Source organism: Vicugna pacos, chromosome 8, assembly GCF_048564905.1.
Source record: "Vicugna pacos chromosome 8, VicPac4, whole genome shotgun sequence".
Classification (NCBI taxonomy): Eukaryota; Metazoa; Chordata; class Mammalia; order Artiodactyla; family Camelidae; genus Vicugna; species Vicugna pacos.
Window position 1 is genome coordinate 77,844,903 of NC_132994.1, and position 283,615 is coordinate 78,128,517.

General features: G+C 53.9%; 1 protein-coding gene and 1 long non-coding RNA gene across 4 annotated transcripts; one reads left to right on the forward strand and one right to left on the reverse strand.

Moving 5' to 3' along the window:
• Positions 1-21,905: 21,905 nt before the first annotated feature.
• SMOC2 (SPARC related modular calcium binding 2) lies at positions 21,906-161,279 on the forward strand. 3 transcript variants are annotated; one of them, XM_072966242.1, is made up of 13 exons: positions 21,906-22,236; positions 67,497-67,668; positions 74,239-74,345; positions 75,411-75,510; positions 88,657-88,704; positions 91,517-91,600; positions 93,140-93,214; positions 119,823-120,009; positions 125,778-125,860; positions 149,687-149,786; positions 151,839-152,113; positions 157,617-157,654; positions 159,779-161,279. In XM_072966242.1, the coding sequence occupies exons 1-13, from the start codon at positions 22,153-22,155 to the stop codon at positions 159,794-159,796; spliced, it is 1,371 nt and encodes a 456-aa protein (XP_072822343.1). In that variant the 5' UTR covers positions 21,906-22,152; the 3' UTR covers positions 159,797-161,279. The 3 variants fall into 3 exon arrangements, with proteins under 3 accessions (XP_072822343.1, XP_072822344.1, XP_072822345.1); XM_072966243.1 differs by having other exon boundaries at positions 91,550-91,600; XM_072966244.1 differs by lacking the exons at positions 88,657-88,704; positions 91,517-91,600; positions 93,140-93,214.
• A 24,988-nt stretch (positions 161,280-186,267) lies between these two features.
• Positions 186,268-190,803, reverse strand: LOC140697946 (uncharacterized). Its single transcript, XR_012075333.1, has 2 exons — positions 190,355-190,803; positions 186,268-188,339 (listed from the first exon to the last, which is right to left on the reverse strand). It is a non-coding gene; the product is annotated as an uncharacterized lncRNA (long non-coding RNA).
• Between the last annotated feature and the right edge of the window lie 92,812 nt (positions 190,804-283,615).

A 283,615-nucleotide genomic window follows, 5' to 3' on the forward strand; every position in this document is an offset into this window, starting at 1 on the left:
CCGTCTCCCAGCGGTGGGCCTGGACGGGGGCTTTGGGCGGAACTCTGGAGGGCCCTCCAGCTCGGCGGGTCCCAGTTCTGGGAAGTCCTTTGCTGAAGGTGAGCTTCTCTGTCAAATGCTTGGTCTCCTTATTTATCAGGGGACCCCAGGGCCAGGGTCTCTCCCTTGGGCTGCTCAGGGAAATAGTCACTCCTGGCCTCTGGACGCTGCGCTGGGAGAGAGGCGGGGTCTCTGTGAGTAGCTGACAGTGTCCCTCGTCCCCAGGTCTCGGCACAACCCCGTCCTTGTGGCTGGTGTCCCCCACCTAGTGATGCTGTCTTACCACCTGCGCAGAGTTCCCCTCCTGATGCCACAGAGTGAGGAGCTGCCTGGAGCCCGGGGTCTGGACACTGACAGTCCCCAGCCCCCGCCTCTGCCCCTCATTGCTCCTTGTTTCCAGAGGTGCCTGGTCCCCCCCGCACTTTTGGCGTTTCCTGAGTTCCACACTGTAAATCAGCTGAACTCAGCCTCCTCCCTTGGTTCCCTTACAACGTCCGTCTGCTTTGGGGAAATGTGTTTCTGTCCTTTCCTCTTCTTTGGATAAATCCTCATCCTGTGGACAAATACCTTTCAAAATTCCCATTGCTTTCATGGGTGTTTAGAGGGGGGGACTTTATCCTGAGGCTTAACCTGCAGTCTCTGCCCTCCAGTTTCTTAGGAGAACTTCATGCTTACACCCAGGGTTTCAGAGTCAGTGATCCAGCGATCACCGCCTCAGGACGATGTATCGACGATCTCTTGATGAAAGATGCTGGTGCCATCAGGTGACAGCTGTGGGCTGGTGGGGAGTCCCCGACCCGCAGACGGTGGAGCCCCTGCAAAGCCGGGTTTCCCGTGTCCTCATGCCTGGGGCCCTACTGGGTACGCAGGTGAGGTAGGCACTGCAGGACACGTGGAGGCGAGTCTCTACCTGAGAGAAATCCCACGTTGTTAGGAAAAGGGACGTACTGGGGACGACAGGAGGGAAGTTACGTGACTGCGCAGAACAGTGCGGGGGGAGCATGTTCCTGAGACCCCGCCGGGCAGCGTTGGAGGGGAGTGGGCGCGGCCGGCAGGAGAACCAGGCTTGGGGCTGGCTGCTTTCCTTTTCCTTTTCATTTTTAATTGTGGCAAAAAAACCCCCAAAAAACACATAAAACAAAATGCACTGTCTCAACCGTCTGCAAGGGCGTGCTGAGCGGCGCTGAGCGTCCACGCTGTCCGCGCCACGCTCCTCTTCCAAACACACGAGGTTTGTAGAGAAGATGCTGCGGCAGCTTTTTTTTTCAGTTCTTAATCGTGGAGACCCCAGAGCTGGGTCCTGGCCCCAGTTAGCGCGCAGGGCAACCGGCAGGACTCCTCCTGAGACTCCGAGCCTCCTCGCCCACAGCTCCCCCGACACCCAGTGCCGCCTTCTTTCACAGACGCCAGGGTGCGGACCACGGGCCGAGGGCCCGGCCCAGGGCCCTCCCTCCTCCGCGTGAGACGCCGCGTGGCTGTTCCCCGGTGCCTGGGGGGAGGGCCCGCAGGAGCGCCCCGGGGCCGGCTGTGGGGACCGGGCGGCCGGCTCCGCCTGAGGCCCTGCGCACGCCCAGCCCCGCTCGCGCTGCCGCCGCCTTCGCCTCATGAAAATTCAAGAGACTGGCGCTTGAGGAAGCGCAGGAGTACTTGGGGAGAGGAAGGACGAATCTGGAGCCCTTTGGTGGATATAGATAAAGACCGTGCCCACAAACAAACCGGGCCAGCTGCCGGGAGAGCCCAGACGTGCCCGGGAGCCAATGAAACCTGAATACTACGGCTCGACCCCTCAGAAATGAGGCCGAAGGGCAACGAGGACTATTTTTTAAAAAAATACTCTCTCTCATGAGTCAAAAATAAAACACAGTTTTGTTCCGTCTTAAACATTCACACAAAATCACCTCTTTTTTGGGGGAGGGAAAAAAAAACTAAGACTTGATGGTTTCAGCCAAAAAGTTTTCAGAAAGTTCTGAGTCACCGAGCACAGGGCTACAGTGAGCGCCTGTGAGGGCACCTGACTCAGCACAGGACCCTGCCGTGCGGCGGGGTCACAGCCCGAGGGAGGACCCTGTGAGCCGGCCGCAGGGTGCTGGCACCTCGGCCCGCGGTGCGTGAGAGCCCGGCTTCGCCAGCTCCTGTCTGTTGCATGAAGACCCAGCTTGAAACTCAGTTCCTTCAAAAGCCTCCCCAGATACTCAGCCTCCCCCCAGAAATCCACTTGCCCCCAACACACACCTCAAGTGACAGGCTGGCTGTCTCACCGTCACTCTGCTCTGCTGAAGCCTCATCACGCCAACGCTGTCCCGTGAGCTCCGATCAGCCCCGGCCTCTCTCTGGTGCCTTTGTGTCTTTCCCACAGCGCGGTGACACCGCTCTGAACACATCGCTCCCGACGCAGGACCAGCTGACTGCTGACATGGGGACCTGGCGCCTTGGTTAGCGGTTGAGGAGCGGTCATCTCTCCCTCAGGGACCAGTGGCCTCTGCTCCCGGCCGCGCTGCCCGGCGGTGCTCCCAGGCCGGGAGTGAGGGAAAAGGTGACACCGTCTGTGGCCGAAGAGGGAAGACCGGGCTTTTGCAGGAACGCTCCCAGCCAGCCAAGGTGGCCGCGTGACCGTGCCGAGGTGGCTTCTCCAGGCGGGGCCGGGTCAGGTGCAGGGCTCGGGGGTGACGCTCAGCGGCCGCTCAGGAGATGGCCCTGTGGACGCTCGTCCCCACGCAAAGACCAGGAGGTCGCAGGGCTTTGAGAGGCGGGACTGTAGAAGTCCGCCTGCAAACTTTATCAGAGCCGGGCTGGGGTGCTTCTGGCCCGGCCATGCGCCTCATCCTTTCCCTGGGGGTGGTGGTGACCCAGGGCCGGACCCGACCTCGGGACTCGGGGAAACCTGTGCTCAGTGGGGAGGGGGCCTTGAGGGGCTGCTCTGTGCTGAGACTTCGGGGATCGCATCCCAGCCACACAGGATGCTCCAGGAGGCGCAGTGCCCTTGCTTTGTATGGGGCCCGAGTCCTGGGGGCCTGTGTCACTGTGGCCTCCGACCCGGAGGGCATTTTGCTTGGCTTCAAACTGCTGCCCTAATTCCCAGTGCCCTTCCCATGGTCCCAGGACAGACTGAGGATGCATCGGCTGATGGACACCACTCCATGGTGGCCAGGTTTGGACACAGACGGTCGGCCTCTAAGTCAGATGCCTTTGCCTGCAACTCCCCAGGCCTCGTCTACCTCCCCCCACACCGCTCCCCCCTCAACACGCCCCAGAGTTGAGAGTCTGACCCAGACGCCCTTGCTCAAGCCTGGACCCGTTCCCGGCCCCCTAGCCGTTTCTGGCAGACCACCAGACAGCTAGCAACACACCTTCAGAAACCCAGGTTACACTGCCAGGCCATAGTGAAGCAGAAATACATCTTTATAATAAAAGTACAGACGGATTTTTGGCACATGAACTCCTCATTAGATATTTATCAGGTATTTTAAAAGTGGGCTTTAAGCAACACTTGATTTACCAGGACACTTCCTTACAGCCAGGGCACAGGCAGACCCCAGACAGCGAGTCCAAGGTGACTTCGCCCCTGGCCTGTGTGTCCCGGCCAGTGGCCGAGCTCACGCATCACACATGTCCACGCACGGTTTCCCGGCTCCGCTCCACCGACGTCCGCACAGCTTCGGACGGTGCCGGGCCGGGGCCCCGACGTCTGCCTGCAGCCCCGGGACCCCGGCCGGTCTCCCGCTTGGCCAGGGCATGGACGACAGGGCTTTTCTCCATGTGCTGGAAGCTTACCTGGCGAAGAAGGAAATCGAGTGTCATTATGTCAAATAACTCAACAAAAATAGAAATTAAATGCTGATGTGAGTCGAATGTGTTAAAATGTTATTATAACATTTGAGTCCATTTCTCCACTTCTCCTCTTTCTCACACACACACACACACACACACACACACACAGAGTCTATCTTTGGAGAAGAGATATTGCATCACTGCTGAGGATTAATTCAATATTTACTTGTGAAAAGTTCTAGGCAAATGGGAAGACTGGGTGTTGCCACAGGCAGTCAGCAGGTTTCCCCGGGCCCACATTAGAACTGCGGGAGGCTGGGGCTGTGGCCTGCGTCTTCACCTGGTGCAGAAACAGCAGGAACCCTGGGACCCGAGTTGAGTTCCCTGCAGTGTAGACAGCAGGACGGGCAGGTGCGCTCCCAGCCCCGAGAGCAGCTGTGTGGACACAGGGAGCCCCCGGGGCGCAACGAGTTTCCGTGAATTGAGTCTTTCTCCTCCTGAATTCCCCTCCGTTTCGCAAAGCAAACTTTCTTAAAGACGTGTCAAAAGCTGTCCACGTCCCAGGTGGGCCAAAGAAGAGGCAAAATTGGTGTAAAACGAGCCAAGAATTTTCATGTACTGATGAAAGGTGAGATTACGCACCTGGCACTCGCGCGCAGCCGAGCTGGGGGGAGCTGGCTGTCTCCGGCCTTTGCTAAACGCCTTTGCTGTGCAGGCTTAGACAGAAAGGCCATTCACATCTGGCTGAGCAGAGCTCACTCCCACGTTCTCTGGGTGTGCTCCGAGCCCGGGCTGCAGGCTCTCGGAGCCCTTGCCGAGTCCAAGGAGATTGCTAATGTTTTGGGAGGCAGTAAACATCTCCTGAAGTCTTCTGCTGTCTATGGCCAAGACAGGCCCTCGAGCCTTCTGAGAGGACCAACGGAAGGGGATGCCCAGGGGAGGAAAGACCAGAGGGAGGGACGGAGCGACTGCGGGGAGCATCGGGGTCAGGCCCCAGGGAAGGTGACGCTCCGTTCCAGTGCGTTACCCAAGCACAGCCACAGCCCCAGTTAGATGGGCTCAAGGACCAGGAGAAAGCTCCCACCCCTGCATTCAAGGACCAGCTCAGGAGAGTCCTGAAATGGAACCCCCAGCCCTGCAAGCTGGCCGGCTCCTTGGCACCCGAGCCACCCATGTGCTCCCCTTCGGAGACGCAAACACGCCGCGCGAGCTCAGCGGGACCCTGCAGGCACTGGCAGTCCGTTCAGGGCACTGTGTTCTAATCTACACACAAGATTGATGTTTTACAGAGAAAAAGTGGGAAAAACTGGTCGTTCTGATAGAAATCCTAGGGTACAGCAGAGACAAGTGAATCTTGCCTGCATTTCCTCCCCTTTACAAAAACATCAGGGCTGTGATGCAGACCGATGCAGGACAAAGGAGACGCCTCCTTGGGGTAGTCCAGCCAGGACTGTTACTTTGTAAGAAAGTCATTTTAGGCTGATAAAACAAAGCTTACCACAGACAGGCAGCTTACACGACAGGCGTTTATTTAATCCTCACAGTTCCTGAGGCTGGACGTCTGAGATCAAGGTGCCGGCAGGCTCTTCTTCTGGTGTGGTCTCCTTCTTGGGTCCTGGGTGGCGGTCTTCTATCCGTGTTCTCGTGTGGCAGAAGGGGTGAGGAGGCTCTCTGGAGACTCACGAGGGCACTGATCTCATTCATGGGGCCCCACCCTCATGACCTCATCACCTCCCAGAGGTGCCACCTCCCAACCCCATCATATGGCGGGTTAAGGTTCAACCTGCGAATTTCGGAGGGACGCACACATTCTGTCCATAGCAGGGGTGGATGTGATGTTCATGGTGACACCTGATTCTCATGTGGCCTCTTGGGAAATGAATCCTTGGCAGGACTTGGTGTCATAATTTAAGATGAACAGGGACAACCTGGAGTGGAGGTTCCTCCCACCCCTGCAGCTCCCAGCCCACATCATGGGTCAGAGTAACCCTCCTATTCCATGGCTGGAGCGACACAAAGACCCACGGAATCCCGAGGCAACAGGATTTCCAAACACAGAAAAGGACTGGGAGGCCCGGCATCTCTCAGGTCCTAAAAGTGTGGGGCTGGGGCGAGGACAAGTAGGCAAAAGAGAGGGTCCGGTGGAGGGGGGGGTTTGAAGCCCAGACCCAGACCCCGTGTCTCCGTGTGACAGCGTGAGTTCAGTCCACCGGGCCCTGGCACCCCGTCTACCAACCCTTCCTCGCGCCACTGCCCTGCGTGACTTCACGCGGCACGTGCACACGTTAGTGAGGACGGCAGGGCCTCGAGGGGAGCAAAGAGGGTGGGCCAGGCCACGTGGCCCTCACTGCAGAGCCCTCACGGGCGTCGGCCCCCAGGAGGCAGGCTCCCCGAGCCTCCCACGCCCAGAGGGGCTGCCCGTGACTGGCCTGGAGTCGCGTCGGGTGTGTGCACCTTTATCACCAGCGTCAAGCCTGCTCACGGGCGGGCGCGCAGGCGTCCTCGGCCTGGGCTGGCCTGCCCACACGCCGCCCGCGTGGGAGCCCGGCTCACCTGGGGCGTCCGCTCCGGGTCACCTCACGTCACGTTCGCGCCGACCCCCCGGGGCTCCCGGCCTCTGTTGTCAGCATTGCCCAGGACGCGAGGGGCGTCTCCTCAGACTACGGGCTGGGAGTTTCCGCGTCCTCGAATCCCTAAAACGTGGACGTTTCACGTCTTCACAGGAGAGTCTCTCCTGCTTTATTCATCTGTCCTACGAACGTGCGGGCCCGGGCGCCAGGGCCCGCGGGTGACCGCGCGGGCAGACGCCCTCCCGGCCCTGAGCTGAGCTCCCTGCCGGGCGCCTGGGGGCGCATGGGGTTCTCAGGGCGGTCGCACCCCAGCCCCTCAGGCAGTGCCTGTTCTGGACAAAGCTGCCTCTCCCGGCCAGACCCACGGAGTCAGGGCCAGGGGCCAGCCGTCCGGCCGGGCTGGCACAGCCGGAGAGCTGGGAGCCGCTCGCCTCAGGGCCCTGAGGAGGGAAGGCTACGGAGTTTAAGGCACAGTTTCACAGAAATAACTCCTCCCAGAGGAAGGATGGCCTCGTGAGCCGGGAAGAGGGGGCCACCGCGGGTGAAGGAGGGGAGGCCCCCGCGGAAGGGAAGGGCCGGGAAGCCGCCGAGTTGAGCCCCGACCCTCCCTCCTGCGTGGAAGAGTCGCTGCCCCGTCCTCACAGTCTGATATGAAACCAGTGCCCTTTTCATCGTGAGTCGGGGGTGAGCGTGCGCGGCACAGACACTGAGGAGGCGCGGCGGAGCGAGTCTGTTCCTCAGGGCATGACTCTGGGGTTTCTTCGTCACTGAGGAGCCTGTCTCACCCTAGCTAATACGCTTCCCTTAACTAAAGCCTCCTTTCCTCTGAGAGTCCCCAAGAGACACTAGATGCGCCAAGCAGTTTGCGGAAGCCCGTGGCCTGCTGAGGGCCGTCGCCAGCGCGCGGGGGAGCTGGCCGACAGGGGGGCGCGGCAGAGGGAGACACCGTGCCCCCCCCGCGGAATGGCATTCGAGGAAAACATTTGGATTTTGAATCTTGCACCATGTGACTATGCAATCTCTAAAAAATCAAACTAAAGTTAAAAAAATAACAAAACGGAGGAAAAGGAAAGAGGTGCGGCGCAAACAGCGGGCCTCAGGCTCTCGCCCTGACCTCACTCGTGACGTGGCCAGGCCTGTGTCCACGGTGGCGCGCCCGCCCCGGGGGCCCCTCGACCTGGGCCTCGGTGGAGGGGGGAGCCAGCCCTGCGGAGACGTGCCAGGCAGGGGGCACAGCCCGGGCGGAGGCACAGACAGCAGCCGCCGGGACGGGTGGTGCGGGGCCCAGCAAGTTCCCTGCAGCGGCTGAGTGCGGGGGGCTGCTGGGTACCAGTGGGTGACCCCAGAATGAAAAAGCCAGGGAAACCCGGGGTGGCGGATGAGGCGGACTCCGCTACGCTGACCTGCGGGCCGGAGCGCGTCCTGGGGGAGGCGGCTGCTCTGGTGCCGGGCCGACGTAGTGTCTCCAGGGTCGAGATACGATGGGAGTTTCAGATTTGATCCCTGGGCCCTGCAGAGCAGGGAGGACGCTGGGGGCGGGTGAGGGGGTCACGGCTCCCCTCCCAAACAGCTCCTGGCTCCGCCGCTCCTGTCTGTCGCGTGAAGAGCCGCCGAGGGAGTGGCCGGCTCCCCGCGACGTCCTCACCGCGCCTGCCCTGGTCCCGGTCTTCATCTTTCACCCGCTTGGATGGGGCGTTGCGATCTCCTGGTGGCTCTGATCTGCGCTCCCCTGGCGGCGAATGACGCTGGACACCTTGCCACTTGCCCATTTGCCCTGGCCTGTCATGTCCTCTTTGGTGAAATGTCTGCTCATGTCTTCTGCTTATTTTGTTTTAATGAAGTATTACAAGTTTACAGCGTCGTGTGAGTTTCTGGTGCACACACAGTGATTCAGTTGTGTGCATACGTGTGTTCCTCTTCATATTCTCTGTCATTGTAGGTCATCACAAGAAACTGAACACAGCTCCCTGCGCTCTGCAGTGGGACCTTGTTGTTCATCTGCTTTACAGACCCAGGCAGCGTCTGCGGACCCTGAACCCCCAGTTCACCCTCCCACCCTCTCCCCCCTAAGTCTTTTGCTTATTTTTTAACTGGATGTTTTTAACGGTTGCTGTTGATGCTTTAACTGTTAACTGTTTTGACAGTTCTTTGCATTTTCTGGTTGCGAGTCTTTTCCTTTGTGAGACTGGATTTGTGACTATTTTGGGGGGTCCGATGAGCTTTATTGTGCCCCATGACGCATTGCCACTGGAGCAACATCTTATTCACTGTACATTTCAGCAAAAATTCACAGACTAAACAAAATTTCAGTTGATAAGTGGAAATGAGTGATTGAAAGTCAGTATGAATCCCTTACATCCAATTTGGCTAGCTCAAACTGTCCCTCATGCCGTGCTTGGATGTGAAAAGCCTCACGCAAGCCGTGGACTGGCTCTCAGACAAGGACTGGCTCCCATGATCTTGGAGGAAACACGGGTATTTCAGACAAGACACGGAGACTGCACTGGGGCCGGGAAGCCAAGGCCTGCAGGGACATCCGAATGGAAAGGCAGCAGCAAAGGATGGGCGCAGATGCACAGCGGGAAGGGCGGGCAGTGAGCAGGCCCAAAGCCGACGTCAGGTGAGGCCAGCCCCCAGCCCCCGGAGAGCCCTCCTGCCGCCCCTCCGCTCCCCCCGGGAGAGGACAGTATCCCCGCGTCTCTGGTTGGCACTGCCTGGTGTTTCTCTAAAGTGACCTTCTGCCACGCAGCTTAGTTTTATGGCTTTCATTTTTATACACTGAGAACAATGTATGTTAGTTCTTAGAAACACTGTCCTTTGTCACTACAGCCAAAGTGACCTGTGAGCTCCAGAACAATGCAGGGGGAGGGAGGGGCAGGCGTGGCGACAAGGAATGAATGGACGGAGACGCCAGTTCTACCCCCACCTCTGGTCGAGGCTTGTGCACCTGCGAGGACCAGCAGGGGTCTTCCCTCGATGAAACCCTCTACGCCCTGTCCTCCCTCTGACCCTGTGAAGGAGCAGAAGACATCAAAAGAAGGGAAAAGCAAAGGACGCAGATAGTGCACGGAGCGAGCCCTCACTCTGACTTCCATCAGCTGGCTTTTCCTGTTGGCTCTGCCTTTTCCCTGAAGGCAGGCTCTCCCATGGGGTGCTGACCCAGTGCAGTGCCAGAAACATGCTGGTCGTCTCATCGTGCTTGTCCACGATGCTGCTGCTGCACCTCTGTGCTGCCAGACACCTCTTCCTAAGGAACCACGTGCACTGCCCTCCAGTGAGATTTTACTGTTGATGTTGCTCCTGCCTGAAGAACATACAGGGACTGGGATGGTGAACTTTATAGATGCTGCTGGGAAGCTATTTCTAGATGAGATGCTTATTTAAATCAGTCCACTTTAAATGAAGCAGATGGGTGGGTGGGCCACATCTAAGCAGTTGAAGACACTAAAAGATGAGGTTCCCCAAGGAGGACGAAATTCTCCTCCACACGGAATCTCCAGCTGTGGCATCTGCGCCTCCTAGTCTCTGCCAGCTGTTCTACCCTGCAGACGTCAGCTGTGCCACCTCCCACGATCACGTGAGCCAATCCCTACAGTCAATCAGTCTTTCCCTCTCTCTATATATGTATGTTCTGTTTCCCTAAGGAACCCTGACTGATAGAGGCACACTTCAGAGCTATCACAGGTTCAGTTCCAGACCACCGCATTAGAGCATACGTCACAGTGAGGCAGGTCACAGGAATGGTTTCGGTTTCCCAGGGCACAGAAAAGTCATGTTGTCACAATACTCCAGTCTATTAAGTGTGCAATAGCATCGTGTCTAGAACACAATGTATATCCCTTAATATGAAAGTACTTTGTTGCTAAAAGGTGCAAACCATCTTCTGAGCCTCAGCGAGTCGCAATCCTTTTGCTGGTGGAGGGTCCGGCCTTTGTGCTGACGGCCGTTGACGGGTCAGTGTAGTGGCTGCTGAAGGTTGGGTGACTGCGGCAGTTTCTTAAAATAAGACAACAGTGACGGCGGCCTCATCTCTGGACTCTTCCTTCCCCTGGGACCCTTAGAGAATGTCGTGGGGCTGATAATGGGCCTAATTTCAATATTGTGTCTCAGGCAACAGGGAGGCTGAGGGGAGGAGAGAGATGGCGAACAGCTGGTTGGTGGAGCGGTCACAACACACACGCGTGCACGCGCACACACACACACACACGGATGAAGTTCGACAGCTTACATGCTGCTGTTTGTGATGCCCCAAAACAATTGCAGCAGGAGCACGGAAGCCTCCGGTCACAGGTCTCCATGGCAGATGCGATGACAATGAAAGCACGCAGGGTGTTGTGAGAACGACCAAAATGCGACGCAGAGACACAAGGTGAGCAGGTGTCGTTGGGAAAATGGCACCAACAGACTTGCTTGATGCAGTGTTGCTGCTGCAGACCTGCCGTCTGTAAAACCGCCGTGTCTGCGAGGCAGGGACGTGGGCAAATAAAACAGGTCTGCCTGACAGCAACCCTCTGCTGCTTGTCGTGAAAAACAGAATGTTTTTCCCCTGAAATAGAAGCCTCCCTACGTTTAGGCCTGACTTTGCACATGGAACTTTATTAGCTGCTAGCCTTGCACACACACTTCTGTCTGGTCGTACGTGTCTTCCCCGGAACCACAGTCAACTCGTCCCTTCATGAAACATTTTCCTGCCGATGGAACGCCTCTACTTTCTTACCTAAAAGCTAAAAGTTACCATATGATCCAGCAATCCCACTCCCGGGCCCTTCATCCAGAAAAAATGAAAACTCTAATTTGAAAAGACACATGCACCCCAGTGTTCACAGCAGCACCATTTACACCAGCAAAGACATGGAAGCAACCTAAATGTCCATCAACAGACGACTGGACAAAGAAGCTGTGGTGTATTTATACAATGGAATACTACTCAGCCATAAAAAAGAACGAAGTAATGCCATGTGCAGCAACATACTTCAATTTAAAAAAAACAAAATTAATTAACCCTACACATCTTTCAAAGTTAGTCACATTCCACGTCCTCTGTGATTGTATCTTACTTGATCCACAACTGGATCGGCCCTCCAGTCTTCCATTTAGAATTCAACAACCACTCCCAGGGACACTTCATGTGTTCTGGGACACGTGCCTAGTGGGGCACCGAGACAGTGTTGTCACAGGTCTCTTGGGCACGAGAAAGCTTGGGGAGCAGAGCTGTAATGAGGCATGACAGCCAGGAGCTGGAGACAGGGTGCTGCTGTGGAGGGAGGGCTGGCGCTCGGTCCCGGGGAAGCACGGGACTGCCATGGTCCCAGAGCAGCAGACACACTGGTCAGAGATATTCCGGGGAGAGCCAGCCAGATCTCAAGCTCGATGGGCGCCTAGACAGCTCAGAAACAAACAATGAAGTGGTCTTCCACCTGGTCGGCAGAAGACCCGTCCCCCAGGGACGCGGACGCCTGAGGAGCCGAGTCCAGACTGACAGTGAGCACCACGCAGACCCACAGGAACTGTCCGTCTGAGCTGGGATGCAGTTGAGAGGTCAAGGACCAGAAACCCAAACCCTGGATTGAAGTTTAACCTCTAGAGGCGTGCCGGACCGCCAGCGCGGCTTCATTCGAGACTTGCTGCAGGGCAACTCTCTTGAGCTGAATGAACACTGTGCCTTCCAGATACCTGTGCCCTGAGCCCTGCAAGCAAGGGGTGGGGTGCAGGGTGGACAGCATGGTCCTCATCACCCCAACACCCTGCAGAGTAGTGATCGGTCCGTCACGAGATTTAAACGTCATGGGGTGCAGTCGGGCCCTGTTCCCCATCCTCGCCCTCAAGGAGTGAGGGTGTGCAGTGGCCGGATGGGAGGAGGGAGGTTCGCAAGAATGAAGTGTCCTCTAAGGACGTGGCGAGCAGCGTGGGCAGGTTGTGGGGACAGAGAACAGCTCTGAGCAGGAAGAGCTGGCTCCCGGCGCCCAGCCTTCCACGGGCAGACTTGCCGTGCGATCAGGAGCCTGGGGCCCCTAATTTCACGCCCTTTCCTCTCCCTGCAAGAGACCAGCTGTCTGGTCACTCACCCCTCGTAATGTCTCAGTCTCTGCTTCTAACCAAGGGCTTTTTCTTCTGCCCTTGATTCTGCAGAAAGGCATCAAAATCCCCTTTTCTCCCCAGAAGTTGGTGACCCCCAAGGTTGCCCTCTCCTGTCTCCTTTTCTGAATCCCGTGCAGTTTGCGTCTTTGACAGGGGAGCCTGCAGGGTGAGGGACAGCCCCTGGTCGGGGACAGCGGAGCCACTGCGCTGCGACCCAGCCCAGCACGCTGAACACATGACATTCTCAGAGCAATCTGGGGGAGACGGGAGTGTGTGTGTGTGTGTGTGTGTGCACGTGTGCATGCACGTGTGCTTTTGTGTGTCGTGTTTGTGCATGCACACATGTATGTGTTTGCTTGTGAATGCACGTGTGTGTGTAACTTGTCTCTTGTCTCTGCTGCACGGCTGGGAAGCCCGGGGCCAGCCTGCCTGGTGCTTCCACCTATAAACGTGTGATGTGCCTGGATTTCAGACTATTTTCCCTCGTTTTTTTCTGAGCGCTTGGAGAATTGGGAGCAGCTTTTCAGCCCCTGGCTCAAGCCCCTGCCTTCCCCCAAGTCACGGGCAGAGGGAGGGTGCGGGAGGAGCCAAGAAGACCCCTTCGCAGAGGCTCAGCCCTTGAAAGCCATGGAGCCCAGCAGAACGTCCCTCCCAGGACGGCTGGGGCAGAAGGCAGGAGGTCTGAGCCCCTACCAGGCTCACGTCTTGGACCTCCGGTGCAGAGAACTCCAGTTCCTCCCGGGCTCAACTGGGCTGGACGCTGGGTCCCGCCACGGAGCTGATGAAAGTCCCAGGTGAGTTCCTCCCCTTGGTCCCCCGCTGCGGTCTCTGTGCCCACCTCCTCCTCCGCCCAGGGCAGGGGGACCCCTGCCTCCCAGGACGGGAAGGAGGCTGAGGGAGGCCAGTCTCCGCTTCGGGCTCTCAGCTGGGAGTCCACCGCAGGTACCCCTGAGGCTGTGGCCTGGGGGCACGGAGGATGGGAGGGTGCGGACGGAGACGCGTCTTCTCAGGTTAAAGGCCTTTCCTGGCCCTGGGCTCTGTCTCTCCACCTTTATCTTCCAAACTTCTAGCCCGTCTTTCATTTCTGCTGGGTGGAGAGAGTACTCATTTATTTAGTTTTTTCCTATTTCTCCTATCTGGAGAAACTGAAGGCATCCAGTTCTGGTTCCTGGGGTGCATTGACCCCATAAACCTGAGGACGCCAGGCTGAGGCCCCTGCCACCTGCGCGGGTCCCCGCCCCCCATACTGGTCCTCTGGTTGGTTTGGGGTTCGTGTCTCCAGGAGAGTCTGCCCCCCTCTCCCGGGGCTCCAGGCCCCATGGGCCGAGACTGAGGCCTGAGCAGAGGGTTCTGAGTGTGCGGGGAGGTCCGCCAGCCCTGCTGCTGACTGGACAGGGGCTGGTTGCCCGCCCCACACCTGCAGATCAGCGTCTTCACGTCTGTCACACTGGCTCTCCTGGAACAGATTCCTGCAGACCATCCTCCTGACCACACGCCATCTCCGGAGGACTGGGGTGAGCAGAGGTCTTCCGTCCCTTGCCTATGAACCTGCCCTCCACCCAGGCCGCAGGGTCTCAGTGCCCAGCGGTCCTGAGGCCTCGCTGTCGCCTGGTGGAGGGAGAGGCTCCCTGCTCTGCTCCTGGAGAGAGGACGGGCTTCTCTGGCCCAGAGCTGCCTCTGCAGGCAGACTCCCAGCCTCTTGAAGGCTCCCAGACGTACGTCAGGCTCCCCGGCCTTTCCCTCTGTCAAGTCACTTTCCACGTGTGCATGGCGTTCCCAAATTCTGCTGCTTTCTCCAGCGTCGTCTCCTCTTCTGCTCTTGCTCCTTGAAGATGCACGGCTTTAGAAACCCCGCGGCCCGCGCGTCGGAGGGCCTCCTGCAGAGCGGGGTGCCCCGGCCACAGGGGCCACAGGCGCTGAGTGAGCGCGGGCTGCTGTCTGGACTCCTCTTTTGTTTCTTTCTTTTTTTCCCTGTTTGTTCTAGTGGGCACGCATTTCTTATATTTTGATCAAAACTAAGCTAAATATGGAACAAGCCCACCGTTGGCATTTCCATTGTCCCCACGGCAGAGAGCAGACATCCGATCCCCTGCACCTCGGCATCTCTGCGGGCAATGGCCCTAAACCGCATGCAGGACCGCGCGGCGGCGCGGCTTCATCAGCGGTGCCTTCTCCTTCGGTGCACTGGGTAGCATGACGGCAGCCTTCTGACGGGCTGCGTCCTCTATGTTCTCATGTCTTACAGAAGTAAGTTAGAAATGTGAAAAAGTACTGAAGAGTCATAAAATACCTTGGCAAATTCTTAAATGACAAAAAAATTCTCAAAATAGATCAAGGGTTAAAACCTGCCCCCGATGATCCCCAACACCAACACTATAAACAAACAAACAAACAAACAAATTCGAGACTATTCTTTTTCGGCCAAATCGTTTCAGCCACACTTTTGCGCTGACCAGCGTTCCAAATTACAGTCTTTCCGGAGCGCGAGCGCTCACAAACGCCCCTTAGCTGAACGTTAAGCTGACAGTCAGGAAATCGCGGTACCAGTCGCACTGCCCGAGCAAAGCCGCTTCCTCTCGTTTCCTTGGGTCTCCTTGTGGATAACAGATTCAACCCTTATGGTCAAGACTCCATTCTCTGCTAGTAAACCAAGGTGTGTTTCCAGGGAAACCGTTTTTGACGTTAATCACTTGCTGTGTCTCGTCTCTTTGATAACAGCTATTCTAACAGGTGTGAGGTGATGCCTCACTGTGGTTTCAGTTTGCAATTTTTTAGCGATTAATGATGCTGAACACATTTTCATGTATCTGTTGGCCATCTGTATGTCTTCTTTGGAAGAATGTCTATTCAGATCATCTGCCCATTTTAAAATTAGATTTTTTTGTTGCTATTGAGTTGTATGAGTTCTTCATATATTCTGGATGTTAACCCCTTAAACAGATACATGATTTGCAAATATTTTCTTTCATTCAGCAGGTTACTTTGCACTTTGCTGGTGGTTTCTTTGGCTGTGTACAAGCTTTTAAGTTTAGTATTCTCAGTTGTTTATTTTTGCTTTTGGTGTCAGATTAAAAAAAAAATCACCACCAAGACCCATGTCAAGCAGCTTACCATTTATATTTTCTTCCAGGTGTTTTATGGTTTCAGGCCTTGCCTTCAAGTCTTTAGTCCATTTGAGTTAATTTTGGGTACAGTGCAAGATAGGGATCTGATGTCATTCTTTTCTGTGTGGCTGCCCAGTTTTCCCAACACCATCCATTGAAGAAACTGTCCTTCCTCGCTGTATATTCTCAGCACCTTTGTTCTAAATTAATTGACCATATATGCATAGCTTTACTTCTGGGCTGTAAATTTTATTCCATTGATCCATGTGTCTGTTTTAATGCTAATACCATACTGTTTTAATTACCATAGCTTTGTAACACAATTTGAAATCAAGGAGTGTGATGTCTCCAGCTTTGTTCTTCTTTCTCAATATTGCTTTTGCTATTTGGGGTCTTCTGTGGTTCCACACAAATTTTAGTATTGTTCTATTTCTGTGACAAATACAAATGGAATTTTGCATGAATCTGTAACTTGCTTTGGATAGTATGGGCATTTTAATAATAGTAATTTTTCCAAACTGTGAGTATGAAATATCTTTCCATTTATTTGTGCCTTCTTCAGTTTCTTTCATTAACATTTTGTTTTCAACACAGAGATCTTTCACCTCCTTGGTTAAATTTATTTCAAGGCATTTTATTCTTTTTGATGCAATTGTACAAGGGATTTTTTAAAAATTTCTCTTTCTGATAGTTTGTTATTGGAAATGCAACAGATTTTTGTTTACTGATTTTGTATTCTGTGATTTTACTGAATTCATTTATTAGTTCTAACAAGTTTTTGATGGAGTCTTAGGGTTTTGTATATGTAATATTATGTCACCTGCAAATAGTGATAATTTTACTTCTTTTCCAATTTGGATGACTTAACAATTCTTTTCATTACCTGATTCCTGTGGCTACAACTTCCAGTACTGTGTTTAAAAAAAGCGGCAAGTGTGGGCATCTTGTCTCATCCCTGATCTTGGAGGAAGAGCTTTCAGCTTTTCACCACTGAGTATGATGGCAGCTGTCGGCTTGCCATGTTTGGTCTTTTTTAATGTTGAGGTGTATTCCCTCTATACTCACTGTTTTGGGAATTTTTATCACAGATAAATGTGGAATTTTCTCAGAGCATTTTCTGCATCTAGTGAGATGATCATATAATTTTTATCTTCCATTTTGTTACAGTGGTGACTCACATTCACTGATTCGTGGGTGTCGAACCATCCTTGCATCCCTGGGCTGAACCCACTTGATCATGACGCAGGCTCTCTGAGTGTACCGTTGAGTTAGACTTGCTGACATTTTGCTTCGGATTTTCTCATCTACGGTTCTTCAGGGATATTGGCCTGTACTTCCCTTTCCTTGTGGCGACTTCGTCTGGTTTTGGTATTAGGATGATGCTGGCCTGGTAAAACGCATTTGGAAGTGTCCCCCCGTTCTAATTTTTGGAAGAGCTGGAGGAGGATTCTCTCGGAATGTTTGATAGAATGCACCAATGAAGCCTGTGGGCCCTGTTTGCGGGGAGGTTTTTGATTACTGATGTAATCTTCTCGCTGGTAATCGGTCTGCTCGGATTTTCTATTTCTTCATGATTCAGCCTTTGTAAGTTGTTTATTTCCCGGAATTTATCCATCCTTCTAGATTATCCAATTTGGTGTATAACTGTTCATAGTAATCTCTTATGCCCTTTGCACTTCTGTGGTGTCAGTTATAACTCCTCTTTTATTTCCAATTTTATGTATTTGAGTCCTCTCTCCTTCCTTCTCGGTGGGTCTAGCTGAAGGTTTGTCAATTTAGTTTATCAGAGAACTGGCTCTTACCTTCACTGATCTTTTCTGTTGTGTTTTTAGTCTCTATTTCATTGACTTCTACTCCGATCTTTGTTATTTCCTTCGGGCGACTGCATTGTAATATGCAGCTCAGAGCTGGGGAAAGGAGGGTTCTAATGGAATGCCGTCCTGGCGTGTGCACTGGGCCAGGGAAGGGGGAGGGGTGGCTGAAGATAATTGAAAGGTTTCTTTATTGGAGTCTCTTCTTACACTGCTTTCTGTCAGTATAACTCACATCTGTGTGGTCCACCAGTTGTGGAGTATTCCTGGCAAGTCGTATTCTGTTTCCATTTAAAAACTTTTTCTTCCCCCTAAAGGCAGGTCTCCCATGAAGAAAGGAACAAAGGGTGCCTGACTGCAGCTAAGGAGGAGGGAGAACCCAAAGGTGGTTTGGGGCATCTGAGTCAGGAGTCGTCTGGCCCTGCGCATTTAGTTAGCCCTGCACTCTCGCCCTCTGCCATCGGCAGTCTCGGTAGTGATGAGCTTTAAGAATGATTACTATTTTTAGTTCTGTGACTGTCACATTCTGTAAGTTTCATATACTAATAAACCTGGTTTCATGAATGGAGAGGCAAAAATAGCCTCTGGGTATTCTGGATACAAACTGATTTCAGTAAGCCTGTGCAGCCTGCGGGCAGCTGTGGTGTCTGAACTGATGGTGGCTTGGTTAGACCAGGATGTCTCTGGTCCTTTCAGAACAGTGCAGACGTCTCCTGTCAACTTTAGAGGGGCCATTCTCACCGTAAAAGTAGAAATTTTGTATTTGGCTTTGCGAAACTGAACTTTCTTTAAAAAGGTTACGCCTTACCTTGGAAAGCGCTGCGGTGGGACTGAAGCATCACCAATGAATTGGAAAGAGCTGAAAGGGCTTTTTTCACTTGTCTGGTGGTGGGTCCCAAGGAACAGACAAAGCAGCGGCTGTGGGGACGGCGTGTCCCTGTGCTGACAGGTGCCGACTCCAGCGGAGGGAGGGCCCTGGGCTGGGGGAAGGCCAGGTTAGGGCCCTGCCCCTACCACTTCCTACTCGTGTAAATCCAGGCGGGTCCTGCTACCTCCTCGGCCTTATTTTTATAATCTGTAAAATAGGGGCTTTGCAGAGTTTCTGCTCAAATTAATTAAATGATATGTACCAAACACCCAGAGCATTTCAACTGATTAAAAATTCCCATGAAGTGCCTGGAAAGTGTGGTTGTAAGACTTACCGTACGGCCTCGTGAGGAGGTGGGAGAAACTTGTCCCCATGATTTTCCTGAGAATAAAGACAAATGCCGATGACCTGTTACTTACATGCATTCAAACAGGGAAGAGGGGCTGAGGGTCCACCCCAGGCTCTGCTTTAACACAACGTGTCCCGCCGACCTCGTCCTGCAGCCACTGCGAGGCCAGCTCGGCTGGCGCTGTCCAAATTGGTCAGTCCAGAGTCTGCTCTGTCTGTCCAGGACCCCCTCCTTGGCTCTCGGGTTTCTGGAGTCGGGGGCCTGGGCTGAAGCCCAGGACTGATGTAAGGGTAACGGGTTGAAAGGAACAAGCTAAAGGGAAGACACAGGCCGTCCAGGTGAGCAGGCAAAGGCGAGGCCGGAAATCCCAGAGACTTCCGGAAACTGATGATTCCCTGGTCTGGAGGTTCAGTCTGGGGTGATTCTGAGAGGTGAGAGGGCCACAGGGACACAGGAGGGGACAATTATCTAGAATTTACCCAGGGGAAACTGAGTGAACCTCAAAGACCTTTCTTGCCAGAGTTAAGTAGGAGCTAGGAGGATATATTAATAAAATTAGTGTTTGGTGGTGATTGGTGAGGTGGAGGGGACGTCCACGGCACACACAGGGGTCCGTGCTCCCTCACTCCGACTCAGCTGACCCTCAGGTGACGACTCTGAGGTGAGTTTTGGAAGATGCTGAAATCAGCAGAGGCATTGGGTAACGCTCTGCATATGGAGGTGGGAAAATGGGCTGACAAAACATTCTGGCCAAACAGGAATCAGCCAGAAATCATAATGAAATTAGATCACGCCTTCAACAAGGGAAACCCTTCTGCAGTTTGAGTGAAATAAACTACAAAGAGAGCCAGTGCGTCTTGCATGGCATCCTGCTCCTGGTCTAGCAGGGGAGGCCTGTTTAGAAATGGGAGGGTGGAGAGAGTGATGGCTTATCAGCTTCTCGTCATTGTCACTTTCATCAGTGACAAAAACTTAAATTCTGGATCCGTAAGTCACAATGTGGAACGGGCCCTTTTCCACTTTTAAATTTTTTTTTAAAACCCACATTTCCAAGAGAAGAGAACTTCAACGGGCTTGTCTGTCCCCCAGGAGCAGCTTGGAAAATACTGAGCTGATTGTTTCCTGTCTTCATTTTGAATTAAGGGAATTTATTCTTCCTAACACAGCACTCACCCAGCACTCATGTCCAGAAGAACCTTCCTGGAGACTTCAGAATGACAGACCTCACCATTTCCCAGTGTTTTTTTTTTTTTTTTAAATGTATTGTTTTTTTCCATGAAAATGGAAACTGAGTCTGTCTCCCAACTCTACTCTTAGCATCTCTGAGAAACTAGAACTTGGCATCCAGGACCCTGTGAGGTCCTCCTGCTGTTAGAGTGTCTTCGAAGGACCCAACACTGCCTCATCCCACAAGGTCTTGGACAGCACACGTCACGTGTCTTCTGGGACTCCCGGAGGGTTCCGTGGCTGAGCAGAGTGAGATGTGCGACTTGGTTGGGAGAGATGTGTGGAGATTCTTGCATAAAAGGCTTGAGAGCCAAGGGGCTGCTTCTGCCTCTCCCCACTTCTCCCTCTCCCATAGGAGGTGCCGCAGAAAAGCCGGGTTTGTAAATTCTGGCATCTGGGGTCTGGTCCTGACTTCGTGGCTCATGAGATCCGGCTGAGACATTCGCACCCCTTTGTTTTAATTCCTCATCCTGAAGTTGTGAGGGTGAACGAATGAACGTGTTTCAGGCTTTTGGCTTCTCTAGAAAAGTGCCCAATAGCAAATAAACAGCTTGGCTATCGGTTTGTCCTCTCCGGAAAGTCAAAAGTCAAGATGAAAATTTTGGTAGCAAATGCTTTGAAAGGGTTCGTGTCAGCTTTGAGTGTAAATTTTCCTCTCTGGATGGTCCTATAATCAGCGGTATGCAGTGTTTACTTCTGCATGTTAGCCTTCATTTTTATTAACGTTGCCTAATGGCGTTCCTTAGTTACTTAACCATCTGCAGCTGTGCGGCTCACCTGTTTCTCAGACCCAAGAGCAGCCCCCAGTTTTATTATAATTTCCTCCTGAGCCCTCAAGCCAGGAGGAATGTGTTTAAGTACTTCATAGATTCTCAGGGCTCTGGAATTTGAAGGGGAACTCACAGAGCAGCCCTGTCTCAAGAGAGACCTTTCGTCCCCGTCTTCCCACGGCCTTACGTCTGTCACTTCTCTCACTCTTCTCTCCTCGTGTGGGACCCAGTGGTTGCAACAGGAGAGCCTTTGTCTCAACAACCAGTCCCAGGATTTGCTGGGACAGCTTTGCCCACCCCTCCAACTCGTCTCCAAAGCTTTGGATTAAACATGGGATTAAAAATCAGATTTGGATTTTCTATGTTTCCTTCTTTTGCTCGGTGCCCCTGATAAGTCAATTGAAGCATTGTTTTCAAAAATCTTCACTCCTTTGGTTTTCTGTGAGCTAGAATTAGGGCTTTTTCCTGTAAAGCTGTAAGCCAAGGAGAAACTATTTCAGCAATGCTGTCTGCAGTGGATCCTATCCAGAGTCTGGGCGTGCAGAATTCTCTGGGTTTCCCACCAGTCTCCAGGGGGGAGCCTACAACCCCTGGGCTCGCTTCAGAAACACCTGAAAGGCTTTGACAGAGTTGCCTAAATGCAGCCACATTCCTGCCACACTTGCCCCGGGCGCGCAAGTCAAACCCCAGGTCTCTAGGTCCAAGAAAAAGCCCCTGGTGGACCCACCTACGTAAAGATGCCACAGGCACCACCCTCCGGTCAACCTTCTGGCCAGTGTTGGGTGTTGCGCTGAGAGCTGCCCTTACTGGAGAGCCAGCTAATCAATCAGCACATTTGAGAGGCGACAATCTGGGCTGGACTGGGTAGCACTAGAGCCCAGCGTTCCAGGAGAACCAAGGATTGCTAGGGACTGACCTAGGCTTCAAGTTAACTCTGCGGGATAAACCAGGCCTCAGGGCTGGTTGTGCGGAGAGGGTCAGGCCCTGGGATGGAAGGAGGGGAGGGCGCAGCGCAACTTGTGGTTGTGCCGGGAGCTCTCCCAGGCTGCGCCCGCGTTTGGGTGTGCGTGCATCTGTGTGCCTGTGTGTGCACGCGTGGAGAAAGAGGCACGCATACGGCACCAACTGGCTACAACACAGCCCTGGTGGCCCCCTCTCCATCTCTCGCTCCCGCTGACCTGCGCCGGGGCGGCCCCTCCGCAGAGCGGGCATCCGAGAGGAGCCTAGCGAGCCAGCGGGGCGCAGCGACGGCGGGCGCGGGAGGTGGGGCTGGGGGAGGGAGGGAGGGAAGGAGGGAGGAGGGCGGGCAGGCGGGCGGGAGGAGGATCCGGGAAGTTCTGGAGTTATTTGACAGGAGCCAGGGAAGCCGCAAAGGACGCGGAGGACCGCTGGGTGTAGGGAGGGCAGCTGGTGGAGTCCGGGCCGCCTGCAGCGGTGGAGGAGAGGACCTCGAGCAGACCCTCCGCCGGGTCCCCCGCCGCCGCGCCAGCGCTCAGGGCGCGGCCGCTGCTCCGAGTGCCACCCGCGCCCGCGGGGTCCGAGATCCCCGGCGTCCCGCGCCCGTCACCATGCTGCTCCCCCAGCTCTGCTGGCTGCCGCTGCTGGCCGGGCTGCTCCCGCCGGCGCCCGCGCAGAAGTTCTCGGCGCTCACGGTGAGTCCCGGCCCACGGGGACCTGGCGGTGGCGCTGCGCCGCCCCCTGCCCGGGTCCGGCCCGGTCCCCGCGGTCCCCTCCAGCCAAAGCGCCCAGGCGCGGGGAGCAGGTGACCCTCGGGGAGGTGGCGCCGCCTTTCGCCCGCGCGGTCGGAGCAGGTGGGCCCCGGGAGGGGCCGAGGCTCGCGCGCCCGGGACTGGAGGCCACCGGCTGCGGCGGGCTGTGGGGTCCCCCCGCCGTGGGTGGGCGGGAGGGGGATGAACTCGCGGGTCCCGCGCTGCCCCGCTCACGGGTGGGCAGGGCCGTGCGCCGAAACCAGGTCTGGGGACAAGGGCGCCGCCCCGCGGACTGTCCGGAGGCGGCCCCAGCGGGGACGCGGCGCCCACTCGCTCCGTCCCACTCGTCCCGATGTGACCACGGACTCGGCTCTCGGCGCGTGGGTGCGCCGACCCGCTGGCGCTGGCTGGGTGGAGGGGCCACGCTCACGGGTGGGTTTCGCCTGGCCCTCCCAGAGACCCTCCCTAAGGGAACTTAGAAGAAGCAGATGACATTACAAATAAAGACTGTTTTTCCGTGGTCTGAGCAGGCAGAAATTGGAGGCACCGGGCGGGCTCCGCGTCCGGCGCTCCCCCGCCCCCCGGGGCCTCGGGGCCGGGTGCGCCCGAGCGCCTGGGTCGCCGCGCTGACCGCGGCGTGTTTTTCTTTCTTAGCTGCGACTTGTCCGCGGGGCCCGGCCGCCAGGCGCGCCGTGCCAAGCGCGGAGCTCCGCGCAGGGGCCGAGCCAAGCCGCCGGCCGCCGGCCCGGGGCCGGGTGTCTCAGCCCCGGCTCGGGCAGACCTCGTGGGCTCGCGGTGTGCGCAAACCCGTAATTAATGCAATCTGCAGAAACGAAAACATTCCACTTAAATGTGTTTTTGAACAAGTGCTTGAGAAAACACGAAGGGAGCGAGAACACCTCTGGTGGGGAGATGCTTTTAAGTGGCGGGGGACCTGTCCTAAAGGCGTTTATTGTATCGAAAATACCGACCCGACCCGGGAGCAGGGCTGAGGCCGGGTTCTGCTTTTCAGCAAATCTGAAGCAGTCCCCGGAGCCCTTTTTTTTCCTTCTCCTTTTTCTTTCTGAGCAGGATGAGGGGAAGGAGTTGGAGAGTTCATTGTTCATGCCTAAAATTCTTCTGGGGCAGCCCTATCCCTGCCTTGTGTCTCACAAATGACTTGTAGATTAGAAACTGCTAACTCGGAGCTCCAAGGGGCTTTTCACACGCCGGGCTTTCCCTGTGGAGCGCCCATCTCAGCAGAGGGGCCACGGAACAATACTCGCTGTTTGTATCCAAGGGTATTTTACGTAAATCCAGACAGAGACGCATGGACACATAGATACATTCAGACCTGCCCCCGCCCCAGCAAAGAAACTGAGACCCATTCCCGCAATGACCGAGCTGAAGCAGCAGGTTGCCCACGGTGGCCACAGACTTTCTGAAATTGCCAGAAGTTGGCTGTCACCTGGCCGCCCTCCTCAGGGAGCCTCTAGGCTTGCTGGTCCCCAGGGAGAGCAGCATATGGCGGTAGTCGCTGGGGCAGCGGAAATCTCTGTGTGTGTCTTCTCTTTTCTCCCCTCCACTCTTCCTATTGAAGCGTTTCCTGTGAACCCTTCCTCCTCCGCCTTCCTCAGGCTGCTTTGAGGATCTCCTGGGTGGCAGTGATGCCAGTCACAGGTGGGATTCAGGGGCCGGAGCTGATTGCACATGTGTTGCAAGTCCGGCCCCACCTTGACTGCACTTCCCCAGGGAACTTTATGCCTTAAAAGTATACCCGTGAATCAAATGCCGTGCGGCTTTTGCATCTTGGAGAAAAACTGAAAGCTGCAGCCCATTTTGACAGACTCCTCCCCACCCGACTCTCCAGTCTAGGACCCTAAGAAGTCGGTTGAAGGGTCACGAGGAAATGTTGGCTGTGCTGGATATTTTTCTGTGGCCCTGCTGTCTTTTCAGATCACTTTCTAGTATTGGGGTGGGGGTCCTCTTGTTTCCAGTGGAATGGCTTTGTCTCTGCAAGATGTGCTTCTGATCTTTAATAAATCAGAGAGACAGTGCCGTCCCTGGGAGGCTGGGCGTGATCACGAGGTGTCGCCTGGATGTGTGGCCCTGGCAAGTGACTTAACTTCTGAATCTCCAGTGTGCTTCTCTGTAAAGTCGGGTTAAAGTGATACCCTCCATTTAGCTGGCTGTGAGGGTTAAAGAGAAGGCTCTTAGTACACCTGGAACACATCAGTTCTCTCATTAACACCGTTTCTGATGGTGGCCATGTCGTGGGTCTTGATGGCTGTGTCATCCCGGTGTGGGGTCGCTGGCCTCACAGCGGTTTTGCTGCTCACAGACGTGTAGAGCTGTGCTTGGCCCTAGGTGTGTCTGAGCTGTGTCCAAGCATGTGGGGGCGGGTAGCCCTGGGCAGACAAGTGAGAAAACTCGACTCTGCCTCCTTCTGTTCACTGTTTCTTCTCATGTAGAAACAAGAAGACGCACCTGCCTCTTAGGGGTTAGAAGCGTGGCTTCTCGAGTGACACATCTGTCCTCCTCTCTCCCTGCACTGAATGGCCTTTGTTTGGGGGACAGTGACGCCAGACTGTGTCGCTGGATTTGATCCCCCCTGCTACTTTGTGTCCAAGACTAAGAGAATCTGCTTTGCACCATAATTATCTTTTTTTTCTATCCCACCGAAGTTATTCTTTAGAAATGACACCTGTGTGTTTTTCCTTTGACTTTCTGGCGTTTTGCATAACCGTCTGCTCCTCCTTGAGCGCCGTGTTATTTCCAGTCAACAGGTGGTGCTGCGAAGTGTATCTAATCTACCCCAGTTTGGAGCCACATCCATTTCTTCCTTCTTTGAAGGCCAGGCCATATCCATCTTTCATGGCAGTGGTTGACATTTTTTTCCTCATATTTGTGCTCATGGTGGAGACTAGGGAATAACTGCCAGGGGAGGTCGTTGGTTACATAGTTCTGTTCCTCGAGGACAATCACCGTCTGCTGTGTCCTCGGCGCAGTTCTATGGATTTTGACAGACACCAGTCAGCCCGGACCTGGTTTTCGCAGGAGCACGAGGCACAGTATGACCTGGGACCCCTTCCGCAGAGCACCTGGGAAGAGACAGTGGGTTCAGGTTAGAGCCGACTAAGTGGAATTCTGCCCACGCTCAGAGGGCAGCGGGGAACGGCCTCCTCCCAGGGCTTCTCGTGGCCCTGGGAGGGTGCCCCTGGGGCTCGGGTCTGCCGCCTGCTCGAGCGCCTCCCAGGTTTCCGTGCTCTGCACATCTGGGGCGCTCCGGGTGTGTTTTCTCCCTGAACCCTCAGAGCAGCTTAACCAGGAAGGCTCTGCTGTGTCCACATCCCAGAGGCCCTGTCGGAGCCCCGGACACTACACTGCTGTAGGTGCTCCCACAGTCAACGCGAGGTTTTCTTCCCTGGCTCGGGGAGGGGGTCCCTGCACCGTTTTGGGGCCACCTTTAAGGATGTGCCGCTTGAGACCATCTCCTCCCAGACTGCCTGGCCTTCAGCACGAGGCCAGGGCTAGGACTAGTTTCCCACCCCTGTGTGTGTTTATTTGCTCTGAAAGAGAAGGAAGGAGATGGGGAAACAGTATTTGCTCACATGCACGTTCAACGTGAGCCTTACGGACACGAGCGGCTCTAACGCAGCCGCTGCCAGGAAACGTCCGTGTGAGCAGCGCCCCAGCTGCGGGGCAGTTGGGGGAGCAGACGTCGGCCCCCGGCGTGCCGCCGCGCTCATCACCGGCGTCTCGGGGGAGTGATGAGGTGCCTGCCTCCCCCCGCTGCAGACACTCTGAGCACAGCCGGTGCTCTGGGAAGGCTGCACTCCCCTCACCAGCAGAAGACGGGCCACAGAGATGGTTAAGGAAAGGGAAACTAAATACCGTCAGAGGTTTCCATCCAGGCAGCCCGTTTACATGGCGACCAAAACCCAGACTTCTGGGCGAGGCGCTTCAATTGTGATTTGAAATCAAGGCCACAAGTAAAAGTGCAAGCAGCTTCAGCTTCGCTGAGACTGTGCCACATGTGGGTGTTGATGGGAATAACGTAAGCTGACCTGGTTCAGAGCCGCACAGATTTCCCAGTGATTCTACGTCAAAATGAGCCTGCGTGACGGCTGGGACTCTCCGGTGGGGCTGGCACTGAGACTGGGACACTGGGAGGCGGGGCAAGGGCAACATCTTACATTTTTGAATTAAAAGATACACTGTTCCACTCTCGTGAGTCACAGACTTTGAATGAGTGCACTTCCATGAGGATTTGGGAATTAGAGCAGGAAAATTAAGAAATAATTCTCTGAGTTCATTTACAGAGGAAACTAGAACTGTCACCCTCCTGTTTCCCCATTTGGTGGGACCGGTAATGGGACGAGAGTTCGTGATTAATATTTGCACATCTCCAGAGCTTGGATAACACTCAACACACTGAGTATTTAACTGAAGCCCAAGAGAGGAAAGGTCTCAGAGAACGAAATCCTCGTTTCATGTGGGCCGAGGAGAAATTACCCTAAAAGTGATAACCACAGGCATTTTTGTGTGGTTTTGCAGCCCAGGCTGAAAATCAAAGAGCAGCGTTTTGTAATAAAACACAAATAAATAGAGCCGAGTGAAACGGCAGCTTACATCACGTCCACTGTCAGGCCTGAAAGACAAGAAGCCATAAAGGCAAACGGGCACTCGCTGGCAGACGCACTTAGACTTTCCATCGTGGGGACCCTCCCCGGCGGACGAGCCGCACTGCGGCTGCAGTCAGATCCGTCGTGCCCGGCCTAGTGTGGGACCTTAACCGGGAAGCTGGCATTTAAGGGGAAGTGAAATGTCCCACTGGGAAGTGAACTTCTTCTTCCTCCAGTACAACCGTCCCTCCTTTTACCTCCTTCTTTGCCCCGGTCGGCTTTTGTCCTTCTTTAGCGCTTCTGCTCAAGTCACAGCTACTCGCCTCTGCTTCTCCTGTGCCCCAGCTGCTGCCCCTAATGTCACTACTTCCTTTTTAGCTGGAATTCCGTAAGAGGTCTCCTGGTCTCTACCCCAAGCTCTTCCCCCTGAGAGCACCTGCAGGCCCGTCGGCTGCACTCTGTCCTGGTGGCCGGTGCGCTGGTGGCCAGGCCCCTGCAGCGCCCCCGCCCCCAGCACCGTGCCGCTGACACCGCCCGTCAGCAAGCCCACGTGGTGACAGGTTTTCTTTTTCTTTTTTGGGGGGGTGGTAAGCCAGCTCCTAACATTTGAGGTCACTGGCAGGGCCTTCCAATGGTAACGAAGTTCCAGAAAGCGCGCGGGGCTTGGCTGACGCCGCGGTCTGCGCTGCGTTGGATCCCTGGTCCGAGCGCCCTGGGGTAGACAGTGTGGCTGTTAGGCCCACCTCGTTTTGGATGGTCTCAAATTGGTTGGATTGTAGTCTCTCCTTAAAGATCAAGTTCGTCAGTTGTTTGGCCCCCCAAAAAGGCCAAAAAACCGCTCTCGTCTCGGGGTTGACCTTGCTCGAGGCAGGTTGTTTTGTTTTCTTTTACTCCGTTCGGGACAATCAAGGCCCCGGAAGCGAGCAGTCCAGGCACGAGGCGCGTGAGTCGCTGCGGGTCTCCGTCTTGGGCTTCAGGAGCTCTGTGCACCTGCCCCGGCCTTAGCTGCCCTGGTCTGTCCCATGCCAGCCCCGGTGGATGGAAAAGCCAGGCATTTCCCTCGCGGGCCCGAGGCGTCCTGCTGTGCCGGCGGGGCTGCAGCTGCCAAGGTGAACGCATCTGAGAGACAGACACTGGGCTGGACGAGGAGGACCCCCCAGGGCCCTTCCCCCTCCTCCCTCTGCGGGAAAGCCACAGAGGAGGCACTGCCTCCTGGGGCCTCGGGGGCCTCAGGGAAGACCTGTCCTGGCTCTTGTGTGACCCTGCTCCTGCCGGGAGCTCCCTTTCTGTGCTTCTAGGAAAAGTGCATCAGAAATGTGTCCCCAGCACCCTGAGGAAGGACGGAACAGCACCTCGCCGCGTGGGTAGACGGGTGATTTTCATTTCTCAGCTCGAGGATGGTGATATTTGGGACGACCTTGGCCACCTCTCTCTCTCTTTCCAGCTCTGAGCAGGTGGGTGTGGTGACTCCGACTCTGAACCCCCGTGTTCAGGGCTCTACACGGGATGACCCTTGTCCCTCTGTGCGCACGGGGACCACTTTTGTGCGCGCCTTCCGAAGACCTGAGCCTGGACTTGCATCTGGTCACCCGTTTCTTGCGCCTGACGTGACTAGCTCAGGGCGGGCTAATCTCTCTGCACACGACCTGCAGCCCCGCGGCCTCACTTTACCCCTCTTTCCTAGCTCTTCTGATGACGTTGAGAAAATCTGCAAATCCAGAGACCCTCCTGGTGCTGCCTCACTTCCTCACTGGTGCCCTCCCTGATTAGACATCAAATTCAGACAGAGAGACATCATCACACGCAGTCACCCCACTGATGAGAAGAACCACTTTCAAATATGGAAAAGAAATGATAAAAAATAAATTCCACTTATGCTTATAATCCTAAAAGCAATTCCAAAGATCTGAATGAAGGTAACAGCGAACTGAGTGCCGCGTTTGTCTTCAGTCTTCTGCTGATTCATTCCATGGAGGACTTGGGTCTGTGTAATCAAGAATTTAAAAAAAAGCAAAACAAAACAGTACATTTAAAATTAATTAAAAAACTGACCTTTGACAAACAGAAGTTACCGTCCTGCCGTGGGTGGGGCTGCAGGGGTAAGATGCCGTAGGGCTGGCGACTGGTGCTTTGGAATCTCAGGGCCAGGTTTGGGGCTGGGGTCCAGGCGGTGCGCTGGGGAAAGCGCCACCGCGGCATCCTCTCTGTGAAGCGCCGTCAGCCTCACACGGCCTGTGGCGGACGGCCAGCCTTCCCTCCCACCTCCTCAGGGATCAGCCACTGACACGTCACCACGCCTGTTCTGAGGGACTGTCTCAGCCTTCACAGCGAAGCAGCTGAGTCAGGACAGACAGACGGACCGACAGTGCCCTGCCAAGTCCCCATTGTCTCCACCACTGGTCAGGACCCCCTCTCCAGGCGGCTCCCCACTTCCCACCAGTCACACCAGACACGCGGGAGCTGCCGTCCAGGCCACCTCGCTCCTTCACTGGACGTGCTGGTGTCAGAGACGGGGGAGGAGGGTCCCCTTCTCCCCTGGGACCAAACTGATCATCACACCAGGGCCCTCGCCACACAGAGTCTAGGCCGGGGGGTCCTTGGTCTTTGGAAAACAGATACACGTGCAGTTTTAACCAATAAAAAGAGAGAGAAAGCGAGCCTTTTGGGGCCCGGCACTAACGCTCTCGACTGCGGGACAAGACCTGCCATCAGGAGGGCTCTTCCTGGGAGGGACGCTGTCGGCCGGAGCCCTGGGACGACGTCAGGGCTCATGCCGGCTGAGACGCGTGCGAACTTTAACAATTCCATCCACTGATGAGTCCACAGAATTTACATCATCTGTTTTCCATGGGCCATTTATTTAGGTTTTTCAAGATGATCACTAGGTCGTGGAAGGTCAGACCCCCTTCCTGACTCTTCCTGTCCAGACCCTTTGCTCCCAGGCTCAGGTTCTGTCTCCCAGGGTCCAGAGGACTCAGAAGACGAGACGAGGTGTGGACGTCAGCGCGCCGCGCACCCACCTGTGCCTGCCCCCCCCCCCGCCCCAGTCTGAGGAGCCACCGCAGCCCACGCCTCCCCTTCCCTTTCTGCCCCAGGCTCCACCTTGAGCTCTGGGTGGTCCTCACTCTTCCACGAGCCTGGCCAGGGACCAGACGCAGGATCTCAGAAGCAGCCGGTCACTGAACAGCAGGGTGCAACCTTGCCCGATGGCACTGGTGTGTGGTGGTCCCACTTTCCCAAGTCACTTTCTGAATCAGAGATTCTGTTAAGCCTGTTTCCCCATCATTGGTTCTTGGAATTTTTGAGCCCATAAGTGGAGTTTTATATGATCGTCCTGTTAAAACCAGATTTGCATCCTGACCCTGTTACCCAGATTGGGACTGTCCCCTCTGGCTTATGTCAGTCTCCAAGCATTCCTCCTTCTTCTTGTAAATGGCTTGGCCTCAGGTCACCTGAGGGCTGGGCTGGGACTCACTCCCAGGAGGTGAGACCCAGGGCCATTTCCATCTGCTGCGTGGATTCATTGCCCCAGGAAAAAGCCCCAGGAGATATGCGCCCCCGCCCTGCATGAATCAATGACTTAAAAACCATCAGACACTAACCTGGACTCCCAGGTACAGCCCACTGTGACTCTAAGCCAGTCACTGTCGCTGTGTGAGTGCTCACGACAGTCTGTTTGGCACCCGGTTCAGCGCCCTGTGCGAGCTGCCGTCTCTGGATACAGGGACGTGCTCACACCGCTACCTAGGTGAGCACCTAGGTAGCGGTGTGAGCACGTCGGCACTGGGGTTGCGACGTCTGCGCACCCAGCAAACTCTCCTCACCCTGCCCCTTCCTCTCTGAAAGTAGGGAGTGCCAGCCTTCTGCACTGGGAGCAGCCCTGCCAGCAGCTGTGCTCATTTCGTGGGTGTATGTATTTTAGACTTTTGTCAACACCTCGGGGTAAGGAAAGTGAGTAACAGCCCTGGCCTGAACCTACATGTCTAAGCCCTGGCTTCTCCGGATCCACAGATAATGTGCTCGCGCTAATCAGTTCTTCATTCTTAAAAGATTTATCTCTTGGAGGCAGCTGCCAAAGATAGATCCTTCCTTTCCCTCGGAGATATAATCCGGGTGGAGCCACCAACCCCTTCTCTGCACGCCTGGCGTCCGTCCCGCGTTTTTCACCCGGCTCGGAACACAGGTGCGCGCTGGCAGCGGCAGCGCCCACCCTGCGGGGAAGCGTCGGTGCGACGGTTCCCGCATCGACCACGCGGGGGGGCCCGAGAGCAGCCCGGCTCGGCGGGGCGGGGGCGGGGGTCCGGGGCGGGGGTCCCAACGCAAAGCTCCTGCCACTGGGCCACTCCAAGACCCCACGGGGCCTGCTTAGCACGAGTTCGGGCGCCCACTCAACTCTCCAGGCTTAAGGGTTTGACTCAGGATGCAGGGACACTACGGGAGGGAGTGAACACCCAGGGACGTGTTTCTGTGACTTTCTAGCAACTTTGTTTGGAGTCTGGGATGAGCAGGTTAAGCTCAGTGCCATCACTCGCATACGGACAACAGAGCTGTGTTCCTGGAGCAGGATTCTGGTTTCATGACCCAGGTCAGGAGGGCTGCCCAGTGGGCTGTCTGCCGCCTGCGTTCATTCCTTTCTGCCGCGAGGTCTGGTCCCTGAGTGAGTGGATTGCATGTAAAGCAGTGGCCTCGCTTGTCTGTCGGCTAAATCGGCGTTATATTCCAGCATTGTCCTGAGACATGTCGACTTCACGATGAGGATGGCTTTAACCTGAAAGGACTGTAACTGCGGGAAGTAAAACCGGGTGCTCAGGCTCTCCAAGCCTCTTCCAAACGAGCATTTCCTCCCGGAAAGTCTGCAAACAAGCTTTGTGGGAGGAGGACTGGGGCGGGGGAAGGGAGCCACCAGCCCCCTTAGGAGGCTCTCCCTCACCTCTGGCCAGAAATCATTTACATTTCTTTGCATCCAGAGATCTGAAGGAGGCTCTGGAAAGTCCTGACTGGCCCCATTCAAACCCACACTGCCTTTCCCTCCCCCCGCCCCGCTGCTTTCTGCCCCTGTTCTTTCTCACCTGGCAAAGGAAAAAGCTGTTGCCATGGCTGCAGGCCCGTCACCGCGCAGACTGATTTCTAAAGATGGGGCAGGGGGGCCACGCCTGCGATCTGAGGTCCAGTTAGCCAACATGGCCCCTTCAGAGCCTGGTGCTGGTGTCCTGCGTTGAAGAGGGAGACTTGAATAGCCAGCAGGTGACACTTGGTCCGAGGGGCCGCCTAGTGACCTCGGGGTGGTGGCATCGCCCCTCTGCCCCCAGAGGTCAGTGTGTTGTCAACACACCCTGAACCCTGGTACTCTGAGGTCGTGGTGGCTCAGGTCTGCATCCTTAGTAGTGGGTGCATGGGCAGTGTCCCCGTGTGTGCTGAGGTCCAGCAGGGCTCCTGGGGGGCGCCCAGAGAGCTGTGGCCTTATGCCTGGGGCGGGGCGGCTTGCAGGCCTGTCTTCTTGGGGGGCTGGCACGTGGCCCTGGGGCTCCGGATCTCTTGCTTCCTTTCTTATCCCACCCCCTAAATTCAACACAGAAGGAGAAAAGAATTTCCCAGGGGCAGGAATAGTAGAGGTTAATCTGCCTGCCTGTCCCTTTCTCTGTGTGTCTCTCTGTCTCTTCTCTGTCTCTGTCTCTGTCTTCCTCTGGCCCTTAGGCTTCCTGCAGTCTCGCCCAGTGTGCACGTGGTCACTGCAGCCACCCTCCCGGCTGTGCCCCTGCCTGGCCACAGGCCCCCAGCCAGGCTGCCCCTCCCCACACCAGGGAGCGCAGGTCTCCAGCTCAGTGCAGGGAGGCTGGGGTGGCCCCAGGACGGGGGCTCAGTGAACCGAAACATCTGAGAAAGTACATGAACTAGCCTCGAACTTGACTCAAAGCCAAATCCTAACCAGACTTTTTTTTTAATCACAATTTGTTTTTTCACTTTGTCTTCTTTAGTACTTTCTGGGTTTCCCAGTTCTATTGAGACTCAGAACAGCCCTCTGTAGGTAGGTAAGCAGGGAGATCCAGGCTCTGAGGACGTGGCGTCCCTTGTTGTCCTGGGACCCCAAGAGTAGCGGCGCCGGAGGAGCGGGAGGAGCAGGATTCCGGCTGAGCCCTGCAGGGGCGGGGCACCCAGCTGTGCGGGGGGGGGGCAGGCACCCGGTCCACCCTGCAGCCCAGCGCTCTGCAGTGTGCTTCGGGGGTCCCCTTAAAACACATCTTGGGTGGCAGAGGGGCTTTGATGGAGGAGTGGTAAACAAGGGTGCGGTGAAATGTGCAAATAAAATCACGGCAGGGCCTCACCGCTTGCCTGGACTGCTCCGGGCAGTGGCAGGGCTTCCTTGAGGGACCTGGCATCTCAGCTGGGTGCCCGTCGCTGGCTTACGGCCATGATGGCTGGTCGCTGTCCAGCCATCACGTGTCCTGTTATCCTGCAGACACAGCAGTGGACAGGGGGCTGGGGAGGGGTCTCCAGATGTTGCTGTTGGAAATGCAGCCCAGAAGGTGGCTGTCAGCTGAGCCCTGAGGGGCTGGGAGGCAGCTGGGTGGGAGGGGCTGGGAGCATCCTGGGCAGAAAGCCACTCACCAGATAGTGGGGGCCTCATTAGGGGCTCTGGAAGGATGCAGGGAGTCAGGGGAGCAGGAAGGGCCCCGAGGAGGTGGGCTGGGCAGCCGGGGGAGCCTCCCAGGGGGTCAGAGCAGAGGTGCAGGCAGACTCCTGAGGCGGTCCTGATGCTGAGGAGGAAGGCAGGCCAGTGGTGCGTCTGTGATCCTGAGCTGGGGGAGTGGCTGGTGTTACAGCCATGATGTTGAGGGGGAGGGGCTGGTGGTACAGCTGTGATGCTGGCGGGACCCCTCAGCTGTTCAGCCACCTCCTCGTCATGGCAGGGCCGTGCTCTGCTCCACCCACCGCAGGTAGGGAAGGGGTAGCTGACCTGGGGCTAGCATACAGGTTTTCTTTAAAATGTGAAAGCAGTAACTGGTCACCTTCGCATCAGAGGGTGGGTCCTCCTGGGGTGGGGAGGCCGGGTCAGGGGCCATCAGCCCCGGGAGGTCTAGTCACGTCCCACTGAGCAGGTCGACGGGGGTGGGGCGGTGGCTGTGGTCACTCCCAGGCGCTGTCCTTCCCAGAGCTGACCGCCATCGGGCGGGCTTCATGTGAATCTGCAGCCAGGCCGGGCAGCGTGGTGGCTGGTTAGGGTGCTGGGGCAGAGAGGGCTCCTCACACTGTTAGGAGGGTGCTTCTGGATCTGGGGGCAATGGGTACCGCTACTAGGAAGTGGGGGAGCCCTCCTGAGGGAAGAGCCTTCATGCGTTTTTGGCGGGGGTGGCAGTGCTGGGCCCCGCGGGGGTGGGGGGAGCTCACGCCCACTCGGTGAGGACGGCAGGGGGTTATCAAGACATCAAGGCAACGAGCATGGGCTCCTATTTCTGCCTGTGAGAGGTGGGCTCAGGGAAATAAAAGCAAAACTAAGGCACCTGGGAGTTCTGAGAGGCCCTGAGCAGGCACAGCGGACTCACTGCGTGGGGGGTCATTCCTCTCTGTCAAGCGCACAGGTTGTCGTCTGGGCAGACAGTGCCGAACTCGGAAGTGCGGTGCCCAGCCTGGGTGACCCAGTCCTGGAGACTTTTCAGTGGCCACTTCGCCCCCTGGAGAGCTGTCCCAACCTGGAGGTACACCTGTGCCCGGGGCTCCTCAGTGGGGGCGTCAGGTGAGGCAAACGTCTGAACACTTGTGACTTCAGGTTAACTGGACCCCACAAAATGTGGGTCAAAACAAAACCTTGAAGCGACCCCAGGTGCAGCGTGGCTGCCACCTCCCCAGCCGGCGTGTCCTGGGTGAGCCTGGAGGGGCTGGTGACTGTGACAGGCAGTGACAGCCGTGCTCCTGCAGGACTCCTGAAGCTGCAGTGACTCCCTCCCTGTGTCTGCCTCCCAGCTGCAAAGTGACCTGGGGGCGTCGTTTGTAGAGAAGCAGGATGCTGGTTGAAATAACCCTTGTATGACCTTGTGGGGTCTGAGGACACGGACACGTCTCCTGGCCCATCGGGGTCCCTGTGGGGTGGGGGTCGGATGGCGGCCTCCGGCTCCCCCTCCACGGGCTCTGGCCTCCCTTCCGAGCCTGGATCCCCTCGGAGGTCCTGCTGGGACTCTGTCTGGCCCTGCAGAGGGAAGGGCCTGGCTGTCCGGGGGCTTTGTCCCGTCTCTCCTCTCCCCGTGGTCTAGGAGAGGCCCTCCTGCTGCTCCTCTGATTCTGGCTGCGTCTTGTCTGCCCTCTCTCCCTGGCTGGACGCTGGAGGTCCTGTGGAGACGCTCTGATGTGGAATTTGGGACAACTCAAGATCTTTTCCAAAAAGACTCGAGGGACCTCGTGATGACGAACTCTGCAGGCGTGGCCAGGCCGTCGGGGGTCCCGTGCTGGAGGCCGGCTGGCTGCGGTCCCATCCCCGGGCCTCAGAGATGACTGTTGGTCAGGGTCAGGGGGATGTAGGGCTGGCGGGTTCAGGGCCCTGTTCACAGTGACTCACCCGCACTGACCCTCTGTTCCCCACCCGGTGCAGTGGGTGGGCAAGTCACCCCCATGTTGCAGAGGAGGACATCGGGGCCTATTTGATGAAGTGCCCAGGGTCACTCCACTGGCTGCCTGGCGGGTGGGCTCCTGACGTGAGGGATGGGACGGGACGGGACGATGCCGTCAGCTCGGGTTTTGTGAGTGAGACATTCAGGCCAAGGGCGTGAGCCTGGCTGACCTCACTCCAGGAGAGGCTGCAGAGTCCGCCGGGGCCTGGAACGTGGAATCTGGGTCAGAGGCAGGAAGCATAGGCCGGGACAGCCTGGCCGGGAGCCTCCTGCGGCACCTGCGGGGCGAGGTCCTCCCGCGGGTACTTAGAAGATGCGTTCCTGGAATTAGGCATGTGTAGGCCGACCTGGTGGGGGATGGGGGCTGGTGAGAGGCGATCTGGGCACCGCGGGGCCTGGGCCCTGGGCTGGGGGGTCTTTGCAGCTCAGGGAGAGCCCAGGGGTTGTCCCCGTGGGAACCCTGAGTCGGGGGGGTGTCACTGGGTGTTCGTCCCCAGCTTTCCTTCCCTCCTCTCTGACTCACACGCCTCTTTCGACAGCAGGTGTTTGGCTTTTATTATCTTGGTTGAGCCGTGATTCTCTCCCTGAGATTTTGAACTCTTTCTAGACCCTTTGAAGATAACTTTTAATTAATTGTAAATAAGATAAAATTGACTTTGATTGACTGACGCCGTGGAAGATTTTCCCAGGTGCACCCCATCCGCCTCAGACGTACAGGCTACAGTCACACGGTGATTAAACGGGGGGGGGGGGTGGAGGGAAACGGGAGTCTGGGGTTTGCAGATGCTAACTGCTGTGCACAAAGTAAACAGCAAGGCCCTGCTGCGGAGCGCAGGGGAGCACGGCACTATCTCGTGGTGAGGAGTAACCTGTAATGAAAGAGAGTATAAGGAGGAACACAGGTATGTGCGTGTATGGCTGGGACACCATGCTGTCTGCCAGCGAGGGCACAACATTGCAAGTGGGCTGTACTTCAGTTAAATAAAGGAAGTATACATAAAAAAAAGTACTTGAGACCCACGCAGTTAGCAACCCAGGACTCCTTAAGTGAAATTAACCTCAAACGCCAGCCTCCAAGCGGCTGTCTGGAAGAAATGATGGGCTATCCTTAGGGGGCCAGGGAGGTAGAGGAGCTTTTAGGGGTCAGTTCAGTCCCTTCATTTTGTAAGGAGAAAGCGGAGCCCCGGGAGCCAGGGGCAGCCAGGTGCGCAGCCAGGTGTTGGCACTCAGCGTCACCAACCCTCCGCCTTCCTGCTTTGCTGGCTGGAGGTTGAAAGTGAAATTTAGTGCCAGGTTTTAACCAAAACCAAATATGAATTCAGCATCCAAATCGTCCTGGTATCTTCATTATTATATAAAACTGATTTCGGTGGAAACACGTTACACAGACAATGAATGGCACGACTCCTTAAAATTAACGAGCGACAGTAACGTCAGTGCCACCGTGGTGTCTCTTTGGCTTCCATGTGAGTTCATGGTGAGGCAGCGGTCTGTGCACTGTGAGCGTGAGGAGGGCGACGTGTCTCCGAGGCGCCGGGCCTTCTTATGAGGGGTTTGGCTCACAAGATGAGCAGAACTGAACCTCTTCCCCCCGCGGTACTGGGCGCGCTGTGAATTTCTGGGGAACCACTTTTGAGATCTTGGGCACTTTGCAGAGAACACATGAAAACGCACTATGCAGGATGCTTTTGGGCGTCTCCCTTTTGGGGCAGTTAAGGTTCAATACTGTGGCTCTTCATTTGGCTGCTGTGTTGAGTGTCTACTGCCTTCCTTTAGGATTCAGTGAGACCCTGCCGCTGAGCTCCAGGGCAGCAGGAAGCATTTGGGACGTGAGCTAAAATCTTCGCTGCAGCAGCACTTTGGATGTGGTGGAGCCTTGCGTCATTAAAGCTGTAGGATTTCTCTCTCCACGGAGACTACAGTTCTCAGTGTTCAGGCTGGTAGCTCAGCGGGGGCCAGGGAGAAGCGAGGCAGGCGTCGCCACTGCTGAGCCGTTACAGGTGTCAGGTGCTGCTGCTCGAAGCCGTGGTGTTCTAGGTCCAGGATGTGCGGGGCATCGAGGTGATACTCGGTTCCTCAGCATCGGGGTCCCCCCGGCTGCCACCCACTGCTCTCTCTTCCCCTTGGCACAGCTTCACGCACAGGCACCTCCCTGGTAGTTCTTGCCCCGTCAGCACAGAGGCCTGAGCTGTGCCCTTCCCCCACCCGCGAGTCCTCTGATCTCCCCCAAAACCTGTGGGCACGTCTTTGTTGCCTGAGTGACTCGGGTCCCCAGAGCCCCCCAGTGTAGCCTGCTTCCTGGGTAGCGGAGGGGTCTGGCCAAGAAGTGTAATGAGGTTTGTGCTGACTTCCGACAGGTCTTCCCCGGGGAAGCTGGGCTTTTGTGATGAGTCGTGAACATGCTGGTGTCTGCAGACTGAATGGCCCCTTCCTGTGAGGCGTGGCCTCCTCTGCCCAGGTGCCTCCCAGGTGGCCTTGGTGTGCTGTTTTCAGGGCTCCCCCGTCTCTCTGCTCGGGCAGTGGCCTCTGTCCTCCCTCCCAGCAGGGCCCTCGTGGCCCAGTCCTCATCCCCCACCGTTTCAGAGCCCCGTCCAGTCACAGCACTGGACGTGCATGAGGCTCCCACTGGTGTTTCCCGAGGGGACTCTGATAACGGACTCCAACGACCCTGGAAAGGTTAGGGAGGAGGGGGGACGGGGGACTCAGAGGATGTGGGAGGAGAAGGCTCGGATGAAGGGCGGTGAGAGCTTGGGGCTGGGCTGAGCTCAGGTGTCCGCAGGCAGTCATGTCCACTCAGCCTGTGGGCTGCGTGACCCGGTGAGGGGCTGGAAGCAAGAAGTACCCCGGGAAGAGGGCCGGGGGGGTGGTGGGGAAGCAAGAGGGTCCATGACCTTGGTAACTGCTGGAGATCACCTGTCACCCTGAGGAGCCGTCTAGGGCGAAGCGTCCCCCGCTTACTGGAGGGTGCTGCTTGAGTCTGGTTCCTGCAGGACAGCAGGGGTGGGCTCGTGGGTCCTTGTGTCTCCGGGGAATTGCCACTCCCTCCCCCTCCCCCAGGTCCCAGGTCCTCTGTCCTTAAAGCACTCTGCTGACCTAAACCAGAAAATAGAAAATACCGAAGTGCAGGGGGCCGGGATCTACATGATATTAAGTAATGTGCCCCCTATCCTGTGTTCACCTTGCGGATAATCTCGCGTTAGTCAGAGGAAGCGTCAGGCCTCGCAGACACCTACAGTTCCAGGCAGCCAGCGTGAAGCAGCTCAGTATTTGGGGGGCGTAGCTGCTGACCACGTGTGAAGAGTGGTCCCCAGTGACTGAAAGGAAAGAGCCATGGTTCCAAGTGGTTTGGGAGGTTCCTAAAACCTGGTAGTCTGGCTTTTCCATTTGGCGCCTGCGGACGGTTGAAAGCATTTGACGTCAGAATATGAAGGAAGCGTAAAGACGCGCGGAAGGAATGTGGCCCCAGACGGAGGGAAATTGATGATGCGAAGTGAGCTGTCTGGACAAGGAAGATTAAGATGCTTCTGGATAATGTTCTGTGCTCGGGGAAAGCGCCAACCCCAGTGGTATCTCTCTCCTCACACCTGTCCCGGTGACCTCGGGACACGGCCAGGCAGGCCCCGGGGCGTCATCCTTGGGGGGTGGGGGGGCTCCCCAGAGAGGGTCTGCGAGGTGGAGCCAGGATCTGAGCTGCCGTACCTCAGTTCATCCCCGGGATTTGAGATTGGCTCCCACGTGGATGGCAGCACCGGGCTGGTCCTCAGTGATTCCTCCTGCATCCCACCCCGCACGCGGGGCCGCTGTCCCGGGCCGCCTCCAGGAGTGCTACTCTCGTTGGGAGCAATAGCCCCGTTCTCCAGGAAGGCAGACAACACTTTCTGGGATGATCCAAAAGCAAGCGTTGTGTCGGGCATCATCAGTTTCATGAACATTCAGTTCATGTTTCCCACTGTTTTTTTTCACCATGCTTTCCCTGGCCAGGGTCCAGAACCCAAAGTGTCAGGGCTCATACGATGTTCCCACGAGCCACAGGCAGGCCAGCCTGCAGGCACCCCGTGCCACGGACTCTCATATTTTTATTATCAGGTTGCAAGTAGTAGCATTTTGCAGGTTTCCAGCCTTCCCTCAGATTGCACTCGCTGACTTCCCTCTGCGTCACAGAGGAGGCGTCTCTGGGACAGGACGCAGTGAAGGGAACCACCTGGGAGACACCGGACAGCTTCACAGAGTGTCGGGGAGGGACGTCCAGGCGAGCTCCGTGGAGGCCGGAGTCCCTTCTGCAGCCAGGACGGGGCTGCAGTCCTGCAGGCCACCCCGACCCCAGGGCCTGTGGTCACGCACTGTCCCGAGGAGGCAGGGGGCTCCGCAGGCCACGGAAAGCCCGCCCCGCAGCGTGCGCTGCTGCCCCTGGGAGCTGCCCCACCGCCGACCGCGTGTGTCAGCGCTGGCTGTCCCCCTGTCATGGGAAGGGAGCCGACCGGTTTGCCAGTTTCTTGCCGCCTCATTTAATCCACAAAAAGCAAGCTTTTGGCCAAAGCTTCAACATACTCGTTCTGTTCTTTCTTTAATAAAAGATGCACTTCCCCCTGGGTGTAAATACTCTCTACTCAGGGAAAAGCATCATCCGCCCGCAGCTCTCACTTCTGGCGTCTTTTTTTCCTTTTTCTTTCTCGCGCTTCCTGGCAGAAGGCCAGCCTTTCCTCTCAACCTCTGGACACTTCTGAGTCCCTCCCAGAGCCTCTGGGCTCCCGTGGAGAGACTCTGTCCTGTCAAGGCTCAGATGCATGCCAGGGACCCCAGGCCCCGTGCTGCTGGCCGTGGCTGAAGGAGGGTGAGTCCTGCCCATGGACGACTGACCTCACGGCTTTGTGAGCTTGAAAAGCCATGCTCTTTCCTCACTGCAAGATTCTGGGCTCAAAGGATGCACTTTGTGGAGCCTGACGCACAATGAGATGAAACCGAGGTCTGGGGAAGTGGGGAGCCACCTGAAGCCCGAGGCCTGAACTCAGGGCCCGTGGAGTGGGTGGGGAAGGGCGCGGGGCCCCCGGGCAGTGATGGAGGGAAGGGGGGAGGTGCGGCCTCCGAGGACGAGGGGGCTCTGTTCTCCGCTGCAGGCAGCGAACCAGAGTGTCGAGGAGCAGGTGTGCGCTCTGGGTGCTGCGCTCACGCGCTGTGTGTGTGTTCGGCTTCTGTCCCGAGGATGGGTTGTACGCCCCCTGGATGTGGGAGCGTCTGTGGCTGCTTATCGCCGTGTCAGCGAGGAAAGGGCCCCCCAGCAGGATTGGTCTCGGCTGCTCCCAGTGCGGCGCGCAGGGTCCCCGCGGCCCGGCTGCTCCCACGAGCTAGCGCCTCGTCCGCATGAACGTTGTGCTGGAGCAGCTCCAGCGCAGCCCCGCTGGGTGCTGCTGGCTGCTGCTTTCAGAAGCCTTCCTGAGTTTTCTCGGAGCTTCCCTGGGGACCAAGGACAGTTTTCCTTTCAATACGCTGATCGTGGATTACTCTTAGACTTTTCTTAAACTCAGTGTAACACCAGTTATAGGAAGAGATTTCCTGGGAATGTCATGAAACTGTAGCAAAATATTGCAAACGCACCTGTATCTCTGAGGAGGCACCGTTAATTCCGGTTTTGTTAATGGACGCATCTCATGAATAATTATCCTCGAGAGCCACTCCGGGAAGCTTGCAGGCTTGCGCTCTGACACCCTTGTCTCACCCAAGACGCTCCCCGCATCAGCTTCAGCAGCAGTGAACGAAATAAGACGTTGGAGACGAGATGCCTGGTGTACTGACCTGTGCTGTCCAGGCGGATTCACAAAACCTCCAAGACTTTCCCGCCCGGGTCCGGGTCCTGACAGCAGATGCGGGCCGAGTGAGGTCAGGGCTCTGCCCGTCCTGCGGTGGCTCTGGAAACGCACACTCTATGGGGACAGAAACGCCACTTTTAAAGGATTCTGAATGCTGATGCTGACAGTGAAGATTTTAAACTGCAGGACCCATTTCTGCACATAGGCTGTGGCTCTGAAGGGCTGTGTGAGCACTGGAACCCCGTCAGGCAGGTTTACACTTGAATCTGCCCTCCTGTGTCTCAGGGAGACCGTGGTCGCAGACGACCGTGATTGTGTGAGTTAACCTTTCGCACTGACTGCTGTGAGGCGGTCGGCTGCCCTTCCCTGCTGGGCCGGCTCCTCCCGCTCTGGGCGGCTTCCGTGGGCTTGGGCTCCTGCCGGTCCAGGACCAGAGCGGGGCCAGGGCCGCCCCCCGGCTCTTCCCCAGTTGTGGGCTGGCTCTTCTGTCCCTGACTGGTGGTAGAGGGGTCTCTCTCCCCAGATAAGAGCTGTGTCTTCCAGGGTTTGCCTCTGCTCCGGGTCTCAGTCTCTCGGGAATCCCTGAGCCGTGCCTTCCCTGAGGAGCAAGTTCGGCAGAGTCGACGGTGGTTGGGTTTTGCTAGGGGTAATTGAGCACGTTTTGTAAACACATCCCGGGTCACTGGTTTATGTAAACAGGAAGGTTTGGTTGGCGGAGTGGAGTTGGAGCAGGAGGAGTCTAGGGATCAGGATTTGAACCCAGAAGCGGTTTTGTGTGTCTCGCTGTGCGTAGCTGGTGCCCTGAAGTCAATAAACCAGCAATTCAGAGCATCCTGCAAATTCAGGCCAATACCCGAAGCCAAACCCCACGCCTCTGTGGCAAGAACACGCAGGGCACGTGGTCCCTACCCGCCTCGCCGGTCCCTGCAGATGACATTTACAAAGACAAAGAGCCTCTACCGCAGTACGAGTATTGCCAAGATTTCCAACTTGCAGTCTCATTAGCAGCTTTCTCGTCTCTTCAAGAAAATTGAATGGAAATTTCCAGTTTGTTCAACGAAATAGTGCTTATGTGTTTTTTCCTTGTCTTTGGGCTGGAAGACTAGATTAGAAACAATAATTTTTTCTAAGCTTCATCTGCTCATAGAAAATACATTCGGAATTTTAAATATATTCATTTTCTCAAAATTGGCCTTTCTAAGCAACCGTGTATATGGTTTAGTGCAGAATTTTTCATGGTGTGAATCAGGGCCAAAGTCCATCAGAACCACCCACCATGCTGGTAAAAATGTGGATTTGCACCCACTCTTGCTGCCCTGAGTCCAGATCTGCAGGGTGGAGACAAAACATGCTCTTTTTGAAGCAGAATCTCCGGCGATCCTTATGCACAGCAAAGTCTGAGACTCACTGACTTGATGCTGGTTCCATGGAAAGGCTTCTAGAAGTAAGGCTCCCCCTCGTCCCTGTGGGCGGCGTCTTTTCATGAAGAAAACCTTTCAGTGAACCTGTTTTACCACATCCGTACAGTCAATTGTTTTTAAAAAATCCAAGTTTTAAACTTGACCTCCAGTGACATGACGCTGTTCTGTGTTGAGCAGGCTAGCCAAATTTTGAAAAAGGTTTCTGTTCCAGGACCCGATGAAGCGCTTCTCTGACCTTTTGTTTCTTAATGAAGTCATGGGCGAGGCGTCTGAGGCCACAAGCAACGCCCTGCCGACGCGCGGGAAGTCTGGGTTTTCTCCGTTGCCGTTGAGGCTCTTCTGGGGTCACCTTTACCAAAACGTAAAAAAAAAAGGAAGAAACACCCTGTGTGGGCTGCGGGGAGTGCGTTACGTGCACATTCTGCAGCGTCTGCTCAATTTGGTGACACCGACTTCTCCCTTTACACATCAGCCTTAGACAGCTTGAGGACAGCGGTGCGCCCCGCGGGCCGGGCCGCGGCCTCGCACCGCGGATGCTGGGTGTGGGCCGCCCCAGCTAACCCCGTCTCCCGCCGATCTCCATGGAAGTTTCCACATCACTGTGACGTTGCCTTGGGGCATCCTGATTTGCCAGGAACAGTACAAGCCTTTGCCAGATTGGATTTTGGATATCCTCCTTCATGAAAAGCGGACGCTCGGGCATCGTTCCCTCCAAGGCATGGATGAGGCCAGGCTGCAGGAAGGGGTCGGTGTCTCAGGAACAAAGTCATTTTGCTGCGTTTCATTCTGCACCGCTGCTGTCGGGGTGGGTGGGGAGGGCCTCGCGTCTTATGCAGCAGGACAGGACTGGGCCGGGGAAGGTGGGGGAGAGCTGTCCTGGCCTCCGTGCTCTGCCCAACACGGTCTCCTCTCTCCCGAGCACGCCCATGGGCGGGGAGGTGCCTTCAGCGCAGCTGGGCAGCTCTGATTCACGCGCTCAGACGCGCTTTAACTCGCCACCGGCGGTTGCCCAAGCCGGGGAGATGCAGTCTTCTGGCGGAGAGTGTTTGTTGTGTGGGCTGTCAGTCTAATCTCGCCACCTCAGTGTGACTAGGAGCCAGATGCTGCCAAGTTCTGGGTGGTGGTGGGGGGAGGTGGCGAGGACCAAGGGCTGTAGGGCTGTAGGTGCGGGGACGTGGCCGCACGTCTTTGCTCCAGAGTGGGTGGGGTGGCGAGTCCAGGCCATGCTCGGCGGGTGGCTCCATAGGCGCGGCTCCCTCCTCCCCGACCCACGGTCTTTGTCCTGTGTCACAGCCCTCCCGGTCCCTTCAGTGGGTCCCTTCAGTGAGTCTGGGGGCTCCGGGCCGACCCCTCTTCTCTCCAAAGTGGGGAAGACGGCCATTCTCTCGTGCTGCTCTGTCTCTGCCCGAGTGGCCCCGGGTGCCAGAGGACCAAAACGTGTGACTTTGGACGTGCACGGAGCTGCGGTCACGGCCAGGTGGAAGGCCCACCGCCCGCCGCTCAGTGGGCAGCAGAGCAGCTGGACGGGGGTCAGCTGCCCGGCCCTGCCCCGGGGGCTGGACGGCGGGGGTGCTGCCCGACAGCCCTTCATCAGCCCCTGCGATGGGCCATCCTGTGACAAGGAGGGGGTTCCTCCGGGTCCAGTGCTGTGTGTGAGTGTGTGCAAAGGTGTGAGTGCACACCAGCGAGCGTGTGCCTGAGTGACTGTCCAGGTGGCACCACGCACACGCACACACACGCACACATACACACACGCACGCACACAGCCACCCGCTGTCCTGGTGCACAGGCTGGGCCAGGGTTCAGGTGCCCCGTGCCTTCATCCCGAGGGCCCCACCCCCGCAGACTGGTGGTGTCCTTTTCCCCACGATGCTGGTGCTGGCCCTAGGACGGGGAAGGCAGGCTCGTGCTGGGCGGTGGGTGGCCTGAGCCCGGCCCATATGCCCAGGTGGACACACGTGTCCTGAGTACCCGCTCTGTCTGTTTGTGCCCCAGGGAGGGTGCAGCTTAAGGGCCCCACAAGACCCTGCGTCCTGATTTAGCTGCGGCTCTGGGGCACGTTCTGTGAGCGCGCGCGGCTTCCTCATTGTGAAACTCCCCCCAGGCTCTGTGGCCGCCACCCTCTCCTGGATTTTGTCCCGGTGCTGCCTGGTCCTCTCCATCCTCCCCTCCAGGCGCCCTCTCCCATGCCAAGCTCTCTCTGCCCATGCATCTTGTGCCAGGTCGTGGCCCTCTGCCCTCTCCGCACACCCTCACTCCTCATGATGCCGCTCCATCCGTGTCTTTCAACACCATCTGTACCCCAGTGATTTTCACATTTGTCCGTCCAGCCAAACTCTAGATGCACGTACAACTGCCCCCTTCATCTCCACGGCCGAGATGACTGAGCACAGCTGCACAGGTTGCACACTGCACAGCTCTGGGGGCGTCATCTGTATGGGCTGTAGAGGACCGTGACCAGCCCAGGGTGGCGGCACAGGAAGTGGCAGCTACTGTTGCTGCTGTTGGGCTTAGAAGATGTGGAGCAAGTGGCAGGGTATCAGCTACATCGCTCCTCAGCCCCTGGGGTGTATTCAACTCCTAGCCCGTGGATGTGGGCAGGCTGTGACGACGATTTCACAGCTGTTGGGATGTTTTAAATGGTACTTACTGTCCTGCTGATGACAGAGAAAACTAGCTTCTAGTCTTAGGACCAAGGTCCCAGATGCATCTTTCAAGAACAAAGAGAAGAGGAGGAGGACAGAGGTGACTAATTTCAGATTCGGTTACTGTGAATCGAGCCGACACTTGTGGTCCGGAATTTCGTCAGATGGTTCCTGTTTTAGGACGGAGACTGGAACCAGAGAGGCTGCACCCATCCTGGCTCTGTCACTGGTGACTTGTTAAATTCTTGTCCCCTCTGTGAACACGATGCTGCTCCCATCAGATCCGGAGACGCTCCAGGGGTGGCATGCAGGGGCGGCGTGCGGGTAAGCCTCGCACTCTAGGGTCTTCCTTCCTCTCCCCATGGATGTAGAAGGAGGCCACCCGTTTACTTACTACTTCCTGAGATGTCTGCGGAAGGGCTGCCACGTGCCAGGCACCCCGAGCGATGCCGGATGAAGAGACCCTCTCATTCCACCCCGCCCTGCAGCTCAGGGGGAGGACACCATCTCACCGGCCGGCAGGGGTGCACACGAAAGGCTGGTTCTCCAAGAGATCCACAGAAGCCTTGGGGAGGAGACGAGGCATCTGTGGGAAGGAGGCAGGCCGGAGGCTTAGGTTACACCAGGGGCAGAGGGCGAGGACCACGGGTGGCTGTGGGCGGGCAGCTTGTGTGCAAAGGACACGTCAGAGATGCCGTGGTTCGGGTCACCACAATAAAGAGAATCTCGCTGTAAAGTGAGGCACGCAGAGTTCTGGATTTTCCAGTGCCTGTAGAAGTTATGTTTGTAGTACACTGTCGCCTGTTAAGTGGGCAAGGCCGTTGTGTCTGAAAAGGCAATGTGCACACTTTCATTAAAAATACTTGATGGCTAAAATGTGCTAACCCTCGCCTGAGCCTCCGGTGAGTCGGTAGCAACACCACTGCGCACGGGTCACAGGTCGCCATCACAGATGTGGTAACAGTGAAACAGCTAGACATTTTGCAAGGATTACCAAAATGCGACATGGAGACGCAAAATGTGAAGATGTTGAAAGTGGCTCCGACAGACTTGTTTGACGCCGGTGACCACAAACCTTCCGTTTGTAGAAGCCGCAGTCTGCGCAGCACAGTGGGACCAGGTGGGCCGGCTCCGACCAGAGGCGGGGGCTGCAGGCGGGAGGGGGCGGGCTGGGGCTGTCGGCGTGGCCGGGCCCCTCCCAGCATTTGGACGTCATCTGTGGTGGGGCTGGTACCCTTGACAAGGTGGACACAGGAGGAGGGGCGGCTGGGGACAAAGCGACCTTGAGGTATCTTGAGACACAATGACTAGTGTCTGCTGAGTGACTGTGGCGGGTGTGGTTCTGTGTCATTAACAGTCTCAGCCGTGCCCTGGAGAAGGCATGGCTGTCCCGGTTCACAGGTGCAGAGGGGCACACAGGTGCAAAGGGACAGACCCAGGACTTTACTCCAGGTGTTTCTGATCCAGGCTCTTCTACTCTGTTTTTAGTCTCCTAAACTGTGCAGAGCGTGGCTGGAAATACAGAAGAGGGTCTTGGCCACACTTCAGATTTGGGGGGGTCAAACAGTCAGGATGGAAATATGTTTTTAGCCCACGATTTTCATTACGTATAGTCAGCCACTCGTTAGATGAGAAGGTGGTGTCCAGACTCCTTCCAGAGGACGTGGGGCGCATCCTCTGCTTTCGCTGGTGTTTGGAGGACTTGCTTTCTGCTATTGCTTTTAAAAAGTCATGTTTTTAAAAAAATTTACTGTTGATACTTGGGTTTTTGGGTGGTGGATGTAGAGTTACACATTTTTTGGTAGGTTTTAAGTGTTTTAAAAAGCAAATGTGTAAAACATGACTTTTTAAAAAGGAAGTAACTCGAGTTCACTGTTGAAATATTGAAATAAAAGAGCACATGAAGGCAGCGCTGATCCCCTGTGACGCTGCTGCTCAAAGACTGAGCACGGAGGACACTCTCCAGCACTGGCACTGGCGCTCTCACATCTGGGGGGGCTGCGCACGTCTGTGCTGGGTATGGGTATCTATGTGTCTGTACAGCGTATGTAAAATTGGGCTCATGTTCTACATTTGCATTTTAAATTATTTTATTTAAAATATTTTCTGCATCTTTTGTATGATTCTTTTTTTAAACTGAAGTATAGTTGATTTACAATGTTGTATTAGTTTCTGGTATATGACATCGTTGTTCTGTTATACTACATATTTGTTCTTTTTCATTATAGGTTATTACAAGCTAGTGAGTGCAGTTCCCTGTGCTGTACTGTAGCACCTTGTTTATCTATTTTGTATATAGTAGTTTGTATCTGCTAATCCCAAATGGTGGAATACTACTCAGCCATAAAAAATGAAATAATGCCATTTGCAGCAGCATGGATGCACCTGGAGATCGTCATTCTAAGTGAAGTAAGTCAGACAGAGACAAATAGCATATGCTACCACTCGTATGTGGAATCTAAAAACACGACACAAAAGAACTTTCTATAAAACAGAAACAGACTCACAGGCATAGAAAACAAACGTATGGTTACCGGGGGAAAGGTGGGGAGGGATAGATCAGCAGTTTGATTCTTAATGAATTAACACTTTCCTGATTCATGGATTAGAGTCTTTTTTTTTAACCCAAATCTCTACTGTTGGGCATTTAATTTCCTTCAGATTAGCTTTTTCTATTAGAATAGCATTGCAGTGAGCAAGTGCTGTGCATACATTTGTGTGCTTTTCTGATTTTGTCTCTATGTTTACTCTGGGTGTGGAATGGCGGGACACCAAGACTGTGAAGGCTCCGAATACGTGTTACAGACAGAGTCAGGGTTTCCGTGTTTGTGAAGCACCTGGAAGTGTGGGAAGCGCCTGGAGCCGGTCAGCCCTTGACGCTCGGCATCAGCAGGTCTCTTTCCCTTGGCTTCCGCTCTAAGGGTCCATGTTCATTAGAGCCTTTAGTTTGTAATAATACTGACGGCTCCAAACCTTTAGCCAAAGTTGAGCTAAGCTGGAATATTCTAGGGTCTCAGTTAAGGCTGGTTCACCGTGAAGGCTGCCGTCCGCGTTCTCACGCGGCTCCGCACGTTCCAGTCCCCGTGTCAGCGCGGAGCAGCCGGGCTCGGGTCCCGGGCGCACACTCTGTCCTGCGGACGCTCAGCCCACGCTTAGGGCGGAGCTGCGGGCAGATGTGCAGCCTCCGGCCCGGGGACTGCGTCTGAGGTCGCCGATCACAGCCCGCGCCGCCCCGCCGGGCCGCGCTCAGGCCCCGGGCTCCAGCTCGCCACTCCTCACCTTGTCAGTTTGCTGAGCGTCGAAACGCGTGCTTTGAGCTGCCCACACGCTCCGTTGTTGTTAAACGGGTGTTTCGACGGACGTCCAACCATCCATTTCTCTCCCCTGGGAATTTTGACCTGATGGTAATTTTAGACCTTTTTTTTCTACTAAAAGGACCAAGGAGTCGTTCAGAGCTTTGGGTGCAGCCCTGAGCCCATTCTCCTCCTTCTGTGACATCTCAAGGCCTGAGAGGAACGAGAGGTGCTGGAACAAGGAGCACCTGGGCCGGGACAGTTTTGCTGCCGTCTGTGAGGCTGCACTGCCTGCTGCGGGTCATAGCTGGCGGAAGAGCCTGAGTGTGTGTGAGTGCGTGTGAGAGTGTGCATGAGTGTGTGGGTGAGTGTGTATGTGTGTGAGTGCCTGTGTGTGCGTGTGTATGAGTGTGGAGGAGCTGGAATGTGATGTTCTAAAGAGTCATCCCCAGATGCGCTTGCTTTTCTGGGCTCTAACCCCAAGTATGTAGCAGAACTGCCTTACGATTCCCCAGCGTTGCATGTCCTACAAAGCGTGTTCACTCCCCGCAACCGCCTGAGTCTTCTCGCGGCCCAGGGACGATGGTGCTAGTGCCCCGGCTTCTCTTCACTTCTCCCCCAGAGGGACAGCTGAGCGCGTGGGAAGAGGGGACTCAGGAGTCTTTGCCATGCCACGCTTTTGATGGCCATGAGACCTGGGATGCAGCATGGGGCTTTGGGCACACGGCATGTTAACAGACACTGGGCGTCACCAGCCACAGTTTCTGGCCTTGGAGCTTGGGTCCAGTTGGAAGCTAAGGCACAGGGACAGGAGACAAGTCCAGAACACCAGCTGTCCTGATGCGGCTGGAGGGACGGAGGGTGTGGCATGGAGGACACTGTGCCAGGTGAACGTGGCACCAGGGAGCTGGAGTCCCAGTGAGTCTTCTAAGAGGTGCAGGATTTTCGCCTGCAGAGGAGGTCAGCCTGGGCCTCGTAATGTCACTGAAAGCAAGTTCACGTGCCCAACACACCATGAGGCCGAAGAAACCAAAACGTTGGAGTTTGGAACAGACAAAGGTTTACTGCTGGGCTGAGCAGGGAGGGCGGGGTGGCTGTGCCCCAGGAACCCCAGCTCCCCGAAGGGCTTCAGCAAAGCTTCCTCAAAGGCAGGTGAGGGCGGGGGCGCAGGTGCGCGAGCAGCTCGGGCAGGTTCTCTGGTTGATGTCGCGGTCACAGGGCGTCGACACTCCCCAGCCCCGGGGGCCAGGAGGTCTGGGGGCCCCGCGCTCTCCATCATCAGTAGCTCGTTCCTTCCCTTTGGTGGTGGTTGAGCATCTGAAAGACTCAGGAAGTCTGCGGGAGATACTGTGATCCGGTGCTTCAGAGGGGAGCTGCAGCAGAGGACGTGGCGGGGGGGGCCTGACCCTGGAAGGCCCCTTAGGGTCATGCTCAGTGACAGTGAGACAATAGGAAGGGGGTTTAAAATGAGTGTTTTTAGAGAACGGAATGAAGGCCACGTGCTGGGGCGGGTCTCCTGTGGCTGGTGCCGTGGCCGGTGCCATGGTCGGCAAGGCTGGCAGAGGGGTTCGCCTCCGGCAGAGGTGTTGAGAGCGCTGGTCTCTCTGAGGCGTTTCAGGTGCTGTCACATCCGTGTGGCTCTGAGCTCGGAAAAGGAACATCTGATGAAGCACAGGGTCTGGTTTTGAAGACCCTGCTATCCAGACAGCGGCCCTGCCTCTGAGGAGCAGTTTAGGGTCCCGTTCTTGGTTTATACTTGGGAGCCCCGGCAGCACTACTAGGTAGAGTTCATCGTGTGCAAACAGCCACATGTGCTCCTAGACCGCATCATGAGGCACCTCTGTTTCTCCCAGGGCCGGTGGCTTCTGCGCATCAGCAGCAGACTTAGCCTGGTGACTCCTCTCCAGGGGCAAAGGGCCCCGCCTACTAGGGTTATCTGACACTGTCCTGAGCCACCCGGAGCCCCTCACGGCTCAGCCACAGAACACGGGGACGGCTGGGGCCAGGGCTGGGCCCCGATGGCTCCTGGACGGCACCTGCCTGTGACCTGGTAAGTATTGATGTCTGCTCCTTCCTAACGTGGGAGTCATTGTTGGTGTCTCTGGTCCAGCCGCTCCCAGCAGATGGAAGAGGCTGACTCAGAGTGGACGGAGCAGCCAGTCTGGGGGAATGCGCTGCCTCCACAACGTCACTGAAACAAGCTGGACGGCAGGACCGGGAAATCAAAGCCACTGAGCAGAAGTCACAGATTCAGCCCACGTCTCTCTGTTCACGTTGTGCTTGGTGGGAGCCCTGCAGTCTCTGTGCGATGGAAAGAGGAAAAAAGAGACGAATTAAAGAACAGCTTATGTCTTCTCTCTGCTGTGTCTTCACAAAGACTAGCGGGGAGCGTGTGGCCCAGGTCAGAACTTGACTGGCACGCTGTTAAGTCTGAAGGAGCTGTTCTCCATCACGTTCATCTCCGAGCTGCTCTGTGGCTTTTTCCCCGAAGCGGGGTTGGCTGCAGACCCGTCCAGGCCCACTGTGGCTCACCGTGCATCAGCCCCAGCTTCTGAAGGCTGATATTGCAAACCTGCCCGAGTCCCTGTTCAGTGCGTTCAGGCCGGTGTGGATCTACGGCGCTTTACAAAAAAAATAGTCCTGGTTCCAGCTCTCTGCCCTCCAAATCCACATCGTGTGACTTCAGTACAGCGTGAGGGTCCAGGGTGAGACCTCAGCCTTCATGGAGCTGCCCTTCCTGGAAGAGAACCATAAACCCAGGCGTTACCCCCCGGCCTGCAGGCCACAGCCCCACGATGCCGGGCCTGGTGAGCTGTGGGTGTGCGGTGGCTAGACCAGGAGGGGCAGATGCTGGAGGTGGAGATTTTGTCTTTTCATTTTTCTAACTAACGAATTCATTCATTTATTTGTGATTAACCCCTTATGCACCACGCGTGAGCAGACAGAAGTTGGGCAGCTGGGGTTGGGGGCTGAGAAGGTCAAAGAACATTGCTGCGGAGACACAAGTGGCCCCTAGACTCCTCATCATGTATGAGGTCATGACTCCCCGTGTGAGGATACATTCCCCTGTGTGAGGTCATACCCCCTCGTGTGAGGTCGCACCCCTCCATGTAAGGTCACACCTTGCTGTGTGAGGTCACGACCCCCTGTGTGAGGTCACGCTCCCCTGTGTGAAGTCACACCCCCCCGTGTGAGGTCACATCCTTCCCTCTACGGGGTCACGCCCCCATGTGAGGTCACATTGCTCCCCCCGTGAGGTCACACACCCCCGTGAGGTCACGGCCCCCCTGCAGGGACTGCTGTGCTTGTGTGTCTGTGATGAGACCTCAGGTGGCGTCCGAGGCGTCCCTGAGAAGCAGCCCCTGACGTCCCATGTCCTGTCCCCGGTCCTGACCTCTGACCTCCCGTGTCCTGTCCCCGATCCTGACGCTCAAGCCTGGGATCCTTCTGTCCATCTCAGCTGCTCACCGTCTCTGCCACATGCAGCAGACTTACTGCCATTTGTCCTGCTGATGGGGCATCAGATGTCCCTGTGCTTTGAGTCCCGCTCCCCTGCAGGGGCCTCTCTGTGTGTGCGTGACGTCTGTCCTCAGTGACGTGAGCCCACCCTCTTCCCCTCTGCTCTGCAGCCCCACCTCTGGGGCCCGGCCAGTCCTGCCCCCGCCACTCAGTTCTGATGTCAGCTGGTCCAGGGCAGACGCCACTTAAATGAGCTCACGGCAGCCATGAGTGGCCCATCTTTAGCTTCCAAATTGCCCAACGTGATCCCCTGTCATCAGGCTGAGGGCAGAGGTTGTCTCTAGGGTGTACAAGTGCAGACCAGTGTTTGGACAGCTCGCTTCGTAGACAGCGTGGCAGGACTTACCGGCACCTGACCATCTAACACATGGAAAAGGATTCACCAGTGTTGACTTGAAACTGCCACTTGACCGAAGGACGCGTGTGCACAGCACCCAGCCTGGACATCGATGTGGCTCTCTTTTCCCTTCCAAGTAGTTTTGAGTACTTTCTATGCACCTTTGTAAGTAAAGCAGTTAAATCGTGCAGTTACTCTGACTGGGGAAGGTTTCCATGTGATGATGCCAAGTCATTTTGCTGTTCCCTCCTTTACTGTTGCCAGGCAACCTGTCTGTATCGGTGCCCTAGGGGCTGTCATCACAAAGGTCCACAAGCCGAGTGGCTTAAGTGACAGGCGCTCACTGTCTCGCGGTTCTGGAGGCTGGATGTCCAAGATCGAGCTGTCTGCAGGGTTGGTTCGTTCTGAGGCTGCGCAGGAGAGTCTGTTCCAGGCCTCTCGTCAGCGTCTGACGGTTTATTTTCAGTCTTTGCTCTTCCTTGGGTTGTGGCTGCATCTCCCCATCTCTGCCTGCGTCTCTGTGTGGTGCTCTCCCTGCAGCGTGTCTGTGTCCAAACTCCCCCATTTTATAGGGACACTGGTCATAAAGGCTCATCCTCCTTCAGGGTGACTCAGTTTCACGTGACTGATTACATCTGTAAAGGCCCCGATTCCAAATAAGGGCTCATTCTGAGGTAACGGGAGTGAGGACCTCACATCTGAATTTTGAGGAGGACACAATTCAGTCTCTAAGATCAGTGATTGGATTTAGGGTCCATCCTAATTGGGTACAATCTCATCTTAAATGGATTCCATTTGCAAAGCCCTTCTTTCCAGACAGGTCACATTCACAGGTACCCGGGGTTAGGACGGAATATGTACTTTTGTGTGGGGTCGTTCAGCCCACAAGAACACCTACAGAACGTGCTGCCTGGGTTCTGTGTCGCTTGGGGCGACAATCTTAGCTTCCCTGTGTTCTTGTAGGAGGAAGAGACCAGGATCCAGGTTCTCCAGTCCTTTCCGGTAAAACTGTGTTTCAGAGTGAAGTGTTCCGGGGGTGGGGGCAGGAAAGCTTCCTTTGAAGGTCATAATAACATGACCCAGTGAACTGCGGTGGCCCAGAGAAGATGGCTCCAGAGAGGACGGGCCCCTTCCAGGGCTGAGGTCACGTGGAGAGCATCCCTCACGTCTTAGAGGCACGCCTGCCCGCCTCCCGTTGTGGTTCACTGCGGGCGTTCTGCTGCGAGGGATTGGCTAAAGGAGACGCCAGATTTTAAAACTTGGTGGGACCTGAGACATCACTCGATGCAAGACCCCGTTTTATAAATGATGAAATCTGCCTTGAATTGGGGAAAACTGTCATGTGGACAACTAGGCTGGGGAGAGTTTTGAGACTGCGGGTGAGTAAACACTGATGCCCAGGCATACAGGTCTGGCCTTACCCCGCTGGGGAAGCGGAGCGTCTCACCCCATGGCCATAGCCTCACTGCAGCCGAGGCCAGCGGGGTCTGGGCTGAGGCTGTGTTTGGGATTTGACCTCCCTGCCCACACTAAGTGGGTGGGATGTGGAGGGGGGCCTTCTGCGTCTGCCAGAGCGTGTTCATGTGCCACTTAAAACAGAGCAGGGAACATGCCTTCCCTTATAAAGATGACCCCGTGTAACTCTGGGCAGCTCGTCCCTGACAACAGGAAATACTTCTGGATCATCTCGTGTAGTTTGCAGTGGGTCAGCCCAAATCACTGCAAATATTTCTCCTATCGGGCCATCCCCACTGTGTATCTGAGAGACGCAGGGCCTTTGATCCAAGTCCAGTTGAAGCTGGATGATTCTGAATTCTGGAGAGGCCAGAGACAGACAATGCTGGACAGAAGGTCAACATTATTTTATTAAAATCACAAGTTTACTTGGGCACGTGAACTTTATGGATGCCCAGATGATGTGGAGGAGTTAGTTTCCAAAACACGTGAAGAGTGGGATGAGAGGAAAGGGCAAGAAAGGATGTTTCCAAGTCCCGGACTGTCTGAGAAGTTTCTAGAACGTGGCTTCTTTGGCTTGGAGTCTTGTGATGGCATCACCCACCGCACACGTCTTTAAAATAGGGTCAGTCACCCCTAAACCACTCATAGACGACTGCCACCAGAGTCAGAGCTGCACGTGACTATCTAAAGGTCAAAATTATTTCCACTAATAGTAAAATAATGAAAACTTAAACCAAACATGAATTCCATTCTTGAATTAAAATATCAGCACATACGAGCTGTAGGAATGTTTTAATCCTATTGGCTGGACATAGATGCAGAAAAGCTGTTTGAGTTTGTGGGATGGTGATTTGTTAGGAAATTGAAAGGCTACTTTTAACTCTTTTCGGGCCGCCCACACGTTCTCCCTCAATCCTCTTCCTTTGATGGACCTCATTTCCTCAGTTCAGAAGTGAGTCTTCTGGCTTCTTGAATCCCTTTTACTGAATCAATCTGTCTGAATTTTAAATCATGCCAACACTGAATTTGCTTCTGGAATTTATTTAAACCAAATAATGTTTCCCCATATTTTACTTGTGCGTGAAGAATTACAGGGTGTGTTTAAAAGGGAACGCTTCTTGTGGAGGCAAAAATAGGGCTCCTGCCGATCTAAACCGAGCAACGCAAGCGTGTGTGGAGGGGACGCTTCAGCTTGCTGTTCGCAGGAGAATATTCCCGACCTTGCCACCATCCTCCGAGATACACACACACACGCACACGCACACACGTATGTGCATGCACACACAACGCACACACACATGTATGCTCACACATGATGCTCACTTTTAACTTCCACTGGGATGCTTGGATGGGACCAGAAGTGACCTCCTGGCGACAGCTGACTTGAACTTTCATCTCTGTTGGTGGAGATTTGTTAAAAGTCCAGTTCCCATTGCTTTATGATCTCACCTTGTGCAAGGTGTTGTGCAGCTTTGCACAGAGATGGAGGGAGATGTCGTATGAGTGATGGACAAACTTTAAAGTGACAGGTTTCCAGAACCAAAGGAAAACTGCTGTTCAGAAAATGACATTCAAAATATAAAGGCCAAGGTATCTTTAGAATGGATGCCACTGCGGTAAGATTTGGTCCTATAATGGAATTACAATTTAAAGTGGTAGTAGTTTGACATATTAGATCAAAATTCTAAGCATGTTAAATCCAGGTTAGTTAAAATTTGCTTTAGACGAGCAAGCTGACGATGTGGCTATAACTTTTTTTTTCAGAAAAGGGTATAAACCCTAGTCTTTTGTTCCCAGTCACATGGCAGCTGAGCAGACCTGTTCCGACCAGCCGGTCCGTCGGGCGCATCTTCCGGTTCTAGCTCTGTGTTGGCTCTTCTCACCCGTTCTCGCCCCTCAGGGTTTTCCGACGAGCTTCCCAAGGAATCTGATCGGGTGCAGCTGCCGCTCTGCGGGAGCCCTGCACGGCAGCCGCCGCAGAGTCAGCTACGTCCGAGTATTCTGAGCGTGGAGTCATTCTGATGCCTTTGGAGCAATCCTAAATTAGATTTTTGTCTCTGTTTCCATTATAAACTCATTGTTTTCTCGGTCTGACGTTATTCCAGACATACTGGTCTCAAACTTGGCAAGTTCGTTAAATAGCCACCCCAGACGCCATTAAGAGCTGCTTCCTCTGACGCATTCTGAGCGAGTTTATCATCCAGGGCCGGTCGGTGTGGGGTCCGGAGCCAGGGAGTGGGGCGCCGGGGAGCGGGCGCTGGGGCGAGCCTGCCTTCCCTTCCGATCAGGAGCTGTCAGGGATGCGAAGCGCCAATTCCCGAGGAACACGTAAAGCCGCAGGCAGGCCGCTTCTCTCCCCGACTCTAAGAGTGGGTGGCGTTTCTGTGGGCCTTCCTGGCAGCGCTTCACCAGGGTCAGAGAATGCGTGTGAGCGGCCACGCTGGAGCGTCTCCTGGGCACGTCTCCGCCGGGGGCGGGGGGATGCCTTGTGAGCGCCGGGAGCGAGCAGCGCCTCGGGCTCGCCCTGCCCAGAGCGGGCCCGTTTCCCGGGGCAGGGGCAGGCTTACAGGCACAGACAGAACTGCGCTCGGTGGTTCTCTCCCCCAAAGATGGTAGAGCCCAGGACAGGCCCAGCAAGGGGGAGCAGGGGCCCCTTCCCCGGGGCGTCTGAGCCCTGCAGGAAAGGAGGGGAGGGGTCAGGTCAGCCTGGAGAGAACGGGCGGTGCTGGTTCCGGGACCCCCAAATTCCAATGCAGATCAGCCAGGGTGTGTGTGTGGATGGCAGGACCTGTGTGTGTAACTTAAACTCCCTGCGGGCTGGGGCTTCTGTTCCTCTGAGTGACCCACAGTGTCCAGGACCCTGCAGTGAAGGGGAGGACCAGCCCTGCTCCCCCGTCTCCTGGCTCCTGCCGTCTTTTATGCCCTTTTCATGGTCCAGCACCCGCTGGTGGTGTCGGCTGAGCACAGCTGACCATCTCCTCTGAAAGCCCCATTTGTCATGTCTCCTCATAGCACCTGAGCTCTCTGTCAGGTGTGTGATGCTTTGTGGAAGCAGAAAGCACATGTGCAATGAGGTCAGAGGTCCAAGGAGTGTCGGGGAGGCCACAGTGTGGCCTCTCTGCCCCTCCAGCCCCTGCCTCACCTTCCGTCCCTGAGCCCACTGCTCACAGCGCGGAGCCAGCCTTCCCGGTCGCAAGGGCTCCCCACCCCGACACCTCCATTCCCCTGCTACTGAGTCCAAACTCGTTCTGCTCACCACACAACAGGCCAATAAGTCAGGAGACAAGGTACTGGGGAAAGAATAGTGACTTTTTTTTTGGAAAGTCAGCAGACTGAGAAGATGGGGGACTAGGGTCCCAAAGAACCATTTTACCTGAGTCAGAATTTACGCTCCTTTTATACTAAAAGGGGAGCGTTGGTGGTTGTAAACTTCTTGGTGCCAGAATCCTTTGTTCTTGCAGCTGTCCGCTTGGGTCAGGTCAAGATCTTCCTGTAATTCCAACAAGACAAATGCTATTCTGTGTTTTGCAGCATTTTATCTCTATTTGAATGGAAAAGAGTTACACCCTTAAGTATCAGAGCCTGGAGAGTGGGCTGCCCTGTTTATTTCAGGCTACAGGCAACATTATTGACTTGTGGCAAAAGCAGCAGATTCAAAGGTTAAAGCAGCAGAAACAGATCCAATACAGAATCAGATCAGTCATTCCCTGTGGCCACCTCACCTCTCCCCACCTCACCCCCGACCCATCTCCCACGCTGTTAACGTTTGCTGGGCAACAGTTTGTACCCCCCGGCGCAGGGGAGCCCAGGCCTCTGTGAGGGTCGTGAGTCCCCACCCCACCAATGGTCGGCTCATCCTGTCACCCCAGCTGCCCCCCCCCGCCGCCTTCTAAGTGCCTCTCAGGCCCCGCAAAACCCTCCTTCTCCCCTCCAGGTTTCTCTTCCTCCTGTAATTGAAGTACTTCTCTTTTCTCTATAATTAAAGGTGTGAATTTCAGGATAACTTTTTCAAAAAAATACTTCGCTCAGTGTTCTATACTTATTTCATTAGCAACGTAGCCTGAAATGAATACGTACTCCTCTTTTGGCAACTGGCCATTTAAAAGTTGGGGTTTAGGGAGCTGGTTTAGGAAATTAACCACCCTTGATCGGTGCCTCCAGAGCAGCAACTGAAGGAGCCTCCCATGCGGGTGGAGTGCTCTGCCCCCTCACTGCCCAGCCGAGGGGGCTCCAGCCTGGGGCGCTGAGAACGCAAAGGCCCCCAGACAGACAGCTGAGCAGCTGGCCTGTAAACTTCACCGAATTTGAGCTAATTTCAATACAAATAGCCGCGTGAGGCTGATGGCTCCGGTGCTGGGTGGGGCCCCACGGGCCGAGGTTTCAGCTGAGCTGTACCGGGGGCGAGTCACGAGCTCCCCGACGCCGGCCTTCGGGTCCCACCAGTGGAATCCTTCTTGTCCGTGAGAAGCACACAGACGAGCGCCGAGAGCTGTGCTCCTGCGTCAGCACCTGGGAGGGCGGTGCAGACGCCCAGCCGAGAGGCGCCGGGTGACGGACCGCAGAAGCGGCAGCAGCGGGTGAGCGCGCGGCTTCCAGACCGCGTCCGGTCCCGTGTCTCCAAGACTGTGCTCATGGGTTTCAGTGACGCTGATAATGACAGCGACGGGCCGCCCCGGGAGCTCAGACGTTTCGGAGAGCCGTGAGAGGGTTCTCCCCGAAGGGGCCCGGGCCTTGGTAAGCAAGGACTGTTAGAAATGTGCAGAGTCTGTTTTAATGCGAGGACCGAGGTGCTGGGGAGAGGCTGTTTTCCACTTGTGCTGATGCCAACACGAGGCAGCCCCGAGCTGCCTTCACATGTGGACCAGATGGCAGAACAGGAGGGCGCCTGAGACCCCAGCCCCTCGTCCCGTGTCTTTCAACAGCGGGTCCTGTGTGTGGGTTGAAGACTTTGGAGTGTGTGTCCTGGTCCAAGAAGACTCAGCCCTGGCACCTGGGTCAAGGTTCCTGCCGTGTGTGGTTGGAGTGAAAGCGGGGGCCTGGCCCCAAAGTCCGTGAATTGGTTCTAGGTTCCTCATGGATGAGCTGGGTGACCTCCCCTGGGAGCCTCTGTCTCTTCTTTGGTCCAATGAGGCACCAGGGTCTGTGTCCTCTGGGAGCCTCAGTCTCTTCATCGGTGCCCCTGTGAGCTCCTCCCACCCACCCCCCAGGTCCCAACAGCTTTCCATCCTGAAGAGGCAGCCTCTGCACTTGCCTCCAGGGCTTATGGACAGCAGACACTGGGCGCTCATGACCACAGAGAAGTGGATTCAGACTCCCACAAGCTTCTTTAACCTTGGGGTGCCGGTCCGGTTGGCACTTGGGGATGAACGTGGGGGAGGGGGACCTTCTCTGTGAACCCCCTTTCCCCAGCGTCCTCTCTGTTTGGCCACATCCCTCAGTGGTGGGGGGAGAGGATGCTGGGCTCTGGATACCGAGGACCCCCACAGGGTCACCCCCTCCTCCGGCTCCACGCAGCAAATCCTGGGTGGGAGACTGCTTTGTGCTTGGACTTGTGGGGGAACCCAGCAGGAACTAGTCCCGTGACCTTCTGGATTCTCATGACCCTGGTCTGCAGCTAAGCAACCTTACTTCCAGAGCCTTTCCTGTAAGACTTTTTTACCCCAGAAAGGGCAAGATCTTGAACACAGGAAGAAATCTGAGGCTGTGATGGGATTAAAGACGTAAACAGTATTTTGGACACCATGAAGTCTCACTGGAGTTTGGATGCAGACATGGAACTGGACCCTGCCTGTCGTTACCGGGGGATCAAAGGCCCCTGACCTTGTACGATGTATTCATTTACGCTTTTAAAAAGTAGAAACGGAGGTGAGCGTGCACGAGACTTGGTGGGAGTCCCTGTTCCTTGTGTGGTTTCTCTTCCCGTCTCACCTGCACGCGAGCCCGTCTCACTGCTGCGTCTTCAGCCTTCAGGGCTTGTCTTCCTAGTTCCTTCTGTGATCCTGGCATTCCGCCCTCAGTGGAAGTGACTTCACTGTGCAGCACGCGGTCCCCTGAGGTTTGGCTGAGACACAGACTAGCTGGTGTCTCTGCTCCTGGGCCTGCCGCGTGCCTTGCAGGGCTCTTTAATATTCTCTAACATGTACTTAAGTGTCATTTGCTCTAAACGCTTCGAAATGAGCAACAGGCTTAAAAAAACTCTGGCTTAATGCCTTTGAAAATTCATTTTGCTGATGGATGCATTTGATCTCCTAAGGGAGGTGAGGACAGCAAAGAGCAGGGAGCTGCCTGCCATCCGTTTAGCTGTCCCAGAAGACGGTGAGGCTGTCAGGGAATTTGTGAGTCACACGTGGTGAGTGGCACCGAGGACTGGGCGCCTCTGGACACACAGCTGTGCCGGGTCCCCCGTCTCTTTCCCCACCATTCGGTCCCATGTCAGCGACGTCAGCTGAAGGCAGCTCTTAGAGGGTTGGTGCGCAGAGCACGGTCACGGTCCCCGTGTGTTCACGTGCCCTGTCTGTGCACACAGTTCCCGGCTCTGCCCCGGGCCCACCAGTAATCCCAGTGAGCACCACCCTGGAGTGGAGACTGGGCATCCTCGGGGCTGACCCGCTGCCCAGCTGACGGTGACGCCGGCCGCGCAGCACTGATGTGGGCGTGCGGAGAAGCCTGACACAAGCTTAACGCTTATTTCAGAAGCTGACTTACCCTTTTATTTTTAGACACAGACAGGGTGTACCTGTGACCTTCTGCGTGCTTCAGCCTCTCCGAGGCGTATGAATACGTGTGAAAAAGAGGCACGCCTCACAGGGTGGCGATGAGAGATGAAGCCTTCAGGTGAGAGCAGGTGGGTCTCCTTCCAACACAGTCACAGCCAGAGTGCCAGGGTGCCGAGTCTGTCCTGGAGTGTAAAAGCCTGCTCGTGGCCTGTGCTGTCTGCCCTTCCTGTGTCCTTACCTCAGTCTGCTCAAACACCTCTGCCCCGGCCGCATGCCCAGCGACCCCGTGGTGTGCTCTGCGTGGTTATGTTACTGCAGCTCTTCAGACAGTGAGCATTCTCTGAGCATCAAGTTCAGGCTGGACACTGCGCTGGGACGCTGGGGCCACACGGATGACCACACTCATCTCTGCCCTCTGAGAATGTGGTCCCATGGGCTCTAAAGCAGTTGGTCAAAGGTCCACTGTAATGTTCGCCCATATCCCAGACTTGCGTTGTTTCACAGAGCTGTAGCTGAAGCAAAGCATGCAGCCTGTTCAACACTCGTTTGGCCGATTCCTTGACTCTTACTGGGACCCTGGATGAGGACTGGTGCTGAACTGCAGCTAAACGAACGAAGAGAGTGCCGCCCACGGCCCGGTGAGCCCTCGATACACATTTTCAAGTGATCAGAAGTACGGTGACCCCCGCAGACAGTGCCCGGCTCCGAGGAGCAGGCGTGCGGCTCCGCTGCAGGATGGTGAGGGTGTCGTGGAACGTGCTCTGTGATCCCGCAGAGCCACGCTGAATGCTGAGCAACAAGACTTCCAAGTGAGGATCAAAGACGCTTCCGGCAGTAAGGTGGCACCGTTTTATTAAGAAGAATTTTAAAATCACAAATTTCCTGCTGACTCTCTCTCACACACACACAAATCTGGAGCATTCAAAACCCAGGAGATTTCTTGAATTATCTTCAGGAAGTACTAACAAGAAGCAAACCCTCTTCCGTCAACATTGACGTGGAGGCAGGGGAGGAAGGTCAGTGAAGCAGCAGCTTCGGGGGGGAGAGGAGTGCGCGGGGCAGGAGGTGCGGGGACGCTCGCGCGGGGCGCGGTCAGGCCAGCGGCTGCCCGTGTGCGGAGGGCGCCTGGGGCCCGAGGAGTCCCGATAGAGGCTGGGCCCGGGGACCAGAAGCCGGCAGGGTCTGTACTGTCACTCACCAGAAGTCTTAAGTCCACTCAGACGAAACGGACCAGCAGCGCCGGGGCAGAGCGGAAGCAAGCCAGCAGCCCGGCCCATGAGCCTGCTGGTCGTCCCCGCGCTCCCCTGCCTTCGCGGCTCCCCGGGGGTGGCCGGGGCCGGCCTTCCTCGGGGCCTCCTAGCGCTGTGCGCGGTGTCATCGTGGGTCCCCAGTGAAGGGGACCTGCTCCTGGGGCCCGGCTCTCAGTGGAGCTGCTGTGGTTCGCGCCCTGCACCGTCTGCGGGCCCCTCCCGGCAGGGGCCCCTCCCCGGCTCCGCTTCTTCCAGGAAGACCCTGCCCTTCCTCCCCCCACCCTCTCCCCCACGGCCTCCTCTGACTCCCGTCCTGCTTCCGGCGCCTGTGTTTCTTATGGAAAATGACCGCAAGCGGGAGGACCGCTTCGTGCTCACGTGGTAGACCACTGGCGGGCATCCCACGGCAAGCACACCCTGTGTTTGAGCGTCTGCTCGGAGGGTTTGTTGCAAATGACTCCATCGTCTCTCTTCCGTGCCCTCATGCACTCTTCCCTTTTGTCTTCACAATGATCTTTATGGATTAGGCAGGCGTGGCAGCACCCCCATCGTACAGCTGAAGGAACCGGAGGTCATCTGGCCAAGTGGACGGCTGTCCGGGTCACCCGGCCGGTCTGCCAGCCTCCGAAGTCAGTGCGGGCCCTGCCGTGCGGCCCGCCCGGCACACACCGGCATTTACCCGCAGGGAGCGTTGGTTGGTGATCTTCTGCTTCTTTATTGGCTTTACAGCCTTAATCTAGTCACAAGAACTAAAACACATCATCCCACTAGTCTGCCCTTGGGTTTTAAAATCCTACAGACAATGAACAGGACGAAAGGGCATAAAGAGCCCCCCGCGCTGCTGGTGTCGCCTTTCTCACTGCTTTTCTGTCTCCGTGAGTCCTTTCACTCAGGGTCTCAGACTTATTAAGACAGCGCCCTCCCAAAGCCCACAGTCTGTGTTTTTCAGATTGAAAGGACGTGGGCGGGACGTTGTTCCACCGTCTTTGCGGTGGTGGTTTCCTCCTGGTGAAGCATCAGGTCATGGCGAGGCAGCGCCTTGGAGGGGCCGTGAGGGGTGTGGGCCAGACGCCCCCCACGCCGCGGCTTCCCTCCCCGGCTCACCCGCCGTGCAAACCTCGTCATTTATTTGTTCTCGCGGCTGGGAAAGTGTACTGCTGCCGTTTCGCAGGTAAACACACTGAGTCTGCACACACGGCGTGCTGGACATGGGGTGGTTTGCCCAGTGTCCCGAGCAGCATCCAGCAGGAGCAGACTCCAGTTTTTGTTGATCTACAGTCGCACCCGTGCATGCTGCGATCTGGCCTGGCTAGTTAGACGGACTGGAAACCTGCGCCGAAGCAGACTGCCTCCTGTAAGGCTTGGCTCCCGGCACCGTCTGTGTGTAGGGCGGGGACCACGCGCTCCCAAGCGTCTTGCCGCCCTCCCGCCAGCGGCTGCTGCTTCCCGCCGGGGACCACGTGCTCACCTGCGCCGCCCTGCTCCTCCAGGGGTCACTGTCAGCGTGACCTGTGACAGCCCCACACAAATTGGTGTTGCTGATCTGCGCATTTGCAGCTACTGGCCTGTCCCCTGGGATTCCGTGCCGTGTCCCTCCAGGCTGAGACGCTCTCCTGCAGGACAGTGCTCACGTCCCACACCAGGCCCAACAGCCTCTGCTCTTGGGCTCTCGGACACTTGCGTGCTGCCTTCAGGACCCGGTGAGCACGTGTCGTCCTGCGTGACACGATGGTTGTTGGCTGTCATAGATGAGGGTTCTCTGTGGGGCAGCACTGCCGTCCTCTGGGTCCGAATTCCCACCCCCGGGGTCCAGGAAGCAGCCGGCAGAGCACCGCCCCTCAGGCACGCTGAGCAAGCTCAGCACAGGCTGCATCTGACTTCTGATCTGAGGCTTCGTCCTCGAAGAGGGTGTGAAAGCGAGGCCAAGAAATGAAAATACTGAAGTGGAGTGTGTTTAAAACTCGCACAAACTGGCTTGTTACTTCCAGCAAGTGAGTGAATGCATGACTGAGTGAATGAATGAACGAGTGACTGGATGAATGAGTGGGTGAAGGAATGGACGAGTGAATGAGTGAATGAGTGGGTGATGGGGTGAGTGAGTGAACGAGTGAGCGGATGCCCGGCGAGTGGCCGGCTCCCGGCAGAGAACACCAGCAGCAGTTCCCCGCCCCTCTAACGCCCTGGCCGCAGGTGGCAGGCTCTGAAAGTCTCCACGCCCCTGTCTTCAGTTTGGGTTTTCTGTTCCACTGAAAAGTAGGGAGCGTTTCCTGAAACTGGAGAAACTGGAGAAACTCAGGCTGTGAGGTGGAGAGGATGCTCTTTGAACAGGGTGTGATTTGTCCCGTCCTCCCACCTGTCCTGCGTGTGGCCTTCAGGGTCGCGGACGCATCGACGCCCTGGGCCCGCCCGCTCCCTGGACGCCCTCCCGGGCTCTGTCCCACCTCGCCCCCACCCCCGCACGTGAGCCTCGTCCTGGTCAGGCAAACGCGCTTGCTCGGAAGCTGCGTCCCTTTCTGGCGGCCCGCCCCACGGTTCAGAAAGCTTGTGCTTTGGGGAGCTTGTAGCTGCAGGGTTGCAGTTCACAGCGGGTGGCACGTGCTCCCCTGTTACAATCAGCAGAACAGGCATCTTCCATCAGTGCATCAGCGCCGACAGCTGTGGGAAATCCATCCGTGTTGAAGAGTGCTTTCGCCTGTTTCCTGAGTGGTTTGATTTTGTTCTGACTTTTCCTCTGGCGTAAACCTGCGCGTTTCTGAAGCAAAACACAGAGCAAATCTTTCCTCTGTGAGCGTTTGACCTGCTTGTGTCTAACGCAGGAGCTGCCTGCCGCCCGGACAGACACCGCAGGTGCCCCTCTCGGCTTTCTTCTGCCCCTCCCTGCACCTGTGCAAACAGCACTGCTTTGTGAAAATAAAAGAGATGGGGCCCCTGCCACCCTGAGGTGGTTTTTTTAATGGCGTTGCTCGAGGTTCAGTTGCTTTCCTTCTAAATTTGGCACCGTGCCTTTTATGTGAACTGGTTTGAAGACCCTCAGCGGAGCTCTTTAATGAACACTACATTCTTCAGAACAGAAATATTTCCCTTTCCTTCAAGGACTTTGTTTGGTGAAGAATCCAGCTCAGGTGAACTCCTTTCCTCTGTGCGCTGTCTCTGCTGGAATTTAATTGCTGTTAAAAATGGGGAATGGGAGAGGTGTGCAGAAAGTGAGTTCTCTCATTTCTGAGGACGAACAGTGCCCTTGTTGGTTCTACATCATTAAATTATCAAGAATTATGGTCAAATTCCAAATGCCTGAATGCCGGCCTTTAAAAAAAATGAAAATGCGGAGGCGGTCTCTTTCCGTGTAGAGCAGATGATAATTACAGTGCCTTCGCCTAAGCCTCCTGCAGCTCCTCGCTCCGGGTTTCAGGGAGCACAGACAGACCACCTCTTCAGCCTAAAAGTCAGCAGGATTTAGGTGATTCCACGTTTTCACCCGAAAGAGAAGAGGGCTGCTTCTGGGCGGGCTCCTGTGCGCACTGGCTGTGGCGGGCGGTCCTGGGGCGTTACCAGGCCGAGCGTGTTCTCTGTCTGTGTCTGTCTGTCTGTCAGTCTGCCCCTTGAGCAAAGCTGCTCTGTTCCGGGCCGGCGTGAGTCACAGAACACGTCTACGAAAACTCTCTCCAGCGAGGATGGGAACCCGACAAGGTTCACGGGCGAGGACCCTCCTCAGATACAAACCCTTGGGGGGCCCTGCTCCCCCGGGAGCTGTGCCTTCATGGCTGGAGGGTTCACGCCCACCTCAGGGAAAGTGGGAAAGTGGGGCTGACACCCCTCAGGAAGGGAATTCAATCCAAGGTGCCCACGTGCTTGCTCGGCCCGTTTTTAAGTAAAGAATGCTTGTTTTTAATTGTTGTTTCTGTAAAGTCTTGAAGAGGCAGCGACAGGTGTCGGCTCGCAGGTCATTTAGGTGGAACTCTTCTCGGGAGGAGTCGGGGCGGCTGTCTGAACGTGAACAGAGTGGGAGAGTTGGTCACCTCCTGGAGCTGATCGCCTGTCTCTGGGCTGGAGCCTCTTCCAGAAGTCTGGGCAATGGCCAGTTGTGAGCTCCCGAGGAGCAGGTGGAGGGACTGTCGCCCACCCCTTCCGGCCACAGTGCATCCGCTGCGCGTCCTTCCTAGGACGCGGGGGGGTGGGGGGCTGTGGGGACCCCGCCCGTCTCCCCGTGAGGGGCATGGCTTCCTGGGTGTCCGTCCCCCAGGGGCCGCCCTCCCCTCGTGGCTTTGTCTCAGCTTCGGTGCTGGTCCACGCTCCCACAGCACCAGCGAGGACACTTGGAGACTCATGGAGAGGGTTTCGGTGTCTTTCCTGAGTGTGCGAATGTCCTTCGTGTCTCTTGCTGGCACAGGAAGGTGTCCGTGAGGTCCTGCACGGTTGCTAAGCTCCATTTCTGCTTCTCCTCTGGCTCAGACTGGGCGAGGGAGGGGCGCCTCTACCCCCGTAGGTGTCACCTGGGCAAACAGTGCGAGTCAGCCTGCTCGAATACACGCAGGACCGCGGGGTCCAGACGCTACGCGGGGGGCTGAGGGAAGACCACCGCTCTGGGCTTGCTTGCTTTCTTTCCTTTAATAAATTGCTAGTGGTCCTCGAATCAGAGAAAACACCTGCGTGGGATGGGCGACGTTCCGTGACCAAAGGCTCGCGATGACTCCTCGTCCTGTAGCACCAAGCTTTTGGGGGTTCGCCTTCATGTTCGGTGCTGCGTCTCGAGTGAGGGGGCCTAGACAGGGCTGAGGGTGGGGCGTGAGGGGGCTGGAAAGTGGGGTGGCAGGGAGCACCATCAGCTGTCTCAGGAGGCAGGTGTGGGAGCAGGCGTCGGATCTGAGCCCCACTGGAGACACCGTGAGCTCTGAAGCCCTGTGTCCGCGACATCGGAGGGAGCCAGGCAAGGACGGGCCCCCAGAGTGGTCCGTGGGGACTCAGTGTGTGGGGGCCCCTGCGAGGTCTGAGGAGCTCCCTGGGCAGGGGTTCTGGGCCTGCACCGCCTGCAGCCCTGGATCCGTCCTGCGCTGTGAGCCCGTGTGTGGAGTGTGGAGGCCTCTTAGCTCCTCCATGGAAACCAGCGCCTCCCCGGGGGCTGGGCATCGATTCAGAAAATGACAGGCTCACACGAAGGTGCTCCTGGGTCCTAGATGAGGTCATGTGGGTCCGTTTCACGAGGAGAGGCTGCCCCCCAGCTCCAGGCAGATGGGGGGTGCCAGGAGTGTAGCCCCCCAGTGATGGCAGAGCCCGGGCACGGCAGCAGTGGACCAGCAGTGAGCAAACAAATGCACTGCTGTTCAGATTATTAAAGCAAACAGAAGAGGCAGGTGCCCACGCAGACCCGGACAGCGGCCCAGGCCAGAGCTAGAGCGTGGGGGTGCCGCGTGTGTGCAGGGGTGCCGGGGGCGGGGAGGAGGTGGGGAGGAGGTGCTCTCGGGGAGCCCCACCCCGCTCCCGGGGCACCCTCGCCCAGGGCCTGCGCTCCATACCACCCGCCTTTAAGTGTCCGGCTTCTTTTTTATTTCCTCCTCCAAGTTTCTGAGAGTTGACCAAGACAAGGACAAGGACTGCAGCCTGGACTGCGGGGGCTCGCCGCAGAAACCCCTGTGCGGGTCCGACGGGAGGACCTTCCTGTCCCGCTGCGAGTTTCAGCGCGCCAAGTGCAAGGACCCGCAGCTGGAGATCGCTCACCGGGGCAACTGCAGAGGTGAGCTGCGTCCCGCCGCGCGGTCACGGGTGAACCGCCGAGATGCCCGCTCGGGGGTTATTCCCTTTTGCTTTGTCAGAACTCCAGGGTTTATGCTGTGAATCTCCTTCAGGGCACGTAGGGGAGGAGTAATTTCTGAGTCTTCTTTTTCTTACTTGTTGGAACGCTCGCTTTTCTGAGAACGGCTGCTGACGTCACGACATGGACTCATCTAGGTTCACGGAATGCTTCCAGAGTCTTCTCAGGCGACTCTTGTGGAAGCCTTTCATTTGGATTTTCCAGCTTTTCCCGTCTTGCCTCTGGGCGTGCAGGGCGCGCACACTGGGCGCCTGTGTGGCTCTCAGTGATTTTCCTCCGGGGGCCGATTTGACACTTGCAATTTTCAATTTTCCTGATGTAAGAAGTAGATTTGGAGTTAACTAGCACACTTAGAGCAAAACGCTGAAAGGCTGCCCACGTTAATGAGGGTTTGACTCTGCAGAGCATGCGGTGTCTCAAACACAAATAGAGTCATTTTCAGAAAGAGATTTAACCTTCTTTTTCTTATTATCTAGGAGGAAAGACCACACAGGCTGTCGCGCCTTTGAGGTGACGTTCTGCGCGGTCTGGCTGTTGGCTCCAGCCCTCCTCCTGAGCACAGGGCAGCTGGAGCCCCCAGCCCACGCTGGGCCAGGCTTGAGCCATCGGCTCCTCCTCTCCCGGGGCAGCACGTCCCGGGGCAGCCAGTCTGACCAGGGACACACAGAGCTCCGCCTGTTCCTCAGCCCCAGGCGCTGTTCCCGCCGACACCCTGAGGGACACTTCGCACACTCGGCGGGTCCACGTGGCTCTCACCTCCACGCTGCGTCCGGCTCGCATGTCCTTGCACGTCCGTCTGAGGAGTTTGGGTGTAACTTCATGCCTTAATTGCAGCTACACACTTCAGTTATCTGTGCTGAGGGATGAAAAATCATTGAAGAATAAATTCAAATATCAGATGATCAGCTCTTCAGAGAAACTTCTAGAAGCAATGGCCTGGGCCGACTTAGCTCTGAGGACAACTGCCGTGGGGGTGGTGGTAAAGTTTGAGCTTTATGGGCCTCTTTAGTGTCCCGTTCCTGTAGGTAACCCCGTGGAACACCCTGCTGGAGGAGCGCGCGGAAGCCACCGCGCTAAGCCTCTGGGCTGGCGTGGCCTCCGTGGGCGCCTCTGACGGGCTTATCAGACTGAAGCCGAGGCCCATCCGGCTCTCGGTGCCCCTGCTGAGGTCGCTCTCCCACGCCTCCCATTTGGAGCTCCGAGGGGTCCACCGGCCGGGTCCACGCGGGGTTGCTTTTGGACAGGGAGGGTAAACGGCAATTAAGCACAAACGTCCTCTTGGTAATGCCGTTGTCAGGCTATTTGGATCCAGCTGAATTTTTCTGGGTAATTCCCTTGGCTGGGATTCTCCCACCTCACAGAACACGTTTCATACCATAAATTTGTGGCACAAAAATGTGGTAAGGGAGAAGTGGGGAAAACAAAACTTGTCTCCTAAAAGCAAGTTTAATTTCAATCAAAAGGATTAAAACAAAAAGAGCGCACAGACACCCGTGGACTTCGGGATCACACGGGCCTGGCTGGGCTCGGCTGCCGGGGTAGTGGAGTGGGTTGTGCATGTTTGAAAATAACTGGGCATTACTCACGTCCGACAGGGTGGGGGCCCTGCAGCCGAGGCCTCCAGCCCGCATTCGCAGGCTGCTCAGCGCCGGGGCTGTGGGGGAGGGGCTGCCCATTGCAGACGGACTTTTCCTGCAGGAGCAGCCTTTCCCTGGAGCCTGGCTCGGGGGGAGCAGGACCTGCAGGGGGAGGGCTCCCTTCTGGCTGGTTTGGTTTGCCGGTTGTCACCAACCCTGTCCCCTGATGTCCGGCACTGACACCCCCCGCCTGCCCTGGGGCCTCTTGGTGGGAAGGTGAGCGTGAGGGGCCCCAGGGAGCCCTGGTGCTGACGGACCCAGAGGCGGGTGCCCTGGCTCCACCGAGCAGGTGCTGCCCCGCATCCACCTGTGCCCAGGGTCACGGGACTCAGGTTCTGCACCACACCGGGTCAGACTGCTGCTCTGAATGAGGAGGAGGGAGAGGGTGGCTGACACGGCCCTCCCCTGCAGGGAGGCACACAGCCCTTGGCGCGCTCTCCGTCATTCCTGGCGTGGAAACTGGCTGGCGGCCGCAGTGTCAACTCGGCAAGTGTGACGCTGCACATTTTGAGGGCATTTCCACATATTTGGTGGATGAGCGTTCCACAGGCCTGGCTCTTTGGGATGGTCTAGTTTGGAAACAACAGTTGAAATATTTCAGTCCCTATTTAATTCATTGGACTAAAATGCTTTTTGCACTTCGTGTTACAACCTAACCCTTGACCTTGAGCATAAGTGTGGCAGTTTACACTGATGGATTTTTCTCATATTTTGTTGGAAATGTGTGGAGTTGTATTTTTAGAACCCAGCAAACACAGTAATATTTTTCCTTTGATCTGAGACCATTGGGGCTGTCTTTCTTTCCACGAAACTCTCTGGCATGGAATTAAAAAGACAAAAACAAAAAGAAGAAGAAGAAGAAAAATCAGATGCCAGGAGATCTTGGAACGGTTCTGAGATTTCTGGAAACCAAATGATAAAGAACATCTGATACAAACAGCTCCCTAGAGATTTCCAGTGCCCAGAGCTTTGCAGACCAACGAGCAAGGAGAGGTCACTGTTACCAAGGTCTTCCTGATCCCCTGGCCCCCTCTTGTCCTCGGTCATAGCCTCGCGGTCCCTGCTGTGGTCGGCACTGCGGTTTCTGTGACTACCGTATCCTGATGCACATACGTGTTTCACGATCCCGTTGGGAAACAAATCCTTTCACTTTGCAACTGAGAGAAAAAAATGAATGACAAAACTCATTACTATTAACCAACAACTCATCAAAGAATTTTTATTAAAAACTTGTCATTAGCCATGCCTTGCTAAACACAATGATGAAATTATTTCTATCATCTCTGCCTTTTCAGATAAGAACAAATGTTTTTAAAAATATGATCAAATTTGCATCAAAGAGTTTTTCTTTAGTTGAGGAAAAAGTGATCCAAGCCTTTGATTAGGATTGATTTCATTAAAATATTAATAATTTTCAGTTAAGCTGGATTTTCCTGGGATGTAAACATTGATCATAGTTTAAAACTTGCTATGAGCCAAAAAGTTAGGGCATCCCACTTCGTACCCACCAGGATGGTGGTCACAACTAAAAACGAAAAAGACAGGAAACAAATACTGGTGAGAATGGATAAGCTGGAACTCTGGCCCATTTTGGGAGGAGTATAGGATGGCTCAGACACTGTGAAAAGCAGTTTGGTGTGTTCTTTAAAAATTGGACGTAGAATTATTATGTGGCCCAGAGAGTCCACGCCAGGTGTGTATCTGTAAGACTGGAAAGCAGAGGTTCAAGCAAGAGCTCGTAGGCGACGCCCACCGCAGTCTTGCTCACAACCACGAACAGCCCAGACGGCCGTCAGCAGCAGGACAGATAAACGGACTCTGCCACGTCCAGAAGGGGCGGGATTCAGCCCTGAGAAGGAAGGAAGCACACGGGTGACGAGAATGTTCCAGAACTGGACAGAAGAGGTCACGCAACACGGGAGGCCCCAAGCGCCCTGAATTATACACTTTCAGACAGTTACAGTGAGGAATTTTATACTTTGTGCAGTTGTACCACAATGAGAACAAATTATTGTGCTTGTGTTTTGAGGACTTAATTTTCAGACGATTGAAAATAAGCTGTCCAGAGTAATGTCTCAACAAGGCCACTGAACAGTCAAGGACCTGCTCAATTAAAAAAAATTACTGAAGTGTAGTTGATTTACAGCGTTAGTTTCAGGTGCACAGCAAAGTGATTCAGTCATACGTACACATACGTGTGTATGTGCTTGTCAGATTCTTTTCCATCATGTGTCATTGCAAGAAATTGGACGCCGTGCCCTGTGCTCTGCAGTAGCACCTTGTTGTTTGTTTTATATGCAATAGTTTGTGTCTGCAGACCCCAGACTCCTGGTTATCCCTCCCCACCCTTTCCCCTTTGGTGACCATCGCTTGTTTTCTGTGAAGGACCTGCTCAATTTTCAATCTAGCCACAGGAAGCAGAGGGAGAAAATATAGTAAAGGGAGAAACGTACCACCTGTAAACTCAGCTTTAAGAATGCTGGACATTTCTACTCTATTCTTTGTAAAGTGACAGAAAAAATGGAAAATTGGGAATAATACAGCCTTGAGGCTGTGCTTAATATTTTGACGTCTATCAAGCGGGCCCTCTGGTTTCTCCTCGTGTGTGTACGTTAACCCCTGTGGTTTGCAGTGATGTCGGGGACGCGGAGGGCAGTGTCAGCCTTTCAAGATGAGCAAGTTCAGATCAGCTCGGCGGGGACACAGCACGTGCTTAGCAGCCGTGCGCTGGACGCGGAAGAGCCTTCCAAAAGGGAGCTGTCAGGCTGCGTGTTCCAACCACAGCAGCATTTAAAAGTGGAACGAACACGAGGGAGGTGTTACTAATTTGGGGTGAACCTCTCTAGCGTTTTCCCATAGTTCAATACGGTTGATTTGGGGGGTGGTGTCCAGCCTTTTCTCAGGAGCAGAGGCCCTGCCCCTGACTTAGGGTAGCCGGAATCTGGAGCAACACGGAGGTGGCACACGGCCCCCAGCCCCTGGGTTCAACAGGTGGGTGTAGACGTGTTCTCAGGGGGTGGTTGACACGGGCTCTGCCGTTCGCGCTGCGACGTCTTCCTGGTTTCCTGTGACCGAGACATTGCAGTGGGCCAGAGGGAGACTTGGAATTTATCGTTCCTTCGGTATGAGAGGTTTGAGAACCATCTGATCAGCGGCAAATGTGCAGTCTTGTCAGGAAGGCGTCCCAGCCACGGACGAGGCCCACGACTTGTTCAGGAAATGTCTGCCTCTTTGGCATGTTCCACGAGAGTGCAAATGCTAGAAATAATTTGTGACTCCGCGTCTACCCTCGGAGAGACCTTGCAAGCTGGAACTCATGTCACTTTTCCTTTTAGACAGTCAAACCACAGGTTACACTAAAAACATGAGGACAGACGTCCAGCAGAGCGGTGATTTCTCCACTAAAACACAGGCTGCATTAAAACCACATGTTGCTGAGTGCTGGCTGGCGAGGCCAAAGTGCAGATCAGGATGGGAGGCGCTGAGCCTGCATGGAAGTGTCCTCCCGGCGGGGCGGCCCCCACCCTGCTCCCAGAGAGGACCCGGTTAGGGTTTCCAGCAGCAGAGGCCGTTCTCAGACACGGGTGCCACCGGAGCAGGGCCGGGGCCCGGAGCCTGGGAGCTGGTGCCCAGACGGTGTTCGCCGTGGCCAGGAGGCTTTGCTGCCAGGCAGTCAGAGAGCCAGCAACTCAAAACGCTGGGCAGCGGAGGCGTTTGAAGAAGTGTCTCTCAGCGTCCAGAGGGCCTTTACGATCTAGACAACTTGTAATTTAAATCTGGAAACACTTAAGACAAATTGGGAAAGCCATTCTTTTCAAAGTTTAAAATTCACATGATCCATGTGGTGTGATGGTCCGCAGGACATGCACTTGGGGCGCTGCCCGAGGGTCACGGGTCCACAGAGCGGGTTTTACTGGCCTGTGGTCGTGAAAGGCCGGCCCCGGAGGTGCGGGCTTCCTGCTGGTGCACTGCGCTGGGTCCAGACCCTGCAGCCCAGATTGGGAAGCAGTGTCCCCTGTGGGCGCCGCCCCGCTCCCGGGTCACCCACGTCTCCCTGCCGGATCTGAGTGCCCGTGTTTCTCAGTCCTGCTGCCGGAGCTGGGGCAGAAGCGCCCGAATGCTGCGGGCTTTCCTCTCCTACCAGTTCATTGCGTCCGAGGGGGTTCTTCCTAAGAGCAGCAGGCACAGCGAGCTTGTATCCAGTTATCTCGTTGCAGGATTTTCACGTGAATGTGGGGAGATCTGGGCTCATGGGGTGGGAGGACTCCTGAGAACCCTTTCCCTGACCTCATGCTGGGCTTTCCATCTGAGGTTGGAAGAGGCCTTGTATCTCCCTGAGACTGTGAGAAACTCAGACGCAGAGGGAAGAGGCCTCAGGGTCCCCTCCCAGGGCTGGACCTCAGATGGGCGGTCCCCGCCGCCTCAGCAGAGGAGGGGACATCACACGCCCTCAGGGTGCCCGCACTCCCTCCCCGTGGCCAGTGAGTTTGGGCTGATTTCACTGTGGCTTCCAGACCCAGCCGCACTTGGTGCTCAGATGGATGTCCTTGGACCCGAGAGAGCCCATCTGTAGCCGGCGGGGCTCCCACCCGTGTTTCTTCATCATTGGCAAAGCAGGGTCACATCGCACCACGGACGAGCCCAGTGGCCTCCCTGAGCCTGGGCGTCCTCGCTCCCTGAATGTGGACAGCACCCCGCCCTTCCTGCCCGAGCCTGGCCTCTCCAGGACCCAGAGGCCCGAGGGATGCCCGGCTGCCGTCCTCCGGCAAGGCCCCTCCGGCCCTGCTCCTCGCTGCGACTCTGCTGTGCGTCTGCCCGGCCCTGACCGCTGCCTCTACTCTGTCCCTTCCTGCAGACGTGTCCAGGTGTGTGGCTGAGAGGAAGTACACCCAGGAGCAGGCGCGGAAGGAGTTCCAGCAGGTGTTCATCCCAGAATGCAATGACGACGGGACCTATAGCCAGGTGCGCGGCCACGAGGCCAGGTGGGGAGGGGTGCAGGCTGGGTGGCAGAGCCCAGGGTGGGGAACGGGTTCTCGAGGGGTGGGGCGGGCATCTTCCTTCCCGCCTTAGAGCGGTTCCTCCAGAGGCCCACGGTCAGAACCAGGAGTGATTCCTCGCTTGGCCCGGGTGTTTATGACCACGACTCTGGTCACTGTCACTCCGGCAAAGGGACGGGACAGCTCCTCTGCAGGGCTGATGGGGGCCATGCCACCCTGGCTCCCGGCAAAAATCTACCTTCGGTTTACTTTTAGTGACAGTGGAGCCCATGCTAAGAGTCAGGTAACGTGAGTGTGACATCAAGTGTCTCACTCTCCTGGGGCCGCACTGCAAGTCAGTGGCAGCGTCCGGTCACCCGGTTACTTCTCCACCTGGAGAGTGTCCGTGTTACTACTGGCCATGCTATTATTTCTTGTTAAAGAAGAGAAGTTCCTGAAACACAGTGCTAGCCAATGTAGCTTTTGATAGGAAAAGACAAAACAAAACAAAACAAAACAGGATCTGCTGTGAGCCACCCAAAAATGATGTGAATTCTGTGTATTTTTACAACCATCATCTGACCTTTGAAAGACTCAGGAGGGAGAGTGAGGCAGAGAGATCAGAGCCAAGGTGGTGTCCACTCTGGCTGCTGGTTGTGGAGGGGAGTCGGGGCGTCACGGAAGGTCCTGCTGGAGCCCAACGCTGGGCCCCTCGCCGAGGCTCCGCCCGGGCCAATGGGGAGACGCAGGGCAGGTCTCCTGACGGCTGGTGCCTCTAGTAAGAAGAGGGCTTGGGCTCCACCGCGCAGGTGGACAGGATCAGACGTGAACAGTCAAGGCGCCGGCACGCACCTGCGGCCGTGTACACGCCTTTGGTCCTTCTCTGAAATCCGAGCCGCGAGCATCTCATGGTCTTCCCCTGGGGGTTCAGACGCAGGACTCAGGAAGCACTCGCCTCCTGAGCTTTGTCGGAAGTGATGCTGCAGGAGGCGGGGGGCTTGTGGAGGGCGGGCGTCGCTCGTACTGACCGCCCCGTCTGTCCCCCCTCCAGGTCCAGTGCCACAGCTACACGGGGTACTGCTGGTGCGTCACGCCCAACGGGAGGCCCGTCAGCGGCACCGCCGTGGCGCACAAGACGCCCAGGTGTCCCGGTAGGTCTGACACCAGCCCTGCCATGCAGGGCTTGCCCGGTGGCCCTGCTGCTGGCGCCGCTGGCCGGGGCTCTCGTCGTCTTGCCAAGGTTTGCTCAGAACTGGAGAATCACGAGGCGTAATGGGAATGGGTTCGCATCGCAGAGCCCCACATATTATGAAACCTTGTCTCTTCGAGAGCTTGCTAGTGGAAGGTCTGGGTCTGGACCGCGCTGGGTTAAGGCCATCCGGGCTCTTATGTTTGGGAATCACCGCAAGGACTGGCGTCAACAGTGGAAATGACCAGCTGTCTTCCTGGGCCCCAGGGGGGAGAGTTTCTGGGCTCGTGTGTGTGTTTGCAAAGAAAAAGCGGCTCCTTCTTCTGGGCGCCTTTCCAGGCGGTTTATTCGCGCGGCTTCGTTGCTCGTGTGAGGCCTTGCTGCGCTAAAGGCGATCGTGTCGTTGAGATACCAGTACAGTGATCTGTTTCCATTCGCATTTTGCCGAGAACGTTATAAATGCTTCAGATCGTTTTTATTTGAAAACAGTCTGCAGCTCGAGTTTTGACTTCTGATCGCGGGAGGCCTGTCAGACTGCCTGGAGGAGGTGTGGGGGCTCAGTGAGCAGGCTCGGCTCCCCGAGCAGGGACAGGCTGTCACAGGAAATGCAAAACACCCTCCTGAATTTTTCATGTAAAGCATCGAAACACTTGATTTAGACTTTACTTTTAGGCCTCTTTTCTGTTTCAAGTGCAGGCCTCTTACAACTAGAAATTCTGTCCGTGACGCAGACCTTCACACCAGGATCAAGGGACGGGTCAGAACTCACAGCCGCTCCAGAAGGATGTCGTCTGTGACCGTCAGTAACACAAAACTGCGCATCACGTGAAAGCCACGGGGTGTGCACGTGTGGAATTAGAACACACTTATTTAAAAAAACACGTCTTGTCATCCAAGACTTAAAAATTGCAGATCGTGTATTTTTAGTGAGTTAACACTTGCACCTAATAATTCTTTTACAAACTCATAAAGTAAATGAAAGACAGAAAAATCAGCACCTGACGTGGCCGCTGGGTGCGTCCCTCACCCTGAGAGACGCGCGCACGCACTCACGTGTTTCACCCCCGTAGCAGCCCGTTGAGTCGAGCTGAGCCTGTTTTACAAAGGGGACGGCAGAGGAGACACCTGTTTCTGTGATGTTAGAGACACTTTTGAAAAATTAAGAGGTGTCTGGAAGAACTGTCTTAGAAAACCGTGTGCCGAATTGGCTGGGTTTCTTACGGTTTCCCAGTAGTACCTGGTGTTTAGAATCCACCCACCGTGCTGTTCACTCACGGTGCTCTTTCCAGCCAGCTAGCAGCAACGTCTTCCCGCATGGAAACTCTCTGCTTTTTCACTGCCCTGTGGACTTTTTTGGTTCAAGCGGCGGGTTTTGGAAGGAAGTGTTCTTCCTTTTTGCTTAGACTCCGGCATTTATCGCAGGGAACACGCCGCGGAGGCGGGAAGGGGGGCCTCAGGCGCGTGCGGGTGGGCGGGGCCGGCTCTCTTCTTCCGTGGCACGGTTTTGTGGCTTGGCCAGAGTTCCGGAACAATTCTCTTCATCCCCAGTGACATTCAAGCTCTCGTTCTGTAGAAGCGTGGGCGCGGGAGAGCAGGTGCCTGGGCTCGGGACGCTGGTGGCAACCTGTGTCCGCGGGGGAGAGTTGAGAGAATTTTGAAACGTAAGGGAGAGCTTTGGTAGGATGGAGCGTGTGCGCGCGTGCGCACACACACACAGTGTGTAATAGATTTTTGCACAAAGTGATGTAACTTCTTCCCGGACATTGACATACCCTCACAGGTCACTTGGGAAACCGTGGTGATGGTGTCGCTTTGCATGAGGTTGTGGTCAGTAACGTGTGTGTCAGCTGGTCAGTGTCCATCGGCACACAGCCAGGGCGCCCTCCTCCCTTCACTGGGAGGCCAGCTGGCACCTGCTGTGAGCGGAAGGCTTTGCCCACTCTCTGTACGTGATGGGAGCGACTTGCATCCAGTTCATTAAAACTGGGGAAGGGTCAGCTTCCAGCCGTTACCTCTGGCCCTGGAGTTCACACCAAGGTTACCGTATGAGCACATTCCATGGAAACTTGAAAATTAGGAAAAAACATTGAAGTTGAGCAGTAAACAGTCACGGCCACTTGAATGCGTGTGTGTGTTTCCTGTGCGTGGGGAAGGCAGGGGACGTCCACTCACTGCCCAGTTTCAGTGGAACAGAGGGGGCCCCGGCCTCCACGCCCCATCCCCCACTCCCCCAGAAAGACCTGCGGAGGGGAGGGGCCCTCTATTTCTCATGATGTGTTTTTAAGCCATTAACACAAAGCACCCAAATTCCTACTAATCAATAAGAAAAACGGAGCAGTGAGGCAATCTAGCAGAAACACACTCAAAGTCGAGGACGGGCAGCGCTTCATCAATGAGGGATCCCAAGGGCCAGCGGCCACGGGGGAGGGCGTGAGGCTCACTAGCGACAGGGAGACACAAGCCTGCGTCACACTGAGACGCCCACACCCACGCAGGGGGGCAGGGAGCCCCGCGGGGCCAGTGTGGCATGGGGGGCGCGCCTCTCGCACAGCCAGCTCGCCCCGGGGGCGGGCGCCCCACCAGCAGCCGGGGACGCTGTCTGCAGGAGGACATGTGTGCAGTGTGCAGAGCACACTGGGTCCTGGGAAGCAGTGTGTGTCCGCTGGTGCCCGACCACACAGGTCGCGTGGCTAGCTTGGCTGGGGGGAGGACACTGAGCAGCGGGGCACGGAGGGGGTGCTGTAGGCAGGGGCGGGCTCCGGCCACCTTGTCCAGAGTGAGAGGATGGAGCCTGGAGCACGCCAGGCTCTCTGAAATTCAGCAGAGACAGCCTGCTCTTAGAGGAGCGGCCTCCGGCGGCCAGACACGAGGACAGCGGCCAGGCTTAGAAGACAGACGGTTTTGCGATTTGAAAGAGGGGCAAGTGTGGGGCTCCCCCCACCACCCTGGAGGCGGCTTTCCTGGGTCTCTGATGAGAACTCGCCCTTCTGTGCGTGTGTTCATGTGCTTTTATGCAGAGGCCATTGGTGCACAGATTCAAGAAGTTTCAAACACACATCCCCTTGGAGGGGCAACACGCTGACTTAGGGTCCCCCTAAGGCCGTACGGGATCGACATCCGTCCCCAGGGTTTTGACAGAGGGGAAGGTTCTGGGTGCCAGGGGACCGCGGGAGGGGAGGCGGGTTAGGACGGCCTGTGCCAGCGAGGGAGGGTTGGCAGGAACGGGAGGTAAAGGAGGAGTCGGGGAAGGGCGGCGCCCGCGTCTTCCGGGGCTGCTCCGGAGGAGCGGGGGTCTCCCGCCACGGGCCGTCCGGTGGCAGTAGCTGGGCGGACGCTCGTGGAGCTGTACGTCGGGGCCACGCAGCCCAGGCGGGACGGGGTTTTGCCTTCTGTTCACAGGTGAGGGCTCCACCCACCGCCGCTGTGCCTGTAAGTGCCGAGCTGGGGTTTCACATCTAGCCCTTGGTCCCCAGGGCCGGACTCCGTACGGTGCACTCATGGCCTCGGATGCCTGTTTACGAGGCGTGCCGTTTGAGAGCGCGTGTAACTCACGTCTCCGAGCCCCTCAGCCCCTGGCCATTTTGTCCAGGCCCAACGGGGTGGGGCCCCCACAGTGACAAAGTGGTGACCTGGGACCCACCGTCTCCTTCAACACGCTTTCGTCCGGTCAGCTCGCGTCTTTGCCTCCTCAGCCGGGAGCTGGCAGCTCATCAGCGCAGGTTTTCACATCAGCAGGTGAGCGGCCTCGTCCTTCCTTCCGACCTCAGGCTCCGGCTCTCGGTGGAGCTCCGGGTGCAGGCAGCCGTGGGCCTCGTGGGGGAGACGTCGGCGCCTTAGTCCCCAGGGACATGGCATGCCTGGACCATTCACACCTGGTGGGACCCCTAAGACAGCGACCAGAGCCTTCTCCTTCGTGAATGATGGTGCCCATTCCTGGCGGCCTAGTCGTCAAGGAGGACACCCGGGCTCCACCTTCCTCCAGAGAAGCCCACTCGCCACGTGTGGTTAAGGAGCACCTCCATCAGCACTGCCCACCGAGCGTTTGCCAGGCCAGGCGCCCGCATCCCGGGCAGGCTCTGCAGACACACATCGCGGGCCTGGGGCTTCTGTGGCGGAGACCGCAGAGAGGTGTCCTGGAGGAGACGGTCCCTGAAGAAGAGGGCCAAGTTGACCTGCTGCCCCAGAAGGGGAAGGGTGAAGACCCTGGTCCTTGTCTTACCTGAAAGAGAAGAATTCAGATGGGAGACGGAGCGCTGTGTAGTCAAGGACTTGTTAGCAAAGGAAGGGCACCTCCAGGAGCGGGAGGCGGGCTGATCCAAGGGCGGTGGCCGAGGCCTTTGCCCGCCCCTCCTCTTACGCCCTCGCTGGGAGGTGGTCTCTTGATTGGTTGACGGCTCTCGCCCCTGGAGCGCTTCGCCGTGCTCGCCCCCTTTGTGCGCATGTCCTCACCCGTGACGCCCACAGAAGGACCCATGGGTGGGGCTGAGCCGCAATGCTGCTTGTGTTACAATGGGCACTGGGTCGTGCCTGGTAGGTCCTTGTGGTCGCCGCGCAGCGGTAGCTGTCGGGTTCTAACCGGTGTCTTGCTGGCGCTCATTTAGGGGAAGTAAAGGCCCTTGAGGCTGCATGTGGGCCCACCACCATCCTCCAGACCCTCCGCCCCCCGCTCCACCTGTCTTCCCGGTGCCCCCACTTATCTGACTGCTGAACAGACCGGCCCCGGAAGGCGCAGACTGTCTCCTTCCTGCCACTCACCCTCACAGCTGCTGTGGCCTTGCTGCCTTTCTCCGTAGCATCTTGGCTCCTCTGTCAGGTGGGGAAGGTGAGCGGGGTCCTGAGAAGCTTTCCTTCTGAGGAAATAGCATGTCGCACTGAGACCAAAAAGCTGCTCTTTGAGCTCCATCCTAACGCTCTTCCGGCCTCTCCCTGCCCGAGAGCGGGCGCTCCTGCTTGTGCCCTGGAGATTCACCCCCCCAGGCCAGTGATCCCACCCTGGGTCTGCTCGGGCTGGGAGGACAGGGGATTCGCCTGCATCCGGGATGCTCAGGACAGTCAAGGAGATGCCGGGAGCCGACCTGGCCTCCCCTCCATCCTCCATGGTGCCGAGGGCCCGGGGCCCTGCGTCTTCCTCCTGCACAGCTGACTTATGTTTATTCTGCAGGATTTTCTCCTTTTCATTTTCTTTCTAAAGATCTGAAGACTGACGTTGTTGAGGGGTGGGAGGCGAGCTGAAAAACAAAGGACACTTTTCCCGAGGGTGGGAGGGTTTGTGTAGCTCCCCCATTCTCGATTATTTGGAAATAGCTTCAGGGTTTTAATCTCATCTCCCTCTGTAACTGTGCACCCGGCCAAGAGTTGATTCCTGGCAGGAGTACAAAGCGGTTTACGACGCTGTGAGCTGAGCCTGCATGCAGGGGCCCTCATTGCTGCAATACCCACAGACTCTCCGTATGAAGCTTCGCTCGGGGTATGTGTTTGAAGTCGGCTGCAGGCCATGGGTTGCAGGGCAGATGAGAAGCACCTACAAGGGGGCTGGGACTCTGCCCACAGCCCGCCCAGCCCTCTCTAGATCAAGGCCCTTGTAGGGAGAGCGGTGCCGGGGAAGGAGCGGGCGTCTCCTTGCTCAGCGGACGTGGCCACGGCAAATGTTGGAGGCAGCCTTTCTCACAGAGTAGGGTATCATGTGCACTTGGATTTTCATGATGGAAGGAGGCTCTGCGCCCCTGGGGACAGGAATGATCCCGTTCGGGGTCGTTGTTGGGAGTTCTTTCTGCTCAGACACAATCTGACTGCCTCTCTGACCAGCTTCTAAACTGGGGTTGGGGCAGGCTCGGTCATGAAGACAGAGAATCTTGGCTTGGACTGGGTAACTCTTCAACCTATGGTTTAATTCCTGTAACCCTGATCTTTGCATTTTCCTACTGTGCTTAAAGTTGTGGCCTCCACCTGGAATGGTGGACCTCTGACTGTATGAACATCCTTAGGGCTTCTGAAAGTGTTCACTTTTTAAAGAGAAGATTTTTTTTTAACTTGTATATTTCCCTGGCACTAAGTTAAGGGCCCTGCATAGCTGAGGAACTTGGAAGAAACATCCAGAACAGTTGAATTCCCCAATTCTGAAATCAACAACACAGCTGTGCCTCTGAAGTCTCTCTTCAGAAGAACGATGGGCTTGCACATTCAGAGCCGATCACTTGATTGGAAAGGATGCAGATCAGAGGGAACTTTTTTCCCTGTCAAAATGGCTTTTTCCTCAGGCTTAAAATTCTCTTCCTGAAACGTGATAGTTGTTAAGAGACAGTGTTTCAGTGCATGTTGGCAAGGAAATGAAGGAGCAGACAACAGGGACGAGGAGGAGAAGACGCACCGGAGACGGAGCCCACTTTTCCGACGGACAGGAAGCCCGGGAGAGGGGTCAGCTCTGCTGCCAGACTTGAGTGCAGACTCACGGACAAAGTGACTTTCCAGCAAAACAGATCCATGATGTCACCTTCGGACACAGACCGCTATGGCGATTTTTGAAGTATCGAGGAAGTTCATTTTACGCCTGTGGTGACACAAAACAGTAATCTGATGCAGCCAGCACAGGATGTGTAAGGTTTGTTAAAGTTCCAGCTTGTGGAAATTTCAGATGGAATTTAATTGATAATGAAAAAAATTTAAAAACTAAGTGAAATATTCAAGGAAAAGACCGCAAGCTGTGGTTACTTGCTGAGTCAGTGTGAGGGTGTCGGAGTGCCCCGTCCGGCCGGCGCCGGCCAGGAGACAGGCTTTCCCGCACCCGCTGCGGGTGGCCAGGGCCCTGGACTGGGCGGCAGTTCGGGGGGCGTCTGAGCCCAGAGCCGCAGCTGGCTGGCTGCCTTTCCCTTTTCAGTCTGGACTTCTTTCGAGTTATTAATCTACCTGATGGCAACATTTTATTGTTACTAATTTTCCTTTCAGAAAAAAGAGTCCTTTCTGGTGTCCGTGGCTGATTTTTATTGTAATTCGCTCTGTGACTGCACTTCACGCACAGTGAATTTACTGGCTCATCTGCCACTTCCGTGACTTTAAAAACAGCACGAACGGCCCTTCCCCATCACACGGCCCTAACTGGCTTTTCTTGCGTATTTTCTAATATTTAGTGACTTTATACAGTGAACTGAGGTCTTCAGAAGTAGCTGGCCCCGGTCTCTGTGAGCCCGCTCAAGGACAGTGGGTGACCTCTTGCGGGGACGCTCCATGTCTCCGCAGTAAAGGCAAGTGTGTGCATGTTCCTTCCTGTTTTCTTGTTGAACACACAGCACAGCCTATTTGACGGCTCCTTTTTAAAATGCACAGTCACAGCAGTCAGACGCTGGGGAGGCTGATGGAACCGCTGGCTGCACGCAGCCCTTCTGTAGGAGGCGGCTCGGATGCTTGTCTTCTCTGGCCGAGGGAGTCCGCAGCGCTCAGACGTTAAAATAAAAAATGTATAGCAAAGACACTAAGGTGAACACTAATGGAAGGTAAATGCAGAAATAATCTCTCACTTTTTTAAAGAAAAAGGTGTGACTGACAGCCTTCCTCTCTTACCGTTTCGAGAAGGGAGCCCTCAGCCGTGGGGCGGTCAGCGTGCACACCTCAGCAGTTAGTGAATTCAGAACATTCCTTTTATCTGATGCCCGTCCGCCCAGGAATTGCAGCTGCTCGAAGGCAGAATCTCTAACAGGGGAAACGGCTCATGAAGAACGAAGCCCACGGATGACCCCTGCTTCGGGACGGGGCGCGGGGCTGGCCCAGAGGCTCGCTGGGTGGAAACAAGTCAATTTTGCCTGGCTTCTCTGTCCACGGAAACATAGAAATAGGAAAATGGGAGACACCGCGGCAGGGCTGGGGGCGGGATGGCTAGAGGGAGCCTCTGGAGCTCGGCAGACAAGTTCGTAATAACAGAAAGATACGTTAATAAGAAGAAGAATGAACAGTAACAGTGACTGCAGGAAGCGCAGGCTGGGCCCTTCCCCTAGGGCTCTGGAGCTGGATTTTGGGCCACAAAAGGGCTTGATAACCCAGGCTCGTGGGCTCCACCCCGAATTTCTAATTCAGTGGGTCTGGGAGGAGGCCTGAGGGCCCACTTTTTAATGCGTTTCCAGGTGAGGACGCAGTGCCTCCGGGCTGGGGAGCCCGAGACCCCCACCCCGTGCCGACTCCATCTCCAATGCTGGCGGCGTCCTGGATCTCCCTCCGGGTGGCCTGGCGGCCGGCTGGGGTCCTGTCTCGGTCACACTGCCTGGACATCCTCTAAGATGACCAGGAGCCTTTGGCCCGAGCCCCTCAGCCGTCTGGTGGAAGGGGTGTGCTGGGCCTCGGAACAGCAGCTGGACCCGGGTGCTGAGAAGTCGGGGCACAGCCTCAGGGACCCCACAGGGGCCACAGGCAGAGCTCACGGTGGGCACCCAGGTCTCGGCAGGGGCTGCAGTGCGGACAAGAGGCCCTCCAGCTGGCGGGGGGGGGGCTGGCTGCTGAGGGGCCCAGCCGCAGGTGAAGTCTGCGTTGGGGCAGCTGCTTTCTGTGCCCCATCGGGCTCACGGCGTGCAGAGCCCTGCCCGGGAATGGAGAAAACTCCAGGAGGAGTGGGTCGCTTTTTCCCTGGGTCTCAGGACCTCCCCTGGGTGGAGACGTTCATTAACTGTAGAGTTTGTACTTCCAGTTACTCGCAGGACTGGAAATCTGGAGGAATTGTCTGTATTCCCTTTTATTGTGTCCACAGAGGCAGGAGGATGAAAGTGCAGACGGCTTCCGTGGCTTCCTTCTCTGTTTCCTTTAGAGCCGGGGTCCCCAGGGTCAGCGGTCTTGGAAGTCATGGTTCTAGGAAACCTCGCTCACCTGGTGTCAGGTGTCACATCTGCCTGTGACGTCCTGGATGTGGTCGGTCCAGAGTGTCTCATGTCACACACAAGAAGACCTCCCATTCAGGAGAGCTGCCTCCCCGTCTACTAACACTCAGCAAGCGTTGCCGTGGAATTGGTTTTGGATCGGACCAGCCAGTACCAAGGCGCGATCCCTGCCATGCCCTGAAGACCGCAGGACAGGTCAGAGCCGGACGCTGGTGCTGTGGGCAGGAGTGAAGCCCCCGGGGCCTTCCCGGCCCTGGGTCCGGCTGGGAGGGATGGGGCCACGCCGATGCCGCTCGGCAGGCGGACTCGGGGACCTGCCGTGGCCCCCCTGCTGCTCGGACGTCTCAGTTTCTCACCTGCTTTGACACGGACGTAAACGGGGCTGCGTCCCCGTCAGCTCTGGGAGGTGGCCGGGGCATTGTGCCGCACTGGTTTACGAAAGTCTGCCTGATGGCTCCGGTGTGCACGTCCTCTCAGCCGCATGACGGCCCCTCACGCCCACCCCAGGGCAGCGCCCCACCAGGGGGCCGGGGGCAGGGCCGGCTGGTTTCTAGGAACTCCTGCTCCTGTGTGGTCGGGGCGCTGGCCCTGCACCTTCGCAGTGTGTCCCAGGCTCGGCCCCTCTCTGACTCTGCTCCCCACCCCTGCACCTGCTCACGGCTGGGAGGGGGTGAGCAGGTTTGAGGTCAAATGGTGCCCCCGGAACCGCCAGGGCTGCAGTGACCTCAGGCCTTCCACATGCGGCCCAGCATGGGGCTCTGCAGAGGCTGAGATGAGGAGGGGTGGCCTGTGTCCCCGCAGACAGAGGACGTGCCGTTTACAGAGATGCTTCTGAGTGTTCCGAGTGTCGGCTGTGCTCTGGGACCTGCCGCGCTCCACCCCCCCCCCCGCCGGCCTGTGCCCCACGCCCCTTCCATCTTCCTCTGTGGTGGGGGCGCCCTGGCCGCTCAGACCAAGCTAGCTCCTGTCCAGGCTAAAAGCACAGCCCGGACCCAGCTTCTGCCACTTACTGGCCCAGTGACCTTGGCCATCATGCAGCTCTCTGGGCCTCAGTCTCCTCATCCATCTAATGGGTACACCAGTGGTGCCTGCTGCAGGCTTGCTGTCAGCATTAGATGGCCTGACGCATGTGAAGGCCATAGAGCGATGACCAACACGCAGGGGGAGCTGCACAGACAGTCCCGACAGGCACAGCTGTAATGTGCATTCTTTGAACAGTTTCTGTTGAATGCCTATCGCTGCAAAGCAGACGGAGCTTCTCAGAGCTGGGTCTCGTGCAGGCTGCAAGCTCCCGATGACCGGGCTTCACGGGGCCTCTGCTTTCAGAGCCCAGTGTTGTCAGCCTAGTGGTCTGACCCCAAGGAGCGGGAGGAGGGGTCTCTTCCAGAAGATGCTGGGGAACTAGCCTCTGCCCCTTCACTCCACTTCCCTCCCTCCCTCCCTCTCTCCCTTCCTCCCTCCCTCCCTCCTCCCTCCCTCCCTCCCTCTCTCCCTCCCTCCCTCTTTCTCTCCCTCCCTCCCTCCCTCTCTCCCCCTTTGGCTGAAGCAAGGCCACGTGACATTGTGATCAACTCTCGGACATGAGGTCCCAGGCGGGGTAAGTCACTGCAGCCGGGCTGGCCGGGCTCCGAGGGGCCGTCCGTCCCTCTGGCTGAGCCGGTGCTCGCCCAGCCGCGCACGTCCCAGACCCTCCTCCCCTCGGTCGCTTATGCAGTGCGTTTAGTGCTTGTGCAAGGAGCTCCTCTCAGACCTCCAGCCCCCTCGCTGAACACGGCCCCGCCCTGGGCTGCCGGGTGCAGCTGGATTTGAACCAAGGGCTCAGGGTGACGAGGCTCGTTGTTTTCCCCCTAAACCACAGGCGTTCTTCTCACAGTGCAGCTTTGTGGTTTCCTCCACCAGAAATGCACAGCCTAAGTGCTGCAAAGCCACCCTTTTACAATAGCCTTTAAATGGGGTGAGGGCTGCAGTGGGAGGAATTCAAGTGTGTCCTTTGAAACAGGAAACTGAGGCCAGAGCCTTCTTGCCTGAAGGTCCAGCCAGCCAGCCCCGGTCGGCAGGGCTGTTCACTGCTTTCCAGAGTCCTCTGTCCGGGCCCTCTTTCTGCACCGAACACCCTGGAATCTCACCTGTTCCAGCTCTTGAGGGTTCGTCAGCAAATCCTACGTGCAAGGAAACGCGGTGGGAGCGCTGGCGCTGCCAGCCGCCTGGCTGCGCGGCGTCAGATCTCGCCGCCTCCTGGGTCCTGGAGGCCCCGGAGCTGCGGGAAGGCCGGGCCGGAGGGTTCAGGGGGTCTTTTTGTCCAGAGGTGGTTGCAGGTGGGAAGAAGTGCCCTGTTGGACTTGCCCCCAGATTCTGCGCGGCAGAATATTTGAATCATGGAGCAGGTTACCAAGGGGCACTTGGCTCCGTGTTAAAATGACCTCCTGTGTACTAAGAACAAGGTGGAATTAATTTCGTGTGGCTTTTCTGTAAGTGGACGCTGATGGAATTCAGAGCTGATGAGGAAACACAGCACTGGCTGGTTCGGAGGGAGAAAGAGAGCCCGGGGGAGGAGGAAGACAGTTGCTAAATGTCCCTCCAGACCTCAGCGGCCCCTCAGGCCGTGAGCCAGGGCGGAGTCCCCAGGCCCCGGGTTACAGGGTCTTCGTTCACGTGAGAGGCTCTCTCGGTGGGGGTGGGGGGTGGTGTCATTACTACTGGGGCTGTTCTCATTTGGCTCAGAATAGTAAAACCCGTGCAGTTGCATTCAGAAATATTGCTGAAATGTCGTCATTTCCAGTCAAAATAGTAAACATTTTGTTGACTCACTGCAGAAACACAGGATAAAAATAAACTCATGACTGAGAACCTGAAGCCCTTTCAGAAACCTGGATTTGTAAAGAGATGGTGCAAAGAGAGGGAAAAGAAAAGCAGGGTCCTGAAGGCTTTGTGCAGAGGCCCCTTGGCGGCCCCCGTGTCCCCCGGGGCTTCTCACCGGAGTAAAGTCCCGTCTTCTGACCCTGGGAGCAGGTCGCACGTCACTGAATCATCCCAGCAGCAGCCGGGCCACGACTGACGGCCCCTTTGGTGAGCACCACCCACGTCACGTGGACAGCTGAACCAGGAGCATCGGGGTCGTTTTTATCTGCCAACCAAAGTGCATTTCCAAATGCATGTGGCTCACTTGTTTCAGACGAGCAGCTGGGAGCGGGGCTGTCTCTTCCGGGGAGGGAAGCAGACACCGTGGGACCGTCCTTGCAGAGCACGGCCTTCCAGAGGCCGGCACCGTGTCCTGCAGCACCGCCAGTATTTCCAGGACAAGATAAACAGCCTCCAGATGTCATAAAGTGTCCATCTTTGTGTCAGCGCGGGTCTGTTTCAGTGCCATATTCCCAAGGGAAAAAAAGCAAGCCATGGACTTCAAGTTACATTTCTTGAGATGCTTTTGCTGCGGAGTCCTGCCTGGCAACGGTTACGGGAATTCTGAGGGACTCCTGAGTGGGAGACCCCGGACTGGACCGGCAGACGAGCTCCAAAGTAACGTGGAACAGAATCCGCTTCCTCTTTTGCGTGGGTGCAGTGATGACGGGGAAGAAGTGCGCCCGAAGCGGTTGCAGCCTGAGGGGGAGGGAGGAACAGCACCTGCCGCCTGCTGCACAGAACTTCAGGGCAGCTGTTACGACTGTGTCGCAAATCGCTCGGCTTCCGTTAGTGTGTTCGCTGTGCTTCCCTTACAAGTGGTTCCTCCGTTTTCCATAAGTCACAATTCAGCTGAAATGAGGGTTTTTATTTATTTTTAGTTGCATATCTTTTATTATTTTTAAAGTTTTTAAAATCTAATTCACTGTACTGCCCCCCCCATAGTGATGAATGTTAAAAAGGTTATTAGGACATTTTTTCGGGTGAAGAAACTGCAATATTTTGTCCCCTAAAGGGTCTTATGTTCATGACAAGCCAGGTGACCACAGAGGGAGGAGGTAATCTTACGTTTCCTTGTGGTTTCGGATGACAGTGTCGCCTTGGGGTACTAGGTACCTTGTGTTTTTTATCTAGACAAAGCACTGTGAATTCCTCCCAATGGAACAAGCTCCTGTGTCAAAATTTATATTGTTTTTATTCATATATAGTGTTCACCTGCTAACTAAAGATTTCTTTTTGGGGGGGATTTTAAAAATTTAAAAATTTTTTAGCGTGTGTAGTTGATTTATATCCGTGTGATAATTACTGATGACACCTGAGAGCCAATAATTTCACCCCTTATCTTCCCCTTTCAGGTTCTATAAATGAGAAGTTACCCCAACGGGAAGGCACGGGGAAAACAGGTAACTATCTTAAAATGAATTTCTTGCTATTTTATTACAGTGAGTCCAATCCAGGCCTAAAAATAACTTCTCAAGTTAAAATGTCAGCTTTTACTAGTGATGAGGTGGGAGCCCATGTGCTAATTACTCGCTGGTTCAGCGAACGTCTCCGCAGCCCTAAGGTGGCCGGGGAACTTGTGGGTGCCGGCTGCACCGTCTGGAAGAGCTGCTGGTGTGCGGGTCGCCTCCCAGGCTCGGCTTGTGTGGGGCCACCTGTGGGCGACGGTAGCACTGCCCACGTCCACACCCGCACGGGGGGCGCGGGGGATGACTTTGGCTCCGCACTGAACTCAAAGCACAAGATCCAGACATGTCACTGGCTCCTCATAAGAAAGAGGCCCGTTTCCACCTGGGACAGGCACTCCTTCTGGGACCAGCGCCAGCGCGAGCCAGACGGAGCAGGGACGGTCCCCTCTGCAATTGCCCTGGCCCCGGGCGCCTTGCTGGTGGCCGCTAGTTCGCCAGGTCCCAGGGGGCACCGCTGTCTTCGCCCATTCCTCAGCCACCACCCCTTAGTCCCAGCCGCACAGTTTCTTTTATCTCACAGCAACCTGTGAAGTCAGAATCTATTTGTAAGATGAAATGAAAAGACTGTACAAAACCTTAGGCACTTTTTTCTGGTGCAGGCTGTAGTATATAGACCAGTAATAAGGAAAAGTGACGTACAGTCGAATAGACCCGAGTTTTATCCAACCCCGCTCTCTTGAGCGTGTATTGAAACCACGGTGGGCACCGTCCCTGCCCTGGAAAGATTGTAAAGTCTGTAACTTTAAGATAAATCCACAGGACCGGCACACATTGGCCCCCGAGTAAATGCCGGCCAGCGTGGACGGCCCTCGGGGAGGGTTCGTGGAGGAGGGGGTGTTGTAGAGAGGGGGGCATGAGAGTGGGGACAGGTGTAATGTGGAACAGAGAGCCTCCTGGCCGGGGACAAGGGCCCATCCTGCAGGTGAGGGGTCAGACCCAGGCTGGGAGACCATTTGCATTTGGAGGAAATGCATTCATTGCACAGAACGCTGGGATCTGAGTCTCTGAGATGCGGGCTGGGCGCACTGGCACCCTCAGAGGAGAGGACGTGCGATGTTCATGATTAGAAACCGAGAGGGGGGTGGGGGGGCATCCTGGTCCTGTTCGTGCTGATACGTGTCAAATCCGCTGTAAATTTTTTTTTAAATCCCTGGGGAATTGGCACGTGGGCTCAGAAATGGATTTAAGGAAAGACCACGTTCCTCCTACTGAGCCCCTGGTCCACAGACACGCACGGCAGAGGAAACGCCTGAACTAAAGTAACCAAGCCGCTTCTGGGCGGGACGAGCCCTGGAGGGGGGGGCGAGCTCGCCACGCCCCGTCGCTTTCTGGAGGCTGAGCTCTGCAGGTGTCGGCAGGCTTGTCACGCGGGGACCCGCACTCAAGGGGCCGGAGCACGGGCGGGGTGAGGGGTCCTGTGGGCGGAGGGCCAGAGGCAGGAACCAGGGATGGCAGGTAGGGGCATGGGGGCGGTCGCTCCTCACCCGCCCTCTAGGACGCCCGCTCGCCCCTCGCCAGGGTGAGCTCGGCTGAGAACTCAGGCTGGCGGGGCCCCAGCGGTCAGGCTGGTGGCCCCCAAGTGGTGACCCATTCAAGCCTCAGCAAAAATGTACAGCATCAATCATGTGCTTGGTGGCTGTCATTCCAGGGGGCTTTTAAATATGCAGACTTTTTCTCAGTCTGTTCTGCTTCAAATATGTTAAATATGTTCCCCATTTTCATTCTTGGAAGAAGGGTACACAATAATCCACAGAGAAGCGCTCTTAGCATCATCGTTAGCCTTGAGCACTGCAAAGAAACGATGCTACATTTTGTCAGTGTTTTGACAGATGGGAAGCTTTTTTCGAGAGATGGTTAAATGTTGAGGATTTTTAAAAACTTTTTCTTCGGCTTTCCCCTGGAAGGAGCATACGGGAAACTTCATTTTTATTCCTCCGCTGCCGGAGGCGGGGGCGGGAATGGGGCACAGCTGACGAGGTTAAACATAGCTGCCCCTTATTCCTGCCTGTTTAGCGTGTTCTGATTCTGAAATTATTATGTAACAGAATCACATGGATGAGCAAGCCTGGGTGAAAAGGCTGGGGGGGTCCTGGGGGCTTTACAGCGGGCCTCGTAACTGCGTCCCCGTGGGGCCCGCTGCAGGGGGCAGACCCTCCGCGGGCTCCTTTACAGGGAGCCAAAGGGGGCTTTCAGCTAATTGAAGAAAGACGATGCGTGTGGAACACAGGGACGTGGCGTAGGGTTGTAGCATCCACACCCCTCCTCTGTCCTCTGACGCCTTTGTCCTTGTCCCCGCCCTCTCACGTGTCCTCTCCTGCGGACGTGGTCACAGGAGGCCGGGGGTCAGACACCCCCAGGGCGCCTTCCACTCGGGAGACCAGGGGCTCCTGCCCCCCACCTTCCCCCAGGACCACTTTACTGCTCCTCCCCCTACACCAGCCCTGTCGGCCCCAACGGGTTACACCACCACTGACACTCCCCCATGGGATTTGTTGGGAGCCCTGAGCAGCATTTGATTTAATTTAATTTAATTTAATTTATTTAAGTAGAGGCACTGGGGCTTGAACCCAGGGCCTAGTGCGCGTGCCCCACCCCGGGCTGTCCCCCCGACCCCCTCACTGGAGCGGCGTCTTGAGGCCGCCGCTCCCGGGCCGTGCAGTGGGGGGCGGCGGGCTGGTCTGCGGGCCGCTGCGGCCCTGCGCGTCCTCCGAGCGTGCACTTACTCGGCTTACTCTCGTGATTGTAGTCTCCTTGCAAATCTTTTCCGTTCTGAATTCAGATGATGCCTCAGCCCCCGTGCTGGACACTCAGCCGCAGGGAGACGAGGAAGGTGAGCCTGGGGAGGGGCGGGCTGGGGTCACGGTCGGGGGTCGGTGGGGCCGGGCGTGGGCGGGGCATCTCGCCAGGACTGCGTGCAGGACGGGCTGCTTTCGGCCCTCCCCAGCTTTCTGGAGCCCCCGTCTCTCCTGACGGCGTGGAGAGTGTGGGCACGCTGCTTTTCTTTAAGTCGAAAGTAAGAAGAGGGGAAAAAAGGAACAGAAACCTCAGGGGAGAAAAGGGCCTTTCTTTAAGTGTAAGTCTCTGAGTTGAAATTTTATCAGTTGAATGAAATGAAATAGACGTTTCAAAAGGGTATGAGGGGAAGGGGGTGGGAAGGGATAAAGTGGGAGTTCAGGATTTGCAGATACTATACTAACTACTATATATAAAATAGGTAAACAACAGGTTTCTCCTGTAGAGCACAGGGAACTGTACTCAGTATCTTGTAGTTACTTATGGTGAAAAAGAACATGAAAATGAATATGTGTGTGTTCATGGGTGACCGAAGCACTGTGCTGGGCACCAGATTTTGACACAACATTGTAAGCTGACTACACTTCAGTGAAAAAATACGAAAAGGAAAAGGGCACAGCAACATGCCATTTCCCTGCTCACCCTGCATCGCGTGGTCACCAGCACATGGCGCGTGAGGCCAGCTTCACGAGGGCACACGTGTAAGGATGTTTCTAAGTCCCGCGGACTCTGTGGTCGTGACAGGGTTGACCCTCAGCTTTGATACATCGTTGTGGGTGTTGGCCCCTGTCTCACACGTTCTCAGGTCCAAAGGGATCGGGGTCTGAAGACAGAATGTGAGGACCACACCTAATAAATCAAAGATAGAAAGGTAGGCTTACATTGTGGTTTGCAAATGACAGTGACAACAACTGCCTTGTGTGCGGCACCAACTGCCACGCACTCGGTTACGTGGGCTCACGGAGCCCTCGGAACACCACTCCACTGGCAGAACACGGAGGTTCACAATGTGGCAGACGGCAGAGGCGTGTCCTACCCAGCCAGTCTGCCTCCGCGTGGCCCTGGGGCACGTGGTGTACGACCCACACCGTGAATATTCAGCCGTATCTGTTAAACAATATTACCGAATAGATGTGTTCCTAGGACGTTTAAGGCAAAGTTACAGTTCACACGTTGCACTTCGTGCAGAGTCCTGCAGCCGAGCGCACAGCCTGCGCGTTCCAGGAGTGACACCTCACCGAGCAGGGATAGCTTCCCGGACTTTGGGCTTTTGGCCAAAACCTGTTTCTTCCCAGTGGAGCCTGTCTGGTTTATATTACTTTTATTTACACTTTTAGATGAAGAAAGGAAGAAAAATACATGCTGAAGATTTTTGTACTGTGTACTGTCGTTTCCTTTTGTCTCACACACATAATCATTTTCCCGTTTCTTTTAAAATGTACTGTATGTATTTGTTTATTGTGTTGAGTTTTTTGGCTTTCAGAATGCCTGCTGAGTTCTTTACTTGAGAGGTGAAATCTTTACTTATGCTTTCGTGATGAATTACAATAATTTTTGTTTTATTTTGCTTTATTAGATATCGCATCGCGTTACCCCACACTTTGGACTGAACAAGTTAAAAGTCGACAGAACAAAACCAGTAAGAATTCAGGTAAAAAGGGGCCTCGTGTGATGGAGTTCACAGACCTGGAGGGGCTTGTGGAAGTTACGGGCGAAGCACATCTTTTTCCCTGGTTACCAAGGAGCCATGCGAGTAATTCTGTGGCTTGACCACCAAAATATAGTTCAAATTGGGGTATTCTGTTAAACTCGCTAGGTAATTTGAGAGGTCCCTCTGCAGACGCCGAGCAGACTGCAGTGTTAGATACAGAGGGGGATGCTTGGCAGGAAGTCTTTGCTTTTGACGTGATTTCGGGGACGTCACACCCCTTGCTAATTTAGTTCGAAATCCGTGAACCTGTGGGTTGCACTTGCGACACGCCAGTGTCGGCCGGAACTTCCGCCTTTTACACGGGCAGTCGTCACCATGTAGACGGGAGATGGGTCGCTGCCGGTCGGGCGAGGGCTTTCACCCCGTTCATGGAAGCCGATGCTTTCTGCAGCTCGGGCTCACGCTCCCCGCTACCTTCACGGCGCGTCCGCGGCCTTTTCGAGTGCAGCTTTCTGCCAGTTCTTACTGGCACGCGGTGGTCCTTCCAGGCTTAGGCGTTTGGCCAAGGGGCGCTCAGGCCCGGCGCAGACGTTTCTAGGACTGGCCTCGAGGGAAGACCTGCCCCCTCAGGTCTTTGCTGCCGGTGCTGGTGGGTTTTCTTTCCAAGTGCATTCTTAATACAAATCCCAACGGTTTGCCACCGTTCCGGTGTCGGCGAGTCGCCCGATTGCCTCGTCACTGTCCTCCCCCGTCACTGCCCTCACGACGTCTCCTGATGGAAGTGCCCTGCTCTGGGTACCTTACCGGCTCCCTGGAAGCCCCAGGACAGACTGTAGGGGGGCCACTCAGATGCCCCGTGAGGCGTGGCCCCCGCAGGTGCAGCGGGAGGGGGGCCCAAGCCCCTCCACACGGGGCTCCGCACGGGGCTCCGACCCCGCCATGTGCCTTGTTGCTGTCCCACCCAGGGTCCCACCTGCCCCTTCTCCTTGGTGCCGCCCCGAGCCATGCCTCTGCTTTCTGGCTGCCTCCCCCGGGGCTGAGACGAGAAACAGCAAAACCCGAGGGTCTGACTCACGTGCTCACGCAGCAGGCACGTGACCCGCAGTGTGGGATCTGTAGCGTTTGCTTCCTCGAGGAGACCATTACGGGCACATTTTGCTACTGAGTGAAGATGTGAACCTGAGGGCCTCTCTCCTGATCTTTAGAAACGGGGTTAGTTTTGTTCCATCTTGTCACCGCATTTCCAAAACTCACTTGGTTTGCCTCTGCGCCGTAGTGCGTGGGGAATTGATTCAGACGCCGGCTGTTTCAGATTTTCAGGTGGACCTTGCGATCTTCCCATGGGGGAATCCATGTGGTGGGGCCTACATTTAACTCGAGAAAGAAATACAAAATTATCTTAAAAATGTCACTGGATATGTGCTTTTTTTTTTAAAAAAAAAAGCAAATTTAATTGTCAGTAGGAAGCTATTCAGGATTTGATAGAGTTCGTTCCGTGTGATCTCATAGAACAAGTGTGTTCGTGTTTCACCCGTCTCTTACTGTTACCAGGTTTTTAGGCCTTAAGTGACCTGTCGGTTCTAATTAACTAATAGAAGCAGTGCGGGCTTTCAGTATTTAGTGGGACTGAAAACAGTGTTTCAGGAAATTCCAGTTTACACAAGGTACCCTCCACTGTAATTTGATTCAGACCCGCCTAAACGAGGAGAACGCAGAAGGACGGTGCTGAGCTGGTTCGCAGACACGAGGCGCGGAACGCCCAGGTCTTGTCTCTGTGGTGTCCAGACGCTTGCTCTTTCTGAGCGTCCGAAGAAAGCTGGACCTGGTTGGTGTTTTAAGATGCTACACGCAGAATTTACTTCATTAAGTCTGGTGCTGTAACGGCAAACACTCAGGTTGTACGGAACGACCACCGCGGCCACTGAGATTTCAGCGTCAGGAGAGCTCCCTTTGTATTTATTTCACATGTTTAGAAGATACTCTTCTTTGGTAGGAGTAGGCACATTTATTTAACAAAAGGTAAATAATCTGTGGTTTGTTTGTTATTCTGTGCTTTTAAAAATTTACCTTGTTTTGGGTGCTCTTTCGTACTTCTTCACAGAAGAAACCAAACTGAGAATGTGTTGCTTTTTCCCCTGGTGTGTCTTCACGTCAGTTCACAGTGTTAACCCCAAGCCCCAGCGTTTGTACTAAAACAACGTGACATTACTTACGTCACCAGACACGGAGAACGTGGTTGCTGTGCGTGGCTCAGGATGCACGCGGATGTGCGCAAATAGCTCGAGAGCGTAAGTGATGGCGGTTTTTTTTTTAAAGTTTTTCGGGAGGCAGTTAGATTTACTTATTTGGGGTTGAACCCAGGACCTCAAGCTAAGCCTGCGCTCGACCATTTGAGCTGCACCCTCCCCGCAAGTGACAGTAGTTCTAAGAAGTGACCCTCTTGCAAAGGAGAACAAAGTACTCTGAGTCTGAAATCTACACGCGACAGGCACTCAGTAAATGCGCGTTTGCTTCCGTGCCCCGTGGCCACTTTGATGATGCCGTTGCTGTTTCATCTAAGACAAACGCAATGAAGCCAAAAACAAACAGACACGGATAAGTGAAACAGAGACCTAAGTGTCCTGAGGGTTTCCTGTTGGACTTCTGTTAACTGAAATCCAGCACAAATATAGATAAAGCATGCTTCTGCTGGCTCGTTAACCAGAAAAAGCATCACTGTCATTACGTGGCTGGACACTCATTGAATGAGTAAAACCTGAGACTACATTGTACCTACATATGCACCGCTCAGGCTTTTCTATCAGTATATAATTGAGTCAGTTTATTTCTCTATGGTCTTGAATGACAGTTCAACTATTATGTTCAATTTTTTCATTCTATTCATAGAAGTTACAAAGATTAATTACAAAATTTTATCAGGGAAGAAGTTTTGTGGCAGTGTTTTTTAATTATATGAAGTTAATTTATACGTGTTTGTTAAGTGAATGCTCTTTCGCTGTGGCGCGTTAGTGTCCAGGTTTCTTCCTGATTTGCTTTGAACCAGAAGAGACTGTGGGTGTTCTGCCAGTTGGGAGGGCAGCGATAAAGACCAAAGGCTCTGGCGTTTCCCGCGCTTGGTCCCAGCTGCGTGCGTTCCTCCCAGGGGTGCACGGCTGCCCCGTCCTCCGTGACCCTCTTGTCAGGCCAGTGGGGCTGGCGCGGTCCTTTCCGCCAGTTCGTGGGGGAGGGAAGGGTTGCGGCCTGGCCCAGGTGACACGTGTGGGACCCCGAGGCGAGGACTGGAATCCGCCTGAGCCACCCGAGACAGGCTCGCGGCTGCTCTACGTCCAGCAGAGAGAGGGCGGCTCCTCCGCCCGCGGTGCTGCTCCAGCGCCACTGGGACGCGGGGGTCCCGGTGTCACTGTGTGTGCCCAGCAGCACACATGGGGCCCCTGTTAAAAGGCACGTGCACTGCACCCAGAGTGGGCAGCAGTCAGACCTTTAGTTCAAGCCCTTTATCACACCGAGTGGACGGGGCCAGGAAAGCTGGGGTGGGGACAGAAGGGGCGTTTCCCACAGTGGCCTGCTGCCGAACACCGGGTTCGGACGCTCCTTACAACCACGTCGTCCAGCCTGATGGCCTCTCCCGCCTCCTGTCGCGTTTCGTCCACGAGAATTCCTGCCCCGTCCTCGGGCTGTTCCCAGAGCAGACCTGGTCCCGCCTTACCCGCATGCTCATCGCCCTGCCTTACCCGCATGCTCACGTCCTCTCCCTGCTCCTGGATGGGCGCACCTTGCTTTTTAACTATCCTCAATTCTCGGTCACCCCCGGGCTCCTTAGACCCCAGCTCGCGGTGCACAGAGGCCCCCTCTAGGCTGACCCCCGACACCCTGCCTCTGCGCACACGCCCAGCCCTCCTCATCTGTCCTCTCCTGCCTGTTTTACACTTTGTTTCCTTCATTGATCTGGCCAGATTTTGCTATTTATTTATACATTTAACGGAGGGTCTGGGGATTGAACCCCGGACCTTTCACGTGTTGAGCAGGGGCCCCACCACTGAGCTGTACCCCCCGCACTGTTTTGCACGTTTAGACCTGCCCTTGTGACTGATCCCACATGCAGAGCCCGGACGGGGACCCCAAACCCCCGGGACGGGGTTGAGTGGAGGCTGGCGGCATTCCAATGAGGTGTCTGTCACCTCTGGAGACGGGACAGAGGCCCCGTGCAGCCTGTTTCTTCTGCTCACTCCTCACGAGCCATGTTACGTCCCACCCAGCAGCAACTGGAGGCCAGCGTGGGGGTGACCGCGTGTCTGCGGGGCCAGGCCCTGGTGCCCAGGCTCCTGGTCAGACACAGGTGATTCTGTGGCGGTGTTTTGTGGACGAGGGTGACATTTAGATCAGCTGACTTCAGGAGAAGGAGGGTCCCCCACCTGCGGCAGGCTCTCCTGGCAGGACTGAGGGGACCCTTGGCAGCGTGGGGCCTGCCCAGGGCGGGGCGGCCTCTGCTGATCTTCTTGAGCAGGAGGGAACCGAGGGCGCTCTGCTTCTCACAGTTCATTTTAACACATGGCTTCTTGGCGGAGTGGGGCTTCCTGCCCCGTGTGGACGCCCCAGTGCGCCGGGGCCCGCGGCGCTTTGAGGAGACACAGGCGGTGCTGACGGCACGCAGCGTGGGCCCTGCATGGGCATCTCTGCCCAGCTCTAGGGAGGGGGCGCAGCCTGGCTTTTCTTCGTGTCCTGCCGCACGTCCCGATGGCTGCCTCTGCGAATGCAGCTCTGACTGTCCCTTTGAAGCACCCCCGCTGGGAGCGCCCTTGCTGACTGCAGCCTTGGTGCAGGGGAACCTTCATCCGCTCGGCCTCAGGAGCCCGCGGTCCGGCATGGCTGTGGCGTGTCCTCCCCGCCCCGCTCAGCGCACTGTCCCCGCTGGGGCGCGGCCCGCCTGGCCGGGGGGCACCTGTGGCTTCAGGCAGGCACGCGGCTTCCCAGAGGCAGAGAGGGATTTAGTGCAGGCCCGAGGTTGGCGAGGGGGCTGTCGGCTTTCGCTCTCTGCCTGCGGCTCTTCTGAAAGCTGGGCTCGGGCCAGGGAGGCGACCCCTCAAAGCCCTGCAGAGGCGAGCGCCCTGAGCTCCAGGGCAGCGCGTCCAGCCGCAGGCCAGGCTGCACACAGGCCGCTCTGCTGGCTCTGATGTGTGAGCCCCTGGTTTTAGTGATCTTTTCATCTGCTGTCGTTTTCAGTTTCGCATGTGAGCTGGAGGACACAGAGGCCCCAGTTTTGCTGAGTCTGAGACCCTCCTCCCACTTGGGAGAAAATACTCCTTCCTCCCTAAGCCATTAAAAATGGCTCTGGTTTACATCCAAGGATGTTCTGTGTCTCGGATGCGCCGCAGTCTCATGGGCCCCCTCGGTGGAAACATCTTCCTGCTTTATTCAGGGTTGATAATTTTTGTTTTATTGCGCACATTAGAGTTACTGCCAAATGATGATTATCTTTTGATTCTGCTTTAAATCTTGGTAAATTGCATCCCCTGGGAGCAAATAACACAGTCTATTTTCTTTCTTCACGTCTAAGTTTAAAACACGACTTCCCCAGGCCCCTTTCTGTTGCACCACAAAACATCAAGATACCAGCTAGATTCTTAGCTTATGAAGTGCTTGTCATTTGAAAAGGTTAAAATATTGAAATAGATCAAATAGCTCCTTTTAAATGTGAACTGTAAAGGTGTATTATTTACAAATATTGATTTATCTAAAAATGTACATGACAATTTATCCAAGTTTCCTAGTTAAAAAAGGGAGATTTCAGTATTCAGACTCTGGTTAAAGAATCAAGATGCAACGTTTCAACAGACAAACAGCGATGGAAGCAAGCAAATCATAGACAAGCTGGTCGAAGATACACACCAGCAGTGGATGCACACAGGCCTTCGGACGCTCCCTGCGTGAAAACTCAGGGGCGCTCGCCTTGCTTTAGCCTCTCAGGATGCGTGAGGTTTAATCCGCCGTGGGATTAGCGAGGCCTGATGCTAAGCCGTGCGCTCTATAGAAGTGTAGCTGTGGTTCACAGGAGACTCGCAGCGCACCGGGCAGGGGGCCGAGTGCTCCCGTGCACGGCAGAGCCGAGCCCTTCCTGTGCTGTGGACAAGCACACTTCTCAGAATCGCGAAGTGGCCGAGCTGGGGTGTAGCTGACACCTGTGGTTCCAGACGCCCTGCTGCCCCGCTGCGGGCCCGACACGTGTCCACTTCTGGAGCCGCGGACCTCGCGTGGCGGTTGGTCCAGGTTTGCTGGGGCGTCTGTCTCTCCTGCTGACGGCGGGTGGGGAAGCCCGCCTCGCCAGGAACGCACCTACTGAGAGCTCTGGGCGGTGCTGCCCGTTCCCCCTGGTGCGCTGTCCTCCAGGAAGGGAGGCCGGCTCCAGAAGGGACGTGATGGGGGCGACATCAGGCAGAAGCAGCCTCGGGCAGGTGGCCTGGCCGCAGGTGTGAGGCCTGCGGAAGCAGCAGCGTCTCTGGTCCGTGCTATGTGGGAGGGCGCGCAGGGGACAAGGGGAGGCAGTGGTGGCCGGGGCGGCGGGGGAGGGTGCATGCACTGAGCACAGTGAACAGAGCTGCTCTGGGCCCACCTCCGTTCCCCCAGTGCCGGAGGCCAGGGCAGCCTTTGTCCTAACACGAGTCACCCTTGCTGCGGCTTGGAGCCCCCGGGCCTCCGGGAAGCGCGGAGGGTGGTCAGGGAGCGGGGCTGAGCTGGGTCCCCGCACGCGCCCCTGCCGGCCCAGCCCACCTCTCTAAGTGCCCGTCTTTGCAGGGGTGGCGATGAGACCGACCTCACGGGAGTTGGAGCCTGTCCACGGAAGCCCGGGCCAGCTGGGGGCATCGGTGTCCGGTCGGTAAACGGGAGTGGGTTAGCTTCCACCCGTTCCCGTGCGAGGTCAGGCCTGGGCTTTGCAAAAACAAGAGGACGTTTCCTGTGAATCTCGTGTGTGTGTGTGCACGTGTGTGTCTGTGTCTCTGTGTGTGTCTGTGTGTGCATGCGTGTGTGTTCACTACGAGGCCTACCAGACACCCGCTTTGGAGAATTCAGGTGCTAGAGACTGTGGGCTGGGGCCGAGGAAGGCCTGCCGGTCGCGGTGAAGGTCACAGCCACCTCCCGTCGCGGTCTGGTTGGCGGCACGAGCTGAATGCCGAGTCTCTTGCTGTCAGACGTAGGAGCAGAAGCTGAGAGAACAGAGCGCTCTGGAGTGTCGGGCGGGTCAGAGACTAAGTCAGAGCTGAGGACGGCTCATAGACGACGGAGGGTCTCTTTGGAAAAGACTCGCACAGTTAAACCTAAACCAGAACTCCTGCCTCCGCCCGCGAGGGCAGCGGGAGGGCGGTCCGCGATGGCCATCTCGTCTGAGCAAGTGCTGTCTCGTCATCCTCGCCGTCCACACTGGGCCAGCATCACACGTGCCTGGTTATAATGACCTGCCGGACTTGACTGTGCGGCCGGCGAGTTTAGAAAATGTTAATCCACTTGCTAAGAATTCTCGTCCAGTCCCGGGAGTGGTGTGCTTGCATGTGCCCAAGTGTCCGTGTGCAAAGACACGTGTGTTGATTGCTTTTACCTGAAAAGTGCCGTCGTGTTTTTAAGAAGATGCAGCCTTCTCCCTTACCTTTGCTCGTCGTTATGGTCCTCATCTCTCCTCTAACTTGCCTGCATCCTGCGCTCTGTCGCGGGTGAGCCCTGGCACCGGGCGGATGTGGGCCTCTGTGTTTGCCTGGGAGCTGCATTGCTGGCTGAAACCCGGGTACCCCAGGCTGCTGCCTTTCAGAAACAGCAGCGGCCGGAAGTCGCTTAAAAAGATCTCATCTAAGTTACACATTTAATGAAGTATCTGCATCAAAACACAGAATATTCAAACCATGTTCAAGTTCTGTGTGCTGAGACATGGAAGAAGATACTGTTTTCTTGAGCTACTTACCTTGATAACTGAAGACAAGAAGAGTCTGCACCCGCCTGTCCTGCCCCAGGTCTGTGAAAACTGGGCAAGCATCTCCTAAACTTCAGTTGATTTGCATGTTGATCATTGGTGCATAAGTTTGAAAATTATGTGCCACGGTTTATCAGGAGGGCTGGTGTAAATGTTAGAAGAAATGCACCCTCAGGTCCGTGTCATGACAGGACGGTGAGGTGGTCACCACTTTGCTCAGGTGACCATCCCGGGTGAGCCCTGGTGCTCCTGGCTGTGCTGGGACCCAAGCACCATCTCTCCGTGGCTCTCCGGCCTTGGTCTGTGGATCCAGTTCAGGAGGGGACAGATCACACGGAGGGACAGACCCCTCCTGACAGCCCCGCCTGGACCTGGACCTGCTGCCGCCAAGTCCTCTCTCGTCCACGCCGCTGCGGGATGCTGGTCCCTCTGCTCCGCCCTCCCTGGCTGTGCGGGGACGGCTGGAGACTCGGTGGGCCAGGGGCTGACTGGGCTGTGTCTGGCTTTAGGACAATAGCGAATATGATCGGGCTTTGCTGCGTGATGGCCCTGTGTTAGGTCTCACTGGCTAGCTTCTCTGTCCTCGCGCGTCATTTGCGTGGCCTCACACCCACGTGTGGGTGAGTGTGTGTTCGTGCTGCTCACAGACGTGCCCGCCTTTTGCGGGGACTGGTTGTGAGCTGTGCCCTGTGCCCAGCTTGACACTCATGCCCTGGGGCAGGGCTGCCTTTGCTGGCTGATCCTTGCGCCTCCCCCAGGGCACTGGGCTGCCGGTTAAAACCACACAGACGCCTTGCGTCACCAGACCTGCAGCCCTTATTAAAGTGCGTGTTCCTGGTTTTGCCCTCGATCAGGACATCGGAAACTCCCCGTGGGGCCTCTGCCCTGGAAGCGACTTCTCTGGTGATTTTTGTTTACGTGAGAATTTGAGTCCTGCTTCCAACATGTGTTAATTGTTGTCCACAAGGTTTTGGACATCTTTAAGTTCCTTCTGGTCATTACATGTTTATGTAAAACAAAGCACTAAGTTTCTTGAAGGCATTTGAGTATCAGACCAAGGCCACAAAAATACTGGTCTCCCTCAGTGCCACCTTCCCCTTCACACCCTCTGCTCAGCCCTCCAGGACATCCTGGGGTTCTGCACCGACATGTGTCCCCGCCGCCCACTCCCCACCGTGGCACCAGGCTTGCCTGTGTCACTACTGCAGATTCTGGGGTCTCCAGGCCTCCCTGCCTGTGCTTCTGCCTCCGTCCTTCCTCCCACTGCAGCTTCCTTAACGTCGATCCTTAGGAAGCAAAGCCACCTCTCTGAGCAGAGCTCTCCAGTGGTTTCCCAGGGCATCTCATAAGGCCCAGGTCCCTTCCACGGCCCCTGGTGGCCCCAGGCTGGCCGCCCCCACCCTTGCTGCCTCTCAGCCACCCCTGCACACCCACACTCCACACTCTGTATTCTCAAAAGCGCTCTACTGAATAGGATCCACTGTCTTTACTCCATTGCACACTCCTGCCTCCTTTGTCAAAGAGTAATTGACAAGAAGTTTGTGGGTTCGCTTCTGGGCCCTCTGTTCTGCTCCACTGGTCCATGTGTCTGTTTCTGTACCAGTGCCGTGCTGTCTTGGTGACTTGTTGTCTGAAGTCTGGGAGGGTTATTCCTCCAGCTTCATTCTTTTTTTTTTTTCAGTGTTTCTTTAGCAATTCTGGGTCTTTTGTGATTCCATATAAATTTTAGGGGTATTTGTTCTAGTTCTGTGCAAAGTATCCCGGGTAGTTTGGTAGGGGCCACATTAAACCTGCAGACTGCCTGGGGCAGTGTGGCCGTCTTAACAATACTAACTCACCCGTTTGAAGTGGACAGTTCAGAAGTTTCCGCAGAGTCACAGACTTAGAGCACGGTCATCGCTCCATGACCTCATTTGACCCAAAGCCCACAGTCACTGGCAGCCGTTCCCTGCGGACAGCCCAGCCCTGGGAACCAGGAATCGGCCTCAGTCCCTGTCGACGGGCTTGCTCTGTCGCTTCAGACACGTGGGGTCTGACAGCGCGCGGACCTGGGCGACTGGCTTCTTTCACTGAGGGCGACGTTTACCAGGATCGCCCGGGTAGCGGTGTGTGTCAGGGCCTCATCCCTTCCTGTGCCTCCGTGACGTTCCGTCGTGCGCACGGGCTACGTGTGAGTCACCTCTTCATCGGCTGACGGACGTCTGGGTGGCCTCACCTCTCAGAGCAGGAATCGGCCGCTGCGCGCCTTCCCGTGCAGGGCTCCTTGTGCGCACACGCTCTCACGCCCCCTGGGTAGCACTGCAGGGTCACACGGTGACTCTGCGTTGAACATTCTTCGGGCTGACAAACAGTTTTCCGAAACAGACGTTCCGTTTTGCAGCCTCACCGGCGACGTGTGAGGCGCTGATTCCTCCACGTCCTCGCCGGACTTGCCACCTTCCCCGTTTGGACGGCGGTCGTCCCAGTGGGCGCGCCGTGGCGGTGCGCTGTGGCTGTGCCTGCGTCTCCCTGACGACTGAGGGCGCCGGGAGCCCGTTCGTGTGCTCGCTGGTCCTCTGTGCGTCCTTTGGAGACGCATCTGCTCAAAACCTGTGCACGTCTTGTCGTGTGGCTGTTTGCCTGTTCGTTAACGCAGCTGGTGGACTTCTCTCTGTGTTCTAGACGCAGGTCCCTCACCAGCCATGGGACCTGCGAGCATTTTGTCCCGTTCTATGGATTATCTTTTGCTCGTGATGCCCTTTGAATCACAGGGTTTTAGTTTTGATGGAGTCCAGTTTGTCTTTCTTTTGTCACCCGTGCTTTTGGTGCCGTATCTTAGAAACTATTGCCCAACCAAGGTCCCCTTTGTCACCCAGAGTTGAGACCCCTTTCAGGGAAGCCAGGGAGCTGGCCGCTGCTGCCACTACCAGAGCCTCACATGGAGGTCTTCGTGCCCCCAGCAGGTTATTGCTTTGCAAAAATATGCTTTTTATACCTTTTCCTCCATGGGTTAACCTGAACTTTGAGAGTGGAATTTGGAGGTAATCTTGCTGGAAAAGTTCTTCCCTCCACCTTGAACTTTTTTCTCCAAGCTGATGAAACTGACTAAAAGTTACATCGACAGCAAGTCTGAATGAGGAAAGAATATGAGATAATGAAAAAGAAAAAATATAAAATTTGCAGGGGATCTGCTCGTCCCACCACTATTCCTCATGTGATGTCCGTGTCTAGATTCATTTTTTTGTTTTGCACGTGGATGTCCTGTTGTTCCAGCACCACCTGTTGAAAAGATTATCCTTATGCCATTGAAGCATCTTTGCTCCTTTGACAAAGATCAGTTACTGTGTTTGTGTGGGTCTATTCATGGCTCTGAAACAGTGGAAAGACTTAAAAATATTCAGAACTGGCTGTGGGCGAGTCAACAACTGAGAGTAGAATTAACAGTGACCAGAAATAATGTCTCGAAAGCAAGGAAATGAGAGATCAGATATTGTACAGGGAGATACTGAAGAGATGCAAGTTCTTGGCTGAATCTCTCCAGGAGCAACCAGAGGAATCTTGACACAGCTGCCAGTGTGGGTCTCGGGCACCCCTCCCCGTTCTGCACGACTCACGTCCTTGCTGTGGACGTTCAGTCTCAGCCAGAAGGAAGCCAGTCTCCCGCCATGTCCGGGTTCTCCACGGGTCATGTTGCTGCTCCTTTGGGAAGCGCCCCTCTTTGAACAGAGGCACTGAAGGCAGTCCTGGGAGAGAAGAGCTTAAAACAACATCTGTTTCCGACCAGATGGCTGGGACATCGACAAACCTGCGGGAAAGGCTCGTGTGACTTGGGAGATAATTTGAGAAAACTGAGAACTGGGGAGATTCCAAGATAACGTGATTTTAATGACTAAGAAGTGTATTGTAGGTACTCTGTCGTGGATGGAGAGTGGAAGGCTGTTACAATTGGTGGGAACGTTTCTGATCCTTCTTTGGAACGATTTCTGCTTTATTTGCTTTTTTGCAGTGTTATTTTTGGACATTTTTTTCTCCTTTCCGCTTTTCATTCCTTCATCTTTTCCAAGGGCACATCACTTGCAGCGAAGTTCATGACTGATTAAGTGATGACTGATGAGGTACCCAGGCATTGTCTCCGACAGGGGAAGCGCAGAGGCCCAGGCAGCCCTTTGTCGAGGCCGTGGTGGGAAGCACAGCCTCTGCAAAAACTCAGCTCTCTTGTCGCTCCCGACGTGGGCTGCGTGGTGAGAACCTGAGCATCAGCCCTGCCGGGGTGCAAAGATGACACGTGCTTATAGTAGGAAATATTAACAACCAGTGAAAGTAACATACAATTCCCTGTGAACTGACAATCTGGAGAGACTTCTGGCGCCTGTGCTGGTGGGCGTGGCGTGCCCTGCTGCGCCCCGCCATGCACACGGCCTCTCCTCCTGCACTTGGCAGAGGGCTGTAAGTGGGTCCCGTGTTACCCGAGATTATTCTCCGGCAGCACGTCTCAAAAGTGTGTCCCACACACCCACTCGGGTCACTGGGAAAAAGCGGCCTCCTGGGCACGCCGGGTCCTGTCCTTGGATGAGCTCCCTGGGGTAGTGCGGGGGCCCGGCTGAAGGAAGTGCGTGTTTCTGAAGCTTCTGTTGGACCCATCAGCACAGCCTTTGGCCCATCTGTTCATTTGTTAAGCATTACATTCACCCGTTATCGCCCCCATCCCCCCCGGCAGAGCAGAGGCTTTGAGACCTTGGTGTGTGCTGGGGTCACCTGGCAACCTTGTTAAACTGCAGCATCTGCACGGGGTGGGGGGCGGGGGCAGGAGTCTGCGCTTCTGACGCCCCCCCCAGTCGGTAGGCCCTCTGATGGGCTCTGTGGCCAGGCCCAGGCCGGGGAGGCAGGAGGGAGTCATTTCCTTTGGGTTGCAAGCGCCTGCATCACAACTGAAAGATAATCCATGTAGAGAAGAGAGTGTGCTGACTGTCGGCTGCGTGTCCCGGCTTCTGGCTCAGGGGCCTTCAAGGCCCACCCGAGTCACCAAGACCCCAGCCCCTGCCTCATCTGCTTCCCCTCCTTCTCAGGCAGCCCCTCCCCACCGGTGGGGCGTGGCACTCCGGGCTTTCTCACCTGCCGTGCTGGCAACCCAGTGGGTGAAAGTCCCAGGAGTTATTTTCAGCAGACCATCTTAGGTCACTCGTCCACCCTTGGACCAGTCACGGGCCAGAGGGATGGGATATGCTCCCTGGCCACGCCAGGGTCACACACCCTTCCTGGAGTCAGGGGGTGGATGGATGCCGGCCTCACGCCCACCACAAGGGCTGACCGTTGTGGGGAGAGGCTCCTTGGCCCTGGGAGACGAGGGAAAGATACCCAACTCAGCCATCGCCATTGTCCCTGCAACCCCCCCTCTGTGGACACGGTCTCTGGGGCTGAATGCCCTAGTTCGGGGGTGACCCGTGTGCCTGGCACCAGCACAGCTAAGGAGGATGCTGGGGGCTGCCTGGTGCTGAGGGCGCTCACGGCGGCTGGTGGGGGAACGAAGGGTGCTGGGTCCTAATTCTACCGCGATGGCCGCAAGGCCTCCGAGAATCACTGACGTCTGCCGCCCTGGTTTCCGGGAGCTGGCTGTCATCTCTTCCTGGTTTTGGGAGTTGAAGACCTTTCAGTGCAGGCCCCTCCTCCGAGAGTGAAATAAGGCCTGCGGGACGGCATACTCTCCGTGACCTGGTCGCCTGGTCCTTTCTCCTCGTCCTGCGCCCGCGGGAGGCGGGGTGGGGGCTCCTGGGGCCCCGTGTGCGGGGACGGGAGTGCGTCTTGCTGTGTCTAATGCCCCCTGTGACGGGGCAGCAGCGGGAGAGGCTCCCTGGGGGGGGCGCCCCTTGGTGAGACGCGCCGAGGCCGGTGCGGTGATGGGGGTGCTGGGGGTGTCTAGGAAGCATCGTGGAGAACGAGGGTCCATGTAGAGGAAAAGGAAAGACTGGAGTACGGACGCTTGGATTTGGGTTTTCGAGAGTGATGTTGGTGAGGCTGCCGTTGACAGAATCCTCTGGAAGCTGCAGAGAGAGGTTAGGACGGGAAGAGGGTGTGACTGGGGGCTCTGAGGCCCTTCTGGGGTGGCTGTCATTGCCGGGGCTCACGCGCTGGGTCACCCCCTCTCCCGGGGCCTGGGACTCACGTTCTGGCTGGAAACGGCTCAGGGCTACGGTCACTCAGGTCTTTGCCGTGAGAGTAAATATGGGAAGAAATAAATTAGGATGGAGACCGTGGTCACTATTTTCTTTCCAAAGAAACTAGATCCATGAATCCCCTGCAGGTCTTTATGTTGTGGAAATACAAGCTTGACTGTGGGCCTCCCGCATTCCCGGTTTACCGTCCTGCGGGCGTTCCCGGGTGGGGCTGGTGCCCGTCCTAGGTGGCGGGAGGCGGGGGCGCCCCGGGGCTCCTGTGCTTTCCTCGCTCTGCCGTCCTGAGTGAGACGCAAGCTTTCAGAGCCCCTGGTTCCTCACCTGAGAAACACACCTGCTAACATGTGTGCATACGCCTCGCTCTGCTGTTGCCAGGATTAAAGGACAAAGCGCAGGAGGCTGGGCTCCATGTCCGCAGTGCCCTTGAAAACTACGGCAACAATCCCCGATTAAGAAGCTAATTCAAAAACCTTCCTTGGAGTTAATCAGTCATAAACATGTGTTGCTTATGGGCAAAGTCGTGGCACCATCGGTCCCACTTCGATTTCTCGCAGGAAGTGAACACGTGAATAATTACACCCCCGTAAATCTGTGCGTCTCAAGGGCCTCCCCACCCGCTGCCATTTCCACAAAATCCGATTCTAAGGGGGCAGCTCTTCGTTCTGTGTTTTCTCTTCTTTGACCGTCTGTGCTGTGCAGTTAGGGAGAAACCCACCGCCAGTTCCGTGAGCGACGAAGACGATGTGTGTAGAAGTGAAGTCTCCGGCTCTGAGATGCCGGAGCAGGACTCTGGGGCAGGTGGCCCTGCGCTCACGTCCCTGACGGCCTCGCCTGCGCACGGGGTTTGTCTTCTCGGGCTCAGTCACCGGCTTTGTGAAAAGACAGCAGTGACCCCACCTCACAGAAGTAACGCGTGATTAAGTGCGTTAACCCGTGAAAGGCGTGTGGTCCCAAGTGGCTGCTGACCGTGCGTTGTACTGACCAGTCTCCGGCCCCTGCTGTGTGTGTGTGAAACCCACATGCTTCTTACAAGCGGGTCCTACTTGACAGACTGTTTATTGTTTTACCCTGGAACATTCTTACACGTGAGGTCCTCTGTGCGCCTCACGGCGCTTCACCCGCCGCTGCGCTCTACGGAGCCGGCGAGCGCTTAGCAGCCGCCAGTGAGGGAACGTCTGACCACAGAGCAGCGGTGTGTCTGCAGGAAAAACGCTTCGTTTTATGAATCCTGATAATATTTTTAAAATGTTTTAAAACAAGCAGAAGGAGGTACAGGGTACTGACAAGGTTCATGACGTGCACACCTGGGGGCTCCAGGGGTGACTGGGGGCCCGGGACCCACAGAAACAGTGGTCACACCTTTAATTTGGCACCGGGCAGTCACCGCTGAGTTACCTGTCCATTTCATGTGGGTTCACTGACGTCCGCAGGGCTGGTCACTGCATATCTCGAGTGTCTGGTGGCCTCAGATTAAGCCCTCATTATCCCTTGTAAGTACTGAAGACAGCCTTGAACCGGTCCTGGGTCTGAAAGCTTACCACCAGGACCTTTAAAGCACAGATATGATCCAGGTGCTCTTAAAAACCCTTACGAGGCTCTCCACTGCTTGTGGAAGTTCCTTTGCAGGCTCCAGAGCCCCCGATCTGGCCCCCGCTGTCCTGCAGTCCACCCACCATGGACTGTCCCTCTGCAGCCCAGCTTCCTTGTGCAAAGCCAGCCCCCTCGTGCGGTGTTTGCTGAGCACAGGTGAACGTGCACGTGAAGGGCAAGGTTCACGTGCTAATGAGGGCATGGGGCAAACTGCCCCAGGAGAAGCTAGGTGCTTGGTGCTGTAACCAGGGATGTTTTGGGAGGGATTTCTGAAAATACTGTAAGGAGATGCAAAGAAAATAGAAGATGTAGTTTTGCTCCTGGAAGCTTACACCCAAATGACTGTTGTATCTGACAGTGACCGCTTCATAACAAATAGCCCCAGGTTGTCAGTAGTGATCAGAGACAAGCGTTCACTTCTCAGGCATCTACTGAGCTTGGCAGGGTTCTGCTGGGAGGCTCCACCTTGCTCGTGGGCCTGGATCGGCTCCATGCACCTCTCATCCTCCTGGCTCGAGTGAGAAGACTGGGGGATGTCTCCTAGCAATACCTAAGGCACAAGAGAGTGGTCCAAACACCTGCAGACTGCACGCCCCAGCTTGCGTCACACTTACAGACACCCCCCGAGCCAGGACGTTCCCATGTCTGAGCCCAGCGTCATGGAATAGGGGAGACACTGCTAGTGTGGGGAGAGCCGCACAAACCCTGGTGACTGGGAGAGAGGAAGGCTTGGGCCCACATGGCACCATTTACTTGTGGGGCTCAGGGTGTGATTACCCTCAGTGGGAGGGATTGAGGGCCCTGCCGAGGCACTGTCATGGTGGGTGTGAGTGCCAGTTATGGAACCAGTCGATTTCCGAGCCCTCCGGGTTGCGGCTGCCACTGTAATTGGACTTGGCAGAGGCCATCGAAGGCAAACACACTAGTCCACGCAGGCCTCGGTGATGCAGCAGGCCTGCCGACGCAACAGGGCGTGAGGCCAGCCGAGGACGTCCAGGCAGGAGGCGAGGGCAGTACGCAGGACGGGGCGAGCAGAGAGAGGGCACAGACGGACATGCCAGGCTGGGTCTGTGACAGACTTGGGGACGTGAACACTGCCCGCAGGTTAGGTGCTCCTGGGAGGCAGGCTCGCTTGGGGGACGTGGACCTACAAACGCCACGTGGGATGTTCCATGGTGTCACTCACACTGTGGCAAAAACCTCCTTTCCCCCTTAGGTCAGGACTCGGAGGCCTGAGACCCTCTTCGTGGGCGGCGCTGGCCTGAGGGGCGTGAAGTCGAGCGTGGCCAGTCAGGCTCCCGTCCCGTCTGCGTGCATCACAGGTCGTGGTGGGATTGCTTGTTCGGTGGGTCGCATGTCTCGCTGGACAAGCAGGAAGAGACCCCTGAGCATCTGCTGGGCGCCGGGCCGTGGGAGCTGAGGGCAGACTGTCGCCTGTACTGGCTTCCTCGCCGAGTCTGTTACTCTCCGTCCTCAGACTCACCACGGGAACAGAAAACACTGCCCAGTACGATGTGGCTGAGACTTTCTCATATCCTGGGGCTCCTGTTTTATTCCCAGCAGGAGGCACCTGGGCATTGGTTTGTCCTCTGGGACCCTTGGCACACGCTGAGGCGGGCTCTGGCACGCGTGTCCGCGGGCGGTGCGCCTTCCCGGGACGGGCAGCCGCGCCTCAGGGACGCTCTCCCAGCTGCTCCCCGGCGGGGTCTTCTCGGGGGGCACCGCTGCTCGGATCTGCACCACTCACCTTAATTTTCCCCAGGCTAGAGTTTTGTCTAAATGGAATGACTCCTGGTTTCTGCCTTTCCTACTCATTAGAATGGCTTCAGGATCCGCCCTGTCGGCCACACTTGTTATGCAATGACTCTGTGTGCACGATGCTGTATTGTATGTCTGTACCCCACCTGTGCGTCTCCCAGCTCCTGGGTATTTAGTTGTTTCCGGGCTGAGGCTGTTATACGTAAGGCTGCCAGGTGCAGTCTGCCCCCGGGGTTTTGTGGACGTGTCTTAATTACTCTGGGGTAAACGCTTCCAGGTGGATCTTACAGTCGTGTGAGGAACACCGGCGAGCCCCAGGTTCCAGCGTCACCGGCGCCTGAGCGTGTCTCAGCAGGGCCCCTCCCACCGGCCTGCGACATCTCCTGGGGTACAGCTGCATTTCCCTGGTGACAGGGAGGCCCAGTGGTTCTCTCGCGTGCGTGTTGTTCAGTCGTACGCCCTTCGTTCTGAGTTGTCTGCCCCCCTCTTTGGCCCATTCATGTAGATCACTGTCTCTTGCGTGGGGCTGCTGGGCTGCTGACACAGCCTGCATCTCTGTCGGGCATGCGCCTCAGGGACGCCTTCTCTGCCTCTGGGCTTGTCTTTTCGCTTCCCTCACGATGTCTCTCGGCACATGTGAGTTTTAAAATGTATCGGTAGTGTCCCATTTGCCAAAGTTTCTTTTGTGACTAGGACTACCTGTGTCTGCCCTAAAAATCCTTCTCTAAGCCGACGTCACAGAGGTAGTCCACTGTATTTTCTTCCCAGGCTTCATACCTCTAGCTTTTGTTTAGGTCTCTTAGTTCATTTCAAAGGTGTGTGTACAGTTTGAGGAAGGCTTTAAGAATTGCACGCAGCGAGCCCACTGTTCTGGAATCATCGGCGAGAAGATGGTCCCTTCCACCGACTTGTGTGGGCGCCTTGTTAAATACCAACTGAGCATGTGTTTTTGTGTCTGTTTATGAACTGTTTATTCTTTCCCATCGATCTATTTAACTACCCTCATCCCAACAACATACTGTCTCAATAAGCAGCTTTATAATTATTTTCAAGTAACGTGACAGTAGTCCACCAACTTCGTTGTCTTGGAAGAATGATTTGGATATTTTAGGTCTTTCGTATTTCCACGTAATTTTAGAACTAAAATGTCGATTTCTACAAAGAAGCCTCCTGGGATTTTGATAGGAATTATTTTGAATCGGTAGGTGAACTTGGGGAGAATTAACTTCATGACGTTAGTTTATCCCTCTCTGCTTCGGTAGAGTCCCTTCAGTTTTTCTCAGTAATGCCTTTCAGGTTTCCACATCCTGCACGTCCTTTCATAAATGCACCCCTAGGTGTTGTGTGGTTTTGATGTCACTGTGAACGCCATTTAAAACTGTTGTCCTCCGGTCGTCACTGCTGGTCCGTAGGAGTTCAGGTGGTTCGCATACTGACTATCTCGAGCCCTTGCTGCATTTGCTTATGATTCCTAGCACTTTTTTTCTGTAGATGCTTCAGTTCCTTTCACGTGCAGACTCCTGTCGTGTGTAATTAAAGACAGTCTGCAGTTTTCTTTCCAGTCTCACACCGTTCTTTCTCTTGCCTGTTTGGCGCTCTCCGGGACCTCCGGCGTACCGGCGTGTGGAAGGCGCGAGGTTCTTTCCAGCCTTAGGGTGGAGGCACTCAGTCTTGTATCAGTGAGCACGGGGGGAACCGCAGATTTCATGTAAATACATTTTTAGCAGATAGAGAAGGCTTCCTTCAACCCTAGTTTTCTGAGAGCTTGGCCACTTAATTAACGCAGTAGCTCACCTTAATAAAAAAAATGAACCTAATTTTTCTTCGTCCAGAACCAAACAGTGTGACTGTCACTGAGAGCATGTGCTTCTAAGGCATGCTGTTGCGAGTATCTTTTCTAGTATTTTATGTTGCCCTTCAAATTTGCAAGACACTGTCCTTCTCTCTCAACACACTTGCCTTGCCCACCTCAGGGGCAGTGAGCCGGGGTGAGTCTGTTTGGCAAACGGTTTCCCCATTTCCAAGGCCTCCCTGAAGCCGGGGTGGAGGGGGGCTGGCCTGAGCCTGGGCTCGCCGTGCCCGTTGCACACCACGCCGTCCGCCATGTTTACCAGAGGATTCCATCAAAACGCTTTGACTTTGAAAACTAAATTTGCTGAGTTGCTTCTTTGTGACTCAGCCTGGAAATGAACAGCGAGATGAGAATAAACAGAAAGCGGTGAGTTAGGCGTGAGTGGCCGTGTGTGTGATGGTCCAGCGTTGTGCGCACGTCAGGGCATGCTGTCCACACCTGCAGTAATTTCTGGGCAGTTTGTAAGGGGTGGCTCCTGGGAAATCGCAATGTTCCACACGTCTTTAAAAACAGGGTCTATCCGGGAGAGAAGACTGTTCGCAGAGCAGACTATGTGAGGAGGGACACAGGGTGTCTTAGCAGGTAACGGCGTGGCGCCACTGTCCGCTGCAGCGGGGAGCACGCGCGCAGGGCTCGGGGGCAGTCCTCGCAGACGGTGCGGGGGCCCCCAAGGGCGGGGCCCACGAGGGAGCGAGTAGGGCCCTGAGTGCTGTATCCACAGCCGGGGGTGTGGGGATGGGCACGCAGACAGTTGTGAGCATTTTCGTTTTTTGAAAGAGCTTCTCAAGATTTCATTGCTGTCGGAAAGAGAACAGCACTGCCCTAACCGTCGGTGGGAAGTCCTCCAGAAGGAGGGCTGGCCGCAAAGCTGGCGGGCGTAGCCTGCGTCCTCCCGAAGCACGGCCCCGTCTGAAGTCCGTCGTCTGAGAACGGACGTGGTTCACTGCTGCTGCCTGTAAACTGCCCCTGGTGTCATCACACTAAAATCAAGTGTCTTCCGTTCAGTGAGGTCACCGCGCAAGGGCCTTCCCCTTCAAGTTCCTAAATGTCCGGCGGACACTCTGGTTGTCAGATTATTTGAACAAACTGTCAGGCACCTTGTAAGTCGCCCAGCTCTGCTAGTGTGGGAAGCAGGCCAATATTCTAACGGACACGCTACGAGTCTCCAGGGGTAACTTTCTAGAAACACGGAGTCGTTGCATGACTGTGGCACGCGACGTGGACGGAGCAGGCTGGAACTGCACTCATGTTTGTAGTCTAACACGTTAACGGAAAAACACAGAGGCAGACTGCCTCCCAGGTGCGGGTCACTTGTCAGAGGTCGCTCACAGCTCTGGGGTCTCCGAGCCACAAGTCTCCACCAGGTCGTGGGGCGAGAGCTTGGGCCTAGGAAAGCCTGCAGAGGACTGGCCGAGGAAGAAAGCACAGCGCAGCCACCGCAGCTACGTCGGGCGTCAGCGCGTTCCCGGTGGGCGCGGCGCCAGCAGGCGGACTGGGCAGGCCGAGGCGGGGAGCCGTCCAGGCTGCGGTCAAGCCGTGGCCGGGGGACGAGGGGTTAACACACTGAGTGGGGGGCTGCTCTTCTGCAAGGAGTTTTGAGGTTTGGCGGCACAAGTCACACGTGTAATTGTGAGAAACTGACCAGACACCTCGACCGCCAGACCCCGAAACAGAGAACTTGCAGCTGGAATCCTGACCTAAGTTCCTCCTCGTCTGTCACGCGAGCTTGGTCGTCTCTCGGCTCGATGGGCCGGGTGATGAGGACAGCGCAGCGTAAGGCTGAGCGTCAGCGAACCTGCAGGTTATAGAAGACGCTGCCGTCTCCCCTCCCGGGGCTGGCTGTGTGGCCTTAGGGGAATCCGCGTTCGTGATGCTGAATGTCCGTGAAGAACTCTTCAGGGTTGTGACTGGTTTTTCTCTGTCGGACCTTTCTGTGCCTAACGGGTCAGGTTACACTTCTGCTCAGTGGGGATCATCCTTTGAACTCGCCGAGGGCCCTGCGGCTTTGTGTGCGCTATTTCGTTCGCCCAGTGAGCCTGCGCGGCAGGGGGCCAGGCAGGGAAGAGGACACTGAGTCTGAGATGAGAGCCTCGTAGAGTCGTCACACTGGTGATCCACGGACAGGGAACAGCCCAGCGTCTGACTCCTGGCCCGGAACTTGCCTTTCTCCTCCGAGAGACGCCGCCTCACGTAGCCGCCCCGTCTGTGATGACGGCCCAGGAGTTGTCCGCCCCCTTCCCGCTTCTCCAGACATAGGAACCTCATTTATGGCAAAGGCTTTTCTCTTTCCTTTCATCTCAAGCTATGTTCAGTCCTCTTCCACTAGGAGAAAAGTCTGTATTCAACCCAATCACCAGTTCTCAATAATCTCCCAGCTTCTCCTTTTCCCACAGTGTATTTCCAAGCGGAGATTCTCTGGGTGGTTTTCTTGGAGAAACTCAGTGGCTCATTCCCACACAGCTCTCCTGTCCCGGTCCCGGCCGCTCACAGCACAAGCCCTCCACTCGCTCGTCTTTTTCAGTCCTCCTTCCTTCTCACGTTAACTCCTCAACACAAACTATGTAGTTAAAACCCTCCTGAATAGGAAAGAAAACAGAAACATTTTCATCTATTAAAGTGGACATTTTTCATGTGAGTTTTGCGAACATCAGTTGCTCTATTTTCCTGCTGAATTCTTTCCAGAATCCCAAACTTTCCTTTTCGTCCATCAATGAATGCTCTTTTGGCACAGAGTCAAAACCAGCTTTGCTAAGATGACGATTGTGCAGCTCTGCCTTCGCTCCCCTGTGTGACCCTACTGGGTCCGCCGGCCGCAGGTGTCTCTGCTCCCAGCCACGCTTGCCTGGCCCTCAGCCGGCCGTGCCCTGGCCTTCCCCAGTCCCTCTCTGGTCCCCTCCTCCTGCTTTCCTGGCCCCACCGTTGTTGCTCGGGTCCTCCATGCTTTTACTTTCATTGAAAAGCCCCTTTCCCTGCACCCTTTTCTACCGCATCACGAGACCTCAGTGACATTTTTCTAAAATGTGGTTGAGACTTGTCTCCCTGGGCTTCGTCCTGGAGCCCCGCTTGCCTGCGTCTCGGTGATGGGACGCATCCAGTGTCGTGGGGACATCGGCCAGCTCATGTCCTTCGCTCACTGCTCTTCTCCGTTTACAGGTGTGATGGACGTCCTCCACAGAGCCCGGGGCGTCTCTGCCGGGGAGGTTCCCGCTCCAGGAGTCACCTCTTTCCTTGACCCCGAGGGCCCCAGGGATGGGGCAGAAATGGGTGGTCTCTTCCGGGAGCTGGGCTGTCTCTGGAGGGAGGGTGACCTTCAGAGGGACACATCAGACGGCCCTTTGTCTATTCTCGGTGCCATTGTGAGTTTGTCTAAAGGAGATCTGCTTCCTTCAGAGTGGCCCTTACTTACTGTCAAATGTAACTGCATTTTTCCAAGAAGAGAAACTGGATGTCCCACATGGGGCCAGGTTTACCAAATACAATCGTGTGAGTTAGCAGTTCTCACTTCAGCCAGGATGTTTATATAAACAAACCACGGAATTTCTTCCTGCTTGGCAATGACGCTTCCGCATTTTACAGCCCTCCAAGCAAATGTTAAGGGTGGGTGGACTTAATCGATCCTACTTTGCTTATGATGAGCTTTCAAACATGACGTAAAACCCTCAGAAGGGACATTTCGAGAATTTTCCAGACCCACTTCTGTAGCTACAGTATGTCCTTGGAGCGAGCGTGAAGCATTTTGTGCCCAGACAGTCACACCATAAATTCTGTTCACTAACAAAGCTGAAAAGGGGCCAAGAGAACAGGCAAGGGAGCAGTGTGCTTTGCAGGAGGGCTGCGGCCGGTCCCCCTGTGTCTGGGACCTGGGTGGGAACAGACGCGCGGCCTGGGGGCTTTCAAACAGCCGGGGCTGGCTGGAGCTCCACCCCCTCCCCCCTCCGTGTCTTCCCGTGACCTACGGTGGCGTGTTTGTCCCTTCAGAGAGAGAGAGGCGTCCCTGTCATTTTGTGCCATGCCGGTTTCCATGTTGCAGTTGGAGCAGATGCCTCTTTAAGATGCATGAGGAGTGGGTTTATTTGCCTCTCTCTTTGCCGACTGAAGGTAGAGTGTAAAGCAATGCACAGCCGGCGGGGGACAGTCGGTGCGAAATTTTCCCGAAGTTGAGTGTGGCCGTTCTAACAGTGCAGCGGCCGTTAACTGTTCCGTGTATTGGGGTGGATTTGGGCTAGAACCCCCTCCGCGCTTGTCCCGTGACTCCCGGAGCGCCGCCCCGCCCACGTTCCCAGAGCATACTCGCCACTGATGGAAACCAAATGCCCCATCTTGACGCTGGACGCCTGTAGAATCGTAACTTGGCCATTTAACGTGCTTAACTTACAGACCAAAAAAAAAAGGAAAAAAAAAGAAAAAAAACCCACCAAAAACCAGAAATCTACTTCTGGATAATTCAAGCCACAGGGAAGTTCTTGGAATTACGTGCTTGCCTCTGAGAGCGGACGGCCATTCAGACAGCTCGGAGTCCTGCGTGGGCTCCTGGATCCAGAGGCTCACGGACCACATGACGTCGGAGAGGGGACCTGCTGGGGCCGCACCTGGCGGTCCGCCGTCGCTGTGGCAGGAGCCGGGCACTGCCTGGGACAGGGGTGCAAGCCTGGGCCCAGGGGCCACCGCTCCCCCCTCTCTGTCATTACACAAAGCGGCGTGACGGTCAGATTCGAACGATCCTACCAAAGGTCGATCGGGGCACAGGGCGGGGCGGCTCCACCTTCCACGTCCGTCTTAGGAGGCCGAGGCTGGCCTGGGGGCCGCAGAGGGGAGTGAGCGCCTCCTGCAGGAGCGGGGAGCCGCGGGCTGGCTTCCTTCTGCGCTCTTCCCGCGTGTGTGCGGGGCGGCCACTCCCGGCCCGCCGAGAGCCGAGAGCGGCGGCTGGCGATGCGGCCCGTAGACGGCCGGTCACGTCATTAAGCGGGTTGATTATCCTCACGTTGCAAATGGAGTTACCAGAGAAGTAAAATCCAGGTGGTTTTCCAGCTCTTAATGTCACAGGCACGAGTTACTGTTGCAAAACAAATGTACTGAGTGCCTGTTACGTTCCAGGCGTTTCTTTAGTGCTGGAGAAACAATGAACCTGGAAGTCGAGTTCACAAAGCAGGGTCCCTGGGCCGCACCGCCCACCGGGCCTCCTTCAGTCTTTGCCACACCACCCGCGTCGGCCCCTGAGCCGGGCGTCCTGCTCCAAGTGGCATCTCGCCTCTGGCCTGGCAGCCGCGACCCAGAGGCACACGCCTTCCCAGCTCCCCGGTCGTCCCACCTGTTTGGTGCCACGTTTAGTCATAAAACCCCTGTAAACTGTAGTTAGTTTCCAAACAAAAGTACTTTCTAAGCAGAAAATCGCTCTAAAGATTTTACTTAAAATAGATTCGCCCAATGTATTTGTTGTTTTCTTTTCCTTTTTAAGGAGAAATGTGAAGGTGAAAGAATGTGATTTTTTGACCCCAAAGACAGCTCAGGTGAGGGAGGGCCTGCTCTGGAACGTGTGGGGTCAAGGGCAGCTGTGTCTCAGCCGGGGTCTGCCCCCCGACCACCGGGCTGAGCCCCCGCAGCGCCTCCGGGGGCGAGAGGGCGGCCTGGTCCTGCCGCTGGCCCTTCCGTCCCCGAGACTCAGGGCTCCGTGGACTGGCGGGTGGAAGCTCGACCCCCGAGCCTCCTGGTCCCAGGGTGAGTGGGGTGTTCCTTCAAGGTGACTCTGAGCCGAGGGTCGGAGGCCACGCCCAGAGAGACCCCATGCCAAGTCAAGGACGAACCAAACGCTAGCGCCCGCATTTGGGATTTTTTAGCACGAGTGGGGAGGAGATTTAACTTGCTGGTGTGAATTTTTAATGGCATGCGTTTAGGCTGGAAGGATTTAGAGCAGGAACGTTCGGAATACTCTCCGCCGAGTGTTTTCCGGATGGTACTTGAAGCCTCACGTGGATGTCTAGTGAAGCGTAAAGTGTTCTGCACAGTTTATTTTATTTGACTCAAATTCACTAGCATCTGCGGATCACTGCGTAGAGCGGACTCACTTGTGAGGCTTCGTGCAGGTGCCAGCTTCCTCTGCTCCGAGGTCAGAGCCGTGCTTGCTGAGAGATGAGGCTGAGGCGTGCGACACCCCAGGGTGGCTTCAGATTTAAATCGACGTGAGTCGGGTGGTGGGAGTCACATGTGGCCCGAGGCCGTGGGTGCCCGCGAGCGGGACTTGGGGGTCAGCGCATCGACGCCCAGGGTCCATTTCTGCACCAGCCGACTTTGCACTTGAAATCCCGGATGGGGTCACCTTGCTGTGTGTGACCTCCCTGCTGTCAAAAGTTGTGCAAACATTTAACTGAAAGGCAGAAGCCACCGGGGGCTGATGTGCCTCGTGTCCTCAGCTAACGTTCGTCTGCGTCTCTGTTCTGCTTTCCCAGAGGAGTCTAGGGCAGCTTTTTCACCTGGCGTTTCAGCAGTTAGCCACCTGCCATCTCCTAGAGCTCGCCCAGGAAGGAGCCCCGCACGTCTGTCTGTCTGTCTGTCTGCGTGTCTGTGTCTGGGTGTGTATAAGTGCGTGTGTCTGTCTAAACCCACACATTCTAAGGCATCCTCAGTCCATTCAGGGCGGAAGATGGATCTGTTAGATCGTGTCTAAACACAAAAAAGAGACTGAGTTTATTAACATAAACAGACAGAAGCCTTCAGACATTGAAATACTGGGTGCTGGAATTTTTCGAAGTGACTATTTTGTCGTCGTGGGAATGAGTTGAGAACTCACATAGCTCCCCGCCTGGACGCGGCTCTCAGTAAGAGGTCCTCTTCTCGAGTGATTTCCAGGCACACAGCCTGTTTCAGAAACACTGCAGCGGAGACGTCTGGAGCTGGTCGCTTCCACACTTAACTTCACCAGACCTGGGGGAGGTGAAGGCGGGAGGGTGGCTGTGCTCCCCAGACTCTGATGAGGGCGTGTGGTTGATGGACAGCAGGTCGGGGCTGTGGCCAGAGGGCCCAGCAGGGCTCAGTGGGACTAGACCCCGTATCTGCTGACTGCGACCCCAACTTGGGACCCAGAGCAGAGGACTGTGGCTGTTCCTGGGGTCTGGGTCCCACCTGTGGCCTCCTCAGTCCACAGGGCATCAGATCCACTTGTGGACATGTCCACAGTGACCGTCACTCTGATCCGCGAGAGCCCTCCTGCCCTTCCCCTCCTGGGGGGCCCTCCCTATGTCCCGTCCCTGCCCAGGCTCTGTGTGGACTGGTCTCAGCCATGGGCTCACCCTTGTCTCCTTCTCCCCGCAGCATCCTCGTGTGACCAGGAGCAGCAGTCGGCCTTGGAGGAGGCCAGGCAGCCGAAGAATGACAATGTGGTCATCCCCGAGTGTGCCCACGGTGGCCTCTACAAGCCGGTGCAGTGCCACCCCTCCACCGGCTACTGCTGGTGCGTCCTGGTGGACACTGGACGCCCCATCCCCGGCACGTCCACCAGGTAAAGCCGCTCTCAGTGGGGCCGGGAGAGGTGTGGTGAAACCCAGAAAGGCAGAGCCCCTCGGCATCCCTGCGCCCAGGCCTCACCCCACTGCTCTGGGTGGGGTGCCTGTGGTCTTGAGGGCAGTGGCCGGGGAGCTGGGGGCACCGAGTCCCTGACATCACCAGGAGCTGATAGTGGGGTGACGCTCGGAATGTGTCCCATGCCAACAGCAGCTTCTCTTGACCCCAGTTTTGGCAAAGGGAGGCCCACATTCCACAAGAACCGGTCGCCCAGAATGGCTCTCTGTTCACAGTCAAAGCTGTGTGTGTCCTGAAATCACCACTTAAAAAGGAGGACAGCCCGGAGTCAGGAGGAGCAGCAGGCCTTCAAGGGCCTGAAACACGAGCCTCCCTGCTCACTCGCGTTTTGTGTGAGTTCCAGCAAAGCACGCGGTCTCAGGGCAGCCCCAGGGGAGCACCTGCCGTCCATTCCTGGAAGTCGAGTGAACGCGAGTGAGGATGGTTTTGCGGCTCTTTGTTACATGAGTTGCCCTTTGGTTTTTCATAAATTTGTGTAAAAACCGTTTACCAATATAGGAAAATGTTCTCTCTCAAGGGTGATCAGATCGAGGCACTGGTTTCACCTGGGCGCAAGCACTGTGATGCGTTCTAGGTTTTACCCAGTTTCTCAAGTGCGACCATGACGCGCACAGAAGGGAGAGACACACCCAGGTGGATTCGGGAGCCGGAGGACAGGAAGCCAGCTGGCGTTTCCACCTGAAGTCCAGCACACCCGGAGCCCCGTCTGGCTGGTTTAGGGGGCCCCGCTCTGGGAGTGGGGGCCACAGGCTCCCCCAGAGCCCGCTTCTAGGACGGTTGGGGCGTCCCGCAGGCTCGGTCTCAGGGCCGGCGAGGTGCATCCTGGGCTGTCAGACCCCGACTCCTCGCTGGCTCTGAAGGGATGAGGCCGAGCGCACCGCATCGACCCTGCAGAGCTTGTGAGCGTTTCTGTATTACAACCGGACAAGAAACAGAGGACGCCCTCCTCCCTCCCCCGCCCTGATTCCATTCTGCCCAGACCTTCTGGGTGTTCCTGCCAGGGAGCAGAGTCCCGGGGTCTCATTTTCCCGATGGGACGAAGTGACCCCTCCTCCCCGAGTTTCAAGAAAGGGCATTAAATCAGACCCGGGGGGAGGCCCCCAGACCCCCGCGTGCGTCTCTCTCCCCTGCTCTTTCTTCACCGAGGCTGACTGTCCGCACCCTGATGCTGTCAGGACTGAGAGGCATGCAGGGCGAGCAGAGAAGGGGTCCTGTCCGGGCTCCATGCTGGGTTTGGGGACAGAAACGCTGACGTCGGGGTCCAGTCCTGTTTGGGGATGTTGGGGAAACAGCATGTTGACCCGCAGGACTGCCGTCCATTGCGGCCACCACGGTCCCCACACCCACCCAGCCTCCAGGTGACCAACTCCCAGGGTCCCTGGAGAAGCGTTCGCATCTCTCAGCAGTTGAGGGGGTGGTTTTAATGAGCTACTTCCTTCTCCCTGCCCTGTCTCTCTCATCACCAGCTCACTCCGCGCCCCATTCCTCTCCTGGCACCAGAAGCTCACGCAGCCATGACAACATGATTTGGCTTTTTTGACGGCAAGGAAAGCCTTCCCCGTGGACCCTCAGTGGACCTCCCCTCACTCCACTTGGCCAGAATGTCACCTCTGGCCAGGCCCACCACGGGTAGGGGGAGGGCCACGGGGGCCCACCGCTGAGCTCCCAGGCTTGGACCCGGCCACCCCCTTGACCCCCGGGGCCACACAGAGCAGATTCTTTGAGTGACAGAATTGATGCCATCTCCTAGTAGCTCTGAACGCCCCACGCCCTGGCACCTGACTGCTCACGTCTTACTCAGAAACATCTGACTTCCCTCGATGGTGCGGCCCCAGCTCCAGGGCCGGGGAGGCGCAGGAGCGAAATGCACAGAGGTCTGCAGCGCCGGGGAGCCTGCGTTCTGACGGGAGGAACGGAATGGTAGCCAAGAACAAGTGGATGACAAAGCCCGGGAGGAAAGCAGACGAGAACTAGGGCGGGAGAGCGGGGGTGCGACTTGAACGGAACGGTCAGCACGCTTCCTGACATGGATGTCGGGGTCCAGTCCTGACGAGGCGGGGCAGCGAGCCAGTGACATCTGCGGGGATGGGGGCGTCCAGACAGAGGGGGCGAACGTGCCCCCCCCTTGCACAGTGCGGCCCCAGAGCCGGGTCGAGTTCAGTCTGGGCCAGAAGGCGGCATGTGCCGGTTACTAGGAAGCGCTCTGTTTCAGTTCTGGTGCATTGGCAGGCGGGCTTTGGCCGTGAAGGGCTGTGCTGTCTGAAGGAGAGCTGCAGAGATGGGGACGTGCCCCTGCAGTTGATACTGTGACTTGGAGATGCCACTGAGGACACAGAATCTCCAAATCTTTCCTCTGACATCCTTGCTCTGCTGTCTTTGCCCTTGGACGGACTCCCCTCATGGTCACAAGATGGCTTCAGGCATCCGGCATCTCATCCACACACCGCATGCTCAGAGGACACACAGCCCCTCCCTCTCTCTCTCAGGAAGCCCCCTTGCAGATCCTATTCAGGGGTCACTGGCCATAATTGGGTCCTACGACCAGGGCTAACCCATCACTGGCAAGAGAAGTGGAACTGATCCGAGTGATCTCCAGGGAGACCTGGATGCTAGGAAATCGGTCAGAATCATCCACATTAGGGGGGCCTGCTGAGCCGCAGGTCGGCCTCACCTGCCTGGACGTCTCCTGGTTCTGCGGTCAGGTGGAGATGTCGCCGAAGGTCGTCTGCGTTACAGTTTCAATACCCACTGTTACATAAATGCTGTTTCCTTGTGATTTTCTGGAATAAGCAGTTTCTAGGAGACACTTCATAATTTTGATCTATATTTGAGTAGATGGTTCAAGTTTTTTCCCCCAGTCACTCTCTATATTTATATTTTCTGATGGGGAATAATAAATTTAGAAACCTGAGACCAGGAAGAAGCCACAAATATAAAATTTCACGCTAAGCACTGTAAGCCGGTTCCCTTTCCTTGTGTCCCCATGCAAGATGACTCAAAAGCACAAGTTGTGTTATGAACCCGTGCCAAGGACAGGGCACAGACAGGCAGAGAGTGGCCCCAACACAGAGTTTCGAGAGGGGATGATCATGAATTGGACCTCCTGGTGCTGGAGGGGTCCGCATGCCGTGCAGGCGGGGGCCCAGGCCAAGCGTGGAGGGTGTAGGATCAGGGAGGAGAGGGGCCAGAGCCAGCCTGGTCGCTGATTAACAGCGGGGAGCGCCGGGGGGAGCTATCGGGTTAAGCGTGGCTCAGGCTGACTGCCAGTGGCTGTGTTAGGCCCGGCATGGGGAGCTCTCTCCCCCTTTCTTGACGGCCGATGAGGGTTTGCCCACCTGCCGTCAGTCTGCAGGCTGAGGGCCCGCTGCCTGCCTGCAGGGCCCGTGTGTCTCACCGGCCATGTGAGCACGAAATCGAATTTCTGCCTGGCAGGGGGTCTGCTATCTAATGGGCAACCAGACCATCAAGGGATGGTCACTGCTTTTTCTTGTTCGAATAAGTTAGAATAAACATGACTGAAAAGACGGGATGGCGTCAGCACAGCCTCAGCTGTGTCACTCGAGGCTTCAAAGGCGCTGGTTCTGCTTCTCGAGCTCGCTGTCCCCGCCAGGCGTGGGTGTCTCTCAGTGCTCCTCTCAAGGGGCACGCGGTGCCGTGTGACTGTGCGTTCTCACGTCAGCGGCAGTGCTGGACTCTTCAGGCATCCCCAGCCCAGGCTGGGAGCAAACCCAGGGGGGCCGTGCCGTGGGGCTGCCTCCAGGCTGCTCCAAGGTCGAAGGTTCAGAATGGGCGGCAGTGACGTGGCCTCCCGTCCCCACGTGGAGGACACCGGCGTCGACCCGAGCCTCTGCAGGACCCTGCACGGAGTTCACAGCAGCAGCTCGACTTCCCAGCACGGCAGGGCACCCAGGCTTCCCCGAGCCGTGCTCCGACGTTGTCACAGACGAGGTGTCCCCTAGAGTGTCTGGGGCTGCCCGCGTCCCTGGGAGTCCCGTCCTGGTTCTGCCTGCTCGGTCAGGAGCTGGGCCCTTTGCTTGTCCTTTCACAGCTCACTTTTCCCGGGCAGTCGTCTGTGAAGGTGTCACTTGTGGCCCACGGACGCTGACCCAGAGTCTGAAATGAGGTCTATGGGTCGTGAGCAGGTGCCCGGGCGCCCCGAATTTAGTGCACATCAGCACCGGTGAGCGCAGGGCTGCCCCTCAGCCAGCTCCCCCGGTGGGCTGTCGGCTCCCAGCCACCTGTGCAGCCCCAGGTGGGAGAGGAGACCCGGGTGGGAGAAAGGGTCCCTTTACCTGCCGATCTCATCCCGGCGACCGTGGTTCCACTGCCATCCACACTGAACCAACTGCATCTCAAGAGTACGAGTTAATGGCTTTGGATAAAACATGAGCGCTTAACTGTTGGCCGGATTGTGTCCGAGACGCTTTCATTTCAAAAACAACACTTTGAAAAGACATATTAAGTTTGCGTGAGTGGGGTGTTAAGTTCTCTGGTATCAAAGCAGCTATTGAGGGAGTGAGGGGCCGGAGGAGCTGGAGGTGACCTGGCTGGTTCCAGCCGGGCTGGACCCGACCCTCTAGGCTGGGCCCCGGGTCCCTGGGGCGAGCGGAGGGGCGCCGGGGAAGCATTCCTGGGGCGAGAAATCCCATTCTTTCATTTCTATGGTGGGAAAAGAAGAAATAATGAAAAGTAAGGCTCAGAAGTGATCCCTCTGAAGTAAACACGCTCTCCCACCCCTCTCTCAGCGCGCGAGCAGGGCACCAGGGCAGCAGGGGAGGGTGAGGCGTCAAAGGAACCTTGTTCACCTGCTGAGAGTCGGCGGCCTCGGACCCCAGTGTCCCCCCCAACCCCGCGCCCCGCCCCTGCTGGCTCCGACGTGTCGCCCGCATTTTCGCAGAATCTTTCTGGACCCCTGAGACCACGTCTGTTGCCCTGGGAGGCAGGTTCTCACAGCCGCCATGCACCCGATTGGGTGGTCGGTGTCCCCATGAGATGGGGCCGTCCTCGGGGTGACGTGGGATTCCCCGTGTCACCCACACCCAGCGCCCAGACCCAAGGGGCCTCTGTAAAGCACCGTGAAGGGGGCCGGGCTGGGGCTGTTCCCAGGCTATTCGCCTGGGCCGGGGTCGGAAGCCCGTGGGCAGACCGGTCGGGAGTTGTCACCGGTTTTGGAGTCCCTGCCGTGCAGCCGCCAGCAGCCCCCACAGGCCCTGCCCACCCGGCGTCAGGGCCGCACCTCGTCCTCGTGGGCTCTGTGGGGCCGGTGCCCAGCTCACTCTCTGTTGTTTTAACACGGAGACAGCCTCCATGAGTTAGCCTCGTGGGTTAGACTGAGCGACATGTCCATCTGGAATGCTGAGGGCCTCCCCGACTCGCACGCCCTCCTGAGGTGGGGGAGGCCCCCCCGCGGCCCTCCTCAGCCCCCGCCCCGCCCCGCGCCGCACCCGTCCTGGTCCTGGGCTTGGCCGCTGTGCGAGGTGCTTCAGGAACGAGGTGGGGAGGGAGGGCTGTGTGTAGCTTTCTTCTTCCTACAGGCCGGGAAGGTGACATTTAATTGTTGCATAGGTCACCAGAGGTCATACCTCCTGAGCGGTGTCCTATGATGCCTGGTGTCCCGGGTACCTGGGGCCGAGGATGGGAGAACCCGGAGGAGACACCCACTCTTCTCTCTTCCCTCCCTCCCCGCAGGTACGAGCAGCCGAAGTGCGACAATACGGCCAGGGCCCATCCAGCCAGGACGCGGGATCTGTACAAGGGCCGCCAGCTCCAGGGTGAGTGGCACGGGGGGCTGCCCGGGTGCGCCGGCCACCTCTCTGAGCTTTCTTGCACATTTTGGATCAAGGAAGGATGTCAAGTGAATTTAACTGCAAAGAACTATTTTAAATTCACAGAGGCAGTGAGTTTAGTCTTATGATTATTAAAAATACCCGCACAGAAGTGTCTTCAGGATGGTCTCCTCCATCAAAAAACCCGTTAAGTGGTTTACGGTCCAACAGAAATGATCACTTTGACAGTTAACCCTAAGGCCTTGCCTGGACCCACGTCTTCCGGGAGTTTACGTGGGGCTGAAGGTGTCGGCGTGGTCTGAGCCATGCACCGCCGCTGACCCCTCAGTGTTCGGCCATGAGGTTCACCTGATGAAATAGGGGAGTTTAGAGACAGGATTCCTGCAGCACGTGGTGGATTCGGTGGCATCCGTACGATGTGTCAAAGCTAGTTGCTATTTTGTTTTATTTCGATCCTTTTTTTTCTCCTTTAAATGCCTCCGGATTGTGTATATTTATTTAGCCAAAGCCTCAACGACCATGAAAATCATTCTCTAATGGCCTTGCTTTAGAGCATGTGTGGGATCTTGGTCTTAGACAAAATCTGGGTAAATTCCTGTTTAGAGACACTTTGTGGTCCTTGCATTGTTAGCGCTGCCACTGATGAAAGGGGTTTCCCGTTCTGCAATGTAAAGCTGTTTCCCTGCTTATGAGCAAAGGTGGAGGCGGCTAGACCATCCCTGGGACACCTCAACACCCATCCAGCGTCTCTTGCCTCTGAAGTCAGGTTTTAACACTGGTGGACAATATTTTTTCTAACAGGAAGGAATGGATTTAGCAACTGCTTGGTGCCTGGAAAGCCTCCATGCCTGTTTGCTCTTTTTAGCTGATCTTAACCATGCTGCACAAACACCAAACAACATGTTCTTTGTCTCTGAGGTCCAAGACTCTCAATTTTTGTTTTTTGATAATCCCAAACTGCATTACTTCTAAATCGAGCTGCGTGTGGTTTTTGCACATATGAGTGCCATTCAAGCCCTGCTCCTCACCCATCAGAGGCGCTACGGCAGAGGCAGCCCCTCCGGGCTGCCCCGGGGGCCGCGCTGGTGGGAAGGAAGCTGCTTTGTGCTGGAATCCAGCACAGGGAACCCGGGCTGGGACTGGACTGAAGTCTGGAGCGGGCATTCAACTTCCGGGAGAGGCTGATGTGTGATATTGAGAAACACGTCGTGGCGTCAGTGCTGGTTTGTTTGGGAGTCAGTTTGCCGCTTGAAGAAGGAACATCCAGCACGGCAGGGAGACCGGGCCGCGCGGGGGCTGTGGAAACGCGCCCGCCCGCCTGCTGGAAGGGGAGGGCCGGGAGGTGACCGCCCCTCGTCCTTAGACGGAGCCGGTGTCCTCAGGCATGCGGGCCGTTTTGTGCAACGCTGTAAAGGTCAGTTTGTTTTGCAATTGTAGGTGCTTGGGAGTGTGCCGTTCAGGACCACTGCATCACTTTGCCTTTTTGGAGATAATTATCCTTATTAGGGAAGAACAAGGAGGGCTGAAAATAACTCCTGGACCGAGGAGGCTGCTCTTGCAGGGAGGGCAGAACAGCTTGCAGAGCAACCCAGCACCGTGCTGGTGGGCGGACACTGAAGTCACCCAAAGTCTCAGGCACTTTCTTCTTAAAAGGCATGGTTTGCATTTTAAGCAGCCTTCCTAAGTTTCAGCCCACACGGGGCCTTTATTTTCCAAGCCAAGCTGACAACACCCTCACACGCCATTCGCGTTTAGGGGGTCTGTTCACTGCCAGATGTTTATTTACATCCTGTGCAGGGCTTTGGGCAGATTTTTCCTGCTCATGCTAACGGACGGAAAGAGGCCTGAGAGCAGGTGTGTCGACAGGGAGAAATCTCACTCCCTTCTCCTACCCTGTCTTTCCTCCAGCAGTTTGGGGGAAGCTCTGGTGTCTCCCCGGGGCTTTGGGGGACCCAACACTGACACTCTGAAGCCCCGCCAGCACCCGCAAGGGGGCGGTGAGCGATGAACAGGGTCTCGGGTTTCCTGGCAGACGTGAAAGCGTGCTCCTCACTTCCCTGCTTCGTCCCCCACCGGCCCCCAAGCTCCTCAGTGCTGGCGCCCGGATCTGGGGAGCACACTCGTTCTGGTTAAACAGCCCTGCCTCACAGCATCCCCGGCAGCTCCGTGGTCCTCGCCGTAGTCTGCAGAGAGAAGGCCCCTCCCTCAAAGGCCCTCGGGGGGTGAGGCCACCACACTGAGCTTCTGAAGTCAACAGCGAGGAAAGTCTCTTTTCTGGGGGCCCGGGGTCTCAGGCACCACGGGATCCTGGAATCACTAGAAACCCTGAAGAGCGCCCCTGAGCGTCTCGTGTGCGACCTCAGCACCCTTCTGCCTGCTGTCGAAATTAATTATGATTTTCCGAGGCGGCAAAGAACGACCCCTACCGTGCCCTAAGGTGGCTTAAGGTGTTTTCCCAGAGGTGACGAGACCCTGCCCCTGGCGCCGGTGCAGGGGACGGCGTGGCAGAGGCCAGGCTTTGCTTTCCTCTCACGCGGGCTGGGCCTTCAGGCTCTTTCAAGGACAATGTGAGGTGTCAACACTTCACCGGCTAAAAACGTCAGCTTGTGATTTCGGTGTCCGGCCAAGACCCGACCTCACAGACCATCTCAATTTTAGCGGAGCCGGGAACAGACGTGGGGTTCTCCACCCCTGCGGACACACCACACGTGCTCTGCCCGGGGAGGGCTCCTCTCCAGGGCTGGCCTCTGCTCAGTCCCGGCTCGGAGAGGCTCCCTGGTACCCGCCTCCCCAGGGCCGCGCCCGGGTGAAGCGGTGTGGAGGCGGGCACAGGTGTGCTTTGTGCAGGAGAGGGTTTGAAAGAGAGTGCTTTGCTTTTAAGGGCAGTCGGGTGACTTTGCTGTTGAAGATCGGTGCTTGTTCAGGGTCAGCATCTGGGCTGGTTCCAGATGTGGAGGAGGCCATTCTGAACAGCGATGCTTCGGAGAGCGGCCTGGGCTCCATTATTTTATTTCTTGACCAGTGAGCATGATGATTAAATGTGAAATTAAACTTGTACCTAAACAAGATTACTAATCCCAGAGAAGAAACTTTCATTGTACAGAAAGCATGACAAAGAAGCAGACCATTAAATCCAGCTTTATTGAGGAAAGGAAGCTGTGAATAAACCTCAGTTAAAAGCGCCATGTCGTTTCCATGCGCAAGACTTCGTAAGACAGGAGCCCCAGGACGAGGGGGCTGGGGAGCCCAGGGGGGCGTGCGATGTTCTGCAGGGTCGTCCTGAGCTGCGGCTCCGCCTCACAGACGTGTCGCAGGAACTGGGAAAAGTCTGAACAGATGCAGCGGGTGTGTGTGGAACAGACCTCTGCTCGGCACTGAGTGTCGCTTTAAGAAAGAGCCGGTGAGACGCTAGGACGTTGCAGCAAGCGTCTCTGAGGCCAGAACTAAAGCCTGACCACGCACCGCACTTGGCAGGAGCCGGTGAGGTTTTACTAGAACATTTTAAGGGGATGAGGAGAAACTGGAAAAGGCTGGGAGGAAACTGTGGGGATTACTCATCCCCCATAAAATGAGGACGAATAAAGGCAAGGAGGCGCGGGCGGAGGCAAGGACAATGAAGGTCGACTGAACATTTTACGTTACTTACGAGAAGGTGCCGGGCGCTTTTTCCGTTTATTAAAACCTTGACCGCTGGATGGAAAGCGAGCATGGAGGTTCTTTTCTGAGGTGGCTGGAGGCACAGGGGGGCACTTCCCGGGCATCAGGGCCCTGCTGGGGCTGAGAGGTGCAAACTCGGGAAGACCTTCGGGATTAGGTAAAGGGGCAAGAGAGGGGGCAGGGAAGTGGAGAGGGTTTTTTTCACATTCTTCCAAGGGAGTGCTCACGACCCTAATTAATAGAAGCACTTTGCTCGCGTGCCCCGAGCCCGCGGCTGGCAGGCGGCACGTCGAATTCTCTCACTCTTCCCCTGCCGGCCACACCCGCAGCGGAAACCATGGGATCACAGGACTGCCAGGTGTCCATCCTGATGGTGACGGCCGTCACCGCCAGGTCGAGTCAAAGCTCCTGTCCCGGGGAAGTGGCCATCGAGGCCACCGCATTGCTGAGCCACCTCTCAGCCGCAGTGACCCATCTGGTCTAAAAACGGAGATGCATGTGTCTGAGGGGCTGCCCTCCCCTGGAGCCGCCAGGGACAGGACGTTCTGAGATTCCTGTGCAACTCATCTACCCATTTGCTGCTTTTTTTTCTTTTTTAAATTTAAAAACGAATTTTTATTGAAGTACAGTCAGTTACAGTGTGTCAATCCCTGGTGCATGGCACAATGTGCCAGTCAGGCATGTACACACATAGATTCGTTTTCTTATTCCCTTTCATTAAAGGTTATTACAAGATATTGAATACAGTCCTCTGTGTTATACAGAAGAAACTTTTTTAAAAATCTATTTTTATACATAGTGGCTAACATTTGCAAATCTCAAACTCCCAAATGTATCCCCTCCCACCCCCTTTCCCCTGTAACCGTAGCCTGTCACCATGTCTGCAGGTCTGTCTCTGTCCCATGCATTTACTTCTTGTCCGAGAAGATGGCAGGTTCCCTTCTCAGGGCGGCTCAGCTGTGTTTGCAGAAGCCTGTGGTTGGCAGCAGCTGGGTGGCTGCACTGGTTTAACCGTCCACTGTCTCCATCAAGACGTTTTTGAAAACAGTTTTGTGATCTCTTCTTGGTCATGTTTGGGCGAGGGGCCCCACTGTCAGTTTCGCGCCGGGACGCGCAGAGCTGGGCGCGCCCGGCATGACGGTATTTCCCACGACGCATCTGCGTCCAATTGTGAGCACCCACGTGGGCCTTGAGAGAACAGGGTACAGGGTCATCTGTGGGGGAAAGGGTGTCGCTGAGTTGGGGATCGGGGCCAGGAAAGACCTCACAAAAAGGTGAGAAAAGATGGAGAAGTGGAAAAGACACGACGTATCTCAGGGACGTAGGCCACACAGTCTCACTGGATGAGGGGCCTGCTGGCTCCCACTTTGGTAGACGTGGGGCTCTTATGGCAGAGGGGGGACAGAGGCTTGTGCGTGGTGGGGACCACGGTGGTAGAAACCGTGGTGGTAGAAACAGTGAGAATGCAGTTAGCCTCAACTAGACAGACACCAGGAAGCTGGGGTTGGTGAAACAGAAGTACATCCACAAATGGTTAAAAACAAAAGTAGGTTAGCTTTTTGCATAGTTCTAAGGTAGGTAGACAAACCATCTGACACAACACGATGAGCCCCAGGAAATCTGAAGGTGGGGTCCACGGCGGCACCCACTCCCCGCCAGCGGCACTCCACCCAGAGGCACTTTAGAAGGAATCCGACTTGTTTTGGTTTTACTGTTTCTTTTACAGCCAGGTTTTAAATCTAAAGGGCCAAGTTAAAAACATTCTTTAAGATGGCAGGCCGTAATATCAGTTACATTAGCGTAATAAAGTCTCGGTCAGTTTGGCCTGTTACTTGGAAAGTTATGACTATGCAGAAGAGAGATGGAAGACAGTTGAGATCTCAATTAGTCGTGAAAAAGCATCTCCCAGGCAAATGGATAGTGTCAGCAGTACTTCAGAGACAGTTTAAATAACTTCAGAGGACACCGTGTTCTAAAGCTCAGTTAAATATGTTAAATTTGTGGCTTAACAGCTGTTATTCTGTGACAATAATTCCTGTCTCTTTATTAGAGCAGTTTGTCTGAAATAACCACTGTAAAAACTCGCCAAGTATAGCGTACGCTTGAAAAAACGATGAACTTGCTTCTAACTGGCCTGCACCCATCTGTGTGAGTTAGGTTCTCCTCAGAGCTAATCTGGATTTATTGAGGCTGTGAAGCCTTTCTGTGGTACAGACTCATTTAAATAATGCACGTTCACGACTGACGCAGGCACACGCGTGTCAGGGCCAGTCCTGCCGGGGGTTGCGTCTGCCTCGGGGACCAGCCTTCACTACAGCGTCTGTCATGTTGGAAACCTCTTTATCCAGAGCCGCAGCTGCATGTTCACATCTTCTCCATCTGTGGTCCTTTCACTGTAAACGTGCTGTATCCCCAGCCTTTCCTCAGCACCCCTGACAGCCCCCGATTTGGTCTGGCTTCTAGGATCTGCAGATCCCCCAGGGCTGGTTGGCACACGGGCCTGAGAGGAGTGTCCGTGGTCCTCCTCTCCCCCAAATGAAGCAGCTCCCCCGACCCCCCACCGCCGTCTGCCATCTGCGCTCCAGCCCTCTGAGGAGTCATCCCATCTCCCCCACCTCCTGGTTCTACCGCGTCCAAATCCCAGGACCCATCAGAACACTTTGGTGGCACTCTGCCTTCTCTGTTTTATCTTCCTCTTATAACTGAGAATTTCTTCTTTTAAAATTCTAGCCCACTGAGCATCTGGCCCAATGCCAGATACTTTGGGAGATGCAACCCAGACCTGTGCTCCAGCAGTGACCACCACAGTTTTCTGGTCCCAGGACTGATGCTCGTAAACAAGAGAGCAAACTTGTAAGCAGTTAGAAAAATGAAGGAAATGGAGACTGGAGCGTAACAGGTTTCCCTTAATATCTGAACATGTCACGATGTCACTCGTAAAAGCTCTTTTCCAGGTTTTGTGCCAGTGTCAGGAGTACTTCGCCCGCGCCTCGGACGGTGCTGTTTGGGTCAGGACTCCCTTGGCAGTGTGCGGTGGTCCCTGCCCGGCGCAGTGCTGGGGAGTGGGTGAAAAATCACTCCCCCGCCAGAAATTCCAAGGGGAGCAGAGACAGGCAAGATCCAATTATCCGAGCTGGATGTTGGCCAGAGCACCGGATTGTTACTCTTAGAGCAGAGGCAGGACTAATGACAGGGGCGGCCAATGGCGGGAACTGAGCGCTGCTCTTCCTGATAACTTAACCCCCCGAGAATGCAACTGGACAGACCGAGACCACAGGCTCGAATACATCACTGTGTGTCAGGCTGCTCGGAGGCTCCCGGATGACCAATGATGGTAGGAAACTTCTCCAAACCTGGTTTATAATAAAGAACAGCAGGCCATGGAAACTTCTAGAATGTTTTCCCTGACAGGATGATTTAGGTTTTTTTCTTAGCTCTCCTCTGACTTGTGAAATCCAGAACAATTTTTCAGAAAAATCAAGGGTTTCTCCCTCTGACAGAAAAAGATAAATTGACTGCTCTTTGGTTGTTAATTATCTTTCAGAAATTCCTGAGATAAGTTGTTCAAGAGTGATTTTCAGCAGAAGTTTCAGAGTTTTGAGTTCTCATCCCACTTATCCGTCTTTCCCCTGTGCTTTTGCTTGTTAAATTAGTTAACTTATTTAAAATGCATAATGTCCTTATTTCCAGAGACTCTGAGGTACCGTTCTCTGTTCAGACACCTCAGAGTCTGACTGATTGATGCAGAATGGTGTTGTCATCAGAGATTCCTTAAATTCAGGAAGTGTTAGTTTCTGATTTTTCAAAAATCTCCTGAGAAACATGTGCATCTGCCATGAAACAGCACTTTTGGGAGCACTCTTTGACGGGCTTTAAAAAGTGCCATTGTTTTGTTTAACACTTTACCCTGTTAAATGATACCCACTTGTTACCTTACACAGGGATAAATTTGTTAATTCAAGGGCAACAGAATAGGAATTTTGTCTTTGTAACTTCTCTAATGAAGAAATATTTTTGAAGAAAAGAAAGGAACAAAATAGGAACCAGAAAGTCCATGCTGTGCACACCCCGTCCCCAGCAACCCTCCCTTTGTCCTGGTCACACCGTGTCATTTGCTGATGTCACTCTTTATCGCTGAGTGAAACAACTCTTCTTGCACATCCCTCTTTCCCAGAATGCACCTGCCCTAGGGTCCACTTCCGTGTGACGTCTGGTCGACCACTTAAGACCCAACTCAGTGGGCGTGGGGAGGGCGCCCTGTGTCCAGGTTGCAGCTGCAATCCTTGTCTTCCCATCACGAGTTCAGAGCCCTTTCCACCGCGTGCCGTTGTTTCTTGTGTCAGCAGCTCTGCAGAGGCTGTCCTCCAGGAAGGAGAAGCTGAGGCACAGAATGCCTTTCAGCAGAAGAGGACTGGTTTTGTGCCCTGGCGCATGCAGTCCATAGAAGAGGAAAGTCGAGGGTGTGGAGGGCTGGTACTCTGAAGCCCATGACCGCTGAGAAGGCAGGACCTCTTCAGCTGGTGCATGAGGCTGAGTTTCTTGGCAGCCAGCCTGGCAAGCGCTGGAAAGAGTGGTCTTTCTTGGCAGCGCCTCCCTGTGGAGAAGGTTTAATTCCGTAGCACGTCTAGCTGACAGTGACTTAGCTCTACTTTTACCTAAATGAATATGGGTGAAATGATCTCTTTACTTATCTTCTGACTCTACCATCGAGGGCATTTCTATATGAATTTTTTCAATATATGAAACCAAAGAAGCGAGTGGAGACTCATGCAGCAAGCAGGTCACTATGCAGGAAAGGGAAAGGACAGTGGGCAGGACTCGGGTCAGGTCCTGCTAAGGAAGGTGGTCTGTGTCCTGCAGGAGTTTTGTCTGAGACTTAGAAAATTAATTTTTTATGACTTATTTATTTATTTCTAAAAATTAAAAAAAATTAATTGAAGTGGAGTTGATTTATACTGTTGTCAGTTTCAGGTACACAGCGAAGTGATTCAGCTGTGTGTGTGTGTGTCTGTATCTGTACGTCTGTAGAGATGCATACATATATTCTTTTTCAGATTTTTGTCCATTATAAGTTATTACAAAACATAGAATAGAGTTCCCTATGCTATGTAGTAGGACCTTGTTGTTGACCTATTTTATATATAATAATGTGAATATGTTAATTCCAAACTCCTAATTTATCCCTCCTTTCCCCCTTTCCCCACTGGTAACCATAAGTTTGTTTTTGATGTCTGTGAGTCTTCTCTGTTTTGTAAATATTTTCAATTATAACATTATTTTTTAGATTCCACACATAAGTGATATCATGTATTTGTCTGTCTCTGTCTTACTTACTTCACTTAGTATTATCATCTCCAGGTCCGTCCCCGTCACTGCGCAGGGCATTATTTCATTCTTTTTTATGGCTGAGTAGTATTCCATTCCATAGATACACCACAGATTCTTTACCCAGTCATCTGTCAGTGGACATTTAGGTTGTTTCCATGTCTTGGCTGTTGTAAATAGTGCTGCTGTGAACACTGGGGTGCAGGCATGTTTTCGAATTAAGAGTTCCCTCTGGATAGATGCCCAGGAGTGGGATTGCTGGATCATATGGTAAGTCTATTTTTAGTTTTTTAAGGAACCTCCATTCTGTCCTCCAAAGTAGCTGCACCAATTTACATCCCCACCAGCAGGGTAGGAGGGCTCCCTTTTCCCCACAGCCTCTCCAGCATCTATCGTTTGTGGACTTTTTGATGATGGCCTTTCTGACTGGTGTGAAGTGGCACCTCTTGTAGTTTTGCTTTGCATTTCTCTGATCATTAGTGATGCTGAGCATCTTTTCCTGTGCCTATTGGTCATCTGTGTGTCTTCTGTTTAGGTCTTCTGCCCATTTTAAGCTAATTTTTAATTTAAAAAACTCACTGACAGGCTTGTGGACAACGTCTGCCCAAGACAAAACCGCAGTAGCACCGAGAACCACCGCAGCATTCATACCGGTCAGTATTTACCGAGAGCTTGGAAGGCATATCAGTCCGATGTTTCACGCGTATTCATTCACTTAATCTTCGCTGCAGCCCTGTGAGGAGGGGCCGTTGTCTCTGTGCTTTAGAGATGTGCGTGTTGATGCTAAATGTGCCAGGCCTATGTAGCTTAGGTGTCACCACAGCGGCACAGTGAAGCCAGTTGTCATGCTGAAGCCAGAGGTACACAGGAACATACCCGTGTACACATGTATATGTTCACAAGAACCTTACTGGAACAAAATTCTCTTTACGATGCTCTCATTATAAGGTGGGCTGTACTGAATGTGATTTGCTGTTAAAGGAACCAGAAGTAAATTATTGTAAAGTTGCTGTCCCATGTCACGGAACACACCCCCCCCCCCCAAACACCATCTGTGTCCAGTCTGAACGAGGCTCAGGTTACCAGAATGAATACAGGTGATCGGAATCTTTCTCCACCCCCTCGTCCGTTCAGTCTTGGGAGGCAGTGCTGTCACTTCTCCTCCCAGAGGTTCCCTGATGCCTGACCACCGGCCGTGGAAGATGCTAAGGGGTCCTGCCTGAACCCGCGCCTCCGTGGCTTGGCTGTGGCTGTAGGGTGAGGGCACATCGGGAAGGATGGCGCCCACCTTCCCGCCGTGCCCATTTCCAGCCTGATAGAGACAGGAGCTAGAATCCGGGCGCTGGAGCTGAGTGTGAGCCCCGCGGGGGCGCCGTCCACTCTGCACCCTGCGGGGGGTGTCTGAGACCTGCAGTTCCACGACCTGGGACTCAAATCAGTCCTGCCCTCGCGCCCGTGTCCCGGGCTCCCTTTCCTCCATCTTGGCATTGGGTTTTGGTGGTTTCATCTTTCAGGCTCGCTCTTTCCTTATTAAACACAAATCAGGTAGGATCGAACCTCGGAAGCAGTTACCAGCCCTACGTTTGGCGTTAGGTTTTGCGCATCCCCTCCGGGGGAGTGTCGTTTTCCCGTTGGGCTCTGCGAGGGCATGTACGCAGCGGAGGCGGGCGAGGGGCCGGTGGCCCCGGGCCCCGGGCAGGCGGCCGGGCCCCGGCCGTCCCGCTGGCAGGAGAGCTCCTCGCGGCCCAGAGGAAACAGAGGCACGCTGGGCTTCCTTGCCACTAACGGCGGGTCAGAGCCATGGAAGGTTCTCGCTCGGCTCAGGACCAGGAGGTCCCTCAGCCCCAGTCGCCCAGGCCTCACTGCGCCTGTCCTCTTCATCAGCCCTCCCTGTTCGCTGCGGCGGCGGACGTCAACATGGCCTGCGCCCCCGGGCTTGGAGATGAGCCTCACGCGCTTTCCGTGTTGATTTCCCTCCCCTTTATTTTAAATTTAGTTTCACTCTGGCGCAGGACACGTTCTCGGCCGTCCTCCCGGGGCTACGTAGGCGCACGCACGCCCGAGGCCCGCGGTCGGACGCCCCCTGGTCTCCGCGCCGTCGGGGGCGCCGCGGCGCGGGGCGGGCTCCGCGGGCTCGGAGCGCACGCGCGGGGCGAGGCTCCGCCGGCTCAGAGCGCACGCGCGGGGCGACGCTGGCCCGCGGGGCCGCAGGCGGGACGGGCCACGCCGGCGCGGCTGCGTCCGCCGGTCGTGGGCGCACACCGAGGAGGGCAATGCGTGTCTTCACGACGACGCACCTGACAAGGAGAGAGCCCAGTGACTTCTGCTCGCTGTTCAAGGGGATCAAATCCAAACAGGGAGCGGATTCTCCTCTTTGCCGACTGGACTGGTTGCCTGGTCCCGTCCGGCCCGTGACTCGGGTCGGAGCGGAGCGCGGCGCGGGCAGCCGCGAGCTCCGGTGCGCCTGGAGACGGGCGGCGCCTCCCCGACGGCGCGGGGCGGGCGGGGCCGCCGTCCTGCAGAGGAGACTGAGGTTCTTGGAAAGGCAGCAGCGCGACCCCGTGACCCCTGGGCGAACAGTGAGCTGCTCTGCGGCCACCTCCCCAGGCAAAATACTGGGTTGCGGAAAATATTGCTGCCTTAAGTTAATAGAACCTGAAAAAAATTTAAATAAACATCGCAACGTTGAGGGAAAGCGTTTCTTTCCAAAATGAAACTGGATTTCAGCTTCTCCGTGTCAGGACCAGTTTGTGACAGTCTGTTTAGAGTGTCAGGAGCCGGCCTGTGGGAAGTCTGTCAGAGGTAATAAACACAGTCTCAGCAGTGAGGAAAAAATTGTATAATTTAGACACGTCGTCTGAGTCTGCTAACGTGAAACTGGCAGTGCGTCCAGGACCACGCGCCGTGGCCCGTCGTGGTCTGCATGTCCGCACTCCATGTGTTTTCTCAGTGGGGTTTCCCTCCGGAGGGTCTCAGACAGAGCCCTGGGCTAGGGCGCTGGGCTGGTCCTGCAGACTGATGTCCGCACTTGGGAGATGCCCTTGGAATCTGTGATGGGGCCACCGGCTCTGCCATCCCCAGGGGGCTGGTCCACCCAGAGTGCTCACTCCAGGGCCGCCCAGCCCCCTGTGCTCGTGCTGGCTGCTGTTGGGCCGGGGTGAGCCCATCACCGAGGCGAAGTCAGCGAGCACCCAGGACAAACCCCAGGTGGAGACATCTGTCTCCTGCCAGGCCGATGGGCGGGGAAGGGGGACTCATAGTTCCTGCCACCTCTTTCTCCAGGGTGAACAGACCTCCCAGCTCAGTCTGCTGCCCCGAAAGGAAGATCTCAGTTCCTAGAACCTTCGCTTGGCTGTTCCCTTCGGCTTTGTGCCTGGAGGGTGTGATCTTCGTCCTCTGAAAACTCACGGTAGGGAGGAGCCCCTCCTCCGAGCTTAAGTTCCAACCTCGTGGTCTCCGACATGCCTTTGATTGCCCTAACAAGCTTTGTCCTGACTCTTCCCGTGTAAAAGCCACGCTGGGAAAGGGCACCTGAGACATGCGGGCATTGCTTTCTCCCACGCGGTCCGCTGCGCTCAGCATCCCCACCGTCAGGTGGCCGTGGGTCCTGAGCATCACGTCCTCAGACAGTTCAGGCTGATCTGGTGTGCATGGGCTACCTGAGCTGTGGTTCCTGAGGATTTAATTTAACTGGTGTTTTGTCAGCTGGGAAAGTTTAATCCAGCTGGTACTCAAATCACTGGGCCAGACTTTCCACAGGAAGGCATCCTTGTACCTCCATCCCCTTTTATGGTTAACAGCACTCTGTGTGCTACGGCCTGGGGACCTGAGTGTCATCCAGGCCAGCTGATGGCTCAGACCCTTGAGTAAACAGACGCACCGCTGCGTGTGCGGCTCCACGTGTGAGCAGATTACCTGGCGGAGCAGTGGGACGAAGCAGGCCCAGAAGCTCCCTGCAGTGTGTGTGGTGTGGTGTGTTCCAGTGGGCGTCGTTGTTCTGCAGTTCGATGTAAGCGGTTTTGTAAAGCCCTGTCTGCTGAAGTGTAGGCGTTCCTAGTGCCTGAGGGCTGCCTTTGCTGATCCCCAGCCCATATTCTCCTCCGGCGTTCAGGCACCTGCTGGAAACGGGGAGACCTGGCAGAGGCCGACCGCGGGGAGGTGGTTGTTATGCTGTGAGAATGCAGCACGTCTGCGCCTGTTCTCCCAGGAAACCTCGCTGCTCAGGATCTGGGTCAGGATCCGGATAAGTCACTGCTGGTGGGGGGGTCTTGCTTATCTCCAGCTCGGGGCTCCGACTCATTCGCTGGCGCTGCCTTGTCAAAGGTTTGTAGGGTAGTCAGCTACAGTGTGTCAAATTCTGGTGTTAGGAAGAAAAAAAAAGATTTGTGGGGCAGGAAGACCAGTCGTACACAGCCTGGTCTGATTCCCCAAACTCAGCAAAAATCTGTCCTTCCCAACAAACCTGAGCCCTCAGGCTCTGGAGTCACCTGCGGGAAGCATCTGGCCCGAGCTGGTTCCAGTAAGTACGGGGCTGTTGGTGTCAGGAAGTTGGAGGAGAAGGGGGTGCACCCCACCCGAGCGAGGCGCTGAGCATCCCTGGAGAAGACGGGCTTTGAGCTAAAGTATTGAGAACAAGTATTGAGGAAGACGGGGTAGGCGGAGCCGAGATGACGTTCCAGGTGAGGCCAGCGCCCCGGCGCCAAGCAGACAAGGAACTGTGCAATCGGTCACACTGAGAGCGTGTCTGGAAGGGCTCGTATTCAAGGAAGAGGTTGATGGGGCTTCTTTGGTTTTGTTTTTACGTTTAATCATATTGTTACACTTTTCTAAGGAGGATGGGGTGTCCAGTTACTGTCATTGATTGTAGATCCAAGTGAGACACACCTGTAAGCTTGTCTTCAGAGAGCCCGCCCTTTCCCTGAAGCCCCCCAGGGCCCCGGCTCCCGGAGTCAGGCTCATCCCTGTCGCTGTTCGGGCACCGAAGGCAGAACAGGGGAGGGCGGGGCTGCTGGCCGTTCAGCTGGTTACAGAGTGGACTCTAGGTTGCACGTGTGGGCTCAGGAGATTAGTGCTCATCGCCAGGGCCACGATCCACCACCACCCCCTCGTGCAGCGTTTCCAGACTCGATGCTTCATAGACACCGTCGCAGTTCTGGAATCTTAACGCACCTTCGTGGGAGCGTTTCATATGGCAGGAGGCTGTCTGATACTTCATTGACTGATGGTTGATTGAGTTGGTTAATAGTTAATGGCTGAGCCCAGGATCATGAGGCGTAACATCCCGTATTAACCCTTCAGACCAATAGCCAGGGCTTCTTTAATTAGATGAATTTCCAAAACCTGAGGAGGGCAAATGGCAAAGACTGGCTGAGGTGCAGAATGCTCTCTGAGCACAGCCACGCCATTCTGGGCTTGGCTGGGTTTTTGTATGAAGAGGGTGCGGTCTGGTCAGAGGTTGGGGACCTGGGGGCCTCGGTGTAGCCACTGTCCAGCAGCGAGTCCTGAAATCTGTCCCTTGAGTCTCTGTCTGCTCATCAGAAGGAAGGGGTAAAGTCCCCACCACCCAGGCTCCCCGAGGCGGAGCTGAGGTCGTGTCTGTGGGTTTGCTCAGCACGAGGCTCGGGGCTGTGATGGTGCACGTTGACTGAGATGGGCTGACGGCCACGTCCACGGGATGTTCTCCCAGTGAGTGGGGGTCTCAGAGCCCCGCCACTTCCTCCCAGGCTGTACTGGACATCTTGGATACTTAGCCCTCACCAAAAAGAATCATGATTTAATTTTTTTAATTAAAGAAAAATATTTTGAGTTACCATTGGTGTATAACATTATATAAGTTTCATGCATACTGCATTATATTTTATTTCTGTCTACACTGCCGTGTGCTCACCACCAAGATTTAGTTTCCATCTGTCACCACACAGTGGACTCCCTTTACCTGTTTAACACCCTCTTCCCTCCCTTCTCCACTGGTAACTTCTGTGTAGCTAGGTGTTTGTTTTTGTTTTGTTTTTTAATTTATTTTGTTTGGCTTTTGTTTATTTGTTTTTTAGATTCTCCATATGAGTGAAATCATATGCTATTTGACTTTCTCTTTCTGATTTATTTCTCATAACATAATACCCTTCAAGTCCATCCATACTGGTGTAAATGGCATTATTTTATTCTTTTATATGGCTGAGTAGTATTCCACTGTATAAATACACCACAGCTTCTTTATCTGGTCATCTGCTGATTGACACTTAGGCTGCTTCCATATCTTGGCTGTTGTAAATGTGTTGCATGTGTCTTTTCAAATTAGTGTTTTCATGTTCTTTGAATAAATGCCCAGAAAGTGGGATTGCTGGATCATACAGAAATTCTACTGTTAATTTTTTGAGGCCTCTCCATACTAGCCCCATAGTAGCTGCACCAGTTTGCAACGACTTGCTTAGATTGTAGAGCTATTTAGAATATGTGTTTCTAAAAGAGGGCCTGTAACCGAAGCGGGAGGTCAGTGTTTGCAGCTGACTCCCGAAGGTCAAGCCGCTAGACGGATAACTGCCAGATGTCCAGGCAGCCTGACAGCTTGGGGATGTCCCTGCAGGGGGAGGTGTGTTTACACCCTACGCACTGCGCGGATGTCGGCCATCTTGGGCCTCGTCCTCTGGAGGCTTTATTGCAGAGATGCTCAGCTGGTGACGACAGTGGTGGGTTTCTCTCGGGGCGGGGGCTGGGGGGCCAAGTTACAATCAATGTGGCCCTGAGGCCCTAACCTTAACCCTTGCATTGAAAATTGATTAAAACTGGGACTTTTTCCTAAGATGTGGACATTCCAGCAAATACTGGGGTGAGTCCAGTTCCCGAGTCGGCTGACCAGAGTCTGCCGGCGTTTCCTTGAGGGTGGGGCCGCTTCTACCTCTTGCCCTCCGGTCACTCCCCACCTCCTTGCAGAAATGCGGTCAGGAAGGCGATGCCGGCGGGGCGGGAGGAGGAGCCCGCGGAGGAGGGCTGGAGGAGCTGCCGTCTCCGACGTCCGAGCAGCCCTGCAGTCCGCAGTGTTGCGTTGTTGTGAATCATTCTGTTTGTAACTCAGACAAAGAGAATAGTTCCAAACATAGGCAGACAGTTGCAGTGATGTGCGGAGGAAGCACCTTCTTTCCTGCAGAGGAGACAATGGCTCCCGTGGGCTGTTGCTCACACGCGCTTCCTGGGAGCGGGTCCTGGCGGACCGTGGGATCCTGAGGGCTTGGCTCCACTGCCCAAGAAATGTTTCAGAAGGTTGACATTTCCGGTGTAGAGAGTCTTCTTTGTTTAGATTCAGCCCCAGTTTCTCGTCTCATTCATCAAATTGTCAGCTTAGTGCACCATTTTTGGCTCGGGGTGAGGGCAGGTCTAGACGTAGAGGAAAAAAGTCAAAACATGTTGCTTGAGTCACTTCCAAAATACTTCTGCGAGACCCAGCCTTGGGCGACTTCCCCCAGTCCTGCCGAGACTGTAGCTGCTTCCTTCCACAGGGAAGGAAGAGAAAGCCACCGAGGCGGCTCTTTCTTGCTGGTCATCTGGGAAGGCTTACGTGAACCCTTGCATTGAAAACTGATTAAAACTGGGACTTGTTCCAAAGATGTAGACGTCCTAGCAAGCACCTGGGCACTTCCTTGAAGGTGGCGTCACTGCCGCCTCCTGCCCCTCGTGTCTGTTTTAACTTTCCCCCCAGATCATGAGATGGCAAAGGCTCAGAGGTGGCCCAGGTCCCTGTTCCACTGGGATGCTGGTGGGGGAGTTCCCCAGAAACGTGGGCGGGGCAGCCCCAGCCTTTGTGCAGACTCCCCCCGCCTCTCACCTTCGCTTTGTTTCTGTGTTTGGGGCTCTGCAGGGGGAGCACTGCATGCCTTTGGGTAATTAAAACCCCAGCCGGCTCAGACTCACGTTTGGGTGAAGTTGGCTGCGGCTCACCGGGCATTGCGGCCGTGTCCCTCGCCTCCTGTTTTCTCTGGTTCATTGTGGGCCAAGTGTAGTTCTGTGGTTCATGACTCTTGGAAGGGTCTCCACCCCATCTCCACGGCAGCGTTTGTGGGTGATGGGGGGGTCTGACCCAGCCGGATGAACAAGGAAGGAAAACAGACGGTGAAGGCCGGGCAAGCCGGGAGCCTCTGCTGACTCGACGGAGCGGCCAAGCCCGGAGCTCCCCCGCCACACCCACCCCGGGGCCCGCGCACCTGCCGTGAGTCGCATGCTGACTGCCGCTAGGAAGCTGCAGAAGTCAGGGTCCCCTAGACGTTGTGGGATGGTCCGAAAACGCTTGCTCACTCTTCATCTTTTAAGAGTTTAGTAAAATCCAACCTCACTTGAAATCAAACCAAGGTCATGGCTGCTATAAAATATAATTTACAAGCACATCGTGGAGTGCAAGCTTATTTTTTTTGACAGAGACGAATGGGTTTTTTCTGGTCTGTGGTTTGAATATATGGGCCGTCTATCTTGTTGTTAAGCCGGTGTTCTTTCTGGAATTCCTCATTGCACTGACAAGAGACTGTCCGAGCAAACTGTCGAAAGTAAAAGTGAACGAACCAGGAGTTTGGAAAGAAAGATTTCTCTGTTTCAACGGAAAGCGTTCCTTAAATTACACCTGAGGGGAGGAAAGGAGAGAAAGCAGCCTTGCTGTGTGTGGGCACCTGGACCAAGTCCGTTCTCCAGGCCTGCGCAGTGGGTGTGCGCTGGGCCCCGACGCTGGGCTGTGGGATTTTCACACCGAGTTCTTGAGACAGAGGAGAACTCCCTGCACCTCTGGGTCCCTGTACCCGGCTGTGTCTCGCTACACAGCTGAGAGTCCATCAGACATCCCGCTGGGATACATCCCACCGGTCAGGGCACAGATGCGGCCCCTCCACTGCAGGGGCCTGGGCAGTGCATGTGCCCGTGTCCCCCACGCAGCGGCCGAGGGGCGGTTACCACTGGGGCTGGGGTGGGAACAGTGTTGCTATTTTGTTTTCACAGACCTGAAACACTTGGTAGTCGGCACTTACAGGGACAGCCCTGGTTTAGTCCTGCAGGAAGGTGGCCCATTGTCTCAGGAAATATTCCAGGAACATGCCCAGAAACGCAAGCCTGCACTGCTGGTCCACTTGGGGGGGGGGGCTGGGCAGTGAATAAACAAGCATGCGGGGCCAAAACCAGGAGGGGTGCTTCCACACCCGGTGCAGGAACCCAGCTTTCTGTTGTTTTATGTGAACACGCACAGTCCTTGGGCACGGTGGCTGCGACTTTCCGGGGACCGGTGTGCGGTGGTCAGAGCCCCTCCCCTGGGCGCTGTCCTCCCCCCGCGGCCCCGCCGTCCCGCGTCCACGCGGAGAGCAGAGGGAGGCCCGCGCAGCCCCAGCTCACCGCGCGCCCGAGGGAAGCGGCTCCGGGGCCCGAGTCCCCAGGTGATATGAGAGAAAGCATATCACTTTCTATGTGGCTGTGTGAGTGGAAGTGTGGGGCCTGGAAGGTGCACGTTAGTGGACTTCGCACAAACCCCAGGTGTGAGGACCTCCCTGCGCGCCCCGGGCCCCAGGCGGGGAGCGCGGGCCCCAGCTGGGATGGGCGTGTTGGACGTGACTGAGGACAGTCAGCGCTCGGGAGACGGCACACGGCTCAACATTTCATCGAGGGCTTTTGGACTCGGAAGGAGCCCTGTGTCTGGCTGGGGGTGGCGGTGGGGTTGCGCTGCTTGCTGGCAGGTGGCAGGGTCAGGAGCAGGCATCTCAGTTTCAGGGGTGTGGGTGCCAAGGGCGGAGGGTGTGGCCACCAGCTCCTAGGCTGCAGTCCCCTGCTGCGTGCTCCCCTGGGGGGCCCCCCGCTGCACGCTCCCCTCAGCCCCCCCACCCCGCACTCCTCGCGGGGCCTCCCCAGCCCCGGCTTAGTGGCGGCTCGGCGGCTGTGGATGTTTGCCTTCTTTTCTCCCCGGATGGTGGTGCTTCACGCGGTAAGACTGAGAATGGCTGCAGTTTTATTTCCCTTTTCTGTAAACGCTCAGCCCCGCGAATGGTTTTATTTGATGCCTCACTTCGCCTCCTCGCCCGCACGAGGAGGGCCTCCCACCAGGGCACTAACCCGCTTTATCTGCACGTGTGGACCCAGGTGACATCCGGGGTCCGGGAGGAACGTGGTTTGCGCCTGGGCCCCGTCCCAGGCGCCCCAGCAACACGTGGGGAGAGAGCAAAGCGCACGAGCAGCCTGTGATTGACACTTACTTTCAGGTAAAGGTGATTAAGAAAAAAATTGCAAACCACTTAGCTGCTTGTTTGTAGCTTGAAATAGTGTACGTGAAATTAAGGGGCTTAATATCCTGGTGCCTGAGGTTCGCATAGAGTTATCGACCGTAAGGTTCTGTTAGTCTTCAGGCAAGAGTGCGTTTCATCCTTCGGCAAGACGCAGTCATCAGCACCCTCCTTCTGTTTCTAGAGGAGCAGCTGTAACTTCCTGGCCGCTTCTCACAAGCCTTGAAAGCAGCAAATGGTGGGTCTCGTTTCTGGGGGAAAATGTATTCATATTCCTCTGGGGAAAGAGCACAAACTAGCCTTCCCTGAAAATTTCTGATAAATTCTGAAAATTTTGGGAGAAGGCCTGGTCTTATATGTGTGTTTAAAATCCTGGCTTTGCTGCCATAAAACTTTGATCCTCAGAGATTTCAGGCTGCAAGGAGAATTTTCAATCCACCCAAGTTCCTCTCTCTCATATTTTTCACCAAAGACACTACACAGGCCTTTGGGTGTCCAGTTCCTCCACTAAAGTTCTGACCAAGTCTGGAAAAGTACGGCCCTTCCAGGCTTCCGCTCAGCCCAGAAGTCACGGCCTTGGGCCATGGGAGAGTGGACGCCTGCATCCCCCGTCCTACGTCACCTCCCGAGTCTCACCTCCTGCGTCTCACCCCCTGAATGTCACCTCCTGCTTTCCTACCTCCCCCATCCAACCGCCCCTCTGCTGCCTCCTCACAGGGAATCCTAAGATGCCATGCCACAGTTCTTTGACAGACATGTGACACATACCTGGTCAAAATTTAGAGAAATTTGTTCCCCATTGGTTGACTTCCAAATTTAGAGAGTTAAAGCTATGAACAGAGAAGTAGATGATTATGGTGGAGTGACTAAGTGCGCAGGTGCACACACGCACAAAACCCCTCAGAGGGATGTGAGAAAATCAGAGGAAGGTGTTTGATTTTCTGTTTCGCTTTAACATGTGTCTCACCTACGCTAGTTTTCTATACATCTGAAATGAGCCAGGCAGTTGAAGACTGTAGGCCGCCCCCCGTGGGTGCTTTAGAGCTAGATTAACTAGTGGCCTCGTCCCTCAGCAGTTTTCCCCCCGTCGTCACCCAGTCGACCAGTGGGATCCCCTCCCGTCTCCCTGCCCGGCACCCCCCTCCTCTCCCGGTGCGATGCTCAGGCCGCAGCTGTGCGTCGATGCTGGCTAACATGGGTCCACACCGGTCATCGTCTGATGTCTTCCCCGATACCTGATGAGGAAGTGGCCGCCCTCCCTCTGACGGGGAGTGTGCCAGGGGCCGCGGAGGAAGGGGGTGTTGGCTAAGATGCCGAGGAGAGCTGCGAGATGTGGTTGAGGTAGCAGCCCTGAAAAGGTTTCGACCTGCGTTTGAGAGAAAAAGGGAAAAGAAGGAACCAGACGAGCAGATCTGCTGCAGTCAGTCGTTCCTGCTGACAAGCTTGCGTTTTACCACAAGGGTGCTCCCTAGGCGCTGCAGGACGCCCGCTAGCCAGTCTAAGGCATCGGCTGTGACCCAGGCCCCCGGGAGGCCCTGTGCCCGGGCCGAGGGCCAGCCTGCTCCGATGAGCAGCTGGGCCGAGCGCGCGAGGCCGGGGCCGTGCCGCCTGCCTACCGAGGGCCAAACCCGGCACGGGAACCTAACAGGGTGTCAGTATTTGACTCGGATTCTGCAGGTGAATGAAATCAACTGCGTGTCTTCAAGCCAAGCTGTATGCTCTATGTTGCCACGGATTTGTAAATCAACTGTGGTAGTGATACAGCTGCTAGCTTTGAAAAGGACAGCCCGGTTTCCTCCCTCTGCAAACATTTCTCTACGCGGTCTTGGTGGAAGCGGCAGGTGTTCCGGGTGGGGGCCGTCCCTGTGCGGAGCCTGCCCCGGCCCGAGCTCTGCTCTACGTCCGGCAGGGAACAAGCTTGCAGGTGGAGCTGCCCCTCAATAAAGAGTGACTCTGTGTTGTGTCACGGAGCCTGCGGGCTATGGTTTCAAGGACACAAGATGTGTGGGAAGGAGGCCGTGCCGGCAGACGGGGGGTGGGGTGCTGGGAGGAGGCCGGCGCCTTTGTCAGCCTGGGGTCCTGTCAGGTGGACACTCGGGGTCCTGCTGGACGACTCGCTGAGGTGAGCCCAGGCTGCGGGAGGCTGTGTGGTCACGAGGCATGGTCTGCGGGCATCACCGGGCCCCACGGCGTCCGCCAGCCGAGGGCGTGGCTGGGGGGAGACTGCGCCTCCCTCTGTGGCCTGGGCGGGTCCCTCTCACCCCCAGCTCTGCCGCTCCTGAGAGGCCGCGTGCATTTCCTAGGGAGGAATTTTGATTTCACTTTCCTTCTGTCATTTCTCCAATTATGAAAACTCTCCTCTTAATAATGAGCTCCCTAAGTCTTCTTTCTGATTTCTCCTCATTTTTCCAAACATCGTGTCAGGATGAACATGACCCAGAACCTCGCATTCCCATTGGGAAAAGCAACCCCCAGAGGTGCTCAGCCCTGGGAGCTGAAGTAGAGTCAGTGAGCAGAGCTGGGGTCCTTCCGCCACCCCCGTCCTGGCTCTCGCTGGCCTCCGATTCCCACCCGGACCCTGGACGCCTGGGGACTGTTTTCCAGGAATGCCATCATAATGAACGCCACCCCATCCCCCTTCATTCCTGCACTTGTTTGGAAGTGACCCTGGTGTTCCTGTTCCGTTTGTGGTTGTACTTGAAACTTGCAGGCATGCTTCTCAAAGTTCGAGGTCCCCCGGCATCTCTGCCTTCCCGTCGAGGGAGGCGAGCACGTGGGCCTGCCAGCTGGGGTCCGGTGCGTCTGGGAGGGGCGCTCACCACCGAATCCCAGCGCCTCCCTCTGGGGCCCAGCCAGCACTTGTGGAGAAAACGCAGCACTCATCAGCAAGTTGACTTGGGGTGTGTGGTTCCTGGTTATTCAGACCAAAGTCTGTGTGTCCGCAGAGTGTGGGACGGAGGTCACCTGGTCTTGGAGGTGCCGCCTTCTGTCTCTCTGGGCCTCAATCACTTTTTCCTTTTCTTTACTCAAATGGAGTTCAGTGTCTTTGCCAATAAACATGAGAAGGATCCTTTTTGGGGCTGAAGTACCTCTCAGCTGTGAAATATGATCCTTAGCAGGAAGATGGTGCGTTTCAGTCTGTAATTTACACCGCAGTGAAAAACAAACCAGGACAGCAGGATTGAGTTCATATTTCTTGTTTTAGGTGAAGATTAAATTTTTACGGTAACTTTTTTCATTAAAATGTTCTAAAGCTTTTAGATGCTGTTAGTCTTGGGTTTCACGATGAATATGTATCCCTTTCTAATTAAAAATCTTGTGTTATTTTACCTCATTTGGGGGATATGATTAGATTAACAGCAAAACGCAACCTGGGTAGACCCCCGCTGAAGTCACACTCAGCTGTTCAGCCCTGAGCAGTGCTTAATCAGCTCAGTCCTTCCCTAGACACCTGTGTGTTTCTGCATCTACACCACGTCCCTCCTTGGGCATCTGGATGCCAGGGCGTGTGGGAATTCACAGGCCCTGGGGTTACAAGAGCGGGTGGATTGTGCGCCCCCCGGGGACATCCCTGCTGAGGGGCTATGACAGTCTCCTGCAGTCAGCTGGCGGACAGTGCCCCGGCCGCCGTGCTCCTCCTGGGCCGGGAGCAGGGGCACTTGCAGGCCTGCCCGCTGTTCCTTTTCCTCTTCGCGGTCAGCGTGCCGCTCTCGGACAGTGGCAAGGCAGGGACCGGGCGGGGTCCTGCCTGGAGCTGCCACGGGCGGGCTGCAGGAAGTTCCCCGCTCCTGCCGATCATCCCGGGCACACCTGCAGCCTCAAGTCTTCTGTTTCTTCCCGAGGGAAGAGTTAAGGAGATAATTACCTTTTACTTGAAAAGTGGCGTTCTCGCAGTGCTCCTGGGGGTTTCTCTATAGATCAGAATCGGCTTTCCCATTTCTGTTCAAGGGGCGAGGCGGTGCACAGCTCTGGTTTCACTCTCCACCTCCAGCGTTCCCCCACCCACAGGGGCGCGCAGCTGCTTTCTCACATGTGCGTGTGACCAAGTGGGACCTGGACTTAGTGGATTCCTGCTATAGGCAACTATCGTGTGCGTGAGTGATGAAAACGAAAACTCCAGTGTCAGGAGGAAATGCATGAAAACCAGGGCTCTGTCACTGCGTAGACACGCTGGCCTCTGACCGACCGGCTGCCGTCCCAGCACCCGCCCGACCGCGCCCGGTGCTCCTCCTGCTCTCAGAGTCCAGGGGGGCCGCCTGCTGCCTGCCTCCCCCATGTCGTCCTGAGGGGCGACGGCGGGGCAGGGTGTCCAGGGAGCTCGGAGGGGGGAGTGCGGTGCCCTCCTTCCCACGGTGTGTTCCGCACACAGTCGCAGTCGCACGGTCGCAGGGCCGTGCGCAGCCTTCAGCCGGGCCGCCTGGCAGCCTGGAGCCGGGTGGGCTCGGCGTCGGGCCGCACGGGGAGCCTGGGGTCCCCCGCGCGCCGGGGTGCGGGGCCCGCCCCTGCGGAGCCCCCCTCCCGGTCCCAGGGAGCCCGCTGCTCCCTGCGCTCTGGGAAGTGCGAACAGCTGCCCGCCCTTTGCTTTTCGCAGGCTGCCCCGGAGCCAAGAAGAATGAGTTCCTGACGAGTGTGCTGGACGCGCTGTCCACGGACATGGTCCACGCCGTCTCCGACCCCGCCTCCCCCGGCAGGTGCGCGCCGAGCCCCAGGGCGGGGAGCTCGGCCTCAAGGCGCCGGCAGGCCTGGGGGAAGAGGAGTCCCCTCCCCGCACGGGAGGCCACTGCTTGTGTCCGGAGGAGACTCCTTTAGCAGGTTTTCTCCTGAGGCGATCAGACCAGGGAGGACTCAGCGCCACGGGACAGGGCCCCGGCCCTGGGATCTCCCCCAGTTCCCTCAGGCGGGGCGGGGGTGGTGGGCGGGAGGAGACTGGGAAGGAAGAGCCCCAGTCCAGAGGGCTTCCCACTTTGGAATCATACTTCAGAGCTATGGATGGGATTTTAAATACATTGATAAAAATGTTCAGTTTAAGATTCTCAAAATTCAATTCCTTTAGGTGAAATATATATAAAATGTACCATCTCAACCACTTTCAAATCTGCAGTCCAGTGGCATTCATTACATTAACACAGTTCAAAATCTAACTTTTTGGGGGGCCGAGGTAGTTAGGCTTATTTATCTTTTTTGTTTGTTTGTTTTTTAATGGAGGTGCTGGGGATTGAACCCAGGACCTCGTGCTTGCTAAACACACGCTCTTCCACTGAGCTATACCCTTCCCACCCCAAAACCCAGCTTCTGACCCTAGACACTTGCTCCACGTGCTGCCGGCATTCTGCAGCTCTGGGTCCAAGCCTCTGCATTTGGCTCCCAGATGGACTGCAAATCCCCCGAAGCTCTTCCATCTCCGTGGGCCCCTCGTGGGCGGGAAGCCCCCAGTGTTTAACAGACGTGGCGTTTCCAGCTTTGGCTCTCCCCTGTCCATTAGCAGCAATATTAATCTCTTTATTTTAAAGCACATTTTCTTTCTTTTTCTAAAAATGCACCTCCAGCATTAATTTTTTTCTTTTCCTTTTTTTTTGGCCGGGGGGGTGGGGGGGCGAGGATTAGGTTTATTTATTTATTTTTAGTGAAGTTCTGGGAGCTGAACCAGGACCTCGTACATGCTAAGCACACGCTCCCCGCCCCTAGAGCACAGTTTCTGATGGAGAATCCTACTGTCTTTACTTCCTCAGAGCACCAGCCCTCCTCCCCTCCCACCCCAGGCCTCGATCATCTCATCTGTTCTAGGTGATCTAAAGCCTTCTGGTCTCCATAGTTCAAAGCTGTCCTCTCTCTGTGTCTGCTTAAGAGTTAAGACAAGAGAAGAAAAACAAGGCAGTGCTGATGAATCAGGATGCAAGTCAAACAACAAAACAAGCCAGAAAAATCACCCCAGTGTCAAGTTGACGTCTTAAACACTTAGAAAGATGGCTCTCATCTGTAAAAGCACAATTGAAAGCAGTAAATGAATTGTTATTTGAGAAGCTCCTCTGAACATCCGAAAAATGTTCCATAGCATCCAGTAGCCCTGGTGCCTGTGGACTTTCGGTGTGTAAGCCGCTCTGCACTCACGGGGACACAGAGGCTGACGGCCAGCCGAGGAGGGAGGGCTAACGGGTGTGGGAGCCCCCGCCCACGTCTTCCTCTTAGTGAGGAGGCACATTGGGGTGATGGGGACAGTTTCAAAGACCTGCCTCAAAGCCAGGCCTTCTGGGAGAGCTTTTATTTCTCTCAAAGTGTCAAGCTTTTCTTTTTTTAATCCAAGGAAAGACGACTAGTTACCACTTTGATGTATGCTAGTGTGCACCTGTCAGTTTACCCGTGGCCCAGGAGTCACAATGGAAAGAGGAGAGAACCTCGGGGTCCCAGCTTTGCAGGTGGGGTGTATGAGCTGACCGTCTACCTCCCCAGGGCTTTTCCTCAAGACTTGCCAATGCCAAGCGCGTCATGGACATGCACGTGTTCACTGCACCATCTGCAATTTTGAAACCAACTTGAAACCTTTTTGCTAAATCTTTTTCTAAGTTACTTTTAAAAATCATTTCATGGCAAATCCACACAGCCTTAGGCATCAGGACTGAAAGGGCGAGAAGAGGGTCCTCCTTTGGGCAAGTTGGAGCCCGGGGAGCCCTCGCTGCACAGACCAGGGCCAGGGCCGGGAGAGATGGCGTGGGGCCAGGCTCCTGACGACCTGTGTGCTCTTCCAGGCTCTCCGAACCGGACCCCAGCCACACGCTAGAGGAGAGAGTGGTCCACTGGTACTTCAGACTGCTTGATAAAAATGCCAGCGGGGACATCGGCAAGAAAGAGATTAAGCCCTTCAAGAGGTTCCTTCGGAAAAAATCCAAACCCAAGAAGTGCGTGAAGAAGTTTGTGGAGTTCTGCGACGTGAACGACGACAGATCCGTCTCCCTGCCAGAGCTGATGGGCTGTCTGGGTGTGGCGAGGGAAGAAGGACGGACCCCCGCAAAGCGGCGTCCCGGTAAGGCTCCTCTTCCTCGCTTTGCTCTCTCTCGCGTCTGTCCCTGCTGCTGTCTGTCGGCCGTTGAAGTGTCGGGGTTGTCCTTACAGGCTGAGGTGTCTTTAAACCGCGGTCACCTGTCTGTAGAAACACGCAGACCTTCCGTGAGGGTCAGAAGGACGCCGGGCCGGGAAGCCGGGACCTGAGTGATGTCTGGGACCAGCCTCACTGTTCCGTCGGGGTGGCCGCCCTTCCCAAGCGTCCACCTTCCCACGCCGCAGTAGAAACCTGGGAGCTGGGGGAGTGACCCGGGGGCCCCGTGCAGGGACCCCTACCAAACATTCAGCCCAGTTCACAAGCAGCTAGATAATCCGCACCCAAGCCAGCCAGTTATTCTGGGGGTGGGGCCGAGTGTGGGCTGTGTCGCAGCGGGGCCCACGACCTCGGGGAGCCGGCGCGCTCAGGGCCACGTGCACGGCCACCTGCCTGCTGGCTGCACGCGTGCGGACTCACTCCTGGCTCCCACCGCATGGTGCCGGCGGGGTGTGCAGAGGCCTCGGCCATCGACTCTGGTTCATGACTATTATTCTGTTACCAAACTCGTCACCCCTTTGGAAGATAAAACAAGTCTGGAGGTGGGTGCTGGAGCAGCAGGAGCTGGTGGTCTCCCACCTCCCTGTGTCTGCGGCTCGGCTGGGACGTGGCACCCTGGTGGCTGACCCAGACCGTGGGCCTCCTGAAGGCAGCCACCACGTCTTTTATTTGCTTGTGTCCCCCAGCACTTGTCATCAAACTCAACATAACTCCACTGAATCGGCTTCCAGGCTGGGTCTGTGTGATTGTGAAAGGACGCCTGAGATTTCTCTGTGAGACGTTAACCTGGAGGGGCCGAGTATTCTTTTGAAGACCTCCATGTAGGGTCTCTGAGACTAACTGCCCTTCCTGTTACCCTGGAAGTGTCTGGACTGGGGGGCAATGGCAGAAATCCGCGTGCTCACACAGCTTACCTGGGGAGAGGATGAGGACGCTTCCAGCGGGGGAGCGATTCTCCGCCTTCGCCCTGCACGCGGGTCCTTGCTGCCCTCAGATGGGGTCAGACTCAGAAGCCCCTCACCGTGGGGACGCGTGTGTGGCAGGGCGTGCTGCTGAGTGTCTGTGGCGGGCAGGGAGGGGTGGCCTCCCCCCGAGCAAGGGGTCAGGGGATGAAGGGCCAGTGCATCCTCGCTGTGGGCTAGCCACTCGAGCCAACTGCACCGGGCTCCCACGTCCCTGTAACAGTCCTGCCCCATGGTCCCACAGTCCCTTTTCTCCCAACCAGGCTTGGGGTGGGGTGGGTGAGGTTATCCTCATTCTCCTTTGCAGGCATGGTGTGGGGTTCAAAGCCCTCCGGCCACTCCCCGTGTGAACACGGCCACTCCCCGCCGTGAACAGGACTGCCCTGGATGGTTGCCCAGGCACACGGGCCAGGCCACAGGAAGCCGGCGCCCGCTGGGCTCACAGTCTGCCCTGCTGCCTCCGCCGGCCCTGGCTGCCCCTGCAGCCCCCCGTGGTCCTTGGGGTGGAAGCCTGACCACCCAGCCAGGCGCCCACCTCCCCCCCAGCGTCCCCTTACTGGGGGCTCAGGGTGGCTTTCTGCTGCCATCTGACACTGCCTGTGGTTCCTGGGCCTGGACAGTCGTCCTCACTTGTCCTGTGTTTTTATTCACTTTGGGCCCCCGTGGGGTCCCAGGAGACAAGTGACCTATTGCAGTTTTAGACAGAAACCCCTGCAGTCAGGCGTCTCAGAGGCACAGGGGATCACGGGGAGCCCAGGGGGAGCCAGTGGCCGGGGAGCTGGAGGTGGGGCAACGGTGGCCTCCCCGCCCCGTGGGTCTGATGGTTCTCCAGGGAGGGGGCTGACACCCACCGGTGACTCGTCTCTGCTGTTGCCCAGTTGGTGCCATGTCCCCCCCGCACCTCCTGGCACTGTCTGGGGCCACAGTGGCCCTTCTTCCATTATGGAAACCAGTCTAAGTTTCTGAAAGAGTCCAGTTTTGTGGTTTTAATGAGCAAGTTAAATGCAGGCTCAACAGAGGAAGCAAGAACAGAGGCTGGTCTTCTGGGAATGCTGACGGCCTTGCTCTGCCGCCGGAACGACACGGCAGATGTCACGTGTCCCCTCCGCACGAGGCCTCGGGAGCTGAAGCGCGGCCAGCACCTCCGGGTCGCGTACCCAGATACCCACCCTTGGCTGTAGCCAAAACTACCCCGGAGCCCGTCCCTGTAAACACCACCGCTGGGCCGCAGTGCGTCCGGGGCCTCCGGCACCTCGGGCTCCCTCGTTTCCTCGCCGACAGAGCAGACGCGCGCGCGAGCCGAGGCCAGGCCGGCCGGCCGGCCGGGCCGGGGCCGGGAGAGGGCGGCTTGCTGTTCCCGGCGCCGCCGGGCAGGGCCACGCCGAGCCGCGCCCGCCGGCCAGGGGGCCGAGGGAGGGGCCGGGAGCGGGGGCCGGGAGCGGGAACCGGCCGCCGACTGGACCCCTTCCTGGGCCGGCTGAGCCCCAGCTCCCCGGGGGCGTCTCGCCGCGAGCCTGCGGGCCCGTCCTGCACAGCGGGGCCTCGACTGGCTGAGACGGGGCGGGGACCGGCCCCGGCGGACCCCGTGGGTCCCGACCAGCGGCGGGAGGAGGCCGCGAGGATGCACCGCTGCCGCCGGCTCCGTGCGCAGAGGTCGGCCCGCCGGCCCCCGGGGCCGGCCGCGTGCCGCGTGCCCGCGGACGGGGCGCCGCCTCTGCGGGGCCACCCGGGGCTGCAGGGGCGCTGCTGCTGCCCTCCGCGCCCGGGGGCGGCTTCGCACCTCCTCGTCGCCCGGGACGGACGGGCCGCGAGAGGCGGGAGCAGAGGGGCCGAGGGGATGCAGCCGCGTCCTCCCGCTGAGAGGGCCCGCGGCGTCTGTCCTGCCCTGCGGGGGACGCGGAGAGGGTGGGCAGGGCTGCTCCCGGAGGAGGGGCAGGGGCACGGAGGACAGCCCCTTCCGGGTGTCGCCGTTCATCCGCAGGGTCTCGGGTACCGCGGAATCTCGCGTGGCCTTCCTCACGTCCCTCCGAGTAAACTGGCGTGCCTGAGCTTGACGGTCTCCCCAGTAGCCAGGAAGACAGCATGTGACCCCGCCCCCGCCAATAAGCTAATTTGGTATAAGTGGCAGTTTGGGCAAAGAAGAGCTTTGGGGATTTGGATCCAAAATTAGCTGATTCTGAAACCCCCCCTTTTTTTTCCTTGCAGAATTTCTGTAAGTTTTTTTTTAATTATTATCATTTTTTTTTCCTACCTTATGTGATTTGAAATAGTGAAAAGTCCAAAAAACCTAAAGTTGCAGGAGGGGATAAGTTGGAACATTCTGAGTATCTAAGCTGTTACAGTTTTGTTTTTTTTTCAGTTTGTTTCCATTGCTTTTGCTCACTATTTAACAGTACACTTTTATTCTAAAAAATATTAGAAATTAGATAAAGAACATAGATAACATGTGACCTTTTATTCTGAGACAATATCAGACCAGATCTATGCTTTCCAAAATATATTTCTGTGCATATAGACATACATATATCTGTGCACTGACTTTCAGTACAAAAAGGCATCATGATATGTATGCTATATATATTAATATGTATATTAATCACACTTATTTTAAACAATCACGCAAGATTTTTGCATTTAGAGTTTTGCAACTAAGCCCTATTATTGGGAGCTTGATCCTGATTTTCAGTCTTACCAAAAAAATGCAAGAATGAAAAAAAACTGAAAGCTATTGAGAAACAGTAGAGCCTAGAAAAACATGTTTGAAAGATTCAGAAAAAAATTTGCAGAGGATTACGTCATGCCCTTGTGATTCTCCAAAATGACCATTACACAGAAACTCAGCAGTTAGGAAGTATTCATTTTCAACCAGATTATCCTTTCCAGCCAAATTGCCATTCTGGCCACATCTCTCCCGGGCATACTGCCTTACAGCCAAATGGCCACTTGCCGTGTCACCTGGAAACAGTTGCTGTCATTTGATGCTGGTGACGTTGGTCCTCGCCCTGTGCTGCACTCTGTCAGGAGCTGGGACGCACATGCTCTTTCTCACCCAGAAGTGCTTCTGTGGATGTGACGCAGCTTCATGTTCAGTTTGACGATGGACAGTCTGTGTCCTCGTAATTAATGACCAGGTTGTTATTCTGCCCTTCATGTAATTTAAGTGGAGCTTTTCCCTTCTGTGTCTTGAGTGGAATATTCCACTCAGTGTCATTAATGAAATGCACACTCTTTTCATCTATATAGCAAAGATCTTTTTTCTGCACACTTAAAATTGTTCATGTTTCTGAAACTTAACTTTTATCTGCAGCCACCTCCAATGACTGGTAGACTGATATTTACCACGAAAGAAACCAAGAAAAATCGGGCACTAGTTGGCAACCCAACTGGTTTAGAACAGATTCAAACATCAGCTTAATATTCTTTAAATTCAAACCACTGGCCCCAAAGCCTCCTTCCTCGGTAAGGCAGTCATTTCCGGCAGAGTAAAGAATGACACCAGCAATTATCTGGGTACTTGAACCATTCAAGCCTACAGCTGAAAGAAAGTCCATTCAGTGACCATTTATTTAATATTTTGCAATTTACTTAACACAGCCGTGTCCCTGCTGTTGCTGCTTGCTTCAGCATAGCAAGAGAAGAGGAGGTTGGAAAATGGAGTAGTTTTGCTTTTTACTCTTTTGTAATCGAAAGGATAGACATCAATGGTTAACCAAGGCACTGGGGACGAGGAAGGCTGCCCTCCATCCTGATTCATTCCGAAGATATTGATCAGGTGCTCCCCACTCTAAACAATGGCAAAACCACAGGAAATAGAGCAGACCAAACCCACGCCCTTCTAGAGGTCACGTTTTAGTGTGGAGACAAGAAGCGAGATAAATAAGAAAAACTCCGTGGGCAGCGGTGATGCCTGCCGAGGAGACGGAAGGGGCAGGCTGTGGGGAGGGCTGGAATTTTCAGTGGAAATTTGGGGTAGAAAAGGTGTCTCCATAGTGATGTCCCAGGTCCCGGTCTTGAAGAAGGTGCCGACGGAACCAAAGTTGAATTTGGGAACAATTATTTTCAGCCAAACAAGTTAAATGAGTCTTGCGATTTATATATAAAACCAAAAGATTTCAAAGAGCCGGTGTTGGTTCCCTGACTCCCCGCTGCCTCTACCCTCTCTCTCTGGGAGGGTCTGAGGAACACGGGGGAGGAGGTCTCCAGAGACGACATGCCTTTGGAACTTCTGGTAAAATGGAATAGTCTTCTAAAGTTGGGCTGGAGTGTTTGAATTGCGGGGAACTGTTTACTTGTGACGTTTACAGTCTATGCTCAGTGTCAGCAGATACACATATTTTCTTGCATAAATAAGTTTGCCAGCTGATGACATTTCCCTAAAGTGAGATGTATTCCTTCCTGAAAAGTTACAGTTAACCTTTTATCAAATGAAGAATATCTGGTTTTTAACATCTTTTTTTTTCCCCTCCTAGCCCCTAGAGGTAATGCTGACAGCACTTCTAATAGACAGGTGAGTGTGTCCACACTTAAGCCTTAATAATCTGCTGGTTTCACCGTGGGCGGTAAAAATGGAGGTTCTGTAGATCTGGACAGTGAGCACCTTCCATGGAAAGCAGCGCGCTGTGGGCTCGCCTGTGACGCCCAAATGCCCGCCGTGCAAGCTCTGTCTGAAGCATCAACTTGCTGGATCATCACCTTAAAGACTTTGCCCTAATTGTTTTAACTCCTTGAAATTTCAATTCTTTTAGTATTTTTAGGAAAATTTCTGAGTCTCCTTGTTTCATGGATTATTTTTTTAAAAAAAACCAAGTCTTCAGAGTTTGGACGTGTGACTTATGTCTTACGTTTCGTTGAGGGAACTGCAGGGAGAGGTGAGCGTTCTCTTCACCTCGATCCTGACGAGTCCGGGGCAGCGCCAAAGGGGTGTTCGGTTCCCGCCGTGCGTGCTTGGCAGCGTGCCTCTGTGTCTCTGCATCCGCGGCTCTGCCTGCGAGGCTTGGGGAGATCTCGTGGTCTCTCTCCCCGCACCCCGTGCCTCAGCCTCTCCAGAGTCCAGAATATTTTCCAGAAGACAAGCGTGAGCGGAGCCACTCCTCCCTCCCTCGGAGCCAGGGCCGCGCCCCCCTTCCAGCCGCTGGCCAGTTTGTTGTTTATTTTGTCTTCACCTGTTTGACGTCAGGTAGACGCCTCCCGAGGCAGGCCCTGGTGCTTGCCGTGGGGTTAAGTGGGGGCCTCCAGCTCACACACCTTAGATGTAACTTAACACCGTTTCGTTAGGAAGGATGTGTGATCAGGTCGTCGTCTTTGTTTAACGAGTGTTTATGGTTTCAACGTTTTAAATCCTACCGCAAATCACTTGCACTTTAGAACAAGGCTGGTCTGAAAGCAATTACCCCGGCTGCGCTCCAAAGACTCCCAAATGGTTGTTTTCATAAGATGAAGCCCGTGACTGGCACATGTGTGCTGCCTCTGCCTGAGCCTCACTCTTCAGCTTTTTTCTGTGGAAAAGGCAGCTCTTCACGGTGTTGGAATGTACAAACTGACTGCAGGGACCGCGAACTGTGGTCCTGGGAGTCTGTCCTGCTGCGCTGGCACCGGCTACGGAATTGAAGACCATAAAGATTTCTTTGACGAGCAGAGCACCAGCCCCCTAAGTCTTCCCCTGTGTGATCGACCAAAGGCAAGACACGTTACACGAAGCACAGATGGGACGGACGGCGTTGATATTTAATCAAAAAGTGAGCCTCTGCACCTCTTCTCCAGTTCCCACTGTGGTTCAGAGGGATGAGAACCAGACCGTCGAGCCGGTGGTGACACAGGTGACCTGTCAGTGCCGCCTTCTCCCTATGGCTCTGACCGGCCTCGATGACTTGTCGGTACCCATGGCTAATTAAAGCAGAACTTGTCACCTACGGCTGCGCATACACTTTCTCTCCATCCCTCCTAGTCATAAACTCCTCAGGGATCCTCCCAAGCGTTAACGTGTGATTATTTCAAATAGATTGGTTCGTACTGGTTGGAATGGGTATGTGCAGAAAAATGAACCCCAAAATTTGTACACGAAAATAATTAAAAAACAACAATGCCTTTATCAAATTTGAGGCATTAATTAGATTATTAAAAGGATTTTTGTAGGATAAATCTGTGGTGACTGGAGATTCTGCAGATGCTTAATATATTAAGTCCACTAAACAGTATTTGAAATAAATGCCAATTTTCTCAACTATTTTTTCCTCATCATTGAGTGGAAGAAAAGTGTTAGAAATTAAGAAGTATCTAGAGTGTTTTTTAATTTATTCTTTTTTATTAATTTTTAAAAATTAATTTGGGGGGATAATTAGGTTTGTTTAATTGTTTGTTTGTTTGTTTATTTTAATGGAGGGACTGGGGATTGAACCCAGGACCTCGTGCTTGCTAAGCATGTGCTCTACCACTGAGCTATATCCCCCTCCCGGTGTTTTAATTTATTCTTACACCCCAAATAAAGCTCTTTCTTTTCATATCTTTTTAAATATATTGCTTTTTCCATCGCTGTTACTAGTGAGGCTTGCCTCATTCCTAGAAGGCGAGCCTTGGTCTTCAGAGGTGAGTGATGCAAACATCTTAACCAATCTCTTTTGTGTCTTTTTTTCAGCCAAGAAAGCAAGGATAAGTGGCTGGAGCATCCATGGCGGTCCCTCAACACGTGGGAGACTCCCTCACCAAAAAGCAATTAAAAACCAAAAACAAAACACATAGTATTTGCACTTTGTACTTTAACTGTAAATTCACTTTGTAGAAATGAGATATTTAAACAGACTGCTTTCATCTGTGAAAACGGAAGGGCTGGCTTCAGAAAATTAACCACATACAATGTATGTGTCCTTCTGTGACCTTCAAAATCTGTAGTTGGTGGAGATGTATTTGAAATGGATTCAAGCTTAATTTCTTCATCCGACACGTGTTAACGTAGCAGAAACCTTAGCCTCAGGGGCCCCGGCTCCAGCCCTGAGCCCCCCCCCCAACTAGGGGTCCTGCCAGGTTTGCTTCGGAATCAACTGTCCCGACAGCATTGCTGAACGGGTGCTGGAAGCGTTGATTCCGGAGAGGTTTGGGATCTACAGCCGTTCTCATCACACAGTTCACACGCACATGGGTTTGTCTGCTTCTTGGGGTTCCGTGTTGACTTGTTTTGTTCCGCTTTTCCCGAGCTCTCCCTCCCCCCGTGAGCTGGCCAACCACTATGCAGTCTTTACAGGGAGCTCCCTGGAAGAGAAGAGTATTTTTCAAACTGTTTGTAGAAGAGTTGGTGCTGGCTTTTCCATTTCAGGCTTCTGTTTGAGTTGTGCCTTGGGCGCAGATTATTCACGCAGTAAAATGCTCCAGAATTAATTCTGCATCCGGAGGCAGCGTAAAGCGGCCTGTCATTCAGAAAAGCAAATTTAATCATGACCTGACCAAGCCAGCTAAACGCGCTTGTCAGCCTGCTTTCACTTGGACGCCCGGCCCCTGCCCATCCTACCGTGGTCCCCGGGGGTCGCTGGGAGGTAAAACTAGGCCCTGAGCAAACTCTGAGCAGCCTCCTCAGAGGAGGCACAGCCAGGATAAGCTGTGCTGGGTGTTGGTCTTGGCCGCCAGGGACAAGTGCCCGTGGTCCCCTGCGTCCCCTCGTGCTCCTGGAAGTCATCTGAGTAGGGCTTGAGAGGGACGGGTGGGGACCTGTGAACACCAGAACTGGCCCGCGTGGGAGCCGACCGCCCCCTCAGAGCTGGACCTGGGCATCCCTGAGCGAGCAGGCACCCACCGGCTCCACAGAGCATCGGGGCGACGGCCCCAGAGCTGAGGGGCGAGTCGCAATGCTGTCTCAGCTCTAGCTTTGGGTTGCAAAACAAAAGTCTCCCTGGCCCCGAATCCCCCAACACCGGCCTGTAAAGTGCTCTGTGAACCCGCATGAGGACATTTTGCGAGGTGTCTTCCTTATTTAAACTGCATGAAACTGAAAACGGAAACTTGGGAGCCACAAGACCAGCTCAAGTGGGTGTCATCATTGTTTAAGGAGCAGTTACGATCCTAAGTTTATGGGATAATCTTTTATATTCTGAACTTTGAATTTAATCATTTTTCTTAGATGGAAATAAAGTACGCTTTCAGAACCATCCTTTGCCTTTGGCTTCATTCTAAGGGTGTTTAGTGTCGGGAGGTGAGGCGGGGGCCCTGGGCTGGAGTTGGACCCTGGCCCTGCCCCTCTGGCTGTGGGGCTTTGGACAGGTTACTGAACCCTGGGGGCCTTCAGTCCCCTGCTCTGTCAAACAGGGCTGAGCGTGGCGCGCACCCTGTGAAGGCTGCGTGTGTTCACGGAGGGAAAGGGCGTGAGTGATTTCCTTTTGCTGTGAAGCAGCTGTTCACCCGCTGGGTCCTGAGAGCCGTGAGGACCTCCTGCACATCTTCCTGTGGACTGGGTCTTCCCACGTGGACCACAGAAGAAACAGAAGAGCTTCTTGTGATTAACGCGAGTGCCACTGCTGAGTCCCACCCCCAGTCTTAGCATTTCGATTTTGCAGTAAAGAGGATACTGGAACAGAGTTAGGAGGAAGCAGTGAGGAAACAGTCCTCGAGGGGGCGGAGGGTGGACAGTTCTGGAGCAGGTAGGGGAGGACGAGGTGTCCAAGAAGGCTGAGAGCCTGGGTAACGGCGACAAACAGAAGGGAAGAGGTGGAGCCACAGAGGCAGCGCGCTAAGGCACTGGAGCTGGAGCAGATGGTTCTGATTGCGGAGTATTAAGATTTCAAATCTAAAGCAGAAATTGTTTCCCTTACGTACCTGGCGCAGCTGTTTTTAGTGATAGATGCCTCAGTCTTCAAGCCCCCCAACCCCTGCAGCCCTCCTTCTCATGCTTAAAAATGCTCTCTTGCATCCTTGCCAAAAGTCTCCAAGTTGGAGATTATTTAGAAGTGCACTGACCAACTCATAAATCATGCCCACGCATGTCACATCCAGAATTTTCTGAGTTATCAACATGAAAGGCGTCATCTTTTTTATAATCAATGTGCAGAGATGACTGACATAAACTGCATGTGGACCCCGAATCTTGCAAACAGCAGAGCTACTCCAGAGAGAAAGTCAGAATCCAGACAGTTCTGAGCTTGGGGGCTTGTGATGCTGGTGATGGTGGTAGTGGAAATGGTGGAGACAATGAAGATGATAAGGACAGTGGTGATGGTGATGAGGATGATGGTGATGGTGGTGGTGATGGTGGTGATGATGGTGTTGGTGTAAACCTGTAAAGCGCTTTCGACTAATTAGATATTTAGGCATTTTTTGCTCTTTCTTCATTCTAAAAAGCTGTACCAGCCATATTACTGTAAATCTGTGAACAAGCCACCGCAAAGCTCCGTGGCCTAAAACCGCCCTTGTTTGCTCTTCTCACACCTTTTGCGTTGGCTGGGTTGGCTGGGTGTGGCTGGCATAGTCTCCGTGCCTCACACCTGGCCCAGGATGAGGAGGCCAGTGGGGGCGTGTGTCTGAGGCCTGTGACTGAGGCACAGGGTGGTCTGTCCTGCTGCACAAGCACACTTCAAGCCTCAGCTCGTGACCTGCCTGCTCACATCTGGTGACCATCCCAGGCTCCGAGCAGTCGTGGGTGGGGAAGCATACGCTGCCCAGCAGGAGGCCATGGCAGCTGGGGTATGAAGGAAGCTACTGAGTGATGGAGATCCCACCGAGCTGCAGTCCAGCACGAGGTGTATGCTGAGCCTCTGGGTGGCCAGAGCCCCACATTTGGTGGTGCAGCCGGGCAGGAAGGAAAGGGGTGCGGGTCTGCCTGCCGCGTCAGACGTAGAGGAAGCATGAGCCATGTGGGAAAGAGGAATTCAGCTGGCTTCCCTGTAGCAGCAGCGTGCCCTTGACTCCAGCCTCCCAGCCACAGAAAGAGGCTTCCACCCCCTCCCTCTCAGAGCTGTGAGACCAGGAGGGGACAGCACACATCAGGAGCGCTGGCACAAAGCAGGTGCTGCACGGGCAGCGCTGTGGCGCCACGTGTGTTGGGATGGTTCTCTGTCACATGGGTCTGCATCTTCCTCCTCAGAGCACAGAGGATGGGGAGTCTCGAATCCAAACCCCGAGCACTGCATGTCTGGTACATGGAAGCCGCTGGGCTTCACCTAAAGGAGGGAGCGCTTCAAAGATGGGAGTGAGTTGACTTCATTCAGACGCGCCCGTTGTTGGGGACTGATTTCACTCATGAGGGATGGAGACTAGGAAGCCACATCATGGTGGCAGGAGAACCTTTTTCGTCACTTGGAAGGTGGAACAGGAATCAGACCGCTCAGGGTGGATGCATCCAGCAGCCCTGGCTCCAGCCTCCCGGGGTCGTGGGCCCTGTCCTGCCGTCCTTAGAGCGAGGCCTCGTCCGGGGCACAGCCGGAGGCTCCCGTGTCTTCACCAGTGAGCAAATGTGACAGAGGGCCGGGGGCCAAGACTGAAGGCCGGCTGAGCCCGGCACGTTTCTGTGATAGCTGCCCTGAGCCCCCTCGAGTAGACGGCTGTAGAATTTCACTGGCCACTGACACCTCCTCTCTGCAGCTCTAGCTTCAGAGTTTTAACTGGACACCTGTGGCCCAGTACAGGGTGAGCCACAGCGGGAGGGCTGCCAGCGAGGCTGGAGAGAGCAGCCCTGGGGAGGCCACAGCGGCTGCCACACCTGCCCTCTGACACGTGATGACACACCAACGACACCACGGCGTTTCCTCCACCTGACACATTTCACGGGGAACAAACGCCTTCTCCTGCCTGTCTCCTCTGGGCGCCTGAACGCCTGGTGAAGCCGGCCAGCTAACTCAGCCCAGGTGTGTCTCCCAGCGGAAAGGGCTCCGACGTCTTGTCGTTCATGTTTTACCTTCAGAACAGATGTTTGGTTTCCTTAAGTTAAATCTAAAATTATGCTTAGTAAATAGATGGTTTCTCTGTTTAAAAAGATGGATTTTTACATTCCCCACCAGCCTTCCCTGTCTCCTGAGGCTGCCGTACTTCAGAGGAAAGGGGCCTTTTTAGTGCTTCTTAGGGTCTTGTATGTGTGCCCGGCGGAACCACCTTGACTGTTCCTGTTTAAATCTACATAGTCATGACTCTTTGAGTACTATAACAGAAGAGCTAACTTTTATTACTTAAAATGTGTCAAACTGTTTGCTTTTTCATTTCAGAAAAATTGTCTTCCTAATTTGGTAGGCAATTTTATTAACTGAGCCCCATTATAGTTAAAAAACCCACATTTCTAGAAGTAAGATAAAACTAATAATTTAAACGTGTTTTAAATGGGTGGAAGGCGTCCGTCTGGTTGGTGGTCTGAGCCAGGCAGGTGTAACCGGGGGTGGGCTCGTCGGGGAGCGGGGTGTCTCAGAGGCTTCTGCGGACAGTCGCTTCCTGAATTTCTGACACGGGGCCGTATACTCGCTGAGCCTTATTAAGGCCCTCCTCCAGCCTGGGGGAGAGGGTGGCATAAGAGCAGAGCATGCCGCTTCCGAAGCCCAGACCTGTACTGAGAGGCTGCTGCTCCTGGTGGCCCCGCAGCCCTCACGCCTCCCTTACCCGGAACAAACCGGAAACCGCACCTCGGCGACGCGCCCGCTCCTAAACCCGCACCCCCGGGCTGTGTCTGCCCTCGAAGCAGACCCCTAACTGCAGCACTGCTGTCCCCGCAGCACTGCTGTCCCCACAGCGTGCAGCGAGCACGTGAGAGAGGCGCTCGGAGCTGCATTTTGGGTGGCGACAGTGGACGTGTTACTCCGTGAACATTTCAAATGACAGATGGGTTTTATCGTAAGATTGTGCCTTCCACTTCATCTCTTTCTCTCTAGATTCAGCCACACTTATTTTTCACTTTTCCAAATATATTTGCTTCAAAGATACACACATCAAATGAAATATTGAGGAAAGGGCTATATCCTGTCATTAATGACAATTATTGCGACATGTTCCAGAGGAAGGGAAACAGTAACAGAAGGTAGTCGGAAGCTCTGGTGACAAAGCTTTCAGAGAGCAGCGACCCCCGGCTCGGCCGGAGGGGAGCAGGTGCTTGCTGCAGCTCCAGCTCCCGGGACACAACCTCCCTGCTCCGTCACGGATTCCGTGGACTGCGGTGTAACGTCCGACCACGGAAGCTGTTCTCCACGTCAGTCAGTTGGACTGTTTTGCCGCCCAGATTGTGAACAGTTGCACCTTTTCCCTCTAAACCTAAAACCAATCGTTGCAAAACTTGCTGGCTTTGTTTGCTTTTGAGTTGGTGGAGCTGAGCTGATTCACTGCAGCTCTCTCAGGGCTGTTGAGGATCCCTTCACTTGTAAATTTTGGTATGACTACAGCCATCTATTATTCCTTCTTTTAAGTTTTAAAGCCTACATGCCAAATAGAAGACGTAGTTCTAGACACCTTAGGCATATTTGTAATAACATCAATTATGTCATTAAATCTGCTCATGACGGCCGCCATTTCCACAACCTCAGACTCACCAAAGAACTGTCTACAGTTTACAGTTCACATCAAGCAACAACCTCCTTCACGATTAAATTAATATTTCCTTCTCAATGTGTTTATTCCCCTTATCTTCAATTATTATAGCTCTTAGTTAGCAGCAACAATTTGCTTCGGATGTTTCTATTTCTCATATTCTTACTGTGACACAGAAATGTCACTTAATAAATTCACAGTGGACTTGCTATTTTTCATATTTAGTATTTCATGCCTGAAAAAAAGTGTAGAAGAATTAATCTCTTTGTTAGACGCTAAACATTCATGTTTTACAGAATCTGCTTCTTTGAGAATGAGGCGCGGAGGTGGCATTCCATCTTATTGATGAAATGCACACTGACTATTAAAAGGAAAATCATTCGTATGAATAGAACTTGGAAAGGAAGGCCTTTTGACAGTCCCAGCTGGTTACCTTTAGGGTGCTGAAAAGCCCCGTAGATTAATATCCTCTGGCAGTGAGCCCAGAGTATCCTTATTTGATTGTAAGTTGGATGCATTTTCAATCAATTAAAGCACGTTCGGTTTGGAAGTTTTCCCTTCTGTGAACGGCTCATATGTGCCGAGGTGGACCCCAGTCACACGGCCTCTGGGCGCCTTTTCTGGTCACCGTTCCAAGGGCTTGCTGCCAGGGTCCCCTGAACGCACCTCGGGTACTGGGCACTGGGTACTGGGTGTGCTCCCAGCCTGCCTCTCTCTTACGCAGTCAAAATTTCCTTCTCTGAAGCATTTCTAGTATAGTGATACAGCATATTGCATGGCTCCATCCGTGTGTGCTGAAGGCCGGTGCGTGAGTAATGCCGTTTTCAAGAAGAAGGTAGCAGGAGTTGTGCTGACCGCTCCCTGCGGGCCCACCACTGGCTCACGGCGGGGGGCGGTTAAACCTGTGGCTTGTGACCTCGGGCAGGAGCTCTAGCTCCTCTGAATTGCAGCCTCCTCCCTGGAAAAGGAGGACATTCATGCCAGTCTTGCTGGATGATGGACAGCCATGTCCAGGGTGGGGGGTGGGGGGCTGGTACTGTCCTTGCTAACGTCTCTACCGTCCCTCTGCCCCCCCTCCTGGAAGGAGACCCCAGAGGCGTCTACCGCCTGGTCCTACCCCTGTGTCCCCCAACCCCTTCCTGGTCACCGTTCATTCCCTGGACTTTTTAGCCCCCGGCTCAGTGCCCCCTCCTCCCGGTTTCCTCCACGTCTGTAGCCTCCTTGGCTATTTCTGCAGGGACTTTTTCTGCCCACTTTAGCCATCATCTCCTGAGACACAGCAGAGACTCTGTGTCCCTACAGAGAGCTCACTTCCAAAGCCCTAAATCCACACCTTCACAGCTGCTCTTCCCTCCAAATCAAGGAAGCCTTAGAAGTGACCTTTCAGTCCCATGAATGAATCCTACCCTCGGCCAGTTCAGACTCATTCTGTTTTCACTTCTTGAGACCTTAGCTTTCTTCTCCACTCAGGGTAGAGTCTCTGGTTTGCCCTTAGAACTGCCCCTCTGCAGATGTCCTCCACCCTTTGGGAGAGTCCTCTGTGAACTTCGTGCGGCGGAGCCCGACACTGAGCGGACCCCACTGTCTTTTACCTCCACCCTCACACCCAAGCAGTGAGGCGCTGCTGAAGGAAAATGACAAAACTACCCCACTTAGCGTGACCGTCTGATGATACTGGACTGTCCTCTCTCCACTCAGCCTTGCATTTTCTCCAGGATGATTCTACACCTTTTTCTGGGTCCACCTTATCCCCTCCACCTGTCCCCCTCCTTCCCCGATTCCTAGCACACCCTTCACACCTTGGTCTGGCCACCGCCTCACCTCGAGGCCGTTGGTGGGCGTCGCTCCTCTCCTCCACCACCACACAGGCCTCCTCGGGGTGACGTCCCTCTCCCGTGCTCGGTGGGGACGCACCCCTTCCTCCTCTTTGACAGGTGATGCCCTCGCCTGCTCTGACACCTTCCCTTCCTCCTGTCTGTCACTCGGCTTCCCGTGGTCCCTTCCTCCTACGACCATGGACCACCTCTCTTTCTGCTCTCAGGTCTCTCAGCTGGCAAAGCCTCTCTTGGCCCTCGTCCCTCTGCCCATCAAATCGTAAGATTCTGGAGCTCTCAGGGTCCTGCCCTGAGACAGTGCTTGTAGACAGAGCGTTGGGCTCCAATAAGGGACGCCAGCGTCGGCTGGGACTTGGGAACGAAAGTGGGATGGTGGGGGGCTGCTGTGTGGGTGGTGGGCCTTCCTGCCTGAGGCCGGCACACTGGCCCCAGCTGGGGTCTTTACAGCCCTGGGCCTCGCATGAGAATCAGAACAGAACCCAGGAAACACCACTCTCTCAGGTGTTTGTTTGTGAAGCCTGGAACTGGCCCGGGACTGCGAGCCATTTCCACTGGCCCAGCCCACACCTCCTAGACCTAGTGCTGCAGGGAAACCCTCACGCGCTCTACCAGCAAGTCCCGTGGCTTCGAATTCCAAACCCAGGTGTCTTCACTCCGTGCAAATACTTCCATCCCGGGTGAGGCCATCCTGCTTCAGCTGTCATGCTGACTCTGGGCAGTGACTTCCTCATGGCCACGCCCTCTCCTGCTGTTCACCATCCACCCCCCTGGAGCTTCCGTGGATCCTTCAGAGCCGTCAGGTCTTACTTAACTGCCACCTCCCCCAGGAGGGGATGTTTTTAACCCCGTGATCTAGTTGGTCCTGCCAGCATCTTGGGGTGTGGAGCTGAACCCTCCTCAGAACAGTGCATCCGTGTGCCAAGTCATTGTCTGTCCTTTTTGTTGCACACCCCCATTCGGAAGGCAGGGAGCACAGAGGCTCTTCCCCTCCTGCCCGTGAGCATTTCCAGCTCCAAATGCAGTGCGTTGTAAGCGATTTGGGTGCACAGGTGCGTGTCCGCCGGGTTGGGTACTTGGGAGGGCGAACTCCATGCCTGGTGGAGGCCAGGTGTTCTCCAAACAGGGGCTAGATGAAAATCCAGCCTCGTCCCACAGCTCTGTTTCTTGTCCATCCGGTTTCCTCATCCTAGGATGGGTAGCTCCTTTTTCTTACAAAGAAAATCCTCCTTAGGAGCCCCCCCTTACCCACAGGCTCTCACCCCTGCAGCTGGTCGGGGGAGACCTGGTCACCCACACCCTCCTTTTGCCATGACTGTTGCTCTTGCCCACTCTCTCTGGCTCTTTTCCACACGTCACTGCATTACTGTAGATGAGGTGGGAAAGTACAGAACAAACAGAAAATATACACCCCGCTCTGCACGGTCACATTCCCGTCTCACTCCCGGCACCAGGCGCGTGGTGGCATCCCCAACACCAACAAATTCTCCCTTTCTCTGAACCCCCACCCGGCTGTCCCACGACTCAGTTCAGTTCCGGCCTCACCTGGGGCTGCTCAGCCCTCCCAGTGCTGTCCCACCGTGGGAAGGGCTTCCACACAGGAAACCGGGTGGAGGGCCACCGGCATTCAGTCCATGGCAGGCTCTCAGAATGGACTGTGAGGGTGCCAACTCATCAAGTGGTGAGAAACACAGGTGACCTTGAGAGGGTCAGGTGGGACCCTCGGACAAAACCCTGCAGCAAGTGCGGATTTGAGAAGAAGGGAGGTGAACGGGGTGTGCAGGTCGTGACGGTGGTGGGTGAGGACCAGCGGGGAGTCCTGGAGTGGGGGCAGACACGTGGGGAGGGTGGAAGCCAGACTCCGTGGGGTCAGGCGTGTGCCTGGAACCGGCCGCCTGCATCGAACACCACTCACCCCCCATTGCTCACCCTTGAGGAGCCGAGACCTCCTTCCACTCATGTATCTGGACTCCTCCCCTTCGCAGGAACAAACCGCCTACACGCAAGGCCAGCTCCTGGTCCCCAGAAAATACACACGAAGGAGGAGGTAACGTTTAATGGGACATTAAAAGACATACCAACATATATTTCAAATCAATAGCAGATTTCAAGAGAGTGAGGAAATCTGAACCACACGAGGTAGATTTCTCTTTGTAAGTTCTATATACTAAGGCTTTAAGCATAACCTAATTCCACATATATTTTTACATTCCGTTCCCCACACCCATAGAACTTTTGAAGATTTGACTAACAACGTTTCACTTATTTATTTGTAAACATATTGATGGAGAAGGAAATAGCAAAGTGCCCAATTAAAGGTCGTTTTTTGGTGGTTCCCAGAAGCCTTTGGTCTACAGCAGCTAAAAAAATGATTATTTCTTAAAATAAAGGAGGAGTTCCTGCATCACTCGTTTTTATCAGAGATACCACTGGAGGCCCCTTTCATTGGTGCCTCATTGGACTCGAACGGCCACGTTCCCAGTGCCCCGCTGTGTTGAAGCTCCAGACACCCGAGGGTCTCGGTGTCTCCAAGAGCAGAGCAAGATGTCGTCTGCGTTAATAATTTGTCCTTAATCATCCTTCCTCTGCTTGTCGGCTCCCTGCCTTCCTCCAGAGCCACCACCAAAGCCCAGAGACTGAAGCCTGGGGGGCCCACCCCTTTCCGGAATCCCATCGCTCGGGGTCTGGGCCTCAGTTTCTGCGTCTGTAAGCTGAGCCACAATCAGCAGTGCTCGGGGGAGTCACTGGGCTGTGATACAGACGGCGTTTAGCAAAGTGCTGGGCGCTTGGTAGCTGCTCAGTTAAAACCAGCTATTCTTACTTATGCCTGTGGCCGGCTCGCCATTTTTCAGATGCCCCAGATGACACACTGTCCAAATGCTCACAGTAAACAAGGCATCTGAGGGTCAGGAGGTCGGTGTGCACGGTGACTGTGGCGTCCACTGGCTCACGCGGCCACTCGAGTTCAAGTCCGGTCTGTCTGTCAAAGTTATCCCTGATGGGTTAGGATCTTGTTGGCTGTGTCTGGAAAAGGAAGCAGCACCTGCCTGGCAGGAACTTGACCTGAGCTGGGGACACGGCAGGTGAGACCGCTCGCCGGGCCTCAGCTGCCAGCTCCACACGGTCGCCTCCCTGCGGGGCCGCCCTGGGAGGCCTCCCTGCCGGTCCCCTAGCTCACAGCCCGGCACTGGCGCGAGAGGGGGCTCCACCGACCCGTGACGTGCTGGACCCCCCCGCCCCAGAGCAGCAGCCGCCTTCCCGGCGGAGGGAACGGCCCGGGGTCCCGAGAAAAGCTTAGTTCCTGAACAGGAAATAAACCAAGCAGAGAAGAGGGAAGACGGGGAGGAGCTGCACTGCAGAGGAGGAGAGGATGCAACAAGTCTGTGGAACCTGGAATTAAAACTAGGGGAACGGAGGCAGAAACGGGGTGACGCCCGCTGAGCCGCAGCTTCTGGGTGTCTGAGGCCCTCCCGCCTCCTCTGGTTTGCTGACCTCCCACCAATCCAGAGGCCACCTTCTCCTGGGAGTCTCCTCAGGACCCTGCTTGGTACGACCAGACCTCCGCGGGGCGTCTCTCTGGAAGCCTCCAGCCTGGACCCTGCCGGGACGGGCCGACTGCCTCCATTTTTAATCTGCTGGACCCGTCTCGGTGTTTGTCGTCTCGCTGTCCCTACGGCCCGGAGCCCTGCCGGCGTCATCTGTGGGTGATGTCACACCTCAGCCTGGGCTGCACAGAGGAGGGCATCCCCTCCAGGTCCCGTCGCCGGTTGGAGCGGGGCCAGCATCCGGTCCCACCTCTCACTCAGGTGCCCGTCCGTCACTCAGCAGACAGACTGGGGTTTTAATTAGAAAACTGATCTCAAGGAAGGGGCTTTTCTTGCTTGACCTCGGCCTTTCCCTGATGCCTCCTTCGGTTTCCTCACGCGCATCTGAGCCCCATTCATGCTCCTGCTGTTTCTAGTCTCTCATTCATGTTTCAACAATTGTGAATTATTCGTATTTCCAGCAAAATGCAGATAAGACTCCGGTCACCTCGCTCTATTATTTCAATACTTGAGGGACCCAGGGGGCTCCTTCCTGTTTCATCACCACGGAGGGTTCCGGAAAGCCAGTCAGAGCTGTGCTGGGAGAATTCCAGACAGACAAGCAGAGACTGGCGTGACTTCCCTCCACCTGGTGCGGCCCAGTTTCCAAGAAGACGACCAGAGGCGCGTCTCTCCGGTCGGTGCTGAGCCATGCGTCCCCGCGGACGTGTGTGTCCGAGTCCTCTCTGTGCCTGGGAACCTGGGCCTCCGCCTCCCTGCGTCTCTGCTGGCGGTGGAGGCTGGGGCGCCCATGTGGCCCTGCCGCGTCTCGCATGGACCGTGTCTCTTACTCTGAGCTGGACTGAGTGAAGCCGTCTGTCTCCGGGTGAACGGGAGGCCCGTCAGGAGCACATGCTGTTGCGGGTTTGCAAGCATCTGTCCCTCCTGTCCGCTCTGGAGATGGCGACCAGGCTCAGGCTCTGACTCCCTTGTCATCCTGGGAGGCCTCCCCAGATGCAGGTCCCCTGTGACTCAGTAAGGCTGCTCACTGAGTGCGCGGGTGGAGGCCAGGGCGAGGCAGCCCGGAGCCAACTCCCTGGGCTCATTTCAAAAGCTAGAGCTCTGGGGCCACAAGAGAAAGTGGCTACGGGACAATGAGTTCCGTATTTCACTGCCCCGGAGCCCTTTAGAACACGCTGATGCGGGCGAGCGTTCCTGGGCCGCTTGGCTGTTTTGCACGTGACTTTGCCCTTGGTGAGCATCAGTCACGTGTGCACAACGTGGTGCATGCGGCTTAAATTATCCCTGGGCATCAGTGCACATTCCCTGAGGTCTATTTGCATGTTTAAACGCTCTTCCAAACGCTCTCATGCTCTGCTGAAGACGCAGAGGTGAGATAATAGTGGCCTCTCTTGCCTGACGTGCTCTTGAAACACGTACGTGGAGGGCACAGACCAGTATCACAAAAGGTCCAAGCCAGGCTGAGGGCAAACGAGTGTGAGCGAGACCGTCCCTTTCCCACTGGCTCTCTTGCCAGACTGCGCGCTCGGAATATGGAATTCCCGACGGACGGCGAGAGTCAAGGCTGCGATTTGTTCCTTTAAAGAGTTGAAAGGAACCGGTGACGGGAAGGGCCAGCTTCACTTCACCCATTCTTCCGCTGTGCTGGGATTTACCTGGAAAGCACGTCTTGGATCCGACACATACTTAAGCGGAGGTTAGGATCTACGTGGCTAAGGGTTACGCGCAGCTGTGTGAAGCGGACTTACCCATCCATTAGGACCCTGTGCTTGGGGCTGAGGTGGGAGAACAGCTTTCGAAGGTCTTCCTGAGATCAGCACCTGCTTCCCCGAGCTGGGAGGGGCCCGGCCTCACCAGTCACGGCCGGGCTAAGCCAGCAGCCCCGCCTGGAGAGGCAGGGGTCCGTGTCCTGCCCCCGAGGATGTGCGCTTGGTCAGAGAGGAGGAGGCTGGGTCTGGTCCCCCTGGGTCCCTGGCACTGGCACCCCTCGGGAGCGCAGGAGTAACTCTCCCCTCACCAGGCCTCCCACCGCTTGGCCTTCATTTACAGAAGCGCCACATACTGTCGCTGAGCCCAGGTCTGGCCCTCAGTTTCTGCCTCCTCCATATCCAGCTGGATGTCCTGCTGGTCTGCATTTTTGTGTCACATGATTCCACGTGTCAAAGCAGGGACTTTTCGGGTCTCACGGGCCTGAGAAGCAGCTGCATTGACGTGTGTCTCTCGTCCCAAGTCCCTTGGCCCAGCTGAGTCCTGCGGCAGAGCCGGGTCCCCACGAGCTCCCAGCTCCCTCACCAACGACGCGGCTCCTGCTTCTCCGCTCCGGGCTGGCCCCGAGACCCATGCGACGGCCCAGCCCCTCCGGAGCAGACCTGCGGCTTCCTTGGGGGCAGTGAACCACAGCCTCCTCGCCTCAGCCTGGGGCGATTTGGAGGACTGTCTTACAAGGGTCCTTGGAGCGTCCTTGGAGTTCCACACTCCCTGTGGGCCTTCCTGCCTTCCCGTGGTCACTGCCCCGCGCCGGCCCGCGGTTCCCGGGACGAGCCCTCAGACGATGCCCTGCTCCCACGTCCCTGCTTCGTGGTCTGCTTCAGGCATCGCGGGCCCAGGCAGGGGGTCCACGCTTTGTCCATCGTTCAGCCACAGGTTTCTATCAAGTATCAGCCACGCACCCGTCACAGATCTAGACCAGAGTTGGGCCAGCGCCTCGTCCAGGCCCAGAATTGGAGCCGTCCTCCCCTCCATGGAGATTTTAATCTGTTTCTTACTCATTGTATTAGTCACAGTTCTCCAGAGAAACAGACCAATTGTATATGTGTGTGTGTGCACGTGCGTATGTGCACGCATGTGTGCGTGTATGTACGCTTGCGTGCATGTGCAGCTGGAGACTAAGGGAGGAGTTGGGAGTCTGCTGGCCAGCTGTCTGGAGGAAAATTCCGTCCTCCTTGGGGAATCTCAGTCTTTTTTTTGTGTCTTCAACTGCTTGGATGAGGCCCACCCATATTATGGCTGTCATCTGCTTTATTGAAGTCGACTGATTTAAACATTAGTCTTCATCTAAACATTCCTTCCCATTGACATCTAGGCCGAAGTTTGACTCAAAACTGGGTAGCATGGCCTGGCCAACTGGACACATAAAATTAACCTCACTTTCAATCATCCATGCATCAGATGTGGAACACTCAAGGCTCCAGGAGGAAACAGAAAGATCAGTGTTGCCAAACAGCACCATGGTTCTCGCATCACCTCCTTTGCCTCCTCCTGGCCCAAGGCGTCCATGGCACCAATGGCCCCAGTCCTGGGCACAGGGTCACGGAGCTCAGAGCAAGAGGGGACAGTGACTATGCCCACCTGGCTCCTGCTCGCTGCCAGGAGGCTGAGGCCCAGCAATGGTGTGTGTCCCCCAAGCTGTACCTCACGTAACCTGTGGGTCCCTCATGGAAACCCGGGTGTGCAGCGTCGGCAGAGGAAGATGGTTTTCCGGTGTGTCACACATGCACAGTTATTTGGACTTTACTGTGAGGGACTCTTCCCAGAAGCTGCCATGAGGGACCTCTGGCAGCACCGTGTCTGTACCGACTGCGCCCAAGGGTGTTTGTGATCTGTCAGCTGCGCCCTCCGGGGGCTGGGCGCCTGGCCCTGGACCCTGCGTTCAAACCGGCAGCACGCAGCTCTCAGACCCACGTGCCACTGAAGGAGCCCAAGGCAGGTCTCCTCAGCCGGGGCGGCCCTGTGGCACCCCCCACCTTGAATGTGGAGCTGGGGGCTGCAGGCCCACACGTGGGACACGCACAGCTCGGGGACAGTGCTCGGAGCTGACTGCTTCCTTCGTTTCAGCCCCTCTGACAGCTCGCCGTCCACGGGGGTGGGGTGGTCTCCGGGCGGGCACGAGCACGGGGCAGGGTGGGGGGGGCACACTCTCCGAGGAGACACGCCCAAACTCTTCCCCTTTCCTTCTTCAGGCCCCTCTGAGGCCGTTGCAGAGAGAGATGACTGCTAACGCAGCCGTCCTTTCAGCGTTTTGCAGCATCACACACAGCTCATGGCGGATGTGGCGCCAGTGTGTCAGGGATGGTGCCTGAAGGATTCGTTTCCAGCTGAACATGGAAGCTCAAGCTAAGAAGCAAAGACTTGGCTCCCCTAAAAGGCACTGCTGTTCACGGTGGCCCCTGGGACTCGCTCGTGAGCTTCATGGTCGGGCGCCTGTCCACCCCGAGGCGTCGTCCTTAAGATGACGGTTTTAGCTGTGAGCGTCACACGTCTTCCAGGAGGTGGCTCTGCCGAGGGCCTGGCCACCCATCGTGTTTCTGCAGGACGGGCTCGAAGGTGCTTGCGTGCCGAGGAGCACAGCCTTCCTCACAGAGTGAGAGCGTCACTCACCTTGTTCAGGATTTGTCCAGTTTGGATGCTGGTGCATCTGGGGTGTCTCTGACTCACGGGAACCGTCCAGACCTGATGGGGGGTGGGGTTTGGGGGCAACGGAAATAAGTGCTTACAAATACTTGACACACTCAGTCCAACAGGCAGTGCGTCTCCTGCCGCACAAGGAGCAGGACTCACGGAGTTCTTGAACATCAGAGCACCGGTCCAGGCCGCTCCCCGGCCCAGCTCCACCTGCACCCCATCTGGACCCCCGTCTGGACCCTGTCTGGACCTCAGCCACCCTTCCGGGGCTCCCAGAGGCTGGACGGAGCTTCACACTCAAGCCTCCCAAATTCCGTCTCAACATCTAACACAAAGCTGCCATGCTTTCCCCTCCCACCGAACCTCCGTGGTCTTTCCGACCTGCCACGAGGGAAAACGGAATTCGGTGACTTAATCCACAGCTGTTGGTCGAGAATAACATTTGTTCATGTCTAAAAGTCATTTCAAACCTTTTGAGTTCAGAGTTGAAATATGTAGGGTTTTGAGCTAATTGCTTTTCCAAACATAAGGTCCTGACTCTGGGCAAACAGTTAAGAGTTCAAAAACTCTCGAACATCACATAAGTATTACAAAGCACCGTTTAGATAAGTTTCAGCAAGAATAAAGGAATTAGAAACATATGAGTCATAATTTCCTTGAAACCCCACTTGCATTTAAAGATTAAGGGCAGAGAGGTACTGATTAACCAAATGTGTTCAAGTACTTACTGAATCCAGAACATTCAAAACCTAGTGAAGACGTTTAGGGAGAAAAATGGTTACTGCATTTACGCCACCCGGCCTAGGCCACGCAAGCACAGCCGTGTTTAGGGAGTTCTTCAAAATCACTGATGGCTTAGTGTGACCTCACTGGGGCCATAATGAATCATGAAATCCTGATCTGTGGACACGTCCACCCCCTCCACACTGCTTTCCACATTTCCGGTTAGAAAGTTCTGTTAAGATTCTCAGAGGCGGCAACTCAAGGTGCTGAAGCTGAAGAATGAAACACAGCGAGGCAGTGCTTTTGTCATTTCCTGACGAGTGTGGCTAATTCAGCTTTAATAAACATTCATGGGCACTCTTCCTTCGGGCAAGGCACAGTTTTGTTTCTTTCTCAGTCAAGGCAGCCCAAGGTAAAACCACCTCCCAGCTGACAAAATCCACCCCGGGTAGTGGGGGAAAGACGGTGTATTAGCATGTCAGTGGGGACAGAGCACACATGTAGAAGAAACAGAGTAAAAGCTTCCAATGAAGCTGGGACCAGAGGCATCCAGATGGACCCATCCTGGGGCAAAACTGGCCACAGACGAGGTCTCTCTGGCAAGCAAGGCAGAGGGAGACGTGGCACTTCGTCAGGGCAGAGAAGCGCAGACCGCCCGGCCGGAGAGACGGCCTCCCAGGCCCGAGCGCTGCGCAGGGATGCGGCTCTGGGCTGTGCTGTGGGTCCTCGCATTCCGCCCCCAGCAGAGGGACAGGACTGAAGCGCTCGTCCTCCAGGGCTTGTTTCTTCCCAGGACTGCTGGGAAGAATGAGTCCAGCGATCGACGGAAGCCCCTCTTTTTGCTCATCTGTCAGGATGGAAATCAGCTCGTGCACCCCGTCTTCGTTCTTCTCCAGTGTGTGCCCCGTGCACCAGCATCCCACACACCTTGGTAAGCGGTGTTTTCCTGAGCGTTGTGGCCCCCCGTGTGACTCCTGTGACCAGTGACGGACCGAGGAGGGGGCTCTCAGTTTCCAGACAGACCGCAGTGCTATGTCAGCACCTGTTTCTAATACGGCGGGCACGGCGGGGCAGACGGGGCAGCTCTGGAATCTGGGGGACTCCCCTGTGCCCAGGCTGCTGCTTCTTCCTTTTACATTAATATTCATGTTGCATTTTACTTTTTCACTTTGAAATGATTTCTAGTTTACGGGAAAGGTGAACGAGCAGCACACAGAACACCCATGTGCCTTCAGCCCGATTCTCCAGCCGTGAACTCCTAAATTCTTACCTCGCTTCCTTGCCGGCTTGTGTCCTTCATCGCACCCCACCACCACCACCCCGCACTTGATTACTCTTCCTGAGCCACTCGAGCCATGGGCACAGGTTCAGCGTCCCATCGCTCCTAAACACGTAAGCGACGTTCCTACAGCAAGGACGCACGCCCCCCGGCAACGCACACCCGTGAAGCTGACGTCAGCACAGAACCTCCCTCTAGTCCAGGGAGCCGGGGGACGCACTCAGCCCCTGCCGTCTCTGGGGGCGGTGTGTAGGTGTCTTCTCAGTTTGGGTCCGTCTGACGTCGACTTTGGGTGTGCGTCGCTGGCAGGAGCACCAGGTAAGCGGTGCCTCGTCCCAGAGCATCATGCCAGGAGCACGCGGCATCCACGTCGTGTGGTAAAGATGGTGCTCCCACAGCACGAGTAACCAGCAGGGGGTTTGGGACCATTTTGAAATCTCGTTTCTCATATCGCTTTCATCCCCTAGATTTCGTCTCCGCCGACTGCCCTCATCCACGTCACGGTCATCCTGACGGAGGCCCAAGTGTGTCTTACACGCGCCATGTGGGCCTGAAAAGAAGGTGCCGTCTCCCTCCCGCAGGGTTGGCTCTCCCAGACGCGCGCCATCACTCCAGCTCACGCTCATGCTGTTGGAAGCTTCTGGATGCTCACCTTTTTACTGCTGCAGCCTAATTTGCAACCCGTGTGTCCGTGGAGGTGGCAGAGACGCCTGCTCGCCGGGTCACGGCCCCGCGTGGCCGCCGTGGGCTCTGCTTCCCACGTCTGCGGGCGGTGCTGGCGGAGGAGGGCGCTCACGCTCTCCTTCCGGGGCGCCCGCCGCTCAGCACGGGCTGCTGTGGCAGAGCGCCGCACACCGGCTGCGGGATCGACTTGCTGTCCCCCGGCCTGGGGGTCAGCGGGCCGCCCCCGCGGGGGCTCCTGGAGGGCCCCTCCAGGTCCCTCTCCTGACTCTGCTGTCTCCACACGGAGCTCTGCCTGTGTCTTCCCTGGTCCCCGTGTCTGTGCCCCATGTCCCCATTTTACAAGGACACCAGCCAGACTGGATCAGGCCACCCGGTCACTTCACTGACCTCTGTGAAACCCCTATGTCCAAATTATACAATATTTGCAAATGATACAGAGGAGACCTTTCTGCTTTCTGAGGTACTGGGGGTCAGGAGTTCCCAGCATTCCTTTTTTGGGGGGTGGACACCATTCAACCCATTTCACCCTCTTTATCTACTCCATGGTTTTGCCTTTTATTTTACTTTTTCTTTTATTTTACTTTGACATGACTTTCACTGTCAGTTTTCTCAGTTTTCTTTCCTCTTAGTTTCAGATTACCTTGTTTCTTGGTCTCAAGCATGTCCCTCAGAGATTGCATAAAGATGCAATTTTAATTCAAGTTTTATAAAAATGTCATTCAATTCTTCAAATTTTCAAAATATGTTCCCTGAGCTGTACGTGGTCAGACAGCCCTGCTCACCCTGTGCTGCGCCTCCTGACGCAACCAGAGTGGGTCTATTTCCCGCTCCACGCTTGTCCGCTTCCTGCTCCCGGCTTGTGCGGGCGTGGAGAGCCCCTGCTCCACACCCCCTCCTCCCCGCCTGCTGGTCTGGGTGCTCCCAGGCAGTGTTCACAGCCTCCCAAGCCGTGCCAAGCGTTTTCACTGCAACATTTAACTCGGTATACTGACCGATTTTGAGTTTTCCCGTATCTCTGCTCTCTTCTGGGAAAAGGGTCTTCACACAGTTTCACAATCTTCTAAAATGTCCGTGCACGTGACCGCTCTAAATGTCAAGTCCCCTTTGAAAATAAAACACACAGAGGCAACTTTGCCGAGAGGCTCCCCCATCGCTTTGCTCAGAACTTCTTTCTTCCGGTGTCTCACTGCTCCTCTCAGGGGCGTCTTCCTCCTGCAGAAGCTCCCGTGTCGGGGACGCCTTCAGCCCTGGTTTGCAGGCAGGGAATCCGTTTCTCCCTCCCTGAAGCCGCCCGCCCTCACCTGCTCCCCTGGGCGGAGCCCCAGGAGCGAAGGGCGCAGCCGCCCTGAGCGCCCCCGCCACCCACGCAGGTGCACTTCACCTTCCCCTTGTCTTCCCCCCGCCGTGACTCTCAGTCCACCCCCTCCACCTGCCGCCCAAACAGGCATGAGGGCAAAGGGTAAAGAAATAGAATTTAAACTGAAGAGAAAAAGAGAACGAAAAAGTTCATTAACAATGGTGATATTAGGAGCTTTCTGGATAGAATTTAAAATACATTTGGGTATGAAGAGGGACTCTGGGGATTCCATTTATCAATATAAATTTCAATGAGTAAGCATATGTTTTAAATAAAATTCTTTACTATTTACAAAAGTTTTCATTTTGTTGGCCTGCAAGGATTTGTTTTTTCAAATGTATTTTCTCTCTGTTTTTTCCGCATAAGCACTGAAGTTTCCCCAACGCCCACGCAGAGAAGTAAACTGCGGAGGGAGATGGCTGACGGGGGGAGCTTGGCCTCATTTCTGCCACTAGTTAATCTGTCTTGAGTAAGTCTCTGTATTGGTCTTATTTCACTCTGAAAAATAAAACCAAACAGCTCCTCGCGTCTCCAGTTCACGCTCGCAGCGCTGCGGCTGCGCGTCCACCCGCGGGGCACGCGGGGCGGGCCGGCAGGTGCCTGCGTCCGGTGAGCGGTTGCCTGGAGGCCCTCCGGGCCGGTCGCGGGCGCTGGGAGGAGGGGAGTCCTGGGGGCTTGAAGGCCAGCGGCGCCAGGGTCTCCGTCACGTTAGGCACTATGATGCAAACAGATGAGCAACAGCTGCTCAGCCGACTGAGAGACAGGAGGACGGCGGGGTCGGAAAAGCGGCGAAGCGGGAACGGACGCGGCCTCAGCGCGGACGCGCACGCAGACCCCGCAGACCCCGCAGCCGCCGCCCGACGTCCTGCGCTCGGGGAGGCGGGGCGCCTCGCGCCCCCAGCGCCGACGGCGGGGACTTCAGCCCCCGGTTCCCGCAGCGGCGGGGCCACGCGCTGTCACGCAGCGCTCTCTCCGTCTTTGTTTTCTTCTGGAGCTATGATGCCTGTCCGGAGCATTCCAGAATCCCGAACCCAGGGCCCTCGGGGACCTTCTGTTAGAGGCGTGTGCGGCGGTCCCAGGGGCGCGAGCAGGCCCCACAGCGCGCCCCACAGCCCGCCCCACCCGCCGCCTTTGAAGTGCCACCTGGGAGTTTTCACTCCTTGCAAAATTCTTATGCGCTTGATTGACTTATTTGTTGGGTTTAAGTATTTTTCAGTTACAAAAATGAAAGACGGTAATTTTAAGTTAAACAACAGAGGGTGCAAAGGGTGTAGCCTCTCCTTCTTAGCCACCTGCCTTCCCGCAGCCTGCTCGCCCTTCTTAGACACGTGCCCGCCCCTCCTCTTGTCCTGAGCGTCAGGTCTGCGTCCCTCTGAGGCTCGTCTCCCCTCACGTCTCTGGTTAGAAGCACAGACACGCCCTCCTGAAGGTGAGCAGCGCTCTTTGCGAGACAGAAAGCCTGCGCGTTGCATCGGCACTTGTGATAGAGGATCTTTCGAGATCACACACAGAACATTCCAGACAGAGAACACCTGCAAAATCTGGAAAAACCAAGTGAGGTCTGAGTCCAGCCGGCAGCCTGAGCCGGGGGCCTTCCAGGTTTTCTGCCGCGTGTGAGTCACAGCGGACGTCCCACCGGGGTCCCTGTGACGGCACGTGGGGTCCTCTCTGCTCTGTGTGCGTCTTCCTGTCAGTCTACACTCACTTCCACATTTGAGAATTGCAAATGTAGCTGCACAATATTTCATAATACGATGCATCACAATTCACTCTTTTAGTGGAGGAAAGCCTTGCTTTCCAGACCTCGCCAGCCTCGCCCCTGGGGCCTGCCCTCTCGTGGCTGCGAGCTGATCGGACAGCTGGGGGCTGCTGGCCTGGCTTCTGTCGCGCTTTAGGAGCCCTGAGCGCTGCAGGGAGTTAGCTCTGCCAGTAGCGTTTTCTGCCCCAGTGTTTCAGTTCCAGTTTTACTTGGCACACGGTTTCTTTTTCTAAAGCGCTTTTTAAATAGCGAGGTTCCCTAGAACGCATCCTGCTTGCTCAGAGGACACGTGTGTCTCTGGTCAAATGCCCAGCAGAGCTGAGACTTAGACACGCGCAACGACCGTCGGTGAACTCACCAAGTTACAGTTTTTAGTAAAAATGTGTATTTCTAATGCCACCGTCCAGGTGGAAATCTGAGCCGCCACTTGTCGTTTGTGTGACTTTGAGCAGTGGTTCACCCTCTTCTAGCCACGATCTGACAGCAGAGGGGCATTGTCGCCACAGCAGGGCCCTGGACCCCGTACCACCGTCGCGGCAGGAGGGGGCCGGGGCAGCTCCTAAAGCCGCGTCTGCTAATAACAGTCGTAGCTCTCCTCTTGCAAAACACACAGAGAACCTCCCAGCCCGGAGCCCCCGAGGGCCCCCTGCGCCACCAACACGACTGACCCCTTCTGCTGCTGGTGGCGTCGGGCACTTCCCGAGGAAACAGTCCAGTGAGGACCCGCAGGCAGCGTCCTGCCGGAGGCTGCACATAGCAGTCAGTTCCCATCCATCAGAAAACGGTTCCTGTGCCCCAGCAGGGAGCTGACAGCTGCGCAGACCCCGAACCTCAGCATCACTCCTGGATCCAGGCCACGTCGGTCCTAGAAGGAAGGCCCTGTGCTGGGGAGAAGTCATCACCCTTTTTGGACTGCTTCCAGCAGGCCAGGGATGAAGGGACGTCGGGACACCTAGCTGGTCATCCAGCTCCGTCCAGGGAATGGGAGCCTGGACCTCACAGACCTCACAGGAGGGAGACAAGGGGTCCTGATGCCCAGGATGCGACGTAGATTCTGTCCTGGAGGTCAGGGCTGAGGAGCGTGCACCCCGGGGGGTGGGGGTGGGGGCTGATCCCTGTGGGCCTCCTGCCTCCTGCCCCCTGCGCTTGTCAGTGGGTGACCAGAGCCAATGCCCCAGGCCCCAGCACCTTCCTTCACTCAGGAGAGGAACCGGAGAGGCTGACACATGTTTAAAACCCACATTTGCTCAGCAGAGTGACAGACATTAGGAAGGCACAGAGAAGGTGACATCTCTTTTCTATTCAAAGGGACTCTTCGCATATTCACTAAGGTAGTTATTTCGTAAACACAGCAGAGAGCACAGTGCATTCAGCAGATGGCCAGAGCCCTCACAGTACTGGCCACCTCTTCTAGCTCTGGAACGTGCTTCCTGCAGCCCCGGAGGTGAGGTTTTCCGCGGCTGTGGGTCCGCACACGCGGGATGAATACGGGTTTAGTGTTTCTTCGGGGCTGGAAACGCGGGCAGTGGAGGCTCAATCAGCCCTTCACGATTTCCCAAGACTTTGAATGCACTTGACTTTCACTCGGCATTTATTTCTCTGACTCTGGGGGCCCTGGGCTGGTGCCGGGGTGGCTCCAGGTGGCGTGACGGCTTAGCGGAGAGCCTTCTTGGACAGGCCTCCTTGGCCATCCATCAGGAGCCGAGCTCGAATCAATGTGTCTTTTTGTTCGGCTCTTGGCTTTCGGGGACCCGGGGACACTGCCTCGCACTGTACTCCCCAGTTTTCCGGGAGAGCGTTTTACTTGGAGCTCTGGGGAGAACAGGGCTGGTTCTCAGCCTCCCCAAATGAGAACCACATGCTGCCGCCCCAGCTGCTGGAGAACAGCACGGGCTCTCTCTTGCCGCCTCCTCAGGCTGGGGGCCCCCAGGGGAGCCCGGAGGGATGGGGAGCCCAGAGCCACAGCTGCCCGCCCGCCCACCCGTCCACAAGGCCACCATTAAGAGCTCGCAGGCAAGACCGTAGGGACAGCACCACGAGGCGGGATCGATCGCCTATTCTCTTTCATCACGATTTATAAAAGTTTTAGGAAGTACTTTTTAAAATTCATGTAAAATGAGGAGTTAACATTCCACTTATTTTCAGGTTTTGACAGGAACCATAGTTCTGTCCTCCAAGGAGGTGAAGACAAATGATCCGTGAAAGTGTGGAGAGGCCGCCACACCATAGCATTTCATGCCTGTGTGTTTAGTCCCAAAACACAATAAGATGGGAGTTACAAACGCACCGAGGGAGGGGAGGCTGGGAGTGCTCAGGGAGGGGTCGCGCCACACACCACCGTGTGGTGCGTCTGAGGGGTAGCGGTGGGGGCGGGAGCTGGGAGCAGGCCCCACCGTCTACCGTGGGTACCACAGACCCACAGCCCGTGTAAGATGTGTGTTAGGGTTTCTGCGGAGATGCTGGCCGCCCCGTCCGATCCTGCAAACATACAGACATGCCTTGAGCACAGCAGCCGTTTCCCAGACTCCATGCTCCCCTCAAGGGGCAGGAGGGCTCCTACACGGAGTCTGCAGCTCCACTGAGCCAGCTTCCTGTTGGGGACAGCACTGCCCGGGTGGCAGGCGGAGTCCAGACCCTGACACTTTCTCCAGCCCTGCATCTCTCTAGCCCGTGCGTCCTCCTCCCTCGTGCCTGTCCACCCAGCACACCCAGTGCCAAGACAGACGTGGAGCCTGGAGACCAGGATGCGGCCCTGTGCCTCCTTCCCTGTGGGCTGCACCTGCGCCTCCAGGTGGGAGGGTGGCCAGGTGGGACACAGGAGCAGCTGCAGAGGCTGTGGGGACACTGCGCTGAGGCCGAGGGGACAGCTGTCCCTGCTGCTCTTGGTCAAGAGACAGTGACGGCCCAGTGGCCCGCACCCTGACAGGGAGAGCCTGGGCCGGCCGGCCTGAGGAGTTAACATGGACACGCCTCACGTGCTGTGGCTCAGGCGCAGTGCCACCAGGGCTGGTGGTGTGGCCGGGCCTCCACGTGCTCTGAATCAGTCCACCGACGGCCCGTGTTGGCCGGGTCTTCTACAGACTCCAAGATCCACCCTCTGAACAAGTCTGGTTAGAAGACGACGAAAGGGAGTTGGAAGCGGAAGGGTGAAGTGGGAGTCCCCACCCCAGCCCTAGCCCCTGCGGTCACTGCGTGAACCGCTTCGTGTCTCCCTGCTCCATTTCCTCACCACGAAACAGGTCTGCCTGGTGGGGTCCTTGGCTCATTTACCTGAAATTCTGAGGTGCTTAATGTTGGTTCCACTTCCTGCTCACCTTCCCTGAACCGCAGCCACCAACAGCGGCAGCAGTCGGCCACCAGCCACGAGGGTCTGAGCCGCATGTGTCCACGCCGTGTCCTGAGGTCGTGACTCTGGGGCGGACGCCCTGACCTTTCCAGGCAGGACCGTGTGGGCAGATGGCCCACAGGCCCTGGGCCTGGTGTCTGCGCTTTAATTCTCTGATATTAAAGTGCTCTGAAGCTCAGTTGGACGTAAGGCTGTCATCCTCCCCGAAGCTGGAGGGGGACCTCTCTGCAGTCAGCCCTGGCTGAGGGGCCTTACCAGGAGCCTGCACTGCCCCGGCGACCACCCTGCTTCGCGGGTTGGGGCGAGAGCACTTGGCGCTTTTGGCGGACGTCTGTCTAACCGGGAGGCAAGTTCCTTGAGGGCTGAGCCTGTGTCCTTTCCTTTTTTCTTTCTTTCTTTCTTTTGCATCAGCGTGTGTATCTTTGGTCCTGTGTCTTTTTCAAACATATGTTTCCAGTAACCAGTCAAGTTAGCAGTAAATGCGGACATAGCCAGCGAAGAGGTCCAGCTCGGGCCACCGCCAGCGGAGAGAGCAGACTGCTTTCTCCGAATTGTAAGGGCTTCGGGTGCGGCCAGTTGGTCTTCAGGCCGGCCCTCAACACGGAGAAGTCAGATACATGGGCTCAGAAACAGCTCGCGTCCTCTGAATCAGTGAAAACCACGACTCGGTTCTGCTGCGGACCAGGGGACGGCGTCCAGGACCGAGCCGGGTCGCGGTTCTCCGGGGGGCCGGGCAGGCGGCTGGGTGGGGCTCGGCTCTGAGCTTGCCTGGTGAGCTTCCTGTTCACGCCTCAGGAGTCATTTTTATTTCAGCTTACGTGTGGCCAAGTGAAACATCTTCTTCACATTTTGGTTCAAAACCCCGCATTTTTCTCAGCGCGTGTCCCATCCACGTGGACGTCAGAGGAGGGCAGGGATGCGCTCCCTCCCCGGCGCGGTGCCTGCGGACGTGCTGTTACTCGTCCGCTTCTTGCTGTGGCGTATGTGCCCGGGACGATGCTGGGCTGAGAGGAGCACCAGAGAAAAAGCCTGATTTCAGGGAAAGGTGGGCAGGGAAGCGGCGGCGGGAGGTGGGAAGGAAAAGCCGGGAGAGAAAGGATGGGCTGGAAAGGCAGGCCCACCGGCCTCTGCGACAGTCAGGTCTCCCGACGTCAGGGGCAGCGCGATCAGCGACGCAGGAAAGTGAAGACCCCCCCAAGTGTCTCCGACGAGGCTGCCAGCACCTCGGAGGGGGCAGCTTTCCCTGGACCCGCAGCGTGACCAGTGCTTCACAATCTGGATTTACAGGCCTTTCTCAGTCAACTGCTCCCTTGGCTTTCTTAGTCCAAATTAATCCGTATTTGTCTGCACTGCCTAACTGCGCACTAACACTTTGACCTTCTGTTTACGCTCAACTCCGTTTTAGAAACTACGGGTAACCATCCCCTGGGGCAAGAACAATCAAGCAGGACGGCAGCAGAGGACAGCAAGCACCAGCCCGGACGGCCCGGGGGGAGGGGCACGCCGTCCTCAGGACGCACCTATGTTTTGCAGGTAGGAAAGCTGTAAGAGCCTCTGAGACACGGAGATTTATATCATGAAGGCAGGTAAGTGGTCTTCACAGTCAAATGCAGGTGCCAAGACCTCAGAACCACTTCTTGCCACTCCCGTGGCCCCTCGGGGACCTGCCTGGGCCCCGTCCTCTCACAGACACAAAATGACGCCCACTGCTACCGTCTCATGCTGCTAGGAAAAGACTGGTTTATCCTGACCGTGGTTAGTTTTTAAAGGTTCAGATTCACAAAGACACAAGAAGTAGTACCACCAAGTGGTCCCGGGAAGCTCACAGCCCACGGGTGACACAGCACGGCAGACGTGGCTCTGCGTGGCCACGTCCCCAAGAACTCCTAGCAGGGCCCGCGTGGGGTGAACGTGGGCGCGTATCTCTGCGTGAGGCCCGGGCTGGCTACGCAGCATCTCCAGACTCCAGCATCTGGACCCGTAAAGCGTGACCGTCACTTCTTCACAGAGGCGTCAGGAGGAGGCAGGACACGGGCTGCGGACGGGAGGCAGCATGGCGAGAGCCATGGTTTGCGTTTTTAGGTGGCTGTTCCGGGAGACGTCCCCGCTTGGTGAGGACTCAGCGCTCTGGCGGCCTGTGGGTGTCGCGGTTTCGTAAACTCATCTCTGTGCCTGTGGCTACAGTGTGGAGACTCACCTAACCTGCCCCAGAGCCTCGCAGAGCCTGACCCCGGTGGGAAACGAGGGGTCAGGGCTAAAATGAGGCCTTGCTGTTTGTAAATTCTCGGTTTCGCTTTGGACACAGAGGTCAAGGCGTCCTGAGGTCTCGGCCGAGGTGGCCCAGCAGGATGCTCCAGGGGACAGGAAGGGGTAAGGCCTGTAGTGAGAAGTTCAGCAAACTCTCGGTCTTATTCCTCCCAAAATACGCTCCCAGGCCCCTTGAACGGCCAGCACCCTCCTTTCACGCTGCACGATTTGCTGAGAATGATGGCACCCAGGGTGACAATTTGGAGAGCTCCCGTCTGCGTGTTCTCCGCTCTTACGTGATGCAAAGGAGCTTCCTTTATGAGCTTTAGCCGGCCCCGGGGTCCACATCGCCAAATCTTGGCACACAGCTGGCTTTCCACAGATGTCCAGCGTCTGGGTGCTTCTCTCCAGCCACGGTGGGGGCCTCCGGCTCTGGGCTCATCGCCCCCCCGCCCCCAGTGCCCTGAATGTCAGGGTCACCTGACTGCCGGTGACAGGAACTGCTGGGGCAGCTCTTGGACAATACTGCGTCTTCCGTCAGGATGGCCCTTCTCCTTGCCAAGTCTGTCCGTGCATCCTGGGACCTTCGAGCCCAAATCTGGAATCACTCTTTGCAGACCCAGCAAAAGTCAGTATGTCTAAAGTGATTTGTGGGTCTGTTTGAACTTGCATTCCTGTGCTCTGCTGCTTGCTGTGGGCAAGAATTTTCTGATGGATTATGAAGAACAGAGTTTATATTAGAAGCTGCTGTTTTACTTTCTGAGACACGAAGTGGTAATTTCATTAAAGGCTTTTACTCGTTCTCTGTAACTTTCAAATTGTCCTCAGTGGACCTTTATAAACATCAAGGAAGTTCTGTATCAGTCATTCAAAAATTATCCAAAAGGGCAGTTCTGAGATGGAGGAGAGAGTTCTTGTAGGTACACACACCATCACAGAGGTGTCAAAGCTCCCACGTGAAGAGATGGGCTCAGCCAGCGCCTTCAGGCAGTGAAGGAGGGGCGAGGACTGCCGCGGACCGCGTGTGTCCTTAGAGTGTCACCACCTCACAGGATTGTGTTTAGACGTTTTCTCGTTTCTCTTAACACAGATGGAACAAAACCTCCCCCACCTTGAATTCCTGGAAGGAGGGTGCAGATTTTAACCCTTTCATACCCTCCAAGGCAGTAATTTCAGAAACGAAACGTTCTCACCCCCGGGGCAGGAGTGCAATTTCGCCTCTGACCTGCGTGGCTGACACAAACGTTGTTACGATTTCTTTCTGGACGGGATCTCATCTTGATCCCCGGAGGATGACGTAAGGAAGGAACGCAGACAGGTGCAAGAGCGCCTCCAAATGCTGTCCTTTGCTGTTTGAAAAGTGTTTCTTCTAAGCTCACCCGTAAGTCTTTACAAGAGGAACCAAAGCACAAAATCACAAGACTAGCTTCAAAGATGCTGCCTGTTTCCCGGACAAGTTTCCTTTCTTGCCTTGAAGACTTGCTGGATATTAAAGTGACGTCAGGGTTCTCTCTCCGTAAAGAATTTGGGGGAGGCCTTTTTCTGTAGTAAAATGATTACAACAATATAATAATTTTAGCAAAATTAAGGAAGTAACTGAAATGAAAACAGTTTATGCTATTTTATGCCATGGGCTTTTCTGGAAAATTCTTTTTGTCAACTCTGTGACTCTGTAACTAAATGCTGGAACGGTCTTGGGAGATCACAAGGAAAGAGTGGGAATTGGAGACAATTTTGCTGCCAGGTACGGAGCGCAAGGATACAGGAGTGATTCGGCCAAAAAAAAAACAAAAACCCTCCCTGACAAATTTATACCTCGACTGAAACTGAGTTCATTTGTCATAACAGAGCCTGCTTCATAAGCTGATGTGAAGCTTACATATTTAATAAACACAACTAAAGGTTAAAAATGTAATATTAAAATTTTAATAAAGATGAAATTGTTCATAAAACCCAGAAGAGTGCCTGGCACAGTGTAAGTGTGTTAACCAATGTTAGTATGTTTGTAGCTGTTAAAATATTGACTCATAAAAATTAGAGCACACAGAAAATATTTGCAAATGATGTGACCAATAAGTGGTTAATATCCAAAATACATAAATAGCTCATATAACTCAATATCAAAAAAACAAACAACCTATTAATAAATGGGCGGAAGACCTAAATTGACATTTTTCCAAAGAGGACATGCAGGTGGCCAACAGGCACATGAAAAGACGCTCAATGTCACTAATCATCAGGGAAACGCAGATCAAAACCACAGTGAGACATCACGCAACGTCTGTCAGAATGGCCATCACTAAAAAGACAGCAAATAACAAATGCTGGCGAGGGTGTGGAGAAGAGGGACCCCTGCACTGCTGGTGGGGATGTAAATTGGTGCAGCCAATTTCCAATTGTGGAAAACAGTGTGGAGGTTCCTCAAAAAACTAAAAACAGAACTACCATATCATCCAGCAGTCCCACTCCCGAAAGAAATAAAAACACTGATTCAAAAGACACAAGCACCCCAATGTTCACAGCAGCACTATTGATAATTGTCAAGACCTGGAAACAAATCAAGTGTCCATCAACAGATGACTGGAAAGGAAGATGTGTGTGGGCAACATGGACCTGCTGTGCAGCACAGGGAACTATTCTCAGTGTCTTTTAATAGCCAATAATGGAAAATAATCTGAAAAAGAACATATATATGTGTATAACTGAACCACTTTGCTGTGCACCTGAAACACTGTGCATCAACCACACTTCAGTTAGCAAATACAAAGAAAATAAGATGAGGTGTGTATACATATGGTATACACACACACACAAGGGGATACTACTCAGCCACGAAAAATGAAATGTTGCCACCTGCAGCAACATGGATGGACTTGGAGGGCATTACGCTAAGTGAAGTAAGTCAGACAGAGAAAGACAACTAAGGTATTTACCACTTAGATGTGGAATCTGAAAAATAAAACAAACTAGTGAATATAACAAAAAAGAAGCAGACTCACAGATACGGGGGACAAACTTGAGGTGACCAGTGGGGGGGTGCTGGTGGAGGGGCAGTGGGGCAGGGGATTAAGAGGTACGAGCCACCCTGTGTAAGACAAGCTACAAGGATGTGCTGTGCACCACAGGGAACATGGCCGATGGTTTATAATAACTGTAAATGGAGTGTAACTTTTAAAAATTGTGAATCCTTACATTGTACACTTGCAACTTACAGAATATTATACATCAGCTATACTTCAATGTAGAAAATAAGAAAATCTGAATTGGAAAAAAATTAAAGAACACATTCAATATACTCTTTAGTTTTTAATATTTCAATGTCTAGAATATGAACATATTCTTAGTTATAAATTTAGCAAGAACAATTTCCAACCCATTGTTTAAATTCATCATCATATCAGTTAACTTAAATCATCCTCTAATTTCACTTGCCGTGGGCTTTTTGTTTATTTATCACATGCCTGTCTGGAATTATATTTATGATTTGATATTTCTGTTATGAGAAAGAAGCCGCGCTGGCTGACGCAGGGCCGCCAGAAGAATTCTGAGAACAGTACCTGATAAGCCCAGGCCTGGGAGGCGGACGGCCGCGTTTTTTGGACCAGAACCCCGGCAACAACAGCTCTCTTGCAATTGCGAAATGAAACGGCTATGTGTCTCGTTCTTTGCATTTTCTTTTTCGACGTTTGTTGGAACCGTAGGGATGTGCTTGACATCATTATTTTGAAAGGCTAGGCTTGTTATTTTGTGTCGGAAATAACCATGAGTGCTATTTCGAGAAAACAAAGCACAATCAGTTCAAAATCAGAAAGTAAATGAAGGCTGCGTGGAGAACAGAGTGTTGTGGCAACGTGAGGTCTGGAGAGAGAGGCGGGGCTGACAAGAGAAGCCAGTGCGCGGCAGACACCTCACCCGAGCGACTGAACTCCAGGCTACGCCCTTAGGGGAGAACGTGACGGTGGCGGAATCAGGGAAAGAGGGGCTCTGGTCTCCATGCTCGTGTGCCCCCCAGATCTGCACGCTGAAGCCCTCCGCCACGTGATGGTTAATCAGGGGGTGACGAGGTCATGAGGGTGGGGCCCTCGTGAATGGGAGCAGTGCCTTCACAAAGAGCCCCCCACGTGTCCGCCACCGGGGGCGCAGGGCGAAGGGCGCAGGGCGCAGGCGCGGGGCTGCGGCCGGGAGTGGCCCCAGCAGCTCAGCAGACCCTGCACGGAGCCCCCGCGCGTCCCGCAGCGGCCTGAGCCGGCGGGGAGGGGGCGCAGGTGAGGGGCGGGGTGGGGCGTGGCGCGCTCCGTCGGAAGCGCGTGTCTTCTGGAGGCGGCGGAGTGGAGCTGCTTAGGAAGAGGCGGGGCAGCGGGGCGGCGGGGCGGCGGGGCGGCGGGGCGGGACCGGGCTGTCGGGCCGCCCTGCCGAGCGCTGGGTCTGGGCGCGCGTGCGTGGGGGGCGCTGCCCCCCCCCCCCCGCGGTAAATGCAGAGCCGCCGCCTCCGGCGCTTGTGGACAGGCGGCAGAGGCGCCCTCCCTTCTGCCTCGCGGCGAGTGCTCGGTGACCGGCGGCCGCCCCGCCGAAAGGGCCCGCCGGATGGCCGGAGCCTCACGCGCGGTCAAAGGGATGGCTGAGAAACACCGCGGCGAGTTCCGGAACCGGAGCAGACACGGCGGCCTCCAGAGCAGAGCCTGTCGGGTGGGGGGCGAGGCCCCTCCCGGGGCGGAGGACCCGCCGCACCGGCAGGCCGTCCACGCGCACCGCCCCCGGGCCTGCCCTGCGGCCACCGCCCGCAGCACCTGGGCTGCCTGTGGACCCTCCTGGGGGTCCCCGCGTCCTTGCTTCCCCACCCCTCCAAGGGACCCAGCCCGACGCCGCCCTCTGCCGAGCTGGGCTCGGCTTGCGTCAGATTTCGCGTTTGGTTTGCTCATGGTGTCCTGGGTGGTGGCAGGTCGAAGCCCCAGTTGCCAGCACAGGCTGCGGGCTCGTGGCTCCCCGACTTCCCCGAACCTGAGGGACAGACGGCAGTCGCGCCCCGTGCCACGGGGGACACGCCGCGCGGCCGGCCGCTCGGTCGGTTTGCGATGCGCCGCGCCGCCTCGGGCTGCTGCGTCCTCGGCTCAGACAGTCCTTCCAGCGCGCAGGTGGGGGGGCAGGGCTGCCGGCAGGGGCCTTTAGGGAGTCTCTGGGTTCAGGGAGAGAAGCTGACGGAGGAGTTCCACCTGGAGGAGCTTGAGTTTGAATCTCGCCAGGTTTGGGGGACTCCTCGCGGTGGGGAGCGGAGGGAGGGGCGTGACAGGTCATCGCAGCCGGAGTCCCGGGCCTCCCCTCCCGTATCCGGCCACGTCCCGGCCTCGCTTAACCAGAAGCCGCAGCGCGGGACGCCCGCACCCTTGCAGACTCAGAGTCCGCCCTTCTCGCTCTGGAGCAGGAGAGGGGAGGGTGCATGGTCCTTTCAGGGTCACTGTTTTTGTAACAGCCCTGAGCAGGGTGTTTGAGGCTTTGCGCACAGAAATCCATCTGGCTGAGGTGTTTGGAGACCACATTTTGCTCCAAGTTCCAGTTCCTCCCAGGAACGGGTGACCTCAGCCCCACTGATCCAAGGTGACCTTTCCCATGAGGCTACTGCCTGTGGGAAGTGTCTGCCCGAGTGTCTGAGCGCGGCGTCGGGGTCGGTGTCCCTCTTCTCCGCTGCAGTGGCGGACAGCTGTCCCCGCTTCCGAGGGGTCTGGGCGGGCAGAGCCTGCCCTTGAGTCTCCAGGGGACATGTGGCGGGTGGGGGACGCTGCTGGGCCTGGAAGCGCTGCCTGCTGGGTTTTCCTGCTTCTCGGAATATTTACTAAACCAGGGTTTCTGTCGTCTCTCAACACAGCCTGCGAGCCCGCGGTGGGCCGCGTGGCAGGCTGGGGACGGGCTCCTTTCTAGAAAGGGCAGTGCCGCAGTGACCGTGTCACCTGGGGCCCTGGGTGACCCCCCCCACCAGCTGGTGCGGCCTCCAAACCCCTCATCTGGCCCCTGGGTTAGCTTTTGTCTTAATTCGTGTGGTTTTGACTGAAGTCATCTGGCAGCACTGAGACCTAGGACGAAATCAGCGGGTCTCCTCTGACAGCCCTGCGCGCAGTCCGTGAGGTTTGTGGTCTCTTCATCAAACATGTAGTTAAATGTCACAAAATGAAACCATGAAGACCTTGTCTAGGAAAAATTCATGTCTGTCCAGAGGCGCCAAATGTGCTTTAAAGCTAAACTGTCGGGGAAGCTGGGAAAGCTTAGTCTAAAATTTTGCAAGCTTGCTTAGATGAGACATTAAATCTAGCAATTAAATTGCTTTTAATAATTTAAATTTTTGAAATAAAAACAAACTTTGAAAAGAGAGCGGGTACAAAACACAGCGTCCCCCTGAGCATTCCAGACACGCTGAAGGTCAGATGTTGAGTTACAGTCTTGACCAAGAGCCAGGGGCTCGTTGGACACTAAAAAAATAAATCACCCCTTTCTGCAGAGACGGGGAGGCTGGAGCCGCCCGCGTGCACCGCCCTTGCCCCTCGCACCCCGCTGCCCACCGGCCGCCCCGGGCGCAGTGCGGGGTCTCTCACTTGTGAACGTTTTCCTTTCACAGTGGAAACTTGGTACTTGTTACTGATAATAAACGCACCAAGTGCCTCTTAGTTCTAGGAACTGATTCTCCGGCGGCCCTCTCCTGGGAGTTAACACGCACAAGAAGTGTTTCTGCCCTACAGGAAGGCAAAGTGGGAGGGGCTGGGAGTCCTGCTGAGGCGCTGCGTTTACTAACTCCACGGGCCACACCTGCTCTGTGTCTGGGGGGGGCGGGGGGGGGAGCACGTCTCCCGTCAGGGGTTTAAATGTTCATCGTAAAGGACAGTTGACCGACACACAGAAGTGATTGGATGCTGGTAAGAACCACAGGGAGCATCTGGGGTAGTGGGGCTCACTGTTCTATTTCATACAAACTCTGGGGCAGCTCCCAGGGGGAGGTACATGAGATTTCCTGCAGCTTGCAGGGGAGGTGTGCTCCAGGCACAGGGATGGCCTGTGCAAAGGCCCTGAGGCAGGGCACACCTGGCTCCACCTGGGAGCAGCAAGCAGCTTGGTGTGTCCAAAAAGAAATTGGAGAGGGACAGGGCCCCGAGACCCAAAGGAGGCGCCAAGGGGGACCTCGAGATCTCTCCCAGTGCAGTGACCATGAGGAGGGCTTAAGCGTTCGCTGGGATGGCTCTGGCTGCAGGAGGCCAGACCGAGGGAGGGGCAAGGGTCAGAACAGAGGCTTTGATCCAGGCAGGGCGGGAGGAGCGGCCCGCCTGGGGCATCTGTGACGCTGAGGCTGGGGGAAGGCTCTGGCTTCAGTAACCAGGACAGTGGTGGTGTTCTGAGGGGAAGAGATGGTTCCTCCAGGACCTTGGTCAGAGGTCCACGGCCACCCCCTCTGCTTGGTCTTCTGGGACGCCTGGGACATGAGGTCCCCCCGTGAGGGAGCCCACGGGGGCACCTGGTGGAGAACGGGGTACACAGAGGGGGTCAGTCCCCTGATACCATCTTCCTGGGGAAAAGCGACCATGAAGACACAGATTTTGAATAAATATGATCTGAAATTTCAGAGCAGGTTAATGTCTACATTCCCAATGCCCCGCCAGCGGCCGCGGCTTCCCACAGCCGCATGGCTTTGTCGGCAGTGCCGTGAGGAGTATGGAGCAGGAAGGACGGGCAGTGAACTGTGTGTTACTCTCTAGCATCACCCTCCCCATCTGGGCGGCAGGGCCCTGGCAGGTTCAGCAGGTCCCCAGCACACCCGGGGACAGTGAGTGGCAGAGACAAGGTGCCTTGATGGCGGTGGAGGGAGGGGGTGGGACTCAGGTCTGGCCTAGTGGGCGCCTGGACTCCTTGTCTGCGCGTCTGTCTTCTTAGCAAACAGAGCACAGCGCCGACCTCCTGCAGCACAGCCACACGTGGAGACAGAGGGGTTGGCCCTCGGGAGGAGCTCCCCCGGCATCAGCCTCGGGCCCTTCTGGGAGCTGGACCCTCCTGAAGGCTTTCCAGGGCAGAGTCCGTCAGCGAGGACAGGCCCCCCTTCCTCCTTTACGTTCAGTTGTTCCCGAGCTCAGGCACGTGGCATCCGCGAGTGTCGCTCAGAAAGAGAGTAGCACAGAGCCGCCCGTCTCAGAAGCTGCCACGGCAGCAGAGGAGGGACACACAGACAGCACCCCGTAACCAGGCCGGGAGCGGTCAGGGCCAGGAGACCCAGCACCGAGGGGCCCCGAGTGAACAACCTGCCTTCTGAAGCAGAAACAGAAAAACAGACGCAGCGGCTGGCAGAGGCCCCTCCACCCCGGGAGCAGAGCGGAGCCCTGCACCCGCAGGGGCGCGCATTCCGACTTCTGGTCTCTTTGAAATCTGCACTTCTAACTCTCATTTAATCACGAAGCACATCTTTCATTTCAAAGCCCACCTGAAGTTCTGCATTTTCTCTCTGCAGCTTGTCTGCAGGGAAAGGTTTAGTTCTTCCCTCTGGGTTAAAACATCAGTCACCACCCTCACCTGGTCGCCTGTGGGGTCAGCTGCCAGGTGTGTGCCTTCTTGTCGTGTTGTGTAGATCAGAGCGACACCCAGAGCTGACCCGTCCTGGCCGCTGCGCTGACTGAGGGACAGCAGGGGAGCTGGCACTGGCGGAATGACGAATCCTGGATGGTGAATATCCAGGAAACCAACGGCGAAGTCATCAACTCCCACAGCACAGAAACAGCGTTAAAAGTCATCAGTTCCCGTGTCTCTCAAACACCTTAGCCTTGATATACTCTCTCCAAACCACGTTTAGTGAGGAAGCCCAGGATGTGGGACACACGCCCCCCCGGGCTGCACTACTGGCAGAGGGGTGGGGGCTGGACCCCCGCACCTGCTCTCTGCCTGCCCCCCGAGCAGCCCTGGCCCCACAGTGGCCCCAGGGGGGCCCAAGGGTTTGGAGCACGGTTCTCAACCACCGCTCTGAATTAAAGCTCGAGCCAGTGCTGGAACCATCTCCGTAACAGCAGCCTGGCCAAGTGACTGTCTACGCACAGTCACCACTGTGAGGAGGCATTTCCTTCCTCGGATACATCCTTGTGCTCATGAAGCACAGCTGGGCAGGAAGGAAACGTGAGACTTCCTTCTCCAAGCATGGGCGGGGCTCTCGGGGTGGCGGGGACACAGAGTGGTTCCTTCTAGGTTATGAGTGGGGCCGGCCAGGTCTTCGCAACTGCAGGTCCTCAGCACGTTACTTACTCTTTCTGAGCTTTGATGTTCACATCACACAGAACTTTGTGGGCCTTAATAAATAAGTGACCAGCACTTACTGGGCACTCAATGTTTGCTGCAATGATAGTGTTGGTGGTGGTGATGATGGAGGTGAGGAGGATGCTGATGATGGAGGTGAAGATGATGCTGATGATGGAGGTGAAGGGGATGCTGATGATGGAGGTGAGGATGATGCTGATGATGGAGGTGAGGAGGATGCTGATGACGAAGGTGAGGGGGGTGCTGATGATGGAGGTGAAGGGGATGCTGATAATGGAGGTGAGGAGGATGCTGATGATGAAGGTGAGGGGGATGCTGATGATGGAGGTGAAGGGGACGCTGATGATGAAGGTGAGGGGGATGCTGATGATGGAGGTGAAGGGGACGCTGATGATGAGGTGAGGAGGTGGAGGCTACAAACGCATTTCTTTCAGTTTCCCACCATGTCCGGTAGGGCCACTCGCGGGATCACTGGGACAGTGTACCCTATACTGTCCATCACAGAACTTGGAAAAGCTGAGAATTGGCAGGGGTTTTAGACTTCGTAGCCTCCTTGTGTGAGGTCATTATTTTAAATCAAATGTGAAAAATGAAGAGGGCACATAAATTCCTTTTTAGAACCAAAAACTCTGGCTTTCACTTTGAGGTTTTAGTTTTTTGACCCCATTGATCTAGAGGTGCTTGAGAGTGCTTCTCAGTAATAATGGCCAAAGCAAAAACATGTGAATAGAAAATACATTTTGGTAGAAAAAGACTAGAGACAGGTTTTTCTTGAAGAAACAGACCCTGTCACCTGGCCCCTGGCCCAGATCTCTGGGCCCCCAAATCCCAGGAAACCAGCTTTCTCTCACAGAGGTCTCAGAACAAGTCTGAAATTCAGAACAGGGTTATCTGCTCACATCTGAAACAGCTCAGTGGTCTACTTGTGTCCATAACCCCTTTTTGTAGTGATAAGTGACCAGCATGAAAGACACCAGAGTCCGGGTTGTTAACGGAGGGAGAGGGGGGCGGGGGAGATTTCAGCATTGCTCAGACACTGATCCACTGACCAGAGCTGCCCCTTCCAACCTTCCCCTCCAGTCCGCCCACGCCCATGCCCGCACGTGTCTCAACACCTGGGTTTGCGAGGCCCACAAGGTACTGTAAGGAGCAGCCAGTGCTCTGCTGACAGATGTGTTGTGACCACTGGACCCTTTGAATCTATTGAAAAATTTCTCTTAAAAAATCCCTCAACCCCCCTCCCCAAACTGTCCATTTTTCACTCTTTTAGGAGAAGACACCTCTTACCTGCAGAGGTAAAGGGGCGACCGGCTCATAAAAGCAGGAGCAGCAGACTTTTTTCTGCTACAAAGGGTTTTACCTGGAGGGGAAGGTTGAGAGGTGAGAGACCTCCAAAGGGACAATGACAGAACAGACATCGATGCTGGAGATGTGCGTCGGGCCCCTTGCAGACTGATGCCTCCCCCGGATGCTCGGAGACAGACTCGGGCTGCGAGCCCACAGGGACGTTCTGGCTTCTCGCCGAAGCAGGTGTGTGACACTCAGAAGACTTGGAATAAAACCCGTGCTTATAAACCATGTACGTTTTAAAACAGAATGAAGTGTTTCTCAAATCAGGGTTGAAGAAATCAATTCTAATTTTAGAAAGTTCTTCACTGAGACAGCCCTTGGCATGTGTTCAGACTGAAGCGAATGGAGCTCAGGTCCCTGGACAGAGTGAGCGGAGCCCCGGCAGCGGGCGGGCCGGCGTCCTCTTCAGACAACACGAGGATGGTGAGTAGGTGGGGGTGGCTGGAGACCCCCCTTCCACATGGTGCTCCGTCTTCCTATTTAATAACCCCCCTTCCCTCCAGCCCCCCAACCTCCTCCCCTCCCTTTCTTCCTGCCCTCCCTCCTTCCCTCCCCCACCCCTCAACCCCCTCCCAGCCTCCCATCCGACAAGGATCTTCAGCCAAGCACTCTTCTGGGGGCCGGAGGCCCAGCACCCCAAGCCCCAGAGACCTCTGTCCTCAGCCAGTTGACATTACAGTGGAAAGAGACCGAAACTAAACACACAGTCAATAATCTCAAGACGTCAAACGCTGCGGTGGGAGTTACCACGCCGAGACGGAGAGCCACGGGTTGGGGCAGAGGCTATTCTAGAGGGGTCAGGAGGGGCCTCTCTGAGGAGGCGCCCCGGCCTGACCCCGGAGTTCTGGAAAGCAGTAAGGCATGTGGAGATTTGGGGACGTGGCTCCAAGCAGCGAACAGCAGCTGCAAAAGCCATTGGGTAGGGAGACCACGGCGAGTGAGGAGCAGGGAGAGGGTCAGGGCGGCTGGAAGGTGTGAGGGGGCCTGGGGTCACAGAGTGACCGTGGAGGGGGAGGTGCCCCGTCCGCGGGCAGGACTTCAGGTCTCATCGCAACTCAAGTTCCCGGGAGCCTGGGTGTGCTGATCACAGCATCCATTTCATACGTTCGAGCAAAAGTGCTGGGCATTGTCTTCAGGATGGACCCTCGGTTAGAGAAGAGACAAAGGACGCGCTGGGAGGCGGCGGAGCTGTCTGGGCAAGACAGGGCGCCGGCGGGGACCCGGTCAGCCTCGGCGTGTCCTGATGTGGGGTGTGGGCGCGGAGGAGGCAGGGCTGCAGCACAAGGGTGACTCAGGCTTTTCCTAAGAGGACTTGGATGAATAACAGCGATGATCGCAGCGAGCACTTACGCAGCACCTACTGTGTGCCAGACTCAGTTCTAAGAGCTTTAAGCGCATTTCTCAGCTTAGCGCTCACAACTACTCCAGGAAGCTTTATCCACCCGTAGTTCACCACCAGACTCAGGGGCGGCGAAGGGTCTGTGAGAACCAGGCCCTGCAGCTTGGAAGGGGCGCACCGGGGCCCAGCTGGTGTGGCCACGCCCTCTGCCAGCCGGGCTGCCTCGGGGGAGGCGGGGAACCTGGGAGAGGCAGACTTGGAGGAGAAAGACCCCCGCGGGACAGCAGGCCGGCAGCCGGTAGAAAGTCTGGAAGTCGGGGCCGGCCAGGGCTGGAGCCAGCCAAGCCTGAGAGCCGGGGGCAGGGGGACACGCTTGAAGCCACTGGGCCGCCCAGAGGAGGGCAGCCCTGGGCCAGACGGGAGCCTGGGAGGGAGGGTGTGAACTCTGACGCCCAGTTCAAGGAGGGGGATGAGTGGAGGGGTGGCCGGCGGGATTCTCCCGTCTGTGCTGGAGTGACACGGGCTGGGGGAGGGCACTCCCTTGCATCAGGGGACGGCGGACTGTGGGAGTCAGAGGAGAGGTCCTCAGCTGAGGTTTAGTGGGACCCCAGGGCAAGTGGGGTGTTTGAGAGGAAGGGGAGGGGAGGAAACACTGTCTGGAAGATCAGGGGAGTGATGAGCAGGGTGGCAGGGAGAGGAGGGCGTGTGGAGAGAGAGCCCGGACCCCCTCCGCCCTCCGTACCTGCTGCACACGCACCTCACGTGACAGTGGGCTGGTGCCCGGGGGCTCCGAGTCACTCTGCCTTCCGTGTGCGAGCGGGGAAAACCCCCACGGCCCGTGGCACCGCAGGTCGGGCAGCGTCCTGGTGTTGTGATGTGTGCTCCTGAATCGCAAGGAGTGGAGACGGATCCTGGACTGGCAAGGTCACATCCACCCCGGAGGGTGTCACCGTCACTACCCCAAGACTCCTTTCACTCAGGCAACTGAACACACAAAGGTAAATGTTTCAAGATGCCCCGGAGTCCTTTCTTCTGCTGACTTTTCTGAACTTGTCCTCCCCTGCGTGGGTTCGGAGCCATTCCACCCCGGGGCAGTCACACATGCGGTTGTTATAAAGACCCCTCAAAACCCAAAATTGTGCTGATCGGTTCTTTTTCTTTTGGTGGCTGTCAGAAAATAACCCATATTTATTCTGAAATAATGCTTCCTAGCTTTTTGTTCTGTGTAAATACAATTTCTATCTACTGCAGAGAATTAAGCAAACACAGGAGAGAACACGGGGGAAATTTCGACGACTTCTGCTCCTGCCGCCCAGGGAGAGCCTCTCTGGCATCTGGATGTGTTTCCTTTCAGGTTATTTACACACTTGAGATATTCCGTACACGCACTTTCGGGCTCCGGTTTCCCCCGCACGGCGCCGCACTGTGCGCAGACCGCCCCATCCGCGGCCACCCCAGAGTGCAGTGGTCCAGCCCTCTGCTGAATGGCTGGGTGAGCGCCTGGTTCTTTAGTCCCAGGAGCGCCGCTGCGGCCCAGCCCCGTGCACCTCTGCCAGACCTGATGCTATCCTCTCGAATCCTCAAAGCTTTATGGAGTCGAAGGTCACAAACTTGAGGTCCTGGCCCCAAAGTCTGGACCCACGATGACCTGCTCAGCTACTCTGCATGATTTTGTAGTTTACTGGGGGTAAAACATTACAGAAAAAAAAAGTGCTTCATTCTGTGATGTTTGCCCTTGTTTTGAGTGTAGGTTGAGGCTTCTCGAGGCCGCGTGAAGACCAGCAGGGCCTGCTGAGGTCGGCCTGGAGGCCAGGCTCTCAGGGCGTCTGCGGAGGCTCGAGCTGCGTGTCCCCAGAAGTGTGTGAAGTGGGGACCCAGGGCCTCATCTGGAAACAGGGCCTTTGCAGAGGGAATCAAGTTACGGCGAGCTGGCTAGAGTGGCCCTACCCTGAAATGGCCGGTGTCCCTGTGAACAGGGGACTTGGGCCCAGACAGGCGCAGGGAGAAGCCACGTGAAGATGGAGGCCAGGTGACACACGACTTCAGGTGTGTGACAGGTTAGCTGCGCTGGGGCCGGTGGGCCCACCTTGCTCACGTCTCCACAGCTGCTCCTCAGAGAGTGAAGTTTCAGCAGGTTAAGTTCGTGGGGCGAAGGGAGGAGAGAAATCTCTAGAACTTGTGCCTTTGGGCTCGAGACAGGCATGAGGCCCCTCGCCCACTCCTGCCCCTGTGCCGGGCACACGCCCCACGTTCCAGCCCCTGGTGGCTGGGCTGCCCTGACAGCCTCCCTGGCCGGGCTCCCCTGTCCAGCTCCGGGCCCAGGAGTCCAACCTCCTCACCCTCCTCGTGCCGAGTCGACCAGCAGTTTGAGCAAACAGTGACTGGGCTCCGCGCCGCGTGTGCAGGATCCGCCCCTGGGCTGTGACAGGAGTCCTCCGGGGTGGGAGGGAGGCTTCCAAAGACGCAGCTTAACTGGCAGCTGCCCTCCTTGTCGAGCTTGTCTTAGAGAGGGGAGAACACCTGCCCGCACGCACCGTGACAATGATGATTCCCGGGCAGGGGCCTTCCAGGCTCTTAGACTCGTCCACCCAATGATCAGACGCGGCACCGAGTGCATCGTGGCCTCCTTTGTGGGGGCATCTGTGACCCTGCAGTTTGTCGTCCAGAACCTCCCCCAGATGCACAAACAGAGACGGTTTCAGATCACGTCCCCCCCACAGTGAGGCAGGGCCCCCAGGGCCGAGGGAGGGTCTCTGCTCCTTGCAGGACGGCTCCCTCCACCGCAGGGACCGGGATCAGGAGACCCCCTCCGTGGCTGGAGCACTCCTCCGCCCTGAGCGGCCCGTGTGTGGACACGGCGTGTCTCAGAGAGCAGAAAGCGGGCGCTAGGGGCAGACGCGCCGGGGTCCCGCCGTGCCACGCACGCAGGGAAACACACACACACGACCTGTCGCTTCCAGAGGCAGGAAGGTCCGGAGCATCACCGACATCCAGGTGTTTATTACTCGTGCTGCGTCCGTGGCATCAGCTGAGCATGTCACCCGAACGCTCTGAGCCACTTACACAAGCCCCGCGGTTGGTGTCACAGTCCCACGGGCACACACGCCCCTCTGGTGGGTCACTCCTCCCCTGCTCTTGACGGGCTCACTGTTTGGAACACTTTGGGCCAAATCAAGTGTCCCCTGAAGGAGGCACGATGGTCCTTTGGTTCCCAGTTCTTGCTCCCTGGTCCATCTGTGTGGAGTGTCCATTCAGAAGGGCTCAACCCTGCTGTCCATCTCTGCCACCTCTGCCCGTTGCCTGCAGCCTGTGGTTCATGTCTCAGAGGGGACAGGGGACCGGGGGTGTTCTGTTTTTAGCTTGTCTGTCTGTTGTGGACCCTTGAAACCAATTGCACCCTCAGCAGGGTCTCTGAAGAGTGTCTGTGGAAGCAGTGTCTTCAAAGGGGTGCTGGTGTCGGGCCCCTGGGGGCTGCTCCCCACCCGGGGTGACACTGAGACAGCAGAGCCGGGCTGCAGCCAGGACCTGCCCTCCACCTGGGGTCTCAGTCCTCCCAGGGCAGGGCCAGCTTGAGGGGCAGGGGACACCCCATCTCCAAATACAGTCACATCCTGAGGTTCTGGGGGTCAGGGCTCTGATGTATGAAGGGGCCATGTTCCGCCCACATGGGCAGGCACAGATGAGGAGAGAGCTCAGAGTGCGATGCGGGACTCGCCGTCAGCTGTCCCAGGGCCTTTGAGTCCCCTGCACGGTGCCACGAGGAGCCGCATCTCCCCCAGGACGCACAGCAGCCGAGGTGACCAGCCTGTCGCCGGCTGCTGCCCGCGGCTCACCAGTGTGGCGGTGACACCGACTCCGAGGGTCTGAGTCCCGGGCCCGCCATTCCCTCTTCCTGCTGCCGTGTTGTCACCACGGGGCAGGCTCTTCTCAGAGAAGCCGACTGGGGCCTGTGTGCTGCCAGTCGAGGCTTTTGGAGACAATTTTCTTCGTCAGAACAACAGAATCGTCTGGAACAGTGCGTTCCCCGCCCCCTACAGCTGGACTTGGTCTCCAGAATTGCCCGGGCAGCCGTCCCTCCGGAGCCCTCGGGGGCGGCAGGCGCCTCTGTGACAGTGTCACCGGTGGCCCAGCTCAGGCAGGCGGTGGAAACGCGGGGCCGCAGCCCGGCCACCTGGGCGCCCTTCTGTTCCCGTGTGCAGAACACCAGCCTAGCGAGCTGATCGAGTCCCGGGGAGTTGCCCTGCGGAAGTTGCTGCTCCCGTGGCTGGCGGGTCTGCACATGCCAGGCTCCTCCAGAAGGTGAGTCTTGAACCACCACGTCTCCCCTGTGGACGGTACCACCATTGCCCTGTGTCAGGACCTGAGTTGGAGGCCTGAAGGCGCCCGGCCAGGGCTTGGGCACCAGGCTGGCTCTCCCTTTGCACTGTGCTGACTCGGGGCAGGGAAGGGACAAAGTCATGTCAGCTTGCTCCCTGGCACCTTGGGGGGGTTGAGGCACCACCTGGAATCCTGGGGGAAAGGGACTGGCCCGCTTTGCCTGTTGGGGGACCTGTGTGGACACGGGGGTCCTCCGAGAAGCTGGCGCCCACCCCAGGTGACCGGCCTGCAGCAGAGGATGCTGGCCGCAGCAGGACCCCTGCCTGCACAGTCGGGCCCCAGAAGGGGGTCCCAGCCCCCATCGGACATGACCAGACCCATCGGAGTGGGTCCCTGGTGCACACACAGCCCAGGACATTCCTGTTGCCTGATTAAAGGAATTTTCTTTTGTGAATTAAACCGCACTGCATAAACCCCAAATTGTCCCAGTACCAGCCACACATGCAGTTGCTCCCAGAACGCTGGGGGCCACGAGGCCGGGCACAGACCACCCGGGATTTTAGAGCTTCTGTGCCCCCGTGGGGGGCGCCAGTTCCTGTGTGGGGGGCGGGCGCCCTTCAGAGAATCACGGATGGTTACAAGGACGGCTCCTTCCCTGCTGTTTCCCACAATTGCCTTTTGTCAATCCAACATGATTTAAATGGAAAAATCGAACACATCCATTTTGGTCGGCCCTTTTCCCCCTCTCTCTTAATATTTCTTCTCTTGTTTACAGTCAGTAAAGGCTGCTTGTGGGCTGTGACCGGGGAGTCGAGGTCCAGCGCACCTGGGGTCCCGGGAGAGGCTGGGTGGGCGGAGGTGGGGGGAGGCCCTGCAGGAAGCAACCGCTGCTCAGAAATGAAAAGCAGTTGGAACCAAATGGATGCTTCGTGGGGAAGGTAGATGTCCGCCTCTTCTCCTTTTAAAATGATGCTGCAAGCATCTGTCACCCAAACAGAACTGTCCCATCAGATAGCCTTTCCAACGTTTAAAAAATGGACATCGGAGAGAGACTTGGCTGCCTGGTCTCACTGTGAGTGGACAGCTCCTCCTGGCTCATGGGAGACCCTGGCCCTCAGTGGGCCCAGTGATCTTGTGAAGGTCATGAGCCCTGGTCCTGACGATGCCCACCACCCGGCTCTCAGAGGAAGGAGGCCTCGGGGCGGGCAGGCTCTCGCTCACAGAGCCACGTCATCAGGACGACCTCCCCCAGGATGGGACACATCAGAGAGAGACCACAGGGCACACCGTGGAAGTACATGTTCTCGTCGAACACGGAACAGTTGTGCTGGGCGCTGGGAGTGGGGCCAGGAGCCCACACGTCCAAATGGGCTCAGAGGCCCCAGAGGCTGATACTGGGGCTGGGTCTGAAGGATGGGGTGGCAGTGAATAGAAGAGGTTGGGGGTCCACAGACGTGGGGAGGGTCTGTCGAGGTGGGGGTCTGCAGAATTGGGGGGCGGTCCGCGGCTTCCGTGGGTGAGGGGCTGTGAGGCCGTGGGGGCCGCCCTGGGAGGGCACAGGGTGGGCTTCACCTCCAGAGCCGGGAAGGACTGTGGCCGGATTTCCTCGGGTGGGAGGGTGCTGGGGGCCCAGAGGCCCTGGCTCCGCATGGTGACCACGTCCCCCTCCTGTCCAGGTGGGAGAGGAGGTGAGGGTGGGCTGGAGCAGAACCTCGGAAAGGAGGTGGACAGGATTCGGCGAGAGAGATTTGCTGAGCCACACAAACGCCGGGGCTGCCATTGCAGTGGTGTTTGCCAGTTTACAGCGCAGAGCTACTTCTAGTCCTAGTTCCTGTGGTTTTCTTTGCCTCTTCTCAGTGTCTGTCTGTCTGTCTCTGTGTCTCCATGTCTGTCTCTCTCCAACTAAAGGGGGCATTTACTTCTTCCAGGAGTGTGTACAGAACCATCAGTGACTTGCTGCTGGGGGAGGGGTGGGGAGAGGTGGCCGTTCCTCCATCCTGTGTTTTCAGAAAGGATAAAGCGTGTTGACTCTTCAGCAGGGGCTGACCCCTCCCTCCCAGCACCAGCTGCTGACACATAGGGCTGTCTACTGCTGCAAACTGTAACTACGAACGACCCTTAGCGTTTATGGTCCCCTGTGGCCACTGCACAGTTTGGCCCGCACCGTGTCTGCACCGTGTCTGCACCGTAAGTTGCAGGGCTCCAACAGAGGATCCTGGTCCAGCCACGGCTCTGGGAGGCACTTGGGGCAGGACCCTGGGAGGCCAGTTAGAAACACAGGGTTCCTCCCCTCCTGCCTCAGAACCTCTAGGCATTTTATCAAACTCCAGATACCTGCAGGCACCTTATCTCTTGAGAATCTCTGCCTGGAGAAGCGGGTGCTCCTTTGGAGCTCTGCCCTGGAGCAGCCCTTCACAACTGCATCCTGTGAGGCTGGGTCCTGGCTCTGTCGGCCGGGACAAGGTGGGGTTATCAGAAAGATGTGCTGAAAAGACAGGGGAAAAGGGGGAGCTTAAAACACTCGCACAGAAGCGCTGGAAACTCAGTGGGAGGTGAGCCACTTCCCAGGGCGTCTGTATGGGGGAGCTGGTCACCCTGCTCGGCAATCTTAGATAAACTTGAAATGAAATACAATAGAATATTTTTGTTGCTGGTGACTAGGTTCCTTCCCCATTGCAGAAAGAATTCAGAGATGAGACGTGGAGGTTAAGAAAGTAAAGAAATTAAAATAAATGTCACTTGTTTAGACTTCAGTCTTAACACTGAAGGGAAACAATGTCCTGATAACCCGGCTCCCGTGTGCACGGGAGCCCGCCCGTCGCGACGAAGCCGTGCGCCGGTCACCCGGCTGTGCCGGGGCGGTGGGGGAGAACAGGCTGAAATCGCCAGTCCCATCAGAAAGGCTCTCCGCTTGTGAAGGAGAACCCCAGCCTCTGCTCGTGCGATAAACATTCCCAGTTACTTGTGTAAAGACACGCTGCGGCCGACGACCCACATCACAGGCAGCGATGCCGTGGGAAGGACGTCCTTCTGTTCAGTCAAGGGAGGAAGCAATCCGCGTCCTTCCCTGTGCACATTTAGAACAAAGCCCACCCATACGCGTGTAGCAAGTCGCCAGCAGCGCCAGGATTTAAAAATCATGCAGGATGAACACAAAGACTTTGGGTCCAGGGCCTGAAAGTTCTGCCCTGTGGGTAAGAGGAGAGGAAAGCAGGTCACTGTCCTCTGTCTCCAGGCGTTACATGGCGTTTGCACCCCGGACCCGCTTCCTGCGACACAACACACAGGCTGGGCGGTTGAGAGCGACACGAAGGTCTGAGCTCAGAGTGCTGCGTTCGCTGCGCGGGCTCCGGGGAGGGCCCCTTCCTGCGCCGCCCGGCTCCGCCTGCGCCCCCACACAGCCGTCTGCCTCCGCGGGTGTGTGTGTGCTGACCTCCCCTTCCCACGAGAACACCCGTGTGGCTGAGGACAGCCCCCTACAGCCCTCGTCGTCACCGGGCCGCACCCTCAGAGCCCGATGCCCAGGTCAGGCCCCGTCCCAGGCCCCAGGGTTAGGACGAATACACGTCTTCTGGGAGCGCGGAGCCCGCAACGTGCCAGGAGCTCTTGATGCATCCGTTCGTTTATTCCCCGCAGCTTCTATGACCCACCCAGGGGGCCAGGTTGGTGAGAAGAGGAAGTGCCTCCCGGAGCCCTGGGGGCCGAGGCCCGGGGTGTGGCCCTGCCCGGGGCACTCCCGCAGGACGAGCCACCGCGGGAGAAGGGCTCGCGGCCTCGGCGGAGGGGCTCCTTCCCGTCCGTCAGCAACCGCAGGCCTGCTGAGCCCTCCAGCCCCCAGAACAGGGGCTTGGCTCCAACAACCAGCTTCACAGGATGTGAGGGCCCAGGGCCTTCCGTCTCCTTCCAGGGCCTCCGTGCCCTCTCTCCCCGTCAGCCAAACCCCGAGCAAAGCACAGCTCCCGCCCCGCTGCTTTGCATGCAGTCAGTGCATCCTCCTGCCAGAACTCGTGCGTCTTCCGTGCGCTTTCAAGGTTCGAGGAGGGCAGGGGTAGTTGTGTCAGGAACTCCGCAAGTCCCTGACCCCCTCCTCCACCTCCTTCTCTCCCTCTCACCCCAACCCCAGGAGCCACGCCGTCTCTCCTTCTTCCCAAGCAGAGGTGTCTGCACACACTCAGAACCCCCGACAGTCCTGCCTTCTGTACCAAGGCACGTTCTGGGCACACCTCCACCTAACGCGGCTCCCATCGGGGAGGAAAGCTCAGATTCCACCGCCCTCTGTGGGAATGTGTAAGACCCCGCACCGCACCTCACACAGCAGCGGGAAGGCCCCGCAGACAGGAGACTCAGCAGACGTGCTCTCAGGATGACACGAGAGGCCTAGCCAGGCAGCTGGTCTGAACGGGCAGACGCCCGCTGTGGGGACAGAGAAATCACAGCGGGTGGGAGGGGGACTGGGACTTGAACATAATGCGGGGGGGCGGGGGGGATAAGTCGTCCAGTGGGTGAAAACCCAGTGAGGACCAGCCTGAACATTTATGACCCCAGGGCATTCCTGACAGGCTGCTTGCTCAGTATTCCAATCAAATCACATTTGTCTTAACCACAAATATTTTCCAGTCCAGCCTACATTCCACTGAAGACCAGAAGCAAAACTGACGTGGCTGAAGATGAGTACATCTTGGGAAAAAAATTTTAAAATACATTCATTTTTCCAGTTTTACACCAGAAAGTCATAGGGTGCTTCCTTTGAAAACTCAAAGTCCTCGGAATGGGAGGGAGATTCAGTGGCTGTCAGATTACCAAGACCGAAGGTCCGCCTCGGTGATCGCAGAGCCAGCCTTGGAGCGAGCAGGTCTCCAGCACACCGTGCCCCTCCCGGCCTCTCAGAAGCCTCAGACCCCAGGTCTGGGGACACGTCCCCAGCCATGCAGTTCTCAAACGTAACAGGCTGGCCATTAGCATCTGCAGACTCTGTTCTGAAGCCAAACTACATTTGGATAAAACATTCCAAATTTTCTTTGACCTTAGAATCCCCAAATTTTCTCAGTGCCTTTATTAGTTTTTGTAGTGATTTAAAACGCAGCAACACAGCTCATGCAAAGTCCGCGTGGAGCCTGTGCGTCATGGCGCCTGGACCGACCTCGCCTGGTGGGGGCCCAGCTGCCGCGGGCAGGCCGGGCCAGTGGCTCTCCCGCTGTGGCCGACTTTGTGAAATGGGGTCTTGTCACTGTGAAGACTCTGCAGGTTTTCATACTTTACAGAAAGACAGGGAAAGTCAAGACGACAAATCCAATAACATGCTGATTCCAGGACTTGTCAAAATCGCCTTTAGAAACAAGTCTAGGTCATCATGAGGAGTTTTCAGTGCGTCAGGAATCCTGTCAGAAATGGATACGTGGATTTAAGGTTGTGATGAGCGGGTCAGGAAGTTTGGTGGTTACCTGGAGCACGTCTAAGTGGAGGAGACCGTTCTACCAGGAAAGGGACAGTTAGGTTTTAGAGGGAGCTGGGAACACTTTTCCGGGAAACGTGGTCATGGCCCCAGGCCGGGCAGTGTTCTGAGCTCTTCCTCTGGAGAGCCTGCAGATTGCCCCGGGGGCAAGAATGGGGCTGCCTTTCACCATCCAGCTTGCAGAACAGAAGCGTGGATCAGAGTCTCTTCTCTACTCGCAGAACACAGCAGAAACAACCACTGTAACCTTTGCGCTTTGGCAACTAAAAAGACATACGGTCAGTTGAAATAGAGTGCAGAGATGACAAGCAATGTTTCCTTAAAGTTGAGATTTCATGGACTCATAACTTTGTAAGAAATTTGAAGACCAACATATGGTTGCCAACTTCACATTTTATATATTTGCCAAGTAACCTTTATAAAGAAATTTATTCCAATTTACAATCATCATTGTTTCATTTTGCAGGGGGGTGGGAGCCAAAAGGAGAAAGAATAGAGTCCAAGCGCTAATGACATTTTTTTACATTGAATAAACCTAGCATTTCTTTGCTTTGTTTCGTCACGGATCAATGAAGCTGCCGTGCACTTGTTCACGTCAGTGAATTTGCATTTGGGATGTTGATGGTGATCCTGGTCTCGCTACTTAGTAACCAGCGTGAACAAGGGTGTGTCACCACGTAACCTGAATGCCTCTGAGTTTGACTTTGGCCCACAGATTTGGTCTGGAAATTACCTGAAGAAATGCACGTCAGTGTGGGCACACGTGGTAGATCTTCAGAAACGTAGCTCCCCTTCCTCACTCTTGCTTCTCAGAGTGACCGTGTATCAGCGCCCGCGGCCCCCGTAACGAACACTGAGGGCTGCCCAGCAGCACGATCCCATGTCTGTCGTCCCCAGACCAGCCGTGAGACAGGACGGCAGGTTCTCCTCCCGCGTTAGGAACTGGGGTTGGAATTTTACAGTTTTGCGCTTTGATCTGGTTAATGGTCTGTAATCATTTTACATTTTGAAAAAAGGAAAACCCTCGTGGCTGTTGCTCTGTTACAGCAAATGTTTGCAAGCTTTGTTAGAAGGAGCTTTCCACTTGTATATAATCCGAAAAGAAACGCAGTTTTCTCCTCTTCCCATAGGCGTGAAGCCTCTGAGACTTTAATCTGGCTTTTCATTCAACCAGGACTCAAATGATCTGGTTCTTCCCTCAGAGTTTGAGCAACTGCTTTGTAAAACACAGGCTCCTTGTCCACTCTCACAGAAACTCCTTACTTAGGGTAGGAGAGCTGCTTTGCGTTTGAATTTTAATTAAATGGAACACTTACCCAATTAATTAAGACTTGTCTCAATCTTAAGAAGACTCACAGAATGATCATCAGTCTAACAATGAACAAATTATTTAATCGTAAATGTCAATAGTCCATTGAAAAGGAAGGGTGGTGTCAGAGTTAAATATATCATTTCACCTGGACAGTACAGTGTCGCTATGTTTTCTATTTAATCATGCAAACGCTTTTAATCTTCTGAGAATAGGAACGTTTAAAAATCACCAGAATAAATAAATAAATAAATAAATGCAAACAAAGCAGTGTTTTTTCCCAGAAACTAAGTTTACGGGGGCAGGCACTTGTTTCGCTGTGCGAAGAGCATGGGTGACGTAGTGAATACATCAGCTCCAGTTTTCAACAAGGCAGACCTTCTGTGACAACGGAAGGCGGGCGTCGTGTAGAATCGAAGGCAGCAGAGGCCCGTCTGCGTGGCGTCCCGCGGTCACAGGGGAAGTAAAGGCTTTTTTTTTTTCACTTTTTTACCGTCTGTGGCTCGTAGGCTCCCAGCTCCGCCCACCAAGGGGCCAGGAGCACGGCTCCCTGGGTCCACCCACCACACACAGAAAAGCAAACACAGGACACGAGAGTCCCCACCCTGCACATGGCCGCGGGGAGGACACGGCCCCGGGGAGGACACAGCCGCAGGGAGGAGGTTGCTGGTTCTCTGTCGAGCAACATTATCATTTCAGAAAGGACTTTAAGAGCGGCCTCATGTGCTCTGCAGCGGGTTAGCGAGCTTTGCCGTCCCTGCTTCTCCTTGTGTTTGGGGCTGCGGTTGCAAGCCCTCAAGCATAGCTCCGATGGGTCCCTGTGGTCAAGCTGGGAGCTGCGTGAGGACGCCGTCTTTTGTGAGGCGAGACACACTCTTGATCTTGCTACTTTGTGTGTGTTCTCCAGCTGGCTTGCTTTCAAATGGAAGTGGAAGGAAGACGGGAAACAACCCTTCCTGGTGCAGGAGAGAAGCTCCTGACACAAGCCGAGGACCCCACTGCGGCTCCAGTGACAAGTCCTGTCCTTTGGCCTGAGGCACCGGGACTCTTAGAACAGGAGGGAGCTCTGCTGCCCTGGCCCCATCTTCCTGGCCCTGCGGGGGGTGGGCTCCTCCACAGCGTCGTCCCCTGTGCTTCGTTGGCTCCTCTACACACCTGTGACCACGTACTTCATGCACAGACACCACACGCTGTGGTGCACCCACCGCAGAGCCACAGGGTGTCCCAGGACTGGTCCCCTTGTTCCTTCTCTGTAGCCCAGGTCACAGGGCAAAGGGGAGCTCCTGCGAGTCTCACAAGCGGTCATCATCCGCACATGACCATGGCCATCCTCCAAACAGGAGGGCTGTTCTCGCTGTCATTGTCCCTCCAGGGACCAAACTGAAGTTCTGAGGGGACACGTGGTGGCCCCGGCCTCCACTGAGAGCCAGCAAATCCAGCCGCTGGGCTCCCAGCTCGGGAAGCGTCACAGGCACGGAATCCGTCTCGTAGGTCCCGATGGTTTGTCCTCTGCATTTTCATATGAGAAGAAGAAACTCAAATTTTACCTGGTTTTACTTCCTCCTTTGGGGTGACGTCACTCTGTGCCTGCCTTCCTGTGCCGGGAAGACGAGAGAGCGTGTGTCCTTCCACCCCAAAGCTGAATCCCTCGGCCTGGCCTCCTCCCCCTCCCTCCCTCCCTCCCTCCCTCCCTTCCTTCATTCCTTCCATCTTTCCTTCTGTCTTTATCCTCCTCCTCCCCCCTTCCTCTTCCCCTCTCCCTCTCTCGCCCTCCCTCTCCCCTTATAGCCAACTATAGTTCATAATCAACACAGCGCTATTATAGGAGAGGTTTGAAATATGAGAACAATTTACTTTGGAGCTTTCCAAGGAGGAAGCCCTGCAGCCCACCGCGCTTACTAATCACCAAAGAAACACCATTAAAACCAAGAAGCACCTGCCCAGGGCTCTGCGAGTCAGCCACGGCGGCTGCATCAGGACGGAAGGCACAGCCGGGCTGCTGAGCCTCCGCTCGTATTCCGCAGCTTTGACCTGAAGGCTGCCCCAGTCGGGAACCGCGCCGCAGACACACACAGTGTCTCTGAGACGAACGCCATCTGTCCATCTGAGGACCAGGAAGAGCATCTCCTGCGAGGCTAAGAGTGTGGGAGAAAAATCTCTTTTTTTCTCTCCTGAGCCTGTTCCTTCAGTGGTCCACGTCCCGGGGCTCTGTGCCATAAGTGACCATGTGAGAACCTGAGAACCTAAGAGAAGAATTGTCTTTCTGGCCAAAGGAATTAAACTTGATAAAAAGGACCTGGTAGCTTGAGAGCATGACAAAGCCTCATTATCCTTCCTTCTCTTGCCTTTGCTACACCAAGTGGCCCCCTTGGACACCTCCAACCCGAGGGAAAACCCACCGGAGCCGTGGGAGCCGGGGAGGATCTCGGAAGAGGCAGCTTGGGAAGGGACCCTCCAGTGCACGAACTGACACAAATCCTAAAGACCCAAAGCATCTTAACAAAGCACCAAACCATGACACAAACCACAGTTCACGTCGCAGGCAAACCCCGGAGGCCAGTGCGTGGCATGGTCCCCGGGAGCTCAGCCGAGTGACGCCAGTGAGGTGGGGATGCTGCCCGTAAAGGTGAGGCAGCTTCAGCAGGACTGCGCGGACTGCCTGCTAACAACAACAGCAGCACGCAATGCATCCCAGAGAATCGCAGCTGGAGCCAGAACTTCATAATGTAACATTAAAACCTGTCTACAATAAACCAGAAAATTATGACCAAGACTCAGAGGAAAAGACAGCCACCAGATCCCAACCTCAACACGGCCCAGACGGGACAGCCAGACTCAGGCGTCAGGGCCGGGACCGCGCTCCCTGAGACCCAGGCTGACAGTCCTGAAGCGAGTAAAAGTGAAGCTCTCGTGGAGGACGAGAAGCTATGCAAGAAGCACCAAGCGGAAATTTTAGAGCTGGGAAATGTAACAGATAAAATTGCGAAATCACTGAATGGACCTGCTAGTGGAATGCAGGTAACAGAGTGAAGAGTCACTGAACTTAAATACCAAGTAATAGAAAGCGAGGTTTCACTCGGCACTTTTGAACAAAAGGTTCCCATTTGAAAAAAGCGAGTGTTCCTGTCCACTTTTGCGTAAGACATTTAAGTCAACAAGCGAAGTGCAGGAAAGGGCACTTTGGCTCCGGAAGAGGGCGTGCAGAACGTGAAGGGAAGTAAAGACTAGTGGGTGAATTACCTAAACATTTGGAACCTCAAGCAAAAATCTGGTTTGATTTCGAGGCAAATAAATGACTCGGTTGCCTCCTTTTTTATCCCCTCTGGCTCACGATCCGTGGTGATGACCAACGTCTGAAAACGTTGTAAGGTGAGTGACTAATGCGATCGGGGGCTGGCTGAAGAGATTGCCTGCTACACTCTGGAAAGCCAGGGGAACTTGGAAGCTTGTTTGTTTAGAAATGATCACAACACCGACCGCTTCTCTCTCTAACTTATTTGGTAAGAATGGCGTTTCTCAGTTGAAACCTATTAACACCCTGGGATGGAATTAAGGCTTCACGTGTAACCAGTCTGGAGAGTTTGTTTGCACTACGTAGGGTCTGAGTGGACCCGAGTCCAGTCTCCTGCTACTGGACAAGCTGTCCCAGGGAGCTCTGATTCTTCATGCCTCACAAGCAGCGATGGTGGGACTCCAGGTGACTCGGAAGTCCGGTCCGGCGTATGTCTGAGCTCCGAGCAAAAGCCCCAAGGGTGCAGACAGAGCTGTCAACTGCCCGAAGGGAGCCTCCCCCGCTTGACTGAAGGCGTTTTACTAGCACATGTCCTTGATGTCTTTTTGAAACGCTGGTTTCCAAATTCTGAAAAGTTATCACCGAAGAGGAGAGCATCATAAAGACGGAATGGGCATAAACGTGAGCGCCTTGACCTGTCGACACGTGGTTGCGATAGAGTCTAATTTATCTTCGCGTGTAGCTGCAGGTCTCTGCTCCACAGGTCCCCTCAGGCCCTGGGGTCAGGTGTCCGAAGGGGGTCTTGACTTCGCTCGGCCGTGGAGGAGAGAGGCTGGCACGGCCTTCACTCTGTCCTTTGTGTCGTGCTGCTGGAAGTGAACACAAAAAGCCCTATTTTGAAACGTTCACGCATCGATTATACTGCTTTTGGAAACTGTGACGCTTGCGCCAGCCGGCTGTTGACGATAGCTCGCTTTACTTACTTTTCCCGTTTCCCACAGTCCGGAGCCAACTTGTGGGTAGTAGCCACCTCGCTCTGCCCCTCCGGAGAAGGAGGGGTCTGTGACGCAGGGAATAAGTGACGCTCTACCCAAAGGGAGCTTTCTGAGTCGGTGTAAATGCATTTCCAGCATTTCAGTCGTGTTTGTCATTTCTCCCAAGTTGGGAGATTCTGAGAAGTCATCAGTGCTGGAGAGAGAAATCGTGAAGTCACAAGCTAGCTGTTTTAGCAGACGTCGACTGTGATTTTGGTAGCAGTTTACTGTGAAAGAAATCAGAGGAACTCTACCTTTGTAGATGTGGAAGCAGAATCTCTGTGTTTTCACTTCTCACACTCAGTACTGACCTGTTGCGTTTTTAAAGTGGCCGCACTAGACTCTCCGTAGAGGGAACTTGGGGTAAAATCACAGAGAATGGGTAACATACAAAATAACACCGTCATTTATGAACGTGAAACCCGTATTAAGGAGCTAATAATAATTTACCTTTTTAAATCTCTTCAAACCATGATTACCTGGCATCTTGAATCTCATTGGAAATACCGTTTCCAGTCTAAACCAGGGAGTAACCCGAGGGAGGGACGAGCAGCTTCCCCAGCCGCTGGGAGCACTCCCGGCACGGGCGGCGGCTGCGGGGGCCCGTCCGGCCCGGGGGAATCGACGGACGCGGAGTACTTTACAAATCCGCTTCCAGGAGACGGGTGATGGGACCGCATCTGTCGGGGGGGTAGCGCCAGCCGGACGTAGCCCGTCTTCCACCTGCAGGTTGTCCCGGGGGCGCGCCTCGCCCCCAGCCTCGTTCTCTGGCTGCGTCCCTGCCCTGCGCTGAGTCTGAAAACTGCAGTAGGGCCTCGGAAACCCCAGCTTTCCATCTGCAAGAGCTTTGTGTTTTGGGGACCCCAACAGTTAATCCAGGAACAAGCCTCAGCACAGAGTGTAGGTCACAAAGGTCGCAAAGCCAGGCTCTCCGGGCCCCCGACTGGACGGAAGTCTTCCTGGACAGAGGAGGAGGAATCTGGGGCAGGGGAAGGCTCAGCCCGGCGTGAGTCCCTGGGCACCGGCCCTGCCCACTCTGCCTCGTCCCACCCCCTCCCTGTGGGCAGCTGAGGCCCGGTTCTGACGGTGGGTGATAGAAACCGCCTAGTTAGGGACAGGGAAGCCAAAAGTTGAAAAATCTATCCTCCTCTCCCCCTGCTTCCAGCAAGAAGCAACCTTGGCGGGACACCTCTGTCCCCCTTGGTGTGGTGGCCACAGCATGTAAGTGACAGCCAAGGACAGCCAGCAGAGGAGCGGAGACGATCCTGCTGCAGTGACCCGGAGTCCCCAGCTCCCTCAGGCCCTTGGAGGGGTGGCTGCAGACAGCTGAGAACGGTCCCTCGTGAGTTGGGTGGCCCAGCGCCTGTGACTGTGGGGACCTGTGACCTTTCGTAGCTTTGGGAGAAATGGAGGCATTGACCGAAACCCAGACATGGGAGGCCCTCTCAGGAGCGTCCGGCCCCTGGGTGCTCGGGACTGAAGCCAACCAGATGCGCCCTCCACCCGAAGCCCCGTGAAGACGTGCGAGCCCCTCCGACCGTGGCCCGGGAACGAGGCGGGGGCCCAGCTCTGAGCCAGCTGGGCTCGTGTGGACACAACTCAGGGCCCAGCGACTTGGCAGGTTTTACTTGTAAGCGAGTAGGTTAGATTTTTCGGCCACGGGAGCTATTGTGACTCGGCTGAAAATCAAACTCAGATTTAAAATAAAGTCCTTTCCTTTTTTTTTTACCAAGGCTGAGGCGCAGCTCATGGGGGCGCTGCGTCAGCTGCACTCCACGTTCCTGGCCGTCCCTGCCCGGAGCTTTCAGCAAGCGCGGACGCACTGCGCTCCGGGTCAACCAGAGCAGGGCGCAGGCGTCCTCAGCGTGTCTCCGGTTGGAGGACCTAGGAAACGTGCCAGAAACCCCTATTCCTGATGAGACGCACGCAGGAAGTGGCTCTGCCTCTGGTTTCTGGGGTGACTGAGGTGTCCCCTCTGCACTGACACACTGAGCACTGGAACGGCATCCAGTGCACCGGACAAGCTCCGTTTTAAATCGTACTTAATTTTACCTGAGTCAAGTTCCATCCGCACGCGGTGAGCGGCCACGTCCGACAGCCGGGCAGAGGGCGGGGTTCCCGCCTGGCAGCCCTGCCAGTGTCTCCCAGGCGGCTTCCTGACCCCGGTGCCTCTGTGCGGCCAGGACTGTGGCTCTGCTCCTCCTTCCCTGTGACCTCGTCTTCCTTCTCATCTTCAACAGTCAGGTTGACATAAAGGTGTCAGATGGGTATCTCGGCCTTCTCCCGAGACACCCCGTGTCTGCACGTTGCTGCCTGCTGGGCTGATGCCGGCAGGGAGCCAGGAGCTGTGGATGGGCACTAATCCAATGCTGGGCGCTGCGTGTAGACCTCTCTGGGGCTGGGCCGGGCTCTAAGACGCGAGGAAAAGCCAGCATGGAGGAGAGCTGCAGCGAAGGGTGGTGATGCTGCTGTCTGCTGGGCCCTGCAAGCTTCTCCTTCAGGGCCGCCTGCTCTTGTGTGACTGAAGGTACCAGGACAGTTAGACAGACTGAGCCTTTACACCACCGGCTGTTGCTTCCCTGTGAGTCCCTTCAGGTGGCTGTGATGGACAGAGCCTCGCGTCTACGCGTTTCCTCTCCACCCACCAGTTGTTGGTTCAGGACACATTCCTTCTGATCCGTGATGAACTTGCCACTTGTGGGCGATAGAGAAGAGCTGATGAGAAGAACACATATGGCTCCAACCTCCTGTTGCTCTTGATCTAACCCGGGAGATGGAAACAGACCAGATCATCACTTTCTTGTCCCAGACAGGACAGATGCCCTCTGCCTGCCTCTCCTCCATCCCGGTGCCCAGTGACTTCGCACCATCTCCTCGTGGGTCTGGAGGGGGCGCCGGGGGCGCACAAGGCTGAGCGTGTCCAGTCACACACCCTGCTGACCTGCCTCCTGTTGGAAGGTTGTTGCAGACACGGCTAGCTCCCCAGAAACACTACCAGAAAAAAAGAGAATAACAATAAAAGGAAAGAAAATGAAGAAAAGCCCCCACAGGATGGGGATACACGTCACTAGACATTTAATATCCTGAACAAACTTTTTTTTAACACTTTTCTTAATGTGGTGTTTTGGCATCCTGGCTTCTCCCCGTGGTTCCTCCAGCCCCAGGGCCTCTGGGCTCTTTGCACGTGGCCAGGAGACGGGAGAAGAGACTGGAGAAGACTTACTGCTTCCTAAGATGCTGAGCTACCAAATACATTTAAAGTCCTAAATTTATAATTAAGATTTTCCAAGATAAAGACATTTCCCGTGTGGCCTGGCCGGGGGCCCTTGCTCATTCACTCTGCGTTTCTGTCACCTAGACACACACGTCCCTGAAGGCCCCCCCTGAGGGCCGTGCTGTTTCATCCTCCCCAGCCCGGCTCCCACCCTGTAGCTTTCGCCTCCATCACTCATTTTGAAGAATCAGCTTAAATACCATTTTCAGTCGTATTATTCAGCTGCTCTTGGCTGAAAGCAATTCTTTCCTTTAATCTCTCAGAGGTCAACATACATATTTCTTTGGATAATTCATAACAGTTACTTTAAAACCAGATTCAGAATTTAACTACCCTGAGATTAAAACAGGATAAAGATAAACATTGCTGCTGAAGATTATTCAGCTGTTTTGAAAAGTCCACAAATAAACAACTTGAATGTTCAAATTGCACTTTTTTCTAAATCAAATATAAAGTTAATTCATTGATCCTTCTATGTCAGAGTTGGAATCTGTTAATTTAACTAGAGTTTGTTGCCTTGGAATTCATACTACCTGAGAACTGCAGCTTCATGTAAGATTGATCTTAACAATCCAACCGACTTAGAAACATCCCGTGGAAAAATGGGCTCTAGGTAATATAATTTTTCAAAAATCCCTCTCAGTCGCTGGATTTTTCATGTTTATGAAGTTAACCATCGGGATGCCCCCAGATAAGGACTTAATCACTTCCCTTTTTGTGTAACCACCACATCAAACAGTTTTCTAAATAAAATAATCTCAGTTTTGTTCCACTTATAGGCTGCATTTAAAGAAATCCTGCACTGACGTTTTTTGAAAGTTCTTCTCTTTCGCCAAAGGTTAAATATCCCCCTCTCTTTTTCATAAAGCAAGATCAAAAAAACAAAACCCTACACATCTACGACTGAGAGTGAGACTTCACTGAAATCTCCCATGGAATTGCTCAAGGCTCTTGGACTCAGTTTCCGACCTCACGAGTGGCTGTCGGTGGCGCGACAGCAAGGGTGGCCTCCCTCCTGCACCCCTTCCCCACAGTTGTCATCACTCCAGCTTCCCCCCTGACCAGGCCGTTTGCTGCACAGGCTGCTCTTTTCCGAGCGCCCATAAAGCATGGAGAGGCTGCCTTTAAGAGGCTAGCAGGGGCCTGGGGGTGCTCGTGGCCGTTGCTGCGAAGGACAGTGAGCATTTCCACGTTGGGTTAACCCAACCCTTCTCCACGCCAAGGCCTCATCTCCAACTGTGAATGCTGGATGTTTCCAAGACCAGCCGGCAGTCACCGTGGTCGTGCCATGTCCATGTGAAGAATGTCTTTCTCTTTGTCCTCTGAGGATCACTGATGAAGCCAGCAGCTGTCGGGTGCTCGGGGCTGAGCTATGAAGAGCTCAGAGGACATTCATAGCAGGGAGGATCCTAGAAGGGCTCACGATGTAATCGTGTGTGTGTGGTACCAGTGCTCAGGTCTGGAGAAGCAGGACCCCCACAGGGGGAATGGCAGGAGCAAAGGCCAGGGGGTTGGGGGAGAGTGGCATGAACGCTGTTGTCAGGGTCCAAGCAGGGGGTGTGATGGGAACTGAGAGAACACAGGTGCCCACTGTGCCGTGAATGAAGCAGAGATGCAGCCGCTCCCGAGGTGGAGTCTGGTTTGATTTCGATTATGGGAGGAAGTCACTTAAACTTTCTAAAAGAGGAAATGCGATCCTTAGTTCCTGCTTTTCAGGGACCCCTGGCTGCTGTCCGGGAGCTGATTGTAGGTGGAGGGGACCCGCGGGAGGTGGGGAGGCTGCTCAGAGATGGCGGTACCCGGGACAACAGCAGTGGTGTGAGCCATGGCCAAATCTGTCCCATGTTTCAGAGGTTGGGCCAACAGTACACACTGCTGAGTTGGTTATGAGGTGTGAGGTCATGAGGAAGAGAGGGCACTAAAGTGTTAGACCTACTTCGGGAGCTGTGTCACTAAAAGGATGGTGGTCCCATCTACGATATGGACGACTGAGGATGGGGCAGGGCTGGGGGTGTCAGAGGCCTCCGGTAGGAGTGTCAGGTTGGCGTCACTTATCGGGTAGTCACACCAGGGGGCTGGAAGTAATTTGGAAGACAGCAGCCTCAGGTGGTCAAAGCGCAGGCTGAGCCGACCACTCGCGGAGTCAGCAGGGAAGGGCAGGGCACCAGGGAGTCAGCCTGACGTGCCCCACATTCAGAGGTTAAGAAATGAAGGGTAAGTCAGTGAAGAAGGCTGGAAAACAGGCTGGAGGTACAGCCTTTTGAACAAAGGGTCTTAACCACCTTTGTCAAATAATCACTCAGAGAAGTTGATCAGGATGACAGCTGAGAAAGGGCTGCTCGGTAAATTGTTGGTGACCCTGTCAAGACCTGTTTCAATGACGTGGAAGGGACCACAGCTTCCTGAAGTGTTATCAAGAGGACTTATAAGATGAGGTTTTGGGGACAATGACATACACATGTTTGAATAAAGCATGTGTCCATAGTATTTAATAGCCAATATGTAAGTTTTAAAAGAATATATACCATATGATCCAGCAATCACACTCCTGGACATATATCCAGAGGGAACTCTAATCCGAAAAGACACCTGCACCCCAGTGTTCATAGCAGCACTATTTACAATAGCCAAGACATGGAAACAACCTAAGTGTCCAATGACTGGATAAAGAAGTTGTGGTATATTTATACAATGGAATACTACTCGGCCATAAAAAAGAATTAAATAATGTCATTTGCAACAACATGGATGGACCTTGAGATTGTCCATCTAAGTGAAGTAAGCCAGAAAGAGAAAGAAAAATGTCATATGATATCACTAACATGTGGAATATAAAAAAAAAGAAAAGAAAAGGAAAACAGAGGACACTAATGAACTTATCTACAAAACAGAAACAGATTTGCAGACACAGTAAACAATCTTATGGTTACCAGGGGATAGGGGGTGGGTAGGGATAAGTTTGGGAGTTTGAGATCTGACAATGTTAATCACTATAGATAAAAATAGATTAAAAAACAAATTTGTTCTGTGTAGCACAGGGAACTATATTCAATACCTTATAATAACCGTTAACAAAAAAGAATACGAAAATGAACATATGTGTATATATATGCATTCTGGGACATCGTGCTGTGCACCAGAAACTGACACGTTGTAACTGACTGTATTTCAATTGAAAAAACCCAATGTGTAAGCAGCTCTGATTTCCACTCTGGAATCATTTGGAAACGGAAAACTATTCTGCTCCATAAAAATAACGATGCATGTGGCCTTGCCCTCACCGGGAAGTCAGGTAAACCTTGCGTAACACCACAACATGGCCGCAGGGACATGCAAATGATCGTGCGCTATACAACCCAACACCACGCGTCTGGAGCCGGCGACTGCTCTGTGCGCCTTCCCCGTGTGTCGGTCGCTGACGCAGTACGCAACGAAAGGACAAGTCTGCTCCACCTTGTGTTACTAGCATCGCTAGTTAAAATCAATTTGTTAGCCAAAAGTACATTAAATTCGTTATAATTTTTCCTCACTTCTAATTTTTTGAGAGCTTCTTTGTTAATAGCTGGACTTTTAAAGTTACCCAGGAATGGAGGTCTTAATAAATTTCCCTTTATCAGGAAAATAAACGCTGTGCCATTGACCAGAGAATGATGGCCACAGACGGCATCTTCTTTACAGACAAACGAAGTCTCAGTTGAGCCTCTCCGTGTCTCAGACGTTCCAAGAATTCTCCAGCTGCTCCTGTCGGGAAGATGTGCAGAGCAGTTTGGCTGGTCGTTTCTTGTCTGCTGAGAAAATTCAAGCCTGGCTGAGAAAGGAAGAGAATCACGAAAGGGCAGACGAAGAGATGGAGGACAGTCACACCCGTTTTGTCCCGTATTAAGGATCCTTTGGGTTAGTGGCAGCATATGAAGGACATTTTTGGCAATGGCTGGAAAACCAGGTCCCCTCCCTGCTTCTCCCCCTCCCACGGCTCCTCTGAGTCACCTGCTGGGCTGTGGGTGGCACGTTCATGGCTCAGGCAGCCTCAGGCCCAATAAGGGCATCAGTTTCCCAGGTTTACGGGGAAGTGGGGAACCATGCCTGGGAAGAACCCCGAGGTGGAAATTTCAACCAGCTGTGGCCCAGGCGTGGAAGGATTTGGAAGGGAGGACGTGAGTAGCTGTGGACGCCGTCCGCAGGCGGACAGCCAAGGTCAAGCCAGAAAGTGATTCAGGGCTGAGCTACGTGGGCGGGTCCAGGTCAGGGGCCCGGGCGGAGGGTTAACCCCGTCCACTGTGGGACGGACGCCAGTCGCTGGGGAGCGTAAGGAGCAGACTCAGCGCCCACCTGTGTGCACGAACAGGCAGCACTCGGCTAAGGCTCAGCGCTCGGCCCCAGGCTCCAGACGGCCTGAGCCCGCGCACGGCTGGGAGGACACACACAAGACAGCGCTGCGCAGTGTGGGCGCAAGTTAGCGGTGCGTGCGCTGCACGGGTAAGCTGTCCCGTCTGCTTGATGGGACAGCAGCTGGTGTGCCCCTGGTTGGGATAAAAAAGACTCAGGCACAGTAGGACTCGGTTCAGCCGACAGACACCATGGGCTCCTTTCTGGAGCGTGGGAAACGGGGGATACAACCCTCTTACTGAGAGTTAAGTTATAGGACACGGGAGGTGGAAAACCTCAGACTTACGGGGTTGCTCACCACCTGTGACATGCACTCACGTCAACTGAACCGTCAGAAGTCAGAGCACCCCCGCGTCCTGCGGGCGTTCCGTGTGGGGAGCTGCCTGCGACGGGCGTCCCATCTCCAGGAAGATGTTGGTCTTCCTGCAATGTTTCAACATGGCAGTAACGTCTAAATTTCTAAAAAGTAAGCCATGAATCACTGAAGTATGATTGCTTTTCCTACAAAATAGGCTTCCCAGGTTGTCCTGAAAAGTCTTCAACTTTTCTCTTCCTTTGCGACGAGGTCATGCTTTTCCTTTACATTTTCTGCTTCAGATCACTGCAGGCGGTGCTTCTTCAGGCAGGAATGCCCTGTCCATTTTAGTATTACTATTCAGTTTATCTTTTGAGATAAAATTTGCACGTAGTGAAGTGCATATATATATATAACTGAATCACTTTGCTGTACATCTGAGACATTGTAAATCAGCTATACTTCAATACAGAAAATTCAGACAGACGAAATACACTAAAATAACTTTCATAACACTGGGCCTTACACGGTGGAGGCTGGTGATTTATGAGAAATGAAAAGTGACTGGGCTGAGGCCTGTGGTTGCAGCAGCTCATGGCCTTGGTGGAGTTTCTAAGTTGGGTCACGGGGACAAAAAGAAAAAAAAAAAACCAGGCAAAACCTGCAAGACCCCTGAGTTGAGGAGACAGAGTTAACGGTTTGGTGAAGCCAAGGCAACCAGTGTTCACAAGACTTGGTGCTGGAGGGGAGGGCAGGACACGTAGGGAGAAGCCTGCGGTCCGCACGGGCCCAGCCCCAGCGTCTCTGGAGGACTGGTGAGCGCACACGCACGAGGCAAGGGGATGAGCCACCCAAAGGCTTAGTGGAAACAGTGGCTGACACTCACACATGATGAGAAATTGTGACCATTCCCACCAGCCACAGTGGAAAAACTCATAATTCATGGGACGTTGGTTAGAGTAGTCCGAGAAATCTTGCTCCAATAGTGGGAAATAATTATTCTTAGAATAAACACTGCTCCAGACTCACTTAATGAATCACAAAAGCAAGACCAGAAAGGCTCCAACTGCTTGCAAGTAAACTAACTGCAACCCAGAACAAAGTGCAAGAATATTTACAAGGAAGTTAAAATATCCAACTCCCAACGAGGTAAAATGCGCAACATTCGGTACCAACCAGGGGTCACCGAGTGTGCAGAGGAGCAGGAAGGCGTGATTTACAATGAATGGAATTATTAATCAATTGAAATGAAACCTTAATGGACACAGGTGGTAGAATTATCTGAGAAGGACATTGAAACAGTTGCTGTAATGAAATTCAAATATTCAAGAATCTAATAAGAAAGTGAAAGATGTAAGAAAGACAAAAGTCAAACTTTAAGAATGGGTAAATACAATGTCTGAAGTGAAAAATACCCTCGATCAGGTTAATGGCAGATGAGGTGTTGACATTAAAAAGGCATAAGGGAACTTGAAGACTGAGAAGCTACTCCCCTTCTAAAACACACGCACAGGGGAAAAAGAGTAAAAATCAGAAATGGAAAGAATTAAGTGTGTGCCTTTAACTTGAAACTGGCTCTAGGAAGCATGCTGAGAAACGGGGTAACTGCGTGTGGGACAATTTCAAGCACAGCAACATAGATGTAACTGGAGTCACCAAAAGAGAAGACGGCTCATGGCAGAAAAATACTTAAGTCAGTGATGTCAGGAGATTTCCCAAATTTCACGTGACTTATGTGCTCACAGATCCAAGAAGCTCAACGAACCCCAAGCACAAAGGCGCGAACACAGCTCCCCCAGGCACCTCATGATCAAACTTCTCCAGCCCAGTTAAAAATGGAAAGTCCTAACAGCAGCCAGGACTGTGTGCGAGGCACGAAGGTAAGGGTGATGGGTGTGACGGAAGATTTCTCATCAGAAGCCATATTTGAAGAAATAATGGCTGAAAACCTAACAGATTTGATGAAAAAGATTAATTTGATAGATTAAACTTGACTAATTTGATTGAAAACAGGAACACACCCAAGAAGCTAAACAAATTCTGTTAAAAAGAAAAGTCCCAAATAAGTGACCTAACATTCGACCTTGAGAAGCTGGAAGAACCCAAAGCAAGAAGCAGGAAGGACGCGGTGAAGACTAGAGCAGACGCACAGCTCCGCGTCCCTCAGGAGAACAGAAGGAACCAGCGAAGAGGCTGATTTCATCATCAGGAAACTTCCCGCACAGAAACCCTCACGTCCCAAGGGCTCTAACGGTGGCACACACAAAATGTGTTAGAAAAATAAACATCAGCCCTTTATAAATTCCTCCAAAAATCAGCAGAGCTCTCATCCCGTGAGGCCAGTGTTCGGATCTCAAGTGAAGCAAAGATTCACCAAGGAAGGACGTCTACAGACCGACAACTATGATGAGCACGAAATCCTCAACAAAACACTATCAAACCAAATCCAACATTATCAAAAGAGAAAGAATTAAGTACCGTACCAGTACATTTGGCAGTGTATCAATATTACACACTGTATTAATAGAATAAAAGAATAAAACCAAGTGATTGTCTCAACACATGCAGAAAATGCAGGCAAAAGTAGGAGTAAAACAACTCAGACTAGGAATAAAAGGGCACCTATGAAAACCCCGCAGCTTCCATCATTCTTAGTGTGAAAAACTGGGTATTTTCCCCTAAAGTCAGAAACAAGACAAAGCTGTCCTCCATGTCATCCCTATTAAACATTATACTTGAGGCTGGAGCCAGGACAATTAGGCAGGGGGGAAAATGGCACCCAAATTGGAAGAGAAGAGGCAAAACCATCTCTGCCTGCAGATGCCATGAGCTTATACATGGAAGTCCTCACAAACACACACACACACACACACACACACACACAAACTATTAGAGCTAATAAACGAGTTCATAGAGGAGGCAGAGCACGGGAGAAGTGTGTGTAAGTCAGTTCTGTTTGTGCACACCGGCAATGGTAAACCAGAAATATGAAATTGAGAGAACAAGTGTATTTAAAATAGTATTTAAAAAGGAAAAAAAACCACTGAAAATATATTTAGCCAAAGAAGTGCAACTTGTATATTGAATTCTGTAAAACATTTTTGAAGGAAATTTGATAAACGGAAAGACGTCCCCTGTTCGTGGATTGGAAGGCTTATTATTTTCAAGGCAACGACAATCCCCAAATTGATCTACAGATTCAACGCAACACATATCAAAATGCCAACTGCCTTTTTAAAATAGAAATCTATGAGTTTATTCTAAATTTAATATGGAATTTTAGAAACCCAGAAAGCCACAACAATATTAAAAAAAAAAGCACTCACACTTCCCGAATCCAAAACTTACTATAAAGACACAATAATCAAAACAGGGGACTCCCGAACAAACGCAGACATAAGGGTCAGTAGAATAGGGTCATGAGTCCAGAAAGAGATGCGCACATCTATGGGAAACCGATTTCCAACAGCGGCGTCAAGATTACCCACTGGGGGAAAGTTGTTTCTTCCGCAAATTTTGCTGAGACCATTGGCTGTCCATCCGTGTGCAAATGCGTGAAGTTGTGTTCTTTTCCACACCATATATAAAGTTAACCCAAACTGATCAAAGACCTAAATGCAATAGCTAAGGTTACAAAACTCTTAGAAGAAGACTTAGAGCTGTATCTTTACAACCTTGGATTAGGCCACAGTTTCTTAGTGCAACACATAAGATCAACACATAAGTGAGAAAGAAAAAAGCAAGAAAACTGGACTCCCCAAAATTAAGAATTTTGTGATTCAAAGGGCAACATCAAGAAAATGAAAAACCAGCCTGCACAGCACGTGGAAGTATTTGCAGCTCACCCATCTGACGAGGTCTAGTATCCAGAACGTATGAAGAAACTCCTTCAACTCAACAGTAAAAATAGAGACCCAATGCATACAGGGCAAAGGATTTGAATAGATAGTTCTTTTCAGAAAGATAGACAAATGGCAAATAAGCTCATGGAAAGAGGCAAAAGCGGCTCAGCATTATTAGTCATTAAAGAGAATGCAAATCAAACCACTGCAAGATAGGACCGCCCGCCACTAGGACGCTGTACGTAAAGAAGACGGTAGGCAACGGGTTGGCGAGGATGCGAAACCGGGACCGCTGGGGAGGGGCCTCGGAGAAGTCGCATCTGCCAGTCCTGCTGGGGGAGCTGTCTTCAATCTCGGGGGACATCGTCCTGATCTTGGTGACTCTGACTTAACTGGAAACACGGTCTACATATATGACGCATTTGGGGAAAATTATAAAGGCTCTGAACAAGAAGTGCAAGATACGGCGCTTTAAATAAACACGAGGGTTCACACTGAATACAGACGTCATCACTTGTGAAACGCTGGCCATTCCTGGAGTGTCGGACGTCAGGACTTGCATTTGAACTTCTTTTGAAAGTATTTCACAAGACAGTGCATGATTTAGTCAATCCACTAACGAGAAACGTTGTTCAAGACAGAGGTCATTTCTCTTGACCATCAAAACTCAGAAGCCACGTGGCAGCCACAGAGACGCGTCTGAGGAGCATAATCAGCAGGGGAAGAAGGAGGCCGTCTGTCTTCATTTCTTGCCGCCACGGTTCTCCTGCAATGGGTTAACTCTAAATCCCTTCATGAGAAAAGGCTGTCCTTCAGGGAAAAGGAGAAACGCAGCTTTGTTAACCCCTCATGCCTTTCCTGGGACTCTTAAAGGTTAAAACACAGGGAGCAACAGTCGGAAGGAGTTCCCTGGCCTGGGGAGGGCCCGCCAGTCCACATGGAGCTGAAGCCACATCTGCGAACGAGCAGCTGGTAACCAGAGGCATGTGGCCTGGCCAGCGGCCAACGGCCTCACCCGGGATGTGTTTGGAAGTGTCACTCTGCTGCTGAGCTGTGTCTCAGAGCACCCCCGGGATGAGGAGGCAGCGGGGCCCACTTTGTCCTGCGACGCTCACAGCAGGCACCTGGGGGTGGAACCACCGTCCACAGCAAATCGGCCGCTTGCTGACTGGCTGGGATGGCTCTGCCCTCAACCACCCAGCTTTGTTCTCCATTTTCCAGAGGGTACTGGAAACCATGTGCTGAAACGCTTCGAGCTTGACAATCAAACTACCCAGACGCCCAGCGCAGAAATGAGGCTGAACGTGGCTGAATCTGCTCCCGCACTCGGCCGTAGGGAAACGCGAGTGCCTGCATTGTGGGCGTGCAGATCACTTCGCCCCTAACGCTCACGGGTGGGCAGAAGGCTCAGGCCGGGGCCTCATCCGGGGAGGCGCAGCAGAGCTCACTCTGTTCCCAAGACTCAGCACCGGCGGCTTCCTTTTGGGTACGATTTCATAATTTCATCTCCCTTAATTTCCACCAAGATATTTCCCCGGTTCATTTGGTTTCTGAAAACTTTTGATATTTTGTGTGTTTATACTTTAAAAAATTACTTAATACCGTTTGATATTTAGTTTGAATAAACCATCCAGCGTCAAGGAGGACTTGATCAAACAAAATACTTTAATAGACAGCAGTTTTCTCACAGGGTTTCCGTACCCTTTCCTAAAACTGGACACAAGAATTTCCAATATTAAGGGGAAAGTTTTGTTTTGTTTTTCCCCTTTGGATTTGAATCTGCTTAAGACCATGTGGTTTCTAAGATGAAAATCAGACTCAGATTCTTTTGTTACTGCTGCTGTTGGGGGAGGGGAACTGAACAAAAAAGACCAAAATGCCTTCTTAGATGTCAAACAGCCCTAACAAAGCAGCTCGATGGGCCACACGTAAGCGCACGGGAAGCACATGGGCTGCATTTCCAGTATAATATGCAGCATGCACAGGGGCTCGCTGCTTAGGGGATGCGCTGGGTCAAATCTGAGCATGTAGCCCGGTCTGGAGGGCCGTGTTGCAAGATGTGATAGGGTTCAACTGGGCCCGGGTTCACCCAGCTGGGACACGGAGGCATCTCTGGAAGTACTTGTCTGACGTCCTTGGAAGCTGGTAGGTTATTTTAGGAATGCAAAGCTCGCACACATAAGGAAAAGTCTGCTAGAATTTAGGGCCCGATACTAAGTCAGCACCGCACGGAGGAGAGTGACTGGGGGCTGCCGCTTCCTGCCGTCCGAGCCAGACGCCGTTGCGGCTGGAAGCTCGCTCCTCCTTGCCCGGGGCCGGACGAGACGAGGCTGGAGGTTCACGCTGTTCCCGGTGTCTGTGAGTCACCGGAACAAGCAGAAGTCTGAACTACGTGGCGCGTGTGGGGACGGATCTGTGCGAGCGGGACGCCTGCCTCGAGCCGCCCGGCAGTGACTTCTGAGGGCGGGTCGCTGGCCGGCCGCTCGGGGAGAGCCGAACGCTCACGCCTCCGTCAGCAGGCGGGCTGGGTGCGGCGGCCGCGTCCTGCAACCGTGCTGACTTCATTTGTGCGGGAAAAGCCCAGCCGACGTGTGTGCGCTTTGTTTCCAAGATACTCAACACTTGATATAAATAAGAAGAGAATGGAAATCCCTTAGTCAAAACGAACAGATTCTGCCCTAAAAGACTGGTTTTGTTGAGCTTTTGAAAGGGATGAAATCTTTAAAATGTGGGTGGACACGAGCATTTTCTGGTGAGAGCCGTCACCCCTGGCTTTCCACTTATTCCAGAAAGGACCTAGACCACGTTCCCAAGGGCTCCAGCGGTGCCCGCCCAGGAAACTGCCCTTGGCGGGACCACCGGGCGCACATGAGGGTGATGTGGGCTCCGGGAACCGGTGGTAGATCTCCGTACATGGACAGCGGGGTCTGGTCAGACCAACACGAGGCCCTGCAGAACTTCAGTAGTTCTTGATAGGCAATAAGTCTTGTATCGTCCAGCAAAGGAACAGCTCTGCCTTCACAGTGCTGTTCCCAGACTGCGGGCTAGAATCAATCGCAGTGTAGACGGCTGAAGGGAGGAGGCACCACCAGCAGAGCGCGTGAAGGGTGCGGCGTGCGAGAGTTCACGCCCGGACCAAAAGCCTGCTCTTGGCTCTGTTTCTCCAATCATTGATGTTTACCTTTCTTCTTTGTAAAGTGAAGCATTTGTTTCATTGATCTAATTTACATACAGTCCAGTGCATAAGTACAAATGAGTGAGTTTTTTCTTAGTTTTTTAAACACCTTTACTGTGGTCTGGTTCCTGTACAGTAACCTACACGTTTCAGGTGTACAATTTGATGAATTTTGGTAGATGCACACACGCGTGAAACCACCACCACGATCAAGACAGCCAGCGCTTCCATGACTCCCAGCAGGTGCAGCTTGCGAATTCCCAGTGTACCCCTTCCCGCCCCCTTTCCCCGGCCACCATAAGATTTTCTTTTTGTCTGTGAATGTTTCTGTTTTATAGGTAAGTTCATTGGTGTCCTTTTTCTTTTTTTAAGATTCCACATAGAGGTGATGTCATGTGGCATTTTTCTTTCTCTGTCTGGCTTACTTCACTTGGAATGATGATGTCCAGGTCCACGTACGTTGCTGCAAATGGCCTTTATTCTCTGTGTGGCCGAGTAGTGCTCCATTGTGTAAATGAGCCACGGCTTCTTTTTGCAGTCCTCTGTCAGTGGGCATCGGGGCTGCTCCCTCGTCGGGGCCGCGGTGGGCATGGGGGTGCAAGCGTCCTTACTGGCTCAGGCTTGCCTGGGCTGTGGCTCAATGAGACAACTTCCCTGCTCGCCTCCGAGGAGCTGACGCTTGTCACACAGCTGGCAGAGGATCATTCTGAGAACCAGTCCTTATGGGAATGGTTCTGAGTCTTCTTGGGCACAAGCCCCCAGGTGATGATCTGGAACGTTCCAGCCGCCTGGAACAGTGGGCTTGGGGTCCGTGATCTGACCAAGCTTTGCTACTTGCAAGCGGGCTTTTCTCCATGAAATAAAGCCCCGGAGTACCTTTCCTGGAAGATGACAGAACTTGTGCCAGCAGTGGCTGGATGTCCACCTGCAGGATCAGGACCAACCACAGATCAGAAAGCACCTTTTCACCTGGGACCTCGCTACTGCAAGCGAGACGAGGGACCAGCAGCTCCCGGGAGCTTGTTAGACACAGAATCTGAGCACCCACTCTGAGCTGCTGAGTAGGAATCTGGGTGTCAAAACTCAGACACACACTGAAGTCTGAGAGGCACTGGTCCTCCTCAGAAGGCTGCCTCATGAGAGCCTCTCAGCTGCGCTGCAGCCGGCGACACCAGCTGAAGCTGGGCTTCTGCTCCCAGAGGAAGAAGACAACCAATACTCAGCATTCACGTTTAGGGAAAAGAACTGAGGAGTTTTCCGTACGGTGTTTCCTTCTGATCCAGTCCTTCAAGGTTCACTTCTGTGGCACAGACCACGACAGCTGGCCGTTTACTCTGGGACTCAGGGTGGAGGAAGGGTGAAAATGGAGCAACTACAGCATGGCACACCAACATAGGTCTTAACAAATAAATACTGTGTGCCAGTTAGTGATGCGTGATTGCAGGTCACGCCCTGAAGTCATAGTCTGTGTGAATGTCCATCTGTATTTTTAAAGCACTGATACTGACCTCAGGTACCACGCTATCTTCAACATTTTCTTCATGTCCAATTTGGGATGAACATTAAAAAATATTTGACTCATATAAGCATTCCAAATATTGGATGTTATTCAAACCTATGAATTTCTTAGGCCTGAAAATGTGGAAAATTAGAAATCTGGAGGGTGCTTGATAAGGTTTCTAGTAATTTCTGTTTCTAGTTGAGGTATGGATGGTGAGAGGCAGGGCCCGGGCCCCCCCGCCTCTCGCTCCCTCACTGATGGGCGCACTTAGGAAAGGCAGCTGCACGCAGACCAGCAGGTTGCTGCGCTGTGGGCGGGGTGCCCGGGCCTCCCCGGGGCTGCGGTGATTCCCAGCAGAGGGTGGGATCTGTCCTGGGTCCAGCCTCTTCTATTCTAGATATATTATCGGGATTTCTGCCAACTGCAGGCAAGGTCTCTGCCCCAGAACAGCCACTGGACGAAAGCACTTTTCTAGGCAAGCCCACCAGTCCGCCACAGGCCTCCTGCCAGACCCCACCTGGACCACAGCGGCCTGCCTGGGGTCAGGGCTGGCCCTGTGGCCCCTCGGACGCCCTGATGGCAGAGCTCTGCCCACAGACGGGCCCGGTCTGCATGGTGGGGAGTTTCGACTGGCCGCCTTTTTCAGGACTTTTGAGTGAAAGACACTATGGAAAGTCAGAGCACAGGAGAGAGAGACACACAAGGCGGCAAACAGAAGACCAGGAACAAAAACACACAGATGCGCGTGAGGTGCCGCGTCAGGGGGGGCCCGCAGGGCTGGCCCCGAGCTACTGCTGCCGGAGCCCATGTGGCTGCAGGGACCTCAAAGCACGGTCCTGCTGCCTCCCTGTGCCTGACAAATATTCCTGATCACCGCGGTCACCTCCCTGTGCAAGACACACAGACAAGACAGTACCTGGGGACAGCCATTTATGTGGAGGTGTGGCCCCGGGAAGCGCAGACAGAGGAGCATGGCGGTGAGACAGGCAGCGAGCCCCTTCCACGCTGGAAGTTAACCGGCGAGGGTGCTCCCCGGCCTCCGCGATGTGCTGCTCCAGTCCTACAAGTTACCATCCAGTGTTGTTCACTGACTCCTTATTCACAACTTTGCACCCACCCAGCTCCTTTGAGCTGATAGTGTCAAATACATTACCTTTCTGTATGCTACAGGACCAATAATAGGATTTTTGTCTACTGTTTTATGTGATTGCAATTGAATCAGATGAATGAATAAAAAGAAGAAATGTGCATTTATGTTGTCTTTTATGTCTACCTAATTTCCTCTGCCGATGCCCGTGTGTGTGTGGAGTTACTGTCACTTGCGTTCAGACTAAAGAAAATTTCTCGTCAGGTGGTTCTGGGAGCGACAATTCTCTCAGATTTTATCTGTGCATTAATGTTTTTATTTCACCTTCAGCTTTGAAAGATAGCTTAGCTAGATACAAAATTCCTGGCTGACAATCTTTTCCCCTCTTCCAGCGCCCTGAGTGTGCCCTCTGACTGGCTTCTGGGCTCCGCAGTTTCCTGTGAGAATCCAGTTCCTAATGCTATGTGGGTTCCTTTGTGCACAATATTCATTTTTCTCGTTCTGCTTTCAAGACGTTGCCTTTGTTTTCAGCCTTTTCACCATGACGTGTCTGAGCGTCAGTCTCTTTGCATTTATTCTATTTGGAGCGCGTTGAGCTTCTTGGATTTTAGATTAATATTCTTCATCAGACGTGGGACGTTTTCAAGGAGGATTTCTTTACATATCTCCTCTCTCTCCTCTTCTCTTTATGTCGGTGTGCGTGGCAGCTCCTCCCTGAAGGATCTGTGGCACCTGAACGGGATCTGCAGGGAGTGGGAGGCCTGCTTTTTGGCCACATCCACCCAGAGTAGATGTTCTGCTGTGTCAAGGTGGTGGGGGAGCACGCTGTGGCTTGAATGTCACGGAATCCCACGTTGCTACTGAGATCGAGCAAGTTTCCTTAAGTGAATGTTCTTGCATTTGCTGTGCACCTTTGGGGACATTCCTAGAGACTTTAAATGGTTGTTTTCAAAATAATCTGCAGCAGTCACGGCTGTTTTCTGTGCAGCTGCGAATGTCGCCGTTCCAGAGGCAGCACCCTCACCTGCATCTGTCCTCAGGCTTGCTTGACGTCGTTGTCAGGGTCTCATGTGCTTCCACTCCTGCCCCTGCACCGTGGGGCTCACCTTCTCAACATCCTGGCTGTTTTCCTGTATCCGCATCTTGGCTGCCCTGCTGCAGCTCAGGACTCATTCCTTCTCTCTTGATGCTTTCTGAGTGATCTCTGGTTACAGATTTTTCTCCATTAAGCCCATCTCCCCCATTGCTTAAAAAAACCCACTTAAAACCCTACAGAGTTTCCAGCTTGCCTCAGGATAAAACTGAAGTCCTCGTCAGTCTAGTAAACACCATCTGTCGTGCACGATGGGTACCTCCTGTGCTTTAACCACCCTGCCCATCCTCCGCACGCGTGCTTCTGCTCGGTCTGCATACAAGTTCCCTCGACCCACAGCAGCCTTCTCACCCTTCTGTCCGCAAAGCCCCTCTGAAACTTAAGTAGGTGGAGTCTCTTCCATTGCAAGTTATTACAAGACATTGACTGTAGTTCCCTGTGTTAGACGGTGGGCCCTGTTGTTCATCTGTTTACATACGGTGGTGTCCATATGTTAACCCCAAACCCCTCATTTATCACAACAGTTGTAAATCAACTCTACTTCAGTAAAAAAAACTTCAAGTAGCTCAGGGCTGAATTCATTAGAAACGTGGAAGCTGATGACTCTTCTGCCCCAGCTTCCCCACAGCTCTGTGGTGTCTGCCCTCTTGTCTGTCTTCTGTGTCAGCATGTGGGCTCTGGAGGCCACACGCTGCTTTGACCTCTGTTCCCTTAGCACCAGCCCAGTGCCTGACGTGCAGAAGGCGGTTAATGAGTAAGTGTAATCAATTTAAAAAGAACTGGCTGTGACGTGACACCTATTTGCATGAAGTTCACAGTTTAGCAGAGACTTCAGCGTGCAAGCCATTCCAGGTTAGCAGGTGAATACCATGACAATCACACGAGCAAGCGCACAGGGAAGCTTGGCGGGGCGCGGGGCCGGAGGGCAGCTGGGGCTCAGCTGGAGCGGGGGGATTTCAGTGGGCAGACAGCGGGGAGGGGAGGGGAACTCAGAGGAGACGGCGGTGAAGAGGCTGCTCACAGCTTGTTTGGGAAAGGGAAACAGTAAGTAAGACTGAAGGGTCGGACACACCCAGGCAGTGGGTGGAAACATGGCCACGAGAGCGATTCCAGGCCAATTCTGAAGAACGTGTAGTTTCAGTTTAAGGAATTTAGTTCTTCATTTTGTACTGATACTTGTATCATGCTTCTCTGTGCAGACTGGATACGAGAACATGGACTTCCCAAACTGCCACAGCTGTGTAGGTGTCAAAATTCTCACCGAGTCCAAATGCGCTCTGCTCGCTGCACGACAGGCCAGTAAATCAGGAGATGAGGTGTTGGGGACAAGGAATAACGGTTTTATGCAGGAAGCCAGCAGACTGCGAAGATGAAGGACTGATGTCCTGGAGAACCATCCCCCCCAAGTCAGAATTCAGGCTCCTGAAAGGGGAGGGGCTGTGCCTGGCTGTCACAAAGCCCTTGGTGTCGGAATCCTCTGCTGCAGCTGCCCACGAGGGCCAGGTCACGGCGTTCCTGAAAACCTGAACAAGACAAATGCTGTTCTCTGTTCTGCAGCTCTATCCCTATATGAATGGAAAGTGTTACACCCTTAAGGGTCGGAGCCTGGAGAACGGGCTCCCCTGTCCATGTCAGGCTCCAGGCAACATGGTGCAGAACCAGCAGGACCCAGCCCAGGACGCAGAGCCCGGGGCTGGAGCTAAAGGCACAGCTCTCGCGTGGAGTCGGTCTGCTCTTCCCTCTGACAGCACGCGCTCTTCTCATTACCTGCGACCGGGACACAGCTGCTTCTGGGGACTTAAAGGGGACCCACAGCATTTGGTTTCTTTCAGTGGTGATGGGACAGCCATGCTGCATCTGAAATAACGCGGTGGCAGCATCGCGGCCGAGTCGCTGTGTGTGTGCACGTGAGTGGACGTGTCCCGCCTGCAGTGTTCGCAGGAGATGCCGGGACGTCTTGTGGAGACGCCCCCAGCGCCGGCGATTTGATGGCACCCAAACTGACATCCACATCAACAGAAAGACTGCCTTGTGTTGAAAATGATTGGATTGTTCGTCTCAGAAAAATATCAAAATGCTCTATAAACTCAGCTCACGTGGAAACGCTTTTGAGGTCTGAGCTTGGCCTCCGGAGGTCTCTTCAGGCCTGGCAGCAGCACGTCACCCGGCCCCGGAGTAGTTTCTGACACTGCCAGAGTAACGGCTGACCCGGGCCCACGCCAGCCCTTCCTGGCGGCCATGGGTCCTTCCCGACTCTGAGGGGCTCTGAGGAGGAGGACGTTCAGCAAACACCAGCTCAGCCGAGGGGAACAGAAACAAGGTTTCCCCACGTGAAGCATTTCTGTTGAGGTGAGAACGCGAGGTCAAACGGGGAGACGGGCCCCGCCTGGGACGCGGCGCCCCGGACGCTGCCGCCTCGCCCGCTCCCGGCCCTTCACCCGCCTCCCCTCCTGTCTCCGCGGAGGTGCCAGCCTGCCCGCGCTGTTCAGGGGGGCAGCTCCCGCACGCCGCCTGGCCCGTGGCCCGGGGCGGGCTCGCTCACCTGGCCCTGCGGTCCCGCCCGGAGGGGCGTCTCCCCAGGGCCCAGCGCTGCCTCCCACATCAGCTCTAGCACCACCAACTGTGGCTTCCCTCTGCCCCAGGCTTTCCAGACCCCTGTCTGGTGTTTTTCAGGGTCCCGTGGGCGAGAACGTAACACAGTTATGACAGTGGGTGGGGAGGGTTTAAAGCTCACGCCACTTTATGGAAAACACACTGTGGGAAAAAGCAGAGACCTTGTGGGATTCCCACCCACCCCGTGCAGGACCACTGGGAACCCCACAGGCTTTCGCTCTCATGGGGGAGGATGTTAAACATGCCAGCACCAGCCCAGGGGCCCCACCCAAGCCAGTGAGAGTAACACAGCAGGTGGAGGACACAGGGCACGTGGGACGTGAGCCCCACCAAGACTCTCCCCAGACAGGCGGCATCTGAGCAGAGGTCTGGAGCGTGAGGGCCGTAAGCCTGCAGGTGCCTGTGGCAGGGCTCCCAGGGGGAGCATCTCCCGAGGCGCGCGGTCAGGGAGCAGCGGGGACTGTGGGTGGGGCTGCAGGGCCGTGGGGGGGGGGCGGTCGGAGAGGCCACCACAGCCTGGATGGTGCTGGTGTGCAGAGAGCCCCAGAGGGTCTGAGCCTGCATTCTGTCCTAGGTCTGTGCCGGGTCCTTGCTTCCTGCAGGCACGTTTTGCCCCCACGACAAAGTGCTCCAGGAGGAATCACGGGAGCAAATGAATGGATGAGGATGCTAGAGACGTGAGGCCACTTCCTGGACGCAAAGGGCCAGTACCCGGGGAGCCCAGGCTGCGGAGCTGGGATCCCGTGACTCCTGAGTATTCAGCACGTGACAACGCAGACGACTGAGCAGCCGCCCGAGCTGGGCCTCCTCTCCCGACCTCAGGATGCCGCGTGGGGCGGCGCTCCTCCTGGTGAGAATCGCTCTTCCTCTGCGCACAGAACCTTCATCACCACCTCATCCAAAGGCCCTCACGACTCTTTCTCTTGATCAAATTCAAAAAGACTTCCCCATTTGTAGCAACAGTGGGAATACACTAAAAAAGCTACCGTGATGTGCATGAACTTAGATTATTATCAACCACTTAATCCTGTTTGAAATATTCCATATTGTTAAAATTGTGGGCTCATTAAATTATTTTAGAACAGGAAACGTGCCTTCAAAAGTTCATGTTGCTGATTATCTGACCTTAAAAATTACAATATGCATTCGTTACATAAATCCTGTTTTCTCGTTTTATCTGAACCACGGCGTTTGCAATTTAAGTGGAAGCTTTCAGACCTGCCCCGTCCACAGCTGCTGTAACAGCTGTTCACATGCTTGTCTGTAACCGTTCAGTGGATCCACAACTAAAGTGCTTCCCTCACAGGTGAAGTTTCTGGGTGACAGTGGTGGCCACACAAGCCTGTTCGTGTGGTGAAGGTTAAGGAATTGTTCACTAAAGGGAACTTAAAAAGTGGAGTCTGAACAGAATGTCTGCTAGCTAATATTAATGGTTCTGCAAAAACAAACAAACAACAGCAAAACAAAACCACAACTCTTACGTATATGAGTCTGTAAATTCTGAAACTGCAAAGTTAATAAACAGTTATGAAATGATGACGAGTCTATGAAGTGCTAAATAAATATCAGCTGTATTGACTGAGCCTTGCGTTAAGGCCTTATAGCAGGTGTTTCTAAGAGTAATGAATTAATGTGTCAAAACACGGTTCTCCAAAACAAATAGAAAAAACCCGGATTGTAAGGGGAAAAAGGTTTCTATTAATGTCAGCAGGCCCCCGGGGGGCCTTCCAGGGTCAGGCCCCCCCCGCCACGTCCTCTGCTGCAGCTCCCCTCTGAAGCACCGGATCACAGTATCTCCCGCAGATTTCCTGAGTCTTTCAGATGCTCAACCACCACCAAAGGGAAGGAACGAGCTACTGATGATGGAGAGCGCGGGGCCCCCAGACCTCCTGGCCCCCGGGGCTGGGGAGTGTCGACGCCCTGTGACCTCGACATCAACCAGAGAACCTGCCCGAGCTGCTCGCGCACCTGCGCCCCCGCCCTCACCTGCCTTTGAGGAAGCTTTGCTGAAGCCCTTCGGGGAGCTGGGGGTTCCTGGGGCACAGCCACCCCGTCCCCTTGCTCGGCCCGGCGGTAGACCTTTCTCAGTAGACGTTCGGTTTCCTTGTCCTCATGCTGCACTGGGCGCACGAACACGCCTTTGGGAGCAGGAGCAGTCTGGTCCTCGGTCAGCTGTGCCCTCCGGTCCCTGTTCCCGACCCCGCCAGCACCATGTGACCATGTGTTTACCCCGCCAGCACCAGCAGCATGTGTTTACCTGAGCTGGCCTGCTGTCCCTCCTCAGCATCCTCTCCCACCCTCCCCCTGCCTGGGAAGTGGTCCCCGCCTCCTGGCCTCCTGCCCTGGGGGTCCCCTCATCTTGAGCGTTGAGGGGAGCCTGGAGCCCCGCCTTGACGAGCAGAGTGCGGGGAGGGTGGCGGAGCCCCGCCTGAGACGAGGCTGTGCGGCTCCCGTCGTGCTCTCGGGGGCTTTCCTTCCCCGCTCCCCTGAGAGAAAAGGCTGCTTTGGGGGGCCTGTCCCAGGGGGAGGCCCACAGGCGAGGAGCGGGTGGCGGGTTCTGGCCGATGGCCCCGGGAGGCCGGGAGCCCCGACGGCCCCGCGGGTGAGCCTACCTGCAGGTGCCCCAGGGGGCCGCAGCCCTGCTCCGTCTGGGCGGCAGCTTCGTGAGAAGCCCCTGGCACAGCCTCGCCAGACCCCCGCCGCGCAGAGGCCGGGGACCCTGAGGGCTGTTGTAAGCCACTGTGTGTTGGGGGTGACTTCCAGGCCTGAGCTCTGGCGAGGGCGCGTCTCCACGAGGACGTCCCCGCGTCTCTGGCAGGTCCTCTGGCGCCGTCCTCTCGGGCCGGACGCGGCCTCTCCGGCGCCGCCTGCCAGCGCGCCCCCGGGCACTCACTCGCCGGTTCCGTCTTACTCTTCTCTGGGACATCAGCGTCTCGCCTCGGTAAACACTGACTGCACACACAGATGAGTGGGTGGGAGGCTGACAGACTTACCACCGTCCAGAGTTAAATTTTTCCGAAAGGACAGATGTTTAGTCAGACTCATCATTCAGGGCAGTATCTTTCATGCCGGCCTGGGTCCCAGCGAAGTCCCAACCAGGAGGCAGAGCCGGGAGTGAAGACGTGGACCCGCAGAGGCGGGTTCGGAGCGGGCCCGCCTGTGACGCCACAGCGGCTGCAGCCCTGACGTTCGTCACACCTGCAGCCCCTTTACGCCCGGGGCTTCTTTGCTCCACACAGCGAACCAGTGAAGAAAGTCTCTTTCTTCGCTCTTTACAGTTTTCAACGTCAGATCATTTAGTGATTTGCCAGGAGCCACGTGACAAGTAACAAAGTGGGCCTAATCGTGTGTGTCTGAGGTCAAACAGGTGCGTGTTCACGTGTCGCTTCCCGCACGGCGACTCCGAGTCTGGAGACCCTGGGCGCCAGCTGTCTTTGGAATCACACGGGAGCCTCTGAGAGTGTCGACGCCCCGATGAGCTGGGCATCCTGCTCTAACTGGTTCTTACTAGGAATGTATTTTAGAGGGTCTGCTCTGTGTGCCTCTCTTAGAAACTTTGGAATGACAAGGAATACTATTTTAAAATTATTACAGGAGGAACAGAGACAGCTGACAATCCAGGAAGGTGGGACTGAGGTCTCCCACCAAGCAGAGGACCACAGATGTCCCGAGAGACAGGACCGGTGAGGGCAGAAACCTCACCTTGTGTCACATGGCTTCAGACTAGCAACTCACAGTCACCCGACCAGGCTCGAGTTCTTGCAACAAACGTCCACCCTTTGTTCTGACCAACATTAAAGTCTTCATCAATTAACTTGGAAAATTGATAAAACGTGGAGCAGTCATGAAAATCTTGTAACATTTTTGGTACCAAATTAGCAGCAGCTAAAGCTTTGTTTTTCATGCAATAAGATTTTTTGGTTTCGTTTTCCTCAACATTCATATTTCTCCTTCTTAAAAATAAAGCACTGTGCCAAGGAGGCTTCCTCTTGTCCCTGTCCTCGCTGACCACTGACACAGTGCGAGACGCCGGAGCCGTCTGCCCGTGATGCTCAGATCGCACCTGGGAGGGCTTGTCCGTCCTAGAGCACCGTTCCGCCCGGAGTTCCACCTTACACAGGCCTGTGGTTTTACAACAAAGTGAAATAAATGAAGGGATCGCCAGAAAGTAAAAGGAAAGAATTAAAGTTTCTGTGTGGGTTACTTGTAATCTCAGTTTATGAGCCTTTCCCAGAAAATTGAATGTGGTGAAAGAGCAAGAGAAACAAGACCACATACACCTCCAGGGTCTTAAATCACCAGAGGGAGAGGGGCCCCCGCAGCCAGGAGAAAGGAGTGAGCGCTGTAGCTGAACTGGAGGATTTAGGTGGCGTCTGAGCAAACCCGCATGGCCAGCCCAGCCAGTGGCCACCAAACAGAGCCCGTCTGTCTCCTTGCTGGCAGGACACCACGGCGGAGCCGGCACTGCGAATCTTTGACCCCAAGTACCCTGGCACTGCGGCCGCTAGTCGCCGCCCGACGGGACCGATGTCTGAGGATGATTCTGTTACCGAGCCCAGGCTGTTCTGCTCACTGCATGACAGGCCAATAAGTCAGGAGATGAGGTTGGGAAGGAATGAAGACTCTATTCGGAAAAGCCAGCAGACTGAGAAGATGGGGGACTCATGTCCTGGAGATCCGTCCTCCCCAAGGCACAGTTCAGGCTCCTGAAAGGGGAGGGCTGTGCCTGATTGCTGCAAACTTCCTGGTGTGGGAAGCCTTTGTTCCTGCCGCTGTCCCCGTGGGCCAGGCCGAGATGTTCCTGTGAACCTCCAACAAGGCAACGCTGTTCTCTGTCCTGCACCTTTTTATCTCTGTGAGCGGAGACGTGTCCTACCCCTAAGGGTCGGAGCCTGGAGAGCAGGCTCCCCCGTCCGTGTCAGCTCCAGGCCACATGCTTTACAAAAGGCGCAGAACCAGCAGGACCCAGCCCAGGACGCGGAGCGCGCGGCTGCAGCTGAAAGGACTGATCTCACGTGGAGTCAGGTCTGCTCTTCCGCGTGACGGCTTCCCGGAGGCCCGTGGGCGCGGCCGGAGGCGGGGAAGCCCAGACACAAAGTGAGGAGACGCTGAGTCTGTGCACATTCCCTGGGCTCCCGAGCACACCGCCTACTAGGGGAGGCTGGGACAGGTCCAGCCTCGGGGCCAGCTGCTGTTTCTCCTCCATTTTCTTGGAAGCAGCCGGCGGGATTTGGAAGCAGTTCTGGGCTCCCGCTGCACTGCACACGGCAGAACAAACACGGCTCTAACGGGGTCCATTAGGGATAATTAATCATCTTAGCCGAGACGGTTTTTGGAAGGGCTCGTGTGCCTTCCCACAGGAGGGATTTCTAAATACCTAGCAAAGGCGCCATATTTTTTTAAAGACCATTTAACAAGGGCTGTTTCTTCAGAAACCATTTTCTATCTAAATGCATGGATGGCTGGACCTCAAGAAATGATTTAAGTGTTTTTCTAAAAAACAAGGCAGGTATTTTTCAGTGCAACTGTTTTCAGGGGAGCACACTGCGCTTTTTGTGGACTATGTCTTGATACTTACAGAGATTTTAAAAGAAAATATTTGGGCTGTGGTTTAGGAATCAAACAGTCTTAAGTATGTAAATAATGACAGCCTGGAACTCTTTCTAAAAAAATACATACTCGCTGTACAGACAAGGCCAGCTTCGGGAGGCCAGGCTGTGCTGTGCGGGGACCCGCCAGGTCTGCTCCTTCTGCACAGACGGCCCGAGGGCTGGCGCAGGAGGGGCTGGACCTGCCCGGAGCGCTGTGACCCACTGCCTGGGAGACGGTGCAGATGGGGGCGTCTTCCTCGGGGACCTCTGGGTAATCCGCGGAGTCGGTTCTGCTGCTTAAGTCTTCCTGAAGAGTCTGCGTCGGGCTAAGACACTTATCACCTGACAGGGACAGCTCACTGTTCCTCCTAACGCAGTGGCCAAAACTGATGGGTTCCACGGTGTGTCTCCTCTTCCCCGGGAGCGGGCTTGTTGGCCTGGCTCCCTCGGGCACCCCCGGGGCTGGGGGCAGGGCCGGCTCGGGGGACAGGAGACCCGTGCTCCTCCCGTGCACGCCGGCCTGTGCGTCAGTCCAGCTCCTGCTTGACTTCTGGGTCGGGATCTGGGAACCTGAGAGATCTTCAGTTTAATCAGCACGCTGTGACTTGGCTATATCAACACACAACATTGAAAACAAAACCAGATTACGTCCCAGACGGGGGATTGGTGGCAGCTGGCGGCCCTCGCAGGGGCCCAGGGTGAGAGTGTCTGGCGAGGCCTGGTGTCCACTCACGAGCACGTGAACGTGGTGGCAGGAACAGGCCTGGAGGCTAGGACACATGGGCCACAACTGCTTGCAGAGACATTTATTTATGTTAATCATTTAATCACTTTCCAAAGGATATGTCTGCCCTCAGGATCTTGCTCACAAGGCGCAGGTGTGCCTGCTGGGGGCGTCGCTGTGCGGCCAGCCCCGCCTGCTGGGCGGCCTTGCCCTGGTTGGGCCGCGAGCCTGCGTCTGCCGGCGGGGCTCCCAGCCCGGCTGCCGGGCTCCGCGCTCACGGGCCGCCTGCGCTGGCCGCCGCCGCCCCACAGACGTCGCCTTTGTCCCTGCTCTCGGCTGTGACTCGGCGGGGGGCCTGCGGCCGCAGCGCCCGCGCCCCCCACTCCGCGCAGGGCTCTGCTTCCTTCGGGGGAACCTGGCCCCGGGAGAGGCTGGGCCGGGGCACAGAGCCCTCCGTCGGGGCACGTGCCGGCGTTTGCTTCTCTTCTTGGTCCGGGGCTTCCCTCCTCTCCCCCTTGCGGGAAACTTTACGAGTCAAGGCAGGAACTGAACTGCTCTGTCGTTGCCTGTGCTTCCGAGTCCGGCTTTGCACACCCAGCTTTTGAAATTCAAATGTCCACCTGGACATATATCCTTGTCACCGTGCTTTCATAACTCCTGCTTCAAGAAAAGGACATTTCACAGGGTAGATGGTAAAGGAAGGTCGCAGGGAACAGCGCTGCGGAGGAGAAATGCATCACGATGGCTTGGTCGGAGCCCCGCCCGCAGCTGAGCGCCTGGGCTCACGCCTGGGGTGAGCGGGAGTCGGGGCTACAGGGCAGGACTTCCTGCCAGGGTGCCGGTGTGAGCAGAGCCCCGGAGACAAAGACACGGGCCGAGAGGCCCCGGAAATGGCGGCACCTGCCAAGAGCCAGGCGCTGGGGCCGCGCTGCCGGCTGTGGAGGGACCACAGCCCGCTGGGTTTCACCCGGCTTCACCGGGCCACGTCCCGCAGGGTGAAGCCGGGCCGACAGCCACAGAGAATTCAACCCACTCAGTCACCGGGGGGAAAGGGGCAGAAAGGTGGGGGTCCTCTTGTTCCGTGACAAATTGAGATAATTGTGCAAACAAACTGTGCTTGGCCTTGCCCTGATACACTGGTTGGAAGTGTTTTGGAATATATAATTGACCAAATGGCTCAATTTTCCACTCCAGTTTCATCTGTAGCTAGATTTAAGATAGGTTTCCAGTTTATATACCAATTCTCCTCGGAGAAGAGAAAAAAAGGCAAGCGCGTCTTACGCGGGGCGCAAGTTTCTAGTGACTTTGACTCATATATGTATCGAAATAGAAACCTGCTTATTTGGGTCCTGCATTTTTAAAGAAAAAAAACAATGTTTATTCTTTATCTACATCCAGGATTCAGCAAGTTATGAATTTACATACAAGTTGAGATTGAAAACACTTGCTTTCTATTAATAATATAAGACAGCGGGAGTCAACTGGTGGGGTTATATGCCCAAATTTCAGCTCTGCTGAACAAAATCAGGCACCTGATTCCACAGACAGGGTGCAGGGGGGCACTGGGGGCTGAGGCGGGCAGAGGCCACCGAGTCTTGAAGGGGACACAGAAAGCAACGTGGCGTCACGGTCATGCCGGACTCACAGGGTAACTAATCTCTGCTTTTATGCCCAAGACGAGACTAGCAGCCTCTTTGACTTGCAGGATGGTTACGACCAGGGAAAGGTTTTTTGGTTTTTTTTGGCATAATTGCATGACCACTGTTAGGTTTCTGTCTTTTTCTGGAATTCCAGCTCTCCATTCCTACCCTGCTTAACAGCAGAAACTCACAAGTAACTTTCTATTTATAAAATTAATTAGACCTTTCAGGAAAGGTGGATGCAGATATGATGCCACAATTACTATACGCTTATTTGTAACGGGAAATCTCTGAGGGACGATCGCTGTGTGCCAGACGCTGAAAAAAAGCAGACCCTCAGTGGTCACAGCTCTCAGCCCTCCTTGGCCTTAGGTTCCTGGAGATGTGACACCAGAGTCATCACAGAGTGAGGTCAGAACACCATGAGAAAGCGCACGTGGCGAGGAAACGGTGAGACGAGAGGTGGCGTGTCCTGGAAGGCGGACTTTCCTTCTTTGGCTCTGAGATTCCCTGACTCACGTGTCTCTACAGCGGCTTTTCCTGAAGCTAATTCCACACGTTTGCTGCAGGGTCTTCCCGCTAACTGCCAGTATTTTCTGGAATGTTCTGCTTTTCCGAACCAAAGCCCCAACGTGGCTCAGCCCCTATGTGCCCCACGTGTGCCCCCTGCAAGCAGCCCCACCCCCATGCTCACTGCTGGGGGAGACACCCACGATCTTAGACGGCTGGTGGCGACCATGGAGAACCAGCACAGCGGACACAAGTTCTCACCCTTTCTAGCAGGAAAAGAAAATTTTCAAGTGTTGCCTCTAGACAGAACTGTCAAATTTAAGTTAAGCCCAACAAGCATCGAGTGCTTGCTACGCGGAGGCTGCCCCGCCAGGTGCCAGCTCACGCGCGCGCAGCAAGGCCGTCTCTCTCGCACGGGAAGCGTGCTGGGGGAGCCTGGAGGTGCTCAGTGTGCTCGCGGAGGTGCAGAGCCGTCGCCGGCAAGCACAGAGGATGAGATGAGATCCGGCTGGAGTGATGAATGTTTAACGTGTTCCGCATAAGTTAACAAATTATTTCAGACGTGTCGTTCAGGAGACACAGGTTTTCCCAAGCACACGGCTGAAGATGGGGAAGACGGGCCCCAACCTGCCCTCACGTCACTACTGCGTGCAGAAAACGAAGTTCTTCATTTCTTGCTTTCTCTGCCTTTCTCGGGCTCAGTCGTCCTGGTATTCCAGCCGACTCTTCACCAGTCTGGGCTAGACTTGGCGGCCGAGCCCTCGCCAGCCAGCAGAGGACATTCAGCGTCTGGGAGGAAACTCACCTGCTGCCACAGCTCGCCCTGTCCTGTCTGGACTGATGGGGACACTGGCGCTGGACGTGGGGTTCAGCCAGAACCAGACGGGCAGGGCGTGAGTGGCGGAGGCGCAGGGAGTTTGTGACCGTCGTGTCACGGGGCAGGGGGCTCAGCCAGAAGCTGGGGGCTGGTGGTCAGCGCGGGGGCCTCTCGGGCCTCCTCTCTGCTCCATGGATGGTGGCACCTTCTTCATCTGTCACCACAGTCGTGTTCACAGTAAGAAGAGTGGGTGGTGGCCCTCATCCCCATGTTTCCCTGGAGATCATCCAGGGAATGTAATTGTTCCTGGGGGAGAACCCAGGAGACCCAGGCCCTGGCAGCAGCCAGGACTTGGGTGAGGGGCAGCGTGGGGCCGGGGACAGGACTCCCCCCAGCTCTGCGGGAGTCTCAGCACGGGCTGGGCCGGTGTCCAGAGCCACCAGGACCTTGACCACATGAGCCAACATATGTCCCCAGGGCCTTCCTCACTAGCGTGCAGTCTGCTGACACAATGGAGGGGCTTCTTGGGGAGGTGGAGGCCAGATAGCGAGGGCCCAGCAGACACATCCATGAACCCTTCAGGGACGGTGTGGTGCTTCCAGCAGATCTGAAAGTGTCACTGAGTGGGACCCTATTGTCGTCGGTGACTGTCTGATATCCACAATGGTGCTTGTAACTGCTTAACTGTATGATGGTTTGAAGGGCTTTCTCATGCCCTTGCTGCCCAGGGTTGGGCTGGAGAGGAGGCAGGCTTGAGTGGTCCCACCAACCCTCTGGTGATGCTGCATGTGAGGGTCACACTCAGTGCCCTTCTCCTGACCCCAGGCCCTCCTCTTGACCCCTTGTGGTTTCCTTGTGTCCTGTTGTTGGAGCTCCAGCCCTCAGCCTGCAGCAGGAGGTCCCAGGCCTCAGCCTGATAAATGCATTTACCGATCTGAGTTAAACTGCACAGATTTCTCTCCAGAGCTCTTTTCCAGAGCCCCTTCCTACGCACCTTTGCTCTTGGTACAAGAATAGTGAGCGTCCCAAAGCCGGAGGAGAGCGTCACACCCAGCAGAGGGAAGGCAGCCACTGCCTCTGCGAAGATAAGAACAACTTTGCAGCAGTTTATTACCCATATGTGATCTCCATGGAAACCAGTCCCGCCCCTTGAACTCTTCACTTTTGCTATAAAACCCCCTGCCTTCTCTCTCCGCAGGCTCACAGCCTCGGAGGCATTAGTCCATTGTGACCTCCTTTGTCTGCAAAGAAATAAAGCTGCCTTTTCTGCTTCATCCAAACTCTGTCCTTGAGTCTCCGTTCTGTAAGCGGGGTTCGGGGGCCAGGGCCCGCTGTGGAGGACCACCCCTGCACGCTGATAACGTAAGCGCTGCTTCACATTTGTTTGACTGCACGTTCCAGAAATGATGGCAAGTGGTTTATACAAAGTTCACTTTGCTAGACTGTGAGTACTGGCCTTCCACTGTATTTTCTATTTACTAGGCCATTTTTCCAACGCATCTGTAGGACTGTTATGAACATGGGTATTTGTTATAAACTAGAAAGAAGACTTCCTATCATAAATGCATCTTTCTCGTGGCCAGGTCAACGGGGTCAGTGTCCTCTGTAGCCAAATGTATAGCACAATATTTATTTTTCCAGCAATAAAGGAAATATTTTTAGTTGAAATTATTGGTTAAAATTGCAAAATGTGGCTGCTTCCCATGTAGTCAAGGGCAAGGGCTGGACGTGGCTAGGAGGTACAGTGGCTTCAAACAGAGATTTACCATATGGGAGACGTGAAACAAAACTACGGTTAATACATTAACGCTCTATTAACTAACTTCACACGACACTAATTAGCCTAGTGTAACAATTACAAAGCGCAGTAATAAGCCACCTATGAATACAGCACGTACCCTGTTATGTATTAAAGGGCCGCATGCAATACTCTGGCATAATGTATTAACTAATGTTATATTAACACTAAGAACGCATTGGTTATTTAACTGATACGGTGTCCATCTCACAGCGATTACCATTACATACAATGATGCGTATCACACACACGTAAGCCCCAGTCCGGGTGTCTCAAGGGAGCGGGCAGACCAGAGCTGTGCCCCCGGCTCCCTGGCCCTCGGGACGCAGTGGCTCCTCACAGCAGGGGCCGCGGGGTGGCCGGAGCTCGGGGCCCCTCGGGACTTCTTGCTGCCTGTGCCTCCAGCTTCCAGCAGTCCAGCTGAGCCCAGACACTGACTCACAGGAGCCTCTTTCAGACCTGTGCCTTTTCAGGTGCTTCCTCTCCCAGCTTTTCAGGGAACACCTGAAGGTGGAGCGAACAGACTATCTTCTGTGGGCGTGAAGGATGGCATCCTGAGGGGGCCTGTCCAGGTCTTCCCAGCTTACATGCAGTGGAAGAGTCCCGCGCTTGGAGGCTGTCCTGATGCACCTGACCAGACCTCACGCCTGAGTCAGCGCGTGCCCGGGTGTCCACCCCTGACAGCAGCTGTTCGGTCCCCATCACTGGGCACGTGCACCACGAGGTCCGCACCACAGATCGTCTGGGGGAGGGGCCGTCAGGAACACGTGTGTGAGGGGGCCCTGCCCTGGGGTCTGGGAGGCTTAGGCCCGGTGAAGAACTGGGCGGCTTCGATGTTACATTGCTGCGGCCTCCGTGCGTGTGACCTCTGGAGCGCCTCTCTCAGGACCCTGAGGACGGGTCACAGACTGAGTGATCGCTCCCACAATGCCGCCCAAACCCCTCGACTCGTGGTGTAGACAGAGGAGGGGTCATCACAGTTGGCTCCACCTCACTCCCCATGGGGCAGAGCCTGTCCAAGCACCCCAGATTTTCCTTTTTGGACTTGTAGCTGGGCGGCTTCTGTCCCCACACTCAGGTGCTAGCAGGCACTCTGGAACCACAGATTACTCGGCCACGGTGGCCATGGGCAGCGCCTGTATGTCATGTGATGCTGCACATCAAAGCACCCCCGGTGCGCCGGCTTACAGCAGCAGCATTCCACGGTCGTGTCCCCTGTCCTGGAGGTGAGGTGTGAGGAGGCAGGGTGCATGGGGGTCCAGGCTCACAACCTCCCAAAGGCTGGTCTGGGGTTGCAGATGCACCTCCAAGGTGGGTCACTCAAGCGTCCAGCTGCTCCTCTCCATGGGGACCTGTCCACGGGCTGCTGGAGTGTCTTCAGGACCTGGCGGCCGGCTTCCTGCGGGGAGTGTCCTGGCAGACCCAGGTGGAAACGGCAGGTCTTACAAAGGATACACCACCAATTCTGTGGCCCAGACGCACCCTGATTCCACAGGTGGGACCTACAGCAGGGAGAAATACAAGGACTTGGGACCACTGGGGGCTGCCCTGGACGCCAACCACCATGTAAGTTCCACAGGCTTCTACCCTCGTGTGGGCAGAAACTCAAGGCCCTACAAAGACCTCCAGGGGCCCCCTTCATTCCTGACCTTGTTCTTCCGCCTCAGCCACACTGCCCCTTGTCGACACTTGGGGCCTGTGCACGTGTCCTTCATCCATCGGGCTCTCTTCCCCCAGCACCGGCGTGGGTCAGGTCATTCCCTCACACCTGTGGGTCCTTACTCCAATGCCTCATCCTCGGGCAGCCTCCTGGGCCCCACATTAGCATTAAAATGCCAACCCCCATCCCAGTGCTCTTTATGTTCCTTCCTTGCTTAAATATCTCGTGGGTACTCACCCCCACTGCTGTGCTGGTAGGTCCACTCTCCCTGGCCAGAAAAGGAAGCAATAACAGGGAGGAAGAGAGCGAGTCTTGACGCGGAGCGCTTGTGCTTTCCTCACATAAACGCTTTCCCACAATGGCCGGTTATTTCCAGCTGCTGCTCTGATGTCATCTGATGTCACGACATTACATTGGGAGAAATCTGCACACGCATCAACCCTGAGTGGGTAAGTAGCTCTGCCTCTGCCCTCCACCCCCAACACTGCATGCATTCCATGTGGTTATTTCATTTAAGTTCCGTGTGTTGCCCACCAGGGCCCTTGGACCCCTAATAAATAGAAATCAACAAGAGGCTGGACGAGAAGTGCAGGTGGGGCTTTCCTGGGACTCGTGCTGCAGCACAAGGGAGTGAGAACAAGCAACAGGTGCCCTTGCTCCCCCCCCCCCGGAGGGGGACAAACCGGCCCCTTAAATGGGGTGGGGTGGGGGCGGGCCCAGGGGTGGGGCCGGAGGCATGGCTTAGGTGGTCTGCCCGCCCCCGTGGCGGTGCGTGTGCAGGGATCACGCCCAGTGCCCTGCTTTTTTCCCCAACACCTCAGAAGCAGCAGTTGGGTTTTGGCCTTTTTGTATCTTATTGTTCCTAATTTGTCCCAGCCGCATATGCAGGCAGTTGTTTTTGATCCCTTACAGCTTCTTCGTGTCCTGTTGCTTGAGGAGACATTCGTCCAGGTGCAGGTGCTGCAGCCCAGGTCCCAGATCCCAGCCTGTCTCACACAGAACAGGTATGTCATCCTGCTGGGCATTCATGAAACAGGCCCTCGATAAACGTCCGATGAGTGAATGGCCCCAGCAGTGATGCCATCCACATTTCCATGAAGGGGGAGGAAGAGGGTGGAGAAGAAGATGTCAGCTCTCTAGTCATCGACTGGCGAGGAGACACCCCACACCACAGAAGGCACACGCACAGTTACCAAGAACCCGGACGGCAAAGGAGCTAAACTGACAGCCAAGGAATGACGACGGCTTGGCGGTGATGCTGACGATTCGTCTAAACGCGGCTCCAAGTCTCAGATGGCCAAAGTGGTGACAACAGTTTTGATAATACATTCAGGACGTATGCAATTCAAACACAAATTTAAAAAGTGAATAGCTCTTCATATACAACAGAGGTGCTTTTCATATAAAAAATGTCATTATATTTCACTTGGAAGAGTTAGGAAGGGGTTACTCAAGAAATTATGCCACTTATACAAACATAAAATTTAAATATTTTTAATGCCATTCTTCAAAATAAAATCCAGACCAAGACCAAAAGGAAAGTCTTTTAAGAAGTGGACACAGATGTGGTAGGAAAATCATCTTAAATCAAGGTGTGTAAGAATGTCCCCAAAACAAACTCAAGAAATAGTAAGAGGAAAATGATCAATTTAATTTTATGAACAAAAAAGTTACATATTTAAATTTCATGGAACAAATTAAGTTTGCTATCAAACAACTGGAAATAATTTTAATAATACTTCAATAAATAGCATATAACAGCCAATAAATTGCATTAAAAGTTGAAAAGTGACATAAATAAATATTCAAAGAAAAGGACATGAGCAACTTAAAATAGCTAAAAAATGCAAAACTCGTATAAAAATGTGCAGAACAATGTAACCTGATGCTGTCTTTGTCAATGAGGTTAGCAAATAATTTGAGAAGGTGTGTTCCTCACAGCAGGGCTGTGTGCATGGGGAAACAGGGACTTCTCCATTTTTCTAGTGGAAAACTAACATACTCTTTCTGGAAAATAATTTAGCAATATGTATTTGTTTTTATTAAAATCGTCATATTTTTGACCTAATACTTCCACTTCTAGGACACTATCCAAATGAAGTACTAGTAAGTGAGAAAAATATGCGTACGCGTTAGGATGTGTATTACAATGTTATTTATTACAGAACTATTAAAGAATAAAAATGTCTAACTTAGCAGAATAACATGTAGGTTATACCATACCCGTGTTGTGGAGGAGCGTAAACCTTAAAGCTGATGTCGACAAAGAAATGCTAAATCCTGCAGGAGCTCCCGTGTGAGCACGACATTCAGGGAAGGGCCTGCCGACCGTGCGTGCGGCACAGCCTGGCTCCTCACGCCCAGCTGGAGAAAGGAGATTCACCAACGTTAAGAGGAGTCATGTCAGAGTAGCGGAATTGACAAGCAGTATTTACTTTCTGCTTCACTTTGGTTTGGTTTTCTATGAAGAGCATTTGTTATGCTTTTACTCAGAAAAACAGTTTAATAATTAGGAAGTGGTAAGTCCGTGCCGCCAGGTTAGGGCTCTGAGAGGGTCCTGTGCTGGAGGGAGACCGCGTGCGGAGTCAGCCGTCCCTCCTCAGTGCCTTGCCTGCAAATGCCTTGGCTGCTGTGATGGACTGGCTCACGTCCCCCAGTTTATAAGTCGGAGCCTAACCTCCAAAGCCCCACGGTGTGCCCAGACTGGGGACAGGGCCTTCAAAGAGGGATTAAGGTAAAACAGCACCATCAAACTGGGCTCTGAGCCAATGTGATCGGTGTCCTTATAGGAAGAGGCGATTAGGACACAGACACACAGTGACCACGTGAGGACACGGGGGACAGACCGCCGTCTCGATGCCCAGGAGAGAGGCCTCAGAAGGAACTGGCCTGCTGACACCTGGACTTCCAGCCTGCACCCTGCGAGACGGTAAATGTCTGTCGGTTAAGCCCCCAGTCTGCGGTGTTTGTCCTGGCGGCCTGGGCAGAAAAAGACAGTTACTGTTTTGGAATGGCTTCCCGTAAGCAGTGGACCTCTGTAAGCTGGAGCTCGGTCACACCAACGACGTGACCTGAATCAGTGAAAATGTCAGCGGTCTCCGCAGTCTGGAAGGCATTACTCTTTCAAGAGGATGGTATTTTAAACAAGACTGTATAAGTTGACACATGTGTGTAAGGCTAAAAACGTTTAACATAGATATTAATTTTCACCATCCCTGGCTGAAGAAACAGGGCAGGATGGCTTGTTGGATAAATCACAAATACCGAAATGACACTCGAGGAGTATTCAGTTTCAGACTTGGAGAAAAGTGAAAAATGCAGATGCTTATGTAGAAAGAAGACGCTCTACTGGCAGGACTCTGACGGCGATTCCCTTTGAGCAGTCAGCACCCACAGAGGAGAGGCCTGCGTGCGGGCCGGTGCAGGGCGGTCCCCACCGCAAAGCCGCCAGCGCAGGACGGACCCCCAGCGTCGCAGTGCAAGTGCGTGAAGCGCGTCCCGTGAGCCATGGGCGTGCTCCTCCGGGGGAGCACACCGCATCACAGACAGCTGCAGTTTTGTCCAGCTCCCAGCTTCAAAGCACAGGTTATTGCTGAGCTAAGGAGGTATGTCTTCCTCTGTTGCTCTGAGCTTCCCTGGAGGTGTGTGAGGCTCCACTTTGCCTGCAGGAGTCTGGCTGTCTGCCCCCTTCGCTCCTTGTCGCCCCCCACCCCCATCATGTCAGCTGATGATTATCAGAACCTCCAAACACACGGACAGAGGAAGACAGTGACACCATGAACTCCATGGACCCCGCCCAGGGTTGGAACGATGACCGATGTGAGGCACCCCCACCCACTGACCCGCCCCCGCCAGATTAATTTGAAGCACATCCCAGGAATCATCCTTTAATGTTCCTCGAGGCTGTGGCCTTGTGCGGGTGGAGCTGGCAGTAAACCAGGCGTCCTCCTGGTAGGCGCCAGCTCGCACCCTTGGGACCTGACCCCTGAGTTCTCACCTGCCCTTTGGAAAAGGTGACAGCAGGCGGTTCAACACGAGTGCGGCTGAGCTGGTGTTCAGAGGGCTGAGGGTCTTTGTCAAAACGGGGGAACTTTCCTCTGGTGCTCTTAGGCTAGATATGACCCATGACATTCGGAACAGACAGACACATAGATGATAAACAGACAGACAGCCGGCCAGCTAGACAGACGATGAACTGACAGATGGATAGAGGCAGAGAACCTGCATGTGTGTCCCTGTGCTTGGCTCTGAAAGCTCCCAGGCAAACTGAGATGACTGCTGGATGCCGGTCCTATTCTCCAATCAACTAAGCACATTTTTCTCAATTTGAGTCCCAGAAACCTGCACTGTAAGAGAAATACAAGCTAAGAATTTTACTTTAATTTGTGTACGAACTCATCACATTGTATGCTTTAAATATATACAATTTTTATTTGTCAGTTATACTTCAATAAAGCTGGAAAATATTTTCTTTTTGTTATTGATGTTATAAATTTGACTATGTTGTGTCTCGTGAATCTATTTGAGTTTATCTACTTGGGATTTATTTCTCTCTTTCAATGTACATATTAATACTCATCTAATTTAGGAAACTTTCCAGCTGTTGTATCTTCACAGCTTTTATGCCTTTTCTCTTTCTCTTTTCCTTCTGCGATTTGATGCACACGTGGGTACACCTGATGTTCTCCTGCAGGTCTCTGAGTTTCTGTTCTTGTTTATTCATTCTATTTTCTTTCAGCTCCTGAGACTGGGTAATCTTTAAAATTAACTCGCCTTCAAGTTTCCTAATTATTTCTTCCACCAACCTAAATTTGTTAAGACCCTCTAGCCATTTTTTTTTCAGTGTGTTGCATTTTTCAACTCACTTTGTAACTTCTGTTTGGTTCTCTCTTACAATTTCTACATGTTTATTAATACTCTCCTCTTGGAGAGTTATTATTTTAATGCTTTCCTTTAATTCTTTAGCTGTATTTCCCCTCAGTTCCTTGGATATATTTAAAATAGCTGATGCAAAGTCTTTGCCTATTTAGTCCAAAATCTGGGCTCTTTCCGGGACACTTTCTCTGGCTGCTTTTTTCCCTCTGTGTGTGACATACGCTCCTGATTTTTCCATGTCTTGTAACTCTGTACTGAAAACTGGACATTTCAGATAATACACTGCAACAAGTCTGGTACCAGATTTCTCTACCAGCCTCCCCCTCCCACCAGATGTGCTGCTGTTGACGTTTTGTGGGTATTTATTTCTGTGGTTGTTTTTCTCGTTGTTGCTTGTTTAGTGACTTTCTTTAATCACTTTTGTAGAGTCTCTGTTCCCTGCAGCATGTGACCACTCAGTTCTCTGCCAGCCTTTTTTTTTTTTTAATTTCTGGTATTATTTTTGAGCTTGGCCACCTGGGCTCCTCCCTTGTTGGTATGATTTATTGGTGGACCAATGACTGGTCAGAAGGTTCCTTATATGCTGTTCTGCATGTTTCAAAGCATCTGGTGAGGAGGCTGGACTTCAAATGTCAAGCAGTCTATAAGACAGCCTTGGCTTCGCTTCCTCCTTGCAGGGAGCCTCAAGGTCAGCTAGAGGTGAGTGACCCCTGCCTTCTTCTCTGCAGGCCTCTCCACGCGGTCCTGCCCACGTGCACAGCTGTTGGATGGCCAGGGATGTGTCGGAGCATTTTAAGCTCCTCTATGTTTGTCAGCTTCTCCAGGGTGTCCTTTCCTTTCTTCCAAGCTCTCCGTTTGCCCTGACTAAACTCACAGCCCCAGGCTGTTGATATGTTGCCATCAGTTTGCTACTGTTTTGTGATGCCCTGGGGTTGGGTTGTCTGCCACCAGCATACCACGCTGATCTCTGAGTCAAATCCAGTGGCCGCCACAATCTGAAGACAGAGATTTCCCAGGGAGCTCAAGTTCTGACAAAATATTGACTGTGTCCTAGGGATGGTATTTTTAGTGGAATTTCACAATTGGTCAGATCTCTCCACTGTTTGCAAAGACACTGGCTTTTTGGCATCTACCCCACTGAACTGGGGAAGAAGGTAGGATGGAAATAACCGCCAAGTTCAAGTGTGGCTGACCCGGCTTTTCTATCAAGGTTTGGGAAGTTCTCTTGGTCAGACAGCGCTCAGCCCATTCCAGCACACTGGTTAGTTGCCAGGACTCAGGAGTGGTTTATTTTAATTCTCTTGCTAGTATTTATATTGTTTTAGAGGGAAAGAAAATCTCCTGAAGTCTTTACTCTGAAATTCCCAAAGCCAGTCTCTCTCAACGGTATCCTGCGATTACTGATCTGGTGATTAGCAGCCACCAACAGGAGAGCCAGCAGCAGCGACACCGTCTGCGCAAAGTGGCGCTCCCGGTGCGCGGCGGGAGAGCTCCAGGGATTTTGTGTTATTTACATTTTACTTTTATAATATGCTGTAAACATCAAAGAAAAAATTATTTCTTTATAGCTTTGGGTACAATAGGTTATTAACATGTTCATGATTAGTCTGAAAGAATTCTAATATACATATATATTTTATTTCTCATAGAGAAAGATATTAAATGTAATTGTCAATGAAAAATACTGCAGCTGTCCTATCAGTAAACAAGGACGCTGCGGCCATCACGTCATCAGCCGCTACCACCCCCGACCGCGAGCGGAGGGACCTCAGCACGCAGACCAGCAGGCAGCCGGGCTCCGCAGCGCCCCCAGAGGTGCCCCCTGAGGGGACTCAGGATGGGGAAGCACAGGGCGCTGGCCCTGGACGGCCAGGTGCACATCAAAGGAGTGATTTCAGTGGGCCCGGACCTCTGCGCCTTCCCACACACAGAAAAGCGCTAAATTCCTTGAGTTGAGAGGGCTGGTTTTCTTTAATTAACAGTCATCTTTTGATGGTCCAACTACCTGGTCTGTCTTTGTTGCAAAGCCCCCTGCACACCCTGGCTCCTCCTTGTCTTGGCGGAACAGCCTCTTAGAGCCATCTGAGAGGCCGCCTCCCAGCTTCGAGTCCTCAGGAAATCCACTCAGTAAAACATAACTGTCAGCCTTTAGGTTGTGCCTTTTATTTCAGTCGACAATGCTTTCCACATTTTTGGAATTCTTCCATCTTGGACTGAAGTCGGTGCCCTTTGTCACGCCTTCACACACCACCAGGCCCTGGGGCTGCGCTGCGCAGGATGGTCCCGGCTGCTTGTCTCCTCCTCTTTCTGAGCTGCCTCTTCTGTCTCCGACATTTCGCAGAGCTCTGGTACATGTAATCCGCTTGACACTTAATCATGCCTCATCTTGGACTCACATCAGAAGGTTCTGCTGCTGTATGACTTCCCATATGTTCCTGCACTATCTCTCCCAGCTACACTGGGAACACTTCAAGGACGCACAAAGAGCCTTACCCTTTAAGAAGAGTTTCCTTCTGGCCAGCACCTTGCCTTCCAACCTTCTTATCAGTAGAACAGCACTTAGTAATTTGATTAAGAAAAGCCCACGAGGCTTGCTCAGCAGTATCGTCCTCTTAAAATAATAACATTGGTCTGAAGCCCCTGAAGGCTGGGAGAAGAAGAGAAGTTGAAGTTCACTGTACGAAAGCTCAGAATGGTTGTTTTCCTTAAGGATCGTGACTAAGACCACTCAGGGTTTTGGGCAGAGGTGCGGGATCTTCTGCTTCAAAACCTTCTGTATTGCATTTCAGTATGTAATTGACTTTAAGAACAAAGATGTATGTGAATTCAAATGCTAAAATCGAGTTATTAATCTTTAGTCCTACCTAAACAGTGACTTTCCATGTTTCATCTTTTGATCAGCAGGATGTTTAGAACTGAATACTTAAAATCGTTTTCTTTCTAGTTACTTTGGGTTTTGTTTTGTGTTAGGGTTTATTATTTCCCTGAACGGAAAACTGTAGTTTACATTTCACTTTGCTGGTTTAATAGCTATTCATCTGCAAAGCACTAAAACATGCCTCAAAACCATCAGTAAATTAACAACAAGAAATCAGAAAGCAAAGCTGTAAATGCCTCGCAGAAGCAGTACCACGGGAATAAACTTCACGGCGACAGGATGGGGTTTTCTAGATGAAACGTATTTTAGGTCTTCTTTTTTAGTGAAAAATAAATTGGATTTGTTCTTCTTTTTTCCATGCATAAAATATTAGATGAAGGTAAACATGTTACTTAACTATTAAAGGAATTTCGGAATTTGGTGAACAGAACTGTATGTTGAGTTTGAGTTTCCTCGACTTACTCTTTGGTGTTGAGTCAGTTGCCTCAGGAGATTTAGCTCGTGTGACTGAACATCATTTACTCCCCTGTTCCTTTTGCATCTCGGTACTTCCCAGCTGCAGAACGGTGGCGTGGCGTTTCCAAGGGGGAAGGCCCTCGAGCGCAAATGCGTTAGGTCTCCGGAGGTCGCGTCGGGCAGTCAGCTCAGTCCGGGGCCGCTCGTTAAAGGCCCACTAAGAGCTCCATGTTTCGGGTACATTATTTCTTACACTAGTCCCCAAAGACACTCTTCCTCTCTTAGAAAGGAAGACGTTGAGATGCAGAGAAGTTATCTGCCCAAGCAAGACTGCGGCATGGCTGCCGTCCAGGCCACTCTGCCTGCGGTCCTTCCTCATCTCTTCCAAAGCGCCCGCCGCCTCGTCTCACTGCTGTCTCTACTCAGACGCCAGGTGCTTGGTCCCCTGCTCCGGTGTTGCTTCCCGCTGCGCCGTTGCCTCGGATAACCATGTCGTCACTTGGAAATATCTTGCTTCATTGTTTCCATTCTATACTATTTCTATTCTGAAATAGCATTAACTGCTTTTTTTCCTTTTTTAAACAAATATTAAGCCACTTCGTCCTTACTTTAAACTGTTTTGCCCTGTCTTACACTACATCAGTATGAAAGACATAGCCAAACTAAATGAAGAAACAACATAGTCCGCAAGAATAACAAGACAGACCAACCAACACAAAGAGGGAGGAGATTCAAACACTTCACGTCAGTGAGAAATAAACACGTGAACTAGCACTGGCATCACTGTCCACCAAGAAAAGCAAACACAAAGGCACAGGCACAGTGAGGCGCCACTTCGTATCAGTTATCCACTGTGACGGCTAGTGTTAGAAAGACTGACAATACTAAGTGTTGGAGGGTGACGAGAGACTAGAATTCTCCTGTACTCCCTGTAGGAATGTAAAGCAGCGTCACCTCTTTGGAAGTCAGCTTGCTAATTTCCTATAAAGTAAAAATACGCCTAAAATAAGATCCAGCAATCACTTCCCTAGTTCATCATCCAACAGAAATAAAGTATCACCATAAAGATTTAATCCAAATACCCACAGGAGCTTTACTTGTAGGAGCTAAAACGGGCAACAGTGCAGTGCCCACCGACAGCTGAGTGGGCACACGAGTGCAGCGCACCTGTGTAATGGAACACTACGCAAACTTCTTTTTTCTTAAAGACCTTTGGTAGAGGAACAACATAGACACAGTTTGAAATTATAATGATGATCAAAAGGGAAAAACAGAAGAGAATCTACACCACGGGCTCCTCCCCACATGAAACCCCAGCAACGTCAATTCTAGTCTTCGGTGGTAGAACCGTGTCAGTGGTTTGTCGGAGCCGAGGGTGTGGACGAGGAATTGACTGGAGAGGCAGGTGGGGACTTTGTCTCCATTGTAATGGTGTTTACATTCACGTGTACATTTGTCAAGATGCATCAGACTCTATACTTAAAATGAATGCATTTTACCGTAAAAAAAAAAACCTCAACCATATTGATTTTAAAAATAAAGGCAAGATGGAGCAGCCGTGTTCATGGCACACTCACCGTGCAGAGCTGAGGAGGCGGCGTGCGGGGCAGCGCCCACCGCACGGCGAGCATTTAGTGCGCACCGCTCAAGCAGCGATTATTACTGCCGACTGAAAAAACCACACAACCTGAAAGGTGAGAATTATGTTTTATTCGGAGACTTTATTGAGGCTACGGCACAGGAGACAGCCTCTCAGCAGCTCTGAGGAACTGTTCCAGAAAGGCCATACACAGCTGCTCCTGGGAGTTTCAGTAATTTGCTAAAGCAGCTCACAGACTCAGAGCAACACTCTACTTACTAGATTAAAGGTTTATTTTAAAAGCGTGTGACCCAGGAATAGCCAGAGAGAAGGGATGCGTGGGGCAAATAGAGGGAAAGGGCTTGGAGCTTCCAGATTCTTCTTTCCAAGTGCCACTCTCCCCAAATCCCCCTGTGTTCACCAACCTGGAAGCTCTCCAAACTCTCTCCTTTCTGTGGAGGCTTTATTTGGCAGGCACAATTAATTAAATCATTAGCAGTGTAGATTTAACTCAATCTCTAGCCCCTCTGGCCTCCCCAGAGGTTGGAGTGGGCATTGGGGGATGGGACTAAAAGTTTCAACTCTAATCGCATGATTGGTTCCACTGGCAACCAGCTCCCACCCCAGGGGATTTCCAAATGTCACCTCATTAACATAACAAAAGACACTTTTTATAACTCTCATCACAGGAAATTCCAAGGGTTTAAGAACTGTGCCAGGAATAGGCCTGAAGACCAAATATGTACGTGTGTGTGTATATATACATATATGTACATGTTCTTCTTATAAATCACAACATCACGAATCTTGAGCAGGACTTCAGTTGCTCTCATGGGACATGATTTACTGGGATCCAACTCCACTCAAATAGGAAAGCTTGGGCATTTCTTCCCAGTCCACTGCCCGTTTGTTTGCAAGATCTTCACCTTCTTTTGAGGGGCAAGCCATACTGATATTGAGATGTTTGAAAGACCGGATAGTCAGGTGAAGCAAGACAAAGTGTCTTTATAAGATCCAGAGTGGAGGAAATAATACTTGAAATAAATTGTTCAAGACATTGTTACTGACATGGCTGTAACTTTAACTAAATTAAAGATAATTTGTTAGAATTAATTATATATCCATGAAATTTGCATCCTTTCCTAAGCACATGCTCTCTAACTTGATTCCCTTACAAATTTCATTTACAAAATGTTTTAAACTTGGACAAGTATTATGTCTCGGTATCATCGTTCCCTTGCCAGCTTTCGGGTGACCGCCTCCCTCTCACTCTGTTTGTACGTCTCTCCTGGTCCGGCTGACTGGTGTCCTCTTTCTTCATAAGTCTTTTTTCTGATGTTTACTGTGACATTAACTGTAACGAAATACACAAGCAGGAACAAATTGTAGTTCCAACTGACATTTTACCATTACATTCCAGGTAGTGGAAAAATGTCTTTGCATTTTATTTGCTGTTTTCCAAAGCTCAATATTGCATTGAAAAAAATTAAAAAGATAATTTTGACAAGTATTATACAAAAATCTCTGATCTTCCTACTTAAGGGTGGCGTCCTCATCTGGCAATGAGACAAAATCTATGGCATTTATATAAAAAGGGGAAGACTAATCACGTAGTCTCTTTTCTCTCTGTCATCAGTAAATTGCCCATAAGCAGCAAGTACCCACGTTTCATGGAGGTAATAATGCTACCAAGTCCAGTCTCTTACTGCTCATCACAAGACAGACCAACAAATCAAAAGACAGGTGTTGGGGTGAGGAATAGCGACTACTCAGAAAACCAGCAGATCGAGCAGATGGTGGACTCATATCCCAAAGAATCATCTTACCTACATGAGGATTCAGGCTCCTCTTAGCTGCTAACGGGGAGGGCTTGTGGCTGACTGTGGCCAGACCCCGGAGCGGGTGGGACAGTCCTCCTTCCTGCAGCTGTCCACGTAGTCTGGTCAGGATGTCCCCGTAAACCTCCAACAAGACGAATGTTCTCTGTTCTACAACTTCTTGTCTCGATATGAATGGACAGTGTTCTCCCCTTAGAAGCTGAGCCTGGGAGGCAGAGCCTGGAGGAAGGGCTCCTAGGCACACGTCAGGCTCCAGGAAATGTCCTTTTACAAAAGGTGCAGAACAGACAGGACTCGGCCCAGGAAGCAGAGCCCGGGGTTAGAGCCAAAGGAGCAGATTCAACATGGAGTCAGGTTGGTTCCTCTCTGTCACAATAATGGCCTATTGGTCACTGATGAGATAACTCCATACATCTTAAGTATTTAAAGGAATAAACATTGACGCGTCATGCACTTATATGTACCCATAACAGCTTACATATAAGATATTCCTATCGGGTTTCCAAAGTGGCATAATAAGACCTGCAAATCAAGGTCTGGGGAACTAATGTCTACATTTCCACTACTAAACCCCTTATACACTTCCAATATATTTGGCTAAAAGCATTAGAGTATACACACATATGTGTATGTGTGTATATAGATAAAAAACATACTCTTCTCACACTTTTACAATTTAAGGTGTCAAGATAATTGAATCTCTTTCCGTGGATGTTTACAATTTGGAACATCAATTCGTGCACGAAGGTATAACACACACTCTCTCCCATTTTGGTTTGACTGTTTCAGGCTCCTGGTTCTGCCTAACGGTACGGGCACTGCTGAGAGCGCGGTTGCCTCTGTGCTGGTTTCGATGTCTGCGACTTGAGAGTTTTTGGACGAGGCCCTGTGCCGATCCGCCACAGCAGCGTGGGGCTCTGGCTTGGGGCCCGCCGCAGCACGGGCCCTGGCTGCCTATTTCCAGGGCACAGAAGCATTTTTCACTGTTCACAGTTGTGTCTTTTCTGTAAGGTGGGAATTGCTGGAAGACCGACCTGCAGACAAACGGGGGAAGCTGTGATGCGCTGACATCCACGGTCCCCTCGGTGTCTCCTAACCATTTCACTGTCTTTGCCCCAAGACTGGTTTTGTGACTGTCGGGTTTGCTTTGACCTTGGACGACCAGGAAATATTTGAAGTATCTTATCTATTATTTTGGCTTACATTATGATTTCATGTGGTTTTGTATTCATTTTTATTTATTTATTTTGCCACAAATTATCAGTTGATTTTAATTCTGAATTGCTCCTCCTCCATTCTCAATTACGTCGTTAGTGAGCACGCAGAGGACATACGGGTATGCTGGGGGGCTGACTAATTCAGAGGTATTTATTGAAATTCTAGCTCCTCATTTCTTTCGGCTGAATTTTAATACACTGAATTTTTTAAGAGTATAACTTTGATCCTAAATGCTTTCTCTAACATTAAGTACCAGAATTAGGAACCTATCTGTATATGTATGTTTTAAAAATGTATCTCAGCTGTTCGGCCTTTCCTGTATTTATTTTAGAACGTCTCCTGCTGACTGACTTTCATTGCCAGTAGCCTTCTGTTTAGTCTAATAGAGAAGAAAAATCAAATTAGCCAGGTGCAGGAGTACATAACAGTTCATCACATGACAGTAAAACTGGAATCTCCGATCAATGACAGATAGAAGGTTTGGGATAACAGTAAAATTAGAGCTCTAACTTATATTATCGCTGAAACAAATTTCGAATGAGAGTAAATATATAGAGGTTAATTTTTATGGCAAAATGGTTGATTAGATACCTTGAGAATTGACCCTACCATTACAATTAACTATAAATTCTGAATAAATGTATGTAAACTCATTCACACACATGTACATACTTGTGTATACGTGACATATATTGAATTGGAATATTGTAAGGGAAACTCAAAAGCTGAACTTAAAGAGTTAATACAGCCCTGAAGCCAATTTTCACTAGACCATTGACCCATCCCAGTGAAACCCGTGCTTTGGTTTCCCAGCCTTGTTGAGGATGAGAGCAGCGAACCTCAGGGCCCAACCAAATTGCAGAATCAATCAAGAGGCACGCCAAGTGCACAGAGTCGGGAACCCAAATACACATATGATGTAACTACAAGCTAGAGGTTCTGAAAAAGGATATGACCTTGGCGATGACAGTGCCCTGGTGTGGGTTCATGAGCCATTTTATATTGTGCGGATGATGCAACAGCTGTGAGCTAAGAATTTTGTTAATATTGTTAGTTGTGTAGGTAAACTCAGAAATTATCTTAGTATTGCTGGAGAAACAGAAAATGCACTCTTCTGCCTCAATTAAAAAACACACACACACAAAATATATGAAAGGAAGAACATACAGTCACTGACACTAGACAGTGATCTCTGAGATGGGAGAAACAATGAGGTGAACCCTACGGTGTCCCCAGACTCAGGGCAGGAAGGAGTTTATATTCCGCAGTGCACAACAGGACATCAAACAGAACCCAGCTGTCTCCTCAAGTTGAAGAGAGAGATGAACATTCAGGGAAACCAAGGCAGACAGAAAACAGAGTGCAGAGTAACAGAGAGGAGAGGGTTACAGAGCAAGAAGCTCTGAAGAGAACTTCAAAGGTTTGTTTTGATTCTGCAACTAAGTGATCAGCACATGTGTGTGGCAAACCCCACAAGGCCAGGTGTCTGCCTATGGGAAGGAGCAGACAATTCAATTGCTAACGCTCACCAAGAGCTGGGTGGGGGCGCATTTCCCACACCCACAGTTAAGAAACTTCAACATCAAACTGAGGGAAGGGTGGTGCTTCAGTAGTGAGGCCAAAATACCACCAGAATCAAGTCTGACTGGGTCCCACCTAACTGAGTTCAAAAGCAAGCCTTGAAAAAATAAGCTACTTGAAGTCACTTTACTGTGTCTCAGAGCCAAGCTCAGAAATATCTAAAATAATACAAACATTTCAGCCACAGCAAGGTAACTTTACAATGTCTGACTCCCAGGTAAGAATCACAAATCATGCACTGAAGTAGAAAAATATATCCATAAAGAAAAAAATCATAGAATCAGACAGATGATAAAATTACTGCAGACAAGGACACTAAGCATCTATTGTATTACCAACATGCTCCTAAATGCCGGAGCTTTAAGATCCTGAAATTAAAACTAAACTGTCCACCTAAGATCCCGTATACAACAGAAGTATATTTCAAAACAAGGCTGAAATGAAGACACTTGCAGACTTAAAAAAGCTGAAGAAACCAATCAGTGGAAGTCTAACAATGCAAGAAATATTACAAATCCCTTAGGCAGGAAAACACTGTGAGGAAAATAAACATGTGGGGAAAATAAAATACACTTTTCTTATATTTCAAATTTCCTAAAAATAACCAATGCTTTAAAGTACATATAACAACAATGTATGGCAGGAGTTACAAGACACACAGAAGAAGTGAAAATCGTGATAACAATAGCACAAAAACCAGAAGACAGAAAATAAAATTATTTTGTTGTAAGATTCTTATACCACACATGAAGTTACATAACATTACTTGAAGGTGAACTACAATAAGGTAAATGTGAACATATAAATTCTAAAGTACTATTAAAAGACATTTCAATTCTAAAGAAGTGAAAAAAAAGAGGAGGAAATAAAGAAAGAACAAACAAGATAAAACATATAAGATGCTAATTCAAAACTAAAGCATATCAAAAATGACATTAAATGGAAATAATCTAAATAGCTTCAATTAAAAGGCAGATATTGCCAAATTGGATAAAAGATCCAGATATTTGCTGTATGCAAGACACCCCTTTTAAAAATAAAGACATTTATGAGTTAAAAATAAAGAAAAATAAAAATAGACATACCATCCTAACATGAATAAAACAGTTATATTAATATCAGACAAAGTAGGTTACAGAACAAAGAATATTATACATATGAAGAACATTCTTTCATAATTATAAGTGATTACATTCACCAAAAGGACATAACCCTAAATGACTGTCCACTGAATAATAAAAGTTTATCCACTGTATAAAGCAAAAATTGATGGATCTGACAGGAGATATAGACAAATCACAATTTCAGTCAGATGTTAAGATCCTTACCTCAAAAATAAACAGAACAAGTAGACAGAAAATCAGTAAGTTTACAGAAGACAAATAACACTTTAACCAAGTTGATATAATTAATATATTTAGATCACTTTGCTAAAAACATTAGAATACAAATCTCTTACAGTGCAACTTGAACATTTCCTAAAATAGATGTATCTGGCCAAAAATATGTCTCAATACATTCAAAATAGTTCATGACTTCTAACTTATATGCCATGACCACAATGGAATTAAATTTGAAATCAGCAACAGAAAAGCAAACTAAACTTCAAATAAGCAGTGAAAAGGAAATAAGATAAGACCATAATTAAAAAAAAATTGTCAATAGATAGGGATGACACAGATTGTTAATGTCAGGAATGAGTGAGGAGACATCACTACAGAACATGTGAACATTAAAAGAATAATACAAGACTATGCTTAAAAAAGTTCAGCCAACAAATTTAACAATTTAGTTGAAATGTATTAATTCCTTGAAAGACACAAACTACAAGCCTAAAAAATCTCCCTGAAGATATTAGATAATCTAAGCAGCTTTATATCAATTAAAGGAATTTAATTCATAGCTGTAAACTGTTGCACAATGAAAACTCCAGTGCCAGATGACATCACTGATGAGTTTCACCAACCATTTAAGAAATACAAACTAGAAGTTTAACAATGCCTTTCCAGCAAGTTGAAGAGAAGAATGTCATTTTCATGTCATTCTATGAGTCTAGTATTATTCTGATACCAAAAGCAGTCAAATGCATTTCAGAATAACAACTTACAGAACAACACCTCTCATAAATATAAAAATGTTAGCAATAGGGTAGCAAAATGAATCCAACAATAAAAACATGAATAATATATTGTGACCAAGTGGCCTTTATCCTAGGAATACAATTTTGGTTTCATGTTTGAAAATCTATCAGTGTAATTCAAGACATAAACAGATTAAAAAAGAGAAATCTTTGGATCTTATCAATAGGTGAAAATAAATCCTGGCAAAACGCAGTATCCATTCATGATGAAAACTCTTAGAAGAGCATGTATAGAAAGGAATGTCCTCAGCTTGATTAAAAAGTATGCAATACACATTTATAACTAGTATCATTCTTAATGGTAGAAAGCTAAATGGTTTCCCCTCAAAATAAAAAATGAGATAAGGATGTCTGTTTTCACCACTGTAACAACATTGTACAAATCATTCTTACTGCAATAAGGCAAAAAAAAAAAAAGACAAAGATAGAAGTATTTACATGACTACTTGTGCAGAAAATTCTAGGAAGTCCACCGAGTAGTCCACCATTATTACTAGATGTAATAAATGAATCCAGAATGGTTTCAGGATAAAACATCAATATACAAAAATAAAGTGCATTCTACAGTTAGCAGCAAACAATCGGAAATTTTAAAAAGAATAGTGTAAAAATATGCAACACATAAGAATAAACTTGACAAGAGATGCAGGGTCCATACACTGAAAATGTTAAAAAAAAAATGCCTACAGAAACACAATATTCCTGGATTAGAAGACTAAAAGTTGTTAAGGTGTCAATTCTTCCCAAATTGATCTAAAATTTCAAAAGATTCTGAATAAAAATTTCATGAGAATTTTTGTGAAAATTAATACAATAAAAAAAAGAACTTGAGGCTTCAGTATCCCACTTCCAATATGAATAAAAGGTGAGAATTCAACCCGAGAATAGAAGAATTAAGCAATGCTGTAAGCCAACTAGATGGAACAGACGTCAACAAAACACTCCACTAAACAAGAGCAGATGGCACAACACGCAGTACACACAGTGAATACACAAAGCACGGAGACGTGCACGAGGGACATTCTCAAGGATACACTGTGTGTTAGGCGACAAAATGAGCCTCAATATATTTGAAAGGATTGAACTCATACAAAATCTGTTCTCTGACCACAGTGAATTTGAACAGACACAGGGATATCTGGAAATTAAACTGCACAACTCTATATACAAACAGGTCAAAGAAGAAATCACAAGGGAAATTAGAAAATGCTTTGAAATAAATGAAAATAATAACAACAGGGGAAGCAGCTCAAGTAGTGCTCGGAGGGAAACTGACAGCTGCAGGTGTCTAGAGAAGAAGAAAGATTGCAAATAATTAACCAAACCTTCCACCTAGAAAGAGAAGGAAAACCTAAAGTCAAGGCAAGCAGAAAGAAAGTCATAGTGTTGATCAGGGCAGAAATAAACTATGCAGAAAAGAAACAGAGAAAAGAACCAACCAAAGATTTGTAATTTGGAAAGATCAACAAATCAGACAAAAGTTGACTTAGATCAAGAAAAGAAGAAAGACCACTCAGATGACTGAATTCAGAAATGAAACGAGACATCACTACTAACCTTACCAAAACAGAAAGCATTTAAAGGGAGTATTATAAAAAATTGTATGCCAAGAAATTAGACAGCCTAAATAAACTGGACAGATTCCTAAAAGGACAAAAGCCACTGAAACTGACTCAAGAAGAAATAGAAAATAATACTAGACTTGTAACTAGGTAAGAGATTGAATTAGCAAGCAAAAGATTTGCACAAAGGAAAGTCCAGGCTTGGCTGGCTTCACTAATAAATTCTTCCAAACATTTAAGACAGAATCAACATTAATACTTTACAAAATCTTACAAAAGATGGAAGAGGAGGAAACACTTCTCATTTCATGCTCAAAAGTCAATTTTATCTGATACCAAACCCAGAAAAGAACAAGAAAAGGAAACTACTGCCCATTATTCCTTATTAATATACATGCAAAAATGCTGTACAGAATATTAGCAAAATGGATCCAGCAATATTTAAAATTTATTTTACAACGTGGCCAAGCAGTATTAATCCCAGGCATGCAGGTTAGGTGTACCTCACAAAAATGCTTAATGTGATGTTCCCTATTGATAGAAAAAATGACAAAAACCACATGATCACCCTATCACATGCAGAAAGAACATTAGAAAAAATCCAACTAAGTTTAATGATAAAAACACTTAACAATGTAGAAGTTAAGAAAAACTTTTTCAATCAGCTGAAGGCCATCTACAAAAGCCCCACAACTAATATCTTACTTATTGGTGAAAGGCTGAATGTGTCCCCTGTAAGATCAGGAAAGAAAAAACAAAAACAAAGAAACACCAGGATGCCTGCTCTTAATTCTTTTGAACGTTGTACTGGGGGTTCAGTATAGAACAATTAGACAAGAAAAATAAATAAAAATAAGACAGAAATGGAAGGAAGAATTAAAACTACTTTTATTTATAGATGCAAGATCAACAAACTTGGCAACTTTTTATGTAGACAAATTACCAGATAACCACTGACCTTAAGATGTTGAGTATGAAACCAATACACATATATTTGACGTAAGTTTTGTGGTTACTTGGTGACAGGAGCAACTGGAATGGATGAATTACCAAGAGATGTGGAAAAGCCTCCAGTAATCATGGGTGTGTCTATCCTCTTGAGTGTGGCGATGCTTTCATAGATGTTTTCATTTACCAAACTCATCAAATTTTTATTTTAAATATATGCTTTTTACTACATACAAATCATACCTTGGTAGAGCTCCAAAAAATGTTGAAAAAAAAAAAAGGCCAGTTTGTGTGTCCCTGGCAGAAGCATGTATGATAATATAATTTCTCTCTGGAAAAAATTTGAGTAATGATGGCTCAGTCAAAATCATTTAAAACACACACGTATAAAAGACATGGTAATGCTCAACAGAAGTGAAAAAGAGAGAAACAACCTCAAAAGAAGGCAGATATTCAAATTATCATATAGAAGTAAAATTAATTTTAATAGTTTAAATAAGCATAATATGATGCTGCAAACAAGAGTACAGTGCAAGCCACTGTGAAGATAGCCCAGCAGAGTACATGAAAAGAATAAACAGTGTTTCTAGAGACAATACATTAGCACTTAACTTCAGCTGTTATTGAAGTTAATTACCATATATTAAAGTAAATTTGATGCATATTAAAAAAAAGGAATAATGAATTGGAAATCTGAAGTAATTACAACAGAAAAAGGTAAAAGCTAAAAAATATTAAATGGATGCAAGAGACAAAAAAGATGGACATAAATGTCACAAATGTCCATCTAATCATGATTCTACAAAAAGAGAGTGGAAAACTGATTGGAGCAGAAGAGATATCTGAAAACATCGCAGGAAGAATTTCTCTGCACTGGAAAAGCAGCAAATCCCAAAATGCAGTCCAATAGCTTTATTGCAGGATAAGCACAAAAGAACCTTGTGGAGATAGAATAGAGGGAACAGGAAATGATATAGGTAAAAAGACTCAGAAATGGTAAAAAGAAGATATTAAATGCAGCCAGGGTGAAGAGATAATGCATTTTCTAAGGAACGGCCTTCTTAAGAACAATAGCAGACCCCGAACAGAAGGCCAGAAAGTTCAAAGTGCTGAGAAGAAAATTGACTACGAACCCAGAACTGTATACTTTAAAATACATTTATGCCAAATGTATGTAACACATTTATAGGCAAATAAACAATGGAGAGTTTGCCATTAACACTGAAAATTTTTCAAAAGCATCTACTCAGAAAGAAGAAACGTGAAGCCAGATAAAGGTTTAACTTCAAGAAGGCATTAAGAGCAAAGAAGAGGAGAAGTATGTAAATAAATATGTCAAACAACATAAATAATGTTTTATGGGTTGAAAAAGAACCAATATAAATAAAATTAGCTTGTAAATTAGGATGAGGATAATATGAGTGTATTAAGGAATTTTAATTCTGGAACTTTGAGAAATGTAATGTATAACTTTAAACATTTATATATTAAAAATGTATATTAAAATTTCTAGTATGGCCACTGACATAAAATTTAGTATATTTTTATAAGCTATTTAAGGGGAAATTAATAGGAAAAAATTGCAAAAAATGCAATAAAATAACAAAGAGGTATTTAGAAAAGTGGTGGCAAATAGAAAACAGAAAATAGGACAGAAATAATCCAAAATATCAATAATTACATACATTTACAATAAATGTAAATGTATTAAAATATCCATTTAAAATATAAAGATTTTTTAACATTGGATTTTTAAAAAAAATCTACATAGGACTGTCTTAAAACACAAAGGGTATTAGACCATTGTGGGGGTGGGGTGTAGAACCAAGTTCTGAGATACAAATGTGCACAAAAGAAGGTGACTGTGCAGGGCTCTGGGAACAACACCTGCAAGGTAGCGAGGAAAGCAAGATTGGGCACAGGAAGAGGTTGCATTGAAATTCAGTTGCAACAAAGATCTCAGCTTGTCACTGGGGCTCTGGACCCGAGATGTCTCTTCCAAGTTGTCTTAAACTGAGGGAGAGTCAGACCTTTCCCTCCTATACTGACTGGTCTGGGGAAGCGGACTGCTCCCTGGGTGGGAGTGCTACCCGTGGGAAGCCAGATCTGCTTGTTAGAAGGAAACTGCCCATGATTGACTTAGCTGGAGCGGCCAGCAGCCAGCACTCCCAGTAGGTGGGGAACGTGCACCTCAGTCCTCAAGCTGAAATGTGGGCAGCACACAGTGTCTACTGCAGAACGGCAGCAAACACGGAGGACAGAGCGGGAGAGTAGATGGGCCAGACCAGTGTGGACAGACACGAGCATTAGCCTGAATAGCATGTATTTGTATGGGACAAAATAGATCTTAAAATAAAAGAAAATGCATTATTAGAGAAATTGTCACTATGCAATGAGAAGTATTTAAGTTGTATGCATTGAGTAAAATAACCTCAAACTGTATGAAAACATTGTAAGAATTACTGTCATACACAGAAAAATTACCAATACAGTGGAAGATTTTAGCACAACTCTCAGAGAACACAGAAAGCATGAAGAGCATAACAGTAATAATCTAACGAGCATGCAGGGTAATGGCCACAACTGCAGAACGCACCACAGGACATCTTAAAAAACTGATGACATATTGACCATGAAACAAATCTTTTAAAAAATGAAGGAACCGATTTCCTATAAATAATATTATCTACCCAACATACAACTGTTTGAAATTATATCACATAAAAAGTTACAGAACTGGAAATTAAGGAAGCACATTTTAAAATAAATTGTGGGTTGAAGAAGAAACCCAAGGGGATATTGACAGACACTTTGCATGGAAAAACTACCAGAATTATGTATTAAAACTTGAGCATTTAGCTAAAATGGCATTTCAGGGGAAAGGCATGTGCTTAAAGGCTTACGAGAAAAAATAAGAAAGGCTAAATACTAATGAGAAATGCATGTAGAACAACCCTGAAGGAGTGAAAGAAAAAGGTAACTAGGCAAACGCAGAAACCAATACGCAAAGAACAAACGACCTACAGTGGAAAAACAAAGCCAGACTGATACGTGTGACTTGACACAACCAGCGCACAGACAGAAACGGTCTAAACAACCTGCCAGGGCGTCAAAAAGACGCACAGTTACAGAGCTGCCGAGATCAACATTAGGAGAAACTTTGTTACATTAAACTTGAAAACATATTAAAGTGACAACTTTCCAGCAACACATAACTTACAGAAACTTACTGAAAACAAAGATAGTCCTATTTACACATAGTTTAACCAGCAGTTTAAAAATCTTCAGCAACAAGAAAAAAAGTACCACTTCTAAATACATGTACTAACAAATTCAAGGGAACGTTCAAATAGGAAAAGTATAATCTTAAACCAACTGGAACACAGAAGGTCAACCCCCAGTGCAACCAACAAGGCTAACAGATGCTGATATGGAGCACAAATATGCCATGAAAATTGGAAATCAAAGTCCATCTTGCTTAGGAACAGACATGCTAAAATCCTGTGCATCTAATATATGATCAAAACAAAGGTGTTCTATCAACAAACACAACACATGACAGCCACATATACTGGATTCCAGGAATCCAAAGTTAGCAAAAATCAATGAGCACAGTTCACTGCAGAAATAGTTGAAGGGAGAAAACATACGCAATTAACTCAATAAATCCTTGGTAAACTTAATTGTGCTTGACGTATATTCAAGATTAAAGTCTTATTAATAAATCAAGCATAGACAGAGTTATAACCATACGTTCTGCCTTGTTCAGGGCGGACCTGCTTTCAAATGTTGTATCTGTGTAATGGTAGGACTCCTTTTCCCCTCAAAAGTGTCCGGGTTTGTGACAATACACTTTTTGGCAACTCTAAAGAGAAGCTGATTTTCTAAAACTGATAAAACACATTCCGACAAACCTCCAGCCGCCGTTGTCGCTGGTGGTGGATCTCAGCTGTGCTGACTGAGGGTGAGCCTGGCTCTCCTCACGTTTCCAGTCAGCACTGCCTGGAGATTTTAACGAGTGAAATTAGGGGTTTTCCTAAGTGTATACACAAGGACTGGAAAACAAGATTTTAGGGCATTATAATTAAGATTGATATAATTGTCTACATATAAAACCCAAAATCAATAAACTTATCATTAATGAGGCATGGCTTTTAGCAGAAAATCAGTGCAGAAATCAAGTAAAAGGTTACCTATCACCCACCATTAATGAAGGATCACTAAGTATAATTTTTTTTTAAAAGACAGACAATATATCTGAAAATAAGCATTAACAAAGTGTGCAAACCTTTTATGGAGAAAATCATTACAGCATAGTGTCGATGAGGGAGAGAAACATTAACTCATGGAAAAGAATTTTTAAAAATCCAGAAACAGACTCATGGAGCTGTGGAAGTGTCGTTTAAGACCGAACTGACGTTGCAGATCAGCGGGGAAAGCACGCACGTCAGCAAGCAGCTGGAACAACTGGTCATCCTCCGGGAGCGCAGCGCCGCCCAGTCCACCCTGCGCGCCGCGCGCGGAGACTACGACAGGAAACGTGAGAGGCAAAATGCACTGTTAGAAGATAACCTGAAATCTGCATTTATGGCCTCAGGAGAGGGAATGGTTAATTCGGCAGCACGCAGACACCGCGGAGAACAGCTGCATGTGCTCCGCTGCGGCGAAACCAGTCACTTCTCTCCACTGGAGGCGGCGAGAGGGAAGCAAGCAGACTGCCGAGGCCAGGAGAGCTCGCCGCCATGCGCCGGACAAAGGCTAAAAAGCCACGACATACAAATTATTCCTACAAAACCCCAAAGCCAACATAAAATGTGCACACAGTTTCAGTGTGAATTTCAGGAAGATAAAACGGGGTTGCCCCGCGAAGATGGAAACTGACAGCCCGTCGCCATGGCAACAAGAATGAAACCCGCCCTGAGACCACCCTTTCGCCTCCGCCCAGCGGCCCAACGCGGGGTGCGGAACCGGGCAGAGAGCCGGTCAGAGAGGACGCCGGGCGGCCAGTGAGCGGGCGCAGCCGCCCGGGAACCGCGGCTTCATCCCGCCAGCAGGCCGCGCGGCGCGGACTCGGCCCTCGGAGGCGCGGGGCTGAGAGGCGCAAATGCACACGTGCTGCAGGCGCGCCAGGTTCGGCGGGGGCGCTGTTTGTGAAAACACACCTGGGACAACAAACACGCGCACAGAGCCGGCTGGACAAAGAAACCCCTGCGGCCGCACAGCAGGACCCGCGGGCGGTGGGCACGGGAGCGCAGCTGCACCAACGGCGGGGCGGCCTCTCAGACGCACGGAGGTCCGTCGAGGACGAGTGGCCGGAGATCACTTCCCACCAGGACCAGCGAGGCTCCGGGCGCGTGCAGCTTAAAGACGCAGCACCGAGTAACGTGCCATCTGAAGCAACAGACCTGGTAAACAACAGAGGAAAACACGTAAGAGGGAAACACGGCGGTAAAACCCAGAGGACGCGCCAGACGGGAGGGAGGAGGGGGCGCAGGAGGTCTGCGCGCCGCGGTCTCCCTCACCTGGGCGGGGCTGCGCCCTGTGCTCACTGTGTCACGCGGGTAAGTGGAGATGACAGGTGAGACGCTCCTGGTGGAGGTACAGAACCCGGCGTCCTTAAAGGCAAAGACCCTGGTAGAGACCGACGTGTCCCAGCAGGACGAGGGCGCAGTGCAGGCCTGGGACCCGACCCCATTCGCGGCCGCAGCCCGAGGATGCGCGCACTGTGTTCCCGGGCCGCGGCGGCGCGGGCCCATCTTTGCGCGCACGCGTTTGACCCACACCCCAGGGCCGTCTACTAAGGACACTGCTGTCCAAGGGGGCTTCCAGCAGGTCCTTCCCGGTCTCCACACTGAGACGGGCTGCGTCTGCTGCTGGAGCTGCCGGGTGGGTGGGGTTCTGGTACGGGGCCACGCGGGCCAGTGGGGTGGGCGGGGGCACGTGGTCCCCCCTTCTCGTGTGTAAATGTGAGCGAGGCCGTGTGCCCAGCTGGCAGCGCCTCCAGGGTGAGAGCCCAGATCCCCGTCAGGAGGGGTGCACGTGCTACTGACTTAGGTCAAAACTGGGGCCAGTGTCTTGTTTCCTGCAGTGGAATGCACTCCGTTAGTCCCGCTGCTGAGACGGCGGCCACCGCCAGCACTGGGACGCCCAGTACTGCTACCAGTCACACCCCCAGGCCAGTACTTATCAGTTCCGACACCACCCCAGCGGCCAGTACTCCCAGCACCACGACTGGCCGCCCGCCACCCCGCCGGCCCGACTCCGAGCCCCCGCCAGCATCCCCGGCCTCTCCTGCCCGCGCGCTGGTGCACTGCAGGCACTCTGAACCCTGTGAACTCACGTCACCCTGCCACGGTGGCACGGGATCTGGGTGTCACCCCATTTGCAGGGGACAGCCAGCGCGTGAGAAGCAGGACAGTGCACTAGCCGGGGGTCAGCGAGCGAGCCCGGGCTGAGTGCGCGACGCCGAGGCCAGGCTGGGATCTGAAGGAAGGGGCGCCGGGGCGGTGACGATGCCCTTCCCAGCCGTGTGCCCAGGACGATGGGCGGGCGGAGAAAGCACGCGGTGGGTCCCTGTCCGAGAGCAGAGGGCTGAGGGCCGCAGAGGGTGATGGAGGGACACACCGCCTGGTGCGTCACCGACCCACGGCTGGTTATCACGGAGAGGAGAGGACATGGAGGAGCATCCGGCGAGCTCTCCTTGGCCAGGTGCTTCCGAGGGCAGCTTCCCGACCTCGCCAACGAGCAGGGTGCATGGGGTGAGGGCAGGCCTGGAGCTCCTCTCCGCGGACGTAAACCACTTTCTCCTCGTGCTTGCCGGGGGCGTGGTGACATGTAACTGCATCACTGGCAGCGTTCCATGAGTCACTTGTCTTGTTTAGTAATTTAAAGTCGCTGGTCCACACTAGGGAAAACAGCCTCGAGGCAAGGCTCTTCCTCCCCTCACCCTGCGGGGGCTGCCACTAAGCCACCAGCATTGCTACTTTTGAGGCCAAAATGCTGCCGTGAAGTGTCCGGCGGCCTTTACCCTTTGCTGACAGAATGTGTTCAGTGTTTGGGGACGTCAGCAGAAAGCTGCAGTCACACATGCCGGGCGGCCCTTCCCTGGGAGACACGGAGGCCAGCAGCGCCCGTGCACAGCAAGGTGTGTGGGATGCCGAGGCCCTGTGTGCCTGGCCCGGATGCAGGACCACTCCCAAGCCTTTAGCCGCCCCAGACGTGGGGGCACTGGCCTGACTGAGCCTCTCCAGGACACAGCTGCTCTCACAGAAGGTCTGGCCAAGGGTTTGTAAAGTGGGTGGACGGCTTGCTCCCTGGTCCTGTGGTCTTCCGTAGCATCCTTAACATTATTGCTCAGCACTTGGAAATCAGCTAAATTTTTAGAAGGCCTTTAATATAGTTATTTATGAGGAAGAATAAACATTGCATTTAAAAAGAAATTTCTGAGAACTATAAAGTCTGACGTATTTAGTGGGGATGGAGCAATGCAATAAGATCTCCAAGACTTCGTAAAATTGTAAATAAAATTAACACACATAACTTTTAATAAATCCATGTCAAAGTGTCTTAAAATTGCAAGGCATAAACACATGTGATCTCAGCCCTTTTAAAGCTGCACTGAAGTTTGCCTTCTTATCTCAGTTTATCAGATGCATTTTATGAGCCTGCGTGATCTCGGGGATGGTACGTTTTAATGACACTGTTGCTCTCGTTTGATGTTTTCTATCCAGGGAGGCGGGAAGGTGGGACCTCCACCAAGTCTGTTCCTTCCGAGAGTGGTTAGCTGCTCCTCCTTTGTCATGGGCACCGTTTGCATGCATGATTTTCCATCTTCTTACTTTCAATCAGTGTGTGTGTCTTTGCATCTCAAGGGCTCCCCAGCCAGTACGATCTCCTTGCATCCACACATGTGCCAAGAAAACAGACAGAACCTGCAGCGGTGTGCCAGGTTCCTGGAGCTCCAGTGCAGTCAGGCTTTCTGCCCCCGCATCTGCGCTGACCTCGGCCCCAGACACCTTACAACCACAGAGCCCCCTGTCGACGGTCAGCCCTGTCTCTTGTGTCACTTTCATTCTGTTTCACTCTAATCCTTGTAGGGCCGTCAGCAGTGGAGATGGCTGATGTTGCGGAGAGAGAACAAATGCACTTTTGTCCCCTGGGGTTCAGGGAATGGGCTCTTTACAGCCATCTGCACCTGGATCTTTTGTTTGAACAGCTTTTTGAAGTTGACTTTCCATGATATAAAATTTACCTCTTTTAAGTGTACAAGTCAAAGATTTTTTATAAATGTACAGAGTCATTTATGTTGTACAACTGTTACTGAGCCGAAACTCACTCTGCTCGCTGCATGACAGGCCAGTAAATCAGGACACGAGGTGTTGGGGCAAGGAAAAGTGACTTTATTCAGAAAGCCAGCAGACCGAAAAGATGGGGGACTAATGTCCTGGAGAACCATCTTCCCCAAGTCAGAATTCAGGCTCCTTTTGTACTACTAAGGGGAGAGGGTGTGGTTGGTTGTTGCAAACTTCTTGGTGTTGAAATCCTTTATTCTTGCAACTGTCCATGTGGGTCAGGTCATGGTGTTCCTGTAAACCTCCAAGAAGACAGATGCTGTTCTCTGTTCTGCAACTTTATCCCTATATGAATGGAACAGTTTTACACCTTTAACGGACAGAGCGTGCAGAATGGGCTTGCTTACATATTTCAGGCTCTAGGCAACATTCTTTTAGAAAAGGTGCAGAACCAGCAGGACGCAGCCCAGGACACAGAGCATGGGGTTAGAGCCAAAGAAACAGATCTCATGTGGAGTCAGGATCGTTCTTTCTTACTACACAACCGTTTCCACAATCCAATCACCCACAAAGACCTCGTGTACCCCATTTCCACCTAAACCCCAGGCATCCACTAATCTGCATTTTCTCTCTATTAAATGAATGTTTTCTGGATATTTTATGTGAATAAAAGAGCATACTGTCTTTTGAATTTAGCTCCATTAACTTAGCACAAAGGTTTTAAGTTTCCACTGTGTTGTAGCAGGTGGTTTAATCTTCTAGTCTTGAATGGTTTTCCCCGGCATGGACACACCACACACTTCCTCCACTCACAAGTTGATGAGCATTTTGGTCCTTTCCACGCTTTGCTTCTGGTGGACAAACCACTGTGAGCCTCTGGGTGCAAGTTTTCCATGGACACACGTTTATTTCTTTGGATCGCTTTGTCACTGCAGCCATTCCCGTGTGTGAAGAGGCGTCGCAGTGAGACTTCAGTCAGCACTTCCTTAACGACTAAGGATGCTGAACGTCCTTTCACTTCCTCATTATTCTTTGATCTCCTTTGATAAAATGTCTATAATTTTGCCCATTTTCAATTGGTTTGTCTGTACTCTTATTACTGATTTATAAGAATTCTTTAGAGATTTGCAATACAACCCTTTGTAAGAAGTAAAATTTGCAAATATTTTTGCCCAGCCTGTGGCTTGATTTTTATTCTTTTCATGGTGTCTCTGAAGCACAAATATTTTCAATTTTGATGAAGTCCAATCTATCAATTTTTTTCTTTCAAGAACTGTGTGTTTGGTGTTTTATCTAAGAAATATTTGTTTAACCAATTCAAAAATTTCTTCCGTTTTCTTTAAAAATTTTTATAACTTCAGCTCTTACATTTAGTTCAATGACCCATTGTTTTATGAGTTAAGCTGTGGTCCATCCTGGAGCTGAAGAGAGGGAGACAATATTTAGAGAAAGGTCAGTGCCCCAGAAATGTGCATAATCCAAATATTTAATGCCTATGAATATATACCTGTGTATTGACTGAGAACTGTTTCTCAACAATACACTGGGCCCTTTGCTGGGGTCCTGGCTAATCTCTGTGTCTTGCTGTTCCTCGTCTGTTTATTGGGGCGAGCTGGTTCATTTTCCCACCTGGTGGTTCTTCTTTACCATTAAGATGACGTATGTATGTGTGTGTGTATTTACTGCAAAAGTGAAGTTTTCTTCAGTTCACTCCTAATAGTTCATGGAGATACCCTGAGAATGGGAGACTCAAAGTGCTCTGATGCGCAGGTCTGGGTATTTCAATGGTGTGATGCCGTGTATGCACACACGCACACACACATGCGTGCATGCACACATGCACACACACAGTGGACAACCACAGGAACATCAACGTAGGAGAGGCGTTAGGCGGGCGGGCGGGTTCCCTCCGGGAGTTCTGCTGCTGGATAAGGAGACCACCGCTGGGCAAACGCTCCCCTGAACTGAGCTGCAGTCAGAGCCAGAGTCCTTGGGTCCGAGTCACAGCAACCGAGGGGCCAGCCCAGCATGTCGCCGACTTGCACAGTAGGAAGTTTACGCAACAAGCGTGTTAGGTAGCGATAGTAAAGCCAGTAACGTAGCAGGTGTCACAGGGAAAATGATAATCCAGAGTGGCGAACAAAGCCATCCCGCTGCTGCCAAGTGAGCGCCCAGCATCTGCGGAGGCACAGGAAGCATGAGTGACGTGAAACGTGGTAGATGAAGTGTTTCAACAACAATAAGCCATCAGGCAGAAACACCTGTCTGCTTTATGAATAACAGAGTGACAGCCAGCTTCCACGTCAAGGCCTGTGGTGTTTGTTACCTGGTGTCCCCGGTGCACCTGGCCTCTGGTCTGGCCCTCCCTGTGAGCTGAGGGGTAAGTGAAACAATGGCTGTCTGGGGCCTGGCCTGAGCTGCCATCTAGACCCCAGGGCCCTGCTGGAGACCCCAGGGGCAGAGCCACATGGAGCGGCCTCGTTGTAGGGAGGGGGTCCCTGAAGTGACCTGCAGGAAAACTGGGGAAGCGGCGGTGGGGCCTGCTGGGACTGCCCCCTCCGCTTCTCCAGCCACGCAGCCAGGGAGCCGCGGGGAGACGCGGGGCGACACGGGGCCCCCGCAAGCCTCGGGGCTTGGCCCCGTGGCTGAGCAGCAGTGGAGTGCGGCGAGCTTCAGGCCGCCGAGGTTCGGAGCCATTGTTTGCTTCACCACATAATAAACGATGCCTTATACCCACCAGCAGGAACTCTGAGGGCGCAGGTGCTTCTGGTGACCCTTAAATATTGTAAAGACTTTGTAAAGAGATTCTCCATCCTCAGGACCGTCCTGGTTCCCTTGCCCTTTCTTTCTTTCTTTCTTTCTTTCTTTCTTTCTTTCTTTCTTTCTTTCTTTCTTTCTTTCTTCTTTCTTTCTTTCTTTTCTTCTCTTTCTCTCTTTTTCTTTCTTTCTTTCTTTCTTTCTTTCTTTCTTTCTTTCTTTCTTCTTTCTTTCTTTCTTTTCTTCTCTTTCTTTCTCTCTTTTTCTTTCTTTCTTTCTTCTTTCTTTCTTTCTTTTCTTCTCTTTCTCTCTTTTTCTTTCTTTCTTTCTTTCTTTCTTTCTTTCTTTCTTTCTTCTTTCTTTCTTTCTTTTCTTCTCTTTCTTTCTCTCTTTTTCTTTCTTTCTTTCTTCTTTCTTTCTTTCTTTTCTTCTCTTTCTTTCTCTCTTTTTCTTTCTTTCTTTCTTCTTTCTTTCTTTCTTTCTTTCTTTCTTCTTTCTTTCTTTCTTTCTTTCTTTCTTTCTTCTTTCTTTCTTTCTTTCTTTCTTTCTTCTTTCTTTCTTTCTTTTCTTCTCTTTCTTTCTCTCTTTTTCTTTCTTTCTTTCTTCTTTCTTTCTTTCTTTCTTTCTTCTTTCTTTCTTTCTTTCTTTCTTCTTTCTTTCTTTCTTTCTTTCTTTCTTCTTTCTTTCTTTCTTTTCTTCTCTTTCTTTCTCTCTTTTTCTTTCTTTCTTTCTTTTAGAAAAGGTAAAGATTCTCTACATAAATGCAATTTTTAAAACATGCTATAAAATTATTAAGCAAAATGAAAGAACGTTTAGCTTCAATTTTAGAGCAGAGTTTAAAATAACCCGTTTCTGTTCTTGGAGGTTAGCGTTCCTGGCTCTCAGTTAAGTGTGTAAACGTGCACGTGTCTGTCGGTGGGCTTTTTTCTGGGCGGAGGAGTGCAGACATCAGCGGTGGAACCTCCAATAAAACTCTGCACAGTAAAGGACCCCTGCGTTCAAAGGAGCTGAGCCGGATGGCACGCCGGGTCACAGGGGCGCGTGAGGAGCGGCGTCCATTAGTCAGGGCGGCCAAATGGCTCCGCGGTCAGCGTGTGCACACTGGAAAAGAAATACAGCAGGTCTAAGTGCGAGCCTGGGGGTTGAAGGGCTCCGGGGGGCGTCATATATCACTGCGGGAGTTCTCTTTGTGCTGGAGAGAAGCTGTTAAGTGTTAAACAGTTCTTTCCTCTCTTTCTGAAGCCGGTTTGCATTTATTCGTTTAAGGGATGCGTTGGTGGCCCCCTTAACGTTTCTCTGAACTTCCCAGACCACCTTCCTTTTGCAAGCTTTTTTTTAAAAAAACCCTGAAAGCCCGGTGTTTCGTTCCCTTTGGGTGGGTGTGACCGTTGGAATCACGCCTTCGAGTTCACGTGCGCCAGTTTGAGGCAGACGGGAGCCCGAGCTGGGCGGGCGAGAGGCTGGCTGAGCGCTGCCCGCCGCGTCCCCCACGAGGGCCTGCAGTTTTCCTGCGCGTCCGCCGAGCGCGTGAGCGCAGCCCCCCGAGGCCCCCCCGAGGCCCGACCGAGCGCGGCGCGTCCTCTGCGGGGCACGGCTGCTGCCGATTTGCCTCCCCCGGAGCTCACCCGGCCGTGGCTTCCTTTGGTCCTTGCACACCTTCCCTGTTGCGTCCTCGTGGCCCAGGAGGACATGCTGCTGGATTGTTCGGAGGGACAACTGGGGTGTGAGCAGCTCTGGGAGCTTCGGGGGAGTCACCTCTGCAGCCCTCGCCTTCCTCACCCGGGAGAGTAAAGGGAATCTGCGCGTCACACCGTGGCTGAGAGGCCCGGGTGAGTCAGCGCCTGCGAGGGTGTAAAACCGCGTCCAGCACCTGGTCAGCCCCAGCAAATACTGGCCGCTTCCATTACGGCATCTTAATTATTTTGCTGACAAACCGTACCCGAAAGTTGTATTTGCCAGAAGTGATGTCCAGCGATGCTGAAGTCGGCAGCTTAGGTCGCTGATGAAATCGGCTTTAAGAAAAGGTGAAGAGTTTCAGCACCGATGTCGCCATCACCCCTGGGACTACAGCCTCGAACGCGGGAAGCAGCTGCGCACGCGCTTTTAGCGAACGCTCTGAAACTCCTCGGGGGGAGCTCTGTTTTGACTTTAAGGAATGACACCTGAAAAAAGAAGAAAATGAAAAAATGACTTGAATGCTGTGCAGAAAGTGGGCGTAACTTGGTGTCAATTTTCCAGCGATGGCAGGTTATAGACCTTTAAAAAGTGCCTTCGCTCCAACAGCTTCGAAAGACGTGGGAGGTGAGGATGAAGCGGCTCTGAGGGTGACAGCCTGCTGCTCAGGTAATGCCTGTGACTCAGAGTAAACTTACATCACAGGATAATTAGAGCAAAGTAGTGTCTCCAGATAAACATATTATTTTCATAACACGCTATTTTAAATTAATATGAACATCAAAGTTAATAAATTGATTGTTACAGTAGACGTCTGACTAATGCAGCCAAGTCTCCGTGATTCCATGGGACTGAATTCCTCATCGGGAATGTTGGGGGAGGAGCTTGTACAGGTTTTGATTTTGCTGTGTATTCTAGTCATAAAGCGATAGAATGAGGTGAAGATTAAAATTTTAAACATATTATAATAATTTTTTAATTAAGAAAAATTTAAGGAGTCTTATAGAACCTTTTGACAAGCCCAGATTCAAAGTAATTTTCCTGGAAAGAGAGAAGGTGCCTGAAACAGTAACAAAGCGGGCACGTCACTCCTCCCGCGCCGGGGCCCCACGCCAGCACCCGCCGCCCGGTGTCGCCGTTATGCTCTGTCAATGCAGTTTACTAAATAGCTGATGTATGGAGGGACATGGAATACACGCACAACACGGAGATCACAGAGCACGTGTTAAACCGTGCCCATGGCTTCCATGACCGACGTCTTGTTCAGCAGACGGGAGGGCCTTCATCCTCACGCATTTTGCCCCAGAAGCACATTTCCCAAGTTACTCTATATGTTTGTCAAATGAGCTGATGGAACAGTACGTACTGATCCTAGGACTGTAAACTCTAATAAAGGCAACAAAAATAGTTTCTAATGACTAATTATTTTGGGGCAACTCCTACATGCCAGGAAAACACACTATTTTGTGAAGCCTCAAAACAACCCTGTTGAGTACGTACTGTTATTCCCAGGTCAGATGAGGAATCTTGGCCGTAGAGGTTCTTCCTCTTGCTCAGGTCCCACTGTAAGTTAGGGTCAAGCTCAGGTAGACTGTCTACCCTAAAAGCCATGCTCATTTCTCTCCCCACAAGTGAAAGCTGAATACTCTACTGATAAAACACCACGTGAGAGCTCTTGGTGTGCTGGAGACGCTGCCCTGAACCCAGTGACTGCAGGAAAAGAAGCTGGGCAAGGGGTCCAGGTCCTCGTGGGCACCGCGGAGACGATGAACAAGGCTGAAGAGGGAGAGAGCTGCTGCGGGATGCAGGGTGAGGCTAGGCTCTCGGAAGAGGTGACTTTGGCATAAAAGTCTGAACAGTAAAGAACAGCTCTAAGAAGATCTGAAGGCAGAGCATCCTCAGGGAAGATTAATTCAGGCAGACGCTCTGAGACAAGACTGTGTTCAGGGTATTTGGTGCTGATGTACCTGGATCACGGAGGAAGAGCCAGAGGGGATGGGGTAAAGTCTGAGTGGAGGGGGCGCATATCACACAGAGCATTTTAGATGGTACATTTGATTTGTACCTTAAGTGAAATGGGAAACCATTGGCGAATCTTAGCAGAGAGTAACATGATTGCATCTATGATTTTGAAAGATCAGTACGGCTATTAGATGACAGAAAAATGAGGAGCAGATTTGTGCCCCAAATATTTGTCCCAAATAACTGAGATAATGAAATCTTACAAGTGTGAGCACTGGACTTAAGAATGAGTAGCTGGGGGAGGCTGAATTACATGTCCAGTTTGGGTCCTGCTAAGCCTGAGCCGTCCATTACCACACACGGACCACTGCAGTAGCCAGTGGACCTGTCATTCTGCAGCTCAGGGGTAAAGTTCAGGCTGGAGATGCAAACTGAGAGTTGTAAGTGTAAAGACGATACATAAAGCATGGGAAACAGGAGGACTCAACTGGGGAAAGAAACTGGGACAGGACTTGATTCTTTAAAAAATCAAAATTAGAAAGGGAAAGTTAATGTATATTCATGCATGCCTGGAGCACTGTGCTGTGCACCAGAAACTGACATAGCATTGTGAACTGACTATAACTCAATTAAAAAAAAACCCAAAAAACAAAAAAAGAAAGGGAGCATTAAAAACTAGGGGAGGGTGGCATATTAAAAACACAGAGAAAAGGGTGTTTCAAGTGCTCTAAACGATCAAATGCTACTTTTATCGACTTGTATTTCATCACATAAAGTAAGTAAAAGCAGTACATGGAAAAGCCAACAGTCAATTACATAAACCTATTTTGGGGAAAATAGAAGAAAACTAGCAAAGATGATGCCAGTCTCATTTTTAGGCTTTTTTTGGTCAGACATTTTGTAAGCGACACATTTTGTGTGTGTGTGAATGTCTCATGTCTCTTGCTGTTTCTTCTGTAGTTTCTACGATTGAATATTGCATTTCATGATCAATCAGATTATTAAAAGTTGCATTAAAAAGACAAAAAGGGGCTTTGCAAAAAATTGTTTAGTGGGCTAAAAAGGAAGTAAAATTGGAGTGAATTGAGAGGAAAATGAAGATGATAAATGGGGTTCAGTGAGTGTAATTCATTCCTTGAAGGAGTAGGGCCAGGAAGGAGAAAAGAAAGGTGGGCTCTTGTGGGAGGAGGACATGGGCTTGAAAGTTGTTTCGGGGTTTGCTCTTCTACATAAGATGGGTGACAGTAAAGCATGTGTGCGTACTAACCAAACAGAAAAGGCAAAAATGATGCAGATAAGAAATACGACACTTGCAGAAGTGAATGCCTTCAGATATTACTATTACGCTAACAAACGACAAATAAAATAGAGAAAGCATTCTGTTGAATGTATAGTATGCTCGTATTTTTATAACACATAAAATAATTTGATGAAAAAATAAAGAAATTATATAGTATGGGACCATATAAATTGGACTGATATCAGGAAATGAATACTATTTTAATTCAACTATTAGAAAAGATATAAAAGACTGGAACAAGAGCATGAAACAACTTAAACTGTCTGATGTTTCTGGAGCACTAGACCTGAACACAGAAAATATATTTTTTCAAGTGCACTTGAAATTTACAAAGATAGATTACATTTTTTACCATGATGCAAACTTCAGTCAATTTGAAAGACTGAAACAATTAAAGAAAAAAAAACCTTTGACCATAACAGCATTAAATTACAAAGTAATAACAATCAT

What these genes read in the sequence shown, in the direction of transcription:
- SMOC2 (XM_072966242.1), top strand. Translation starts at nt 22,153, where the DNA reads ATGCTGCTCCCCCAGCTCTGCTGGCTGCCGCTGCTGGCCGGGCTGCTC. An exon ending in AGAAGTTCTCGGCGCTCACG is followed by an intron (nt 22,237 to 67,496) that starts GTGAGTCCCGGC and finishes TCCTCCTCCAAG; the next exon opens with TTTCTGAGAGTTGACCAAGA. An exon ending in GACCCCGCCTCCCCCGGCAG is followed by an intron (nt 149,787 to 151,838) that starts GTGCGCGCCGAG and finishes GTGCTCTTCCAG; the next exon opens with GCTCTCCGAACCGGACCCCA.